Source organism: Felis catus, chromosome F1 (assembly GCF_018350175.1).
Source record: "Felis catus isolate Fca126 chromosome F1, F.catus_Fca126_mat1.0, whole genome shotgun sequence".
Taxonomy (NCBI): domain Eukaryota; kingdom Metazoa; phylum Chordata; class Mammalia; order Carnivora; family Felidae; genus Felis; species Felis catus.
In genome coordinates, this window is record NC_058384.1 from 52,221,113 (window position 1) to 52,509,470 (window position 288,358).

General features: G+C 35.2%; 2 long non-coding RNA genes and 1 pseudogene across 2 annotated transcripts; 1 reads left to right on the forward strand and 2 right to left on the reverse strand.

The window, feature by feature from the left end:
* Nucleotides 1-60,171: 60,171 nt before the first annotated feature.
* On the forward strand, nucleotides 60,172-183,908 carry LOC123382846. Its single transcript, XR_006591915.1, has 6 exons — nucleotides 60,172-60,284; nucleotides 114,490-114,532; nucleotides 123,523-123,603; nucleotides 160,982-161,042; nucleotides 181,841-181,969; nucleotides 183,597-183,908. It is a non-coding gene; the product is annotated as an uncharacterized LOC123382846 (long non-coding RNA).
* LOC109495463 lies at nucleotides 139,591-146,877 on the reverse strand. Its single transcript, XR_006591914.1, has 2 exons — nucleotides 146,608-146,877; nucleotides 139,591-140,397 (listed from the first exon to the last, which is right to left on the reverse strand). It is a non-coding gene; the product is annotated as an uncharacterized LOC109495463 (long non-coding RNA).
* Nucleotides 183,909-253,091: 69,183 nt separating the features above from the next.
* On the reverse strand, nucleotides 253,092-254,597 carry LOC101091248 (annotated as a pseudogene).
* Nucleotides 254,598-288,358: the final 33,761 nt, after the last annotated feature.

Consider the following 288,358-nt stretch of genomic DNA (forward strand, 5'->3'; position numbering starts at 1 on the left):
GATTTTCTTTTGTAGGAGAATAGAAGCCTCTCAATCTTCCTTCCTCCCCCCCCCCCCAGCTCCCCTGCTTCTTTACTTTTTTCTTTCCATAGAAGATAATATTTGTTAACTTTTTCTCAGGACTTTGTAAGTTGGAATCTTGAACTTATTACAAAATCAAGTATGACTTTCCATCTGAGGTAAAATTTGCCACTTGAACAAAACAGAAGCTATTATAAAAAGGTAGACTTTGTAAAAAACCCACTTGGGTTTTCTTCTTTGTTCTCCTCTAGTCAGAGTGTATAAAACACAGTGAAGAGTGCTTCTCTGCCACCACTTGTATCTTTCCCCACATCTGGCATCTACTTCTGATCTCTTAGAGTGTCACAGATAACATCTTAAAAATTTGTGAAGTATTTTGATTCCAACTCTCCATAAAGTATGCGCTCAGAAATATGTTATTCTTGAGTTTCTGGGATTTTTCCATTTAACTTTTCATTAAAATACTTTCAAAACATTTCAGTAAAACTCATTTTCATTTTAATACATAAAATCAAGTTTCCTTATGATTTTCCCATTATAAACATTTCTAGGGGCGCCTGGGTGGCGCAGGCGGTTAAGCGTCCGACTTCAGCCAGGTCATGATCTCGCGGTCCGGGAGTTTGAGCCCCGCATCAGGCTCTGGGCTGATGGCTCAGAGCCTGGAGCCTGTTTCTGTATCTGTGTCTCCCTCTCTCTCTGCCCCTCCCCCGTTCATGCTGTGTCTCTCTCTGTCCCAAAAATAAATAAATGTTGAAAAAAAATAAAAAAAAAACATTTCTAAATGTTATTACTGAAAGTCACAGAAACATAATTTTAAAAATAAAAAGCCATCCTTTGAAAAATTAAAATCAGTTTATCATCAAGTAAGAAAGGTAGTGATATAATTTGCCACACTATATTTAAAAAGGTGTGTGTCTTTTCTGGGTATATCATTTAGAGAAAACATGACCTTAGAAACATAGGCAAAATCCTTTGTAAAAACAATATTAATAAAAAATCATAATATAAAAGGTTGATATTACAAATAAACTGATAGTATAGCTTTTTTCTTCTATTATCCTCTATTTACAACTTTTTTCTGTCTCTTAGATGTAATGCTTTACCTTTGACTTAAATATCAGTGAAATAAGTGGAATGAATGTATTACAGAGAGGTACCTGAATATCAATAGGTCTGTTCAGAAAATTGAAGGTTAAATTGATTAGTAAAACATAGGTCCAGAGTTCATGTAATGATGTTACACATCAAATATAATTGCTCTATATTTAGTTACCAAAAATGTTTTCAGCTTGGACATAATGCTAATACCAAGTGAGTTTTATGGTAAGCTGGATCCAAGTCCCTCTCCTATTACCATACTAAGCCAGAGTAAAAAACTCTCTAAGAAGAATCAGAACAGAGGTATAGTACAATATAGTGTGCAAATAGATCCATTCCTAAAATAATACAGAAGTGGTTATTATATAATCACAGAGAGATGAGAAAAGTTGAAAATGGAAGGACAAGTGATCATTGAGTTTCCTAGTGCCCTCCCTATATATTACGTCGAGACTCTGGATTGGGTGCTAGATAATATACGTATAGGAAGGCAGCATGGGAAAGATATGAGAATTTTTCAGAACTGGAGATCCAATGGGGTCTCTTATTCCTCTTTACCAAAAAACCAAACCAAAACCCCCAAAAAACACAAAAAACAAAAGAACAAGTCCATTAGAGAATCTCTCATCAAGACAGAGAAGAGTGACTACAGTAAATTATAAATTATAAATTACAGTAAATTGTTGATTGGGCAACATTGTGACCTGGGACAGAAATTCCCTTATTCCTAATCCAGTGGCCGTTGTGGGTCATGTAAGAGATACAGAAATTTTCGCCAGTCCCTTAGGGACAGACATAAATCAGCTTAAAAGTAAGAGTTGGTGTGCCTTCCAGAGATGTGATTGAACCTTATGGCAGATGCAGCAAGGTGGACATCCCCAAGGCACTTACAGCTGATTTTCTGTGGGTGAGAATCTCAGTACAATTTCAGGAGGGGCCCTGGTCAGCAGAGGAAGACTGTTGAACTTCCCTGGCAGCAACAGATGAGCATTGCGTCTTCAGAGAGAACAGTCTGTGGACTACTTGGTAGAGGAAGCAGCAGAAGAAGGGCCTGCCATTAAAGAAGAGGCAGCAAGAAGTCAGCAGGAGCCAGCAAAGGTTGTGCCAAAAAGCTAAGCACCTGAGGACGAAGGAGAGTGTGTTGAGAGAAAAAAAAAAATCCTGAAGGACAGAGTAGTTACAAAACCAAGAGAAACAAAAGTGAGACAAAATTTACAGAGAGAGAGAGAGAGAGAGAGAGAGAGATGGTTTCAACAGAAAGAACAGAATTACCTTGATGGAACATATTTAAGTGCCTCTCCAACCTCCAACCCCCTCAGTGAGAATGGGGCTCCAGAGGCAGATACAATCAGTTCTGGAAAGCAAAGGAAGTAGCATTTTGGGCACATCTGAGTTGCAATGCATAGACTTGGACAAACCCTTGCATGTAGCAAGGTCTCTTTGTAAAAACTGAAGTCAATTGAAAAATAAATTCTGACATCATTTTATCTTTTGCAAGACTAACAGCAGTACTCCTACTTATTTAGTTCAAGGATAGTTCAGTATTTTATTTAAAATACGTTTCTTCCATCTTTGCTCATGAGCTGCATTCTGTGTCAACAGCTATCATTTAAGTTTTTGGCAGCGGGGCTCTTACTGCAAATTGACCTTCAATGAGTCATATTACCTCATCCCATTAGATTATAAGGCTGTGAACAAGGGATGCTACTTTTTCGGGTGAACATATTTGATCCAAAAGTATCATGCACCTGTCTCCATGATAAGATAGATCAGTGGAGGGGTGCCTGAGTGGCTCAATCAGGTAAATGCCCAACCCTCGGTTTTCGCTTAGGTCATGATCTCACAGTATGTGAGATCCAGCCCCAAGACGGGTTCTGTGCTGACAACGTGGAAACTGCTTGGGATTCTGTCTCTCCTTGTCTCTTCCCCTTCCCCTGCTTGTGCACTCATGCTCTTTTTCTCTCTCAAAATAAATAAATAAACTTAAAAAAAAAGCCCTGGAATTTCCAATAAAATTAGTCTTCATACTCTTTAGTTGAATCACCCTATTTTTTTCTGGTAGGCGCTAGCCTACTTAATTTGTGCTCTACATTAAATTCGATATTTATGATAATCTGAAGTTATTAAGGTTGTGATATTTCTGAATTTTAATTTACCATGTTTTCCCTTGCCTGGATTTTACAGAAAATGTTGCATTTTTTTCTCTAAATTTGCCAGAGTTAAAAGAAATATCAAAAACAGAAGAGGAAAATTTTCTAAAATGTGCTCAAATAGCACTATAAAATAACTATCCTTTTTTTTTCAATATTTGACTCATCTACTGGACATAAAAAATAGAGTTCACAGTCTTCAACTAGCCTTAAGTAAGATCCTAGAGCCTTAATTCTACTACTTGCATGGTATTAAGAAAACTTGTGAAATGTATGGATTACATTTATTTATAGTCTCTTATCTAAATAAATATTATAATTTGTAAGGCAAATGAAATAGATAAATTTGATCTATCTCAGCAAATTAACAGATTAGTTAAAATATTCTATAATCATTACTCTAAACTTGCCTGTTGCGTTAATTGCAATACCTTAAAACATTCCGATTGAATGATGTACTGCTTGTAGATGTAGAAGACATACCAAAGAAGAGATCCCACTATCTTGAGTAAGGACTGCTCTTTGAATGTAGATGAATGATAATGGAGGAATAATTACATGATCTCACAGAATCATTAATCAAATTTGAAAGCAAGTTCACCCTCAACAATGCTCTGTAAACACTCTGAAAATGAAGTTTTCAAATTAATTCTGTCAATGTTGGCTGGCATGCCCTAACATAATTACTTCAAATTATCATGTTTGTGTGTACATGTGTCTCCTGGTAAACTTCTCTGGGGAAATTGCCTTTTGGAACCTTAGTCCCCCTTATAGCTGACATACTATATAAGGAACTTTTCTTCTCCCAGCCACTATACTATGCATGTATATATTACATGTATGTATACATTATGTATTAATGGCTTATTTTTGCATGGACAACTAGCCTCTTTAAATGTCTACAACATCCAGGGGTGCCTGGGTGGCTCAATCAGTTAAGCATCCGACTTCGGCTCAAGTCATGATCTCACAGTTCGTGAGTTTGAGCCCCGCGTTGGGCTCTGTGCTGACAGCTCAGAGCCTGGAGCCTGCTTCGGATTCTGTCTCCCTCTCTCTCTGCCCCTCCCATGCTCATGCTCTGTCTCTCTCTGTCTCAAAAATAAAAACATTAAAAAAATTAAAAAAAATTTAAATGTCTACAACATCCAGTTCATTTAATAGAAAAAGTTCTCCTTAGTGGCTCTTCCTTGGGGGCAGCCATTCCTTGCCATTCCTGTGGTCTTTTCTACTCTGTCTACATAAGGTAGACCCAGATTTTGAAGAACACACAGGCTGCAAATAGCTCCATCTCCCTTGCTGTATTGCCAACACCGTGAACCATATTCTGACTGAGGTGGTAAAAACTGGAAACTTTTTCCCCTCCTCGACCATATTTTCTCTGCCACCTTCCCATGCCCCTCCTTTAGAGCTATTATTGGCAGGAATAGCATTCCCTGTAAATTGGGTTCTCTGTGAAAAGCACATTCATTTTGAAAAAATAAAATAAAAATGTGTTTCAGGTCCATCTTACTAATTAGAAAATTAGAGTAGGAAATTCGACATAGACTAAGAAAATGTGCATGGATACCTGTGTACATGTGCATGTACAATATGCACGTTTTAGAGGACTAGGAAGTCAGAGATACCTGTGCACAAAGACAAAATTTCAATTGTTTGCTAATTATGGAAAAGTAGAAAATTAATTATCTATTAAAGAGCTGTTCAGTGTCAACATTTTGGGTAGTTGTATTAAATATATAATAAGAATAGTAATAATTAATGTTTATTTAGCATTTACTACATGCAAGTCACTGTACTAAGTGTATTAGGTTGAACATCTCATTTTACCTCAAAATAAAATTCATACTGGGGCACCTGGGTGGCTCATTCGGTTAAGCACCTGACTTCAGCTCAGGTCATGATCCCGTGGTTCATGGGTTCAAGCCCCATGTTGAGCTTTGTGCTGACAGCTCAGAGCCTAGAGCCTGCTTCGGATTCTATGTGTCCCTTTCTCTCTCTGCCCCTCCCCTGCTTGTGCTCTCTGTCTCTCAAAAATAAATAAATAAACATAAAAAATAAATAAAATTCATACTTAAGAAGAAAAAAATGAGCAACTTTTAGTAACTTGAAAACTCAATCTTTGTACAAGTTAGATCGAATTCTGATCTACTGAACACACAAAAGTAAATCAGTGACCACAGAATATTTTAGACTTTTCAGCAAGTGCCACTGGATATTATCTTAGACATGCAGTTCAATAACATATTTCAAGTCAACCAATATTCTTGACAGTTATCCTTCATGAAGTCTGTGACTATACCAACAAGATTTGCAAAAGCAGAGAGCATAGAAAATTGAAAAAAGAGATTCATTTTTATGGTTCTGACATATTACAAAACCTTGACCAGAAGGTCTCAAGAAAGTAATGGAGGATTTGCAATTTTAGAGTTTATTATCCAATTGAGAATCCTGTAGAGTATTTGATTAAGGAGAGAAGGCTGCATCTGAAAGGCAGAAAGCCCAGTGAAACAGGCAATAGGCTTCCAGTGTTGCCATATGCATTGTAAACAATACTCTTTTATAGATTCTTCTAGGACTTGCAGGATTAAGGATATAGTTTTCAAAATAACTACCATCTCTCCACGATATTTAACAACTATTTCAATCATTTCAATCTAAATTTCTAAAACTTAACTAACCTCTCATGGGATATTTTAAAATATATGTTTGGCATGAAAATATTTCAAAGTGATTTTTTAGTACCCACAGAGATTAGTCCATCAAAACTAAAATATCCTCTCTGTTAGCTACCAACTCCAAAAATAGAAAATTTGGCTTTTTCAATATAAATTTGATATGTGAAAATTATCAGAACATAATTATTAAATGGATTAAAAGGAAAAATTTGGAAAGAGGGATGTTTCAAAAAAGCTTGTTACATTTTTTTTTAAAGAGCAGGCATAGACATGCCCTCTTACATAAACATTAGTAGTAAAAACTCCGAACGTCCATATAATGAAAGAACAGCGTTCTTTTTTTTTTGCTTTTTAAAATATTTCTCTACTAAATACATCCCTCAAATCCAAGCAATACTATTTTAAGTTTGATGATTTTCTTAGAGAAAGTGTACAAACATGGAAACTTTAGTGCAATTCTCTTTCTAAAGGAGAATTACAATCTTTACCCATTATCTTTAAATACTAAAATGCAATTGGTTCAGCATGCCAAACAAGGCAGGCCAGCATGGTGGTAGTTCCTCACCCCATGCAAAGCAGTGTGATCACCTACTAACTTTCTAATCAGTTTACATTTTACATAAATCAATTATCTTCAGTTAAACATTCTAGGTTCTATTGTGAGCTCTCCACGTGCTGGAGCTTTTACTCATGTTATCTTGGAAGATCATCTTATTGAAACACTTAATTCAATTGACATTGCTGACATTAACTTCAAATATAAGCAGCTTTCGCAGACTAAAAAGAAAATCTTAGCCACTGTGTATGGTTTTGTGAGTACAGATAATTGTGTCATTGTCCATGGATAAAAAACTTGGGGAAGCATATGCTCATATACAGCCCTAACAAGATGAACATTTTTATAGTAACAATTTAATATATTTTAATCATCTATATTCAGTACTTCTAAAACTACATTTTAGAGAACAATATAATCTTGGCTCAATTCTTTTAAGTGGCAATACTTTCCTTTAGGCATTTTTATATTCATTTATTTTCTCATACTTTTTCATACTTTCTGGAAAGTTTAATTTCGAGGAATGAAGAAAAGTAAAGATATCATTAAAATGTTCATTGAATAGGGGTGCCTGGGTGACTAGTCGGTTAAGCATCTGACTTCAGCTCAGGTCATGATCTCACACTCTGTGAGTTCGAGCCCCGTGTCGGGCTCTGTGCTGACAGCTCAGAGCCTGGAGCCTACTTCTGATTCTGTGTCTCATTCTCTGTCTCTACCCCTCCTCCGCTCATGCTCTGTCTCTCTCTCTGTCAAAAATAAATAAACATTTAAAAAAAATTTTTAAATGTTCATTGAACAAATGTTTCTAAGCCTTTTCTTGAAATAATTAATGGTCACTTGAACTACAGTACAGTAGGGAGACCACATCTGAACAATTAGTATAATAGGGAGCAATTGAAATATGCATATAAAAACATATTGCATAAATGCAAATATATTTCCTCACTTTGTCAGCTGAGAAAGTCTAGAAGCAATGATACCCCAGTAACAGTGAGTACACTTAGTGCTCAGTTCTTGGATTATTACACATTCTCCATCAAAAAGAATCTGGGCTCCTCAGAGAAATGGCTGATTCAGGACCCAGGGAAATGTACAAAACGAGTCTGAAGCAACTCCCAGGCAGTGCCAGAAAGCAAGGAGGTTTTTAAAAATAAGCAAACCAAAATTTCAGATACAGGAGACACCTATAAGCTTGCAATGTCCAAAACTGGAAAAAGTTGAGCAATAAACTAAATTAAGGATTATTGGGTTATAACCCAAAGTATAAAATAAGTATCTGTGAATCCATACTGATACAAGCAAATAACTGAGTAAATAAATAAGTGACAAATCTGCCATGCAGAAAATTTTCAAATAATATATATACACACTCCCCACTTCTTAACTGTGGTTGTGTATAGTGACTTCCTTTCAAAGAGTACGGTATGAAAAGGGGAAAGGAAAGGTGACTTTATAGTGGAGAAACCTGACATTTCTACCTGAGTCAGGGGATCAATATCAACAGTGATAAGTTGTATGGATAATATGTACCCTTGATATAATGTAATGAGAACGGCACGTTACCTCTATGTTTTTCTTTCTCAAAACTCATAATCACAGTCTGATCCTCAGAAAAAACATCACACAAATTTTCCTTGAGGAATAGTCTAAGGTACACCTGACAACTACTCCTAAAACATTTTGCAGGTGTCCAAAATAAGAAAATACTGATAAACTGTTGCAGGCAAGAGAAGCCCAAGGAAACAGTCAACAAAATGTAATGTGGCATCGTGGATGGGAACAGATGAAAAACATTAGGTAAAATTAAGAAAACATGAATGAAGTACGGGCTTTAGTTAATAAAAATATATTAATATTGATTCATTAATTATAGTAAAGTTACCATCCTTTTTAAAATGTTTATTTATTTATTTTGAGAGAGAGATTTAGAGAGTGGGTAGGGGAGTGGCGCAGAGAGAGAGAGAGAGAGAGAGAGAGAGAGAGAATCCCAAGCAGGCACACGGATGTCAGCAAGGAGCCTTAGGCAGGGCTTGAACTCACCAACCATGAGATCATGAGCTGAAACCATCAAGACTTGAGCTGAAACCAGGAGTCAGACAGCTAACTGACTGAGTCACTCAGGTGCCCTAAGTTACCATCCTAATATAAGATGTTAATAGCAGAAACTGGATGTGTGGAAATACTAGAACTCTTTATATGATCCCTGTAATTTTTCGGTAAATCAAAATTATATTAAAGTAAAAAACTGTATTTTAAAAAGATGATATGGGGGGCGCCTGGGTGGCTCAGTCGGTTGGGCAGCCGACTTTGGCTCAAGTCATGATCTCACGGTCCGTGAGTTCGAGCCCCGCGTCAGGCTCTGTGCTGACAGCTCGGAGCCTGGAGCCTGTTTCAGATTCTGTGTCTCCCTCTCTCTGACCCTCCCCCGTTCATGCTCTGTCTCTCTCTGTCTCAAAAATAAATAAACATTAAAAAAATTTTAAAAAAATAAAATAAAAAAAATAAAAAGATGACATGGTACATATCTTTTGTAAACAATAAGCAGTTTAGGTGAAGCGAAATGCAGCTCTGCTCTTTTTCATAAAGGCATTTTTAAGTATTGATCCAACCAGGGTCCTGGCTTAAGTAAGGATCCTCCTCTGTAGATTCTTCTCTTAACCGTTCAGCCGGGTTTGTATTTTCTTTCTGTTACTTCCACAATTCTTTGCATATACTTCTACTAGAAAACATATAACCTGACTAATGATATGCATTTACCTTTATCTCCCTCTGTGGATTTTACCACTTTAGGGAGTCAGTGAAATTGATTCATCTTTACACCTGCAAGCTTTAGCACATTGCCTAACATACAAGAGAACAGAAACATTTGTTCAATGCCTGCATACATATGTAAATAAATGAATGAATATGTAAATGATGCCCTAAATCCAAATATGCTCATTGAAATCAAAGAATTGTTATCATTCACCAATATGAAATAAATTGCTACAGTGACTATTCATGTCTTCTGCTCATATCTTCACTGGATTATTTGTTTTTCGGATGTTGAGTTGGTAAGTTCTTTATAGATTTTGGATACTAACCCTTTATCCGATATGTTATTTGCAAATATCCTTTCCCCTTCCATATGTAAGGATGAATCATGGGAATCTACTCCCAAAACCAAGAGTACACTGTATACACTGTATGTTAGCTAACTTGACAATAAATTATATTTAGATAAACAAACAAACAAATAAATAAATAGCTACAGTGAGGAAGAACACAGGGCTTCAAACTACTAGTAATTTTTGGCAAGTATGACTGCGACCTTAATTTATGAGCATTTTTATTGTCTATGGTCAAACATAATGCAAATCTTAGTTGCTATACGTAATTACAAAACTACTGAGAGTGGGGTGCCTGGGTGGCGCAGTCGGTTAAGCGTCTGACTTCAGCCAGGTCAGGATCTCGCAGTCCGTGAGTTCGAGCCCCGCGTCAGGCTCTGGGCTGATGGCTCGGAGCCTGGAGCCTGTTTCTGATTCTGTGTCTCCCTCTCTCTCTGCCCCTCCCCCGTTCATGCTCTGTCTCTCTCTGTCCCAAAAATAAATAAACGTTGAAAACAAACAAACAAACAAAAAACTACTGAGAGTGACATTGATGTATGTAAGATAGTTTGTTTTGGCAGAATGTCCTTTTATAATTTGGCCATGATTGCATTTTTAGCTTCATCTGCAATAATTCCAATAAACCCTTTCTTCCAGATATATAAAGCTGCTTTTTCCTTAAAACTGCATTCTATTTCATAGAATACACAGACACTTTCCCTCTGCCGGGAATGCTCCTACCATCTTCCCAGTTTGGAAATTTCCTATTCACATTTCAAAATTAACCTTGAGTTGGTGAATGTGAAAAGCACCACACGAGCTCTGACAAAAACATGTAGTAATCAGACATTTATGAATTTATTTCTAAGTGCAATTATGAAGGTCTAGCTGTATCTTTTATGAGTCCAAAATTTCTAAGAGGAAAGCGTTCAGAAAAGCCCTAAGTTCTCTAATAAAATATATTGGAAAATAATCATTATGACTAAAAAATCTTTGGAAACAAATTGCAAATTTTTCTTTTCTGTTTGAAAAAAATGTTTTATCTGTATTTGGGGGACTATCAGCAATATGGTGAGCATAAATAAAAATTTATACTTTTTAACTCTCTTATATTGGTATAAGAAAAGTTCTTATGGAAAATGAAATTTCCAAATGTTCAAGATTTCAGTTTTTTTTTTTTTTTTAAATGCAGTCAGTTTGCACATTTTTTTCTTTGTGGAGGCCAAGTTTAAATTGCACTTGACTCTGATCTGGTCCATGTAGCAAAATTGTATTTCTTCTGATCAAAATCCACACTATTTTCTCAAGTCTAAACTTGTATTGAAATGGAACTTTTTTACTTTAACTTAATCTGAACTTTAACATTTCCAAGCCTCAGTTTTCCAAAAGACCAACCTTGAAGAGGAAAATTGAAGTTTAGAGAATGAGGAATCTAAGATAAAATTAAAATCTCATAGTGGATTTATTCCTTATAAAAAGTTTTATATCTGATAGTATTTGACATGCTCTTTTTTGGGAAAATAGTTGTCATTCATTTATTCTGAATCACCTATGATAGAAATGCTAAAACTGGCCTTAATATTAACTATACCAGTAAAAACCCAGAAAAATACACTCTGTCTCATGCTAAATAGAATACCATAAAGCCAAAACCATATTTTAAAGCTCCTCAGACAGCTTATAAATGGTAAAGATAATAAAGAGTTTCAAAATATTACTTATAACTAACAAAAACTAACATAAACATGAATGTATTATGTCAATATATACCTTTATAGCACTTATTGTGCATTTAATTAGGTGCTAATCCTCAATTTCTTAGGAGAGATTGTCAGTTCTTCCGAGTGGGAATCATACCTTATTCATCCATGTATATTCAGCAGCTAAATACTAATAACAACAATACCAATAACAATAATAATAATTGAAGTTAGTTTTTTTAAGCTTACTGAACAGGCACTGTGTTCAGTCTACATTTCCATCATCCAATTTAATTCTTAAAGAGAACCCTATCAAGTAATTATATTAAATTCTCATTTACAGAGACATACCTGTGGATTTTTTTTAGGTTTATTTTTTGAGGGGGGGAAGGGCAGAGAGAGAGAGCAAGACACAGAACCCAAAGCAGACTCCAGGCTCTGAGCTCTCAGCACAGAGCCTGATAGGGGGCTCAAAATTAACAGACTTTGAGATCATGATTTGAGCTGAAGTGGGATGCTTAACCGACTGAGCCACTAGGTGCCCCAATGCCTGTGGTTTTAGATTAAGCAGTTTGCCTACATCACACGACTAGAAAATGGAGGACCTCCTTTAAACCCAGAACCTTTACTGTAAAGCCTAAATTCTTAATTTTTATAGTATAACACAGTTTATTCATTCATTCAACTATAGATGGAAAATTTCCTATGTGTCAGGCACTATGAGGCCCAGAGATATCTCAATGAACAGGACAAAATCCTTATAGTCAGGCTCTTCATCACAGGAACTAGGAGGGAAGAAGACAATAAATGAGTATATTAAGAAATATACGGGATGATATCAGAATAGCATGAACACATCATAACAATAGCTTTGAAAATAGGGATGACATTATTCCCTAAAATGTAGACTAATATAGCATTTAAACATAGCATTTAAGAAAATGAAAACTTGTAACAGATTGAAACATTTTAAGAAATTGATCCAAACTTTATGATATAGCTACAAAAAAAGGTACCAGGAAAGTTTTAGGGTGATGCAGAGTTTTAAAAACTTTTAAATGTTTTTTTTTTTCAACGTTTATTTCTTTTGGGGGGGGGGGCAGAGAGAGACAGAGTATGAACGGGGGAGGAGCAGAGAGAGAGGGAGACACAGAATCGGAAACAGGCTCCAGGCTCTGAACCATCAGCCCAGAGCCTGACGCGGGGCTCGAACTCACGGACCGCGAGATCGTGACCTGGCTGAAGTCGGACGCTTAACCGACTGCGCCACCCAGGCACCCCAAGACTTTTAAATGTTTAAAGTGATGTACAGTTTTGCTGTCTTTAAAGGAACTATTATTCTCTGTATTATCGAAAACAAATAGTTTCCGAGATCAGAAAAGGCATGAAACCTCCTCGAGGACCTACTAACTAAAACTACTAACTAAAACACCCGTTGGAAAACCCAAGAAAAAGTTGAGAAATCAAAATTATAAATCAATTTCAGTGCTGAAACAGATGCAATGATTCTAAAGAAAATACTATTAATTGGAGCCAGGAACACATACACACACACACACACACACACACACACACACACACTCACTCACTCACCCACAGATGTATGTATATCTTTCCTGAACAATATAAAAGTATGTATCTGGGGAACACATTATGGCTAAATATTGAAAAGCTTTTATTTTATATCATATTAACAAATTAAAAGAGAAAATTAATATTACTTCATTAACAACAGAAAACTATTAAAATTTAACAGAATAATTCATATTTATGTATGTCCAAGTTATATTTTAAATATTAGCAAGATTTGTATAACCTCCGAAAAATAAATCTTTAATTCTTTAAAGGGAGACAAAAATCCCTTTTAGAAAAGCAGGAGAAAATGAAATTTTCTATATGCTGATAAAAATATTAAAATATACAGAAAACATTATACTTCATTGTGAAACTGTAGAATTATTCTATTTAAAGTAAAGAAAATGAAAAATTCACCATTTTACTAATAAGCTGAGCAAGCAAATTAGGATGTAAGAGGAAAAATAGAGGTACAAAGATTAGAAATAGGAAGAAATAGTTCTGTTTAAATTTTAGAGGACATAAATGTCTACGTAGAAAATAAAAGAGAACCTACAAACTAACAGATTTAGAGAAAAAGTAAAAAGAATTACTGAGTTCAAACATCAATATATAGAAATTAAAAGTATTTCCATCTACCACAAAAAAAGTTTAAAACGCAATTTTATGTACACCATTCATGTGTCTCTCCTTACCCCTGCAGTGTATGCTGAACAAAGTGTCTTCCTTCCAAAGAGTACATTATGAAAGGGTAAAAAAAAGAAATAAAACAAAACAAAACAAAAAAAACTTTACGGTGAAGAACATGCCAAACACTATCTCAAGCCAAGTGATCGAGATTAACGTCAATAATGACAGTCATATTGATAGTAGGTACCCTTGATAGGATGTGACGAAAATGTTACTATATCTCAGTGATCTTCTTCCCCCAAACCATATCTCTAGTTTAGTCATTAGAAAAACATTAAACAAATTTCAGTTGAAAGATATTCTAAAAATACCTGACTATATTCCTGAAAACATTTAAGATGACCAAAAGCAAGGGAAGTCTGAGAAACTAACCAGAGATAGCTAAGGAGTTATTAGGACTAAATACAATATGATATCCCAGATATGATTCTATAATAGAAAACTTACATCAGGGAAAACTAATGAAATCCAAATAATGTATCGGATTTAGTTAATATATTAAATAGTGATTCATCAAACATTTGTTCATTAATTGTGACAAATGTACCATAATAATGTAAGATATTAACTGGGTTTGGGGTATATGAGAACTTTATTACCTTGTCCACTCTTCTGTACATCTACAATTATTATAAAATAAAAAGTTTATTTTAATGTCATTTATAATACTATAAGAAGATACACTTCACCAAGGAGCAAAGCTAAAATATATGTGTTGGTATTTTATTAAGACTACAGAAGAAAAGGAAGGAATAAGAACTTAGAAGTATATGCATGTGAAGACTAAATATTGTAAAAATAGATATTTCTTAAATTAATTTGAACTAGATCAAAATTACAGTTGCATTTTTCTTAAAAATACTGATAGAATTTATTCTAAAATTCATATGGAAAAATAAAAACTAAGAATTGAGGTTGACCAAGCAAACAGAAAAAATTGCTTCCAATATACCTCCAGCTATGTGGGTTCTTGATATACGTCAGAAGTGGCAATTTGGAGCAGGGAAGAAATATTGGTTATTCACTATATTGTCTAAGATAATTGCCCAACTACACAGGTGGGAGTAGTGATAAAAAAATTATACCTCACACCAAACTGAAAATAAATCCCAGGCAAATTAAAGAAGTGAAAATGTGGATATCAAATTGTAAAATAATTTAAAAGAAAATAAGAGAATTGTTTCAATCATATCAGATAATTGCCAACACAAGAAATGAGAAAAAAAAATCACCTGTAGGTGAAAGGAAACATTGCAATAAAAACGAAAACAATCCACTCAGCTAGAATTTCCAAGCCACAGTCTCACACTGAGTTAGAAAAGAGAAATATAGCAATCTTTCACAGAAATGCTTTCATAGAGTGATGTTTTCAAGTTTTGGCTTGACTTTAAGAATATTGAATTTTCTTACACTTTATGCCAGTTGTTAAATATCATTCAGGTTTCAAACCCGCTTTTCTATATTACTGGCTTTGTGATAAGGAGATTGTGTCTCTGCAAGCCACATTTTTCTTTTGCCAACTGACTCCTCTTAGTTCTAACAACAGAGGGTCCTGGGAGCCTGGCAGCTGGAAAAGGAAGAAAGAACACATAGCTGTCCTTGTTGCTTCTTTTTCCTATGTCCTTCTTCCTGTTCTTGTCAGCATCCCTTTTGGAGCATTTTTGTTGTTGTTATTGTTAATTTTTTTTGGTGGGGGGGTAGGTTTCTTCCCCACTCTTGCAGGAGGAGTTTATTCCAATTTTCAGTTAGCCAACAATTGCTGAACCAGCTTCAGGAGTGTGCTCAGAGATGACAGCACCAGCCCCTGGAGGCTGTGTGAGACCTCAATCCAAACTCCCAGGGGCCCCTCTCCCAACCTGTAAACATCAGTAATTCTAGCACTTCCTTGTGGTAGCTGCTTCCTGTTGTTTCTACACGGTGGTCTTTCTGTGTTGCATTTGTGCCTTTTTAATTATTCTATATCTGGTAACTGACTCTTTACAATGAATTAAGTCAGTTAAAATAACGGGTTGTTTTTTCTTTCTATCCCTTTAACTGTTCAAAGAGAGTAGTTTTAAAGTTTGGTTTAGTTTTAAGAATATTTTTCTTGCACTAATAATTTTTTCTGGTATCTATTCCTAGAAAATTAAAATTACATAGGATACCTGGTTGTATTTTTACCTTCAACCTAAAAATGATTCAAATACGTGGTGGACTTTTAGTATTGAATAAACAAACACCTATTAATTCTAGAGCATACTACCAGCCAGCTAAACTGTTGCCACTTAAAGTTTTTGTCAAGAAGGAAGGTTTTGGGTCCAGAAACAGCCAGAGGAACAAATTCAATTTTCAAATTCAATTTTGGTGCCAATATGATTTACCAATATCTTGATTATCAGAAAGAAGTTTGACCAATTATTTAATAAATACTTGAATCCATACAATATACTACCAATATACTATCCTATACTTTTAAATTGCACATTATTTATTTAGGACCTTTGCAACATGGATTTTTTTTTCATGGTTTGTGAGCAGATATGGTATTTTTAATTGTATACTTAAAACAGTTTAAAGACCGCTTGTGAGATTATCATATTGACTTCTTGATTTTCCTGCATGGATTGTGTTAATTAAATGTTAGTCTTTCAAGCATATGTTATAATTTAGTGCAGTAGCATATAAAATTTTATGTAGGATTCAGTGTTCAGAGTATTCTCCTAGGATCCACTGTACCACAGATTTTAAACTAATAATGCTGAAAAGGATGTTTACCTTCAAGATCCCAGTGGCACTTTAAAAGATCAATCAACTTGGCACTTCTGAAAATTTAAATTAAATTGATGATGTCTCATTACACTCTCTTTGATGATTATGATTGCATAGAAGGAGAATATAAATCTTGAGGATACTAGCTCTGAAAGACTAATAGAAAACATGATAGATGCTGAATGTAGACATTGTGACTTTTGTTTGTCTCTGATAGCATAATTAATCTCTTTAATTTTCTCTTCATTGGTATCTAAAGTACACCTTGTGAACTAGAAAAATATTCAAAATAAGATTGAAATAAATGCAGCTGAATTTTAAATATCAAAATTGTATATTCACTTATAATACAAATTTACTATTCAAATAATAATTTTCAGGATAATTCCAAAATTATTTAACTTTTAGATAATAAACTATGTTCATATGTATCCATATTATCTACATATTGACATAAAAATGATCCTTCTAAAACAGTATTTTTAAAAAACAAAACCAAAACAAATATTACAGTTTAAACACTATTTTATAAGATATCACTTAATGGTAAATTTTATATACAGTTTGAAGGAGCAAAAAATATGCATCTTAATTGACACAAAAGGACATTTTCTTTTTAAATTTTTTCTTTTAAGTTTATTTATTTTGAGAGAGAGAGCACACAAACTGGATAGGGGTAGAGAGAGGGAGAGAGAGAATCCCAAGCAGGCTCTGCACTGTCAGTGCAGAGTCTGATGTAACGCTTAAACTCACGAACCGTGAGATCATGACCTGAGCCAAAACCCAAAGAGTCAGACACTTAACACTGAGCCAAGCACCCCAAAAGGACATTTTCTAAAAATCAATTTTCATTATTGATTTTTCAATCACAGTAAATTCAGGTTAAAATATATTCTGTACCTAAGATACATATTTTCAAATTCCATTCTGTATCTTAATCAATGTGAGACTATGGCCTGCATGCCAAATTAAGCCCACCAGGTGTTTCTGTAAATAGCTTCACTGGAACCTAGCCACGCCTATTCCTCTAGATGGTTGTACTGAGAACTTACATACTGCAGAACTGACTAACTGTGACAAAATCTGTATGGTCCACAAAGCCTAATATATTTCCTTTATGGCCTTTATTGAAAATGTTGCCAACCCTTGACCTTGAAGATGAATTCCGATGAGATTCATAGGTGAGATTTCCAACAAATTTTGCTGGTTGTGCTCTCTCCAACAAGGTCTGGATCTAACCTCTGTGGGAAAGAGCTTTCTCCTAGTGAGCTCTAGCTCAGCCTCTAGGGGTGATAACTGCTCTCTATATCTTTGATTCTTGCATTCTCCAGAATTCTCTGTATTTCTTACTAGCCAATCCCTCATTACTCTAATTCCTTGTAATAATCATTCCTTACATTAAAATTTTCCTGTTCAAATTATTCTATGGTGTCTGTTTCCTCACTGGGTCCTGATTAACACATAATGAGTACCATTTTTCCTCCTTTTATTTTGAATCTATATGCTTCATTTATTTAAAGTGAGTTTTCCACAGACAACATATAGTATGTTCATTCATTATTTCTTTTTTTAATGCAATCTAACTATCTGTGTATTTTACACGAGGTGTTTGACCATTTATTTTTAGTGTAATGTATTAATATGGTTGATTCAATTCTATCATCTTTCTTTTTGTTGTCTCTTTTCTCTATGTGTTTGTTGCTTATTTTCTTCTTTTTATACCTTCTTTTATATTAGTTGGAGATTTTTATTTCTTTTGCCTTGTTAATGTGTAATGATGACCAATTTATACATTTTGTCCAGTTTTCTAGTTGTTTATGACATGAAGAGAAGTCTGGTCCCTATTACTACATCATTGCTAGAAATCCAAGTCCAAAAAGGGTGTTTCTTTTAAATTATATATATATATATGTATATATATATGTATATATATATATATGTATATATATATATATACATATATATATATATACATATATATATATATATATATACATATATATATACTTCTGGATTTGTATGTATATCTGTGTGTGTATATATATATATATATATATATACACATCTGGATTTGTGTAAAATTACTTAGGTTTCATATAAAAGAGTAAATGTTTACAAGACTAGAAATCCAAGTCCAAAAAGGGTGTTTCTTTTAAATTATATGTATATATATATATATATATATATATATATATATATATATATATATACATACTTCTGGATTTGTATGTATATTTGTGTGTGTGTGTGTATATATATATATATATATATATACACACTATATATATATATACACACTATATATATATATATATATATGTACATCTGGATTTGTATAAAATTACTTAGGTTTCATATAAAAGAGTAAATGTTTACAAGACTAGAAATCCAAGTCCAAAAAGGGTGTTTCTTTTAAATTTTTTTTTTCAACATTTATTTATTTTTGGGACAGAGAGAGACAGAGCATGAACGGGGAAGGGGCAGAGAGAGAGAGGGAGACACAGAATCGGAAACAGGCTCCAGGCTCTGAGCCATCAGCCCAGAGCCTGATGCGGGGCTCGAACTCACAGACCGCGAGATCGTGACCTGGCTGAAGTCGGACGCTTAACCGACTGCGCCACCCAGGCTCCCCAGGGTGTTTCTTTTAAATTATATATATATATATATGTATATATATATATATACATATATATATATATATACACATACATACATACTTCTGGATTTGTATGTATATTTGTGTGTGTGTGTATATATATATATATATACACACACTATATATATATATATACACACTATATATATATATATATATATATGTACATCTGGATTTGTATAAAATTACTTAGGTTTCGTATAAAAGAGTAAATGTTTACAAGACTAGAAATCCAAGTCCAAAAAGGGTGTTTCTTTTAAATTATATGTATATATATATATATATATATATATATATATATATACATACTTCTGGATTTGTACGTATATTTGTGTGTGTGTATATATATATACACACTATATATATATATATATATACACACTATATATATATATATACACACTATATATATATATATATATATATATATATATATATGTACATCTGGATTTGTATAAAATTACTTAGGTTTCATATAAAAGAGTAAATGTTTACAATATGAAATAATGATAAATGAGTAAATAAATGCCAAAATTTGGGGGGGGAATCTGTTTGAAATATCTCTGTTTCCTGGTATAGTAAGTGATCTTCCACTGAAACCTGAATGTTTTGAATATTGTGGTATGAGACTCAGGATCAGGTTTGAATCTCATGATTCAGCAGGCCTCCTTTTCCATTACTTGTGTGGCTGAAGGTGGATGCCATTTGGTTACTACCAGATGAGCATGGACGTAGACTCCCATGTGGTCTCTAGAGACACTGCTGGAGCCAGAGGTGGGGAGATGCATCACTTCTTCCTGCCTGGAGGTGCTGACTCTCTGGGCTCCATCCTCGTGAGCTTCAGCTCAGCCCCTACAGTTGGTAGCTGGTGGTAGCTGCCACTGTCCCTTCTCTGGCACCACCCTGGCAGGAGTGCTGAGGCGCTTCACCAGATTGGCAACAGTGGATGTCTAGACTCTCCACTCAGCTTTTGCTGGCAGGGTTGAGAGAAGGTCACAGGCTTTGTTTCTTTGTGTGTCTGTTTTGTGTATATTTGTTTGGAGTAGTGTGGTTATTGTCTAAAAGTGTTCTATTTTGCTGGGTTCTTTCTTTCCTGGATTTTTGGCCAGAGAGATCAGGTTTTTGTGGGTATTTTGTTTCGTTTTGTTTTGACTGCACCTGCTAGCATTTCTGGGTGTCCAATTTCTCCAAACTTAGTCTGGTTATATGAGGGGAAAAGAAAACCTAAGGAACTCAACACTGTCTCAGTCTTCAGGTGTTGAGGTCCCATGCTGCTGTGCCTTCTTCTCTCCATCTCTCACAGACCTTTTGTATTTGTTTGATGTATGATGTCTATAGGGTTTAGTTGTAATTAGCTAGAGGAATAGGGAAACATCTCTAGAAATTGGAATCACACTGTTTTGAAAGAAATGCAGCCATTCTTTTCTCTTTAAGTTTGTAAGGATGAATGAGGAAAAAAAAATTACCAGGAAAACTAAGGACTCTACTGTACAGTTTTTGTTTGTTCTTCTGCCTGCAGAGAATCTGTGATCTAATTATCCTTGGAATGACACAGGAGTTTGTTCCAGAAGTTCATCACTGCTGTGATACGTGACGACTCACTGGTCTCTCCAGCATGGCGCTTTTCATATTCCGCCACTAGAACAAGGGGAGAAATGAACAGGTCGCATCCAGGCCAGGGGCAATCTAAGCAAAATCAGAGACTTGGCAATTGTGTTTTTGTTTTTACTCTGTGCCAACTTTGGCCATTTGCTCTTATCTTTTGTTCTTGTAGGTTTGTCTTCAGTAGATATTCTAAAGTCTTCTGCATCCCCTGCTTCCTGTGTGCCCTTATTACAGATGGTAGCCTGGCGGCGATGTGTGAAAATCCTTCCATGTCTATCTTTCTTCTGCTCAATTAAATGTACTTAACCTGTTTCTCTCTCAAGGGGCTCTTTATGACAGCTAATTATCTAATTCAAACTGATAAGACACCGGGTTGTTAAACCTCCCAAGTCATATACTTTGATTTAACAAAGATTTTTCTGAAGGTCACGTCATAACTCAAAGGAGTTTCTGAAATGGGAATGTTAGGCCCAGCACAGGGCCCATGGGGATGCTGGGTTATTGAAGAGATTGATTTTGTGCTTAAAGAGTGCAGTATCTCATAACTTACAACTCATATGTGGTGCTTTGGTCCTGATGGAAGAATGCTTGTCTACTGTCACATACCAGGTAACCAGCATGCTTCTGGGGGAAATCAGCACCCATGCCCCATCTATGTGTGTTGGAAATGCTTTGAGAGCAGGGCATCACTGACCAATAGAAATTTAGCCCCTGTATGTACTGTACCTTCTCCCCTTAGCTAGTTTGAACTGCCACTGAAGCTTATTTTAGTTTTCATAAGAATTCCTAAAATTTTGGTAGGGCAAAAGAGAAGATACACTTTGTTTTTGTTTTCCTTTTGTTATTAAAATCGGGACTAGGATCCACTCCCTTGGAGTTGTTTTTGCTGGAAGGGACCATAAAGTCAGAATCCTAGTAAAAACAATAACAAACAGATTATTTTCGTGGAGGAGAGACTTGAGATATTAAATGAATTAGCCAATTCATGTTTCTCTTTACCCTCACTTGCTCCCTCAGTTAATGACTTTTCCTCTCTCTTTTACATCTCTTCTTTCTTCCTTTTTTTCCTGCCTCTTTTTTCTCATATGCCTTTGTTATTCTCTCTCTGTCTTCCCCTCCTTCTCACTTCCACAAATGCTTTCTCTAAAAGAAGACAATCTTGGCCATTGATCATTCTCCTTTTAGTCTTATATTTACTATTTCTAATTTTATAAGAGAATAGTGAGTCATAAGCCATAGGTTTCAGGTAATTCATGATATAGCATTGGCATTCTTGCTCTGAATACTGCCCCATCCTTCACAGGACCAAGGGTTTAGGTCCTACAAATGTCACTTACAGAATATCACCAAATAGAATAATTCTCAACTCTTGCACTTAGACCGTAATCTTAGCCTAAGTTCCTTTTCATCCGAAAGATTTATTTTGCAGTGGTATATCTATTGAAGCAGACATGTATGTTAATCTATTTCCAATGAGAAAGCATAGATCACCAAAAGGCTCACAAATACATTTTAACAGATTTTTCTAAAAGAAATCACTAGAGCACATGTTTGAGAACTGAGAAATACTTTTCTCTTTTGTAATTAAGCAAATAGCTCATTATTGTTAAAGGAAGACTAAATTCATCTGAACTTGATCATTCTTATGCTATTTGACACTTTTATTGCTCCCCTTCTATGTCTAAGTCACCACGTTAGAAAAAGTACATAGGCTTTAATCCAAACAACAAACCTACTGAGGTAGATTTTAGAAACTCATTTTAAGTACTGAGGAAACTGAAGTTTACAGGAGTTAAGGTACTTTGCCTAACTTACAGCTGTACATGGCAAAGCTAAAATGCAAATAAAATTCTGTCTGGCTTGCTCCATACCTTGGATGGTTTCTCCAACTATGAAACACAGTCAAGTGTAAATTGTGGCAACACTTCAGGGGTGAACGAAAAATCTTGTGTTAAGTTTGTCATCACAAAGTGAACTTGGTGGCTAGAACTGCCTCTATGTGCCTAGCAGCATAAGAATCAGCCATTCAGAATGGCGGGTCTACATATGTCTTGTGAATAATGAAGATAGAGATCTTGCTTTCTTTGCCCTCTTCCTTAAACTGGTCTAAAGGAAAGAAGAAACAAGGTTACTCACTTCGGATAATGTGACTACATGATCACCTCTGCTGAAAGTTTTAGCAAGGCAGCAGATCAAACATAAGTTCAGAAATCAGATTTGAAGATTAACTATGGATTTCATTTTCTGTCTTCTCCCAAGATAATAAAAAGCTGACTATATCTGTATCAAATTTATCACCTTTCTTAACTAATTTATTTAGTTATTAGGATTTCTATAATGCTTCTACATATGTTGGAATATTTTAGAATGTGACATCTTGAAATGTGGGAAATGTATTTGTTTAAATAGTTCCCTGTAAAATGTATTTACAGGATCATGCATAAGGTGAGCAAAAGAATTGAATGTTTATCATTAAATATGATATCATTACATTAAAAAAAGTACCTTAAGAGATTTACTAGTATATTAAATTTAACTTTACTTTTGTTTCCTTTTTTTTCCTATTTCTAATTTTATATTTTGGAACCGGCTACAGAATTCAATTTTATTACTGACAGATTGTGTAGATGTGTATTTCTTAAGAAAAATAATTTATAAGTACATGTTCATCACATGTATCATCTATGTGATAAGTCCAATATTATAACTTCAGATGATTTCTAGCACAAAGTATTTGATACATAGACCATAAACTGAAAGACCTTTAAATAATCACAAGTGAGAAAGACTGATTAAATTAAGAAATTGGTGCTGTGGTTTTGATTAATTATTTACATAATATTCATTTTCAAGAGAACAACACCCAAGCTTTCTTATTTTCACAGTCGTTTGCTCACATAAACACACATTAGAACAAAATATTAGTATTCAGTTTATAGATCAAATTAGATTCTAAACATATTGCTGCCCTTGAATCCTGTCTATAAAAAAATATACAGCTACTGTGGCCCTTCTTTTTAAGAGCACTGTGTGTCCATGGGAAGATCATTTAAACTCTCTGAACTTCTGCTGCTTCTTCTTTAAAAATATTATAAATAAAAATTCCTTGAAGAACTATATATAACACTATGCAGGTGGGGTTATTACAGTAAATATTCAAACTGCATTGTTAGTTGTTTTACAATTTCTTGATGGCCACTGGAATATAATCCCAAGTAATTGATTGTATTTTTTGTTTCAAGTATTTACTTAAATTATAATTAATTAACATATAGTGTAATATTAGTTTCAGGAGTAGAATTTAGTGATTCATCACTTATATAACACCCAGCGCTCATCACAAGTGCCCTCCTTAATATGCATCACCGATTTAGCCCATCATCCTGCCTACCTCCCCTCCAGCATCCCTAAGTTTGTTCTCTATAGTTGAGTTTGTTTTAAGATTTGCCTCTCTGTCTCTCTCTTTTTTTCTTACCCTATGTTCATCTGTTTTGTTTCTTAAATTCTACATATGTGTCAGTCTTTCTTTGACTTATTTTGCTTAGCATAATACACTCTATCTCTATCCATGTCATTGCAAATGGCAAGATTTCCTATATTGTTTATGCCTGAATAATAGCCCACCACTTCTTTATCCATTTGTCAGTTGATGGACATTTAGGCTCTTTCCATAATTTGGCTAATGTTAATTATGCTGCTATAAACATTGGGGTGTATGAGTCCTTTCAAATCAATGTTTTTGTATCCTTTAGGTAAATACCTAGTAGTGTAATTTTTGAGTCATAAGGTACTTCTATTTTAACATTTTGAGGAACCTCCATACTGTTTTCCAGAGTGGCTGCACCTGTTTGTATTCCCACCAATAGTGTAAGAGGGTTTCCCTTTCTCCATATCCAATATCTGTTGTTTCCTGTGTTAATTTTAGCCATTCTGACATGTGTGAGGTGATATCTCATTATAGTTTTGATTTATATTTTCTTGATGATGAGTGATGTTGAGCATCTTTTCATGTGTGGGTTAGTCATCTATATATCTTCTTTGGCAAAATGTCTATTCATATCTTCTGTCCATATTTTAACTGCATTATTACTTTTTTGGATGTTGAGTTTGATAAATTCTTTATAGATTTTGGATACTAACCCTTTATCAGATATGTTATTTGCCAATATCTTCTCCCATTCTGAAGGTTGCCTTTTAGTTTTGTTGGTTGTTTCCTTCTCTGTGCAGATTTTTATCTTGATGAAGTCCCAATAGTTCATTTTTGCTTTTGTTTCCCTTGACTCTGGAAACATGTCCAGTAAGAAGCTGCTATGGTGAAGGTCAGAGAGGTTCCTGCCTGTGTTCTCCACAGGATTTTGATGGTTTCCTGTCTCACATTTAGGTCTTTCATCCAGTTTAATTTGTTTTTGTGTATGGTGTAAGAAAGTGGTCCAGTTTTATTCTTCTGCATGTTGCTGTCCAGTTTTTCCAACACCATTTGTTGAAGGGACTTTTTTCCATTGGATATTCTTTCCTGCTTTGTCGAATATTAGTTGACCATATAGTTATGGTCCATGTCTGGGTTTTCTATTCTGTTTCATTGATCTATAGCTCTGTTCTTATGCTAGTACCATACTGTCTTCATCACTACAGCTTTGTAATATACCTTGAAGTGTGGGATTGTTGATGCCTCTGGATTTGCTTTTCTTCTTCAAGATTGCTTTGGCTATTCAGGGTTTTTGTGGTTCCATACAATTTTAGGATTGTTTGTTCTAGGTCTGCAAAAAATGCTGGTGGTATTTCTATTGGGATTGCATTAAATGTATAGATTGTCCTTGGTAGTATAGACATTTAAACAATATTTTTTCTTCCAATCCATGAGCATGGAATTTTTTTTTCCATTTCTTTGCATCATCTCCAATTGTATTTTTCTCACTCTTCAACCATTGAAATACACATATTTTCATGTGTATTTCTGTAACACAGTAAAACATAATGCTGCCATTGTTTAATGTGATGATAAGTCAGTGTAGAATATACCTTTCTATTCATACAATTCATAATTATAGCAACCAGCATTTATAATAAAAGATAACAAGAATGATCCTGGGAGAGGAGCAGTTATCAATGTGGGTAAAGTGGATATAGTTGTAGATATGTTCTCTTTATGAACAAAACCAAAAAGGTTACTTCTCTTCTAAATTGTATATGAAGATAGGGGCACCTGCGTGGCTCAGTAGGTTGAGCGTCTGACTTCAGCTCAGGTCATGATCTTGTAGTTGATGAGTTTGAGTCCTCTGTTGGGCTGTGTGCGGACAGCTCGGAGCCTGGAGCCTGTTTCAGATTTTGTGTCTCCCTGTCTCTCTGCCCCTCCCTTGCTCATGCTCTCTCTCTCTCTCAAAAATAAACATTAAAATTAAAAAAAAATGTATATGAAGATAATGTATATTTCCATTGATAGATATAAAGATATTAAATAAGCACATAATTTACATTATTTGTGTTAGTATTCTATTTCTATTATACCTAATTCAGGCAAGTAACAAAGGTTTATCTCTGGGAAAATAAACTATCAAAGATATCCACTATAACATACTAATTTTACTGATTTTATTTTACAGAAGTACAGATAGCCTCTGTCATAGCTTATTTTAAAACATCAATAGTTATTATATACAAATATGTTTTCCTTTGATGATTATGCATATATATTTTATGATATACTTCTAATATGCTTTGGGAGAATTGTTCTCTCTCCCTTGTGTTTTCATTAACATATTATAATGTTTAGCAGAGGAATGTAATTGTTTGTGTATATATCCTTCGCTTTAAACTGACTGGATTCTTTGAGAGCAGGAAATGTGATTTCTTTCTTTCCTTTTTTTTTTAATCACTAGAAGCTATACCATCTCTTAGGTATATAGATACTTAAAAATGTTTGTATGCTGTGAAATTAGACAAAAGTAGCAAGCAGAATCGTTATGCAATTAAACATATTTGGCATTAAAAATTGATAATCTCCAATAAGAAAAAAACAAAATACTGATAAATAAAAAGAACCAAAGTTACAGCAATTTAGAATTATTTTTTAGAGCCACACAGTCATATATCTTTTGTCCCCTAAATATTACTAATTCACAAGACAATATAATAAATCATGTTAGGTTTTGATGACTCAGCAAAATGAAAAGGCTGAAATCATTTCACAAATTTACTTTATAGAGACATTGAAATATACACTACAACAAAAAATCCTTTAAAATGTTATTAAAGTACATGTTCATTATTTAAGTACTAAAAAATAAACTTTTATTTTCTTCCTTCTACTATTTTCTAGAGTTATTTTTATCAATATTATTTATTTTCAAAGTTTATTCATATTTTATCATTTATTTTTAGTGTGTAGTTTGGGAGCTTACAAAGTAAGGACTCAGTTACCTAGTGAAACTACTTATATAAGTGCTCAACAAAGGTAAAGGTGTGTAGGATGTGTGTGTGCTCACATGTATGAATACATTCAACGATCTTTTCTGAATATATAGACAAAGAAGCAATAATCATTAGTCAATGCTTATAAATTGAAAGAAAACTGAACTAGGTTTCATATATTAGCCATCTTTTGAAAAAATGGTTTATGGGTGAGAAACTAAAATACAAAAATGCAGGCTCTAAAATACTTCACCAGACATACAGACATTTAGGAAGCTACTTTATTCCTAACTGATATAGTTAATAAATGATTTCCATTCTTATTCAGCCAGCTTTTCATTAGTATGAAAATGTGAACACTTTGAAGCTTGATTAGTGGGCTTAAAGAAAATAAAGTTACCTTTTTAATCTCAGAGTTAACTGTGAGACAGAATGAATGTTCTAATTACCTGAGGGGTTGGAATTATTCATGCATGACAAAGATTTAATTGATCCAGATGCATCCTGTAAGTAGAAGACAAAACCAGCTCTGAGGGAGTCTTTCCGCTGAAGAGCCAATGGAATTCTATGTTTGTAGTAAGGAAAATAAAGAACTTTGCTTTTCTTGTAATGTCCTCATTTGCTCAGGAAAGCTTAATAAATTATATCTGTCTCAAGGGTTGATTCTGCAGCCTCAATTTATTGGGATGAGCCCAGATATTATGTTTCCACATATTTGGAAATACCCTGTTGGAGTTTGCAAACTTTTCCTGTAAAAGGTAGGTGAACAAATAATTTTGGCTCTGGACCACATAGTCTCTGCTGCAATTACTCGACTTTGCTGTTGTATAGATAGCAATCATAGATAATACGTAAAGGGATGGGTTATCTGTGTTACAATAAAACTTTATCTACAGGGATGCCTGGGTGGCTCAGTTGGTTAAGTGACTGACATCTGCTTAGGTCATGATCTCATGGTTCGTGAGTTCAAGCCCCACATAGGGCTAGGCACTATGTGCCAAGCCTGCTTGGGATTCGCTTTCCCCCTCTCTTTCTGCCTCTCTCTCTCTCTCTCTCTCTCTCTCTCTCTCTCTCTCTCAAAATAAATAAATAAACTTAAAACAACAACAACAACAACTTTATTTACAGAACAAGAAACCTGCATGCAGGCCATTAGTGACAACCTCCTGGATTAAAGCATGCCTCTGTTAACATAACTAGAAAGTCTAAGGTTTTGAAATAATTTTTCTTCTACTCATTGACCTCATCCTTTTTAACATTGAAGATATGAACTTTTAAGGAAATTTTATTCATAGAATTTCCGTATATTCAACATTGAATATTTGAATGAATTCTCACTTGGCTTTTCATAATAGGGAGTATTAGTTTTAAAAAGAGTAGATATTTTGGTAAGATTGTTCTGTAATCCACATAATTTCTGAGTAAACCAGACTTTTCTGAATGCACTGCATATTTCTAAGCAATAATTTAGAAGATTTAAGCATGCTCAGTCAGTCATTCTTGAACAAATAATGGATACCATAAAGAATGCATGTGACTTCCAAAAATGCTAGATCCCATTAAGATATTGGATAAAGGTGGCTTATTTTAGCTTATTGAGAGACTACATATACTGAAGGACAGTGGCCAGGCCATATAGGATAATAGATCTCTGACCCACAATCTCTACAGCAAACCACTCTGGGAACCCAGACCACAGCTTCTGCAGCATATGGCATGGAACAATTAGAACTGGTCAATGATGACCAGCTTCCCTATTTTTTACCCTTCGTTCCAACATAGAATTAACCAGAAAAAGCTAAATATGCTCTACAAGTCATATAAGATGCTCCACTTCTAAGTTTTATTTTTAATGTTTATTTAGTTTTGAGAGAAAGAGAGATAGACAGAGAATGAGTGGGGGAGGGTCAGAGAGAGGGAGACACAGAATCCAAAGCAGAATCCAAGCTGTCAGCATACAGCCTGATGTGGGGCTCAAACCCAGGAACTATGAGATCATGAGCTGAGCCGAAGTCAGAAGTTTAACCCACTGAGCCACCTCGGCGCCCCTAAGATGCTCCACTTCTAAGTAGCCTGCCCCTGGCTTCCCCATGCCCATGGCCTCCTATTAGAACATACCTGAAGCATTCCTTTCCCTGCCTACTCCCCGCCCCCACCATACAGCTTTCCTACTCCACCGCCTTTGAGTTTTTTGACTCCCATGCTATAGAAAACTCTGGATAAATAGCTTCTGGTTGGTCTTATTTGGTGAGTTTTTGTGCATTTCCACTATAATCTTCACAAAGGGACATAGACCTCAAAGTTGGACAGCCTACATTTTTTTAATATTTATTTATTTATTTATTTTTGAGAGAGAGAGAAAGAGAGAGAGAGAGAGAGTGCACACGCTGGGGAGGAGCAAAGAGAGGGGGAGAGACAGAATCCCAAGCAGGCTCCATGCTGTCAGCACAGAGCCCAAAACGGGGCTCCATCTCATGAATGCTGAGATTATGACCTGAACTGGAATCAAGAGTTTGACGCTTAGTTAACCACCCAGGCACACCACATGGCTTGCTTTTAAGTAGAAGTTCTCGGGGCGCCTGGGTGGCGCAGTCGGTTAAGCGTCTGACTTCAGCCAGGTCATGATCTCGCGGTCCGTGAGTTCGAGCCCCGCGTCAGGCTCTGGGCTGATGGCTCAGAACCTGGAGCCTGTTTCCGATTCTGTGTCTCCCTCTCTCTCTGCCCCTCCCCCATTCATGCTATGTCTCTCTCTGTCCCAAAAAATAAATAAACGTTGAAAAAAAAAAAAAAAAGAAGTTCTCCCACTCATAACTTGGTAATATTGAGCACTGTTAAAAACTCATGTATGTACTACAAATCCTTCATTTGAAAATGTAATTGAAGTCAGAGAAAACACAATAATACTGTTAACACACAGGAATAAAGTGACAAGTAACAAATGGGATGTACTGTTTGAGAGCTGTGGGGTCCGATGGACTATTACAAGCTTGATGTAGAAGATTGTGTCTCTTGTCATCATCTCGGCTGGCTCAAGTTATTTTTTCTATTCCTAAAATCCTTCCCCAACTTTTCTCCAATCTCTGACCGGACCTCACAATATATACGCTTCTTGTTTACTCCCCATCCTGGCCTCACAATGTCATTCTCTGAAGAACTTTGGAAAAAATACCAATGCCTAAACTAAGCTCTAAAACCATTGATTTAGATGCTGAGGATTGGACTCAATATAAATCTGTATTTTTTAAAATACTTTTCTTGAAGAGTAATATACATACAGAGAGGTTCATATATAATCAATATCTTAAAATCTCCCCATTTGGTCATACCATGATATAGTCAGAGTTGAGAACCCCAGGAAAAACAAAAGTAAATGTTTACAGCTATGTTCCCAAGAACATACCACCATTAGTTCACATAGATAATCCACTTATAAATTTGTATTCCTTTGTAATATTTTATTTTGATTTATCTTTGAGTGTTTTGATTGTATGTTGATCAGGGAGGATACTCTTTCACATTTTAGTCAATACCAATGTTTCAATTTTTTACAGTGCTTATATGAAGCAGTTACCCTGTCAACATTTTTTTTTATTCCCCCAAATATAACTTCTGCATACCTCACTATGCCTATTAGAACATGTGCCAGGAAATCATTTCAATGAACTACCAAAGTATGCTGTGCTTATAAAAGTGTACTAGTCAGAGCAGTTTGTATCACAATCATGGGAGGATGAGGGAGCTATTGTTAAAATTGCCTAATTTGGGATTTTCTCCAACCATAACTGAATTAGCATCTATGAATGTAGAGCTTTGGAATTTGCTTTTTTAAGAACTCCGGATGATTGTGATGAATAATAAAGTTTGATAACCCCCTAATTCACTTTAAATCAGTTTAGTACTTACTAAATTTCTAACATTTTAAAAATAATGTGAAGGGTAAGAAAATAAATGGAAGTATAATCTAATAGCACAGTAATTTTATAGATATTTTAATAGATTTTGATTTCTTTCTTGGCTTCATAATACCCTCCCACCTTTTAAACAGAAGTATTTTATCTACAAAAGTTAATTATAGTATATTTTATCAACCTCATTACTTAGTTCTAGGCTATCAACCTCTAGAACTTCAAAAAATAGAGTTGATGGGCCATCTATATCAAAAACATTTGCACATCTCTTAAAGACACCTTTCCTAGTTAAGAAGGAATATCATTTCTAAAATAATGGGTACATATCAAAGAAGTAGTAAATATCAGGCACTTTCAGCATTTTTAATGTATTATTTATTTGCAAGATTACTCTAAATAATATTATTTCCATTGTCCTGATTAAGAAGCTGGGTGTTAAAGAGGTAAAAAAAATTGGTCACTGTTTCCCAAAGGGGTAATAACCAAGGTGACATAAAAGTCAATATACAATAATTGTCTATATACTTGCCAAAATCCTACTGTTCAAACTGAAAGTTGGTAACTCAGCCTACACTTTTTTGAAAATGGATATCATAAAGATATTAGAAATTATCTTTCTCACTTCAGTTCTTAATTCCAAAAAAGTATATAGACAACATTTTTGAAAATCACTTTGAAACTTCAAACTGATATCATGTGACTTCCCATTTCAATATGAGGTGTATTTCTATTAATATATTCATCTTTCTACAAAATTACAATACAGGTAATAGAACACTTTATATATCCCAAAATGGCTGAGATATGTAGGAGAAGTTGCTTTTTTAATTTTCTTAGAGTAAAGGAATAATATTTTAAAATAAAAATATAGAGAGATATTCATCTTTCTGTATATAATGAGTATTGAATAACTTCAGAAATTTAAGGAATTATTTCGTGAGAAAAAACTACACTAAGGGTTAAAAATTCACTGAACATTTTTATCAGAAAGGAAAAAATTTGAGTTTATGTAGTTACTGATTACATTTTTTATCATGAGTAGTAATTTACTATATCTTTAGTGAGTAACAGAGGAATTGGGAATATTAGTGGTAACAGTAGATACAAATTTTATATATCATTCTGTGTCTATAATAGAAGGATGAAATAATAATACAATGATTTTAATTTTGTCTTAGAATCTGCCCTTTAATTAAATGATGCAATAGATTTACCTACTTCTTTATGTGAAAAGCCATAATGTCCATGTAATTAAACCCATGAAAGATTTTTTTTGAAAAATAACAAAATCTATCTATCTTTAGCAAAAATAAAACTAGAAATCAAGGGGCTATTAAAAAGGATTTTTTTCTATGAAAAGATCACAGCATTTTGTGAATAATGTTTAAGATTTATAATGTCCAACATTCTGGGTGACTATTATGCAAATATTTGTGCACTTAATAAAAATCATAGAATTTTAGTACTGGAGGAGACAAATTATTTAGTCTGACTCCATTTTGTCAGTAATTAAGCTGAAAACCTGAGAAATGAGTGGTTTGACAAAGGTCAGAAATGCAGTTATCAGGAGACGTTAGATTGAAAACCATGATTTGTATCTTTTTTTCTATAATCTCTTGTTCCTGAAATAGATCAAATAATGGGTGTAGAAGATACAATAGATGAAGTTTGATTATCAAGGGGAAATGAAAACTAACCCTTATTTAGGACTGTCCATAAGTCAAACATAACACAGAGCCCTTCAATATGGACTATCTTATTTAATCTTCCAAACAGCCCATTAGGTAGGCATTATTACTACCACTTTACAGTCAATAAAACTGACACATAGAAAGATTATTTAATTTTTCCTAAGGCCCATGGCTAATAAGCACCAGACACAAAAGTGGAAGCCAGGCAGTTGGGACAGAGAGCAGATACCCTTAGACTCCATCCAAACTGTCATCCATTATTAACCTTTACTTGGTCCACTTGGCATTTCAGCAAATGTTATTGCCCTCCTTTTAAAACATACAGTCCAGTGCCCAGTTCTATCAAATGTGCCAAACTGCTAAGACTACTTATATATAAGTACAGGTATATAGTAAACACAGAGTAAAATTCTCTATTCTTTTCCACTTTCACAAACTTCCAGGTTATCAAACACCTATGGGCCAAAATTGACTAGGGAAGTGGTATCTGTTGTATTAATCTCCATACTGAAAGAGTAAGATTGACTTAGCCTTTCTGCCATACAATGACTGGACATGCATGAAAGTATTATTTATTTCTCCATTTTAGAAGTTCTCCTTCAGGATAAAGCTAAAGCCTAATTAGTTAGAGAGACTAGCAATAGCAACAACAACCAAAAAGTCCTTGCATTCCATTCTGTGAAAAAACATGAGATTATCAAATGATCAATCTGTTTTAAATCCATAATTAAGCCCATATCTCAAATAATAGTGTGTAGAAAAAGAACCAAAGATGTGGTTACTCATATTCTCAAAATTAGTGATTTTTCTATTTTTGGTTCCAAGAAAATATGCTGGTTTTTGTTTGTTTGTTTGTTTGTTTTGTTTTTCCCCAAAGAATGAAAAGAAAGCTATGGAGTTAGCTCCTACACATTTTTACATTGGGGCCAGAAAGCATATGCTCAAATCCCAAAAGCTACATGATCCTAAATGAGACACTCTATATCTTTGCCTCATTTCCTCATGTGAAAGCAGGAATAAAAATGGTAGCTATTTCAAAAAGTTGTTCTTGAAATTAGTTGACCTTATAAATGCACTTTATAGCTGCAGTGTGTGCTACTTAAGTATAACTTCTTTCTTTTATGTTTGCAGGACTTTGGGTAAAAATTACTATTTTAAGTATGTATTAATAACCCCAATTCCATGATTTCAAAGCTTGTTTCCAATGTCATAAAGAACCTTGACAATATAGCTTACCTTTTAGAAACATGCCAGTTATTTCTGCAAAAGAGCAGACCTGTTGTTGACAGCCTTTGTACGGTCTTCAGGCTAATGTTTAGTGACTAAAAAGGGCTTTGTTTTATAATTGATGTGATAGCTTTGCCTTAGAAGTCAGAACCACCATTTTGGTAATAATATTGTATTTCTAGAATGAGTATTTGAACCACAACATTAATTTTTGGACCTTTTACACCATGTCAAGATGGCTGTAATGCTAATACCATTGAAAAACTGAAAATGTCAAGCAAACAAGAAATATGCACAATATTAGTAAGCAATTTTGACTTTAAAAATCTGAATTGGTTTGTTTTTTGGGTTTCACTTTAGCTTAAAAGACTGATTTCAACATTTCTGAGCATGTTTATAATAGAAGGGAGAGGGACTGACTAGGATTTATTTAACTTGGTCAAATGATGGCAAAAGTCCAATGTACTAGGATGACTCAGGGTCAGAGTTTGCACTGCTTGAATTGTTCTTTGGCTTCTTCCACGCACCCAGGGTCATGTACTATAAGCCTGGAGAGCAAAGAAGTGAACACTTTAAGAAATTGTCTTACTAAAAGATCTGGGAATGTAAGAACATGAGACTGCAGGCTTTGTGCCTTGACCATTAAAAGGTAGGATTATGGGAGAGAAAGATAATTTTCGTCATTCAGCTGAGGGGACTGTGAATCACTCAAGGGCTATTAGAAACTCAGAGAGAAGCACCCAAAGCAGAACAAAGGGAATACTTCTGGAGCAGGACATTGGTTTTGTTTGCCCTTAGGATGAAGAATAAAAAATGAGCTGACAGATAGATAGATAGATAGATAGATATAGATATATATTTAGCATTTATTTATTATTGAGAGACAGAGCATGAGCATGGGAGGGGCAGAGAGAAGAGGAGACACAGATTGAAGCAGGCTCCAGGCGCTGAGCTGTTAGCACAGAGCCTGACGCGGGGTTAGAATTCACAAACCGCAAGATCATGACGTGAGCCAAAGTGGGACACTTAACCGACTGAGCCTCCAGACTCCCCCCAAAATGAGCTGATGTTGAAACAGAAGCCCAGATAGCAGAGAAGGAGTGGTTCATGTGCATGCAAATGCTGCCAGAGAAAATAGAAGGCTATATATGAAAGCCAAGAGATTAAATTCTCGATCATCACATTTAATTTGTACTTTCTCAATCAGATGAATAATATTAAAACGAGCTTGCTGAGAGTGGGTGTGATATAATGGTTAAGAACCCATGCAGGGATCAAACCAATGGGTTCAAAGCCTGACCTGGTCATTATAAATTCGTATAATGATAATATTGACCTCAAATGATTCGGGGAGGATTCAATTAGTTAATTTTTATGTGCCACTGGAGTTTTCAAATATCACTGGGACTCAAAATGTGACACCCCATCTGAAAACTAATCTGTCAATTTCTCCTAATGATAAATATCCATCTATTATATGAATCTTCTAGGTATTTACTCAAGAAAATTAAAACATATGTGTACAGGAAATAAAAACATCTTATTTCACTTTCCACAATGTTATGCTGTGTTAGCATAATAAATATTGAGAAACTACTGGGTTCTTAGAAGTCTCTAGACAGAGCTGGCATTTAATCCTCTCAAAAAAAAAAAAAAAAAAAACCCTGTAAATTAAACACTATTATTTCCATTGAAGAAAGAGAAAATTCCAAATCGAAGAAGCCCAGTACCTTACTAAGCGATAGGGTAGGTGCTGGAGACAATATTAACAGCAATGACAACCAAACTAATAGCTGAATGAACCCTACAATCCACCTTTCCCTTGTTATATCATATTCTTTTGCTAGTTTATGCCGTTTTTATTAAATCAAAAGCCATATTTCATTAAAACTTCTAAACCATATTTCCTTAAATATTCCCACTTATTGTGATGTAGCAGTGGGGAGAGGGAACAAATTTTAGTTAATTCAGTTTTAAAACTTCTGATATCAAGGGGCACCTGGGCAGCTTTGTCAGTTAAGTGTCCAACTCTTGACATCTGCTCAGGTCATGATCTTATGGTTCATGAGATTGAGCGTTGAGTTGGGCTCTCTCCCTCTCTCTCTGTCTCTCCCCTGCTCTCTCTCTGTCTCTCTCTCTGTGTCTGTCAAAATAAATAAACATTTTAAAAAAATCTGACATCACATTATTGAAATTATTGTTCATTGTTATAGACTGAATGTTTGCTCCCCTTGCCCCGCATTCATATGCTGAAGCCATAACCCCCCAAATGATAGGATTTAGAGATGGGACCTTTCGTAAGTAAATAGGTTTATATGGGGTTATGAAGGGGCATCCCTCATGATAGGATTAGTGTCCTTAAAAGAAAAGGAAAAGAGAGAGAAACATCTCTCTCCATGTGTGCTCAAATAAGGGATCATGTGAGTACACAGCTAGATAGCAGCCTCTTGCAAGCCAAGGAGAGGACACTCATCTGACACCTTGATGTTGGCTTGTCAGCCTCCAGAACTGTGAGAAATAAAGGTCTGTTTTTTAAGCCACCCAGTCTCTGGTATTTTGCTATTGTGGCTAAGACATTAACTTAATACAGTTTCTAGGTTGAATTGCTCTATTTGCTATTGTTGTTTTTGTTTTGGCAAATATTAACTCTTTTGCCTGCTTTTCATATGGAGAGAAGGTACAGTGAAAGATGTACAATATAACCCCATACAAGCCAGAGGTGGCCAGGTTCATAGGCCAGGAATGAGATAAAATTAGTGACCAAGAACTAATTTTATCTCATTCCTGGCCTATGAACCTGGCCACCTCTGGCTTGTATGGGGTTATATTGTAGAACCCACAGCCTCAGACTTGCTATAGGTATCCAAGTACTAGTGCTTGACCCAATGGTCTAACGGTGCTCCTTGTACTTCTGTGCCTCTCACCACATGCCAGGAATTGTCTTGATTTCCTTTGTTTGCATGCAGGGCATGAGGATCCAGGAAACAGATACAGACATGTCTATTTGGCTATAGTGACTGTCTGTACACCATTATCCCACCATTTATAAGAAATGTCAACATCAAGGTCTCTGCCTAAAAGATATACTTGGGCTCCACCTTATCCATGTAGACTATTATGTGCCTTTCCCTTACTGCATGGCTCTAAGGGTCAGCGATACTTTATTCCCCTTCTCTCTCTCTCTCCATCTTCCTCTGTTACTCTTGATACACCAAAAAATCCCTCAGTCTGAAAAGAGCAGACTTTTATTTACTTGCCGAATGCAATAATATTTTAAATAAACATTAAAGGAAGTCAATCTATACTTTTTTCTGAATGGTTTCTATTTTAAGACTATTGCTGCAAAATTATATTTCTTACTCTCGGAATCTAAATTTTAATTTACAGTTTGTATTTGCATTCTTTCTAGATCAATTGTAAAATCCTTGCCCTTATCTCCAGCATAGGGAAATGGAAACCACGGGTTAACTAATGAGAGTGACTTAGTGAAGGCAAGAAACAAATAAAACCACATGAATGTTTCATAAAAATGCAATGCCAATTACATCAGAAGGAATTTCCTTCTAAATGCTCTAAGTACTGTGTGTTCTGTACCTTAGTGACTATATTATTCCTCTTCCCAGAAATGCTACAGCATCCTGTGGTTTTTAACTTATATAACTGATACATATTTCTGAATATTGAGTATAATCACGTGTCTTATGTGAAACTGTCTTCAATACTTTTAGATCTGAATGATCTCGTTCTTATTCAGTAAGTAACTAGCAAACACGCCTATGTGGAGCATACAGTTCTGGTCCTTAAGGAATGTGGAGACAAACTTGTACAAACGTTGTATATAAAGGGTCAGATAGTAAACATTTTATGAGTTGTAAGCCACATTTGAGATTCTGTCACATTTCTCGTCCTCCTACTCCTTTTCTTCTTTCACCCTTTACAACCTTTTAAAAAGATTAAAATAAAATAATATGAAAAAAAAAGCCATTCTTAGCTCACAGGCTTTGCTGTAATTTGCCCAATGTGCTAGTTTGCTAATTCCTGTCCTAGACCAAGATTTTTGAAAAGAAGGACAATATTGAAACAAGTTTGTATGCTCATAATTTATTAAAGTGATAGGAATTAATGTGTCAGGCAAGTGACAAAAGGCTGGGGGACAAAGTCCTGATAAGGTGAGTTGTGAGAGACTTTCCTTATCCTCATATTGATCCTCAGTTGTCCCCTGCTGCTACAGTCTTTCTTTGTACAAATAATTTGGGACTTTATATTATTTCTACAGCTTTGTGTTAGCCTCTCATTTGAAAGGGAAATTTTTCCTCAATGAGATTAAAATCTCTCTTCTTCTTTTGGAGACATTTTATTTGGAAATCACTAAAAAATTGCAGAAAAGTTATGAGAATAGAAACAGGAGAAAAAAATGATTATGCTTTATACTAATTTACCTAGAGTGAACATTTAACTTCTTGGCTTTATCAGTGATTTCCTTACTTATAATTTTTTTTTCTGAAGCATTTGAAAGTGAGTGGCATACATCCTCAGACCTTATCCTTTAATATCTCAATGTGTGTATTTCCTAAGAATAAGGATATTCTCTTATTTTACCATAATACAGCTACCAAGTTTGGCAATTTATTAAAGAAATACTTTTGTCTAATCTACCACCCTAATTGCAATTTTGTCAATCAACCCACAATTGTCTTTTATAAAACGTTTCTTTTCCCACTTTTTTCTGCCAGTACAAGATTCAGAAAAGGATTGGGTATTGTATTCAGTCCTCACATCTCCTTTAATCTGGATGAGCAAAAACTTTATCTTACCACTCATGTAATCACTGATAAATGATACACCTATACATGGTTGGTTGATGCATTTATAATTCAAGAAACAGTTTTCCTCAGTTGCCACTAAGGTTGTCAGTCCTTACAAGGAACAAAGGTTGAAGGTCCCACTGGAGCAAGGTCCTCACTTTACCAGGTGACTAGCAGAGGCTTCCCACACCTGGCCTCAGGTGGTTGGTTCCTTGTTTTGGAGCTCATTGCATCTACTCTCCCTCATCAGCACAACAATGACAACAATGATGTGCCTGTCACAGAGGTTGAGATCAAGATTCTCTTTAAAGTAGCCAGTATAAATGTTGAGCCTTTCTGGCCAGGCTGGTGTGCAAAGGCCCTGCCCAAAGTCAACACTGGGAACCTCATCTGCAGCCAGGGCGGCACAGTGGAAGGTCCTGCCCCCTTCACCTCTGTGGCCCCAGCTATGGAGAAGAAAGGGCAGGCAAACACAAGAATCTGAGGTGTCCAATGGTAACATGGGCTTTGGTCTTTTTGACTAAACCTCTTGTAACACTTTCAGTAAAAAGCTGAACTCTTAAAAAAGGAAAAAAAAAGAAGAAGAAAGAGAAAGACAAGAGAAGAAATGAAAAGACAAGACACAGGATAATAGACTAACCCAAGTCCTATTTATCTAGACATTTCAGTGGCATCTAACCACCCTCAGCAGTGATTCTGAATCTTTTATCCAGCTTTCCAACCTTCCATTATATATTCTCATTATTTATAGAGATTTCTCTGGGTGTGAATTCTAGCTCTACTTCTTGTTCACTGCATGTACAAAAACTCTTTCTCCTTCTTCTCCTTTTTCCTTTTCTTCTGCTTCCAATTTGATTGTCAGTTTTTTGTTTTTACTTTCATTTGGAATATATAGAGATAGATATAGACAGAGACATAGAGAGATATAGACCTTTTTTTTATATGATTTACTTCTGTTATCTAAGAAATTATGAGTGATAATCAGGGCTCAATGTGTTATACCAACTGAGCTATGAATGTTTTCCATTTGTCTTTTGTATGATGCAATTTACCTTCTAGAGTCAATCATAACGATGAATAACCAAAAGGTTTTCAGGGGCTTCTGAGTGGCTCAGTCAGTTAAGCATTGGACTTCAGCTCAGTTCATGATCTCATGGCTTGTGACTTTGGCCCCATGTCAGGCTTTGTGCTGATAGCTCAGAGCCTGGAGCCTGCTTCAGATTCTGTGTCTCCCTCCCTCTCTCTCTGGCCCTCCCCCACTAGTGCACGCGCTCTTGCTCTCTCAAATATAATTAAACATTAAAAAAAATAAAATAAATAAAATAAAAATAAATAAATAAAATAAAAGTTTTTCAAACATATTAGTATGAATACTTTTCATAAGCAGAATATTTTGTCAAGTGGGTTGAGAGGGTAATGGTCACAATGAATTTTGCTCAGATGTTCTCTGATAAACCTGAGAATGTCGTGACAGGAGGTCCGACTTATGAAGCCAGTTCTCAGTGTTCAAATATATGCAGCAAGTTGGTTGTTCTGTTGAAGACAAGGAGTTCACATGTTCAGAACAAGTGTTTAATTGTGAGGCAAGAATAATTTAGTGGTGCCTGAATATAGAACTTAATACCCTCACACCAATTTGCATTGAGATATTGGCAAAATTATTGCATTATGAGAAAGTCTATGAGTTATAAAATAATGTTTTTGAAGAAATATATTGGTTAATTAATAAATGAAAGTCACCCCAATATTTACACAGATAAATTATAGACACTACCACACATGAAATTACAAAAAGTTATTTCGTCAATGCAACTTTCAACCTACCAAGATACATAATTCAGAAAAACTCATAAATATATTAATAATTTTAACAGAACAATAAAACTTCTATATAAAATATCTGTATTGTTAAAATCTTAAAGTGTCATTATAAATTAAAAGGTAAATGCATGCAAATCCAACTGGACACTTCTTTTTTTTTCTTTTCTAGGAGACATTGCTTACCTATGGTGTAAAAGAGAAGGGAACACTCTACATTTTACCCTTCACTTGTTACTAGAAATACAAAGAGCAAAACTTCTTTGCTTAAAACAAGCAAAGTGTATAAACTAATTTACTGCACTGATGCTTCTAATTGATGTTTTCTATTCATTTAGTATCTTCTGTAAGTAAAATACATCTGTAATTTTCTCAAGGACATTTATAACTCATAGCAATGAAAAATCATATTTATCTCAACAAAAGCAAAGATTGTGATTTGTGCAGTCCAATGACTTCTATGCTGTGAATGCAAGGTTTGTAAAACACTATCTCTGAAGTTTTAGTAGTAATTGTAAAAATTATTTGTAAAAAAATTAGCATATGTTTAAAAAAATCTTGATATTATGGACAAAAATCTAGTGATCTATAGCTCAGACTAGCTTTCTTTTTTTTATGAGAAATACGCTTAATTTATATTTAAAACCCTACTATAAGTTTTGTTTATATATCATCTCACTAAAACTTAAACCTTCTGACCTGTTGAAAATTGTAAAAATTGAGAAAAGAGACATTAATGAGAGTTGGGTTTGGAAGTAAAGAATAATTTCTAAATATATTGTTTTCTTATTTTTAAATGTAAGTATTACTTTCCTATATTTTAAAAATAAGTATTATTTATCTTTCTAATTCATCCACTAAAATGCACTGCCCAATGCATTCATCATATATAATTGTCCATAATCAGTACCTGCTGTGGGGAGTAGCATTATCTCTGCAATATTTGAATGGGAGTAAGGTGACAGAGTGACCATCTCTCAGCTCAGTATTGATTGTATATTTATTATTTATATCATGAATGAATTGCAATTCTACCTGGCAATATTTCTATTATAATCATTCTGTGTACCAGAAATACAATATTTTGCTTCTGAAAAAATCAGTTTCTCTTTGAATTCTGTGTGCTGTGATAGTCTTTTAACTAATCCAAGTTAAGCCACAAAAGCACACTTGTTTCGATTTTTTATTTTTAATTATTTGTTGTTTTGTTTATATTTTGTTTCCCCGAACATTGAATTCTTACCTAGATCAAGTGAGGAATTATAAAGACATGAGAACATGTTCCTTGCCTTCCAAATCTAACCCTTAGGGGTGCAAATTGTACCCTGGGCTCTACATCATGAAACGTCAGAAATGACTTTCCCCTTAGGATATGACTTCTTTGAAAAACTGAGTCCTCACCAATGCTAGTCTTAGTGTATAAACCCTGTAAGATAACAAGCCAGTCTATCTAATAGTATGTAATTATCAACAAATGATTAAAGTTTATTATTCTAGATCAATACCATGTTGGTGTTGTTATTCAGAGAAATATGAAAAGATTTTCTTGCCAAAGCATCCTAGAAATCTAAAAAAGTTGAACTCATAAAAATAGAGAGTACATTGGTGGTTTCCAGGGCCTATGGGGTGAGCAAATGGGGAGATGTTGGTCACAGGGACAAATTTTTTATTATAAGATGAATAAGTTCTGAGGATATGAAGTACAGCATGGTGACTATAGTTAACAATACTGTATTGTACACTTAAAATTTGCTAAGAGTGTAGATTTTGTTCTTCCCACACTGATATGTCCCGATTCGAGAGACCCCCCAAAAACAAACCACCAGAGTCCAGAGCCAAAGCCAAGCGGCAAGGGTCGTTTATTGCAGGTTCGAACCTGGTCCTCCGCGCACTCGTTGCCGGTGACGCAAGAGGCCCAGAGCAAGGATCTTACAGCTTCTTTTATAGACAGGCACAAACAAGTTAGGGATTTTTTTGAGGTTACAGAGTTGTTATAGGCTGACATTTAAATTTGAACGCTCAGCAGAACTTGATTGGTTCCCGCCTTTATTTCAAACCATTCAGCAGAACTTGATTGGTTCCCGCCTTTATGTCAGACTACCACCGGGCGCGCCCTGGCTGGTTTCGGGAATGGCGGGGGAAGGGAAAGATCTTTTCTTTGCAGTTGTGAGTACACCTGGTAATTTTTCTCTTAGCCTCTCAACACATAACTCCCACATCCCCCCATGTACGTAGTAACCATCGAGGTGATTGATGTGTGAACTTACTCAATGGGGAAACAATTCCAAAAATTTTCCTTTCAAGCCATGATGCAATAGTGAGGGAAAGAAAACTCTTGGTAACCTTATTTTCTTTATTTTGTTTTGGGGCCCTGTGGATATGATTATATAATAATATAAAAGATTTGTGATTAAAATACAATAATCAATTACTGTGAAATAGATCCTTTGCAGTCCTATTCCAGATGAATCAGATGAAACGACAGTACCAATAACTTATTAGCAAGGAACATGTTTAGTTCAAAGAATCGGTAATACACATAAATAATAATCAAAAGAATTCTGATACCTCACGCTAAATGCAACAAGTACTCATCCATTTGTTCATTTAATAAACATGAATTACATTAATCTTAGAATAAATCAAGTTCAAGCTAAGGACATGGATACACAACTTTCTTTGAACTTTGTGTAATGATGCTAAAAAAACAAAGCAATCAGCAGCTATTATATGAGATTTTATTAGGAATGTGGGATGTAAAGTTTGTTACAAGCACAATTTGAGGAACAATAGTGAAATTTAAGAAATCTTAATTATGTGATTGCAGAAATTCTGTTAATAGATTTGCAGATGTTTTATAAAGTAATAAACCTTACTACTTTCTAAAACTAATTTAAATATAACATACTTAGGGTGATATGTAAAATTTTAAAAGTAGGATTTTTAATGGATATCCAAGGCAAATTAATTTAAATTACTAGCAACTTCTGCTTTCTCATTTTAAAAAACCTTGATTCAAATGCATTATTTAGACCTAATTTCTGGAACTGTTTCAGAGGCTTTTTGTCATGCCTTTCTATAAATAATGAATTATTTGAAAATTTTGAAAAGCTCAGAGAGAAAATATTAAATTGCTAATAATACCACCTCTCAAAGATCAATTTTAATTTCTCAGTACTACCTTTTATAATAAAAAATAAATTGAATGCTATGTTGGATGATTAATAAATATGTTCCTCTGAAATATCTTTGTAAATCAGTTAATATAATTAATTGCACTTTAAAGGTCCAAATTCCTTGTTCTTATATGTCTATACTAAATTTAAATGTTATATAATCTGATATACATTTATAAAAGACTGTTGTGTATCAGGAAAAAAAATTCTCAAAGAATTCAGCAATAGCAGAAAGATTTTAGTGGCTATGAAGAAATAATTGAGTGCTTGACATCTAACTTTTTAGGTCAAAACCTGAAAAGGCAATATCTGAAAATAAACTGATATAAAATTGTAGAATTTTAGTTGGGTGTTAGCTTGGTGGTTTCATAAAACAAATTGAGTACGTGACCTGGATTTCAGAAGGTGCACAGAACAAAAGAAGAGTTAGTTAAGAGCTAGAAGCCAGTTTAGTCCATGGAATCTTGAAACAGTGGATGGATACAATCAAAGTCACCTATGGCCACAATCCAAATGGTCAGGGAGGAGGTGAAAACAGGAAGCAAATTAAATTCTAGTTTTCCAGTTATGAGGAATGGATATTGGGGTTATTCAGGTCTTTTACAGCTAAAGCCAAATAACAAGGTTAATGCCATGAACTGACTGATTATAACATGATATATAAAATGTATTGCCTTACAGTAATAAGTAATCGATAGTCTTATTTTTATTTTTCCCCATTTAAAAAATTTATTAAATGATAAGAATGCATATAGGAAGACAAAATTCGTAAGATTTTTGCCATCTCAAATGGATTAATTGTCATAAATTGCTTCTGAAAAATTAACTTCTTTAATTTGCATTTATAGATTGTATACAAAGAAAAATTTACAAAAAATAAAAAAAATTGTATTTATAAAACTAAATGTAGTGTAAGAGAAAGAAAGTTCTATATATTGGTTGTAATTAGCAGTGATCTTTTCCATCTGTATTTCTTGGCTCATGGCCCTCTACCTCCCTCCACTCCCATTCCATTGTCACATCACCTTTTCTCCCTCTGCTTCCAACATTTTATCACCCTCTCTGACTCTGACCCTCCTGTATCCCTCTTACATGGATTTTTTAAATTATATTGGGCTTGATGATAATCTCCCTAACTCAAGATCCTTAACTAAATTGCATTTGCAAATCCCCTTTGTCATGCGAAGTAATATATTCACAGGGTTCTTGGAATAAGGACACCAAGCCAGGGATATCATTCCCCCACCACAGACAAGCTAAGCTGATATATGCTTTCCTTCATTGCTGTGTTCTTGGTGCTGAGCACTGCACTTTGAACAAACTATATATTTATATTTATTTCTATTTCTAATTTCTATTTCCATTTATTTCTATTTCTATATTTCTATTTCTCTCTATATATTTGATAGAATTGTTAATTTTTTTTAACATTTATTCATTTTTGAGAGACAGAGACAGAGCACGAGCAGGGGAGGGGCAGAAAGAGAGGGTGACACAGAATCTGAAGCAGACTCCAGGCTCTGAGCTGTTAGCACAGAGCTTGACATGAGGCTCGAACCCAGGAAACATGAGGTCATGACCTGAACTGCAGTCAGATGCTTAACAGAATGAGCCACCCAGGTGCCCCTTGACAGATATTTTTAAATGAGTGAGTTAATCAGTCTTCAAAATTATATATAGCTTATCAAGCTTTACGTAGTCCATTGTCCATTTTTATATGTTGATTACCAAAAAGTTTTCAGATTTTTATCAAAATATCTTTATCGTTAAAACCAAAAATTTTAGAGTCTGAGTAAAGATTTGATGTTGGAAGAAAAAGTAACTGGAAACCCCTTTCTACAATCTTGCATCTATGTGTATCTTTCTGGAAAGATAATCCACTGCAGTAGGGGAAAGTTTGACTTTTTGTTACAAAGCTAATTTTGAGATTATTTTTATGCTGAAGTGACAGGGATCTTCATGTTTTAGCCTTCTTTTAACCTTATGGAGAAACATAAAACAAGACACATCCTTTCTTTCACCTAATATGCCTTCAAACATTTTGGGTCACTTCATTAAATTAATTTCTATGACAATATCTTCTTACATTTAGATTGATTTTTGTATTTCTCTTGTTTCTAAAGAACTACTTTACTGTCATAACTAATATAAACATAACGTTTTGGGTTTTATGTGATCAATACATTGTACAAAGATAGACTTATTACCTTTATTAGAGAAAAACTGTAAGTATATTCAGTAATATTCTATAAAAATACATTTTATCTCATATGACCCCCTAGTGAAGGACAACAGCCTGCTACTTTGATACAAAATAGTTTCAAGTAATTTTTAAATCTTAATTCAGATCTTTACATTTAACCATGTGAATGTTATCATGTTGTTTTTGGCTCATTATTATAGCCTGCCAAAATCAATTTGAATCCAGGTTTGCTAGGAATAAATTACCTAGAACCTACTGCTCTCCTTCTTCATATTTAGTAAGAATTAATCATTAATCAAAGAAATTACTTTTGTCATCTTTAAACATTAAAACATGGTATTACTACAATAAAAGAAACACCAACATTACCAGATGCATTTCTGTGATTATGGGATCAAGTCAAAATAAAACTGTCACATACCTTGGTTGATTTGGATGGGTACAATTGACATTAAATTTAGAGAGATGTAAACAAAAGACAAGACCCCTTCATCAAAATGCAAAAAAAAAAAATGTATATTTAAAATGTATGTGTAGATGCGGCATCTGGGTGGCTCACTTGGTTCAGCGTCTGACTTTGGTTCAGGTCATGATCTCATGGTTTGTGGCTCCAAGCCCCACATTGGGCTCTGTGCTGACAGCTCGGAGCCTGGAGCCTGCTTCAGATTCTATGTCTCCCTCTCTCTCTGCCCCTCCCCTGCTAGTGCTCTTTCTCTCTTTCAAAAGTAAATAAATAAATAATTTTTTAAAAAAAGTATCTGTATAAACCAAGAGCTTAAAGATGTATTGGAGCTTTTAAAATATCATTTATGTATTATATATTATGGACATCTCAAGATCATTATGTGATCATTAAGAATATACAACCAAAAATTCACATTACAGTATAGAATAAATACTACAAACAATATAAAATCATTTTTGAAAAATAAACTAAGATGGTTTCCAAAATGATTCAAAGGAAAGAAATTAAATAAATTTAAATAATGTGAAAAATAAAAGTTATGATAATAAATAAAAAGGAACTGTTATGCCAATTATGTAGGTTTAAAATAAGACACAGGGATAAGTTAATAAAAACCATGCCCCAAAACATAATTGAAGTGAAAAGTTTCCTCACATGATAAATTTCTACAGATTAGAAAATTAACAATTTGGAATTTGGAAATAAAAATGATACAGATATTTAGAGAAGAAAAAAACAACAGCTAAATAAAAGGAGTGTACGTTAAAAATAAAGAAAGACTTTTTTTAAGCTATCCTCAGGTATGTTTACTGTGTTAAAAATGAAACGAAACAAAAATTTACTGTTTTGTTGAAATAGTAAAAAAAACACAAGCCATCAACTGTTGCCAGGTGTCACTTTATGTTTAAGACATAAAAAACTCTCTGAGGTATGTAAGTTCTTAGAAGGTAGAGCTTTTTGAAAAGTTACCAGAATTTGCTTGTGCTGCAGCCAGACAAAGACAAATCAAAGCACATTGCAAGACTGGGGAAAAGCACAAATAGATTTACAGCAGGTAAATTATTTTTATAAGTGCCGTGTATAGATCTCAAAACAAACTTTAAGGTTAAAAGTGCCGTGATAATAAAACACACATAAAAACACATAGCAATTTAATCATTTAAAAATAACCATGATAATGGAAGAGTAATGTGTAGAAATAAAATGTTAATTTTCTTATGTTTTATGGGGATAAAATATGCTTCAATCTTGATTTGATAATTAGAAACAACATTTTTCTTAAATATAACAACTATCAAAATATAGAAAACTAAGTGCATTGCTGAAAATTACTGAAGAAAAAACTAATAGAAATATGGTTTATGGAGTTAAAGAGAAAGACAGAAGAGAGCTTGATACCATGAGCATTAAGTTTGAGTTATCGCCAAATCTCCTATGTTCCATTAAGAGCAAACCTTTAAAGTTGGTACAAAGACTAAAATATAATTGTATGAGAATAAAAAATGAAAAGAAAAGTAAAAACATAAGAGGATGGGAGGTGAGAATGTGGCAGAGGAAGAAAAAGCTAAAATTTTTGTCCTCATTATTTGTTGGGCCTTTTTAAAACTCCTTATATGCTACAATTCTCAGAGGTAATGACTAGTGTCAGCATCATAATTATCTTCAGATTATAAAATGTAGACTGAAACTTGGAGAGCTAGAATAATAGTAACAAATGGCATCTATTAAGTGGCTAAGTCATTACATTCTAAGTCAAGAAACATTAAATAGGGCAACATATACAATTTACATTTTTGTAATAATAATACATGATTACATACCTTTCTTCACGAGCAACAAGTTACAACTGGAAAAAATTCTAAAATAAAAATATATGAATAGAACGGTAGGAAAAAATGACAAAAATGACAGACTTTGACAAATCAAATTGGGAAAAATGAATGAGTATATAATGGCTCTAAATAATATGGTTAATGTGTTTAGGTTAAGAAGTAATAACTATGAGGGGTACAAAAATTAATCTAAATTAGCTTTTACTTGTTTAGACATACAACTGTTAAAAGTTAAATTATAGGTGAAATTAAAGAATTACAAATGAAATATCCAAAACAAGCCAGACAATAATAATCACACAGGCCTGTCACAAAGAAAAGAAAAGAAAAAAAAAAGACCTCCAATATGACATTTTTAAAAGAAAAGAAAATTGTTCTCATTAGTCTCTTGTACACTCAGGATTAACTTATAAGGTTATTTAAGTTTTATCGCCTATAGACTAAGTATTATAAATATACATTGTGCTAAGAAAGAATGAATTGAAACAGATAGACCTTCTCTAATCAAATAAAAATATCAAAAGAAAAATAAATTTATGAATAAAAAGGGGAAATGAACACAGATACAGAAGAAACTAAAATTCAGTGCCAAATTATGTTCCATTCTGTGGCAGTGCATATTAAAGGGGTGATAAAATTGAAAATAATTGAGGAAAATATAAATGATCAAATGTGGCTTTATAAAAATGAGAAATCACCAAATTTTGCCAAGCAATTCAGTCAATAAAATGACAGATGAAACAACTGTTTAAATCCACAAAACAAGAAAAGAATATAAGACTAGATAATAGGACATGAATTATGTCAACATTTTGAGAACGAGTAAACAGATGAAGAAAAGGTAACTGACCACCCAACAAAAGAGGTTCCAGCCTAATCCCTACAGAGAAAAATAACGAAGTGTCAGCAATTCACTGCTACAAAATCCTAGAAAGACAAAAGTGGCAGATACCATGTAGATATCACTAACCATGTGGTCAAAAGTGGGAAGACTGGTTGAAAGTGTGTTTAACAGTACTGGATGCAGGCAGCGAGGCCCAGGTCTCTCCTTCCCACATATCACCCAACAAACACCTCAGCCAATATGTTAGAGAATTTTGCCTTGAGAAATTGGACTCTTTGAGAAGTTACAGTTCATGATATTTGGATTTCCTAACTAAAAAGATATTATAGGGGCGCATGGGTGGCTCAGTCTGTTAGGCGTCTGACTTCGGCTCTCATCATGATCTCAAGGTTCATGAGTTCGAGCCCTGCATAGGGCTCTGTGCTGACAGCTCAGAGCCTGGAGCCTGCTTTGGATTCTGTATGTCATTCTCTCTGCTCTCCCCCAACTCGTACTCTGTCTCTCTCTCTCTCTCTCAAAAGTAAATAAATTTTAAAAAATTTTTTAAAAGACATATAACCAGTCATTCTCTACAAATGTATATCAATCCATTCTCTACAAATGTCATAATTTTATATTTGCTTACCCTGTATATAAGAGACCTGTTGAACTTAGTTGTAAATTAGCTTTTAGAGGCTCAATTTTAATGGGGAATGGAGAATCAATAAATACGGGACCTAGAAAAGCCTCAAAAATGAAAGAGACAGATAAAAATGTACAAAAATATTCCCCAGACTTTAGTCCTTAGATGATTCAATGGGCCCAGCACATGTACTGCATGATGAATCACACGAGCATATATAAACACATATCAAATTTCTGTGAAATTCCAACACAACTCGGTTCAGGGGATAAATCTTAAAAGCATTTTGGAACTGAAGGATGGCATCCATCTTTTCAGCAATAAGCCTGAATATTAGAAAATTAAGGTGTAATATTGTATTTCAAAGAAAACTGCTTGTTAGCCTAAGAATTCCATGACTAATCAAACTATAAGTCAATGATGAGGGTAAATAAAGGCATTTTCAGAAGTAAATCATAAAAATGTCTTTTTAAAAATCTGCCCTTCTTACTGTTCTTTATAAAATCATGAAGGGTGGGCACCACTAAAATCAAGCAGTAAAGCAAAAATAAGATTATGGGATCCAGGACACAAAAGAAGGGGACTCCTGGCTGGCATTATACATTATATGTAAGTGCATTATATATAGCACTTAAAGTGGATCAGTCTATACTACAGTAGAAAGAGAGGGCTGTGGAAACTGCAGCTTAGAGAAGAAAAGGGAGGAGGGAGTGAAGATGGATAAGAAATAAAAGGACAAAGAGAGAGAAAATTTGAAAAAAGAAATTATAGGGATGCCTGGGTGGCTCAGTCAGTTAAGCATCTGACTTCCGCTCATGATCTCACCATCTGTGAGTTCAAGCCCCGCATTGGGCTCTGTGCTGAGAGCCTGCTTCAGATCCTGTGTCTCCCTTTCTTTCTCTCTGCCTCTTCCTCGCTCATGCTCTGTCTCTTTGTCTCCAAAACAAGTAAATAAATTAATTAAAAAATTTTAAAAGGAAATTATAAACATTTGAGTGTTCATATGTTGTTTGAGCATTTTGAAAAATTAGTGAGCAGCATGTCACCCAACTGCAAGAACACTTAAAATAATCAGAAAACTAAGCAAATCAAAACTGAGACGATTATGAAATCCGAGGAAAACAAATGTCCTGAAAAAGAGTTGTAATCAATGTCTTACTTGACTTGGCATGATGTTTACATGGTTGTAGTAGTGTTCCAAAGTGGGATCTTGTGCTTTAGTGATATGAGGGCTGGAAGGCAGACTAGTGCAGAAGGGCTAGTGCCTCAGTGGAAAAAAGCAGAGCCAATAGACAATGTCAATGTATTTCAAAGCCATTCATAAATCTGAGATTATTTTCCAAGGAACTTAATGACTGGGAAATTCACTTTTGAGGGTCTACCGAATTTGTCAAAATATTCATATTGTCTGTTGAATTAAAATAAAATCGTATGGTAGATAGTAAATTAAAAAGTAACTGGAGCCTGACAGAGTAGCCCCAGCTCCTCACAGACATTTGTTCTCATGTGTCATTGTGTAGGTAGTTAGGTTTCTATTTTCTATGTTTGGAAGCTTCTAGGTCTACTGTAAATACTTAGAATTTCAAAAACTTTGTGTATGATCCTGTCTTGGGTGCCCACACGATAAATATGTGATTACGCTTTCATCTCTATCATTATCATCACCGTCTGCATCAATATCCCCACCAGCCTGTCTTAATCCTCTGCCAGAAGGTATTGCATGAGAACTGTGACATCAGTTAATTGCTGGCCTCTCTTCTTGCTGCTGCATGAAGGAATATTTGGGTGGGTGAAGCTCAGTCAGAGAAACATGGTATTTTTTAAAAAATTACTTAATGTTTATTTATTTTTGAGAGAGAGACAGAGGCAGACAGAGACAGAGCAGAGCATAAGTGGGGACAGTTCATAGAGAGAGAAGAAGACACAGAATCTGAAGCAGGCTCCAGGCTCTGTGCTGTCAGCACAGAGTCCAACATGGGGCTGGAACCCATGAACCGGGAGATCATGACATGAGCCACCCAGACGCCCTATGGTATTTGCATTTAAGATTGAATTTGCCCATTCTTGTGGGTTGTCAAATCAATATTCTTATCATTTAACAATCGTGACCTTTAGTAAAGTCCCCTTAGTATTGCCTGTGTCAGTAGGCAGTAATAATTGAAATTTAATCACATATTTAAAGAAATATGCAATAGAATTCTTTTTTTGAAATAAACTACCTTACTTAGATAGCTACTGGGAGAACATATGTACTTAGTAACTCTGAAGAGAAGATTCGTTAGTTTAACCAATAACTGGCTAGATCTAGAAAATGTCGCAGTCTAATCTAAAATCCCCATCGTTTGTTGTTTGTTTGCTTAATGAATAAGTATCATAATGACTGTCCAAGTTAAGTTCCGTGTTGAAAGGGCTTTTCCCCAACGGGTTTTCTTTTTCTGCCATCTATGTCAGCCTTTGCAAAATATTGAGATGATTTGTCAGAAGTGGATATGCTTAGTAGTGCAGGCAGTGGAAGGGGCTTTACCAACATTTTTCATCAGACTAAGTGAACATCAGTGTTCAGAAGAATGAAATTGATTAGAAGATGAATGTAACTGCAAAAAGAGCAGACTGTTTTAGATAACTACTAAAAGGAGTTTAAAAGTGTCAAATAATTTGAAGTTTTCAGTGTGCAATTCACCAAATTAATAATGGTAATATATGCCTTATGTAATTTAGTCATGTGTCAGTTTAAACATACAGAGAGGGGCGCCTGGGTGGCGCAGTCGGTTAAGCGTCCGACTTCAGCCAAGTCACGATCTCGCCGTCCGTGAGTTCGAGCCCCGCGTCAGGCTCTGGGCTGATGGCTCAGAGCCTGGAGCCTGTTTCTGATTCTGTGTCTCCCTCTCTCTCTGCACCTCCCCCGTTCATGCTCTGTCTCTCTCTGTCCCAAAAATAAATAAACGTTGAAAAAAAATATTTAAAAAAAAATAAAAAATAAACATACAGAGAAAAACATGTATCTTAGAAGTAGAGCAATAAAATGTCTGTTTAAAACAGTATATTTTCAAAATTTTATTAAGATTTCAAAATCACAATAGTTCATTAAACTTTGAATAATAATCTCTTTGTTAATAGTAACATATTTCCTATTTTAAGGTATTCTAATAAACATATGAACATATATATACTAGCCATATTTGACCTAACTTGTTTGTTAATTAATTTTCATCCATAGTTACCTTTTTAATATTATATGACAAAAATTTTTAGGTGGAAATTTTTATACTTGAGAGAGTGTTCTAAGGCTTTTGATATCATATACAGTTTCTGCTCCAAAAATTGTTGGCGCCTTTTTAACATTATCAGGAGAGAATTCATTAACATATGTAACCAAATCTACATCTTTTATTGAAATACCATATAACCTGCATTCTTTGACAGATTAAAGAAAGCTGTATCATAAATTTTGCAAATTGAGCCTCTGTTACATAGCTTACCCAAATCATAGTGCTGCCATTTGCCTCTATGACAGGATAAAAATAAGAGTCTCATAAAAACAAAATAAAGAAGACAGTCTGTCATTCTTTTCTAAGAAAACATTTGTCAGAAACCTTTCAAAAATAATTGGGAAGAAAATGTGTTAGGTTCTACAACCCAGTGAGTCATTTTAAGGTGCATCTGAGCATGTTAAAGAATGGTATCTCTTATGATTAACCTAGTTGCGGAATGATATAGTCCCAAAGATTTTTCAAGCTTGCTTTAAAAAATAACTTTGCCTGATTTTAAGCTAAAACATTTATTCCACTTAAAAAAACAAAAACAAAAAATTTCCGTATGCTGATGCTCAATGTTTTAGACTATACATATTTTATTGCTAGATTCATTGTGCTGTGTGTGGTTTACTCTGATAAATATTGTTTGGAGCCCTATTCTGTTTTAGAAAAATGTAGTCTAGATTTTAGCTTTTAATTTATCAGCTGAGTAAATTCATATTTTCCTTTGAGAATGTGATGCTAACATGGATACTTTGTCAGTCAAAGGAATGCTCATATTTCAATTAAACAAAAGCACTTGTCAGTTTATATTGTGTATATACTTGTTAATTTCCTCTAGTCATTTATGATCCATAGCAGAGCAGAGGCATGCCTTTTCATCTTCCTATCTCCTAGAATGCCCTGTATATAGCTCAATATAAGTATAATAAATTTAAATGTATATATAAAATTGTTTTCATAAAGCTATTGCTCAAAGACTGGCAACAGCATTATTAGCCATTCATGTTCTATCACGATTGTAGTAACTTGTTAAATTCAAGCTACCTTCTGTATTAAAGCATTATATTAAAACATTTTAATGTGAAATTTTATTAAAAAGAAGCCTAATTTTGTTAAATGTAAAGTGCTTCCAAGATTAGAAAATTTTTATTTCATGCCATCTCATTTTACAATAGCCTACCTTAAGCCACTTTTGATAACTTTAAGTAAGAGTACATCTAGAAATGATAATATAGCTGCTTTTGCATGACTCATACTCCTAACTCCCCCAACTCATTTATTCTGTCCTACTTGCTATGAATCCTATTTTATCAATAACATGTATAAACTGCTTTATATATAGGTATAAAATATTCTACTACTTAGGAGAAGCAACGGGATATGATATAAAAGAATGAATGAGACAGGTTCTTCTCAGACATTTTCACATCATTCTGCCTCTCAAATGCTGGGTCCAAAAGATACTAGGTAGTAATCATTAAGCAAAAAGCAATTTTCCTCCCAAATCAACTTTTACAATGTGATTTTAGGCTAACCTAATTTGTCAAAATAGAAGTATATTCCCTGTGGTTACTTGAATGGCTCAGTAAATAGTACACACTAGTTATTTAGTGAATATTCATTGAATGGACACATTTTTTAAACCATAACCCCACTATAAACATACTGAGTTATTAGTAGTCTAAGCACTAGACTGATAGCTAAAATTTCTGATTATGTGACTCTACTCTCTGTGTTGCATTTTTAGAGACTGTTTCTTTACAACAATTTCCTCTGTTTTGTTGGTATTGATTTACAAGAAACTTTTGCAACATTGAGATCCACAAATGTAGTAGTTTGAACAAGATAGATTCATATTTCTCCCTCATGTAGCAATCAAGGGCTAAACGCTACAGAACTGGTAAAATGACACCATCATCTTCTGTATGTGGATTTCATCTCTGCATCCAAAGTGGTTGATTCATCTCTCACTTTCCCAGTAGGCAGGAAAAAGAAACACAGAGGACACTCAAAATGCATATATTTGAAATGCATAGATGGAAATGCAGAATTCACATTGCACTGGCCAGAATTTCATTACTTAACCATACCTACCGCAAAGTAGGTTGGGAGAAAGAGCCCAGTTAGGGGCAGGGAAGGGGCATTTGTGTTCAGCTAAAAACCAGGAGTTCTAGGGTAAAAAAGGAAGAGCAAGAAGAGACATGAAGGTAGACAAGTAAAAGTCTTTAGTCCATTGTGTGGCTTTGGGTAAAGCATATCATAATAATACTTTGTATTGAGCTTCATTAAAGTAGGTTAAATGATACAAAGTATCATTAAAATGCTTTTTTCTCCCCTAGCTTGGATACTACTGGTTACTTTAAGTACCATTTTAGCTAAGACAGTGTTTCTATACATGTCTTAAATGCTTTCTTGGGACCTATGTCTTATCAAATGATGATGGTCCTTGAGATTTTCTTCTCTTTATACAACAGAAATACAAATCCTCTTTATTTTTTAATTTTTTGGTAAATTATCAGGAATAGATCAGACAGGCTGAAATACAATGATAAAATTAGGCATAAACAAGTTTCCTTATCAACCCATGCGTGCAATCATATGTAATTAATACATTTTTGGAAATCTGATTATTCAATTCTTAAGAAACACTTAATGGTTACCTATTCAATTTCACATATAATGTCAGAGGAATGTATCACCATATGACAAGGAAGAAATCAGGGATTAATTACATTGGGTAGCATAGCAGATGTCCTATCAGAGGCAAGTTTTAAAGACCCCAAAATAAGACTGAAGGGTGAATATATGTTTGACAAACAGATGAAAGTATAGCCTAAAAGCACGTGGTAGGTAGAAGGTACTCTTATCAGAAGGAGCCACATTAGAGGTGGTATTCTGGGTTGATATTCCATTGTTTGTCTATGAAGTTACAGGCGTAATGTACATTTTATGTACAGAAGATATAGTAATCTGAGGGTGCTAAAGAAGGAAAACCTATTCTATACCTACAGTCACAGGACCTTACATAACACAGGTCCTTACTCTGTATCCATGGACAGACCACCATGTAGGACAGACCTTTGTGCAAGACAAAAAGGTGGGGTGGAGGCAGGTGAATGATTTTTCATATTTGTTCCCCCTTTCAGCTCCTTTATGTGTCAAACTTTTGTTGCTTTTCACAGGAAGGACTTGTTCCTTGTTTCCTTTGAACCCTTTCCAGAGTTGGAAAGTTTATGAGCATGATCTAACTAAAATAAAGATTTCTAAATTTGATTTTTTTCTTGTATTTTGTGTTTCATACAGGATAAAGTCCAAGTTACTTTTAAGGCATAAAAATCCTGCTATGCTCTCACAGTTGCTTATCTCCACAATCTTATTTCTAATGTTTCCCTAACTCCTATGTTACGATCTCATATTTAACTCCTAAGATAAACTATTTAATACATTCAACATGTTGCTTCCTTGAATTTTTCCCTCATTGGCTAAATGCTATTCATTATTTACAGATCCCCCTTTGTATTCCATGTCATTTAACCATGCTTTATTCACCTTTTATCCTCAGTAGTAAACTTGGAGTCAGTAAAGTGTTTGTCACAAAATAAATAGTTGTGAAATGTTGAATTAATGCTTGGGATGATGGAGCATTTTTAATCCCTGGCGTTTAACATTGGTTTGTAGGACTATTTCAAAAGGATGAGAAAAAGGACAGTTCAACTGTCAAAAGAAGAGCTAAAGTAAACTAAATGGCTTCCATGGTCTCTTTTGAATATAAGATTATACTTAATATGTAACAAATATTCATTCAAATCGTTTCTTCGAGTGTTACAGATGGTTATCCTCCTTTATCCTTCCTTTTCCTGGAGTTAGTTGTCCCTAACAAATAATGAAAAGTTAAAGTGTGTGTTTATACAAACATATGCATGCATATACACACACACAATGGTCCAGCTCACCGTGAATGAGGGTTTTTATTCAAACTACATAAACATACTATATTTTCTTATTCTTTTTTTTTTAATGTTTATTTATTTTTGAGACAGAGAGAGACACAGCATGAGCAGGGAAGGGGCAGACAGAGAGGGAGATAGAGAATGTGAAGCAGGCTCCAGGCTCTGAGCTGTCAGCACAGAGCCCGACATGGGGCTCGAACTCACAAACTGTGAGATCATGACCTGAACCGAAGTCAGAGGCTTAACCGACTGAGCCACCCAGGCACCCCTTCTTTCTTTCTTTTTTTTTTAATGTTTATTTTCTTATTCTTTTTATTAGGGTTTGATGTTGTCCTTATATTGAGCATATTTTTTTGTGTGTAACTCAGAAGGTAAAGAAAGATATAAATTAGGAGTTGAACAAAGGCCACTTTCTGAAACTTACAAATGACCAATACTACACAGTAGGAAGAATATTTGCTAGAAGGTTTACAATTTTGAACAGAAAAAAATAGTTCTAATCATGGAATTATTAACTGTGAAACTTCTGACAATAATTAAACAAATAAATAAAAAAGCAATGCTCTGTCTCCAGTGAAAAAAATGAGCTTACAAATTTTATGGGAGGTGATATTAAAAAAAAAAGATGATAACATGTTAGACTATGATTAACAAATAAACCTGGCAAACTATAGGTTTTAGTTTAAATGATATTTTCTTAATAGACCTCTCCTCTCCTGAGTCTTCTTGTTCTAAATTACTTTCTATTGGTATTCCTTTTTAGAAGCTAATTGTGTATCTATGAATGTTATTATTTTCTCATCACGTGTCTCTTTAAGTTATGAACTTTAAGGAAGAACCATATCTTTTTGATCATCAATAAATGAATGGAATATTTGTTATCAGAATATGTTATAAATATTTAATTAAATGCATGGCTAATGTAAAGGAGAGCTAGAATTTGTAAGATATATTTATTGGTTTTTATATTTCTGGGAAGAAAGTTACTTTAGTAACTACTTTAGTAGTGCAAGATATAAGATTAAGTGCCACTTTTGAGTGCCCTCTTTCCCCAAGTGTAATTAAAATTATAGAGAAGTTCATCAAAAGAGGGGGAAAACCCACCTCATAATAGCAAGGATATAAGCAATATTCCTAATACAGCTTGAGACAACCTCTACTCAGTATCAACAGGGGCAAAGAATGGAAGGGAGAGAGAATAGAAAAACAGAAGGGGGTAAAAATTATGTAATCATTCAGTGAAATATTTTTGTTAGAATTGTTGCATATGACAATTTTTTTTTTTTGTAAAACCGGAGGGGAGAGAGAGAATGTTTCAAGAATGAGAAAAACATAAAGAGATGACAGAAAGAGAGAGAGAGAGAGAGAGAGAGAGAGAGAGAGAGAGAGAAGGAGAGAAAAACTATAAATTTGGTCTTGACTTTAGAAACCTTCTTCATATAGAGGCAAATGATTGGTGATTAATCTACTACTTGGTTATGCAATGAATTATCCATCATTATCCATATAATATACATACTACTTATTTCTTTTTTCACGTGATATAAACCCATAGGCCCAGGAAAAATAATATCAGCCAGGATTCAGTATAGAGAAAACAATCTACTGTAATCATTTTTTTTCCAGAAAGAACTTAATACATGATACTTAATAAAATATAGTGATAACTGGAGAAGTTATCTAGCCTTCACATACGTGAATTACTTCCAGAACGTGATCAAATTGACTCAAGTCAGTTAGCGAGCTATATTTTTTTATTATAATATTACTGAGTACATTCCCTATGCTATACTTTCATCTATGTGACTTACTTATTTTATAACTGCAGCTACTTCTTTTTTTAAATTTTTAAAAATGTTTTTATTAAAATTTTTTTTAACGTTTATTTATTTTTGAGACAGAGAGAGACAGAGCATGAACGGGGGAGGGGCAGAGAGAGAGGGAGACACAGAATCGGAAGCAGGTTCCAGGCTCCGAGCCATCAGCCCAGAGCCTGTCACGGGGCGGAACTCAGGGACCGCGAGATCGTGACCTGAGCCGAAGTCGGATGCTCAACCGACTGAGCCACCCAGGCGCCCCCTGCAGCTCCTTCTTAATCCCCTTTATGTGTTTCACTCATTCCCCCACCTGCCCTCTCGCAACCACCAGTTTGTTCTCTGTATTTAACAGTGTGTTTGTTTTTGTTTGTTTGTTTTGTGTTTTAGATTCCACATATAAGTGAAATTGTATGATATTTGTCTATATCTGTCTGATTTATCTCACTTAGCATAATACCCTCTGGGTCCATCCATGTTTTCATAAATGCCAAGATTTTATTCTTTTATATGGCTGAATAATATACCATTATGTGTGTGTGTGTGTGTATGTGTGTGTGTGTATGTATACACATGTCTTTTTTAACATTCCTCTATAGATAGACATTTGAGTTGCTTCCATATCTGGGCTATTGTAAATAATGCTACAATAAACATAGGGATGCATGTATCTTTTCAAACCAGTGTTTTCCATCTGGCTACTTCTTTATTGGACGACATAATTTAAGCCAATAGCAGAGATGAATGGTAGGGCTGGGAGATTAATGTTCTAATTTTGTGAGTTCAAAAATATTATTCCAACTTGATAGAACAAGAAATAAGTATTTGTGTGTTTTCTTTAAATATATAAAGGTAATCAAGATAAGAACCAAAATCTTAATAAAACTCTTAATAATGAGATAAAAGAGGAAGGCAGAAAAAGTAGAGTTTGGAATAAATAAGCCATTTTTCATATTTTATGGTTGGGAAACAAATTTCAGAAGTTTAGTCATCAAACTAAAAGGCAATATAGTTTATTATTAGAGGTATAATATTTTGAGCTTGGAGAAAACCACTAAAGACAAAATTGAAGCTATGAGTCTGTGCTTCTTGAAGGTATGATTGCAAGTGCTGGGAAGTAGGGCCTGTGGTTTTTGCTTTTACGGTTGCCCAACTAAGATGGTTGATTTTTAATTTGCATTATGTTCACACTTAAATTTGATAATTTTCAGTACATACGCTGAAGTGTTAACAAAAAACTTAAGAGTTAGACATCTGTGTCAGTGAAAAGTATTTAGTGGAAGCCCAGATCCTGACCTGCTACTCTGTAGGCATGCTGACAAGGCTGACTCCTTCTTTGGCCCTCCACCATGTCCAAATCTGTGCAATAACCTCCCATGGGGCTATATGTTCCAGGCTCATTGGAGGTTAAAGTATGACTGGAGTGGAATGCAGGAAGGTTTGTTCTGATCTTCCCTAAAGCATACAGAAGGTGCCACTTTAGCTAATTAGTAGAGCTGGCCAGCACACAGGTGGCACCACTTTAGATAACTAGTAGAGCTCCTCTGGCACACAGATGGAGCCTGTTGAGGTAACTACCCTCAGGCCTCACCACAACCCTTGCACCAACCTTCAGTCTATAGGAGCTGTAGATTAAGGTCTGCGCAGTGGGGAAGTTGGTGTTGCAGCACTCCTGTTGTCTGTCGACCTGACTCCTATTGTTGGTAAGTTACCCTCAATAAAACTGTAAATGTTATGGGGCGGCTTATATTATTTTTCAGTCTCAAAATGCCTTCTCTATCTAGAGAGAGCATTACTGACCCTACTCCATTTTCTAAAGGTGTCCCATTAGTTCTTCGACTTAGTCTTTTCAACTTTGACTCCTCTTTAATTACAGAAGACTTCTGCTGTAGACTCATGTGTTCACCTTATAAGAGTATTACATGTCAACAGTACAGTTACAACCTTTATATAAAATTAAAATATTTGGCCAATTTATGATGTCTTAATCTTTTTACACCTTCCCCTTTTAAGTGCCTCAATGAATGCTTAACTGTATACATATATATATATATATACATATGTATACATATGTATACATATACATATATATGTATATATGTGTATATATATATACATATATATATATATATGTATATATATATGGCACCATGTAAGAGGAAGATGACCTAAGACTCAACAAATGTAGGTTCGACATTCATATTCTTTCCAAGTCCCACCAATGGTCTTTATCACACCAAAATGTTGCTTGCTTTGTTAATTTCTGTTTGTTGCATCCTGGAGAAGAGGTCTTCCTCCATAGCCATCTTCCTTTTGTTGTTGTTTTTAAGATTTTTATTGTTTTTGTTTTTTGGATTTGTTTGTTCATTTGTTTTCGTAGAGGAGTGTTTTATTTCCAGGAAACAGTGTGCAAATATTAAGTAAATGATGGCATGTTAGGTGAAAATGAACTGTAAAGCTTCACTACTAGAAAATGAGTCAGAGTAAAACTTTATTTTCACCTTTGTTCTTAGACTAACATGAACTATTTTTAAAAATTTTTAAGTTTTATTTATTTATTTTGAGAGAGCGAGAGAGCATGAGCAGGGGAGAGGTAGAGAGAGGGGAGAGACAGAATCCCAGGTAGGCTCCATACCTTCAGCAGAGATCTCAACGTGGAGCCCAAACTCACAAAACTGCATATCTCCTGACGTGAGAGTTCTCATAGCTTTGAAATATTTATGCAGATTTTTGTAGACACAGTCACAATACTCTATGGTCTATAAAACTATGTAAGTGCTAGGTACGTTAACAAAAAAAATAAAGAAAAATTCAGGAGAAGAGGTTTTTCTACTTCCAGGTTAGAATATAGAGACCAGAAACTGTGAATATGTTTTTCTTTAGAATGTCATGGTAACAGGGCAACCATGTGATAATAAAAAAGGGAGAAGAAAATAAAGTGTTTTTAATAGGAAAAAGAAAATGGAAAAAAACTTAAGGAAAATCAAATACAACACTTTTAACATGTAATGTTATCTTATGTATAATTAAGTAGAGAATAGTAATCTTGGAAAACCTTGGGAAAAGTAATTTCAAACATTATATTGTATAGCGTAGGTCTGATAAATTTTAAAATACATCTACACATGTTACAGACAAATATTTTATTTCAGTGAGGTATATAAATACATAAATATATTCTCCTCACTGGGCCAAAAACTGTGATTGCTAAAATGTAAATTATAATTTTAGTTTTTACTCATGAAAAATTGTACTCTTCAGAGACACTGTACATATTGCATAAAATAATTTGGTAGCCACAGATCTTCAGTATTCATTTTTGTTACGTGATTATATATATTTTTTCTGTTGAATCCATGCAGTCTGTGTATTGCTGATGCTACAGACATCTTTTAATGTAAAACTTAAAAGCTCTGCATATGAAGATATTACGAGTCTATGGAGAAACATATAAATAATGGATTTTGCTGCCTCATCTCGTTGAAAACAATTATTACAAAGCAAGTTCAAATACAGTTAAATCTCCTTAGTTGCAAAGAATGAGCATGGTAATTGCAGGCAAAGGCGATAAAGGCAGTTTTCACAATGTCGCTTCACTGTGATATTTTGTATCTGATAGAATGTATATCTGAGTTGATAGCTACAGGCGAGTCAGGCAATTTAAAATGTATATCAATTGTGAGATAAGGCCCCATGCTTGACAGGCTTTAACAAGGAGGAAATGCTGCACACTACAGAGTATGCTTGAAAGAAAATGATGTAAGTCGTATGCATGATTAAGAAATCAAAAAGATTTTTTTTTGTCTATGTACTGAGTCTTAGGAGCAGATAAGAACAAGCTCTTGAGATATTAAAACCGATTTAATCTCCTTGTTTGTCTATGGGGAGATATGTTTTGATCCCTACCCCACCCTCAGGGTGGAAGGTCTCTGGATACCCTGTGAAGTCAGATACTTGGCAGAAAGTTCCAGATAAGAGCTACAGAATGTACAAATGCACTTATTTAAAACAATATATGCATTATATAAGTATGCAGGAATTGTTTTGATATAGAAACATGCTAAACCTCAATTAAGTTTTATAATAAGTATGTAAAAGATTGTTCTTCTCAAGTAATACTCATAAATAAATTATAATAAAGCCTAGTATAGCAATTGTAGCAGCCCTAATAGCATTATTAACATATTTTCCATTTAGTTATTATGTGGCATATTAATACGTGATGTAGTATTCATTAGTTTTGTTCAAAATAGAAAAATTTCCAATTGTATTGACTATTTTTATTGTTTTAATTTTAATTCCAGTACAGTTAACATACAGTGTTATATGAGTTATATGAGTTTCAGGTGTATAATATAGTGATTCAACAATTCCATACATTACTCAGTGCTCATCATGGTAAATGTACTCTTAATTCCCATCACCTATTTCATCCACCCACCCTCTCGCCCCACTCAGGTAACCATTAGTTTGTTCTCTATAGTTAAGAGTCTGCTTTTGGCTTTCTCCTTTTTATTTATTTTTTTTGTCTTTGTTTCTTAAATTCCACATATGAGTGAAATCATATGGTATTTGTGTTTCACTGACTTTTTTGCTTAACCTTACACTCTCTTGTTCCATCTGTGTTGGTGAAAATGACAAGATTTCATTCTTTTTTTATGGTTGAATTCCATCGTTTAGGTATACCCCATCTTCTTTATCCATTCATATTGATGGACGCTTGGGTTGCTTCCATAATTTGGCTATTGTAAATAATGCTACAATAAAGATAGCAGTGCATATATCCTTTTGAATTAGTGTTATTGTATCTTTTGGATAAATATGTACTAGTATGGATACTGAATTAATAGGGTAGCTCTATTTTTAACTTTTGGAGGAACCTCCCTACTGTTTTCCACAGTGGCTGCACCAGTCTGCATTCCCACCAACAGTGCGCAAGGGTTCCTATTTCTCCACATCTTTGCCAACACTTGTTGTTTCTTGTTTTTGTTTTTGTTTTTGTTTTTTTTAGCCATTCTGACAGGTATGAGGTGATATCTCATTGTAGTCTTGATTTGCATTTCCCTGATGATGAGTGATGTTGAGCATCTTTTCACATGTCTATTAGCCATCTGTATGTTGTGGAAGGCACTTACTGGGATGAGCACTGGGTATTATATGTAAGTGAATCACTAACTTCTATTCCTGAAATCATTATTATACTGTATGTCAACTAACTTGGATTTAAATAAAAAAAAAATAAAATAAATAAATGTGTCTGTTTATGTCTTCTGCCTATTTTTATTGGATTATTTATTTTGAGAGTACTGTTGTATAACTTCTTTATTTGACACAAATACTAACTCTTTATCAGGTCATTTGCAAAGATCTTCTCCCATTCCATAGGTTGCCTTTTAGTTTTGTTGATTGTTTCCTTCACTGTGCAGAAGCTTTTCATTTTGATGTAGCCCCAATAGTGTATTTTTGCTTTTATCTCTCTTGCCTCAGGAGACCTCGCTGGAAAAATGTTGCTATGACTGATGTCAAAAAAATTATTGTGTGTGCTTTCTTCTAGGATTTTTATGGTTGTGTGTCTCACATTTAGGTCTTTACTCCATTTTGAGTTTATTTTTTGTATGGTATAAGAAAGTGACCTAGTTTCATTCTTTTGCATTTAGCTGACTAGTTTTTCCAACACCACTTGTTGAAGAGATTGTCTTTTTCCCATTGCATATTCTTGCTTTTTTGGTTAAAGACTTATAGACCTTTTAATTGCGGGTTTGTTTCTGGGCTTTCTTACCTGGTCCAATGATCTATGTGTCTATTTCTGTGTCAGTATCATACTGTTTGGGTTATTACGGTTTTGTAGCACTTGAAATCTGGAATTGTGATACCTCTAGCTTTGTTTTCCTTTTTCAAGATTGTTCTTGACAATTTGGACTCTTTTGTGGTTCCAAACAAATTTTAAGGTTGTTTGTTCTAATCCTTTGAAAAATGCTATTGGCATTTTGATAGGGATTGCATTAAATCTGTAGATTGGTTTGGGTAGTGTATGCACATTTTAACAATATTTGTTCTTCCAATTCATGAGCACGGAATGTCTTTACATTTGTGTCATCTTCAGTTTCTTTCATTAATGTTTATAGTTTTCAAAGTGCATGTCTTTCACCTCCTTGGTTAAGTTTATTTCTTGGTATTTTATTATTTTGGGGACCACTATTTGTTTTTAATATTTTTTCTTTCTAACGTTTATTTATTTTTGAGAGAAAGAGAGAAAGGGAGAGAGAGAGTGAGTGCGCGAGAGCAGGCAGGGAGGGGAGGGGCAGAGAGAGAGGAACACACAGAATCTGAGGCAGGCTCCAGGCTCTGAGCTGTCAGCACAGAGCCCATCACAGTGCTCAAACTGATGAATTGCAAAATCATGACCTGAGCTGAAATTGGACACTTAACCGACTGAGCCACCCAGGTACCCCTGTTTCTAATATTCTATAGAATTGTGAGAGAATGGTCAATGATTACCAAATAAAAAAGCAAAAATAATCAGGATATGTACATAAAACTATATGTTATTTCAGAGTATAATTGATATTAAAATGAATATACAACTCAATATTTACCAATAGGACAAAACACTTATGTGCAATTTTCCCCACAACAGTATTCAGAAGAATAACAAACAATAATGATAACACACTATAGTCTTCCAATAATGTATCTAAAATGTAACTATGTATGTATTCCTGCCATAACATTGTATGTTTGGTCAAAACTTGAATTCTGTACTGCTGTTCATCATTTTAAGAAAAAGAAACAATTGTGAAGGCATAATATGTGACAAGCAGTATTCCAATCTGGGGGAATAAAGTAGTGATAAAGACTCTTAAAGTTAATTTCTTCATGAAGAAGACAAGCATGCAACATGAGGGAGAGATCAATGCTATTGAAAAATAAGGCAGTGTAAGAGAACAGACAATGGAAATAGAATCATAGGAGATTCAGGAAAGGCATATCCAAGGTTACATTTGACCAATGACTATCTATTAGTACTATGAAGATGAGGGAGGTGACAAATCCATTGGAAAGGTCCACAGCTGATGAGGGTTTTCAAGCAGGTACACCTAGCATAGAAGTCCAGGTAAGGGCATTAGAAGAAGTAAGAACTTGAAATGCAGACATTACAGCATAGAAATTATGTATTAAATTATATATTTATCAAACAAAAGTTTACCCTTTGGTCTTCCTAAGAATTTTGAGAAATAAAGTTAGAAAGGAAGCTTGTGAGGGGGAGGTGTTAAGGTGGAGGGCATTTTATGCTATTCTAATGGGTTGTTGTTGTTGTTGTTGTTGCTGTTTTTGTTTAGCAGTGTAATCAATGTTAGGACCACTATTTTAACAGCTGAATTCTGGGGAAAAAACATCTCTGGTTGGGGGAAAATGCAGAAAGATTATTTGTGAGGTTATTTTAGGGTCCTGAAAAATTGATTAGTATTTGATATTGGTTAATGACAATGGGGATAAAGAAGAGAAACAGATTTAAGAGAGATTTCATAAATAAGTCATGCATGACTCTATAATTGACCGGATAAGGAAAGTAATAATCGGTAAAATACAAAGATAACTGAGGACTTATGATAAGACTGATTAGGCAGATAATGTAATCATGTGCCATGACTATATGCTTTGTGCTTTCTTAACTATCTCTAGACATACATTTATTCCCAGAATAAATATATTTTATTTATGACTTCGTGTTTAGTGTGATGCTAATATAAATTATATGAATGGCCCATTAGAATCTTTCAAGCAAAAATTAGATATTCACCAATTACTTTAAGTAACCATAAAGTGCGAAAGATGATTTAAAGGAAGAACATTGTGAAATACAAGTTCAGAGGGGGAGGAAAAATACCTGAATCAAAGGTCATAGGGAAGGTTTCTTGGTATAAAGGGGGAATGTGGACACTTCTTAACTGCTAATCTCTTTATACTTAATACTCATTGAAACTTCAACACAAACCCTATGATACAATGTCATGAGAGACACCTAGACAATTCTGTGTAATATACAGTGGCCATCATCAACTTCTAGGTTGTCACCCTTACTTCACTCAGAAAGTTGAGGTTTTTTTTTTTAAGTTTGTTTGTTTAGTTGGAGAGAGAGAGAGAGAAAGAGAGAGAGAGAAAGAGAGAGAGAGAATCTCAAGCAGACTCCACACTGTCAGTGCAGAGCCCGATGCAGGGTTCAAACTCACAATAACCTGAGCTGAAATAAAGAGTCAGATGCTTAACCAACTGAACCACCCAGGTGCCCCCAGAAAATTGAGTTTAAAAGCTTGGCACTAGCTGAGCATGATACATCAAGGCTTCCATCATCTAATTCAAAGAGGTGATTTCTGTACATTTACTAATTTTCATGACAAGGAACAGTAGCAAAGCATGGAATCTTCTAGTTATTTTCTATATCAAGATGACTTTTACATCCATGATATAATGTTTTTTAGCATAGAGAAAGAACACAACTCTTAATGCCCCAAAAGACAAAAGGAAAATTATCCAGTGTCATTTTCAGTCGTCTCAGGTGTAAAAGAGGCTAGGATAATGTTGATGGTAGGAAGAAATAGTTAACAAATATGTAAGTCCGAGCCTATTGATAATATATAATGAAGACAATCATGAGTGAATCTGTAAGAATGCTCTTTTCCATTTTAACTTACACTAATTGAATATAGTGAATTATATCATGCCCCTACAAGAGAATTTGAAGTTTAAACATAAGAGCAAAATGGAAGGAGAACACACGTTATAAAACCAGACATTAATGTCTAAAGAAGAAGAGTTAAATAAATAAAATGATTTTAATCACAACTTCAAAATCAGTTATACATGTTTGAAAAATCAATTGTAAATTAGAATTTCAGATAATTAGAATCTAAGCTTTTTAGAAAAAAATGCAATTAAAATTGATAATAATTTGATGTAAGCAATATTTTAAAGTTGTGAATTGTTGATTTCATTTCAATTACATTGGAAGAAATCCGGCTCTTTTTCTTAATTGCAATTTTTTCATCAGCCTACATCATTGATCTTTGAAATGAACCAAGCACATTTTATTAAGGTGATTGTTTTGTGTCATATTATAACCATTAAAACAACAACAACAACAACAATGTGGACAAGTATAGGGGCTTTTTGCCATTAGAGTCTGACAACACATGAACAAAGTGATGATATTCAACTCCCTTCTCCATGATCCTCAGTGTCTGAAAAGGAATTCTTCTGGGAGAATGTTCAAATGGGTTTTTACCTAAGCCAAAGTCAGAAAGGGAGAAAAAACTATACATTTGTGTGTTTAATAATCATAGCCTAGAGATTAAAAATAAATAATTCTATGTGATCATCTATTCCCTTATTCTTAAATTATGTAATGTGATTGAAGTGAATAAAGATTTTCTTAAACTAGGGTGTAGTAATAAGCAAATCAACTACAATATGACATTCACTTGAAGGGACATCAATCAAAGTCTTCTTACCACACCCTTGGAAACCATCTCATAACAAGTTATAACAGAGCCATTTTTTGGTGGCTTCTGATGACCCTTGCCTCCATTTCAAGATCTGTCTGAAAATTCTGCCATATAACGTGGGCACCTGCAAAGATCATCCTGACTCTCTAGCCTTGTAAGCTAAGGAGAGAAGATGCCTTACTTTATCAAGTTAATACCAAGGATATAGCTTTAGCTAATTTCCCTGCTTCCTTTGAAAGATTTTGTAAACCCACCATGTCTCACATCCCCTGAGTATCTCCACTTCTTCCAAAAGTCAAGTCTATCAGGTTTGCCTTCTTCACTTGAATTTCCACCTGAATCCTGTTCTGTATGTTCTATTAAGACCACATATCCCCTATCTCTAACCTCCTAGAGTCTTCCTTTAAAACTTAAAAAAATTTTGTTAACTTTTATTTATTATTGAGAGACACAGAGAGACAGAGCATGGGCATGGGAGGGGCAGAGAGAGGGGGAGACATAGAATCTGAACCAGGCTCCAGGCTCTGAGCTGTCGGCACAGAGCCCGATGCAGAGCTGGAACTCACAAACTGAGAAATCATGACCTAAGCTGGAGTCAGGCACTTAACTGACTGAGCCACCCAGGTGCCCCTCTTTACAACTCTTTAAATCCTGAATTTATCATGCCCAAATCCTCAGCCTCTTTTCTGTATGTTCTTTAACTACTTTTTCTTAACTGATTTCTGGCAGTTCTCTGATGACCTTTTCCTTTAGCATTCTTCTTTTATTTTATTTATTATTTTTTAGAGATGAGGTATTTTTATTAAAAGCCTTTTTTTAAGTTTATTTATTTTTGAGAGAGAAAGAGACAGAGTACAAGTGGGACATGTGGGGCAGACAGAGTGGGAGACACACAATCCGAAGCAGGCTCCAGACTCTTGAACTGTCAGCACAGAGCCGGATGCGGGGCTCTAACTCACCAACCGTGAGATCATGAACTTAGCCCAAGTCGAAAGCTTAACTGACTGAGCCACCCAGGCACCTCAGCACCCTTCTTTTAAAAAGTCTGTTTTTTCCCCTCTTGTCTCATTTACATTTCAACATGAGAATTTGAGTCTTTATTCAGTTCTATAGACTTCTCAGTCACATTGACTAGTGCCACTTTCTCCTATTTCATTCTTGAATTCCCATAATGTATATAACATGTATAATGATATAGGAATATTATGCCATTATAATATATTATAGGAATATAATGTTATATGTATATAAAGATCATTTCTCTATACAGCTCACATTTTATTTTATAACTTTAATTTCTCTCTTCTCTACAGTACATTGTGGTTTGTTTCCTTAGATTTCTCTTCAAATTCACTAACTTTATCTTCAACTGTATCTAGACTGTAAAAACCTTTCTTTTTTTTGTTTGTAAAACCTTTTATTTTTACATTTTTAAAATCATTTATTTATTTATTTATTTATTTATTTATTTATTTATTTAGAGAGCAAGCACACAAGCAGAGGGAGGAGCAGAGAGAGAGGGAGAGAGTGTCCCAAGCAAGCTCCATGATGTCAGCACAGAATCCAATGGGAGGCTCAGTCTCATGAACCATGAGATCACGAGCTGAGCCAAAATCAAGAGTTGGATGCTCAACAAACTGAGCCATAAAACCTTTTAAATGATCTTTCTGATTTTATTTTTCCACCATTAACCATTCTCTACCTACCAACTAGAATGATCTAAAAGAGAATGATTGAAAAACATAAATCAGATCATCTCATTTTCTTATAAAAATTCAAATTTTATATCATAGCCAACCAGAAGTAAACTATAATTCTATTACATAATTTTTTACACTCTTTCTCTTTCTGAATCACCCCACCATACTGAATGCTTATCTTATCTGTGCACATGCCAATTTCATTCGTCCTTAGGCAGCCCCAGTCCTCTTTTGGGGTAGACTGCTCTTCTACAAGTTCTTTACCTAGCCACCTCTTTCTCATTATCCAAGCCTTAGGTGTACAAATCTGACAAATCTATCTGAAATAGTTACCAGGCTTCCGTGCTACACATCCTCTGATACCTCATCTGATTCTTTCCTTCATTAAATATTTTATAATATGTAATTATTTTATTAATTTGCTTAAATTTTAAATCATCTTTCTCCTACCAATTATAATGTGTACCCTATGAGCATTCCTAATTATTTCACCTCTGGTTGTATTTCCAAGGCTTCCTTGCCTGTTTTTCAATTGCTGCTCAATAACTGTTGAATTAATAAATGTATATGAAGATAAAAGACAAGGATATGTCTTTGTTTTCAAGTCTGAGTGGAGAAATGAAGACAATGTTACCAGATAAAATACTTAGATGCAATAAGTAAGTGTGTCCATATTTTCCAATGGTGGTCAAAAGAGATCCAAAGTCCTTTACAAATCATGCTGTTTGTCTCAGCTAGAGAAGAAAAAAGTCAGGGACTCTGTTCACCAATACTTTAAATTTAGCATATAACTAAGAGGATGCATATTACTAAGTCTATATTGATTCATGTCGTAAAATTGAATGATGCTTGGGAATTCACTATCAATAGAAATAAGAAAGCATTTACAATTTTTAAAAATAAAGAGCTAAAGTATTTATAAAGTAATTATACAGCAAGAACAGAAAAATATAAACTACCTAAATTAATTAGCTATCTTTAAAAGTTTTAGATACTTGATAATTAATTGGAATAAGTGTTTCTAATCTCTTTCATATTGTTCAGTCCAGCTACAGGGATAGTGTTTAGTCTTAGATGCAGATTGGGAAACAATTCAAAAATGCTAAGATGTCATATAATTTGGCTTTTATGTGTATATTGTGTGTGTGTTTCCATAAGAGTTAAATTGAGCAATTAATGAGATTACACTGGGGACAGACATTAACTTTTCAAATAAGACCCAAATGCTTTACAAATATAGAAAATAAGCAAGCTGTAATTCCACAGACCAATTAAGTTTACTCTAAGTGGGTTAGCGGTGTTACATTGGCGTTATGTTCTAAACGCCAGTCATAGAAAAGTAATTGGAAGTGATTACATTTTAAAAGTTACATTATTAAGGGTTCTTATCCTATCTGCTCTAGCATTTTCCAGCTGCTCTTTTCTGCAGGCTATGTAACTCTGTTCAAGCTAACCTGATTGTGCTATAGCTAGATATGGAAGTAATGGGTTCGTTGCACCATAATTTAATAGCAAAATGGGTCAGTATCTTACGTTTTTGATCAATTGAACACTATTTTTCCTAAGGAAAAAAATTGTTTGACTAAGATTTAGTCACAGTTTGCAGGGGAACTGAACTTTAAGAAATCACTTTAAAGTAGTGACTTACTGGGGAGCAAATGAAGGTTTTGTTTCATATACCAAAGCCTTATTACAGCTTGATTTTATTACATGTAAAAAAGGGGGGCAATCTCTATCAAAATATAAGGACCTAATTAAAATGTTTATATAGTACGCTTCTTTCTGCAATAGTGTATTAATTTTCTATGGCTGATGTAAAAAGTCACAACAAACTTAGTGGCTTAAAACTGTACAAATTTGTTGTTATAGCTTTGGACAGGATCTAATTTGCCTAAAATAAAGCTTTCAGTATGGTCTGTTCCTTCTGGAGGCTCTCTGGGACCATGTATTTCCCATTGTCTTTTGCAGCTGCCTTTTGTAGCTTCTAGAGGTCAAGCTCATTCCTTGGCCTGCAGCCCCATTTACGTATTTTCAAAGCCAGCAATACCTAGTAGAGTCTTTCACACACTGTGCTCTCTAAATTCTCTACTTTCATGATCACATCCTCTTCTCTGATTCTTAAGGACCTTGTGATTACATTCAGTCTACCTGGATAATTCAGGATAATCTTTCTATTTGAAGGTCTGCAAATCCCTTTTGCCATGTTAAGGTAACATATTCACAGGTTCCAAAGATGAGGACATGAACATCTTGGTCAGTATTATTACCCCAAGTAGTGCTCAAGCATGTTAGTTTCTCATATGTTATTGGAATCAATAGGAAGTCCATCAAGGGTTTTAGGCAGAGATTAAATATAACTAATCATATATATTTTTAAGGATCCTGTTGGTTGCAGTGTTGAAGAACAAATAAAGAATTCACAGCAGTTAGGAAACATTGCAGTCATCCAGATAAGAAATTAGTGTAGTTTAGACTAGAGTGATGTTTTTAAAAATGGATTGCAGGAAAGCAATGAAAGATTCTAGGGGGTGTTTGGAGTTCAAAGTGTGAGACTTTGTTACAGGACTGGATGAGGCACAAGAATAAGGTGGAGATATCTAGTACAACTATGAGATTTCTGGTTTTAGCAAGTAAATGGGTGGTGATAAAATTCAGTAAGAGAGAAAAAAACTGAAGAAGGACTCAGAGAGACCTTGAATTCTATTTAAAAATTAGTTTTCTTCCAGATATCCAAGTAGAGATGTTGACAGCATTGGAGTTCTCAAGAGAGATCAGGAATAAAGGTGTAAAATTGGTGTCATCAAAAATACCCCCAAGAATGAAAATGGCTTTTAAAGGAAAGAAGACATGCACTAAAAAGATATGAAGGCCTAGGACAAAATCTTTAGGGACTGAGCTTTACAAAGTTGGGTTATTTTCAGGTCTTCTGCCCATTTCTTAACTGGGTTATTTGGGTTTTTGGGTGTTGAGTTTGACAAGATCTTTATAGATTTTGGATACTAACCCTTTATCTGATATGTCATTTGCAAATATCTTCTCCCATTCTGGAGACTGCCTTTTAGTTTTGTTGATTGTTTCCTTTGCCGTGCAAAAGCTTTTTATCCTGATGAAGTTCCGATAGTTCATTTTTGCTTTTGTTGACCTTGCCTCTGGAGACGTGTCCATTGTTACAGCCAAGAAGTTGTTACAGCCAAGATCGAAGAAGTTGCTGCTGTGGATTTAAGAAACAAAGCAGATGAACATATGAGAGGGGAAAAATGAGGAGAGAGGGAAACAAACCACAAAAGACTCTTAAATACAGCGAACAAACTGAGGCTTGATAGGTGGGAGATGGGCAAGATAGGTGATGGGCAGTAAGGGCACTGTGATGAACACTGAGTGTTGTATGTAAGTGATGAATCACTGAATTCTACTTGTGAAACCAACATTGTACTATATGTTAACTAAAATTTAAATTAAAAAATAAATTAAAAAGTTGGGTAACAGAGATGTGGGCAGCAAGAGAATATGAGTAAGAGAGCTCAGATTGGGAGGAAGAGAGCTAGATACATGTTGCTATGGAAACAAGAACAGAGGCTACTTAAGAAGCAGCCAACAATCTTGAAAGTTGCTGTAAGTACTATAACATGATTGAAAAATTCTCACTGGATTTTGGGGTTTAGTTTATTATTAGTCTAAAGAGAGCCTTTTTTGTGGATTTGAAACCACGCTGGATTGGCATAAAAATGGTTTAGTCTGAGGAAATGAAAAAGGTGTCAGCAAATTTCTGACATTAGGGTTTGGGGAAGTGATAAAATGGTTGTGAATGTGGGAGTGGGGTAGCGATATTGAAGATCTTTTTTTTTTAATGCACCAGAGATGTGAGTACAGTTCAATACCAAGAGGACCTGTGTCATGGGCATGGGAACTGTGTAGTTACAGGAGGCCCTACACTCAGAACTACTTCACACTGGTTAAATGTTCTGCTATTGCTGTCTTGAAATTATTAAAAATTTTATCATCAAATTTGTGAGTTGCGGGTGAAATTTGATAGAGAAAAGAGCATTGGTGATGGGTTTGGAGACGGGTTTGGCCTCCTGCTGGCACCTCACTTCTTAGAAATAGTTTGACTACCCACTCTCTCACCTTCTGGCATTCTTCTTGGCCCTCCATTGGGGCAAGTAACCAGGTGGAATTTGAAAGGCAAGGAGGCCATCATTCTGCTGCCAGCTTTCTCCTGCATGAATATTGGGGTAGGGTGTGCACTGTGGAGCATCTCTGGTGTCAGGAACAGGGTCACCAGGTGCCCTCCTGGTCTTGGTGGAGGTGATTCTCTTGCTCACCCTCAACTGCAGTATGTAGCGCCTCTAGGCATGAAGGTTTAAACGCAGACCCATCATAGATTATGTTGGCAGGGTCATGGGAAGGGACAATGGCTGGCTCTGAAGCAAGTGGGTCCTGAGGCTGGAGAGAGGGGGATCCTGGCAGATAACTGAATTGTGCAAAGAGGAGGCCTGAAGATGGGACATCTACATAACTATGAAGGTCTGCACTCATCTGTTCATTGAGAATGCTCATACCTACAGAGTATCTCTGTGCCAGGAGGACCCTTCCTGGACAAGCTCTGTGCCTAAGGGATTTTCTCTTCCTCCTCTCAACCTTCCCGAGTCTGGCTATATTTGTCAGCTCTGATCTGCTGGAGCAAAAACAACTTGTTTGAAAACAAGCTACGAAATACAAGTTGTATAATCTGCATAGGTATATATGTAATTTATATATAAACTCTTTATATAATGTAAATATTCTATAGGCATTCAAACCTAGCATTGCATGGAAAAATTCATACCTTAATTTTTTAACTTTTCCTACTTAAACCAACATTAAGTAGCAAATATCATAAGAGGTTGAGAGAAAGTCTGTAAGGAGGAGGAAAGCTTTATATCTTAGAACTTTAAATATATCTGCTCCCACTCCCATTTTTAACAAGGAACTCCCATTTTCACATTGTACTGAACCCTGAAAATTATGTCGCTGGAAGAATCACTAGTGAGCAAGAGGTTGAAGAGACAGTAGAGGGGAGTATTTACTCATTGTGTAAGTTTCCTACAATAGTTAGGGGATTCGACCTCACACAGCAGAGATAGCTTTACATATGACCTATCAGGGAAGAGCTGCACCAGGATTCAGAGGCTTTCCATGGAAGTCATTCAGAAAATAAAATTCTAAGACCTAAAAGAAATGGCAAATGATTAAAAAAAACCTAGAATTATGACTTTTTGTTAGAAAACTGAAGAAGGAAATATTATCTTCTGAAGAGTTAACAGGTTGTTCTTCCACTGACAAGAGGCATCATAATATTTAGTGAAGTATTTACTCATATTTATCTCTCTTTAATAAGAAAATGCACCACAAAATTAAAAATAGCTTAAAATAAAACAATTAGTGATGCAAACAGAACAAAGAGAATCTATAAAGAATTTAGGGATTATACCTTACAAGGCATTCAGATAGACTAATTACTCATTAGCTTACTCTATTTAAGTTAGATAGAAGGAAACATTCCCAGGAGTCAGATTCATTAATTATTAAATTAGACATTATCAAATGAAGTAAAATTTGGTTTAATCCATATAGTCTCAAAGGGAATAGATATATTTTCATCTCACTGGGATGATTTCTTTTTATACAATTCCATCTAATTGAATCTTTAGGCCATTGTTAATTATGTTTATTAATTGTGCTTATTTATTAACTGATTGCTTTTAAGGCCATGATGATGTTAGGGGGGCTTTTTATTCATTGTTGAGCCATTATGCCACCGACCTTTTATGAAGGCCCTTTTAATAGGTTCTTTGAAGTCTCCCTAATAAAATATAACAAAATTGTATCTCTTTATTCTACAGCAACATATCTTCATTTTGCAGCTTATTAAAATCAGAGATTTTCTAACTTCTTTTTTTTAATATTTATTTTTGAGAGAGAGAGACCGAGCATGAACATGGGAGGGGCAGAGAGAGAGGAGGACACAGAACACAAAGCAGGATCCAGGCTCTGAGCCATTGGCACAGAGCCCAACATGGGGCTTGAACCCATGAACTGTGAGATCATGACCTGAATCAAAGTCAGATACTTAACTGAGTAAGCCTCCCAGGCACCCCTAGAGATTCTCTAACTTCTGAGCTTCACATGACTATGTATGGATAAAGAGCCAGAAACAAATATTTTATACCACATGCTAGATATATGCAGGCAACATGAAAAACATTCTTTAAGATCTATTGAGGCAACTCTTCCCTATTTGGTGTTTATAATCTCTGCATAAAAACATAGATTTTTCTAATGTAGATTTCTTCTGAGCTAATATTTTCCTGTTTTGAGTTAGTAGACTTTGGGCAAAGATAAATGACTTATAAAAGTTCCCTGTTTTTACTGTTATTATAGAAAACCTATCCAGACACATGCACCTAGCACAAATATAATAAAAATTATGATAATTTTGATAAATTTTATAAACATGCATTTGTAAAGTATATATGTATAAAAGTATAAATGTATATGTGATAGAGTTCATAGTAAAAATGTGATCACCTTTACAGAAACAACTTAAAGACAGAAAAGAAATTAAAATAAAGGTAAACTGTATAGAATGATGGGGGTGTAGGGAGCTCTAGTAGACTAGGTGGATTTATCTTGCTGATAAAACGATTTGAGGGAAGACTTGCATTAAATGAGGGAAAAAGACAGAAGGTCGTATAAGTGGAATCCTACTCATGTAGCATTTTGGCTTATGTTGTTGGCATTATGCATTTCAAATTCATTCATATCAAGTGTATCAGTAGTTAATTATCTATGATTGCTGGGTTGTTTTCCATTGAGCAGAGATTTTGCACTTATTTTCATTCCATAATCATGGACACGGGTTATTTGTTCTTTGGGTAATTATGAATAAAGCTGCCATAAATGATCATACAGGTTTTTGGGTGAACACAAGTTTTCATTTTATTTGGGCAATCTCCTATGAGTGGAATTGCTGGGAAATATACTAAGTGTAGGTTTAACTTTATAAGAAACTGCCATACTGATGCGGTTTTGGAGTGGTGGGGGTCTGGAGCTGACAGCCAAGAAAGAATTCTTGAGATGTCTTTGGTGCAAAAGGGAGATTTTTTTTTAATATATGAAATTTATTGTCAAATTGGTTTCCATACAACACCCACTGCTCATCCCAAAAGATGCCCTCTTCAATACCCATCACCCACCTTCCACTCCCTCCCACCCCCCCATCAGCCCTCAGTTTGTTCTCATTTTTTAAGAGAAAAGGGAGATTTTTATTAAGCCTGGTGATAGGATCTGTGGGCAGAAAGAGCTGCACTGGAGTTGTGAGGAGTGACTGATTACACGGTATGGAGTTGGGGGAGGTAAGGCAAAAGGGAGGTTTCCAGAAGGACTCTCATATGCCAAAGAGGACTCATAAGATACTGGAAGCCTAGCTATTTTTCAAGCTAATATTGGTTTTTCTCTAGCAAAACATTAAAATTAAGACAGTAAGGAGTTCCTAGAGGAATGGTTTACTCTGCCTACTTCAAGTATTTGTCAATGGGCTACAGTTATAAGGAAATTTAATATTATTTACCATTTCCTTCTTACCACTGTTCCCCACATCACCATGGAGGGGAAAGGGATGTTAAGGCTCCAGGAAACTGAGTCTATGGGTTTCTGGAGGTTAGGCTACTGATAAGATTGCCTTTTTCTTGTAATTTACTAAGACATTTGTAAACTGATAGAGACTCATGTCCTACATGATTGTGATCTCTATCAGTTAGCCATTGGTTTTTCCCTTTCCTTTGTTCTTGGGCAGCCAGGAGTGTCTGAGGAATATCACACATATCCCTCTGGGAGGAGATGGTAGGGGGTTGTGGGTGTTAGTTTGTCTTATGCTCCCTCATCAGTACTATTCAATGTGACTGTACCCTTTTGCATAGTCGCCAGCCGTATATGAGAATTCTAGTTCCTCTTTGTATTTTTCAGCTCTTATAGTTTCAATTTTTATTTTAGCCATCCTAATAATTATATAGTAGTATCTCATTGGATTTTCAGTTGTATTTCCAGAATGACTAATGACATTAAGCATACTTTCATGTCCTATCTTTGACCTTGTTGGGTGAAGGATATCTTTAAGTCCTTACCTATTTTTATTTAAGTTCTTTCTTATTAGTGACATTTGAGAGCTAGTTATATTCTGACATTTTTTACCCAATAGGTTAATTGTAAGTATTTTCTCTCAGTCTTTAATTTTTCCTTTACTTCTTTTAACAGTGTCTCTCATGAAGTCCTGTTCGTTTTTTTTTTTTTTTCTCTTTTTTTTAATGGTCAATCCTTTTGTTGTTCTAAGTCCGTTGATGAATTATTTATTTATTTCTATTAATTATTTGTTTCTATTATTTCTGTTAGTTTCTTATAATTTCTGTATCTTTCTACTGAAATTTCCAATGCATGTTGCCCACTTTTTACACTAAAGTATCAAACAAATTAACCATAGCTATTTTATATTCCTTACTGATAATTACAACTTCTGGCTGGTATCTGAGACTGATGCCATCACTTGATTTGTTTCTTGAGAATGTGCTGCTTTGGCTTGCTTATTTCAGTACCTCAATTTCTTTGTTGAAAGCTGATGTCTTGCATAGAGCAGTGGAGAATGGTGGTAAATTGTAATTATTTCTGTGGACATCCCTCATTTATGGTAGTTATTTAGTGTGGGTTGTTCATTCATCCAGGAATCAGGAGTTGAGTTGACTTTAGGATTTGTTGTTTCTATGGTCCTTATCAGTTCCTCCACAGATTTGTATTCCTCTAAAGTCACCTTGTGCTTAGAATGGGGTCTGGTTTGCCAGAGAGCTTCTCACAATGTCTACCCCACCCTCAGCGTAAGGTCTTCCCTTTTGTCCCGGATCCTTAGAAAGCTGCTTTCTCCATGCTTCTGGCCCATCCCAGTAGAAAACTGCCATTTCCTGTTACTGGACACTAGCTGGACTGATAATGGTGGTGGTACACAGGAGTGGGACAGTCATTGTCTATTATTCTGGTTTATCACCCATTTTAGGTGTGCTGTGTTCAAGTATCCAAGGTGTCTGGCTTCTTATTCACCCTGTCCCTTTCCCAGAAGTAGGAGTCCTATATTGATCTGGGTCCAGGATATTTTCTTCCCTCTCCCTTTATCTGAAATGCAGTTTTTTTTCTTGGCCTTTGTCCCAATGTTGACTGAATTTGCTATTTTCCCATCAATTGAAGACTTTGAGTAGAGATAACAGAGGAGGATCTGGGCCAGGAGCTTCTGTCTCCCACTGCGTCTGTGGCTCATTTCTCCCCACAAATGAACAACATGAGGAAGACTTTTCTGGTCCCCTGCTATGCCCCGGATCATTCTCATAACCACTCAATTAGTTCACTGGGTAAGAATCTGAAAGTCACTGTGAATTCCCACTGTGAGTACAGTTCCCGTGGGTTCTATTTCCTCACAGTAGCCACTGTCAGGCTTTGGAAATTCTTTAACTAGACTAGCAGAATCGCCATCTGTTTATTGTCTGCCCCAAGTAATTAAGTATTTGCTTCTTGTCCCTTTTTGGTGTCTTTGCTTTGATTTTGAGTTAGGTGGATGCCTTACAACTTCAGTGGTTTGTTGGATTTAATAAAAGTTATAATTTTATAGATTATCAGATTTTGTTGTTACTGTAAAGATGAGAATAATGTACTTCCCGCCTTTCTAAATCTGTACTAATTTAACAAATTAACCACAAACATGGGGTCTTAAAAAAAAAAAAAGCCAGCATTTTTTTTTCTCTCCTAGTGCTAGAGAGAAGAAATCCAAAATCAAAGTGTCAGCTTGGTCATACTCTCTCTGCAGTTTCTAGGGGAAAACCCTTTCTTGTCTTTTCCAGCTTTCTGTAGTCCTGGTGTTCCTTGGTTTATTTCTTCCCCCATCTCCACATGGCTTTCACTTTGTGTCTCTCTGTGTCCGGTCTTCTTTTTTTTTTTAAAGATATCAGTCATTGGATTTAGGGTCCAACCTAAATCCAGGATGATATCTCAAGATTTATAATTACATTTGCAAAGATACCCGATTTTTAAAAAAGGTCATATTGTGAGGTCAAGGGGGCATGAATTTAGGGAAGACACTAGCCAACTCACTACATCATTATAAGCACAAGCTTGAACTAGGTACTGAATATCAGTAAGTGATTATAACTTCTTCATAACATAAGAATTTATATGTTTAAGACTAATTAATTACACAATTAAGTTCTTTATGCTAGAAATATCTGATGCTACCATATTTTTTAAATTTATTCAAACAATATGTATTAAGGAAGTATGACATAGGAGACCCAATAGTAATAAAAAACAGACACAACAATATATATACTGCTCATTTTGCTAGCGGTAAACAAAACAGAAAAAATCTCTGCTCTCATACAACTTGGTTTGTCTCCAAAAAAAATATCTGTTTCTCTTATCAAATTACATTTATTTTCTGGAGCTTTGTTTAAAATGTAATATGATTCAGTGATCTTTCTTTTCCAAGGAAGCTCTATCTTTTCACAATCAGCATATAAAAACATTAGTCTTTCTCAATTTTTTTTGTTCTGATTTTAGAAGTGGGTTATACTGACTTCAATTACTTAACAGAGTGATGTAATGAAACTTTGTTTTCATCTTTATACAAACTACTACAACAAGATATATTATGCTGAAACCTCTAAAGAGAAAGGCATACCTTAATCTGCAATGGTATATATATACACAAATAAAGACAAAATTAGTTGGTTGACATGTGGAATATTAATGAAATATTGCTCTTGGCATTTTGACTATGAATAAATTTCATCAAAACCACAATGCTTTAAGTAAGCCTAGTGTGCAATACCTAAAGCAAGTATTATATATAAAAACATTCAATTCATTTAAAACATGGTAATCTTTATACAAAACAGACCTGTTAAAGTATAATTATTTCCTCACCCATAACTCATATTTATTACAGTAGTGAAAATTCAGAGGAAGAATTAATATATTAAATTTATGAATAAAATAAAACCATGTGTCAATGTGAGGTATGAATCACATGACTGACTTCTAAAAGAACTTTAATTTCCAGATTCATGATTTTTAGGTTTTAAAATACCTTATTCCATGTGATGGCTAATATATGCCTTTGTCTCTACTTTTTTCTAATTAAGATCAGCATTTTATTTCTTTTTTAAATTTTTTCTTTTAATTTTAATTCCAGTATACCTAACACACAATGTTCTATTAGTTCCAAGTGTACAACGTAGTGATTCAACAATTCTATACATCACTCAGTGCTCATCACAAGTGTACTCCTTAATCCCTATAATCTATTTCACCCATTCCTCTATTACCACCCCACAACAGAATCAGCCTTTGAAAGCAGAAAATAACTGGCTGTACTATTTAAGGGACTACTTTCTTCTCCATTGGTATGGAGAAGGAATCCCATAAATAGTCACCATCATATGGAACTGGATTTTCCTCCTGTATCCCTAGAGATGGTTAACTAAGCCCTCTTAATGCTATCAGTGCTGCTTTTGTAACAGCTGTGGTAAATAATTCAAACTCCAAAGGACAAAAGTGTATCTCTTCTTTAAACTATAAAGATACTGTCAATTATATTTCATAATGTTTAAATTATCTGCACAGACTGTAATGGCATGAAGAATTGCAGATATATTATCTTCGAATCTTTTCATTTGCTCTCACATTATCTACCACACAGCTACTAAGGTTTTGTCAGAACTGGCTATTAGAGAGTAACTTGGTCACCAGCAGGGTATTTAGACCCCCTTTTCATATCCTTGGCAAAATAATTTTGTCATACAAAATACTTGAGGGTGTTTTAGGTCTTAAATAGTAGCCTTGAAGATATGTTTTTATATCAAAATTCTGATCTAAATTCTTGATCCAAAATCCAATTAAACCAACTGCTTTTGACTCTAGGTTTAAAAATGTACACTTGTACACTGTCATATTTTAGGACAGTAAGTTACACTGTACTTCAGTGTATTCCTGAAGACGGATAAAAAAGCTTTGAACTTTGTACTCTCCATGTAGCCTTTGGCCAGCATATTAACATTAAAAATTCCATCAGAGATGGCACAAAAATTTGTTCTTGAGAAGGCTGAGAAGGATAAGTCCAACCACACGAATAATTTCTGTGGAGATTTGTAGTAACTTTTTTGAACAAATCAAAGGAAATGCCTGGTCACAATCACCTATTACCAGGAAACTAAAATATTAATTATTGTATGTTCAAAAGTTAGGAGATCATTCAATAATAAATCTCTCAATGAGAGAACAGCCTTAGCCAATGTTGATCATCAATCATATGTTGCTCTCTTCCCTTAGATACAGAAGGTCCAGAGTGAGGTGATCATTCGTCTTACACGTTATCACACAAACAGTCATAATACTGCACTTAACATGATAATGAAAATGAAAAATCAGTAATTAATTTCCTGGTCAATTCTACAGGCCCAGTGATTAGATTGTATCCAGCTCACTTCTGGGGCTAGGTTATCCTAGTTTAATTGAATAAATTTGAATAGGAAACTAGTTAGCAAATATGGAGAGTAGTATGTGAAGATAAAGAACTCAGTAAAAAGTAAGATGACGTTTCATCCCCTTTACCTTTCTTGTCCTTAAGGCAACCACTGTTGTAGTTACACACTTACAAGCACACACACTCACATAGTAAGACACCATTTTTTTAAGTTTATTCATGTTGAGAGAGACAGACAGACAGACAGACAGACAATCCCAAGCAGGCTCTGCACAGCAAGACACCATTTCAAGCACAAACTGTGGCACATTCAGTACACTTTCTGAAATTATCTCTTTTCTTAATATAATGTAAAGATTGTAATATATTTTGAGGATTGTTCTTTTTATTAGAATATTGCCTAAGTATGTCTAGCTCACATTTTTAATAACTACATAGTATTCTCTTGCCTGAATTCACAAAACTTGATTAAATCAATTCACGAGTAATGCATATCCAGGTAGTTTGTAGAAATGTGCTACTATAAACAGTGCTGAAATTAATCTCCAGGTTTATAAATAGAATACTTTTGTGAGTATGAAACTAAAATACATTTTTGGAAGAGAAAATAGACCAAAACATGTGAACATTTAAAAGTTTGATAGATATTACTAATTTTCTTATAAAGATAATGTGTAATTTACAGTCTGAAATATGGCCATGAATGTGATATTTTATCCGACATAGGATATTGTCAACATTTTTTATCTTTGCCAATGTTAAATTATTACGGTATTGTTTTCTATTTATTTTATTTACAAGTGATAGGGACATATTTTACATATTTAAAAGCCATTTGAAGAACTTTAATTTCTGACTGTAGACTAATTTATATTAGACAGACTCTTAAAAAAGATAGCAAAAATATTTAAAGTGCTATGTGTGGATGCATGAGATCTACCAAAACAATGAGGACTTGAGGAATGAAGAGACATGAGCCAAACATTTTTCTACATGAGGCATGTGTCAAAGTGGCACAGAGTCTAAACAGCTAAGCAGACCTTTCATTAGTCTCCAAGGTCAGGAAGAAAGAAATCAATTTCAGATTCTGCAGTGGTGGAAGGGACATGGCAAATGCCCCAGACTTTTGGATGTGACCAGTTATACACCAGGAGTGATGATGCATCAGAACCTTCACAGATGAAGCAGAGTTCCAAGGAGGCTCCATTCCTGATTGGAATAAGCTACAGTTGCCTCTGGAGAAAGTTATTATTCAGAGCCACAAATTATTTCCACTTATATTTCATACAAAATTTGGCATTTAGTAAAAAGTTTATAGTCCTACTATAAATCAAGTTCAAATTACTAGCAAAAAAAAAAAAAAAATTAGAGATGGTGGAACTGACCCTCTACCGGAGGGTCTTATGTTACATGTATTAATTGGACCAAGAATTAATTAGACAAAGAACAGTGTATAATGTGTTCAAAACAATGGGTGACAAGATGGAGACTTTCATTAGTGGAATTGGAATCTAGAAAAAACACAAATTCAGAAATTCTTGTATTATAGTTAAAATGAATGTGATGAATCCAAATATACTGATTTGGAAAGATCTCACACACGCTGCTCAAAAAAAAAAAAAAAAAGAAATAAAACTTATTTACAGTAAAAACCTAGACAACATTATTATATGTCTTGGGCCAGTATATGCATTATAAAAGTATATGTGTAGAAATAGGTCTGTAAGAACATACACACTATAAGCCATTAATGATAGCAAGTACAGGGAGGGGCCTTCAGCTGATAATCGTCCCCTTATCTATATTACTGATTTGCTTACAAAGTGAATGCATTTGCTTATCAAAATATGATTAAAGAGTAATTGCTATACTAGAGAAACCCTTGAATACAGGCTCCTTGTACCTTTATCCGGTGGGTGCTTTTCCTTCATCAATAACAAGAAAATTAACTATAAATGAGGTCAGGTGTTGGTCATTTTCTCAATTCTCATATATCCATAAAGAAAGATCCATGAGGTGAGAAAGGCTTGTTAAGTTTTATACCTATGGTTCTAGGAGAAGTCCTTTTTCCAAAAACGACTTGCTGATTTAAATAGAATTAATGAGACTATAAATTTTCCAGAAAATGGCGGCTGTAGAAGACACAGAAAAGGAGCAGTTACTTTCAAATACTTTAGTAGCATGCCTGTGATAGAGATCTTTGGTATTTAAAAACTGGGTTTCCATATAATCAGATGGGAGTCAAATTCGAACAAAGAAAGAAATGCATGGCAGCAAGGTGCCCTGAAGAGTAGAGCAGCCTAGGAAAACAAAATGTTTACATTCTGGGCATTTATCTGCTTTTGACTCTATTTCCAGACTTTGGGCAAGAAAAGTAACCATTCTGGCATTTGTTCACTCATTTATGAAAAGAAAGCTGACTTGTGCTAATTGAGAAAAAGTGGAATTTGGAACTGAGAGGGAGAAACTTGGTAAAATAATAGCAGGGCTATAATCTGCTTTGTTACTTTGTTATACGTAACAAAACAGATATAAGAGCTTGGCCTGTATCTCTTCTGACAATGAGATTTTGATATGGAGTTTGTGGACCCAGCTTTTTACTTTTCCTGCTATGTTCTAATGTCAAGATATCTTGTGTAGATATCTAATATCTAATGTCTTGTGTAGAACTAATGTGATAAACCTGTGTGTTGAGGAAACTTGTCTCAAGAAATATTCTAGGCCCACATTTTCCAAAGGATGTATTGTCAGATACCTGTACCTGAAAGTGTAATTAAAAGACAAAGTAGGAAGGAATCTCTTTTAAAATGAATTTAGAAGGATGCCTGGATAGCTCAGTCAGTTAAGTGTCTGATTTAGGCTCAGGTCATGAACTCTGAGTTTGAGCCCCATGTTGGGCTCTGTGCTGATGGCTCAGATCCTGGAGCCTGCTTGGGATTCTGTGTCTCCCTCTCTCTCTGCTCCTCCCTGCTCTCTCTCTCTCTCTCTCTCTCTCTCTCTCTCTCTCTGAAAAATAAGTAAACAATAAAAAATTGTTTTAATGGCCCTTCATAAACATTTCCCTTTTCAGGAGCCCTAATACATGAACATAGACAAGTCCCTAGAAGTACTTATACATAGAACATCCACTCATTTGTGTGTGGTCATTTTCTAAACATTTTAACAACTGGCATTTTCTAATTAACTTCTGTTGATATGTAATCTGCAAACCTAGTACTTCACAAAAAGTACTTTGTGAAATATTTTCCTAGCATGAGGCATGAGAATGCTGTAAATTGAGCTGCACATGGTCGAATAGGCTATTCCAAGTCATCCTGAGACCCCCAAGTTACCCTGAATTCTGAAACTGTGTGCATACAGAAGACAGGACCTAAGAATCTATTTATTAATTCAATCTGTAAACATAAATTGAAGGAAAAAATTAAAAATAATAATTCCTCTCTTGCAGAAACTCACACTTTCCTGTAGGAAAATATATATATATATATATATATATATATATATATATATATATATATATAAGCAAACAACTGAAAACATGAAAATGGTTAAAGTGTGAAAACTCATAATTTCTCCTGAAGCATTTGAACAATCCTTGTTCCCAGAAGTTGTTCTTCCCCACCTCACTCTTGTATTTGACATTGACCTCTAACTGTTCTTCTTCACCCCTCTAGATAAATCCAGACTGCCCGAATATTGCCCACTAATTCTCAAGAACAATTCCTCTATTCTCAATTAAGCCCAGACTCCAAACAGTGGTTTCACCAGAACCATCTATTTTATCCCATTTCCAGAATGCTTTACTTCAGCTGACAGCTCTCTGGTTAAACTTTAGATAGCTTTCTGCTGCTAACCACTGCCCCCTCCGCCCCCACCACCAAAACAAAAACAAAGACGATTGCACGCTCTTTTCTCAAGTTAGATGTTCCTCTGGAACTTTTCATGTTCAGCATCGAGAATAAAAGCTTATGCTAAGGGTGCTCTGGTTGATTTTCTTCCATTAATGCTAGCAACATACTGGGTTATCAGGATACAATGAAAAGACAGACATCTAATCCTATCTTGGGGAATTGAAGGTCTTGCCAGAAAGATTTTTGAGCATAACATTGAAAAAGAGCTAGAACTTTGACAGTTAGAACTGTTCTCAGTGCTGGTTTTTGGAAGGAGGATATATTCTAATTATTAAAATATTTTATTTGAGAGAGAGAGAGTGCAAGAGGGAGAGAGAGCTGGGGGGTGGGGTGGGAGGGGTAGAGAATCCCAAGTGGGCTCCAGGCTCAGTGCAGAGCCTGATGTGGGACTTGATCCCATGACCCTGGGCTCATGATCTGAGCTGAAATCAAGAGTCAGATACTCAACCAACTGAGCCACCCAGTCATCTCGTAACTATTTTAGATGCTTTAATTAATTTTTACAACATCTCTCTGAGGTAGATTTCTTAGAAAAAGAAATGTAGGCATTCTAAGTTCAAGTAACTTGTCTGAAGTCACACAAGAAGTAAAAAGTCACAGGAATAGTAAACAGCAGAACTTATCTCGGGTTTCTTGTGATGATTAAACAAGATAGTGCAATACATATAAAAACTTATCAATAAAATATATTTATCATTATAAGTTATAAGAATCCAATGGGATATATTACTATCAATAAATTGATTCAAACACAAGATATAGATAATAAAGATAAAATAATTTTTGTTTCCTATATCTTTGAAGTGGTCTATTTCTATAAGATGGTGAATTTAGCCAAATCTAGTATTCCAAGTAATATTTTAAAATAATAGGTGATAACAGTACAATCTAATATCAAAATCATATTCTCTGTGTCAGTACTAGCCCTAGAAAATATTTTGAACTGTATGAGACTCAAGCTTTTTTTTTTCTTTGCAATCTGGTGATAACAATTACACCAATTGCGTTGGATCATCAGGAAGAAACACCTGAATATATAGTTCTGAATATATATTCAGAAACACCTGAATATATAGTTGTATTATGTAAGTACTAGTTATGATGATAATTGTTTTCAGTAAAATACTAATTGTAGATAGTCTACTCATCTCTGTATCATATGTTCCAAATGCTCTTTTCCATTTCAAGAAATCATTTTCACAAAGCAAGTGTCTCCTTTAATATGTTCAGTAAAAGAAACATTTGATTGGGCGCTCTAGGGGCAATCCGAAATGCCTGTAAGTAGTTCTATAAAGTTAACATTCATCCTGTGTCTCTTGTGCATCAAATCCTGAGATCTTGATGAAAGCATTTACAAATGCATATATAATGAAGGAAATTCAACACTATTAGTTTCAAAACTAATCAAAACATTTAGCATCATCATTATTTTCATATATCAAAGACCAATTTTATTTCTGTGACATATGGCTTCTAAAAGGTTTATAACCATCAATAATGAAGTGTTGAAGATTTTATAATTGATTTATATATTATTCAATACGTTATATATGTATTATGTATAAAAATATTCAATTCCATCTAAAATGTGGTGATGTTTATACCAAGAAAATCTATTAAAGTATATTACATATAATGAAAAATGAGAAACAACTTAAATACCCCAAAGATGGTTAAATAAATTTTGGATCAAAGATCAAATTCTATATAATCCTGAAATTAATTTTTCAGATGATTATTTAATGCCGTGTAGAAGAAATCAATGATGAACTTCATGCGGATGTTGAGGAACAGAGAGTTAACATAAGTAATTCCTAACTTATGGATTCACAAATGAAATGGATTTGGGGTTGGAGGTCAAGAGTTCTATTCTAGACATGTAAGCGTAGCTAAATGCATTACTCAGGATCTAAAGAAAAGATCTACCCTGGGGAGAAAATTCATGTCATACAGATAATAACTACAACTATAGGCATGGATGAGAAAATATAGGAAAGCAGGCTTTCAGGCACCATGAGAAGAAGTCCAAGAAATCTTAAAGAACCTTAATTTATGGATAAGTTGAAGAGTGAAGAATGTTTATTTTTATTAACTTGGTATGTTATTATTCACAAAATAAAATGTAAATAGTCTACTGAATATTTATCTACAAGTACTATGGAGTCTTCCCCTTGCCCCTGCCTGGCATGAGTTTAATAGTTTGCCTTAAATGGGATTGGGAACTTGTTGATATATACTGACATATATTTCATATAGGCTTTTAACACCTTCTTCTCCAAGCATGGCAGTGTTCTAGGTGACATGGAAAGACATAAGGAAGTCCATGCTACATTCCAGAGGTCTCTAATTCTCTATACATCTTGGATTGTTTGAAACTTCTTGCCCAGGACTGGTTGCTCATGTTCCACATCTATTTTATACACAGACTCTTCATCTGTGCTGAACCCATGGATTGAAGCTCCACTTGAATTGTCTACCTGACTTTTGTTGTTTTTGTTTCCTCTAGACACTCATTTTCCAGAACAAATGATCTCCTCTTTCTAAAGGGAGCTTCTGTTATCAAAAATTCATTTTTTAAAAAATATCGATCTTTCTAAAAATTAAAAACTGAAGACAAAGCATTGGGACTTTTCAAAAAACTATTAAAGGCAGGGAGGAGAAAGGAGGAGAAAGATCCCTTGTTGATGCAGACTGCCCTCAAATCACTCTGTATTCATTCTTCTCAATTCAGATATAGTCTTGGTTTCTCCTGAGACTTAATTAAGCTATGAGCTCCCTCTGGCTGCCACCTCCCGTATTTTCACCACGCTTTATTGCTCTAAGAAGCACAGAGGAGTTTTCTGGCTGTCCCTCCTTACTTTTTTTTCATTCCACTCTCCAAGAAATCTTAAACATTCATGGTTATTTCTAAGGATCTTTTTTTAAAACCACTAATTTCAGGATAAAAGGCAGTAAAAAAGTAAAGGCACATTGGGGAGATGTTACAAAAATATAAAATAATAACATCATTTTTTGTGTGTCCTTTTTCTCCCTTAGTAATGAACCTCTTGCTTTTATTTTGTAAAGAGGATGTACCCATTCACTGCATTCCATTTACTCTTTGGGCTGGTGACATTTATTTGTTTTTTCACTCTGCTATATCTCCTTATCTTCTGTAGCATTAGACCATTTAAAGTGGAAAACAGATATCACCAGCTATGTTTAATTGAGTGCTTACTATGTGCTATACACATAAGAACTTTATGTGTGTCAACTAATTTCATTTTCATAAGAAACAAATCATGAAAAAAGTAAATTTAGGCCCAGATTAAATTGCTCCCATTCATACAATTGCAGTGATAATATCAGAATTCACCTCCTAGCCTCTGACACCAGTGACCAGAGGTGAACAACTATCTGCTGTTGCAAAAGCAATGACAGGCAGTAAAATTTGGTGATCAGCTTGCATGGTGGGCTCATGTGAGGCTAAATGTCATTTCAGAGTAAATTATAGCCAACATTTCCAGTATATTTCTCAGAATGCTTTCCCATGGGCTATAATAGGTATTACAAGGGGAAAAGAATTGCCTTGTCAAATAAGTTTGAAAAACATGGGATTAATAAATACTAAGCAGTATGTTTTCAGGGTTTTTTTTTTACACGTTTAATATGATAAAGTGCACTGTGACTCTAGCCATGGGATACTTTATATGTTGTTTTCTAAATGTATTTGACAATGGAACACATTTTTGGAAGAACATATATTTAGTAAGAGTTCAGGCAGAAACACATTTTTGGAAGAACATATATTTAGTAAGACTTCAGACAGCTATTTTCAAATTGTTTCCTTTCTTTTTATCTCAAGAGACTACTGCTTCATCCTGGAATAAATACTTTTTAAAATAATTTCTTGGGGCACCTGGGTGGCTCAGTTGGTTAGGCGTCCAATTCTTGATTTTGGCTCAGGTCATGATCTCATGGCTCGTGAGATTGAGCCTTGCATCAGGCTCTGCACTGACAGTGAGGAGCCTGCTTGGGATTCTCTCTGTCCCTCTCTCTGCCCCTCCCCCTCCCACTGTGTGCTCGCTCTCTCTCTCTCTAACTAAACATATAAACATTTTTTAAAAAGTTTAAAATCATTTCTTCACATCAAGAAATTTGATCCAAGATTTGAGAATTGAGTTAACTGAATAAGAAACAAACAGACAAAACATTGCTGTTAATGCTTCTTAACTTATCTTCACATTATATATGGCAGGAGTGTCTTAGGGTAATTTTAGCTGCTATAACATGTAGGCTCTAATACATCAGATAAAAGTATTCCTTGCTATGTCAGAGGTCAAAGCATTGCCCCACATGGGCAGATAGCTCCTTCCATTTGGTGATTCAGATGCCAGGTTTCTTCTATGTAGGGTCACATCTAATTTAAATATAGCTTACAAAAAGAAAACTGTGAGGAATAAACACTAGTTTCTTTTTTATTTTTATTTATGTATTTATTTTTTAATATGAAATTTATTGCCAAATTGGTTTCCATGCAACACCCAGTGCTCATCCTAACAGGTGCCCTCCTCAATACCCATCACTCACCCACCTCTCCCTCCCACCCCCCATCAACCCTCAGTTTGCTCTCAGTTTTTAAGAGTCTCTTAAGTTTTGGCTCCCTCCCTCTCTAACTTTTTGTTTTGTTTTTCCTTCCCCTCCCCCTTGGTCTTCTGTTAAGTTTCTCAGGATCCTCATAAGAGTGAAAACATATGGTATCTGTCTTTCTCTGTATGACTTGTTTCACTTAGTATAACACTCTCCAGTTCCATCCATGTTGCTACAAAAGGCCATATTTCATTCTTTCTCATTGCCACATAGTATTCCATTTTGTATATAAGCCACAATTTCTTTATCCATTCACCAGTTGATGGACATTTAGGCTCTTTCCATAATTTGGCTATTGTTGAGAGTGCTGCTATAAACATTGGGGTATAAATGCCCCAATGCATCAGCACTCCTTTATCCCTTGGGTAAATTCCTAGCAGTGCTATTCTTGGGTCATAGAGTAGACCTAGTTTTAATTTTTTGAGGAACCTCCACACTGTTTTCCAGAGTGGCTGCACCAGTTTGCATTCCCACCAGCAGTGCAAGAGGGTTCCCCTTTCTTTGCATCCTTGCCAATATCTGTTGTTTCCAGAGTTGTTAATTTTAGCCACACTGACCAGCATGGGGTGGTATCTCATTGTGGTTTTGATTTGTATTTCCCTGATGAGGAGTGACGTTGAGCATCTTTTCATGTGCCTGTTGGCCATCTGGATGTCTTCTTTAGAGAAGTGTCTATTCATGTTTTCTGCCCATTTCTTCACTGAATTATTTGTTTTTCAGGTGTGGAGTTTGGTGAGCTCTTTACAGATTTTGGATACTAGCCCTTTGTCTGATATGTCGTTTGTAAATATCTTTTCCCATTCCATTGGTTGCCTTTTAGTTTTGTTGATTGTTTCCTTTGCAGTGCAGAAGATTTTTATCTTCATGAGGTCTCAACAGTTCATTTTTGCTTTTAATTCCCTTGCCTCTGGGGATAACACTAGTTTTTTAAAACCTGGGGCTGGAAATAACACCTATCAGTTCTGTTTATATTTTAAGGGCAAAGAAAAATCAGTCGTGTGCCCACTCCTAGATGCACAAAGACTGGGAAATGTACTGTCTAGGAAGCTACTTTTCTGGGATATTTCTCTAATACATAAGTGGATATGTAGAACTGGGGTTATTGTTAGTCATCTCTAATGCAAGGATTGCAACAATTGACTAATATTGCTTCAATTTCTGTACTCTTGTTGAGCATAAATGGTTCCTACAGTGGTGCAGCAATTCATAAGATTGATTTAATAAAATTTTCAAATTCTTGCCACATATAAAATGATCCATAATTATCACTACTACAATATTTTTGTTAATAATGGATTGCTGAAAGGTCATTTCCACTGTATAGGATTTTCTGTATGTATATATGTGTGATATATATTCCACCCATTATCTTTGACTATGTTTCTCAAAAATTTCTTCACTCTTTCAAACTTATTTTACACTTTTTAGATACTGGTGATACTCTATTTCTAGAGGTTACTGGTGACATCAAATTAGTACATGACATGATAACATTCAGTAGAACATACATAACTGATCACCAATTGGGGTAGAGTGGAAATTAGAATGAATAGGTAAGAACTTTGAACCAGTCCCATAAAGTCAGAGGTAAGGAAGCAGACTAAGGAATATCTAGGGCTGGACCAGCCATAGGTTTCCCTCAAAATATCTATCCAAAGAGTAAGATTCAACTTCTGGATAAATAGTTGAAATAAGAGTTCAACATAACCAAAATAATTTCCTCATCAACCTTTCACATACCAACCTGTCCTTTCTTTTCATGTAAGTTAGGACACGTTGTGGGTTAGCCAAGTTCAGGGTCCTATTTAGCTTGTCATCATTATACCTAGCACCTGGCATAGAGTGGCTCACATAAAATAGAAGCTTAATAAATATTCATTGAAATATGTGAATTATGAATAAATGAATGAGTGGATATGTTAACTTTGCAATGTAGTTGGCAAACAGAGCACACAACCAAAAATCTGAAGAAAGCTGCATTCATTATCCCAAGGAGAAGGATGGTCAGAGTAACTGACTTCATCTCACATTGTCTTTAACTTAAATAACAGTGGATTGGGGTGCTTGGGTGGCTCAGTTGGTTAAGCATCTGACTTTTGAATTTTTTTTTCAACGTTTATTTATTTTTGCGACAGAGAGAGACAGAGCATGAACAGGGGAGGGGCAGAGAGAGAGGGAGACACAGAATCGGAAACAGGCTCCAGGCTCTGAGCCATCAGCCCAGAGCCTGACGCGGGGCTTGAACTCATGGACCGCGAGATCGTGACCTGGCTGAAGTCGGACGCTTAACCGACTGCGCCACCCAGGCGCCCCAGCATCTGACTTTTGATTTCGGCTTAGGTCATGATCTCACAGTTTGTGAGTTCTAGCCCCACATCAAACTCCATACTGACAGCATGGAGCCGGCTTGAGATTCTCTCTCTACCTCTCTCTCTGCCCCTCCCCTGCCCATGTTATCTTTCTCTTAAGATAAATAAGTAAAACTATTAAAAGAACTTAAATAAAAGTGAAGTTATATTTGTCTTATTTAAAGTTATATTTACAGAATCTAATAGTTTGAAGTACATAAAACCTATTCCTTAAATAAATTCTGCATTGAAGTGAAAGCTTCCTACCCAGTCCTGAGACCATGGGTTAGTTTCTGTTCTCTGAGACAGTGTTTGAAGGAGTCTACTCCTGGCTTCTAATCTGGAGACAGAAGTCTAACACTAAAATGGCAAAGAGAAAAAGAAGAAGGATTAAGGATGAGACTCTAAAATACTGTTGTGCATCAGAAAGAGAAGAACTAAGACCCAAGACTTTGAAGCAATGATCAGAACCTGGGACTCAGTTCTAGAGTCACACTGGTCTCAGATTTGGCTTGATGCTCAGGCCCAAAGTGTAGAATTGAGACTGTTGAAGTTCTTACTAGTACAGGTCAAAATTGACCATAGGATCTGAGAGTGAAACTGAGCCTGAATATAAGTATCAAATAGTCTTTGGTTATTGGCCTTTAATCTTAAATGTCATAAACAGTTATAGACAGTGCCAAAAAAGTATTAGTCATTTAAATTACTTTATTGAGATGTAGGCCCAACTATTTAATACATTTTATTTTGGGAGTAGTATTTTGGTTCAGAACATATTGTCTCCTCAGATGCTAGTGCTGATGGATGTGTGTGAACATGGGTGCTAAAAATGCTTCCATGGGGCTTCTTTAAGCAAACGATAAATTGGGATGCAAGTCTAGAAATGCAAAGGAATAAAAATATGAAATTAAAAATTATTACATGGAAGGTAGAAAAGAAGATGGATGTAATGCAAAGATTTTTTGCACAAAATTATTGATTACGACTAGTCTAGAGAAGACGGTTAGTACTGCCATCTCCATGGGGTGGAGGCAAGAACTACATCAACAGTCCAGGTTAGAGTACACAGTTTAGAAATGATGTGCCTGCACTTTTGTTCTCAGGCTAAATTAACCCCTTAAAATTCACTCTCCAAAGACTGTTCTATTACATAGGGAGGGAAAGACAGGAAGGGAGGACACATCAAGGCCAAAATGTCACTGTGATGTTGGACAAGTTATTTAACTTCTCGGAGCTTCAAAATTCACATTAAATAAGGATTATTGGGATTTTGAGGGTGACTGATGAATATTTCCTCCCCTTAGCTCTGAACACATTAGTATATATAAAAGGAAAAAAAACTGCCTTCTTACCACGATAGACCTATTTAGACACTACAGGGCTTTTTGCCAAGTAAATTTAGTAAAGACTCTGATGTCCTGGATTAGGCAGAGTGAAGCTAGCAATAGAAAATGCAGGACCAAGGGACAATAACTTGATTCCCGTAGACATGTGGCTGCTCTTAACCTTTGGCTGACGTTATAGAAATTCACATTAAAGTGAAGTCTTCAAATCTCCCAGTTTTGTATTCATAGTTTACATTCTTATTTTGTCACATACAACTGTTTTGGGTAAAGATTTTTAAAGAACAGGTACCACATATCCATTATATCTTTTGATAGTGGCAGAAGTGATTGCACCCAGGATGCAAATCCATAAATGTTATCACATATAAAACTTTAATAATTTCATCTAAGTTTATTTTGTACTTGTACATGTGTTAATGAGGTATTTAACATCTTTTTTTTTTGTCCTTGGTTAATGGAATTTAAAAGTCATTGATGCATCATAGTATCATTAGCCTCTAGGTGCTTGCTAGATCATTGCCCTATTGATGAAATCACCCTAGGACAAGGTCTCTGTAACTATACCTCATTGGACACCTACAGGAGAAGTCTGTCTTTTTCCAAATTCCAATACATAGCAGATTGTTTTATAACGTGTCTCCTGCCTGTATCTCATTAAGGTTAAGTATTCTTTTATAACAAGCCAATTTTATAACATATTTTGGCTTATGTTGTAGCATGTGAATAACTTTGCTGTTTGGCAATGAGTGTTTTCCATTCATGCAGTACATTTTGTCTTTTCTTAAAAATCCCTTATTTTGAAAAGTGAAATGCTACAAATTTGTCATTGCCTCGGCAATCACGTATTGATCTATTTGTTCTCTCTCTGTTCATTTTCTGTGAGTCCAAATTGCTTAAGTACTGAAAGCTCTCAAGGTAGTGACCCGAAATATTAACAGGTTACATTAGCTCATTAAGCAATAGAAACTGCTCTTATTCAAAGTCCATAGATGCTGACATTGCATTTATCTAAAAAATTATTAATGTTTTCATGGAAGTGTATAGTAGGAAAGACATTCTATACTTCCAGACTGAGAATTCTCTGGCTTATAACAATTTCACCCATTAGTTATTGCCTTTTCCTTGAAAAGTAAAGATTAATGATGCTAAAATGATACACTATAATACAATCAAGTTATACTTCTTTCTGACTCTACCTCAGATGTTGATGATCTGGCACTTTTTTTTTTTTTTTAGAAATAGCACAAGTTCATTTGAAGGAGAAAGACAACCCTTAAATAATAAGGCAATTATTATTTTAATCAATAGCAGTATTATATTTTAAATTAATCTTCAAAAGTCCCTGAAGCTAAAATTTCAAAAGTCATTAATCAATTAAGCAAAATAATACAGTCTTTCAAAGCAATCTATCTCCTGAAGGTTGCTCAAATTGTTTTCTGAGAATGAAATAAAAACTTAGCACATTTTCTTGGCTTCATTTAAGTAATTTTATTTTTCTAATAAATGTGACTTCTCAATATGTAAAAATAATATTATGGTTTAAATATGAGCATTCTAGTATATTTAAATAGTTCTACTTCAATCACAATAAAATTTTAAATCTGTAAAAACTGCTTTTGTTTATCAACATGAAGGACAAAGTGCTTAAAAACACTTGCTTTCTAAAACTTTTCTAGCAGAAACTTTGCTATGAAATCAGAGTAGAAAGAATGGAACATATCTTTGAAGTATCTGGGCCAAGTGGGTCACTTTGACACAGAGAAGCATTTTTGGTTACCAACCTACATGCAAAGCTTCAGGTAGGGCTTTTTCAGACACATATGTTTAATTTCCAAGACTCTAACATATTAAGTCTGTTTCTCAGCTATGCTAGTAATCAGACTATGATATTCCTGTTAAAAACTAAAATATTGATAATGGGGCACAATCAAGGTCATACACCCTTTATCTTTTTGCTATTTCCTTAATAATAATCTCCTTAATAATAATTTCCTTATATCTGCTGCTCAATCCAGGGTTAGTCCCTGCTTTCCTGGAATCCTACTTTTAGAGTTACTCATTGAAGCTCAAATCCTATGAAACATCTCACCCCTTCCTACTAAGATGTACAATCCATAGTTTCTCATGGTGTTTTCTCTAGCTATAAATCTAATAAATGTTGTTTTACTATAGTTATAGTCCTAGTAGTCTTTACCTGATGGAATCCGTCAAAATTCTTAAGACCCCTTCAGCTTGGAAAACACTAATAAAACCGTAAATGCCAAATATTTAGAAATAAAAGGGTAGTTTAACTTTTTGAAATGAAGTGAAGGAATGCGTATACGTGATAAACATCAAATTCATTCACTTGTCTTTTGAAACTAATCTAGGGTCATTAGATGCTACATAGTAAGTTGCTAAGTACTCAGTTTTTTGCCTCCCCCAATTTAATTATTTAATATTGATAATAGAATATTTATATTATATGAGTTATATATAAATAGTAAGTATTTATAATATAATAATTATTTAGGACATGTTTCTCCATGTTGTTGCTTTTTTGCTCTGGCTAAGGCTCCTGCGATGCCTTTGAATTCTTTTTCATAGCACACCACGTGAACTTACTCCCCTCAAAGAGCATATTTTTACTCCAAACCTTTTCCAACTATTTCCATATTCAAATATGTTTACATTACCTTATTCTTCCAGAATATTCTTCACACAAATTGATTGAGTTGCTGTTTCCATTTGGAACATTTTAACTGTCTACAGAATGGAAAACCTGGATAATTTATTATAAATAGGATTTACCAGGGCACAAATGATGTCATTTTAGAACTACTTGATGAATATCATGAAGTAGTTTTTCCAGGCATATTTGATATAATATCAGTTTTAAACACTTTCCAATATTCCTTGGGAAGGACGCGTGTAGGCCAACACATAGCTTGTCACTTGCTGTTGCTGAAATGTGGCATGCAGGGAAGAAGTAGCTGACAAGTAAATTAGAAAAACATATAGAACATGCCAAAGAATTTGAACTTGACTAACAGGCACAGAAAAATTCTCTTCATAATGTAATGTGGAGAAAGATATAAATCTGTTTTATGCTGCTGCAATGAAGAGAAGTATGGCTAATGGATAGCCTTTATAGTTGAATTTATGCTCAATATAAGAAATATTTTTCTAACAACTAGAACTGTCCAGAAAAAAGCATGGGCAAATTAGGCTGAGTGCCTCTTACTTCCTAGAAGTTACTAAGTACATACTAAATGCCCATGCCTCAGAAATGTCTAAAAAATAATTTCTGTTTTCAACAGAAGATTAAACTTTTGATTCTATGATATTCTCTCTTGGGATTCTAACAAACTAATCAGTGTGAGCATTAAGATGGACACAATTGTGCTACTTCACTAAACAATGAATTGGTACATAAAATAAGCATTTTAGAGTCACCAAAACAGTGATGGTGAGAACATCTGCTGCCATGTCATAGTGGCAAGACAACAGGAAAAGGATTTAACATCAGAGATATGTTTGAGATTTTATATTGCATCGTGTAGAAGATTTCTTATTTTGCACAGTCATAGGACAAAGTATAAACTATGTTAATCATAATAATATATCATATAAGTCGTTCTATTGTAATCCAAACACTGACTAATCTATCATATAATATAACCCATAGCAAACATTTTCAACATCTACTAGAAAGTAGGCACTCCAAGATATTTTGCACATATTAGCTCTAACCCACCAACTAACCTGAAAGACAAATATTATGCTCATTTTATAGATCATAAAACCAAAAGAGATTAGGATCATCACAGACTTAATAAATGGCAGATTGAGAGCTCTGTCTCTCAGTCCTATGGCTTACTTATAAAGTAGACAAACCACTTAATTGCTTTAAAAGTGTTATTTACTTTTTCAAGACTTTAATATATTTACCAAGTAAAATGTTAAGATTAGCCTCTTAACTATCATCAAAGAAGAGTATTTTTTTGTTTAACAGTCTTGTCAAGTTACAAAATGGGAACATCCTAAACTCTAAGCTCAGTCAATCAAATGTAAATTGACTAATACCTATGTTTGGAATAAATATTAATAAGAACACTGGAAAAAGAAGTATAAGTGAATAAAACTTGAAATAAAATTTTAAAATAATTTTGTTCAATATATTGAAGTAACTTTGAAATCTGGCAAAAGTTAAGATGTTAAAAATCTTTGATGGTTATTCTTTAAGACTCCTTAGAATGGCAACTACTGTCACTTCCAATGTTCTAGGCAGTAAATCTCCCATTTTTCCTTAGTAGTCACAACTTATGCGATCAGCCTACCCTAAATTCTTCAACTAGCATCTGCTTTTGCTACTCCTCTGAAAATTTTGGATTTCTTATAATCCTGCTTTTCAGATATTAAAAGAACATATCCTGGCTTCCATTGTAATTTAGCTACGTATACCATTTTTCAGTGTGACTAAGAAATTAACAAATTTTATGAGAAATAATAAACAGTAAAATGTAAATGAAGAAACAGAGTTGATTTCACCGTGTGTTATATAGTATTGTACCTGCAGGAAAAACATTATAATAGGGGAACCTGTGTGGCTCAGTTGGTTAAGCATTCGACTTTGTCCCAGGTATCTTGAAGTTCAGGAGTTTGAGCCCCAGCAAAGGGCTCTGTGCTGACAGCTCAGAGCCTGGAGCCTTCTTCAGATCCTTTGTCTCCCTTTCTCTCTTCCCTTCTCCTGCTTGTGCACTGTCTTTCTCTCTCAAAAATAAATAAAAAAAATTAATAAAAATAAAAAAAACCCAAGTATTATTTTAAATAATAATGGTGAAAGGATGAAAGCTTTTCCTCTAAGACCAGGAGCAAGAAAAGGATTCCCACTCTCTCTTTCCACACCTGTTCATCATAGTATTGAAAATCCTAGCACAAGAAATTAGGCAAGAAAAAAAAGTATCAGATTTGGAAAGGAAAAAGTAAAATTGTCTCCATTTGCAGATGCTATGATTTTATATATAAAAATTCTTAATGATTCAACCAAAGAACCATTAGATTTAATCAATGAATTAAGTTAAATTGCAGTATACAAAATTAACATTCAAAAATCAGTAGTGTTTGTATATACTAATAATGAAGTTTCTGGAAAAGAAATAAAGAAATCAATCCAATTTACAATAGCATCAAAAACAATAAAATACTTAAGAATGAGTTAACTAAAGAAGTGAAGATCTCTGCTGAAAACTACAACAAATTGATGAAAGAAGTTGAAGAAATAAATAAATGGAAAAGTAGATCATGCTCATGGATTTGAATAATTAAATTTGTGAAAATGTCAATACTACCATGCCATCTACAAATCTAATGCAGTCCCTATCAGGAGTCCAATGGCATTTAATACAGTAGTAAAACAAACAAACAAACAAACAAATAAAAAAATCCTAAAATTTATATAGAACAATACACAAAAAAGCTCTAAATAGCCAGAGAAATTTGAGAAAGAAACACAAAGCAGGAGGTATCACACTTCCTGATTTCAAGCTATACCATAAAGCTATAGTCACCAAAACAGTATGGTACTGGAATTAAAAAAAATAGACCCATGGAAAAAAATAGAGAGCCCCAAAATATACCCAAGAATATATGACCAACTACTATTTGACAAGGGAGCCAAGAATACTCAGTAAACAAACAAACAAACAAACAAACACCAGTCTCTTCAATAAATGATGTTGGGATAATTTGATATTCACATGTAAAAGAATGAACCAGACTCAAATATTACACCACTCACAAAAATTAACTCAAAATGTAATAAACACTTGAAACCTTAAAACTCCTAAAAGAAAAGATGGGAACAAAGATCCTTGGCATGTATCCTGGTAATGACTTTTTGTATAAGACACATAAAGCATAAGTAACAAAAAACAACAAACAACAACAAAAAAAAAACAAGTAGACCAAGCTACACCAAACTAAAAAGCTTTTGTAGAGCATAAGAAACTATCAACAAAGTAAAAAGACAGCCTATGAAATGGGAAAAATATTTGCAAACCACATATAGATGAGGGATTGCTATCCAAAATCTACAAAGAGTTCATATATTTCAGTAGAAAAAAAATCATAAAACATAATGCAATTTAAAAATAAGCAAAGGCCCTAAACCTAATTTCTCCAAAGATATACAAAAAGCTGACAAGTACATAAAAAGATGCTCAACATCAGTAGTCATTAGGAAAATGCAAATTGAAACCACAATGAGATATCATTTTATGCCTATTAGAATGGCCATCTTCAAAAAGACCAGAGATAACATGCTGGCAAAGATGTGGAGAAAAGGGAACTCTTGTACATTGTTGGGAAGGTAAATTGATGCAGCCATTATGGAAAAAAATATGGAAGTTCCTCAAAAAATTAAAAAATAGCACTCCCATATGATATAACAACACCACTTCTGGAAATGTATCTAAAGGAAATGAAAACACTAACTCAAAAAGATATTGGCACCTGCATTGTACACAGCAGCCTTATTTACAATCACTAAAACATGTAAATAAGCTAAGTGCTCACTGATGGGGAAATGGATAAAGAAGCTGTGATGTATACATTTAACAGAATATTATGCAGCCATAAAAAGGGAACTCCTACCATTAGTGACAACTCAGTTGTACCTTGAAGGTATTATGCTAAGTGAAATAAGTCAGACAAAGAAAGGCAAATGCTATATGATCTCACTTATATGTGAAATCTTTAACAAACTAATAGAAAAAGAGATCAAACTTATGCTTATTCAAGGTGGAGGATGAAGGGAAGGAGACTTGGGGAAGGTGGTCAAAGGTAAAAACTCCCATTTATAAGATAAATAAGTACGAGGATGTTCAACATGACCACTACAGCTAACACAGCTGCATCTCATACAGGAAAGTTGTTAAGAGAGTAAATCCTAAGAGTTCTCATTACACAGAAAATTGTGGTTTTTTTCCCCTTTATTCCTTTGTTCTTCCTTTTCCCTTTATCGTATTTATATGAGAAGATGGATGTTAGCTGAACCTTTTGTGGTAATAATTTCACAATATACATGGATCAAACCATCATGCTGTATGCCTTAAACTTATACAGTGATGTATGTCAATTACTTCTCAAGAAAACTGGAAGGAAATAATAAAATAAAACAGAAATTTTATGAAAGTTAATGCTGAAAATGAAATTAGGAAACACTCAAGGAAATTAAGTAATTGTAGCAGATTTTTCATCACCTGAATTTTTAACATAAGCGATAGGCTACTGGATAGGCAAAGTAATTAATGTAATGAAGTGGGAAGTGCTTCCTGCAGAGCAGTCTATTATGTATTTATAAAAGATCAATCACTGTGTAATCTAGGTGCTAGCCAAAGAGATGGATAGCACTGTTTGTGAAAATAAAAAGTAGCTACAGGGGTGCCTGGGTGGCTCAGTCTATTAAGCATCTGACTCTTGATTTCTGCTCAGGTCATGATCTCACAGTTCATGAGTTTGAGCCCCGCATCGGGCTCTGTGCTGACTGTTCAGAGCCTGCCAGGGATTCTCTCTCTCTACCTCTCTCTGTTAGTCCCTGACTTGTGCTCGTGCTCTCTCTCTCTCCCTCTCAAAATGAAACAAAAATAAACTTAATTTTCAAAAGCAACTACTGATTATCAACTAAGATAACTAAAATAATACATTGCCAACCCAAAACAGTGTTTTCTAAAATTAATAAAACTGATTATTGATATCTTTTACCTAGAAAAAAAGAGAAAGTAAGGTCTTGGGTAGGGCTAAATATGACCTTGTAATTGGTGGCTACATATAAGAGGAGGGATAGAAGGAAAGAAAGAAAAGAAAATACAGTGAAACAGGAATATTTTCAACTCCTTCAGTCAATTCCAAATAACATTGGGGAAAGAGGGCTATTTACAAGAGGGAAATATAGAAAGAGGCAAATACATGAGAGAACCTGCTGGAATCCCCAGGAGACAGAGAGTAAAATATTTGCCTTATTTCCCTATTGTAGCTTCCACAGAACAAGTTTATTCAGTTATGTATATGCAATTATTTATAAAGTAATAGTATAATATGACCTTATGATACTCTTCACAATTAAATACCATTTTTTCAAGCTAACTTTATTTTTTTTAATGTTTGTTGATTTTTGAGAGAGAGACACACACACAGAGTGCGAGTGGAGGAGGGACAGAGAGAAACGCAGACACAGAATCTGAAACAGGCTCCAGGCTCTGAGCTGTCAGCACAGAACCAGACATGGGGCTCAAACCCATGAACTGTGAGATCATGACCTGAGCTGAAGCCGGACACCCAATTGACTGAGCCACCCAGGTACCCCTCAAGCTAACTTTAGTGGCCTATGACCATATAACCCAAAGAGCACTACCTAAGAGCAGAAACTTGTTTACTATCTTCATAATAATGTTTCTGTACTTTCCAATTTAACTCTAATATACAAATTGTGAATATAAAGACCAATTTTGCTATTTCAGGTAATGAGGAGGTCTCTTTCTCACTTCTATGAATTTTAATTTCGATAGCATTGGAGGATATCTCTAAACAGAAAAACAAAATAATGTTGTGTATTCTGTGCTTTCCCTCAAGGCAAATGTGTAGTGCCATTAGGAAACATTAGGAAAAATATCTTACAAATTTCGAATGTCTCTGCTTGTTAAAAGAAAAAGTAGAAGCAGAAATGGAGCTAGAACAAGGCATCAAGATAGAATGATTAAGTAAATTGTGATATATATTCATGATAAAATATTGTATACAGCCATGAAAATGAATAAATTACCACTATATGCAGTGGCATGGATGAATGTTAATAGCATAATGTTGACATTATGAATGCATAGAATATGACCTATTTGCATAATGTTCAACAATAGACAAAATTAAAGCATGTTGTTTGGAGGGAGCATAGATGAGTGGCACAACTAGGGAAAAGAAAGGGAGTCGTTCTCGTAAATATTAGCGTGTTGTACTTCAGACAAGGACGAAGGATAAATGATCAAAATGAAGAGCCCAAGCTTCTGGCTGCTGACAATTTTGCATTTCTAACCTGGTTCACTGGATACTCACATGGATGTTTGCTTTGGAAGCATTTGTCAGTCTGTAAGTGTAGGTTTCCTGCTATTTCCTGTATGTGTTTTAAATGTTAATTAAAACGAAAAGAAAAAGAACCCCAAAGGAATTGGAGTTTCCTGATTCCAAACACATCTCGGGTTAAATGCTGTAGTGAAGTTTGTGAAAGTGAATTATTTCAGCCAAAAATTCAACTGCAGTGTCTTTTTTAATTTTTCTTTTTTTAAAGAATGTTTTAAATTTATTTATTTTGAGAGAGTAAGTACGAGTGGGATGGGGTGGCGAGAGAGGGACAGAGAGAATCAGAAGTAGGCTCCGTGCACTGTCCCCAGGGAGGGCTCTGTAGGGATTGATCTCATGAACCATGAGATCATGACCTGAGCTGAAATCACGACTCTGCAGCTCAACGACTGAGCCACTCAGGAGCCCCTAATTTTCATTTTTTTTGGACTCTGGATACCCTTCCATCCCATCTGACCTGCCTCGCTGCCCTCCGTCCTGCCACACAGATCTGTTTTCACCATTCCGTTTCACCATTCACCAGTCCCTTTGGATACATGCTTTCCACAACACCTGTTACAAATCTGTCTCCCACAGCCTCTTTCCTACCTCACCCTGCCTTAGGTCAAGGCCAATTCCTCAGCTGAGAGGCTATGTTACAGACAATAAAGAAAGAGGTTCTGTGACATTTCTCCTTTAGATCCACACATCCCCTACCCAACCCTCTCTAGGAATTGAGCTGTGTCTCTACTATGATATTACCTTCTTATTCTATAGTTAGGACAATCACATATGAGTTTAAGGACTGAAGATCTCACTCAGTATTAGAGACATAAGGCATAGAACCCTTCAAAAATTCAGAAGAAGCATGTGTCAATCTTTAACACCATTGTCATTTAGTACAAAAACCACCGTGTTTAGCAGGTGCTTTTTTCAAAATATGTGATTAGGCATTGAGGTAGTTTCTTTGTTTTACTGGAAGTTGTCATTCTCTCTCTCTCTCTCTCTCTCTCTCTCTCTCTCTCTCTCTGTCTCTCATTCTCTCTTAATCTCTTACTCATTCTATTTATTTTTGTTGTATTTCAAGGGGCAGAAGGAATGAAATACTTTTATGGCAATAAATCTAGTGGCAAATCTAAAACCCTGAGATAGAATTATCACTTGCCTTTTATTCATGATGTAACAGATGCTTAAAGTTTGAGTAACTTAGTTAACATCACAATCAATAAGTTGTTGAATTAGAGTTCAAGACCAGACTGTCTTCGTAGCCCATGCTTTCTGCATACAGTGCTACCACACAGCCACCAGAAATTCAATTAGTATATTAGAATCAAGGATCTGCCTTCATCTTCTTCCACATACTGGAACATAAAAAGCTTTTTTGGTCATTCACTGCTACATCCCTAGTGCACTTAATGATAAGGGTTCGGAGTTATTTGTAGAATAAGGAAGGGATATAGCACCTCTATCTATGTGAATAACACAGTGTGTATAATACCCAGTAAACAAAAGAAGAGATTATGCACACACCATTTTTACTGCATAAGTAAATATTTTGGTTAATTAGAAATCTGGGTGTAATCTGGTCTCTTTCCTTCCTTTCCCCTCCACAGCCAATCTACTAAGTTGTTCTAATACCTCCCCTGTCCCCTTTACATCTCTAAGTCCCCATCTCCATCTCTCTAGTGCAGTTCATATCCATTTCCAGCCTGGATTTCTGCAACTGTCTATAGGATTTCCTTTTGTTTCTCTTCCCTGGTCCCGACCAATCTGCTCTCCACATTGTAGCCAGAGGGAACCTTCCTAAAACGCAGAAATCATATGACCCTCCCCCACATAACATCTGCAAATAGAGGCCATTTGCCCAAGTAGGACAGTTCAAGTATACCTTTGGCTTGTAAGACTCTTCATCACCTGGCCATGATTTCACCCTCCTGGTTCCTCCTCCCATTTCTGCCCCACTACTTACACCCTCTCACATCCCCAGAGGGGTTGCACTTCATTTCATTTTCTGGAATCAGCCATGCACAGTCTAAGCTTGACACATGCTGTTTCCCTGACAGGAACAGTTCATGTCCTCTCTCAGCGGCCTAATGCTCTGTAATACAATGGCTTGTTTAATTACGCCTCTGCCAGGGGCCCCGTCTGTTTTATTACCCATCTCCTCTCCATTGCTACCAACAGGACTGGAACAAGGTAGGGCCTCAGTGATTGTCTGAATTAAAACAGAAAACATGTTGTATACATTCAAAAAATAGGATTTTAATCTATCCCTCAAATCCATAAAGGGATAGTGTTTCCATAATACAGGCAAATAACTCAATTTAAAACGCTATTGTACATTTTCATTTTCATAAATAAAAATAACAAAAATTGTTATTAATATGAGCTCTGAATGTTTCTGTGTTTAAAGAAGCTCCAGGATTCTTATTTAAACATCCCAAGTGCCAATCATTTGAAAAGCGTGACCTGAAAAAGAAAAAAAAAATGTATATAAATCAAAATCAAAATGGCAACTCTGTTTACAAACAGGACTATAGATCTAAACCATTCTAAACCCCTTACTCAGTGAGGGGGAAAAAGTTAGTAGAAGGAAGGTTTTATGAATTCATTTTTATGAAACTACAAGAAGCATAAACATATAGAGGTATGTTGCATTTTCAAACAAAAATATTTGAAATAGTAGCAATAAAGGGGATAACTAGGAAGCTTCTTTACCCTACTGTAGTTATAGCAAATGAATGAGTTTCCTTTGTTAGTGAACCTGAATGCACTTAACCTAGTGGTCTTCCCCCTGTGCTACAGTCCAAATCGGAGAGTCCCTGTGATATTTGTAATCAGAACTACATTGCCAGTCTTTCTGTTAACGAAATCCGCATATGAGTGGCCGTTGAGATCTTCATAGTGCCCAGGAGAGCTCACTGCTCATACTCAGCCGTCATCAACACTAAAGGGCTAGTTCCTTACCCTGGAATTGAGGAGGCAAATGGTAGGACCATCTGCACCTCTTCGCCTTGATGTCTTCTAAGTCACTGAGTTATGTTGATTCTACCTTTAATGCTCCTTGATTCTTGACACCTCTCTTCACCCTCAGTGCTGCAACCATCTCCAGGCTGGGTGTCCACAGTGGCTTCTTAAGTGGTTGTTTTCATCAACTTTTGACACCATTTCATCTATAATCTTCAGAGAAAGGATAGCATTATTTTAGAAATACAAATATTATCTACTTGGATATTTTTCTTCAGTCTTATGTATTTATTTTATTTTCTCTGATGCTGCATGAAGTATACCATAATTTTTAGTTTTGACTGACATAAGCTGAATGTTCAGTTATCTCAAGATTGACGTTTACTATTAATTATGACATAGAGTTTATGCTTTCCAGAATTTTATGAAATTAATTTTTGGTAATAGTCATATTTGACTTAGCCACAACATTAGACTGTAGATGATTTATCACCCACAGATAATTTATATAGCATGTATAATGTGACTTAGGTTAATCAGTGGTTAAAAGGTATTAGTATTTAATGTTTGAGCAACATATCAAGTGCTTATAAGATAGTTGTTATTACATATCCTGGCATTTAATTTTTAGCCTAATTGCATATCTTCTTTAATCAATATGACTTGTTAAAGTTGCTTATACCTTAATAACTTAATTAAATAGATATGATATGCCTGCAACTGCTTGATCTATCTTCTTCATGTGGTCATTGCTCCACTGATTTGAAAGTCTGTTTCCTTTAACAGATTCCTATTATTTCCTCCTGGTTCATAGCATTGTTCTTACTCCTGCTAGTATCAATCATGTTTCGGTACTCTTGCAAAGACCTTCTTCTCATCAGGACCACCACACATTTATTAGGCTCCTTTGTGTGGCCTTGCCTATAAAGCACCTAAGGTCTTTTACCTCAATATCCTTTACTATTTGTACTGGCAGAGTAACTTAGTAACACTGTTTTGCCTCCAAAACTATATTTTATGGATAGTCATCCAGTTTCCCATAAGACTTGGAATCTCTTCTATCTCCAAGTGAGTTACCTGGCCACAAGCACTTGCTCAAGAGATTTGAAAGTTATTCTTTGTAAATATTAATTCTGATGTCCCTTTACTATTTATATTAGGACATTAACATTTTAAGAGGCAGGATGCTCTTTTATTAAGAATGTGCATTTTGGGGGCACCTGAGTGGCTCAGTTAAGCATCTGACTCGATTGCAGCTCAGGTCAGGATCTCACAGTTAGTGAGTTTGAGCCCTGTATGTGTCTCCATGCTGACAGTGTGGAGCCTGCTTGAGATTCTTTCCCTCACTTATCTCTCTGCCCCTCCCCTGCTCATGCTCTCTCTCTCTCTCTCTCTCTCTCTCAAAATAAATAAATAAACTTAAAAAAAAAAGAATGTACATTTTGGAGCTAGGATGCTTACATTCAAATCTTCACTCTGCCATTTTTACTTGTTGTGGGATGTGAATAAGCCATTCAACCTTTCTGTGATTCTTTTTTCTCATCTATGAAAAAGGTAGATGATAAGTAGTCACAGATTTATTGTGATTATTAAATGTTTTAATATAGCAATGTGTTTGCAAGAGTGCTTGGTATATACAAAACACTCAGTATGTAGTAACTATTGTTATTATTGGCATTTTTATTCTTACAGTTCCTCCACAGTGATTATAAATACAAGTAGACAGTCAGACTTATAAGACACAAATTGTTTGTTTGTTTGTTTGTTTTGAAGAGAGAGAGAGAGAGAGAGAGAGAGAGAGAGAGAGAGAGAGGGAGAGAGAAGGGGAGGGGCAGAAAGAGAGAGGGACAGAGAGAGTCCCGGCAGGCTCCATGCTCAACCCAGAGCTCAATGTGGAGCTCACTCCCATGACCGTGGTATCACGAGCCAAGCTGAAATCAAGAGTCTGATGCTCAATCAACTGAGCCACCCATGCACCCAAGCCATAAATAGTTTTTAATCTAATATTATTCACTTTGCTTAACTGATGTTATAGAAGAATACAAGGCAGGAGATATAGCAAGTGCGTCATCATTTCATCAAGATCCCAGCAACTATCCAGGTACACAGTTTCTTTTGCCTTCAAACCAAATGAGGCATGTACAACTGTCACAGACAAGAGAGATATGATAGAAGCTGTGTCCTCTATTTCCTACCAATTCTTAATACCGACCTAGTCATGCAAGCCTGAGGCCTGGATATCAACTCATATGTTTCCTAATGTAGGTGTAGTTTTGCTTGATGAATTCGGCTGACACAACATTCTCATTTATTTGAGCTCTGTTGTTTCCAAGGAAACAGTGCTATGGGAGTCTAAGATCATTCTAGAAATGCCTTTATCAGCCCATACATTGATCATTTACTCAAATTTCTTATTTTATTTTGGAAAGAAATTCTAGTTGATATAGAAAATATGTTCTTGCGGGAAGTAGAATAAATGTTCGTTGAATTTAGTTAAAAATTTAATCATAGATATACACAAGTTTAGACAAATTCATTTATTAGCCTTTTCAAGGATTCACTAAAGTGTTTTGCCTCAAATCTTTCTCTGTATCTCCAGTTCTGATGGCTATAATGTGTTCATTAGAAGTACATAACTAGGCTACAGGTATTTGCCCATATTAATATATGGATGAACTTGAATGATAAAAATGTTAAAATTGGATCATCAATTATTAATATCTCATTACATGTTTTATGACATGGGTATACAAATAACATTCTTCCAACTAAAGAGCTGAGAGCTAACTAAATGGGTCATAAGTCAAGGAAAGCTTGATGGGAAAGATTTCAGTTATTGAGTTCTGCATAACAAACTATTCCAAACTTAGTGGTCTAAAACAACAATTACCTTATTATACCACATCTTTTTGTACATCAGGAATTCAGAGAAAGCTAGAATGGATAGTTCATGTAATCTGTGTGGAATTGATGGAGACCAGTGGTGTTCAATTGGCAGAATGTCTGAAGCCAATTCACTAACAAGCCTGGTATCTTGGTAAGGATGGTTGGAAGTCTATTTTTATTAGGATAACATTAGAATCTTATGAAATGACAAAATAAATTATATCTGTATTAGTGTTTAGATTCTCACATGAAAGCTCAGAGCTCCAACAGCAAGTGCTTTATGCAAACAATATTGGAAAGAACTTGGGTTTTATAACCCAACCTCAGAAGACACATAGAATCTCTTCTGCCACACTTACTGGTTGAAATAGTCACAAGCCCACTCCTATTTAAGAGAGGAGTATTGAAGCACTCTCTCAATGAGAAAAATATCAACTAATTTTTGGCTTTATTTAAAAATAGTAATATAATTGTAAAGAAATGTCTAGTATATGTAGGGCAATTTGGAGCAATATACTTGAGGGTTAGGGGTGTCCTTTGCTAAGAAAGAGGAAACACAGGGCACACTTTGGTAAGTAGACCTGCACTCAGGGAGGTAGAAATGTATGAATGACAAATGGCCCATTCATACTGCAGCTAGATGTAAAATTTCTACCCAACAGAAATATCTATGAATATTAACAAAACCAAAGCCAAATTCCAGAATTGGAAAAATTGATACAGAATCTTAAAAACGTGGTAAAGAAATGGGGACAGCTGGGTGGCTCAGTTGGTTGGGCATCCAACTCTTAATTTTGGCTCAGGTCATAATCTTGCAGTTTGTGGCATTAAGCCCTGCATCAGGCTCCATGCTGACAGCGCTGATCCTGCTTGGGATTCTCTCTCTCTCGCTCTCTCTTTGCCCCTCCCCTGCTCTCTCAAAATAAATAAATAAATAAACATTTTTTTAAAAGTGGTAAAAATGATTCAAATAATTGAACATTTTACTAACTCATCCATCTAAAAGATTAAGTGTTAGGCTGCTGGTTTTGAGGTTTCATAGTTACCTCTTGTCAAATTTATGGGCTTTATTAAACATAACAAACTCCAGCACCCAAAGTCCAAAATGAATCTAAATGTTTGTGGATTAATGAAACGACTTTTTACAATCATTTGCTATTTTTCTACAACAAATATTTTTGTTTATGATAATGAAAAATCTTCAGTAAGCAATACTATGAAGTATGGTTTTATAAAAAGACAATGACTATTTTCAATAGTAAGTTTCAAGAACAATGAAGGACAAAGACAGATCCCAAAATAGTTGGGGGGGGGGATAATACTCTGTGGACCTATCAATTTATTCACAAGTTAATTAAATAGTTTCCTTTCAGTGATACCCACAGCTAATAATATCCACAGCAGTAATATAATTTGCAAACTCTCAACATTTTTAAGTCCTTAAAGTGAAGTACTAATACCAGTACAAAGTAATTAGAAAAAAAAATCACAATGGAAGTTTGAATATCCAGGTAATCCAAGTTAATATATATTATGGACTTTAATAGATGTGTATATAAATATGCATCCGTATATGTATATTATGGAATGTTTATAATGGAATTTATCTTTTATAAATCTATAACTATATATTTGTATAATTATATGTTTAATCACACTAAAATATAAAGTTCATAAAAGCTGGGATTTCTTCTGTCTTGTTCTCTACTGTATCCTAGTGATTAAAAGGATATCTAGCACATGCTAGGGCTCAATATGCATTTATTGAATTAAATCTAATATCCCTACTGTGTCAGCCTCACATCATGAATCCCATCTGGTTTCTTTGCCCTGTAGGAATCTCATCATTTTAACCAGTGTGTAGATGTGTGTGTGTAGGGGTGTGTGTGTGTGTGTGTGTGTGTGTGTGCGTGCGCGTGTGCACGCCCATCCACAAAAATAGAGCTTTTCTTTTTTTCTAGCTAGCTACTTCCATTCCATGTACTTTCCTTTCTTCTTTTGTTAATGTCCAATAAAACTAAATGAAGATTAATTATTCTTCTGCTATTTTTGTTATAGCTGTACTAGAAGCTACACAGTTCATCTAGGTTTTCAAATGTTTTAGAAAATTGACAAAACCATTTAAACTACTAGTTTATTTTACTGTGTAAATATGGAATATATGCAATTTTTGCATCAGCACAGAAGAATCAACTGACTTTGCAAAACATTTTTGGGATAAGGATAGATATTCTCAGAAGAAGAAACAGGTTATAATGTTCCTACATAACCTACAACCCCTCAGTCATTAGCTTGTTATTCATCCATTTAAACATTGGATGAGGCAAGTCTTTACTGAACAGCTGTTATGTATTCAACACTGCTTTAATCATGGCAAACAAAAACATATTATACAGCTCTGAAGATGCCATCTCCAAGCACACTCACACTTCATAGAGAATGGTGTAAAAATGCATGTAAATCAGACTGCAGGAATTCTGATAATGGGATGTTGATGCAGGCTAGGAAAATTGGGACAGTTTTCAAAGAGAAAAATATAGTACCTCACTTGGGTAGAAAAGAGGCAGAGGATAATAATTTGATGCATTTTTTAAAAATCTTATCACAACTACCATTCTCTTTTGGTGCTCAGGATCTTATAGCTTCTGTAAACATGAACTAACTTTATTTTTAAAAGTTTATTTTAAAACATAGAAGTCAAGGAAATATAGTTATGACCTCGTAGTCACCCTCTGTCAACAGGAAAATTGTAAGCCTCTTTGGTTGCTTACCTTCCATCATGTTCTAAATGTCCTTCAGAGCCCCATTATGCTTCACTCTACTGATAATGATTTCTCCTGAGCCAATCCATTGGGCCAACTGTTGCCCATATTCCTTGCTAAGAGACCTCATGGGTCCCTTTCCAGAATCTTCATTTACAATCCTCACATGGAGGATTTTTAAAAATACCAGGAGGTGAGAGAAGATAGATCAGAATTACCCTCACTTCTACCGCTACTTATAAACCATAGAAATTTTGAAAACAATAAATGTTACTTTTGCTGATGTCATCTGGCTATTCCCCATGTTGCCTCACAATGTCATATATCCCATGAGAACCTTGACCCTGACTTGGCAGTCTTTTCTTCCATTTGAATTCCTAACAGCATTCCACCATTTATGCTGCTTAGAGAAAAGAGAAGCACACCAACTTCCCAGTTGCTTACCCTCCTTCTTCGTTGACTATTGTTTACAAAATCACTCAGCCACCCGCTACTGTTTTAAACAAATTCTGTATTCGATTTTCTCACCACAATTGCATTTCCTTCCCACTTCTTTACTCCTCATACCTAAACTTAATGTACACATCCTACCACAAATGCTTAAAATGATTTCCCTCCTACCTAACTGCAAATCAAACTCCTATTCGAACATTGAGATAGTACAGGTGTCCACTTCTCTGTAAATTCTTTGATATTCTTGGGGCATCTGGGTGGCTCAGTTGGTTGAGCTTTGGACTCTTAATCTCAGCTCAGGTCATGATCTTAGGGCCATGAGTTCAGACCCCGCAGAGGACTTCATGCTGGGTGTGAAGCCTACTTAAAAAAGAAAAGTTTAAATTTTTGACACTCTTGACTTCTCAAGAATTAATGACTTCTTTCTTTGTAATCATATAGAATTTGATTACAATGTATAATAATGTATTTGCTTGTACCACCCTTTTGTTGGCAGGTGAACTTGGGCCTTATATATCTTTCAATGTCCCTAACAAATAGTAGTAACTCAAAATGTTTATAAAAGTTTGATTATGGATTCAATGGGCTGATTTTTTTTTGTTTCTGTGTATGATTTTGACATTGTCAGTGAAAAATAATAATTACATCAGTTGACATTATTTTCTAGTTATTAAGCTGAGATGACCTAATGATAACTTAATATGTATTGTAATATTTGTATTCCTGCTAGCTATGGATGTAGGTTTCCTTCAAAGGTAAACAATTCACGGGAATAAAATTCTATGTCCCCTTGTTTGTTAATATCCTAGTTAGGGAATATTAAAATCATCTCTTTTACTTATAACCCCCCTCCCCAGCTGTCAGAGGAATAGAGAACAAAAATTCCATCAAATTTATAATTAAAGTGTTTGGTCTTTCTTTACTTTTCCCTTTCCATGGAGAGGAATGAGCCCCTATATCCCAAACAGATGTTTTACACAGGCTTGTGAGACCACATTCCTGAAACTCTCCTCCTGGGTCCTGTTCCCAAATGTTTGAGACAAAATAGTTTCCCAGATTGCTAAGCAAGAGTATTAAAAACATTGAAGATTAATAATTTTCATAATTTTGTCTACATTTCCTCCTCCCATCACCTTCCTTTATTCTCTATTTCTGGAGTTTCAAATTTCCCATGGATGGTTGTGCATGTGTGTGAATGAGTGTGTGTGTGTTTGTATTATACACACACACATATATATACCACAAATTAAAAAAATTTTCAGAGTTCTTAGTACCAGCATTTAATACTGTACAGAAATGGATATACTAATGAGCTAATGAATATTACTGCATTTTCTACCTAAGAAAATATGTAAACATTGCCTAACAATGGAATTTCAAGGTAGAGTCAATTGTGCCACATTAACGCTGTGACTATATATAAACACCACATTTTATCCTTCTTACTTCTAGTTTCTTTAATACAAAATAACACTCTGAGATGTGGGTGGGACATGTCATCTTTTTTTTAACGAAACATGAATATTTTATATTTTTTAAATTTGTGTGATAAGAAGGAACTATTTCCCTGCCTACGTACTAAAATCTTATTGATTCAGATCTTTCTTACATATTGGCAAGTCAAGGATATTAAATTGCCAAATTTTGTTTTTGTTTCTGTTCAGTGACATTTAAACTTTCTCCAGCGATACACTGAACAGGTTTTCTGCTCAGGTAGGAGTCAAGGCCTCTATAATCAGTATTCTATTTTATTTTTGCAGAGATCATCTTCTTATGGAGACTAATTAAAGCATGATGAGTCAGGTATGTTCTGGGGTATATTTTAAGTTAATTATGTGCTGAACTCTTACCTTTGCTGCTTTGGGCATAAATTAAAAGAGTCTAAAGTCTGTTCTTTTTTATTTTTCCAAAAAGTGTTTTTTAAACCCATTTAAAAAGATATTTCCAGAGAAAATGCATCTGATTTGAGATCTGAACATAAAAGAGAAATAATACATCTTGCAAACTCTCTACCATAGAAAAGGTAACCATGATTTTATCATGGCCAAGGGTACATTTCAAGGTCGCTGCCTTGCTTTGCCTCTGAAGTTTGTTTAACAGCTAAGAAAATACACAAAGATTCAAATCCTGGCTTCTTTTAAGTGACATTCGGTATAAAAGTATTTGATCAGAGAGAGAAGTACGAACTCTATAAGGAAGCTATGCAATCTGAATTTGTAATGCTTGACAACAAAACATTTTACTGTAGTGTAAATAATATTATGTGTGCAGGCTTTTCATTTTAATGTTAGAGACCATATTTCTATTTAAGAGAGAATAACCAGATAAATACCGAGTGTACATTGAAATTCAAACTCCTTTTTTATTTAGGAAGCTCAAAGATTTGTTTTCCTGTTATTCTATTGAGTTCCTAACCCTAGAGAGTGAGGTTCAAGAAATCCAATGGTTTAATCTCTAGCCAGGTGTTTGGGGAGTCTTCTATTGAAACACTACCTTAATTGCATTTAGATATCATATCAAATTAAATAAATTCATTAACACTGAGATACAGCATTTGGGCAATTCACTAACCCAAATGAGGACAGTGTTCTAAGCGCTTGGTAAAGTCTCTCAGAAGAGGGGAAACTAATTAAATTAACATCACACCCTTTTCCCAAAATTCGGTGCCAGGGGGACAGAAAGAGTTTTCTTTGTGGTGTGATTTTAAAGACTGTTTTAGCTAAAAATATCTTCCTTTTCTCCAACACCTCCTCCAAATCATTATGATATCCACAATCTCCATAAAAATTTTTGGTTTTTTGAGTTTAAAGACCACCTATGAGCTGTAAATGGAATTGAATTCAATGGCCAAGAATTGGTAATTAAGAAAAAGATTTTTTTCCTGTCACCAAATAATCTTAGGAAAGACACTCAGAACCTCATTATCTCTGTGTGTAGTATGTAGTTATTCCAGATGATATCTAAGAAAGTGGTTAGCTGTTTAGGTTTAAATTCTGCAAGTCAAGGGGCACCTGGGTGGCTTAGTCGGTTGAGCATCTGACTTCGGCCCAGATCATTATCTTATGGTTTACAAGTTTGAGCTCCACATCAGGCTCTGTGCTGACAGGTCAGAGCCTGGAGCCTGCTTCTGTGTCTCCCTCTCTCTCTGCCCCTCCCCAGCTCATGTTCTGTTTCTATCTCTCTCAAAAATAAATAAAAATATTTAAAAAAATTTAAAAACAAATTCTGCAAGTCAATGACGAACTTAACCGTATCTAGACTGTCAGTTAATACATCAGGATTGTTTCAGTCATTTGCATCATGGATTAAATTATATGATCAGATTAGCTGAAGTTAGTTGCCTAATGATGTAGTAGGTAAAAGCATCAGTGACAGATGATATTACAAGAAGCAATTAGCATCACAAAGAAACATATGCCTTTCAGTCTGGCTCACAAAATAGTTTAGAAAACATAGAACTTTATTATTTTATTGAGTTCTATACCTTTAAAATCTCTCTCTCTGTCTCTAAATATATTTTGATGTGATGATGAGGACAATATTTACTCATTTTTCCCCTAAGAATAGACTGGATCAAAGTAAGTGTCCTTTAAATGAATGTATAATGGGATCAATCAGTCAATTAATGTGAAAACTTGGATGCACAGACAGGCCTGAAAGATGAACCTAACAGACAAAATTCCTGGCCATTCAACTGCTCAGTCCTTGAAATAAGAACAACATTTTCAAGCAAACAGCTTGTAGGAATATAGGGTAACTTCAGAAGGGAAATGATTTAGAAAAACATCTGATATGGATTGTGAGTTATAGAGCAAGTGAATTATATAATTCTCTAAAAGGGAATGATATTATCCTTTGATAAGAGGCATCAAAGATGAGATAATACTGGTAACTAAACCAGTACTAATTGAAAGTATGATAAACTGGGACTCCCCCCCCCCCAATGCCATCCTTCCTGTGTTGTGCTTCTTCCCCAATTTTCCTGGAGTCATCTGTAATCTACCAGATGTCTATCTTGGGTTGTATACACTAAAATCTTAGTTGTCTATGAAAAAAATTAACATGTGTTTTTAATCCATGTAGGGGCATGGGAACCTCTCAAAGACGAAAAATTTTCAACCCTGAAAATGATAACTTTCTAATTTCAGGTCTATTGATGGAGCTATTTGGTACAGGGACTCCTTCAATGACCCTGAAGACCACTATTTACCATACTGTGCACTCACTTGGGCTGTACTCTATTTGAGAAGTATATGTGGATATTGGTGGTTCCTAATCACATGGCAGGCAATATCACATATTTCTTTGTTAACAACAACAGTACACAGCACATGGTTGCAACTAGATTTCCCATTGATCCCTTTCAGCTTACCTCTTGTGCCCATGGAGCAGTGTGTCAGAGAGATCAGAGGCGGAGGGACTGTTAAGAGGCTACGTTCTTCTTCATGTGTAGTTACTAACTACTTTTGAGGCTCTGGGCCACTACTTAACCTATAAGTTTCTTCATTGAAAGTATTTATCAGAGTATTATAAGGAATGAGTAAGAAAATGCATGTCAAAATTCTTTCACAAATATATAAAGATATATAAAGATATTGGCTTTACAGCTAGCTTAGGTAAAAAATCCCTGCATGATAATTTTATTTTAGAACAAAATTAAAAATTTGAATGCTTTGTCATGCTTCTGCCTGTAGTTTGAACTGAGACAGAAACTCCTTATCTACCATAGGAACAAAGAGATATGGTAGTAGAATTCTATCCAGTGGAAAGGAAAAAAAAAAAGACAAAGTAGGAGAAAACATTGAATATGATAACAGGGAGGGAAAGGACAGAGAAGCAGAAAAAAGAGGGTATCTATATAAAAGAGTGGAAGAATATCTATCTATTAGACTTAATCTTTTAGGAATTTTTAAACTTCTCTTGCATAGCAGAGGCCTGGACCATAGAAGATTCATAACACTCTGCAGGTATCTCTGCCTAAATATACTGCTTAAACAATGATTATTTCTTTTTTTTTCTCAAAAAGGATACCAAAATGTAGAAATACACTTATCTGAGTCCACACCAACATATGGGAAAATGACTTAACAATATACAGAAACAATTTAGTCAGTAAGTGTTTGCATATATCTGTTTCTACTGGAAAATAAAGGACAAATTTGAAGAGTTTTGGCAGTTTGCCTTGTGGTACTATGAAGTGTAATGTTTGGTTAAAATGAAAATGGGATATCCATGTCAAAGGTATTTTATCAATATTTGTATGTAAAGAAACTGTTGTAATATATTGAGAAGTAATATTGTACAGTGGTTATAACAAAATAGCATAGTAGTTGGAATGCAATTATTGGAGTAGATTCTATAGGTTTTTGACAGAGTCATTTGCTCACTGTGTAATCTTGGGCAAAATAAATACTCAACCTCTTTTTTCTTTAGGTTCCTCATTTTTACATGAAAGTTATAAGAGTGATATGAAATTTATCATACAAGTCAATTTGTATAAATTATTTAGAACATATAAGTGCTTAGTGTTAGTTATTGTTTTATGTTTATTTTTAAGTGAGAATATATGAGTAAGTTAGTGTTGATTTTTATTTATTTTGATACTTCAGTGTGTATGTTCGTGTGTGTTTTTCGTACCCCCTTCTAAATAAAATGTAAAAGTCTAGTATATAAGAAACAGCTTAGGGTGGAAGACACTCATGGGGAAAAAAGGGAGAGAAACTACTTTTCAGGTATATCACGGTTTCAGTAAAGAATTATATATAAATGGGGTGCCTGGGTAACTGAGTTAGTTATGCATCCAACTCTTGATTTCGACTCATATCTCACAGTTTGTGAGTTCGAGCCCTGCGTCGGGCTCTGTGCTGACAGTGCAGAGCCTTCTTGAGATTCTCTCTCTCCCTCTCTCCCTGCCCCTCCCCTGCTTGTTATCTCTTTTTCTAAAAAATAAATAAGCTTAAAAAAGAATTATATCAAAGTAAATGATGACATTCTTAGTTTTTTGTTTATTAATATTTTTATTCATGTACACTTAACAATTAGACATAATTTTTAAGCTGATAGTCATTACCAGCTGTGTATTTGAAGCTTCTTCTTCATCTAGCAACTTGAATTAGTGCACAGAACTATCAAAATCCTTGACTCCTTTCACTTCAATTCATTTCTTGTTTTGTGTTGAACTGTAATTACCCAGAGTTCTTTTAAAAATTTCAAATCTAATTAGTGTTGCACCCAAATCTTTGTCAACTAAAGAGTATCTTCCAATAGTGATTCGATGAATACTAATGGCTACATTTATGAGAAAATACAGCATAAGTGCCTGAGGATAGATCCTTTTGTAGACCTTATAAAAATAATCAACAGTACCAAATTCAAAATAGCTGGAAAAATAAATTTAAAACAAATGCAAAATGCAAAACTTTCTCTTAATAGGTTATCAAACACACAAGCAAGCAAAGGAAGCTTGTTTATCATGTGCATCTTTGCACCAATTAAACATGAGATAGCAATATTCTTACAGGTTCATTAAGAATTTCAGGTTAAAGAAATGCTGATTACAGATATATACGCAAAGCATAATTGATTTCTGAAATCAGACCTCTTTACCTATGAAACAAAAGCTGCTGATTTCCTTCTCTTTTAACTATTCTTTGGATCTTGTGCTGTGTAAAGGAGGAAAAATAATTTTACCTCCACCCTTCTAGGTTCTTGGCTGAAACACCCTCTCATGATGGAAAACAGATTAACAGGAGAAAAACAGAAGTTCAGTAACATGTATACTTCCTATATACATGGGAGATAGCCAGGAAAACTGAGTAACTCCCCAAAATGGCCCAAGCCATCATCTTAAACACCATTTCTTCTAAAAACAAAATGTGTTGAGTAGAGGCTGTTGGAGCCAGGTATGGGAGGTGATCAGGCAAAGCACAGTAAACAAGGGTAAGGTTGTTTTGCAGATTGAAGTCATTGCCTTCTCCATTAATAGTATCTAGAGATTTAGTGTCATGCTTTTTTGATATAGAGGGGAGATGACCTTACAAATAAAGATTTTTCTTATAAATAGAAATGTCATTTTCATAGCTTTTCCTGCATCTGCTGCTGCTTTTAAAAAATATTTGGCTCAAACAAATTATTCAGCTTAAAATAATCCTTATGCCAAAGAGGCATATTTTGGGGTGACATATTCTGGTCCCCTTTATCTGTTATTGAATTTTCAATTATTCTATGTACTACTACATTTAATAAAAATACAGCAAAATAAAAGTACTTTTTAATAAAACCTTTGGAAAACATATCTGAAGAAAACAGAGAAACCAGAAAAACTAAACATTAAAGAAGGTGATGGCTTTTTCACCCCTTCTGCCTCCCCTAATACCCAACTAAATTTGTTCAAATATCAAATTCAAATACCATGGAATACAGCAGCAAAAGAGAAAGAAATAGGGCCTAGAGTCAGTTTTGCCAAAATATGCTTCCCAAGCAACTGTTTTTAAAAGCTTCAAAAGAACACTGAAAATGATCTTATCTGAATAAAAAAAAAATCTCTTATCTGGTTCTGGCTATTATTACAATGATCTCAAAGCCATTATGAATCAGGCAGCATCACATCTAGTAAGTAGAGATATGCTTTATGGAGTTGTACAAGACAACTTCCTTTTTATAGAAAGAAACAGGGCAAGGAATTATTTAAAAAGAGAAGAAAGGATTGTTTCAGGCCAGGACATCTGAGCGGAAAGGGAATGGCAAGGCTTTTATGGTACAGATGACTTCACTATTGGTGATCACTTAATTTCAGATTGACAAAACATCACATTTCTGGGATAGATCAGTAATTAAATCTTGGTTTTCTGTTAGGGGCAAGGACTCCATTTTGGACTTCTTTTTTAGCAGAATTCATGTTGTACTGCCCTCTTCCTGGTCTTGAACTCTAAATGGACTGCCCATGGTATACTTTACTCTGCTATGGTCACAATCTAGAGCAAAGGAATTTCTTACACGTTGTTAAATGTTAGAAAGTTATGTGCTTGAACCCACTCACAAATAAAAGTGAAAAGATTTTAAGATTAAATTATCCAGAAGACTTTGTAATGAGTTCCTAATTGCTATACCAATGAATTTGTCCATTTAAATATCTATAAATAAGTTACAGGGGAAATAGAAAAGCAGACTGATTCAATCAAATGTATGTATTTTCAGCAATATATTTTTCAAGTTCTAACATGTCTGAGCAAGGGTATACTTCACATAATGGTGCCTGGCCAACGCAAATATGATATGATAAATTAGAGTGGACTACAACCCTTTTTGTCCTTAAGGGAAAAACAGAATAAAGTCAGAATAGAATAGAAAGGCCTATTTATATATTTTAAAATAGATTCCTTTAGATTTATGCACTTTTAGACAAAACTAGATGAAAGACAGAAAAAACTTATTTCAACATTTGACACAAACATTTTTGATGCCCCATTTTCATGTGGCAATATTAAAAAAAACAGAAAAATCACCACTTACATAATTTTTTATATATTTTTTCCTATTCTGTAGTAATTTATTTATGTTCTTGAAATGAATACATTTTTGTTACATGCATTGCAGGTATCTATTCCCAATCTGTGGTTTGTCTTTTAACTTTGTATATAGGCGCTTTCAAAATTAGAGTTTCAAGCTTTTCTGTGCAACCCAGAGAGAGGTCTATACAGTGTTTTAATGGGTTCACCTTGTAACTTAAAGGGAAATTTTCACAATGTCTGAAGCCCTTGATATCCTGCAAATGAAGGAAGAGGATGTCCTCAAATTCCTTGTAGTAGAAACCCACTTAGGTGACACTAACCTTGACCTCCAAATGGAACAGTGCATCTAACAGAAGGAACATGTTGGCATCCACATCATAAATCTGAAGAATACCTTGAAGCTTCTGCTGGCCACTCATGCTATCTTCACCATCGGACTCCTGGCTGGTATCAGGGTCATATTATCACCAGCTAGAACCCAAGACCTGATCTTTACTGCCCACATGCTTGTACTCATCGACCTTTGTCCCACATTTTTCCTTAAGCTCTTCTTTCCAGTTTCTCTCTTAACTCAGGCAAATGGAAAGTGAGACCACCCCTCAAGTGACAGTGACTTGCCCTGACAAGAGCTCCAGCCGGCCCAGACCACCCAGATCAGCTTCAGTGTAACCCCCCCCCCCCCAACTCATGTGTAGATGGGAGTGACCTCTGGAATGACCATCAGCTACCTTTACTTCATTATGATGCTAAAATCTCTGCCCAAGGAGGAGCAAGAGCCTCATTTACATAACACACAATGTATATATAGATATGTTTCCTTAAGGCACATGCACACACAGCCTTATGCCTGCCTCTACAAGGATCCCCTTTTTTATTCTGACCCTAAATAAAAGGAACCTATCCACACTTGCTCAAGGAATCACAGCTTTGGAAGTTATTGTCTGTAATATTATTTGCTGCAGTTTCCTTTGTGTGACACGTGGCCTGGTGTAGCTTCTCTCTGTGACTCACCCAGGAGCATATCCTCCAGAAACACTGGCCCGTGAGCTGTGCTGAAGATTCCTGCTCTCACTGGAGCCACTCCTACTCCTGGCTGCTTACTTCTGGAAATTTCACTAACCAGATTAAGTCAGTCTCTGGGAGCCATAACGTCTGGTGGTAACTGAATCCAGGGCTGACCACCAGCCCCCACAGAGGTATCTTTTATTAACCTGCGTATCGTTGCTTTGTGTGACACAGACTTGCCTCTACTCTGTGTGAACTTAGTCACCCTATGCAACAAGCAGGTTTACTCAGTGGGTCTGATTTGGTGGGTGCTGGCCCAGGAAGTTCTGCGCATACATAGCACCATCTTCCAAAAACACACATGGTAGGTCATGCCTGATCTGCACTTCTCCAGAGATCGTGAAAAGATTGAAAAGGAAGACGAGGCCACTGCGGAAAAGGCTGTGTGACCAAGGAAGAATGGTGGAGAGGCAGGCTAGTCTGAAGGCTAGCAGGTGCCTCCCTGGCGGTTCCCCTCTGAAGACTGGAGTGCTGGGCTTGCAGCTAAACACAACTCTGCAGGTCCCATTGCTCAGGCCACTGAATGGGTAGGAACAAGGATGCAGTGGATGGAAGCTGTTTTTCCACAGACTCTTACACAGAAAATGAAAATAAGGGTGGTGAAAAAGAAACAGTTTTCAAAACTTGTGTCAAAAAAAGCCCCACCCCAGTAATTTCTCATTATGAGTGCAATGAATTCAATTACAATAGAAATCAGTTTTGGTCACCAGCTGCCAGTTGGCATTCACTTTCCATTTGCCTTGATTGGTGATATATTTTGTTGGCTAATGAATAAAGTCACTAATGATAAAAAATATTCAACATTTATATAATTTGTTCATTCTCATCTTGGCTACTTTTTATTTTGTTTTCTTCACATTTAAAGAAAGAGATATATCTTACTAATATTTTACATGTGCTATCTCATTGTTCTGTATAAAAACAAACCTCTTTACAAATATAAAGACCTAATATATATACATATATATATATATATATATATATATATATATATATATACAATATATATACATATATGGTATGTATACTAGCCTTCAGAGTATATATGTATAATAGATCTTCTTAATATATAAATTGTAAAAAACTTCTTATTCCCTAGGTTCTTTCTACAGTATTCCATAGGGAAATAGTAGCAAAAGAAGTTCTTTTTCTTGTGACTTTGTTTCATCTGTTCAAAGGAAATACTCTGAATTATTTGCTTTTCTTCCCTATTCACAGATTGATGTGCTACCTTTTAAAGCATGTAGTCAGAGCCATATTTTTCCTTGAATTTTACATACTGAGCATATATATCTTCTGGTAAGTTGCACCTTTTGTTCTTTTTTTTATGGCTTTTATGCATTGTTATTCCATTAGTACAAGGCTAGCTATTTCTACAAATGTCCCACAGAGAGAATATTTCAGTGACTTCCTTGACAATGCTGAAAGTCTTTGTTGAGCATTCTTCTGCCTTCTAATTCTGTGCTCTAATGTCACTCCCTGTGTTCCGGTTTAATTCAGGTTCACTTAATCTGATTCTGTCCGTCTCTAATCACTGGCTCTTCTGTTTTTCAGTTACACAGATCTGAGCCCAGCTTTGGCCTGCACTCACACAACTTTGGTCCGTCACTTAGGCACAGGTCCAAATAGGTTTTGATGTTTGCTACAACCAGTACTTCATGGGCAGCCTGGGGGGAAAGTTGTCAGAAATTTACCACATAATTTTGTAGAATTTTACTTAGAATAAAATGAATTTTGTTTGGAATAGGCCTATAAGAAAACGTGCCTTTAAAAAAGTTAATTTGACGGGAAATAGCATATTAAAATAAGTCTACGTTAATAAAATTATTTAAGTGTGATTAGTATTTATTAGTATACTAATTTGAAAGTTGTGAAAATATGTACTTCGAGGCTTCTGTAACTTCCTAGGGTAAGCAATAATATAAGATTTTTTAACGAAAACATTCTAGGGGCGTCTGGGTGTGTCAGTTGGTTAAGCCTCTGACTTTGGCCCAGGTAGGTCATGCTCTCACTCTTCTTTCTGGGTTTGACTCCTGAGTTATGTTCTGTTCTGACAGTTCATACCCTGAGCCTGCTTTAGATTTGGGGTCTCCCTCTCTCTCTACCCCTCCCCCCCTCACACTCTGAGTCCCTGTCTCAAAAAGTAAATAAATGTTAGAAAATCTTAAAAAAAGAAAACATTCTAAAACTAAGCAGTACAAATAAGGATGATTTATACATATAACTTTTCTAATTATTACTATTAGTCTTTGATTTATACTATCATATTTATTTGAAATTAACAAGTGTGTGTTTCTTTTAAAAATATGTATTTTGTAAACCCTAGAGCAATGAAAAGAAAAAGCTAAGAGATAATTACTAAAACAATAATAGCAATAAAATAGAATATTAAAAAGCATTAAATTAAACCAAATAAAGGCTAAAAATGCAAAAAACTAGAGCAAAAAACAAAAGCAAAAGTATAAAAGAAAGAGTGGTTTAAAAACAACCATGGTGATACGCGTATTACATATAAACTGTTTAAACTCAGGGTCGAAGGCAGAAATTGTCATGAGTTATAAAAAGACTAACCTGTGTTTTCCATAAGAAAACCACTTTTAAAATTAGATAGTTGTTTAAATCTAAAAGGATCAAGAAAATATATTATACAAACACTGTGCAAAAGATACCTAAAGAAATAACATTAATATTACATGGTAATTTATAGATATGCTAGTATTTAGAAGAGGAGAAATTATCGTAGATAAAGAAGAAATGTTATAATGACAGAGGGCACAAATTATAAAGAGAAATAACAGGGTCGCCTGGGTGGCTCAGTTGGTTGAGTGTCCGACTTCAGCCTAGGTCATGATCTCATGGTTCCTAAGCTCAGAGCCTGGAGCCTGCTTCAGATTCTGTGTCTCCCCCTCTCTCTGCCCTTCCCCTGCTCATTCTCTCTCTCTCTCTCTCTCTCTCTCTCTCTCTCTCTCTCTCTCTCTGCCTCTGTCTCTCTCTCTCTCTCAAAAATAAATAAGCATTAAAATTTTTTTTAAAAAGAGGATAAAGAATTAGAATTTTTATGAACCTAATATATATATTTTACATAAAGCATAATTGATAGTACTGATAAGATGAATAGATAAAAGTACAATATAGGTGAAGTTTTTTAATACTTTTCTCACAGTCCAGCCTCAATAAATATGATGCCACGGCATTTAAATTCTAGAATCTTACAAAAATATATTTTAATTTTATCTTTCTTGTCTTTGAATAATATTCTTTATATATTTTATGTCTACTTATGTTATAAACCACACAATTCAATTTAAAATATGATTTTTTCAATTTAAAGTATGATTTATTTGGAAGAGCTACATAACTCTGTGGACTGATATTTTCTTAAATGACCAATGGAGAATGTTAAAAAACCATTCATCTGGAAAAGATCCATTCAAAGCATAAAAGAGACTAATGAATTTGAAAGTAACAAATTACAAAAAGTGCACTAATATGGTTTTCTGATTCCTTATTGAAATTAACCTTTAAGAAGCTACCACTTGTCAAGTTTTGACATTATATTAAAGAAAAATATCTACAATTATCTGAAAAGGCTTTTAGAATACTTTTAACTTTTCAAATTACTTGTCTGTATTAAGAACAGATTTTCTTCATATACTTGAACTATAGAAAACATAATAATGAACTAAATGCAGAAATAATTGTGAGAATCCATCTATCTTTATTTATTACACAGAGATTTTCAAAATCTAAAGCATTGCCACTTTCTTTCTCACTATTTTGTATATACTTTTTTGAGGCATAAATGATATATAGCATTATATTAGTTTCAATTGTATGACATAATGATTTGATATTTGTATATATTGTGAAATGATCACCACAATAAATCTAATTAATGTAGGCCATCATAGGTGTCACAATTTTTTTGTGTGTGATTAAAACTTTTAAATCTAGTTTCTTAGCAACTTTCAAATGTATGATATACTATTATTAACTATAATTACCATGCTGTACCATGAATGTTTATTTTGTAACTGGAAGTTTGTGCCCTTTGATCCTTTTCACCCATGTTGCTCACTCCTCACCCAGCTCCTCTGGCAACCATCAATCAATTCTTTGTATCTGTGTCTTTTTTTTTTTTTAATTCCATATACAAGTGAGATCATACAGTATTTGCCTTTCCCTGTCTGACTTATTTCACTTAGCATAATGCCCTCAAGGTCCATTCATGTTGTCACAAATGGTAAGATTTTTTTCTTTGGTAGGGATGAATAATACTCATATATATATCAATTTTGTTTCATTCATCTATTGATAGACATTTAGGTTGCTTCCAAATTTTTAGCTATTTTAAATAATATGGCAATGAACATGGATCACAGGTGTGCAGATGTCTTTTACAGTTAGTGTTTTCATTTTTTTGGATAAATACCAAAAGTGCAATTGTTGCATCATATGATATTTTCTTTCTTTCTTTTTTTTAATGTTTATTTTATTCTTGAGAGAGAGAGAAAGAGAGTTTGAGCACAGTAGGGGCAGGAAGAGAGGGAGACACAGAAACTGAGGCAGGCTCCAGGCTCTGAGCTGTCAGCACAGAGCCCAATGGGGGGCTCGAACTCACAAACCGTGAGATCATGACCTGAGCCAAAGTTGTACACTTAACTGACTGAACCACCCAGGTGCCCCTGATATTTTCATTTTTAATTTTTTGAAGAACCTCTACTGTTTTCCATAGTGGCTGCACCAATTTACATTCCCATCAACATGCACAGTGGTTCTATTTTCTCCATATTTTTGCTAACATTTGTTATTTTGTATCATTTTGATAATTGCTGTTCTAACAGGTATGAAGGTGATATCCTCTTATGATTTTGATATGCATATACTTATTTTTTGTATATAGGTATTTAAAATTTTTTTTAATGTTTATTTATCTTTGAGGGAGAGAGAGGAACATGAGTGGGGGAGGGGCAGAGAGGGGGGGAGACACAGAATCCAAAGCAGGCACCAGGCTCTGAACTGTCAGCACAGAGCCAGATGTGGGGCCCAAGCCCACGAACTGTGAGATCATGACCTGAGCTGAAGCTGGATGTCTAACTGACTGAGCCATCCCGTTAGTTGCCCTTTTGTATACAGCTAATTTTTTAATTTAAATATTTGTTTACATTAAAATATAGCAATATAGTGGATTTGATTTTTACTTTATCAATAAAGAAGTATTAAAATTTTCAGTTTTTATTTTTTTTTGTTGTGATAAGAACACTGACTCATTACTTTCTTGATGAACTTTTAAGTGCACAATACAGCGTCATCAAGTATAGACACAATGCTGCACAGCAGATCTCTAGAACTAATTTTATCTTGCTTCACAGCATCTTTATATTCATTGACCAGCTTCTCATTTCCCCATTGCCTGGCAATCACCATTCTACTCTCTGTTTCTATGAGTCTGAGTATTTTAAATACTTCTTTTAAGTGGAATCAGGCCAGGGGCACCTGGGTGGTGCAGTCTGTTACATGTCTGACTCTTGATCTCAGTTCAGGTCATGATCTCAGAAGCCCCACATGGAACTCTGCACTGATTTTGCAGACCCTGCTTGGGATTCTGTCTCTTCTCTCTACCCTCCCCTGTTTGTGTTCTCTCTGTCTCTCTTTCTCAAAATAAATACACTTAAAATATTTTAAAAAGTAAAGGGAATCAGGCCAGGGTCCTCCATGTTGTCATATAAGGCAGGATTTCCTTCTTTTTAAGGAGTAAATAATGTTCCATTGTATGCATATGCCAATTTTTCTTTATCCATTCAACCATCAATGAACATTTAGATGGTTTCTGTACCTGTTATTGAGGGTAGTGCTGCCATGAACATGGGGATGCAGATATTTCTTTGAGATCCTGATTTCAGTTCTTTTGGATATATACCCAGAAGTGAGATTGCTGAATCCCTGTATTTGTTCTATTTTTAGTTTTTGAGAAATCTTCATGATGTTTTCCCTAGTAGCAGCACCAATTCCCAACAAGAGCGCACACGGGTTTCCAAACAAAAGCTCTATCTCACAATAGATTGATATTCCTGAGGCTAAGCAAAGAATGCGTGACAATGGAAAAAAATAACAGTGGTTGGCATACTGTTTGCTGGCACTTTAAATGTTCCTTTTTGTTTTCTGACTCTATAATTTCTGACAGTATGTCTGTGGATTCTTATCATTATGCTCTGTATATAAGAAGTCTCTAGTTTTTAAAATATTCTTTCTGGGATTTGAGGGTGGCTTAGTTGGTTAAGTGCCCAACTCTTGGTTTTGGCTCAGGTCCTGATTTCATGGTTTGCAAGTTTGAGCCCATGTCGGGCTCCTTGCTCAGAGTGCAGAACTTGCTTGGGACTCTTTCTCTCTCTCTCTCTGCCCCTCCTCCAATCGTGCTGCTCTCTCCCTCTCCCTCAAAATAAATAAATAAAGCTTAAAATAAATAAATAAAATATTTCTTTTATACTAGTGTTTTTTTTTCAATTTAATTATGGTGTTCTTAGTTGCTTATACTCCTTACAGTTCATTGACCTTTTTGTATTAATAGGTTTATAATTTTCTTTAAAATTAGAAGATTTTCTGCCATTTTCTCTTCAGTTTGTGATGTTTTTCTCCGTTTCTTCATGTTTGTTTTTTACTTCCCTTTCCTTCCCGTCCATGTTGTACTAACTCCATGTATGATAAACAGCTTGTTATTGCCCTAAGTTACACTGAGCTCTTCATTATTTTTAGTCTATATTCTCTCTGTGTTTTGCTTTGGATGGTTTCTATTGCTCTGTCTTCCAGTTCAATGATCTTTTCTTCTCCGTTTTTTAATCTATGGTTAATTGCATCCAGTATATTTTTATTTCAGACCTTGTAGTTTTCATTTCCATAAAGCCAATTTAGTTCTTTTATTTTTTTTCCTTTTCTCTCCTCATTATATTTAAAATTTCCTTTAAATCATTGAGCATATTTGTGATAACTATTTTAAGGTCTCTGTCTATAAATCACATCATTTTTCTCAATTTCAGGACTATTTCTGTTGAGCTGTTGAGTCACTTCTGTTGCTTTTTTAAATTTTTGGTCTTAATATATTGCTTCTTCTCATGACTAAGTCTAATCTTCCAAGTTCTTAAATTAACACATACTATAAACATGTTTATTGACTGGATTTTTTTATTAGCTACTGATTACATATTGCTTTATATTTTGTATACTTGGGCACATACATATGTCTGTACACATATATGTATATATGTGTACACATATATTGCATACAACATAAGTTTTATATGTAATATATATGGTATTTACACATTTATTCCATATATATGCAGGCTACAGTGTGTATATATAACAGGCTTATTCTGTGTACATGTATGCATTCAACACTTATATAATTACTATATTAATAAATTACAACATCCAAATGACAAAAATACAATGTTTCAAATTCATTGAATTTTACAGATGAAAGGCCTTGCCCAGTCTCACTAGATTACAGACAAACTACAATCACAAAAGCTGCAATTTTTGTTTAAAGTTAATAATCAGGAAGCCTAAATCATAAGTCCTGATTCCAGTTTGATGTGCTTGCCACTTTATCATCCTAATCTGAGAGATTTCAATAAGTCATTCCTGGAAATTCCAAATCCCAGTAGCTTTTAGAGAAAACAATTTATCTATTGCCTATGTTTTAAAAGCCATCACTTTTGCCTGAGGTATCACCTAACACAAATTATTTCATATTGTAATAACATAAACAATGATGCATACTATAAAAACTTATTTATAGTTTGCTATATCACACTAAGTAAAAGTGTGTGAGAATATTAAAGTGTTTAGTTACTTTTATGTTTTTAATTATTCTGGCTTTTTAAAGGTAAATTCATCATTTCTCTACCAGTACATTTCCTTGCCAGGCTAGAAATATACACAGTCTAGTGGATATGCTAATGATGAAACGGACTTTAGAATTATTTCATTTAGTACATAATTATTGAGTGACTGCTCCTTGCCAGGAACTTAAGGCACAATATGACAAAATTAATATTTCCAGTATTCCTCTAAAATTATCACTACTATAATATTCAAGTGCATTCTATTAACTAGTTTGTAGAAAGTAACACTCTATATAGCCTGCTGTTTTCCTTCCAGTAACTAGGGAGAATTATATTTATTAACAAATTAAATTAATCCTTTTTAAATGCATGAAATTGTTGAGGATTTAAATCAGATTCTCTAAAATATGACTTTTAGAGGCGAATTCCGATATATACATATATGCCAGTATAATATAAAAACCTTCAGACATATAATAATACCATTGTAAAATAGAAAACTTTTAGCAAAACACATGCAAAACTCTTTTTTCAGTCTTGTTTTTGTTTAACATGGGAATATTTTTTTATATTCATTTTACATAAAAGTAAATATCAAAATAGAAGGAATTATGTAGACAAAAATGATATGTTTTTTGGCTCCTTTGGAAGCTAGGAGAAAAAAAAAGCCCTTTGAAAATTTCAACAAGTTTTACAGTATTGTTTATTATGATGTCTAATGTCTTAATTCCTTTTTCTATAAACCTGACATCTTTTTAAAGAAGTATTTTTCTTTAAAACCAAATAACATATTTTAAAATCTCGTTCGGCAATCTTTACCCTTTACTAACAGAACGTGATCAGCATTCTTAACATTGATGATATTACTTAAGATCTCTGTAAATTAAACACTTATTCATGGGACTCTGAATATTTCTTCATGATCTCCGGCTTGATTATTTTAACTGAGTTTTAATCTAAGTCTCCTAAATTGTCATAAAAATTAGGCTGATTCGCTGTCCCTCTGAGACTGTGGTATAAAAGCCCATCCATCACGGTGTATCTAATTAAGAAACTAAGTTAAGAGGTGTTTGAACAAGATATTTGAAAATCTCAGGGGACCAGACAATTGAATTGGTATTTCAGACATATCAAATTAGTTAATGATTTGGGAATCTTTATTCTGCAAGAGTATGTAAATTAAAAAAGAATAATGAAATTCATTAAAGCTCGGTATCAGGGAGGAAGGAGGGCCTGTGCACCACAGCATGTAATTGTAAGAACCTGCTCCATTCAGATAGAAGGACAGGAAGCTAGGGGAACAAAAAAAGCAATTTGAACAGATTAATTTCATATTGGACATAGATAATTACAATTATTTTTCTTTATATTTTTAGGGTATCTTTCTCATAATTGACAAACCCATATTTGGTAACGAGGCTTGTTTTCCATTTTCACTTCGCCATATGAACTTGTAAGATAAATGTCTTGCCATTCAAAATGACAATAGATGTTGAATTTTTTTCTTGAAACTTAACAAAGTATTTTATTTATTCTATCAGCCTATTTTGATACTGAAAAAAGCAGAATAAAAGCATACTGCTTTATACAAAAGCATGGAGTGAAAGGAATATTAAATCTGACCCAACAAATAACTGGACTGGAATATGTATTCAGAATGTAAACAAAACCTTTTTGCCTGTTCCAAAGCAGTATACTCATGGTTCTTTTAAAGCATATAAGATAAGAATGCAACCAATGATAATATTTGGCTCAGTAAAATAAAAATAATTTCTTCCATTTGGTATCATTTTATTTGCCCATCAAAAATATTCATTTTTAACGTATCATTTAAAAGACTTAGACTCAGATAAAATATATAAAGGGTTGGGATGCTTGGGTGGCTCCATTGGTTAAGCATTTGACTCTTGATTTTGGCTCAGGTCAGGATCTCGCCTTTTGTGAGTTTGAACCTGGCACAGAGCCTGCTTGGGATTCTCTGCTTCTCCCAGCTCGCTCTCTCTCTCTCTCTCTCTCTCTCTCTCTCTCTCTCTCCTCTCTCTGTCAAAATAAATAAATACACTTTAAAATATATAAAGGGTTTTAGAACATGCTAGAGGTATAAAAATAATATACTTTTCCTAAATAAGAAAACTGTAGAAATATAAAAGCCAAATATTGGTTTGAATTATGATACCCAATTCAAAATTTTTTTCTAACGTCTATTTATTTTTGAGACAGAGAGAGAGAGAGAGGGAGAGAGAGAGAGAATGAGCAGGGGAGGGGCAGAGAGAGGAAGACACAGAATCTGAAGCAGGCTCCAGGCTCTGAGCTGTCAGCACAGAGCCCGATGCAGAGTTCAAACCCACAAACCTCAAAATCATGACCTGAGCTGAAGTCCGATGCTTAACTGACTGAGCCACCCAGGCACCCCTATGTTACTCCATTTAAAACTACATTATCCCAGGGACTCTAGGATATTAGCATGTTCCCTCCCAATGCCTTCCCCTCCTTTCTCCTCCTTGGCTAATCCCTCCAACCCTAGAGGCTGCATATTTGACTTTTATAAGAATTCTGCCTTTTGTTAACCTCAGAAACAAAGAAAATTGTAAACATTTGCAAAATACTATTTATTGTGTCCACAAGGTGAATGCTGAAATCATTAAATTGTTATATATTAAAATTAACAGAGGTAAAAATACAGTAGATAACGTATTCATTCTCAAGGGGATTCTCATTGAGATGGAATGCATTCAGGGTAACACATTAACAGTAAAACTGGAAGCAAATATTCTTGAAATAGAAACGGTATTTATAAAGAAAACAATCCTAAAATAGAAATAAAGGATGTGAGCAAAAGTTTATGAGTAAGGATATCCACTGCAATAGTATTCCCAATAGTGAGAATGATGGCAAAACAATAGGGGAAAGGGTTAAATATACAATGGTAAATCTCTCAACTGCACGGTTTAAGCAGAAGGAATATTTATTGACAATAAAAAATGGTCATGATTTAATGTTATGAGTGAAGAAAGCATAATTTGAGAAACAAGGTATATTGCACAATATGATTCCAAAATATTTCTTTTAATTTTATAATTATATTTATATAGAAAAAAAAGACTGAAACACAATGCACTATTATATTGTTAAATTGAACACTAAGAGTCTGAATTAACTGGGATATTAATTTTTTATTCTTTACTGATTCCCATATTTCCTTCTTGTTTTAAATGAAATTATACGGTAGTAGATCCCCTTATTCAGTTTCACTTGTACAGTTTTGTTTACCTGCTGTTGACTGTGGTCCTGATGCAGATGACTGATCCCTTTTTTGATGTATCATCAGAAGGTCAGTAGTGCCTAAGCCTAGCTCACAATTCCTATGTCATTCACTTACTTCATCTCATCACAGAGGCATGGTATCATCTCAGATCATCACGAGAAGAAAGGCAAGTCCAGTACAAGATATTTTGAGAGAGAGAAAGGCTGCATTCATATAACTTTTTTTAAATATGAAATTTATTGTCAAATTGGTTTCCATACAACACCCAGTGCTCATCCCAACAGGTGCCCTCCTCAATACCCATCACCCACCCTCGCCTTCCTCCCACCCCCCATCAACCCTCAGTTCCTTCTCAGTTTTTAAGCGTCTCTTGTGTTTTGACTCCCTCCCTCTCTAACCTTTTTTTTTTTTCCTTCCCCTCTCCCTTGGTCTTCTGTTAAGTTTCTCAGGATCCACATAAGAGTGAAAACATACGGTATCTGTCTTTCTCTGTATGACTTACTTCACTTAGCATAACAGTCTCCAGTTCCATCCACATTGCTACAAAAGGCCATATTTCATTCTTTCTCATTGCCACATAGTATTCCATTGTGTATATGAACCACAATTTCTTTATCCATTCATCAGTTGATGGACATTTAGGCTCTTTCCATAATTTGGCATATAACTTTTATTACGTTATATTATTATAATTATTCTAGTTCACTGTTAGTTATTGTTAATTTCTTACTGTGCCTAATTTATAAATTAAACTTTATCATAATATAAATAATATAGGAAAAATAGTAGAAAAAACATATATAGTGTTTTGTGCTATCTATGGTTTTAGGCATTGATTGGAGGTCTTGAAACACATCCCCTGTGGATAAAGGGGAACTACTCTATTACTTTATCAGAAAAATATCAATGATAAAAATGTAATTCCTGTAAGATTTATTTTCCATTTAAAAATATATTTTTCAGGGGCGCTGGGTAGCTCAGTCGGTTAAGTGTCTGACTTTGGCTCAGGTCATGATCTCCTGGCTTGTGAGTTAAAGCCCTGCATCGGGCTCTAGGCTGACAGTTCAGAGCCCGGAGCCTGTTTTGGATTCTGTGTCTCCCTCTCTCACTGCCCCACCCCCCGCTTGAACTCTGTGTCTCAAAAATAAATAAATGTTAAAAAAAGTTTTAATATATTTTCAAAACAACAATAAAAAGCATCATGTTATAACAAATTTATTTTCCCCAATGGGGGAGAAAGATAACTTTTATTAAGTTTATGAAGCAAATGCACAAATAATTATAGTTATAAACATATATAAATGTAATTTTCTGGTTATTAATATTTGGTAAAAAATTGTAATTAATATTATTTACATTTCCTGAAGAACTCCTGTAATAATACTTATGAAGTTTCTTCATTGTTATCTTGTTTTTTAAATTTTCTTATTTTGAGACACAGAGAGAGAGAGAGAGAGAGAGCACAAGTAGGGGTGGGGCAGAGGGAGAAGGAGGAGAGAATCCCAAGCTGGCTCCGTGCTGTCAACGTAGAGCCCAACATGGGGCTAGCTGTCACAAACCGTGAGATCATGACCTGAGCTGAAATCAAGAGTCAGACACTTAATTGACTGAGCCACCCAGGCACCCTGTTTCTTCTTCATTATTGTAGACATTGTGGTTATTGTCAAGTCTCATTTTATCTAATCTCACTTTGACACTAGCCCAGGGTTTTTGGTGGTCTGAAACAGTCAAGGTAATACAATTCCACTGGTCAAATGAGTATGTCAAAAAAGACTCTCAATTTAAATAAATGAGTACTTGGAATGCTGCCCAGCATGGTGGCTTCAGCAGTATTCATTTAGACTAAATTGGCTCAATAAGGGCAAAGCTTAGGACAAAATTCCTGTGGCTCAGAAAGTCCTCCCTTCTAGAAGCAAGTAAGGAATCTAGTCACCATGGCTTCTGTTCCCAAGAGCAAGCCAAAGAAATAAGTTGGTCCAGAGAGGTCAGCAGATCTGAAGATATCCCACCGCTTAACTGACCGTGCCTGAAACTCGCCTTACTTTAGGATATTTCAACTACATGAGTCAATAATAAATATTCATTGTTTAAGGAAATTTAACTTTTATTTTCTGTTACATAAAATTATCAGCATAACAACTGAAATAATGTCACAAATTTAATTTTATAGTAAATTTCTTAAACCTTGCATCCAGTTATATTGAACTATGATTCAAACAGATCACATGCTCTGTCTTTGAAGTTACATAGGATTTTTTCTTTACTGTAACACAGGAACTACTGATAGAAGTACGATCATATCCTGCCACACGGGCATTGTAGTATGAATTCTGCTTCATTTGAAGTACATTAATGTCAGTATGGTTTTCAACATGGGCATGTTTACTTTTTACAAGCAGAATTCTATACTTAAAAAATAACATGATTCATTTGGAAGGCCACTCAGAAATGGACAAGTTGTTAATAATAAGGACAATGTTTCATTTGGGAGAATTTATTTACATATTTATCTCCATATATTTTAATACTCAAACACTTATAAACTTCTGATCTATTTTTATTTCCTTTAAAAGTAAAATTTCCAGGGGCGCCTGGGTGGCACAGTCGGTTAAGCGTCCGACTTCAGCCAGGTCACGATCTCGCGGTCCGTGAGTTCGAGCCCCGCGTCGGGCTCTGGGCTGATGGCTCAGAGCCTGGAGCCTGTTTCCGATTCTGTGTCTCCCTCTCTCTCTGCCCCTCCCCCGTTCATGCTCTGTCTCTCTCTGTCCCCAAAATAAATAAATGTTGAGAAAAAAAATTAAAAAAAATAAATAAAAGTAAAATTTCCTTGCAATGATATGTTCCTGATATGATTCAATGATGTGTATATTTCAGCTTATTGAGTTAAAATTCCCTTCATGCAAGAAGCATAGTGAAGGTGTATTTTTTTAATGAAATTCCATGAACAACCGCCCATGTCTTAAGTTGTTTCTGAAGTAGAGCATGCAAAAAATTGTAGTGGAACAATCACAGTGATGTTGAATGTTCAATGTTCACACTAAACATGTTTGCATTTTTAATGACTTTAGAAAAGTCACTCTAAAGTCTAGATCAAAATTTCCTAAAGTAATGTATGATTTTCAAAGAAGTGTACTATTTTGAATCTGATTATCTTACAGAAAACTCATACTCATTAAACTAGCAAACAGAACGTCGTGATTTTGAAAAGCAGGATTAAATATCCATAATATATCAGTAATGGTAAGCTTTGTGAGATTAGATAGGATGGGAAAAAGGTGTAGCCATTACACAATTCTACCTAAGGCCAACTTCTTAGTGGAGCAGTGTTAGGTGTAAGCCCCTGTGCCTTTAAAACCCAAACTTGTGATTTCTCTTTACTTTACCTGTTTAATGATGGATTCATAGATCTGCTGTATGTATACAGTAAAATATGTCTTTAATGTTAGTATCAACATTTTTTACAGCGGGAATTTCACATAAGTATCAAGTGAAACTTGATACTTTAATTCAGAAATAAATATTTCCATGGAAATATTTATGGAAATATTTCCATAAATAAACCAGGCACAGATTTTAAAAACTAAAACATCTTCATGGGTTACTTATATTCCAGGTAGTATTCACCGGGGATATGACTATCAAAATGAGAATAGAATAACACAGAATATTATATAATCATTTTAAATATATTCAAAGATGTGGTATAGGGCCTGAAATTGAGATTCAGTGTTAAGTGCCACTTGGACATCTGGGAAAATTGAGAGGACTTCACATGGCCAAACTACCAGTGCTCCTCTCCACTCTGCTTCCTTGGATAAGATTCTTCAGCCAAATACTTCTCCTTATCATGGAAACCAGGCATAGATTCTGCTTATCCCTGAGTGGCAGACATAAGTTCCCTGCCAGCCTGCAGAATTATTCTAAGAAGGCTGTGGCAACCGACGGTCACTCATCCTCTTGTTACTACAAAGCCTGCCTCCCACAGCCTCTGTTTCTTACTCTGTTCTCCTGAGTTCAAACCCTGCATTTGAGCCTCTTCTCCCAGGCTGTGGATCTATGTGACAAGTAAATGGCTGTTTTTGTGATCTGTCTGCTGTTAGGTATTGTGCATTCACCTACCTTGATCTATTAGGGTGGAAGAGAGGATCCCCTCCTATCACCCTTGAGGTGAATAGCAGGCTTTCAGAAAAAAAAAAGATTCTGGATCTTAAAATATTAGCTATCATTCAGACTCTGAGGCAGCTTCCAAATAATTAAAAAAGCACCACCACAACATGACTAATGTTTCTTAGATTGGATTTTATTTTATTGTCTGTACAAATCACAACTTAGAATTTTCTAGTTTTCATGGTCTTTATGTCTTCACACTGAGCGCATACTCCATGGCATTGCTAATGTAGAGTGCCTGATGCTCCGATTATAAAGTTGGATGGAAATATATGCCATTCAATCTTAATGACAAGTAAATATTCTTGTTCTGATTGGGCTGATTATTTTGCACTTTACATTCAGGGCAATGTATGTGCTTGTGAATTGTGTGTGATGGTAGACTGATGGTGTGCCAGCATCAGATGCCTGTGGCATTGCTCATGTTACCCTGAAAATACTAAAATATGTGTTTATCCTTCAAAGGTAATATTTTCTTTGCATTTCTTTGAACAGGTGATTTTTTTTTCCAAATAGGGCAATACCACCATGAGATGAGGTAATATGATAAACTTTTGTAAGAAGAATCTCTTTATTGGATAAGGTTAGCAAACTAATGCTGTCAGAGATTGTATTACACTATCCCTTGTGTATGCTTGTAGTGCGATTTTCAGAAAAGATCATTTCAGAGAAGTGAAGAATAAATCGCTGTATTCTCTCTCCAAAATCCTTTTCAAAATAGATTTGACAGTTGAGTGATTACATCTCTAATGGAGACTGTGATAGAATATGTGAGATTAAAAACTCTGCAGCCTTATCCATGAGGCACTGAACAAAAGGGGTCAACAGAAACACAGAGTCCCCCATATCAAACCCAGATAACTAATCAACTTAACTCTGCCCTCAATACATAGAGGTTAAGATCTGTGCCTGCCACAGTCTTTGTCGTTCAGGTTTCAAAACCCTATAGTTTTTCTTCCTATAAAGATCTTATCAATTTGATCAGGAACTTTGAGGCTAAAATTAATATCTGGATGTACGGTGGTATACTTGGGAAAATAAAACTTTCTGATTCTCTTTAAATTTCCAAAAAGGCTGTTACAAGGAAATGTGTGAGGAGTAGTATCTGTCTAGTTCTCATTTAATCTAGACTTTAAGATTTACAACCTAAGAGAAGATAACTAAATGGAGAAATGATCAAATACCAAATACTAATCTATGTTCTATTAGAATTTGCACATCCATGGACCTATTCCTACATTTTATCTTGTAGAATTGTTTGTGTTCAAAATAATGGGAAGCAAATATCTCGTATGGGTAAATAAAACATACCATCAACTATCTTCTGAAAAGATAGCCAAAAGATTCTATTTCCTACTTGAAGATTAACCATTCAACTAAATGGCTACCTTACAAAGAAATATTATTAGAAAATAGAATCGAGCTGAAGAAACGTGAATATACAGCAAAACTCTAAACTTAAAATATTTAAAAATGTTACTATCTGTTTGCTGTAGTGAGAGTTCGGATACTTTTATGATCATTTAAGTATTTTGGTGGCCAGAATACTGAAGTAGAGCTGTAATTATTTTCTTTAAAATGTTTATTTATTTTAGAGAGGGGGGAGGGAGAGAGAGAGATAGAGAGAACAAGTGGGGGACAGGCATAGAGAGAGGGAGACAGAGGATCTGAAGTGGCCTCCTCACTGACAGCAGAGAGTACAATGCAGGGCTTGAACCCACCAACTGTGAGATCATGACCTGAGCCAAAGTCAGATGCTTAACTGCCTGAGCCACCCAGGTGCTCCTAGAGCTTTAATTCTTTCTGACCATTTATGCCCCACTCATCCTCCCATTCTGCATAAGGTTTCTTCTCAGATTACAACGGAAGGCATGCACACTAATTACTCCCAATTTTGTCTTTCACTGTAGATATTAACCAAATATAGAATATCAGCCCTCTCAGGCTTCTTTCCACAAAAAAGGTATCTTTTCTCCCATAACAGCAGTATTTTCAAACAAAGATCATATCTCAGATTCATGTGAAACATTTATTTGTTTGTATGGTTATAAATTATAGGTGCCTAAACACTAGCTCAGACCTACCAAATCAGTACCTTGGACAGAGTGGGACTCAGCGTGTGTATTTTTCAACAATCCTTGGTTAAGAAATTGTGCTCTAGAGGGCAGAGATAATTATATGCTCTTCCTGGCAGTTGGGGTTTTCCTGCTGATGTTGTCTCTGTTGCTGCTTGCTCTGCTGCCTTAGCACTTCTTTTAATAACAGGTGTGGTAGGCCCACTGCTGGCAAAAGTAGAGACCAACACCAGCATTGTGGAGCTGGGCTCTTTCTTAATGCTGTGCTCTCTTCACACCATTAATTCTGGCCTGAGGCCAAAGAAGGAATCCTTTCTAAAGGTGGGATAATTTTCAAAACCAAAGAGCATCAATGCTCAGTCTTATGACTGAGTCTAAATTAGAGTCTAAATTCAGAGAATAAAACTCTATTTCACACTTATTAATAGCTGTTTGCTGGTATTCCCTATATTCCTTGCTTATACTAATATCATGCATTAGATTTACTCAAGAGAACAGGAAAGGAGACAAACTTCCAGCTGTGAGAGGCTGCCCTGGAAATGAAGCAAAAGCAAAGGTGGCTTAAAAAAGTCATAATGGGTAAGCACAACAGGAAGAGTGAGTCTAACAGTAGTAGCTGGTTACTGTAACTGGCATTTGTCATATTAATGATCACCTCTTGAACAGCATTTCCATAATTGGGGAAATTTCCATTGGTCCTGTCTCTCAGACGTAGAAACCAGAATTTGAGTTCTCAGGTTCCCTAGCAAATAAAAGGTGGATATGTGACTTAATACTTTTCCAATCATTCATACAATTTCATTCATAGTAACTGACTGGTGGCAAGGACTTTGTGCTGCAACTCCAGTGTTGCCACTATAGATGGTAATAAAGAATGAGAAGAACGTCAGGAGTTGTGTGATTGATTCACCTGCTGAGGCAGAAGTAGAAGTGGCTGAGAAGTGGCTTTGTAAAGATGAACACCTTTCATTTTCCGCTTGATGATGGAAAGCACAGCACCAGCAGTTTCCTCAAAAGGCTAGTTCTATGGTGGGATTTGACAACGGTTTCCAGAGGAAGAGAATCAGGATTATCCCGGTGAATTTTTTATCTATCAAGCTTTTCCTATTTTTTTAAACAAATCCTATTTTTTTGCATGAATTAGGCAAAGTGAATTTTCTTGTTGCAGCTAAGTTCCCAGAGCATACATAAGTAAGACTATACATGGTTGCAGGCAACATACCTTCCATTCATGGGAAGATTGCACTTTGTTTTCTGCTCGGGTCAATCCTGAAGACAGTAAGAATTTAGCTAGCGTGAGACTTTATCACATGGCATGCAGGGACAAAATAAATAAATTCCGTGTAACTGCTCTGAATAAAATACTTGTTGAAAGCAAAGCTGTAGGGGAACCAAGAGGCTATTCAGATAAATTGTATAAGAGTGAGAGATTGATTTCATGCTTTTAATTACGCAGGAGGGCTTGCAGAAAAGGAATGGTATATGCAAAATCCAAAATTTTCAGATCAAGCCATAGTCTGAGAACCATGAAATTTGTATAAGCATTATAAAGAATCTTAATATTTGCTGCCAAAGCATTAACGTAGCCAAAAAAGTAAATTCAACATTTGCTTTTGTGAATTTTTGGAATTCAATATTTTTTTATTTAAACCTTAACCAGATTTCTTAATGGAAAGCTAGGTTGTTGCTAAGAAAGAATATAACTCTATGGATTCTAATGGAATGGAATAAAGACATATGGGAAGATTCAGATGATTCAAATGACTCGCATTCTCCTGGATCCACAACTTCACTGACTCTCCATTGCTAACCTCCTCCTCTGCACAATGAAGATATTTCTGCCTTGTTTTAAGACCCTTTAAAACAAAACAAAAACCTACCTGAGACTGTTACCTGGCAAGAGGAATCCAATCCTGATGTCCACCCTCAAAATGTCATCTTGCTAGACTTACAAATAGAGTCAAATCCCAGTATGAGCTTCGTGTGAGGGAGGGAGCACTTTATAAAGCAAATTAAGAAAAGGTTTTCACAGCAATATACATAATTGCAAGATTTTTCAAATTGGTTAGCTGCAGATTTGTGGAATACACGTGGTTCTGGGAACATAAAGGGGAGAGGTGCAGTTTCAGATATGATCAATTTGCTGATATAGATGCAGCTATCAGACATTCTAAATTCAAAGTGTTAACACAAAGGTCTGAAAGTAATTGATTGTTAACAATTTCTTGACTGAAAAGTGGACCAGTGTGTGACTTTGCTAAATAAAACTAAAATGCCAGATTCCTTCATGTTATGTGGAGAGGTAGAAATGTTAGAATGGATGTATTACGTGTGACTTTCTCTGCCAGCACTCAACTATTGCCTGCAGGAAGCCACAGAAAATATTTTCATTAAAAAGACGTTGAGAAATACCACAAAGAATGAAACACCAGTATCTTAAAAGTACTGTGGTGTTTGTTCTCTTTAAGCAAGATAGATGGATAATGACATTCCCACTGAAAAGGATTCTTAAGAACAATTAGAAGAGTTTAACTTAGGAGATAAAGTGTGGTGAGTCAGAGTAATAACTAGCAGGAACATTTGGACATGTGTAGTTGATCAAGGAGTCTCTAGGATAAAGATAGACAGTCAGACATTGAACTGTTAATCTTTACCTCTTCCCCAAATAAACATAAATACATAAACAAAAAGCTTTCTCTAGTAAATGGAAACCCTATTCAAGCCATCAAGATAGTCATAATTTTTAATTTAATTTTCTGATGTAAGTCAATCACAGAATAAAAATGCAAAAAAAGAATTTTGATTTCAATTCTGATGTGGACTGAACAAACTCCTAAATAATACATGGGCCAAAGAAGAAATCTCAAAAGAAGTTAAAAATACTTGAGGCAAATTTAAGTGAATTACAAGCTGTCAAAATTTGTGGGATGCAGCAAAAGTAGTGTTTACAGGGAAATGTATAGCATTGAATGCATATATTAGAAAAGAAGAAGGTTCTCAAATCAATAACCTAACTGTGCACTTCAAGAAGCTATAAAACAAAATAACAATGTAAGCCTAAAGCAAGCAGAAGAAGAGAAATAGTAATTAGACCAGAAATAAATTAAATTGAAAACCAGGGAATCAATAGAAAAAAAATCAATGAAATCAAAGTAGTTTCTTTGAAAAGATAAGTGAGATTTGAAATAATCTAGCCAGGCTAACAAAGAATAATAATAATTTTAAAAAAAGAAGACAAAAGTTACTAAAATCATAAATGAAAAAGGATTATCACCATGTATCCTTTTGATATTAAAAGTATAATAAGGGTAAGTTATGAAATCTTTATGGCCATAAATTTGATAACTTAGTGGAAAGGGACCAATTCCCTGATAAACACACACACAAAAGCCAGAAACTCCCAAAACTCACCTAAGGAGAAATGCATAATTTGAAAAGGCCTATATCTATTAAAAAACTGAGTCAATAATTAATAACTTCCAAAAGAGAAAACATCAGGTACAGATAGTTTTCCTGATGAGTTTTATCAAACATATAAAGAAGAAGTTATACCAATTCTCTATAATTTTACCCAGAAAATGGAAGCAGAGAACCACTGTCCAACTTGTTCAATTAGGTCAGCATAAACCTAATACCAAGTGAGATAAAGACATTATAAGAAAGGAAAACTGCAAAACAAAATTTCTCAAAAAACATCGAGGCAAAAATCCTCAAAAAAATATTAACAAATCAAGTCCAATAATGTGTGAAGATTATACTCTACCCCTAGTGGGATTTATTTAAGGCATATAAGACTGGTTTCAACATTCGAAAATCAATTAATGTGATCCACAATGGCTTAAAAATCATCTTAATTGATGCCAAAAAATTATTCTACAAAACCCAACACCCACAGTAATAAAAACACTCCGCAAAGTACACATGGAAAGGAAGTTCCTTAATTTTGGATTTGACAATGAGTTTGTAGATACAACACCAAAAGAATATTCCATTTGAAAAAATTGATATTTTGAATGTACTAAAATTGAAAACCACTTTTTGAAATACACAAAGAGCCTCTCTAGAAGACAGCACAGACATTTTTGTATAAAAACAAACAAACAAACAAACAACAAACAAAACCCAAACCATATTCTCAGTTTGTGCTCCTTGATATTTACCCAAATGAGTTGAAAATTTATGTCACCACAAAACGCTACACATCAGTATCTTTAGAAACTTTATTCATGACTGAAAAAATCAGAAGATTTCCTTCAATAGATGAATAATTAAACAAATTATATGTCCACATAATACAATATTATTATAAAATACAATGAAATGAACTTTCCAGCCATGAAACACGTGGAAGAACCGTAAATGCATATTGCTAAGTGAAAGAAGAGAGTCTAAACAGTCTACATGCTATATCATTCCAATTATATAAAAAATACAAAGTAAACCTAAAAAGACAGTGAGATCAATGACTACCAAGGGTTTAGCATAGTGGGAGAAAGGAAGACTAGGGGGAACTGAAAGGATTTTTAAACCGGTGAAACTATTTTGTACAATAGTGTAATGGTGGATACATGACACGAATCATTTGTTAAAACTCATATTACATTACAACACAAAGAGTAAGCCCCAATGTAAACTAGAGCCTTTGGTTAATAATAATGTGTCAATGTTGATTCATCAATTGTATAGATGTACTACACTAATGTGTTCAAAGGAAGTATATGGGAACTCTGCATTCCATTCAATTTTTCTTTTAGGTTTCTAAAACTGCTCTAAAAAATAAAGCTTATTAATTTAAAAAAGCATCAAGCACAAAAAGACAGGAGATAGATTTAGTTTAAATTGCTATATAAGAAGCCCCACTCATGTGTGGAATTTGAGAAACAAAACAAATGAATAAAGGGGGAAAAAGGGAGACAAACCAAAAAATAGACTCTTAACTATAGAAAACAGATGGTTAGCAGAGGGGAGGTAGGTGGGGGGTTGGATGAAATAGATGAAGGGGATTAAAAGTACACTTATCTTGGGGCATCGGGATGGCTCAGTGGGTTAAGCTTCTGACTTTGGCTCAGGTCATGATCTTGTGGTTCCTGATTTCTAGTCCCGCCTCTGGCTCTGTGCTGACAGCTCCCAGCCTGGGGTCTACTTTGGATTCTGTGTCTCTCTTTTTCCCAGTCCCTTCCCCACTCCTACTCTATTTCTCAAAAATAAATAAAAATTAAAAAAAAAGATTACACTGATCTTGATGAGTACTGAGTATTGTATAGAATTGTCAAATCATATATAGAATTGTCAAATCACTATATTGTACACCTGAAACTACCATAATACTAAAAATTAACTATATTGGAGTTAAAATAAAATAAAAATTATAATTAAAAACTAAAATAGTCATTACATTCATGAAATAAATTTGACTTAGTTATGTAAAAAAACAAAAACAAAAGAAGCCGGTCTAAAAAGTCTACATAGTATATGACTGTATTCATAGGACTTTCTGGAAGTTAAGACTTATAGAGATAGCAAAGAATGCCAGGGCTTTGGGTGATTGTGGGAAAGATGAGTAGGTGAAGCACAAGAGATTTTTTAGGCTGGTGAAACTGTTCTCCATGATATTGTAACCGTGAAATATGACATTATACATTTGTTAGACTCATGGAAATTTATAGCACAAAGAGTGAAACTTAACGTATGCAAATTTAAAAGAATCATTTAGGAGTTCAGGGAATCCCAGTAAAGAATATAGACTTTGACAAGAGAATTTAACTGTATTACAAATGTATGAAACACCTCACTGAAGTAGGTGGAAGAAAGGTGCTGACCTCAGTAATCTTAGAAATGAATTGAGTCTGTAAGTTAAAAGCAAAGGGAACTGAACATACGCACTTTGCTCTAGCTGATAAAGTATCCCAAGGGCATATGGGTTAATGATTTTGATACCACTATGTAAGTAGACTGGAACTGAAAACTTAAGCAATGTGAGCCAGCATTCTTAACTTTCCCAGTGAGAGTTTACAGATAAGCAAGAGAATAGAATGATCCATGATTTTGGGTTAAAGTTGAAGACATGAGTGTGAACTCATGTTATTTTAATACAGATACAGATGGGAAATTTAGATGTTTATAGATATGTGTATATATATATATAAGTTCATATACACATACGAGAGGGTCTGAATGAAACAATATCTGTGTAGCATTGAGCATACCTATCACAAAAGTTGGGTAAACAAATAAGACCCTCACAAGATACTCCCCAGTGTTTATCTTTAGTTTATATCAAGGTTTCAATATTTATTCAAGTAAAGGCTAGGAAATGCCCCTTATGCAGGTATTCCATACACATTTATTTCAAAGAATAAGTTTTGAATCATGGTACTGAAATTAGACCACACATCAATAAATAATAATAATAATAATAATAATAATAATAATAGAATTTCTAGAGGTAATAAGGCTCAATAATTTTATGTGCCAAGCACTGTGTTACTCGCAACAAGAATTAGGGTGAAAAGCAAAAAAAAAATCTTACCCTTATCTAGTTTAAAATAACTTGTCTCTAGAGGAGATAAGAATACACACATATAAAAAAATACAGTAAAGTGGTAAGTTAATAGTCTTAAGGAAATACAGTAAAAACACTATGGAAGAACAAAATAGATATAAATTATCTTCAGAAAAAGGAATCAAAGCAGTCTTCATTAACAGTATTACTTTATCTGGAATTTGATGGAGCAGTTAAGAATGAGTAATATCAAGCTTGAAAATTTATTTTCCATCTTGAACGTGCTTACATCATCATTTTTATTGTGTTACATATTACATTAAAAGCCTTCTTTGTCAGAACAAAATTAATGTATCAAGGTGTTTTGTTTTTGATTTATGACACGATTCATTGTGTAACATTTAAAATTTGCAAACCAAGCTACCCCAAACTTAGTGGCCAAAAAAATACCTTTCATTTACTTCAGTATTCTGTTGATTGGTTCTGTGCTTCTGACCTGACCCATCCTGGGTGCTGGGCTGTGCTGTCTCACGTATTCATGGTCAGCTGGTAAATGGCTGGTGTTTGAATGATATAGGGTGACCTCACTGTGTCCAGCGACTGGCAAGACTATGAGTCAAGGCATCTTAATTCTCTTCCATCTGGTCTCTTATCCACACCTGTAGGCTAGTTTGACATTATTCACATGATAGTTTTAAGAGCGTGGGCAATGAAAGAGGGTGGTGCCATTGCACAAGTATTTTGTATGCCACTGCTTACATCACAATTGCTAATATCTCATTGACCAAAGCAAGTCACATGGACAGGTCAGAATTTAAGGGGTGGAGAAATAGACCTCACCTCTAGATAGGAAAAACTGTCACACTGCAAAGGACATGAACATAGGGATAGGAAGATTTTGTGCCATTTTTGCAATGTCATCACACATGATTTCTTAGAAAATAATTACTGAATAGAATATTGCAAAGTTGGACCTGTATGTGGTTTATATGCTAACATTTACTCTTGAAAATATAACAAAAGGACACTGAGACTTTTAGAGATATCATGAAAAATAAATATGGCAAATCTCTATAATAAATGGGATAACATGCTGTTTGTGAAAAAATTACTTGATCATGATTAAATTCACCTTATATATATCACCTTATATCTTATATGTATAAAATATGTATAAAGTATAAAAACACCAAAGTTAAAGGCAAACAAGATAATTAATACATTAATAATACATTCATTCACTTAAATCTTGTTGACCCTTCTCTATGTGTCTATGTTCATGTATTGTCAAAGTGCTTAGTTAAGTTTGACTCGTGGTATGGAAATTCTAGAAAGCCTTCTGCTCACTGTATTGTGTTGTAATTTGAGATCTAGAATCTTTTTTTAGTTTTTATTTAAATTCCAGTTAGCATACAGTGTAATATATTAGTTTCAGGTGTACAATATAGAGTGATTCAACACTTCCATGCAAACCCAGTGCTAATCACAGGAAGTGGCCTCCTTAATCCCCATCACGGATTTAACCCATCCCACCACCCACCTCCCCTCTGGTAACCCTCAGTTTGTTCTCTATAATTAAGAGTGTGTTTCTTGGTTTGCCTCTCTCTCATATATGTATGTATATGTATGTATATATGAGAGAGACACACATATACATTTCATATATATCATATATATCTTATATGTTTATAGCAGCATTATCTACAATAGCCAAATTATGGAAACAGCCCAACTGTCCATCAACTGATGAATGGATAAAGAAGATGTAATTGGATTGTTTCCATAATTTGGCTATTGTAGTTATAATGCTGCTATAAAAATTGGGGTGCATGTATTCCTTTGAATTTGTGTTTTTGTATTCCTTGGGCAAATACTTAGTGGGGCAATTGCTGGATCATAGGGTAGTTCTATTTTTAACTTTTTGTGGAAGCCCGATGTGGTTTTTCACAGTGGCATTCCCACCAACAGTGCACAAGGATTCCTTTGTCTCCGCATTGTCACCAATACCTGCTGTTTCTTGTGTTGTTGATTTTAGCCATTCTGTAGGTATAAGGTGGTTTTGAATTTTATTTCCCTGACAATAAGTGATGGTAAGCATCTTTTTATATGTCTGTTAGCCATCTGTATGTCTTTGGGAAAATGTATGTTCATGCCTTTTGCCTATTTTAATTGGATTATTCATTTTTGGGGTGTTGAATAAGTTCTTTATATATTTTGGATACTATTTATCAGATACGTCATTTGCAAATATCTTCTCCCATATCTGTACATTGTCTTTTACTTTTGTTGGTTGTTTCCTTGATTGTGCAGAAATTTTTTATCCCAATGAAGTCCCAATAGTTTACATTTGCTTTTGTTTCCCATGCCTCAAGAGAGATATCTAGAAGGAGGTTGCTATAGCTGATGTCAAAGAGTTTACTATCTGTGTTCTCCTCTATGATTTGTATGACTCAGGTCTCACATTTAGGTCTTTAATACATTTATAATTTATTTTTGTGTATGGTGTAAGAAAGTGGTCCAGTTTCATTGTTTGGCATGTTTCATGTCCCAACATGATTTGTTGAAGAGACTGTCTTTTTCCCATTGGATATTCTTTTCTCTTTGTCAAAGATTAATTGACACCTATAGTTGTGGGTCATTTCTAGGTTTTTTATTCTGTTCCATTGATCTATGTGTCTATTTATGTACCACTACCTACTATTTTGATAACTACAGCTTTGTAATATAACTTGAAGTCTGGAATTGTGATGCCTCCAGCTTTGCTTTTCTTTTTTAAGAGTGCTTCAACTATTTGAGGTCTTCTGTAGTTCCATATGAATTTTAGGATTGTTTATTCTAGCTCTGTGAAAAATTTATGTTGGTATTTTGATAGGATTGCATTAAATGTTTAGATTGATTTGGGTAGTAAGGACATTTTAACAATATCTGTTATTCCAATCTGTGTGGGCTCCAGAATCTTGACTCTTAGCATCAGGTCTAATGTCAGCATTTCATAGTCCATCTAGAGGATTTTTTAAATTCATACTAGATGAAAGTACACAGGATTGGTTGGAGGTGATAGAACCTAATCTATTACAACTTTTAGTTCATAATATAGCTATATATGACAAAACCCAGGTATGTAATATGTTCTAGTAAGCATCTCTAATTCTTCCTGCTGAAGTTTGGCTGTGGGGATAGTGTCTCCTGTTCAGTCTGAATTCACTTACTGGTGTTCTGTATTGCTCTCAACCCAATCAGTTGCTCTTGAATGTATTTATCTGAAAGATCATTCTTACTTGGTGTTTTTCGTTCTTTCTTTCTTTCTTTCTTTCTTTCTTTCTTTCTTGTCTTTGCACTCAAAGTATGTTCTTCCTTTCTTTCTCTCATGTCTTTGCACTCATTCAAAGTATGTTCTATAAAAATTGGGTATTGATCATTTGCAGGCTATGAAAGGGTCTATTTCCTTCCAATGTGTTATGTAAAATGTTGCTGGTGGCCATATATCTCAGTGTTCTACAAACTTTTGAACACACTCCTTTTTAGCAAAAAAGTTTCTAAGACATGTGTATTTCTTCATTTTTAAATTGTATATGTATATTCTACTGTTATTAGCTAATATCCCTAGGAACACTATAAACTTGGAGTGTAGTTCAATAATTATGATTTTAGATATAATTCCTTTTCCCCATAATCTTCTTGATTATTTTGTATGTTTTGGCTTATTTCTTGGCATCATTATTGTTGCCACCGTGCAAAAAGAGGGTTGGATTAGGTACAGGAAAGTGAATATGTTGCCATTTTTTCATTTTTATTTTATTTTATTTTATTTTATTTTACTTTATTTTTTAACATTTTTAAAATTTTACTTTTTTTTTTAATTTTTTTTCAACGTTTATTTATTTTTGGGACAGAGAGAAACAGAGCATGAACGGGGGAGGGGCAGAGAGAGAGGGAGACACAGAATCGGAAACAGGCTCCAGGCTCTGAGCCATCAGCCCAGAGCCCGACGCGGGGCTCGAACTCACCGACCGCAAGACCGTGACCTGGCTGAAGTCGGACGCTTAACCGACTGCGCCACCCAGGCGCCCCAAATTTTACTTTTTGAGAGACAGCGAAAGACAGAGCACGAGCAGGGGACAGTCAGAGAGAGAGGGAGACACAGAATCTGAAGTAGGTTCCAGGCTCTAGGCTGTCAGCACAGAGCCCAATGCAGGGCTCAGACTCACAAGCTGTGAGATCATGACCTGATCCGAAGTTGGACACTCAACCAATTGAGCCACCCAGGTGCCCCCATTTTTTCATTTTTAATACTTGGAACAATCGTTTCTTCCCATAAATTTTTCAAGCCACATGTTTATTTTTTAGGATCACTTCAATTAGAATCATTCTGATAAGTTTGGAAAATTTATGACATTTAAAAAAATCTTTGTAGAAATAGTAACTCCTACTCAACACTTGAGTTGAATTTATAAATGCAAGCAATTATTATCAACACTAATTTTTGAACACCTACCATACGTCTAACATATTTTATCTTGTTCTTGTCTAAGCTCAATCCTATGTAGCAAGAATTAGTCATACTTTTGCAAACAAAGAAATAGAACTTGAGAAGAGATGATACACTTAACAAAGCATGCAAGCTAGTAAAGTCATACTGTAGCAGAGCTGGAATTTGGATCTGGACCTCTCTGAATAAGGAAATCACTGTTTTTTACATTATACTGACAATGATTTGTGTAAAGTCTTTTAACAATATTACTGTAGACAGCTTCATTCCCAGATATAGTTAGAAACATGTGAGACATTAGGGGCTACAGGAAAAAAAAAATAACAACAGCCTGAAGAAGCACTATCTAAGGAGGAGTTGGACAAATAAATATGTACAATAAATGTAATATAGTAAACAATTATAAAGAGATAAGTCCTAAATAAAATGAAGCCACTCAAGATTGGTGTTTAATCCAATAAAGAATTAAAAAATAGTGCAGTGAATATGGGCAACAAAGCATTCCAAGAAGATGGAAAGACACATGAATTACAATTAGGGCTGTGAGTGTACTATGTAGAATTTATCTACTTCAAGTATTTCAGTAGGACTCTAACGGGGGTTTCAAGGTGAAAACAAGCAACAGATAAGGTTGGAAAGAATAGAGGCCAGTTCATAAAGAACCTTCTATGGGATACTAAGATTATGTGATCTTATCTTAAATTGTCCTGAAAGCCATTGAAGGATTTTAAGTAAGAAGTTACTTCATCAGATTATTTCTTTTAGAAGGATCACTGTGTACAGTAATGTGAAGATTGTATCAGAGCAGAAAAACAAGTTAGGAGATATTTTAGAAACCCCAGCTAGATGTCTTCTATGGCAGGGGAATGATTTCTGAAGAATGAATAAAATGGAATAAATCAAGGAGATAGAATATTTTTTAAAAATGAACCCTATATAAATATTTTTAAAAACAAGGATATAGATAGAACCAGAGAATATAGGGAAAGAGTAATGTTTGATTAAATTTTATGATGGGAAATATTACACTTGAAGTGTCTAAAAGATATTTAAATGTAGAACAATATTTAAAGGAATGAATGAATAAATGAATGAATGAATGAATGAATGAACAAGATGCCTAATAAACAGTCAGACGTATATGCCAGGATTCTATAGAATGTTCTAAGCTTCAAAAAGTTTTGGTGTTATTAACTTATTGGTGGCATTTCAGTTAATTAGAGTAGGAGAAATTATCAAGGGAAATTTTGAGTACTTACTATGTGTCAGGTACTATTTTAACCACTATATATATATGTATGTATATATACATACATACATATATACATACATATATATATGTATATATATCTAGCTTTCCCTCTTCCTCTCCTCTCTCTCTCTCTCAATATATATATTGAAATATATATATGTATATAAATATATATATTTCCTCATTTAATTCTATGACAAACCCTATAATTTCATAGATGGAAAAACAGAAAAATGAAGCTGATACTTATATAGACAAAAGCCACTGAAATAGTTCTTTGTCTCTTTTCATAACTGAGTAAATTTAAATTCTGGATATAATGAACATACTATCATGGATAATTTGACCTGGGCTTAGCTTCTTGGAGGACTTACAATCTTCCGATGAAATAATCAATTTATAGGAGTTGTGACACTGGAAAAATATTTTAACCTGGAAGTTACTGTTAATGGTCAGTATGCTGATTTTTATTTGTTTTACTGTATTTTATTATTGATAATAAGATTTTGTTCACAAATTCTATAAATATATTCTGCCTATTGAGATATAGAAATGCGTAGATAGTTGAATAAATTTCAACATGATATACAGAGAGTTGTTTTTACTACCATTGTTATAACCTCTAAGGATCTATGGGGATAATTTCTGTCATTTGATATTTGGTTCACTGAACATATATAATTACAAAATTAATGGGTAAGAGGAAGAGAAAGCAAGGGGCAAAGATTGCCACTAGAAGCCAACTCAAGAGCAGTAGATGTCACAACTGATGGGTATAAAGTTAGAAAATAAAAACAACAGAAGAGCAGACTCTAGCCCCACAAATGAGTCTTCTCTCAAAGTAGAATTACCCCATGATAATGGAAAAGAAAATGCTGTAGTCCCATGGTTCTCATCTAGGGGGACATTGCCCCATAGGGGACAGATGTCAATGTGTGGAGACATTTCTGATGGTCATGAACAAGGCAATGGGGTACAACTAATATTTACTGAGTAGAGTCCAGAGATGAGGGCAAACATCCTACGGTACACAGGACAGCTCCCACAACAAATAATTTTTCCATCCCAACTGTCAAGAGCTCTGCTATTGAGAAACCCTTTATAGTCCAAAGATACAATTCAAAAATAATTTGAGTAACTGTTCTGTCAAAATAAATGATGTCATCAAGATTTTTTAGGCAAAAAATATAGTTGCTTTTGAAATTTTATCTTAATCCCTTGTGAGTTATATACACCGCCCCCCACATATAGATCATTAGAAATTAATAGAAATGAAACCATCAGATGATACACTAATGGTGAAGATAGTTTCTGCCTGCAACAAAAATGATTTTATTATTTTGTTAAATCAGAATTTTTAAGTGAGTTTAGAAAATAACTTTGAAGACGATGATGTCAGGAACTATTTATATCTTCTTTTATTAAGAACTAAAATGACTACAAAGGACTGCAATTCAATAAGTACAGTGGTATGTGTATGAGAAATAATTACAGTACAACTTACTTGTTTAAGTCAGTAAAGTAATTATATTCTGAAAGTTTCTTTGTTGTTTTTCTTCCAAGTCCAGCTATTTATTTCCACTCAGAAAGAAACTTCTCTCTGTTCCCCCGTGCCGTATCTCAAAAAACAAAAACATTGCAGGACACCAGCCCCAAATGATGGTTTCCTTTTTAAACTTTTTAAAAATGCTTTTTGAAAATAGTGTGTTTCTTTTACTTGTTTAATCGGCGTGTTTCTTTGCAGTCTGCAAATAATGGGGAAATGAGCAGAAGGATAATTGTTTTTTGCGCGTGGTTATTGAATTATTGTAATTATTAATTACAAATAAAATCACACTATTAATTATTGAAGCATCTGTTCCTGGGTTGGCAGTTTTAGGCTGAGGGAACTATTGCTGCCAGGAGGAGGTCCATGGTGAAGTATAAGTGCACGTGCTTCTTCAGGCAGGACCATTGTGGTATAATAATGAAATAGTCCAGGTGCCAAGATGGGGAGGGGCAGCCTGGGAACAATATTCAGACAACAAAACTGTATTGTTTCTAATATTTAAGCTCCTTTAAAAAAAGTAAAACTACAGAGATTAGACTGCTTTAAATATATTCTTTTTTAAAGGTTTATTTATTTATTTTGAGAGAAAGAGAGCATGTGAGTTGGGGGGGGAGCGGGGGCAGAGAGAGAGAATGAGAATCCAAAGGAGGCTCTGCACTGTCAGTGCTCCAATGTGGAGCTAAAACTCACCAACTGTGAGATCATGACCTGAGCTGAAATCCAGAGCCTGACACTTAATTTACTGAGCCACCCAGGTGCCCCTAAATATAGTCTTAACTTTAAAAAGAGACTGAGCTATGATCATATTAAAACACTGAGTACTCTTGTTATGTATGGATGTTCTACATATGTAAATATGTATGTATGTATCTATCTATCATCATCATCTATTGTATATCTATCTGTCCGTCCATCCATCCATCCATCCATCCATCCCTCCATCTATATATTTTTGCTTTTAAGCACACAAATGAGAAACTGCAATTACTTCCATTTTTTTTTTCTTAAACTCTGGAAACTACAGAACTTTTTTTTTAATCGCTCTGCTTTTTACTTGGTTTACATGCCGTTGGAGTTATAAGGGATGAAGGGAGGTTTATGTGACTAGAGAAACAAAGAATCACCTGTTTTGTTTGTGCTAGTAAGAAAAAATATCTGAAATGACTTACATAGAAAAAATAAACAAAATTACTGTCTTTTCAAGTAATATATTTCTTTTAAATAAAACTTACCTCTATTTTCTAAAGTAGTGATAATGAAGAATCTCTTCCTTAGTGATTAAAATATACAGAAATTTTACATAATCTATACCAAAAATTTTTGTTGCTTTTTGGATCCGTTGAAGTCAAATCACCTACTAATGAAATTGTTGTAGATGCTCCAAATACTTGAGTTTAAATCTATCTATTCACTGTTTTACAAAATGAAAAACAGAATGGGAAGCCAGAGGAACAAATTTTATTTGTTCAGAATGTATGTTTAATTTCATATTTATGTTCATAAGAAGGGATGTTTGCAAAGAGGAACCATAGAACTTCAAAATTTGAAGGAACAAGCATTTAGGGAATAGATTGCCTTTTGTGGCTAAACTTTGGGGAGAGTTGGATATTCACTTCAGTTATCCTTCTGGTCTCTTCCAAGACCAAGGCTATGTTCTAGAGCTTTGAGGAACATGACAGTAACCTTTGACAAAATACATATTAACTGTAACATCCCTGTGGCAACTGTAATCATATTTCTCTTTCCAAGATAACTAAAATCCTAAGATACATATTAAAACTCAAAGCTAAAATAAATTCTTATAATAAAAGTTTATGCTTTCTGAGTATTATATGTAAGTGATGAATCACTAAATTCTACTCTTAGAACTAGTATTACACTATATGTTAACTAACGAGAATTTTAAATAAAAACTTGAAACAAACAAAAAAGTATGTACTCTGTTCAATTTGTTATTAATTAGGATGAATTTTGATTAAAAAATGAGTAGCTTGTTTAGGTCAGTGAGAAGATGATTTTTCTGCCAAGAAGCCAGTAGTGTTCTACTTTTCTAGAGCTTTTCTACATCATTCCTCCCATTATTTCTTTTTCTTTTCATTGTTTTTAACACGTATTCATTTTTATGAGAAAAAGAGAGAGAGAGGGCATGAGCCATGAGCAGAGAGGAGGCAGAGAGAGAAGGAGACACAGATTCTGAAACAGGCTCCAGGCTCTGAGCTGTCAGTACAGAGCCCAATGCAGGGCTTGAACCCATGAAGAAGCCCTTGAACCCAGGGCTTGAACCCATGAGATTGTGACCTGAGCCGAAGTTGGTTGCTTAACTGATTGAGCCACCCAGACGTCCTCCCATTATTTCCTTTATAAATTTATGTATGTATGTATGTATGTATGTATGTATGTATGTATGTATTTTTATTTTAGAAAGAGAGAGAGCACAAGTGGGTGAGAGGGGCAGAGAGAGAGAGAGAGAGAGAAAGAGAGAGAGAGAGAGAGAGAGAGAATCTTAAGCAGGCTCCACACTCAGCATGTAGCCTGATGCAGGGCTTGATAGTTTAACCCTGGGATCATGACCTGAGCCAAAATCAAGATTCAGATGCTTAATCGACAGAGCCACCCAGGTACCACTGTAGAAAGCCTTTATGTGAGTTTTATTCGTATCATTAAAGCAGAGTCCCCCATATAACTTTGGCCTAAGTTGTCTTCAATGTAATTGCATTACCATTTATGTAGAAATGGTAGATGGAGTCACACATCATTTATGACTCTATTTATAGAGTTAAAAAGGCACTTGTAAATACAAAACCTTAACTTCATGATCTGCATGAAGTTATCTGATAAACATATATTGTTGTATTTGAACCATCCAGTTTCGTTTGTTGTTTATGAATAAAATGGTGACAAAATAGATTTCACCAAGGACAGATATTGCCTCAAGAAGAATTTAGCTATCATGAGTCAGAAGACTTACTTTATGAACTATCTGTAGAATTTCCATTTCCAAAGGTACATTACACAAATCTCCAAGGTTACATGCACTCCAAGGCACATTAGTAAATATCTGCAAGGTTTCCATTTTCCTGACAGAAACAATTACAAATGTCATGCAAGAATAATTTCACACAGAGAGTTGAGGCAGCTATCAGAATTCTCTTAGGTAACAGTTGCAAATGTTTATGCTAATATTGTTTAGCTTTTTCACTTTTAACTTAAAAAAATCAGGTTCTGAATTCAATGCATTTCTTTTGTTGTCAGCGTAGTTCTAAAAAAGAGAACGAACATTTAAAAAAAAAAGGTTGGAAGCAAGCTTATGTTCAATTCAAAACTATATGTTTTAAAACAAAATACTGCAGTATGTTTTCACTAGGGAACTCTTGTATTCCCTGTTTCATTTCAGTAATGAAGAGAACTGCCATCTGGCCATTTCAAATGTATGGCGTTTGTGCTTCTATATATAAATGACAGCATATGGAAAGGGAGGCTTGCAATTGAGTGCATATTCCTAGAAATACTTAGGGATTTATTCCTCTCAGAATGTGTACTATCTGCCTCATCTAACACATTACTTCTAACTTCTAAAAAAAATAAGGAAAATACGAAGTCCTTTCTGTCTATCAAAAACATCTCAATATTTAAGAGTATACTTTAAAAATTTTAGCTTACTTGATTTTTTTTAAATAACTACATTTGTGTGTATTTTTCAGCCTCTCCTGCCCAAGTCCCGCTGACACTAAACTTAAAGCTTTAAAGGTATTAAGAGAGAAGCATAAAGAGAATAGCAGATGGAAGTTTTCAACAGAGTCATGAAAGGCAGAGACACAGGAGCAGAAAGGAATTTAGCAGGGTAAAGGGAGCTACAATTAAAACATAGGCAGAAAGGAGAGGAGAGGAGTGACCATTTACCTTGCCGAAACCTAAAAACCCAAACCAAACAACAACAAAAAACCTGACCTTCGAACTGATAGGCAACATAAAGTAAAAACTAGGAGAATACACTGAAGTATTGGAGCAGTGAGATCCCCTTCCAACTCCACATACACGTGCTGTATGTATACAGGTCCAACAGCAGAAGCTTATTCTTCAGAGAAACCGAATGGGAACGAGAGACTCGGAAAGCCTAAATGACCAGATCTTGCCTCTCTGCCCAGATGTACAACACGTATCCTTCCTACTCTGCCAAACTCCTTGGCTCAATAAGCACGTTTTTTTTGAAAAGCACTGTGAAAACAGATATAATGTAAGAAACAGAAGAAAAACATGGAAACTTTCAGTGTAATATGAAGAGACATTACATTCATTAAAAAAGCAATGTTGGGGCACCTGGGTGCTCAGTCAGTTAAGCATTCCAAATTGGATCAGGTCATAATCTCATGATTTGTGAGATCAAATCCTGCGTTGGTTTCTATGCTGACAGCGTGAAGCTTGCTTGGGATTCTCTTTGTCTCTTTCTGCCCCTTCCTCATGTTCTCTGTCTCTCAAAATAAATAAATAAACTTAAATAAACAAACAATGTCAAAAGATGTACAAAAGGGCCTGTAATAGTAATAGAAACAAACTCTTTGAAATTAAAAACATGATAGCTATTGGGGAACCTGGGTGGCTCCATCAGTTGAGCACCTGACTTCAGCCCAGGTAATGATCTCACGGTTTGTGAGTTCCAGCCCCACATCAGGCTCGTTCCTGGTAGCATAGAGCCCGCTTCAGATCTTCTGTCCCCCTCTCTCTCTGCCCCTGCCCTGCTTGCGCTCTCTGCCTCTCAAAAATAAATAAATCTTCAAAAATATATATTAAAAATATATGATAGCTATTTTTAAAATGTGTATTAAAAACTTAGAAAATACAGTAAAAACACAGAAAGAGAAACAAAAAGTAAAGGAAAATTATCAGAAAAAAATTATTCAGAACATCAATCTGGAGGATCCAACATTTCTCTTCAAGCAGTTTAAGACAGAGAAAGCCAAGGAAATATTAGGGAAACATTTTTTAAACAAAATAATATAATATTTTAGATTATTTCTGAACAAAGAGATTTCTAGTATTTATCAGATGCCCAGGAGAGTGAATAGAGATGTACAAGTTCAAAGCATTCTGTAATTAAGAAAATAATAGTTAACAATCAAGAGAAAGAAAATCAAAATCAAAATTTACAAATATATAGTAATGAAAATCAGAATAGTATTAACCTTTTTTCTGACAACACTGAAAGCCAGAAGCTATTAGAATAATATCTTCAAGGAAATGACTTTCAGCCTAGAATTTCATTTCTTTTTTTTTAATGTTTATTTATTTTTGAGAGAAACAGAGACAGAATGCAAGTGGGTTAGGGGCAGAGAGAGAGGGAGACACAGAATCCGAAGCAGGCTCGACAGCTCAGAGTCCGATGCGGGGCTCGAACTCACAAGCTGTGAGATCATGACCTGAGCCAAAGTTGGATGCTTAACCCTCTGAGCCACTCAGGAGCCCCTAGAATTTCATTTCTATCCAGACTAGCAATCTGGTGTGAGGACAGTGTGACAGAAAAAAAACTAGAAAAACAATCATTTCCTTATACTTCATCCTGAGGGAAACTGCTGAAGATTGTCAGGCCAACACTGAGAGTTAGGGCTTTATTCTGGCTCTCACCATTGCTACTGTGCAAAGCTTTGACGTGATGATTTCCCCTTCTCAATCCAGCTACTTAATTTCTCATTCTGCACTGATATCTATTGTAAAATGCCTTGACTTCATAGGCAAATTGGATTTAGAGAGGCTGTGTCCCCAGGATTGTTTAGGAAAGTGCCTGATTAACAATCTGGGGAAATCCTTCCCCTTTAGCAGGTGTCATGTAGAGTCATACGTATTCACAGTGGATATACATCAAACTTTTAATGAAGTGTATTCCAGTAGCCACTAACATAATCAAAGTACCCTTACCCTGATTCCATGATCACCAGAAAGATTTCAGATAAAAATGTATCTTTGTCCGTGACCTTGCAAAAGCACTGATAGTGCGGTCTGATTATAATACTATATTTTTGATAAGTTAATACGGTGGAATACTTGTTTACAAACATATACATGAATAAAAAGAAACTCTCATGAGCCACAGATAATTTTTCCAACTATTATTTTATTTTCTCGACTTTTATTTTTCAGTTCTTCAAATGAATAATTTAAACTCACTGGAGCTACATTTTTTTTAATCATCCACTCTTCATTAACTCCACAGAACATATTAAGGCACAATATATTAATCTGAGCAGGATTCTTTTAAAGATCTAAGTGAGCTTGTTGAGCTTGTAACTTGTAGATCCACTGTATATAAATCATTAAAAATAATTTATATCCAGTCAATCCTTATTGTATCAGCACAATAGGCCCAACACTATTCAGTTTTATTTTTACAGTGTAGGTTAGATCCTATCAAAAGCAACCTTTACTATGAATCTGACTTTCTGAGATTTACTTGAATAGGTTTTTGTCCAAAGCTTGAGGAGAGGCCCAGACACTATATGTGTTATGTAGTCAAAATTTGGGGAAATTTTGCAAAAGTAAAATATTTTAACAGCTATCTGATGAGAGACTTTTTTTTTCTTTCCAACAAAAGGTGTCTCTGTCAAAGTAGCCTGGATGTCTGGTGGTGATACAGAGGCCTGAGCATTCTTGTCTAGTGATCTAGACGAGAAGTTGAGCTGAATATCCATCTGGTTTGCAGTGCCTTCTTTGTATAGATAAATTATTGGTAACTGGCTATTCTGAAGTAGAAATGGCTTCCAGAAATACTCTTACTTCCCAACTCATGCAGCAACATGACAGGAAGACCGTGGAGCAGACACTAGGCTATGGAGATAGTGAGGAAGGAACAAAGTTGGAAATGTACAAATCCACACGATGATCTGTAGAAAGTTCTTCCAAAGGTCATAGACCATATAAAAATTTGATAGCGGTTATCCTATATTTGACAAAACCAGTCATGTTTACCCCGTGAAAATGATGAATTTGAAAAAAGAAAAAACCCTAAATCATTGATAATACAAAAAGTGATAAACTGTGTCAGAATAAAAACTAAATTGTTTTTCCATCTTCTCTCTGTATAACATTACAAAATAATGGTTACCTTAAGAAATAATAAAAATATATGGACCCAAACACTGAAGGAAAAATACTATAGAAGTAAGTAAGGCAGTTAATTAAAAAAAATTCTATTATTTTTCTGAAATGTTGATAAAATACCAGATTTTAAAATGTATACTCACATATGATTTTTTTTCTCATTAGATACATATTTATTTTTTGGGGCACCTGGGTGGCTCAGTCAGTTAGGTGTCTGACTTCGGCTCAGGTCATGATCTCATGGCTCGTGAGTTCAAGCCCTGCATCGGACTCTGTGCTGACAGCTCAGAGCCTGGAGCCTGCTTAGGATTCTGTGTCTCCCTCTCTCTCAGCCTCTCCCTCACTCTCACTCTTTCTCTCTCAAAAATAAACATTAAAAAGAAAGAAATACACTTATTTTTGTATTTAATTCTTTATTTATACTTTTGTATTCCTTTTCTTAAAGGAAGACTCCCAAATGCTTAAACTTCAGGCCCAAAAGATCTGGACCCACCTCTGCTTATAAGGTAAGTGTTACTATTATTATTATTATTATTATTATTATTATTATTATTATCATTATGTAATAATGATATATTAACACACCAAAAGATCTGGACCCATCTCTGCTTATAAGGTAAGTGTTACTACTATTATTATTATTATTATTATTATTATTATCGTTATGTCTAGTTTAAGAATGAGAAAACTAAAGTCTTGAACTATGATGTGCTTTCCCTCCATTTACAGAGCAAGTGAACTAGGACTCCATCCCAAGTCAGTCTAAATATATAGTCCATTCTTAACTATCACACACTAACACCTCTCAGGTTATTTGTGAGCCAATCACAATAGGTCACACCCAGGAGTGTTCTCTTGACCTCCTTGGTTTCTCCAATATTCTGTGGTACAATTCAGTCCAATTAAAAAGTTGTGGAGTATCTACCATATACCACATAGTATATTAAGTATATAAAACTACTAAATAAGGTGTACAAAAATAAACAAAATTCCATTTATCCATGTTTTCTTGGAGTGGGCATTCTTATTAGGCAAAGATGAATATAAGGAGATAATATCTGTATAATATAATGAGTATCTGACAGAAATATTCACATAAAAAATGTGTTTGGAATACATTGGAGGTTCATTTGACTCCGTCGAAGTGAAGGGTTATGGTGGGGTGGAGCTGGATTTAATAAAAAAATGCATATAATATATGAGACATGAACTGAATATTATTATTTTTAAGCAGTTTTTAAAGATTTATTTATTTATTTTGAGAGAGACAGAGATAGCACAAGTGGGGGAGGGGCAGAGAAATTGAGGGAGAGAGAATCCCAAGCAGGCTCCACACTGCCAGCGCAGAGCCTGATGTGGAGTTCGATCCCACAAACAGTGAGATCATGACCAGAAATGAAACAAAAAGTCAGATGCTTAACTGAATGAGCCACCCAGGTGCGCCACCTGAACTGAATTTTAAAAGGCAAATAGGAGGTGATAGGTGAAGAATAAAGGAGATGATATTACAGGCAGATGAAATATCATATTTAAGGGCACAGAGGTATGATACAGCACCTTGTACCTGAACAGATATATGTAGTTTCACATTGCTGGAGCATAACATTTAGAGAAAATCATAGCAGAGAAGTGCCAGCTTTTTCAGTTGTATATACTTTGTTAAGAAACTCAAATTCCATCTCATACTTAAAATAAATCTGGAGTTTTAAAAAATGTTTAAAGCAGAAAGATGACTTAGTTTGAATTGTGACTAGCCCTAGTATGATGGCACAGGTGTTCACGGTGAGTTTGAGATGGACAGAAGGCCCAGTCCAGTGAGGAGGCTGTGGCAACATTGCAGGTAAGAAGGAGAAGGTGAGAACTAAGACAAGGCCATGAGGATTGATCAAAGAGAGGGGATTGACATTAACTAAAATTGTCGGTCAGTTGAGAAGTATTTAAGATACCACGACAACTCCCGTGGTGTGATGAGTGATTGGGTGGTTGATGCCAACATCTAAGGCAGAAAAATGGGAGGAAATTCAAAAATGAAAAAGAAAATATAAATTTTGTTTTAGATTTGTTAAGTGTGAATAGATTTTAAGGTAATCTATTATAAGTGCTAAGTAGACAATTAAAGATGACATTGGATATAGTTATAGGTTTAAGATTTTGTTATTTGGTAGCAGCTCAAAACATAATTGTAGATGCATCACCAAAGCAGCACATAGAGCAAGAGAAGGCAATTTCTGAAAATACAGACCAATCATATAATAAAATATAAGGGAAACAAAAAGGGCAAACATTTAGTAAAATCATGGAAAGACTAATTCAAAAGCTGGGAATAGTCAATGTCTAGTACAAAAGAGAAGTAAAGAAGTATCAGGAGGAAAATGCATCCACTGAATCTGTATTTAGGCCATTGGTGACCACAGCTAGACTGTGTTGATGCAGTATAGTGATGGGGCCAGATTCTCAAACTGATGAATGAATGAATTAAAAGTTAAACTCTGATATGATTTCTTTCTCATTAGAAATACTTTCTCATTAGAATGAATGAATTAAAAGTATAAACTCTTAGTCTAAGAAGTTTTTTGAAAAGAGAAGAGGAACATGTTGGGTAGTAAACATGTATGTAGAGCTCAAATATTATGCACCAAGAACACAATATGTACTTGCCATGTTCCATTCTCGCCCCATCTGGTATGTAATCACATATGCTTTGTATTAACTAGTTCACAAAGAAACACATAGTCAGAAAAGTTTTTTATTTTTTTCTTTAATATATTAGTTAATTTAGGCGCCATCCAGAAAAACCTAACATTTTTATATCAATTTATTTCCTGCATATATATGAGCATTTTTTTCATTTTCACTGATTTAACAAATATGTCTTATATGCTTATTATATAGCAGGCGATAGACAATATACCAGGCAAACAATTATTTGAGCAATTATTCTTTGTTACCTGCTGTACACAAAAAAGAGTGCTAAACTCAATCCAAAAAATGTGAAGCCTTTGATGTGAAAAGACAAAGCCTGAGATAATAAATCCATGGTGGGTTTTTAAACATCAATTTTAAAAAGATATTTTTATCTTTGTATGTGTGTTTTTTCTACTGGAAAAGTTTTTTCCCCCCAAACTATAGATACTAGATACATCCACTCAAGTTATGTTTTTTTTTCCCCCTCTGATTTTGTCTGAGAACTTTCTGAAGTAGAACTTTTTTTTTTTCCATTTCAGTTTTGGTCTTGTTCCCAGATGATAACTTCTAAAAGTTAAACAAATCAATACAAGGCTTTACTTGAATAGTCTAACCTGAAGTCATCAGTGGGGAAATAACTAAGATATGAGCTATCTCCTTGCCCCATGAAGAATAAATACTTTTCCACTTAGACCTGTGCTGTGTCAGTGTTCCATACATTTTATATAGAATCTGCTTAAAAATTCTTTCAGAGTGAAGCTACTGATTTCTTTATTTACAGTATAACTGAGTTTGTCCCATTAGATGTTGAAATTGACCACTCCTTTTTCTCCTCACCCTCCTCGTTTTATTTCCTCACCCCAAGAGTTTTGACCTTGAGTTCAATTTTCAAGACACTCTTGCTAGAGATTCATAGTATATCAAAAAAGAAAATGGGTTAAAAATTTTAATAGCTATCTCTGTCACAATTGAATTTCATACTATTCTATCAAGAGTTAAATGAAAAAATAAAATTTTGATGTTCATCATAGGAAGGATAATAGTTTTACCTTCTAGTAGTCTCCTGCAGAATGTGCTTAAATGAATGCATTTGTAATATGGGGTGAAACTCCATCTGTGTTCTGCATAACTGCACTTTGGCTTTAGATGATTGCTCTGTGGATGTGAGAAGGAATTTTGAAATGGGTAGCCTGTTTCCTGCAGATAAGTTTATGTGTCCTCCTTATCATCATGAAAAGAACTTAAAATAATAGCTACCCTATAAACAAAATGCAAAATTTTAAATCCACTCTTGATTCTAATGGCTTTCAGTCCTGGTTCAGGAGTATAACACTGCACTGTATAAATGTGTGCTGTATTAAGCTCAGGCAAATTTTGCAAAATGTTTTAAGGGCAATTTATAACTTACAGTATGTTTCCAAATATTTCCATGACTCCGACATATGCATATTAATGTTTGAATAGTTGGTGTCGACATAGATATAGCTCTTTAGAGCTGCAAAAATAATCGAGGTCAAAATATCAAATTTAAGAAGGTACATGATGTATTTTCTTGTCCAAGAGCTTTCCTGACTAAAATAGTTATGTAGTTTTATTTAAAAGCAATGTGGGGTGTGTGTGGTGGGGGGGAAGAAGTAAGGGATAATAATAGATGAAGAGCCCAGAACTGATAGTCAGATCTGCCCTTAGTGTCACCACCTCTATGCCCTAACCAGTCCTGTTCAGGGATTCACCTTTATCTATTCTTACTTGCACGCTCTCAGACAGTCATACCCTGAGAAAACTTCCTTTCCTGAAAGAGTTATTGGGGCAGAATATCTGGATATGGCAGTCCCCTTGACCCCTGGTGACATGATTTTCCCTTTAGATTCCTTTCTGCCTGTTACTATTGCTGAACACTTGCTTAAAAGTCTGACTTTGAGGTCCTGACTTCCTGACTGAGATCTGTCCCCACTACAATCATGTTCTGCCCTTGGTTTCCAGGTGGGAAAATGATAAGTTAGAACTGCTTCTTTCTCGCTCCCTTAATGTTTGTTCTGCCATTGGCCTTCAGTACCTTGACCTCAAAAATTTAGAACTCCTGGGTCCCAAGAACTACAGGCCTTTTAAACAATTATTTTCTTGAATGTAAAGCCTAGTGGAGACTTTTGTTTGGTAGTAGCCATTCCAAACAAATTCAGAGACTTCCTCCATAGAATTGCTAGCAAGCAATGGGCACATTCTATCTATTTCAGCACATCAAGTGATTAAGAGTTAATTATATTTTAAGGCAACTCCTTCCTATTTTTAATAGTACCTCCTTAACACAGCGAGCATAATGGCCAGGCTATCTAGATGTACCAGTTGTTTTGTTAAATGGTCACGTTCTATGTATATTCATCTATCATCAATTTTTACATGCATCCTAACATACACATTGTTGCACAATGTGCATTATCCATCTATACTTGGGCTTCTTATATGCTTATGTTCTCGGAAACTTTGTGGATGCAGCTTTTAGGGGAAGAAAAAGAGTACTCTAAGAGAAAAAGATGAGTAGAATTTGGAAAGGAGGCGAGAGAGCTAATCATAGCTGCAGGACCCAAAAGTCAGAGTGTATCATGCTGGTACAGCATGGGACTATGATTGAACTGCCCAGACATAGCTCTATGGCACTGTCCATTCACCCCATAAAAGAGATAGCTGTATGATAAAACTAAAACCTCTGTGTCACCGGAGATCCACACAGCATTAATGAGGACTCATCTCCCAAAGAACAAGTTTGAAAAAGTGATATTATGTCATGACCTGGCCAAAGAGATTATATATTTTGAAGTCAAGGATAATTCAAAAACCATTACATGGGCAGCTCAAGTTTGATATATGCCACACAACTTACTTTTTTTAAAGATGGCAGGTCCGTACCAGTAGATGTTTCAGTAATGCCAGCCATCAGGGTGCTTCCTTCTGATGGGGAACTAAGAAGAGTAGAACAGCCCAGTTCCCTGATACAGATAGCATTGATGCAGAGTTGTGAGCAGAAGAAATCAACCAGACAATGAAGGGTAGGCAGGACAGGCAGTAGAGCAAAAGGCAGGTGTGAATTCTTGTCCACCATACCTTCAACAACTTTTGGAATCCAAGTGAAATGGTTGAAAGAAGGGCTGAAGTACTAGCTTAGGGAGATGCGAGTTACTTATCCAGCAGACTTATATACCAATTGTACTTATGCATATATGTACACACACACACACACACACACACACACACACACACACACACAATTTGCGTCGTACCGCTTTGCTCAAAATCTTGCAACAACTCCAGTTTCACTTAGAGTAAAGCCAACGTTCTTGTGAAATCCTACATAAGTCTATTCCAATTACTTCTTTGCCTTCTTCCAGATGTTCTTCCCTCACTGATTCTGCTCCACGCCTCCTCCAAGTCTTTTCTCAAATGCTCCCTCCTCATTGAAGCCTATCTTGACTCCCTTCTTTAAAACTGCAGATGTTCTACCTGTAGCTGTCCCAGTCCTCATTATCCTATACTTTTTTGTTGTTGTTGTTGTTTTACTGTGGTAGTTACCACCTTCTAAGATATTTTATTGTTGGTTCTCTGCCTCCTCCTGGATTGTTCATTCCATGAACACACAGATCTTGGTTCACTGACATATCCAAGGAACTGGAACAGTGTTTGGCCAGACTTATGTGTTCCGAAAAGCATTTGTGGTATATGTGAATGAACTAGAGCTAATATTGAATGATTTTCCCTTTTTGGTGGCCATCTGCAATGTCATAAGTTTTCTTAAAATCCTGAAGTGATAAGAGGAGCTGGAAACACTTGGCAAGCAGCTTCAGCCATGGTAGTGGCAGCCCTTAAAAGTAAGAGTCCGGAAACTCCATACTGAGAGGTTGACTCCAGACAGTAGCAGATCTGGGAAGCAAAAGTTCTTCAGGAAGAGAAAAGGCAGTCAAAGGAACTTGAGGGGGTGAAATGGAGTTTGTTCAATTCTCATGCAATAAAATTTACTTGCTTATTGTGTTTACTGTTTGTCTCACCCCATTAGAATACAAGCTCCATAAAGACCAGGATTTTTTTCCTATTATTTTCACTAATACAGGTCAATACAAGAACTTTGTATTTCCAAATTGGGCCTTACTACATGTTTATTAAGTTAAAAAAATACTGTTTCACCAATAGAAATTATATTCCTAAATACTCTTGTGCTCCCATTTGTGATATTATAACCAAAAGAGATGATCTCATCAAGTTACAGTCATGTGCTAAAAAGAGGGAAAGTTTATCTCTCATTTTAGTATTGGTGGCTTTGTTAGAAGAGAAAAATGAGCAAAATTAGAAAATGTTTCTCTACTGGATCTACCCAAGGTGGAATCATTTAGCAAAAATGTTGAGAACAAGAACAAAGACCTTCATCTTATTTTTTTCTAATTACTTACACTGTTACATATGAAGAAAGAGAAAAAAAAGAAAGGAAATCTGTCCAAGGTCATTAGAAGGGACATAATAAGTAACTAATGGGGCCAAAAAGACCCCAGTAATCCCCACATGCTACAGCCCACAACAATTCACCACAGCACATGAAGGTCCTGTTTGTCCATCTCAAAAAACTCAGAAAAAAAAAAAAGAACTTTTGGACTTAAAATGTTAAGCTGTTAAAAAAAAGACTGAGTATAGGCCAGGTAGATAATCTCTTAATTTATTATTATTTTAGGGAAAGTGAACACATGCATAAAGGGGAAGCCTGACCAAGATTAAGTGCCATCTGAGGAGGACTGGGGGCAATGCTGTGTGAAAAGACTACACTAGGGGCGCCTGGGTGGCTCAGTGGATTAAGCATCCGACTTTGGCTCAGGTCATGGTCTCACAGTTTGTGAGTTCAAGCCCCATATGGGGCTCTGTGCTGACACCTCTGAGCCTGGAACCTGCTTGGGATTCTGTGTTTCCCTCTATCTCTCTGTCCCTCCCCCGCTTGTGCTCTCTGTCTCTCTCTCTCAAGAATAAATAAGACACTAAAAAAAAAAAAAGAAAGAAAGAAATTAAAAACAAAATAGAAAAGACGACACTGATGCCAGTTCTTACAGTTATAGGGTCACATCAGCATAAGACTGAAATTCTCACCCTCTGTGGATTGGTGAAGTGTAAGATGAAATGAAAGAATAAGGTGTGGGGCACCTCGGTGGCTCAATCGGTTAAGCGCCCAACTCTTGATCAGATCACGACCTTACAGTGCATGAATTTGAGCCCCACGACAGGCTCTGCGCTGACAGTGTGGAGCATGCTTGAGATTCTCTCTCTCCCTCTTTCTCTCTGCCCCTCCCCTGCTTGTACACACTCTCTCTCTTCAAATAAATAAACATTTTTTTAAAATGGTGCAGGCTTGGTGTGAAGTAGTGGTATATAGAAAGAAAATAAATAATTACAAACAGTCATAATTTTTACATCTTTCATGTATTTAACTCTATATCGGCTCTATGACTGAGAGGCTGGAGTCCTCTAAAGAAATTGTCACTGTTAAGTATGCATATGAGACTGTAGACACATTAAGGCCGGAATAAAAGGATACACAAGAGTCAATGGATTGATAGTGATTGACTGGAATGCCTTTAGTTTACATAGTAGAGTAAGCACTATGCTGAAGAAGATATTTATGCTTATATTTTGCAAAAAAAAAAAAAAAGTAAAGTCTCACTTTCTATTCACCCAAGCATACCACACCACACACACACACACACACACACACACACACACACACACACACACTCATTCCACTTCTAAACTTAATATTATCCCAACAGACTTCTCCAAATTAAATCACAACATATTTAATTGGGGTACCCCCTTAGTACAGAGAAGTCGAAGAGGCTGGGGAATTTGCATGTCTCATCCCTGGTTGTAATGTAGGAGGTGAATATTGGGAAGCACACAGAATAGCCTCCCAGGTAATTCTGAGAACAGTCCTGGAGGACATAGTGTCTAAAGAAATAATTTAAGTGATTGTTATTAAAGAATTACTGATTAACACAAATACCTCTGTGCCCTTTAAGCCAACTACTTTCTCTGTTGTGGTAGAGTGGAATAAATCAGACCCTGTTTAGATATAGGTGAAGTATCACATTTTGGGAAAATGTGTTAAAACAGTGCTCTGTTCATGTTGCCCTAAATTGCTGTCAGGAGAGCCAGGACTTTCAAAGCTGGATTTGAGGATTTGGTATTACAAGACCCCAATGGCTGAAGGGTCAAAGAGAAGACAGTATATATTTATCATGAGGCACTTTATCTGCTTGAAAATAGGAGCCCTAGATAATTCACAACAGTGTTTAAAAGGATACTTTCAGAAATTAATTATCTAGAGGTGCTTGTTGTTGAGATACCATAATAGGTTTTGATTAAACTTTCAAAAAGCATTAATAGGAAGGTTCCAAAGCACTGGTCTGTCTAGACAACTGTTGCAGAGATTGGCTAGTTATTTATCAATCTCTCTTTCTCTTTCTTCCTGGAAAGGTTGTGACACAACTAGACTACATTCCCCTAGCTCCCTTGCAGTGGAGTATAGCTAAGTGCAGGAGTTGTAGTTAACAGAATGGGGATGGACACAGTATTTGCCACTTCCGACTTTGGTTGGAGGAAACCCCCCACGTGATCCTCTGCACCCAGTCTCGTCCCCCATCAGATGCTGAAGATGCAACAGAGAACACTGGTATTGATGGCCTGGCAGACCCTCAGCTGGAAGGAGCTAGGATACTGAAATCATTGCTTGTAAGATCACCCACCACAACTAACTGTTATGTGAGCTCAAAACTAAGCATCTGATATGTTAGGTCTCTGAAATTTGGGGATTGTTTTTGTAGGTATTAGTCTAATACAGGAAATTAGTTTTTCTTGACCTATGCCATATCTGCTAAACCTGGTACTCCATATAATATATAGTAAAACAACACGTGCACACACCCACGGAAAAGTCTTTCTTTATGCCAACTGGTCAAATCTTCAAAACATAAATTATATAAAATTAACTAATTTATTAGAGGCAGACATATACTATAATAGATTTCTGAAGAACTAGTCCATGGGAACTAAAAAGCAAAGCTAAAATATAAAAGTAATACAAACTTTCAAATACCCTGGAAATAAGAGTTAAGTGGTATCTGAGTGGTGATTCAAGGGCTCGGAAACCTGAGTTGTACCAGAGCTTGGACTAATGTTTATCCTTCATTCCCCACATCTATATCAGTAGTTCCAACTTAGGAATTATGTGTTTAATTTTTTTTTATTAAATGTTTTTATTTATTTTTGAAGGAGAGAGAGAGAGACAGAGCATGAACGGGGGAGGAGCAGAGAGAGAGGGAGACACAGAATCCAAAGCGGGCTCCAGGCTCTGGGTTATTAGCACAGAGCCCAACACGCGACTCGAGCTCACGAACTGTGAGATCATGACCTGAGCTGAAGTCAGACGCTTAACTGACTGAGCCACCCAGGTGCCCCAGGAATTACGTGTTTTAAAGGGCAAAGGAAACTCGAAGGATGTTTGTAAAAATTCTGATGGACTTGGGGAAAGCATATGGGGTGCTATTCAAAGAATACAAAGACCTTCTCCATCATATGATTATTTGGTAACAAGTCGGACAAGGTGAGGAGTGTTGGTCCAATTGTAACTCTGGATAAATTTCCAATACCTCAGGTTAGAATGCTCAAGTTTTCCAAGTAGAGAAGATGATTATTGTCTCCAGAGAAATAACATATAACAACTTTGTTCCCAAGTTTAACATAAACTATACGGATAGAGTAAATATTTGACTTGTTTTTACTATTCAGCATTTAAGTACCTTTTTATTATTATCATAATATCTCTCTTTGAGGGAATTCTTACATCGTTATTAAAGGGAAAAATAAGTGGACCAAATTCTTCCTCTGTGTTTCCTGTAGAGGATGCCTGACTCCAGCTAATGTTTCACTATTGAAACAGTGACACAAAGACAGTGGTGATGACAAGATTTCAATCATCTAGCCACAAATATGACTCTTCTATTCTGGGCTCTAAAGTCCTCAGGACAGTGTTGATGTCATTTGTTTATCTCTTAGCCCAGCCGTCCATTCCATAAACCTCCCGTATCTTTGTAATTATTCTGTTATTAATAACTTTGTTTTTGTTTAAGATAGGCAGTTTGTGTTGTTTATCCTAAGACATTTACTAGCACAATTAAAAAAATACCATATCTGGGGCGCCTGGGTGGCGCAGTCGGTTAAGCATCCGACTTCAACCAGGTCACGATCTCGCGGTCCGTGAGTTCGAGCCCCGCGTCGGGCTCTGGGCTGATGGCTCAGAGCCTGGAGCCTGTTTCCGATTCTGTGTCTCCCTCTCTCTCTTCCCCCTCCCCCGTTCATGCTCTGTCTCTCTCTGTCCCAAAAATAAATAAACGTTGAAAAAAAATAAAAAAAAAATACCATATCAGATTGTGTGCCGCCCACACAGTGAGAACAATGGCAACCCTTCGAATCTTCCCTGTTTCAAAAAACACTAATTGGATATTACATTTGGCATTTTGAGAAGGGAATGAGCCCCAAACCTGGTGTGGGCACATTTTTATTTGTTTTGTTTTGTTTATTTTGGCCCAAGAAAACCAATGCTATCACATCCAAATGTGAAATATTTGCCCACTGTCTTCAGGGAAGAATTATGCCAAATCTGAAAGTGCACCTGGAAATTCCCATAGAAGTCCATCCTGGTGCAGAGGTGAATATTTTTCCTGTTCTAAGAACCATGAAGTAGAAACATTGGGAGCAAAATTTTGGTGGCAAAATGCTGTATCAGTTAAACTTAAGATTTACCCACTATAGAGAAAACGGTGTTGACTTGCACACATGACAGGGATCTTTAACTCTTTATATTGGTTTTTTCCTTCTTCACACAATAGAGTTTGCCTACACAAATGGCCACCCTTGTAAAGATTGCATTTTCCATCTTCCCTTTTAGCATGATGGCATTCTCTTAGAATGAAAGTAGAAACAATGCATGACCCAACAGTCATGCCCTTAAAGGAATTGCAAGTGTATTTCTTATTCTTTCTTCATTTCAGTTGTATGGGATGCAGATATGATGGGAGAAGCCAAAGCAACCACCATAAGCTCAGAGTTGTTGAAAAGAAGTAATGAGAGAGGAGATATCCTTGCCTTGTTCCTAATATTAGGGGACAAGTATCTAGTTTCTCAGTATTATGTGTGATGTTAGTCATGATTTTATTTTAGTTCTTTATAATGAAAACGTTCCAAAGAACGTGTCCAGGAGTTGGCCATTTTCTTACTTGTGTTTAGTACATTTAGAAGGCATTTTCATTATGAAAGGTTGTATCTTTTTCAACTTCAGAGTTCTTTTCTTCTTTGACTTCATTTCCTCAATGTTTCTCTGCACACTCTACAAGTAGTATGGCTTTTAGTATCTTTAATTTTAAACTTCATTGTTTTTTTAACTATTCTTTCTAACTCTTTCATTGTAACTTGTTAAGTGTTAATCATGATTTTTAATTTTATTGGATTTAAAAATTTTTTTTGAATTATCTATACATCCACTCTGGCTATTTTTCTATTTTTCTATCTAGTGATTTGTGATTATATTTCACATATCTGATTTAAGGACTCTGTTAATCACCCCGAGTCATTATTGGCTTCTCACCTGGATGAGGGACTCTTGCTTCTGGTTTGTGGGGCTGGCTTCTTGCATGGACATTCTCAAAGAGAATGGGCAGTTTGCTGGGACTGTCTCAAATGCGAAACACAAAGACTCCTACACTTGATTACTGTTTCCTTCTCTCCCCCCTTGGGAGGCAATCTGGAATTTTATTTCTCTTGCTTTTCTAGGGAGTCAAATATACTAATCTTAATAGGGATGAATTGATGAATTTACTAATTTATAAAGTTAGTAATTTATAAATTATTAATTTTTATTTATAAAATTACTAATTTAACAATTTACACATTTATAATTTGTAAACATACTAGGATACAGATGGCCCTTTGCAATTTAAAATTTAAATTTAAAAATGTACAAGGGTGCCTGGGTGGCTCAGTTGGTTGAGTGTCCATCTTTAGCTCAGGTCATGATCTTGCTGTTCATGGGTTCAAGCTCCGCTTTGGGCTCAGTGCTGACAGCTCAGAGCCTGGAGCCTGTTTGGATTCTGTGTCTCCCTCTCTCCCTGCTCTTCCCCCACTGGTGCTCTGTGTGTGTGTGTGTCTCTCTCAAAAATAAATAAACATTAAAAAATGTTTAAATGTACAGGATTACACATTTAGTAATTTGCTAAAACACCAAGTTAAAATTTTAGCAATTTACTACTCTTCAAACATAAGAAAGGAAGTAAATGAATAAAGGTGTTAACCCTTATAGCCAATACACACATTTTTCCCCCCCACTTACCTTCACTTTGGCCTTTTTTCTCGCCCATTCTCTGTGTAGCTGCCCCTTGCAAAAGGCCACTGCATCCTTCTTCATACTAACTCTGAACTGACCTATGTCAGTATCAGTGAAATACCTTCTAACTTACATCTTTCAGCAATTTATGAAAATCTATGTGCCACTTTGGCTATTTGACATTTTGTTTTTGAAATATTTTTTGTGGAAAGTAGAAATACAAATATATGTACTAAATGAATCATTATTTATCAGAAGCCAGAAATGGAAAATTTAGAATAAGTGACATTCAAATATTTTACTCTCTTATAAGCTTTTTTTCATAATGTAAAATGGATGAACTATCTCTGAACTCTGAATGAGTTAGCAAGAAGTCACAAGACGTTTTTCCTCCATGTCCTAAGACATGAGAAATCATATATATTGACATTCAAAGCAGAGAAAAAAGTTTTATTTCTATTTGCCCCATTAACATGATTTATTTCTTTACTGTGGAATTCTTTACAGGGATATATTTACTAATTTTTTAACCAGAAAAAAAAAAGCAAGTCAAGATTATTTTCTCTAGAATCACAGGCATCTAGTGTTATATATTCTAAGTTAGAATTAAATGGTGACAATTTAAGGGCCCAAGTTTGAACTCTGAATCAAAATCTGAATGCAGGTCAGCTTAAAACCCATGCCACTCTATAATTGTACCAGAATCTGCAAAATGATTTAGAAATTTTATCCTACTGGCTAAAGACATTGCATTGGAAAATCTCCAGATAAACCTGTAATTGGTGTTCCTGGAAATACAGAAACTTTAATAAGTGTAGTCTAAAACAAACAAACAAAACCACCCTTTATTATCAATCCAAAAAAGTGTAATATATTCTTGAAACGTGTATTTTTTGAGACTAGTCAACGTGAAAGAAGAATGTGCGAGGCCGTGTGCAAAGGTACATGCTGTGACTGTAATACTTTAGAAATTTTAAAGCATATATCGTCACTTAAGGGTAACTACTCATTGCAGTAATGTTTTGGTGGTATAGTGATGTTAAAGACTCACTCACTGATGTCCATTCAATTAGTGCTTACTGCAGTTTGACTTTGGAGGGATAGTTAATAAGAAGTCTAGACATCAAAGCACAGATAGCAGTGAGGAAGGCCCAACCGTTAGATCCCCCTCCTATCTTCTCCTCTTCAAATTAATTCCCTGAATGGCCTCTTTTCAGGCTCTCATTTGTTTCTATTTTTTTCACTTGGGATTAGAAGAATCTTTACCACAATGGCCTTCAATAATTGAAACGCTTATCTTTCTAAAGCATGTGAAGGCGCCTCTTCCCTTGCTTAAATATGAATCTCATGATTAAACCTGTAAACAGTCTGAGCTAAAGTTCATATATTAACATGCCTTTATTTTTTGTGCCTTAGTGGTTAAATTCCAGGAGTAGAGTTGAGAACCTATACAAATGAAAAGAATTTCTGAATTTAAGATGATTAACCACTCTGGAGAAAAGGCTATCATCTAAAATAATATGGCATGATAATTTAAATTCAGACAGTACATTGGAGATATTTTTCATTTGCTCAGCATACTCTGAGCTTGTACGCCCAAATGCTGTACCTAGTTCATGCCAACAGTCTGCTGTGAAGGAATTAAAGGAATCAAAATATGTTAGGTTTCATCAAGGAAAACTATGTGTTGTTTAGAGTATGTCTTTCAATATTATCTGACTCTGCTTTTGTGTTTGTTTTTGGTTTTCATTATCTTTGAGCTATTTTACATCTGTGTCAGTTATAAACAAAAGAAAACAAAACAAAATCTCATAGTATAACAGATAATTATTGCCCGTAGAAATTCACATTTTGTCTAGTGAAATGCAAATGATTATTGCTCTGTGGGCATGAATCATTTTTGCTAGTTCTTTTATTTGTAAACTCACTTCAGCATACCCTCGCTGAGTATAGAAGTGTGGTACTTTGAATTCTCTTTTGTAGTTATCTTACTGGATCTTCCCTGAACTGAGTTAAGTGAAATCTTTGACACACGGGTTATTTTTTGATATTTGTGTGTCACAGAATCTTTTTGAATATCTCTCTCCACTTTATGAATCTGAATTGCAGGTTGCAATGATATACCATACAATGTGTTCTCTAGACTATACCCCAGTATCTGGCTATCATTGAAGAGTAATGCGTGTCTTGTATATTTACTAGGTCCAACATTTCTGTGGAGCAAATATTCTGTAAGGGAAAGAATTATCTTGAAAAAGTTTAATTTTAACTCAATAGCAGACTATCAAAAAATCGCCATCACAGTCTTCACAGCATTTAATGAGAACTGTGTGTTCTTTTCTACTGCTATGTATTAGAGTATCATCTCCTTTTAGTACAGTGTGATCTCTGAAAACACTTAATTCTTGAGGCAGAAATCCTAAACAGAGTTGTTGAACCTGCACAGAGCATTGTACCACTTTATACTTCTGGGTAGAGATGCATTTTTTTTCAGAATTGTATTGGGTTAACACTAAGTTGTATGGTTTTTTTTTTTGGAAAAAAATTAATAGCTTAACATTCTTATAGAAGCTATTAAGTGTATGTTGAAAGTGCCTACAAGTATGCCTTAGAAATAGAGATCTCTATATCATTACTTGTTGGAGATTTTAATAAATTGCTGAAATTGTGGTGCTATTAATTACTAAATAAGAGTAACAAATGTAGGGACACTTGGATGGTTCAGTCAGTTGAGTGACTTTGGCTCAGGTCATGATCTCACAGTTGGTGGGTTCGAGCCCCATGTTGGGCTCTGTGCTGATAGCTTGGAGCCTGGAGCCTGCTTCAAGTTCTTTGTCTCCCTCTCTCTGCCCTTCCCCTGTTCACACTCTGTCTCTGTCTCTCTCTCTCTCAAAAATAAATAAACATTAAATTTTTTTAATAAAAAAGAGTAGCAAATGTAGAAGGCTTTGTGTTTTGTTGTTCAGTGAATCTCATTTGTACTTCTCAAAGATTCTTTCAACAAAATAAATGCACAATCTTTATATTTGTTGACAGAATTTTTTTTTCTTTTAGCACAGAGAGTGCCTTCCTATAGCTTTTGTATTCTAAGTACACCTGCACTCCATAGGGTGCAAAAATTATCCTTTTTTCAGACAGTTCTCAAAAAGTTTTTTCTCTCTAAGTAACTAGACATTAATAAAGTTATCACATGTACCCACCAAGTACCCAATGCTTCATAAAGAGTTATGTAATTTTAATTAATATATGCTATACACTATTTGGCATCATAAAATATCTTTTTATCAAACCAATATAAGATTAAGGAAAAAGTTCTGATATACTAGTTTGTGGAGAACCTAAAGTGTGTCTAGACCTGAATTAGAAGTTAATGACACAAAATAGAATAATCATATCTTTCACCTAGAAGAGTCTGAAGTCTATACATTCTCACAGGAGGAAAAAAGTGGATAAACAACGGAATACAAGACATAGTTTTGTATAAGCATGAGTATATTGGGAGCATATGTGTGTGCACACATGTACATCAGAGACAGAGACAGAGAGAGACAAAAAGAGAGAGTTTAAAAAGTTGATATAGCCCAGGAAGGTGTCTTTAGGTTGACCTACAAGGTTGGGGAAAGTTTCCCAAAAGAGTAAGTGGGGAGTGGGGGTGGAAATCACACAGACACACACAGACACAGACACAGACACACACACACACACACACACACACACACACACACATATGGGAATATAATGGCAAACAAGGTAACTGGACCTGGAGACAGAGGACAGATCATGAAAGATCATAAAGGCATAAGGATTTTATCTTACAGTTAATGGGTTAGCATAGGCTGTTTCCTTTTCCAAACACTGCACATTGGGGAAATCTCTTCAAAATATATCCCATATCCTGGGATCTAACAAGTTCCCACCAATGGAATCCTTCTCAACCTCCTCTCTCTCACCTGAATGACCACAGTAGCACATTCAGTAGTCTTCCTGCCTCTGTTTTTGGGCTCTTAGAAGTCAGTTCTCTGTGCACGGCCAGTGATATCCTTGGAACGCTGGTTTCAGATTCGGTCATTTTTCTTCTCAAAAGCCTCCAAATGGCGCTCTCCTCTTGACACACAAGCAGCTAGAATTTCACAAAAGCACTTGCCGTCCTTCCTAAGTCATCAGGCCCCCAGTTGCCTCTTCAAATTTATTTATTCCTGCTCTTCCCTCCGATCCACCTGCAGTGACCATACTGCTTTCCCTGGACATCTAAAAGCAGCTTCTACCCAAAACATTTTTCATACTGTCTGTCCCTCCTGCCTGGAATGTTCTTTTGCCAGGTGTCTTCCCAGTTCCTGTGCTTCATTCAAAGTCTTTATTTTTGTTTTTGTTTATTTGTTTGTGTGTTTTAAATCAGTATTTATTTGAGGCTTTTGATAGCAGCTCTGTGTGGTGATTTCAAAGAACAAATCAAATATATCATTCAGCAGTCATTGGTTTTTTTAAACATAGACACAAGGAAATAGAAACCACTTTTAGGAAATGGAAAACCAAGGTGCAGGATATCCAGCACATGTGTATGCCATCTTCAAATTTAAAATCAGATTTCCAGTTGTCCAAAGTGGCTCAAATTTAAAGTTTGTGCTATGCGATTGTGCAAGTGTATTCTCTGTAATACAGCAAGTGTATTACATGCTGTAATAGCTTCCTAACCTACCTCTACCCACAGATAGGCAGTGAATTTGAGAAACTAGGTGAGCGTAAATTAGATCTTAAGAAAAGCTCTTAATTTTTAAGTTTTACACTTTGATTTAAAAAACAAAACACAGGAGACACCTGGTGGCTTTCTCTGCCCCTCTCCTGCTCACACTCTCTCTTTCTCTCTCAAAATAAATAAGCATTAACATTTTTTTAAAAAACAAAACACAAATAAATCGGACTCTCCTCAGAGTCCTTCTCTGACTACCTTTTTTGGGACAATAGTCACTTGGTTTTTGTTTTCTTTATTCTTAATTTTTTGTTTTCTTTATTCTACTTTTCATCACCTAAAATATTTAGCATATATAGTATATCTATAATATCTACAATTTAACAATATTTTTTGTTTTCTTTATTCTACTTTTCATCACCTAAAATATTGAGCATATATAGTATATCTATAATATCTACAATTTAACAATATATTACATATCTTCCCCTGTAGAAAGTGGCATGATGTCTGATATGTTAAATTTAATTGCTCAAATCCAAGCATGTAGAAAAATGACTGATGAACAGTAGCTGAATAAATATTTTCCTGAATTAATAAAATAATGTATTTGATCCATGATCCTATTATGTAAATGTTCGCTTATTTGAATACTATATATATATATGTGTATATATATATGTATATACATATACATATATCACCAAGAATATCACCAAGAAATTAAATAACCACAATTCAAATATCATTTCCTTCTATTAAACCATATCTCAGTTCATATTATGTTGCTTATTTCTAATAACACAAGGGGATTTTGCTAGTTATAAGCAATATTCATAAGGAAAGCAATCAGCATTTTCCTGGTTGATATGCTTTTACTGACCTGTTCCAGGGATGGGCATTCACATTTTGAATATTAACACTGAGTAATAGGCTAACAGCAGTGTATCAGAAATGGGATAAAATTTCTTTGTAAATTATTAGATATGGATGAAATTTCCTTTGTAAACTGATTCATCAAAATTTTTGCTTTTAGAAGAATTAGGGTACTATATTAACATATAACATTTTGTTAAAACGTGGTTAGTAGTTTTGTTTTCTCCATTATAATAATAATTAATAATAATGGGATCAGTCTTTGAAGTAGTTCGCTGAGTGATATTTACTCAGAGCTCACTTCAATGATACTAAGTGATCTAGTTGGAACACTTGCATGCCTAAACTTCAAAAGTAATTATGTAATTTTACTTTATTCTTTCTGGTGTTGTGGTTGTTTTATATCATTGCTATTTCCCCTCATGATTGTGCACTGTAAAAGGTTTTGTTTATGTTAAGTATAATGTGCAGTTTTTCTATAGATACCTGCTTGTTACAGTTTTTTAAATTATCTATTAATAATTTATTATAATAAACTACAACTTTCAAATATCAGTACTTTTTTCATCCTTTTCCTCCTTGAATACATCAAGGCCTAACCTGAACTGGATTTAGATGAAATTAAATGAGATATATCAAGTTCGTTAATATGTAATTAATGTTTGCAACAAATATTTCCCAAAATGGAAATCATCACCTGTATTTGTAATCAGAATATTTCCAGTGACGTTTTAAAATTACAAAGTATCAAATGCTATGAAAGTGTTTCTATTTTGGTTTTATATATGAAAAATTTAATGATAATATTTAAGGCTTCTGGCAGGTTTTCTGTGTTACTCAGTACTTCACTTAATTCCCAATTGCAGGTGATAAAATCAAGATGGGAGTTAAGTAGTCAGACTAACACCAAATAGCTTGTTAGTAGGAAAGTCTTGATATGAGCCCTCTTGTGAACTTTGGCAGTATGATTTCAAACCCTGAGGTCTTAACCACAGACTCACCCATCCATGGCCTACTGATGGAGTCATGAACTGACCAAGAGCTGACATCTTACGGATACTTAAGGAAGAGAAACAAGAAAAATCACAGTGGCTTCTGAAAATATGTACTTTTCACTGATGATCACCAGTGTAATTTAAAGATGTCCAAATAGCTATTGTAAATAGTACTATATCGAATAGCAGGCATAGGGTACTGAAGATAGATTAATTTCAGACTTAAGCAAGCAAGACCAAAACTGATATAATGACTTATACTACCATTGTCTGTTAAATGGAAAATTCCAAAAGATTTTTAAGTGGTCTCTCCATTCCACTGTTAGTTGCTTCCATCTATTTTAAATAGAGCAGTAAAAGTGATCTTTAAGCATATAATATCTTTAACAATAATAATTGTTATAATTATAACAATAGAACTCACCATACTATATGTATCAACAGGTACAAATACTTAGTAGGTGTTCAATAATATATATTAAGTATTTAAATGGATGCAAGTTTAACCTTTTAGGTACTCCAAATCTTTAGTTTCATATTTTGTTTATATTAATTGTCTTTCCAACCTTGGTCTGCATGCACTGGTACATAGAATAATTGAGCATACCATAACTTTTCTCTTACAATTCACAATCTATGCTGCAATATGGCACTAAAACTAGTTTTTAAGCAATTAATGAAGGGAATATTTTAACCATTCTGCTGTTAAAAATACTGTCACAGCATCATCAGTATCATCTGGGATTTTTTAGAGAAACGACTACTGGGTATCCACACAAGACCTGTTGAACCAGTCCTTAGGAGTGGGGACTAGATATCTACATTTTAACTAAGCTCTTTGGATGAATCTTATGAACACTAACGTTTGAGAAGCACTGCTCTAAATAAATTTATGTTTTTTATGAGCCTACTTATTCATGTGCACTTATTAATTAAGCCATGCCTATAATGTCAAGTCATGGCCCATAAGCTTCAGAATGTGCTATAGAAGATAACTTTTCAATAAATTACAGTACAGGAGCATCTTATTATCTGGCCTCTATCTATACCAAAATGAATGAAGGAACCAGTAAAATGTAGGAGAAACATAATTATTTTGCCTAATTTCCTCATGTTGCCAGTTGATAGAACTTTTATCATTTCTACATGAGCTCCATCATGTGGCTGAGCTTTGATTTCTTTTTCTTCTAGTAGTTATATAGATGATTAAATCATGAATAGAAAAATTAATGCTTTTACAGAGCTATGCTGCTGAGACCTATTCATAATCATGCTTCCTTTGTTGTTTTTAGTTGTTTCTGTTATGTTTTTAGCATCATGATTTTTGAAATTAGAAAACAATATGGACAATTGATGCTAGAAATATACCACTCATGGTTCTTCAGTGTCATAACACTATGTTCCCAATCGGGTTCTAGAAAAATCAGATTACAATTCTTGTAATCACTGTGTTTTGAAATTGAAGGGTTCCCAAATCAATGTGTGTGTGTTTTTAATGAGATAAATGACTTCTTTCTGCCTGTCCACTTAACTTACATCAGAAAAAAAAAAAGGGTGTAAGAGTTTTCTATTCTTCTAAGAAACAGTCAGTTAGGTGTAACCATAAGAGGGGACAAAAGAGAGCTCAAAAAAACCCACATCAGTTTATTATACTCATAGATTCTAGAAACCAGAGGCATGGCACATCACGCAGGGCCACAAAGGAAGCCACCAGAGGGGTCACGAAGCAGAAGACAGGAGCCAGAGGAGAGTGCGGGCAATTGTGTTTATTGAGTACCCACAGAAAAGGTAAGGCAGAGGAGGGTTAGAACAGTTTAGGACTGACTAGTTCAAATAACTTTGGAAGGCTTTAGGTTATGAGGGGGGTCCTTAGTTGTCTGGAAACTGATCCTGGGATAATTAAGGCAGAGAAATATTGCTCTTGGGGTGAAATTACTTCATATATCAAAGGCATGCTCTTGGCTGGACACTTTGCAATCTCTAAGAATTGGCTAGTTTAGAGACAGGTAGTCTTTCTTCAGGTAAGAAAAGATTTTTCAAATGTCAAAACATCCTAACATATAGCAAATTTATAATACATTGCATATATATGTGTATCCCAACACCTATGTTTTTGTGTGACACTCAACTACAGAAATAATCTAAAAGGACTCCATCATATGCCCAAAAAGAAATGACCACAATCAAGCATCCGATTAACTTTTGATATTGCAATTTTGTGGAAGCGTATATAATGGGATTTATTCAAAAATACTTTTTAAAGGAAGAGGGATGAATCTAAACACATTAAGCACCAGTTATATAAGCATAAAACATACACAAATTCTGTCATCAATTTGTTCTAAATTCATTAGAAAAGTTCAAAGTTTTACTATAAATCATAATACAAAAGTGTGTTAGAGTGAGGATTTTGAACTTCTCCAATCCACAGAAATTTTAATAGGTTTACAGACCTCATTAATCACTTAACCAAAACATTCACACTTAAATTGTTTCTTATCATCTATATCTCATTCCTATTCCATGTTCCAAGCCCCCATGCATGCAAAAATATCACCATAATTAGAGAAATAGTGTTCATTGATGATACATCAGAGAAGTAAATTTGTCAGTAAACATCCAAGATGGAGCTTTAGTTAATGAAAGAAATAAAAGCCATAAATTTGAAAAGACCAAAGAATCACTCTTCATTGGCAAAATATTCTCTGGATCTATTGAAATATCATTTTATTATCTATTGAAAAAATAAATTACAAAACAAGTTAAATTCTATAATTCTATCTTAAACATCTATATTTCTATTTTGTTACAAAATGAAAGCTTTTGTGGTGTTTGTTCTTCAGATTTCCATAGCATCTTTAACATAATATAGCTTACCATTGTACTTAAAAAAGACTTTAAAATCAGAGAAGTAGACTTTATTTCTGTTGCCTTTGAAGGGGCATTTGACTCACATACAGCTGATGGCTATATGATGGCTATGTGGATAACTAACAGTTCATAAATGAAGTGAAAAAAATAACTAAAATATTCTAAAAGAAAATCATGTATGAAAAAAAATCCTAAAATTATATATGTATTGTTAACCTGAAAATAAAAGAGCCATGATGAGAGGAAAAGGAGCATGTATTTGGGATCAAAGATTGCAATTTGGGAGAGCAGATAGAAAAACAAATATTACCTCATTCGTAAGGTAAAAGCAAGGGGTTTTTATGAGGCAGAAAGGCAAATACGTGAGTTAAGAAGACCAAAAAAAAAAAAAAAAAAAAAAAAAGCTAAACTACTTCTGGCTATATATTGATAAACTGCTGATTATATTTTTGAAAAGTCCACAATGGTAGGTCCTGTGATTGGGATGTCTGTTCTCCAGCTGACTTCTCATGCAATTGCTTAAAACAGTTGCTGTTATGCTCAGTCCACAGGTCCTGGCCCAGTGCAAACAAAGATAGATGAGGTCGTTTCTCTGCAGTGGTCTCTCCAACTCCATTTTAAAATGGTTCCAATCTGGGGAACCTGAGTGTCTTCTTTGGTTATGCATGGGACTCTTGATTTCTGCTCAGGTCATGATGTCACGTTTCCTAAGATTGAGCCGTGACTGGGGCTCAGCGCTAGTAGGCTCTGTGCTGATAGCGCTGAGAACTCAGAGCCTACTTAGGATTCTCTCTCTCTCTTTCTCTGTGCCTCTCACCCCCACTCCTATGCATGCTCTCCCTCTCTCTTAAAATAAGGAAGCTTAAAAAATAAATAAATAAAATGGTCCAATCGTGTCAGTTTTTCACAGAATATATAAATAACCTGTATATATAAAACATAAATAATATACTCTTCTCTTAATACCATCTGCCAAGAAAAAAGAAGTAATCACAATATCTCCAGGAGATATTCTTTATATTTAAAGTAGAAACAAAGAAGGAGTAAATAGCTAAATGTCAATTCAGATTAATGGTAACCAGGCATCTTCAGTAATGTTAAATTCAGTGTATGTGGTGTCTATTTTCTGATAGTTTTTGTTTTTGAATCTTTAAATTTTGTGTTTTAATCTTTAAATTATGCCTCATTTCCAACATTTTAATGTTTGCTTTTCCATGTTAGGTAAGGAAGTGTGGGCTGAAAATATCAGAAGAAAGAATTCTTGACCGCCACATTTCTCCCTGCTAGTTACAACTCCTTAGGTCCCATTATCATCCAGTAACTATGAAACTCCTGTGAGAGATTCATATTCATTACCTTTCCTCTTCCTACAAACTCTTAAGTAAAATTAAGCAGTACTTATAAGGCTTAATGTACCAAAAATAAATAACATAGAAGAAGCAACTATTGGCACACTGGAAAAATTTCATATCTTTATATGAATCCATCTGTAAATTCTTTCAACTTCAACCATCATTAGAGAGCATTTAAAAATGTAAGCTATTAGATTGCTAGACTGGTCAATATACTTAACATCAGTGACTTAAATGCTCTCCAATAATATGTCCATAGAATTTTCAAAAAGACTACTTTATTATCCAGTACATTTATCAGATAAATACTATAAGAATAAATACTGTAAGAATAAATACTGTAAGAATTTCTCAGATACATTCTTTATAAAAGTAAAAATGTTCGCTCTTAAAGACTATTTCTTAGTAAAAGCTCTTCAAATGCAAGTTAATTTCTAAGTCACGTTGTACATATACAACATATAACAGTTAAACTTTTCTATACTACATCTGCCTACCTTTTAGAAGTGGGCTGTAAAAAAAAGGAAAAAAAGGAAAAAAAAACAACTAAAAGTCAATTAGCAGTCTCAACAAAAGCAGAAAGAGAATTAAATACATACTGTAATTATAGTATAAGAACACATTACAGGTTTCAATTTGATTGTGAACTTATAGTTTATTTCATTTGATAGATAAGAAACTTCCTTACATATTTGAGCACAGTTTGGAAAAAGAAAAACATGTAAAATAACACAAAAAAATCAACAAAATTTACCTAAAAAATTTAATATGCCCAGAACTAAATGGGACTTAAAGAATGATAAATAACAAATAATTACATATTTATTGCAGCATTATAGAGCATATATTCACTATTTTCTCTTTTGCAAGGATATTCATCATTCAACTTATATATAACTTAATTATATTATTATTGCACTCAGAATAGTTTTAAACTATTGAAATCTAAATACTAATATAATTTAACATGCAGTATAGAACAATTGGTATCAAATTAATTATCATGGAGTAATACACAAAAGCCTTACTACAGATGTACTATTCCCATTTGTATTGGAAGATAAATTATGGATTGGTTTGCCATATTGCAGAAATCTGCACTATTATCTAAATTAAAAAATCAGAACAAGTAAATTGCTACATTAACCTTTTAGAATTACAATTTAATTATTCTCCACACACCAGTTCACATTTATGCAAGTTTTTCTTCTGAATTAATAAGTCGTTTCATTTAATTGCTCAAATGGTGTTCAAAGTTCTGATTTTTACAAGCACACTAACATAGTTTTATTTTGGGAAAATCGATATCTTTAAAATTTTTCTTTTTTTAAAAAAAGCTGCATCTCATTTGCCAAAAATCATTCACAAAGCTAAATATAAATGTGTTATGGTGTTTTACAATTTTTCCTGGCAATAAAACGTATAATACAGACATGAGTTATCTATGTATAAGAATTCTGCTCTCTAGTCTTAAATTTCATACTATTTTAATTAAATATTTAAGTAAAATTATGTGTTAAGTCATCCCTTGTAATATTATAGTCATATATCACATAGCAAAAACAGCCTCTATTTGGACTGTTTGGGTTTAATCACTTTTTTTCCACTTAAGTTTTATAGTAATTACTAAAAAAGGTATGGACATATCAGTCCTTTGCAACTTGACTCCATTGCCAATAAAGTTCGGCCCTCAAAAAGACTTATTGCTTGATTATTGGCTATGATTTATGTTTTCATTGTTCATGAATCTCGTGTGCGTGCGCACACCCCCACACCCGCACACAGATATGAGATCAAGAGACACAACCTTCCTCAAACTATTACAACTATTTCCGGGTCCTTCCATCTGTGGTGCCCATCCAAATTGTAGTGGAAGGTATGTTTGGGGTAGAGTTAGACTCTTTGAATCCAACTCTGGGAACTGTTTAACCCATGGATCTTAGGTAAAGCATTATCTTCTTTGAGATTCCATTTCTTCATTATAAAATACAGATTAGAATATTTCCAGTCATAGAATCATTATAAAGTTGAGCTTGATTCACTTGAGGGTTCTTTGTCCTTTGAGGTGTTTCCTATGCGATGCCCAAGGCTTTCTTGTGACTTCCAGAAATTTGGGAGAGCCTTTGCTTCTGCCCCTAGGAATCTCACTGCACACAAATTATTCTCTTTTCTTCTTGACAGATTTTAAAAACTAATCTCCATTATTTTTCATTTCCATATTATTTGCCAAATATTTTTAAGATTTAAGGATAAACTTAGTATGGTATTTTGTAATTTAATTTTGGGCACCCTATTAAATGTGTATAAGTGACTTCACAAAAAGATCGGATATTACAATCCTTGGTTTTAAAAATGTTTGAGCACTCAAATATTACACTAATTTACTCTATAAGCTTTGTGCTTTTCTTTGTTCCATTCATCAGCTTGTTTTTAGTCCTCTTTCTTCTGTCTTTCATCCTACCACACATTTTTATTTCCTAAGCAGGCAGGTATTTATTTTTTGTTTTTACCTATGCATGTATATATCTTTGTATGAATTTGATTCCTTCTAATCAATTACCTCAGTTACAGATCTCTACCAACAGGTACTTTCTGGACTAAACTAAGACAACTTGTTTACTAAAATAACCTTGGGTGCCAAATGTTAAAAATAAAATTTGCAATATTTGTACTATTGAATACATGAGACACAGTTAAGATCCTTATACCAATAAATGGCATATAGTCATTATTTAAAACAAGTTATCCCTTTTCTCCTTTATAAACCATAAAATATATATCAATAAACCAGAGAATAGATGGAATCTTGTATTTCCTATAGAGCAACCCACTCACAAGTCACTACCTTCTTTATTTACCAGTAAATACTCAAGGGCTACAAACCATTTGTACCCAGTGAGCTCAGACTGCACATAAACATAACTCTATGAAATTACTTCAAAAATGTACGGAGAAAAAAAAACAAACAAAAACTTATACAGTAAGTTTATTCTCTAAAACCAACCAATGAAAATGAAAACATTAGTTGACTTGAAAGACTGTAGGATGGCTTCCCATTCCTCCCATCTCCTAGTATTCATGCTTTCGTACAATCTTCTCCCCTTGATTATAAATGGGATACATGACTTGCTTCTAACTATAGCAGAGGTGATGAGATGCCATTCCTATGATTGCATTATTTGAGATTATACCTTCTCTTACTAATGTACTCTCACTCTTGCTGTCATTAATGAAATAAGCTGTGTGATGGAGAGTTCAAATGATAAACAATTTAATGTGGTTTGCAGCAACAGCAAGCAAGGGGCTGGGAATCTAAGAATGATAGCCTTTGAGGCATTGAATCTTGTCAATAGCCATATGAACTTGGAAATGGGTCTTTTCTCAGTCAAACCTCAGATGATACCATAGTTCTAGTCAACACCTTCTTGATAGCAACTGTGAGAATTTGGTGAAGAAATCCCGGTTAAGTCATGCCCAGATTCCTGACCTACTGAAACTGAGAAAATATAAACTTGTGCTGTTTTAAGCTACTAAGTTATTGGTAATATTGTTATGCAACAAAAATGAAATCCACAGTATTTTAGTAATATAAATAAAAATACTTTTCAAATATTTTATTGTGGAAAATTGCAAATATATATCAAAAGCCAAAACAATTGTACAGTGAATGCCCAAATAAATACCCCAGCAATGTTCTCATCAGCACTCATGACTATCTTATATTATGGAGAATAACATTATGAAAAACAAAACAAACAAAATAGACAGCAGAGCTCATTGAAAATAAACCTATAATTTTTAAAGAATGCAGTATTTTCTAACACATCTTAAAATACTCAATTTTATTGATTAATTTCCATGGATTTTTTTTCTCAAAATGATAGGGTATTATTAGTAAATTATTGAAAAAATTAACACAAAAACATTTCTAATATTTACAAATGCTTGGGTTTTTTTTAAGTTTATTCATTTATTTTGAGAGGGAGGGAGGGAGGGAGAGAGAGAGAGAGAAAGAGAGAGAGAGAGAGAGAGAGAGACAGCTGACAGCACAGAGCCTGATGTGGGGCTCAGTCTCATGAGCCATGAGATCATAACCTGAGCCAAAATCAAGAGTCAGATGCTTAACCAACTGAGCTACCTAGGTGCCCCTACAAATGCTGTTTGACACATACTTTAGGAGGAAGAAAATCAGAATCAATTCTTGTCTTTGCAAAAAACAATTTTGCAGCATTGATTTCATTTTGTATTTTAAAGACAGAAGCAAACTAGCGATGCATTGCAATTGTCAGTTGTTTATAAATAATTAACATTGAGAATGCTGAATGTATATCAGATATCTTATTGTCATAAATTATATAAGAATATAATGCTATCACAGTCCTCATGTCCTGATCTCTCTTCCCCTAAGTTTGATTCCTTTGGAAATCATATTTTTAAGGGAAGACAGTAGCATAGTAAATGGATGCATTGATTTTGCTTTTAATAATGTAAATTTTAAGTCTAATATATCATTTTGTAATTTTAATGAGATTTCTTACTTTTAGTGTACTTATGTATCACTTACCTTGATTTTCATAAAATCCATTTTCTAGTTACCTATGCTCTTGCATGGAAACATTAGATACTGGCTAGAAAATTTAACAAAACTGGGAAGTTTAAATATATGGTGATATGTATACTTTAATGATTAACAGATTCTGAAAATGTCTTTCCATATGGTTAAACATATAAGGAAGTTGTGGTGCACACGGGTGGCTCAGTCAGTTAACGTCCGACTTTTGGTTTTGGCTTAGGTCCTCATCTCATGGTACATGAGATAAAATCCCACGTCAGGCTCTGTGCCGACAGTGCCGAGCCTCCTTGGGATTCTCTTTCTCCCTCTCTCTCTACCCCTCCCCTGTCATGTGCACACTCTCTCTAAATAAATAAATTAGTTAAACTTAAAAAAATTCAAAAATATATAAGAAAGTTGTATGTATAATGGATTTAAGCAAGTAGAATTCAGATATAAGTAAAATTGCAAGCAAGAACTCTCAAAGGAAAATGGCACCTGGTATTTGTAAAACAAACTAAAGTAAGCATACTTACAAAGGCCTGAGTTAAATTCTGGAGAACTAAATTAAACTTTGCCCAAGCTGCACCCTCTATCAGAAGTTCTGAGATAAATATCCCACAGGGAACCAAAGGAAGGGCAGAGCTGAATTCAGATGTCAGTAATACAGCTGAGGACTGAGGGAGTCTATCATTAGGAGTGATTCTGGCCTCCCTAAGAGTTCATTTGCCTACAATATATCAGCTTTAGAGACTTAAGCAGAGGCATATGTAGTGAGGATTAAGATTGATGTTGAAAACTAAGGCATTGAACACAATTAAGTATGACTGTGGACCTTGGCCTCTATAGACTAAGTGCCCCTTCATTGATACCAGGACTATCCACATACCCTGACCACTTCATCTGACTCACCCCAGGCAGAGAAAAGGAGTAAGAAGAGAGAATAAATTATTCTTAAATTAGTTGGTTTGAATATTAAATTTGAAATAATTTTACCTAAAAATAATTAACCCAAAAGTGACAGATATTTAAAGAGTCATGCTTATCAGATGGAGTTTTGTGTTCTTGTTTTTGTTTTTGTTTTTTTATACATATGCTCATGAAATGGCAGTTCCAAACTAAGCTGAAATTTTATTAAAAACTTATTTAAAAATAAATTTTAATTCCACATTATGAATTTTTACTGTACATTTTGACTGTACATTAATAATTTGATGATTCAATATGTATATATGTGCATACATATGTGTATGTGGGAAATACATTTATTCAATAGTCTCAACTCTTTGAGGCATAAATATAAAACAGTTTTGTTTTTCTCCATCACTATCTTTCTTTTTTTCCTTTTTCTTTTCTTTTTATTTATTTTTTAGGTGTCTTAAGTTATCTTTATTTATTTATTTTTAGGTATAATTTATTTTCAAGTTAGCTAACATACAGTGTATACAGTGTGCTCTTGGCTTTGGGAGTAGATTCCTATGATTCATCACTTATATACAATACCCAGTCCTCAACCCAATGAATGCTCTCCTCGATGCCCATCACCCATTTTCCCCTCTCCCCCACCCCCGCATCAACCCTCCTACCTTCCTCTCCCGTACCATACTATCTATCATTTGTGGGGTCCCATTACCAAATCACTAGACAAGAATCTTTAAGGAATTTTTATCCATAATAGTCAAACATTGGAAATAAACAATGCACAATGACAAGTGACTGGCTAAGTCTTTTGTCTATTGATCCAATAATTGAACAGTCTCTCTCTTCCAGTGCACATGTAGAGACTTTGGAAGGCTTTTGGGGAGTTCTCCTCACCAGAGATTCCTGATGTGAGTAAGCTCTTCAGAAGAAACTGTACCCTCCCGACACTCGAGGAGTCACATTTCTGATTGTTCTCTTCTCCTACAGACTGGAATATGGGGAGAAGGATGTTTGGTAGAGTAGTGTTAGTTCCACCTCCAAGAAAGCTCTTGAGAAAAGTGTCTGGTTCCCACATTTGGCAGTTCCATGGCTCAGTGTCATTTAACATATCATTCTCAGTTTTGAACTTGGCATTTTGTAGTGACAGAAACATTCTACTGAAAATCCTCTCATACACATACCCACACATACAATAAAGAGAAAGTCATGCAGTAGTTTTCACCCTGGTGTGATTTTGCCCCCCACAGAACGTTTGCAATATCTGGAGATGTTTTGATTTTCACCACTGAAGTGGAGGGTGCTGCTGGCGTCTAGTAAATAGAGAAAAGAAATGTTGCTAAACATCCTACAACACACAGAACACCATCCCCCGCCCAAGCAAAGAATTATCTGGTCCAAAATGTCAAAAGTGTCAAGGTTGAGAATCTCTGAGTTACAGGAAATCTCTAACTTCAGACTTTCACAGAGAAACCATAAATTCTGGAGAGGTTTATAAAACCATATTCAGAAATATGGCACCTTGTAAGGGTGAGCGTATGTGAAATAAACATGCCATGCAATCAAGCTGCAGTTATTTACAGTGATTGTAGGCATTGTCTCCTCAACCTTCACACATCAAGTCATTTCAATAAGCCTGTACAGTTTTTGCGAGAAGTAATTACAACTAGAAATGATAGCAAAACCATATTCTCAAAGGACAGTGTTGTACGGTAACCTAATGATGCAGATAGAATATCATTTACTGCATTTTAAAAGAATTATGAAGAACACTTCCAATGACATTATGTTATGTCCTTTAACATATAACATAATATTTTAGATGTGAAAGAAATATAGTATCTTTAAATAACGCAATGATAAATCTATGTATTTTCCAAATTAATTTAAACCCAGGAAATGAGTGCACTTATTGGTGCAATAATTTACATACATTAATTTCAAAAAGATATCTTTAATTTTATATTTTGACCAACAATAAATAGGTTTTAGAAGATAATATATATCCCTAATACAGCAACTTCTGTCCACCCCCATGAACCAAATATTATTCAGTAAATTTTGCCTTATTGAAAAGAATATGCACAAAGGATTTTAATAATAACAAGTTTAGTAGATGTCACTTAAAATATACATCTATTCACTTATTTGACAAATATTTATTGAGATCACAAATAAACAAGCATTATACAAAGTGCTGAAGGCACAACAATGAACAGGGCAACAATGTCCTTACCCATATAGATATAACTTTCTCGTGTGTACATTAAATGGTTTATATGTAGTCTTAGCGAATGCTAAGCCAAAATGAGCTACCATTATTAATTCCATCCACAGCAAAATAAATTTATGTATATTGACTACTAATTTCAAAAGATCACTAAGAAAAGCAAAATATGTATAGGTTTTATATTCTAGAAATTATCATTTTATTTTTTAGTTTATCACCTAAGTTAAAAATATTTTCAGCAATTCATGTATTTACATATGTATTAATGTTGTATTATATATAAAATATGTAAATATAAACCCATGTATGTTTATATATGTATATGCATAAGTATGTATGTATATACATGTGTATGTGTACATATATACATATACATGTATATATGTATACATATATGTATGTACGTATATGTATGTGTGTGTGTGTGTGTAAAACAAAAGGGTGATATTTTAATAATAGAGTTTCATTAACAATCTTTCCTGCTTAAAAATATATACCTTGAAGGGCACCTGGGTAGCTCAGTCGGTTAAGCATCCGACTTCGGCTCAGGTCATGATCTCACAGTTCATGAGTTCAAGCCCCACATCAGGCTCTGGGCTGGCAGCTTGGAGACCGGAGCCTGCTTCAGATCCATTGTCCCCCTTTCTCTCTGCCCCTCCCTCTTCATTTTCTCTTTGTTTTTCAAAATAAATAAGTAAACTTAAAAAAAAAAAAAGGTCGTCCCCACTTCATCTCTTTGGGGTCAGCTGAAGTCTCTGTGAAGAATCATTACAGATGATTTCTCCCTTTGCCCCCTCACTCCTGTTTCCTTCCCTTCCCTTCCCACTCTTGGTATTGATCCCAGAAATGTTCCCTAATAAACTACCACCAGACAAATCTCCATCTCTGAGTCTTCTTCCTGTGGAAAATGCAACAGTTTTAGTGACCCATACATCCAATAATCTTCACTTCTTAGTGTTCTACTGTGATCTGCATTACATGAGTTCACCATGATTTGATGATGGCGTCTCTTAAGTCGTTCATTTACATATTTGTTAGAGAATTATCATTTAAAAAAATTTTAATGCCTATTTCTTTTTGAGAGAGAGAGAGAAGAGAGAGACAGAGAGAGAGACAGAGAAAGAGAGAGAGAGAGAGAGAGAGAGAGTGGAAGTGGGGGGAGGAGCAGAGAGAGAGGGAAACACAGAATCCAAAGCAGACTCCAGACTGTAAGCTCTCAGCACAGAACCTGACGCAAGGCTTGAACTCACGGACCTTTAGATCATGACCTGAGTCGAAGTCAGATGCTTAACCAACTGAGCCACCCAGGTGCCCCTTAGAGAATTATTTAGATCCATAACAGATGATAAAAGTTGCTCAACAGGTATCACAGACCTACAAGAAGATAAAAAAGTATCACAGTGGATGTGAAAATTAAGTTTTTAGGGTCTGGAATCCTTCAATAAAAGCATTAAATAAAGAGTAAAGAAAGGCAACAGGGATTTGTGGGAATACTTTGACATTATGAGGAACATTATGAACATCAAGGCAGCTTGAGAGGAGTAACCAAAACATACACAAAAACAAGCTGGATGAAACTCCAGTTGGAATGACATCAGGGCTTCAGGCATTTCATACAGAATAGGAGAGGGAGTTCAGTGTGCCATGCTGGGAGAAGATGGCAACGGGACTACGCTCTATTAACCTCAAATTGCACTGATTTGATTAGTGCTCCCATATTTCTAAAACAGGATGACCTATCTTAAAGAGCATTTGTCTTTGTCAAACAACCACTAAAAAAGAACTTTACAATTTGGGACACATTGATCAGTGTAACAAAGTGTTTGCCCTCACAAAACTCCATGATTTCGATCCCATTTCAAGACTAACAGTTAAGCATTAACTTCTCTTAGAATGTTATTTCATCTTAAATATACATGTCCTTTGTTTTGTATAGTTTCCATGTGGTAGAGTAAATCTATTAAAACCCTTGCAATAACACAATCCACTCAATATATGAAGCTCTCTTCACTAATGATGGAATTAAATGATGCCAAATTACTGAAAATGTGTTCTTCCAAAAGCACCATCTGGATTCTTGACAGAGTATTGGCAGCTGGAAACTTAGTTCTTAAATTTAACAGTACTCTTGGGCTTCTAATCTGGTTAGTCCATCAAAAGCTATGTTAACTAACGAAAAGATTCACTATGCTTTGGTTATGTAGCATTCTTTTTCCTTTAATTTTAGAAAACAATGTTAGCTGTTAAGTGCAATAATAAATGAAATTTTCGATCATTCACCATATTCTATTTAATACTGTTGGTCTCTAATATGTTGATGTAGAAATCCCAATATATATAATGCAACTAATTAATTCAACTTTATTCATTTATCAAAGTCCCTAAACCCATAGGATTTGAGGTCACTTCATTTTTAATCAGCATTATAAGACCAGAACCTAGGACAGTGCCTGGAGCATACTAAGAATTCTACAAATATTTTGAACATATGAACAAACTCACAATGAATGAATGAGTGAATAAATGAATGAATTCATCTTTGCATCTCCTATATCGGGCTCTGTTACTTATGCATCACATGCATTTTCTTTTCAACTAATTAATTTAAAAAGTGAACATGAGATAAAAAAAATTAATTATGGCAATGCAAAACTTGCCCACCAAGTATGAAGAAATGTCTTCAGGCAAGAGGGAAGTGTTGAGCTGAGAGAGTCTTATCTGATTATACCATACATGCACAAAAGTTTCTTCTCAAATTGCCTAGAAAGGTTCTAATTTCAATTTCAACATATTTAGAAAACCCCAATCATACATAATAGTGTCCTGGCAAATTCTATTTATATAACAAATGTTTTCTTCCACAGGAAAAAAGAAAAATAAAAAAATCACCTAAAACAAATATAGTTTGAGTTTTCTCTAAGAGAGGGGAATTTTATATTGAGCAAATCTTCTTACATAGAAATTTCCTAACTATATACCACAAGTTAACAAATCAAAGTCCAAAAAGTTATCTGGAAAAGGTAAGAGAAAAGAACTTCCAGATCTGACACATATTACGTCTCATGACTTTACAAGGTCAAGACAGAAATAGCATTAAAAAAAAAGAAAAAAGAAAGAAATAGCATTGAGAGGGACAATTCACCATTGGTATAGACCCTTGAAGAAGGAGTTTGAGAACCAGAGGTTAGAGGCTGCTCCTCAAGATTGAAGGTTCCAATACAATGATTCTAGAGCTTATCTATTCTCTAAGGAATCTATTTAAAATAATTATTTTCAAAAGATATATACATAAATCATAATGCTAACTGCCTATATTTCACTCATTGCCAATTATGTTCATTAAACTAAATATACATTTATGCTGTATAACTGTAAAAAGAAAGCCAAATTATTAATAAAAAGTTTAGACAGTATTGGCATAGTATTCCCATGACAGGTAAAAGAATAGTTAGTTCCCCTTGATTCTTAAAACTGTATCTCGCTAGTGGCCATTATCTTGGTCCCTTGCCTTTTGGCAAGGCAAGGCTAAAAATAGCTTTGAATTATAGCTCTTTGTTTATTTTAAAGATCTTGGCAGGTTATCTCACCACTCTTTTCTTAGATATGTTAAGACAATTAATTAGGATTAATGCCTTTCTAGGAACTATTCTTGTATTGTCTTAAATCTCCAGGGCTATAAAGAACTGAATTCTTCTTATACATCCTATTTTTATTGATTTAATTCTGGAGTGCTAAACTAAGTTTAAAATTCTGAGATATTTTATATGAAAATGTCTCAGGGTACTTTTAGTACAATCATGCCCCTGTAGGGGCTTCCATTTAAAACCATAAAGATACACCTACAGATACATACAGATACAGTCTACAGATACGTCTACAGATACATACAGATATATCTACAGATACATTATCCTCATCTGGCAAAAACAGTTTATGTTTTTGTTCCCTTGTTAATCCACAATAACTTATTTTTACCTGTCTTATAACACTTACATAAGACATGCAAAAACTTCTTCTAGCATGGCTGCTTGTTATTTTTAGACTAATTCCAATATTTCTGTTAGATTGCTAGTCTCTTAAAGACAGGGACATTGTTTCATTATGTTATTCACTGTAATACTAAACAGGATATCTTACTACCTAATAGTATCAGCAAAATGCAGAGTGGAATTAACTATTTCATCAAAATCATCTATTGCTTTGATGCATAGATTAAGATGATCTATGATCTTTTTAAATGGCAATTTTTCCAAATCCAAACAAAACAAAGTCATTTACCTATGTCTTAAGATTCTACCTGGACAATGCATGGTTTTGACAATTTAAATAGCTTTCACAAATTGTGTCAACCAATGTCTAGGAAAATAATGAACGCATGGCAATGCCCTATAGACTGCATTTGATGCTTTCACTGGGATGAAATGTTTTATAATATACGCATTTTTATCATTCAATAATCTGACTATTTATGTATTATGTAAATACATTTGATTCTTATATAAATAAACAAATAAATCCATGAGCATAGATCCTGAATGAAAGAGAAAGAGAAAATTAAAACATAACTTTGAAAGTGGGCTTTGTAAGTGTCAGGATTTCTTTTCTGATCTCAGGTACACAAGTGCAGAGAAACCAATTTTCTATTTTCTTGCAGAGGAGGAGTAAATTGAAATTTACCACTTGCTGAAAAGAACAAGCAGCAGGTCAATGAGACCTCTCTATAACAGGCAACCAAATAAAAGTCAGTGGGTGCAATTAAGAGCATTGAAATTTCAAGGGAACTGTGTGTATCTTTAAATAAACAAATCAATAAACCGTACTTATTTTGTGAGTTTGAATTGGTTCTAACGGAGCTACAGTGATCTAAGATACTGAATTGTTTATATGTTTTAAATCATTTTATCTTTCTAGTTCAAACTGAGCTACAGCTTATATAAAATCTTTGTAATATTTTTATAGCAGAAAGCTCAGTATATATATTTTAACTAGTGAACTTTCAAAATTATATAATTTCACATTTAGATTACAATTTGGCTGAGATTGAAGCCCCACAAACATATTATGAATATCATAAAAAAAGCCTCAGATAAATTTGCACTTTAAGGATTTTACTCTAAGAAAACAACCAAATCATTAACATTAATGCCATCTAGAGTTAGTTCATAAATCACTTACACTCTCAAAGTACAGGTATTGTGTAATCTCTTGGTATCTAGTTCAGTGATATCCTAGACTACCTTTGAAAACACAGCATAAATTAAGCTGATGGTGTTTTCTGGCCTGGGTTTTTGTTATAGAATTCTATTTGTATTTAATCATGTTTTGTTAGATATTCTGGTTAAACGAGATATTTTTCACTTCAAATCACACTTCAAACATGAAAAATAATTTATGTAATAAAATAAATTTTCAGATATAAAGCAGCCTTTTAAAAAACTTCCATTTTGAAATTAAAGGATAAGATGTCTACTTAGCACCATTATAAAGTAGATGTATCTATAAATGAGGAAGAGTTAACCTCTTGTAATTTTAGCTAACAGCCCCTTCTAAACTTCATATTGATTTTCTACAGGGTAAAAGAAAATGGAAGTTTGAAGGAAAAACCTATTAAATGGATTCCAGTAATACTGAAATTGAAACAAGTTCAATTCTATTAGTGTGAAATCCTCTGTAAGGAAATTTGGATTAAACTCTAGAAAGGTTTAGATTGTTAACAATATCAATAAAATAGACCCATAAATATAAATTCAGGTGAAGAAGAAAATATCTGTGTTTAAAACATGTAGAAAAGTTCAAATATATAATGTAGAAAAATCTGGAGTAAAAATTCTATGTAATATATAGTGCCTTTTATGTGTCCTTTTTTAAACTTTGTATTATAAAAAATTCCAATCACACAGGAAAGAATCATATAATAAACGGTCACATACTTATAATCTAATCTAGTTGGTCAATAATTATAGTTTGTCATACCGTTCATTTGTGTTTTTCAGAATATTTATAAACATATTCCAGATATAATAACATGTTACCCCTAAATATTTTAGTGGATAACTCCAAAAAAGATATTATCCAACATTGCCACAATGTAATTTTCACAACTAACAAAGTTAAAAATAATCCCTTAATATCACAAATAACCTATAGTCAAATTCCCCCAAGTGTTCTAAAATGTCTCTTACAGCTGGTTCATTTTAGTTGGGATCCCATCAAGACCATGAATTCAATTTACTGTAAGTTTTCTCCTGTCTTCTAAAATGTTGCTTCCTTCCTCCCTGCCTCGCTGCTCTCCCTGCAGCGATGAAACAAGTTGTCCTTCAGAATGCACCATTTTCTAGATGTGTTACATTGTTTTGTCATGTTGTCATTTAGCAATTTCTTCTGTTCTCTGTAGTTTTACATACAGAATTTAGACCTAGAAGATAAATCAGACTCAGATTAAACATTTAGAGAAACTTCCTGCGTAGGAGGTGATAGAAGCCAGAAGAGTGACAATTTATGGGAAGAGGGATTAGTGAGTTGGTGACTATCTGGAGAGATTTCTGGGATGCAGATAATCTAGTTTGTTATAGATGGAGGTTATACACGACTCTTCACATGTGAACATTAATTAAGCTATGAACTTTTAATTTGAAAATGTGTGGTTTACATTTTTTTTGAAAAAAAAGAATATCACACATTCTTCCATTCTTTAGGATCATATTCATGATGTACATAATGCTTAGTCATCCCAATACCATTGCTAAAATGATCACACTGAAATTGTGGAAGCCTTAACTTTTCTTTGTAAAATTATATATATAGATATATATATAGATATATATATATATGTTATATATATAGATATATATATGTTATATGTTATATATATGTATATATGTTATATATATATATCTATATATATATGTTATATATATATATCTTCTTTGTAAAATTATATATATATATATATATATATATATATGTTATATATATGTTATATTCCCTTCCCTCCCCTTAGGAACAGGTAGTAACTTGCAGAATGATGCTTTGGTTCCATAAAAATAGCCAGTTTACCATTAGCCTGCCATCTAACACTTTTAGTAACCACTGATGTTCCTTGCCTAAAACTATTAAATCAATGCCTTCATTAGGGTACCAAAATGGTGCCTTTCCTCCTATAGTTTTTCAAAGTTCATATATAAATACAAAAGCAACTATAAGCCACCACTTGTATGTATCAATCAGTATATAGAGAGATGTATCTTACATGTATTTACATGTACACATAAAAGAACATATGTTTTCATTTCCCCTCTTATACACATCCGTTATACTTTTGCATTTTGCATTTTGTATTCATAACGTCTTATGAAAACCCCTCCAAGTCTATCAGTATGCACAGCTCCGATCCGTCATTTTTTTTTCGTGATTCCACAGCAGTATGGGTATATGATCATTTATGCAACTGTTCTTCTTGAAATTTATATCCTTGTGCATATACGCTTAATCCTTGAAGCATACATATATTTTAAACATACTTTAGACATTTTCATCTTACTTTCAATAAAAAAGTCATATGGAACCATCCACATTTCCTCTATCAGTGTTTGAAAAAACATTTTTATCTCATCTCAACTATTACAAAGTAATATTATTACTTTTCCTGACCAATAGTTTCAGATTCTTTCCATTTATATGCAGAATATTTCAATGTATTTGTTTGTGATTAACCTAGACACATTATTTGCTTTTCTTTTCTTTGATTTACTTATACTTTTCTACTCATTTGATAAGGAATCTTTACAAAGCTCATTGCTTAACAGGGAGAAAAAGCATATCTGATTCCATATTGCTTCTATTTCCCTTGCTGCTGTGACCTGTAGGTTAGAAACTTCTGCTTAGCCTTGCATGTAGGCACGTTAATCATTGAAGTGATTTTGCATACAGCTAAGATTTGCAAAAACTGCTCTTTGCCTGAAATCTAGCTCACCCAAAGAGATACAGAGGTAGCCAGAGCAGTCATTATCCCAAATCCTTCAAGATTGAAGAATGATCATAACTCAAGAGGGATTGAAACTGTGCCCCACAGGGTTAATGAGGTTGAAACAAGCAGAAAATTTAATGCTTGTTTTTCAGAGAACTGTTTCCCCCTAATCAGCCATTGCATCTTTCCAGACCCCACTAACAAATTCATTAGCTGTCTCTGGGGAAGCGTGGACTCAAGGTCAACTGATACAGTTCCAGCCTATGAACAAGCAAGGTATTTCATTGCTTGCCTAAGATAATGAGCCCAAGACCCGTCCAGTTTATGCCAATCTTGGAGCTGGCCAATAGCCCCTTCTCTTGTCCTAAGATAACCAACCCCTGATGTCAGAGGCTGGTTTTTGCCTCATTCTGGTGTTAAGTCTCCACACCAAAGTGAACACAAGATGTATGTTGCACATATGTTTGATCAATGCACATGCTCCATCTTTCCTCATTGATAAACATGTTTCCCCAAACTTCATCAATGTTTATTTTACATCAGCCTTCATCTATCAATCTTATCTGGTTTTGTTTTGTTTTTTAATGATAAAATTCCTCAAAAGAGTTATCTGTGCTTGTCCTTCGCAGATTCTCCCCACCTATGCTCTCACCCGTAATTGTCCACTGAATGTATGTTTCAAGATCTCCAGGTACCTCTCTTTTGTTGAATCATGAGGAATGATTCTCAGTCCTCATTTGACTTGACTTACGGGCAGCATTTACCACAGTCGATCCCCTAAACTTCCTCGATCACTTATCTTCATGTGAGATAAACCTTTTTCTAGATTTACCTCTTGCTCACTCATTTTTTTCAAGGCTGTGTTGATGCCTCCCTCATCTGCCTGAGTATATTAGAGTATATTAGAGTGCCCAGGTACAGTTCCCAGACTCTTTCCTCCACCTTTATAGCTATACCTATTCTTTGGTGGACTCACAAGTTCATTGGCTATAAAACCATGTATAAATTTCATGGTCCCCCATATATTAATTTCCTCCCATAGTTTAAATACACCAGCCGGAGTGTTTATTTTAAATATAAGCCATATCATGATATCTTTTTCTCAAAGTTCTTAAGTGGACTCTCACAATCTAATCCAGAGTCAATAGTTTTAATGATACCCTATAATATCCTACCTATTTGGCCTCCCTCTTACCTCTCTGACGACATCAACTACTATGTGCCTCTTAACTCACTCTGTTGCACACCCATGGCCTTTGGCTAGTCATTTACCAAGGATGGTGTTTCCTCAGGATCATTGCTTGCTGTTCCCTTTGCCTGGAATGGTTTTCCTTCACATGCTTTGGCTTTCATTTCTCACCTACTCTAGGCCTCTACTAAAAAGTTACCTTCTCAGTGAAGCCTTTTCCAAATACTTTTTGCAAACAAAATGAAAAAAAAAAGCAAAAAAAAGCATGCCACACAATACCATAGCCATCCCTATTCATTACTACACAGCTCTGTTTTCTTCCATAACATCTTTCATCTTCTGTGTATGTGTGTGTGCGTATTTTGTGTGTGCACATTTCTGTATTACTCCCACTAGGTATGCATCCCATGAGAGTGAGGGCTTTGGGTATTTACAGCTGCATCCTTAGAGCCTAGATGAATGTCTGACACACAGTGGGTGCATGATAAACATTTATCAAATGAATACATGAATGGAAGGAAGATTGGATCAAACTGTACAAATTTTTGCTTTTAGGAGAAAGCAATTGGACTTTATTTAGTAACTGACTGGGAGTTCTCATAGATTTTTTAAACTATTGCCATATTATGCTTTAGGATATGCTTTAGGAAGATTAACCTGGAGTGCTCTCCACGATGACATGAGAGTCAGAGAGGCTAAAGAAATGGGAAGCAGAAGAAAATTTTGCCATAGTTTATTGACTAGGAAGAATTAGATAGGTGGGTTATTCAATTTTTAACATATACAGGCAGAAAAACACTTCAGATATGATTTAAAAATCATTACTGAGATTTTTGATAACTGTACCAATACATATGTTTCCATTCAAACATTTTTCGAAATTGTGTTTTACTTTTGAGATCAAGATTCAGAGCAAACTCTCCCTGAAATTTTTGTGTAGATTAACATCTCCCTGATGGTTCGGGAGTTTCAAAGCATTTGATAAAAGTATCTATGGATTAGTTTTCTTAACAGATCTGCCAATGTAGCACAAAACCTCTGATTTCTACCAGCCTATGCCCTGCTCAGACGAGCTCTTGCTGACCCTTTCTCTTCCTTTCACCTTCATGACCTCCATTTTAATTGGGTTTTCAGCCCTGACAACAGACATCTGGTTCTCAGCCTGCGCATTAATCTGAGGGCTGCACTCCTTAAACTGATAAAGTCTAAAGCTCATCAAAGGGCAACATTTAGATGAACCAACAAAAAAAGCTTTTATTAAATAAAAGCTAGAGGGGTCCTATTTAAAAAGATAATAGAGCTGTCAGTTTTCTTGATAATTAATGTACTTTCCCACAAAAAAACAAACCCAAGCTATATTTGTAAACCAAAACAATTTATATATGTATTTTGTATTATGTATACATGCATTATTTTGTACACATGTAATACATGTAATACATGTATACATGTATTATTTTGTATTATGTATACATGCATTATGTATATATGTATTTTGATTTTTCTTTTATTGATTTATCTTGAAAACGCAGACTATGTGCATGAATATTTAACTTCTATGGCATATAACCTGTGTTCTCAGTGGATGTCTACCAAATTTGAATAAAACTTAACTGAGGCAAAAAAATGGCTAGCGTATCCTATAATATTAGATGTAAGTAATATTTAAAAGCTCAGTCCCTCATTTTCATATACAGTAAAACCTTGGATTACGAGTAACTTGTACAGTGAGTGTTCTGCAAGATGAGCTAACATTTCTAATAAATTCTAACCTGATAAACAAGTATATCTTGCAATATAAGTAGTACATGACACCGAATGTCACATGATCACACATGAGCCAATGATTCTTGAAATTCACTTTGATATACGAATGCTTTGGATTATAAGCATATTTCTGAAACAAATTATGCTCATACATCAATGTTTTACTGTATAGTCAAATTATCCATAGGGTAGAATTTTTGAAAAAGGACAGTGGACACAAGAAACAAATGCCATTCAGTATTGATTTGCTATCATGACATGTGTCTTAAGAAAATATAAATAATTGCTGGTGAATTGTAATTTAACACAATAAGACTTCCATGTACCTTTCTTTGCTCATTTTGATCCCATGTTGTTTGGGTATCTATTCTACTAGAAAATTGCCATAATCCCATTGCCCCCTCCAGTTTAGCTGTCTGGTTCTTTGACAATAAAACTTTCAATGTAGGCCAAACTAATCTTTCCAAAATTTGATCATGTGATCATGTCATTCTGTAGCTTAAAAATCTCTCAGTGGCTCCCTTGTATAGACCTAAGAATTTGAAAACTCTTTTGATAAGTAGATGAGTCTCATTCCAATGAAACTTCCTTAAAGGTTCCTAAGTAGACAATACTGTTTCATACTAACACATATGCCATTCTCTTTCTGGAATGCCTGTTTTTTTCTGGTTTAATTCTTACCATTTTGGCAACAAAGTTCAATGACCCACCTCTTGAAGAAAAATTTCTCTGACTCTTAAATCTAATGTACATGTTCCTCTGCTGGAGGAATTGTCCAGTGTCCACTTTGACAGGGCCTGGTCAGATGTCCGTGAAATACCTTGCTTATCTTACCCTGTTAAAAATGTTTACTTTGTCTTTCTCCTAAGTGCAACCACTACTTTATTCCTAAATCCTCGCATAGTCACTGACATAGCAACCATTGAATGCATTTGTTGAACAAATTAAAGGTGGTATACTTGTTAATTAAAGGGAAAATGAAAATTATTGACAAAAAATTAAATGATAAAAAATTCAATTAATTTGATGACATTATGATATTTTTAGAATGGGCCTGGCAAATGGTAAGCTACCAATAATTATTAGTTCACTTATTTGTTTATTGATTCAATAAATATTGTTTGGGTATCTACTATGTGAGAAGCTCTGTAGTAAGTGCTAAGGACAGAGGAATAAATAACACAGCTGAAAATCTTTCATAGAACTGACATTTTAATAAGGGAAGACAGAATATAAGCAAACTAAGTAAAATAAGTAAATAAATAAGCAGTTTGCTCAATGGTGACAAATGCAAGGGAGCAAGATAAAGTAGGGGACAGGTTGGGGAGTTCCTCCCTGGTGAGGGGAATGACAATTTTAAAAAGTGAGGTAAGTGGAGAAGACATTTGAACAAAACTGAAGGAACTACGGAGGGGCCCTGTAGATACCTGGGGAGGAAGAATCAGCTAGAATTAATAGGGGGGTCAAAGCCCTGAATATGGGGCATGAGAATCAAGTACAAAAGCAGAACATCAGCCCTTGTGCAGTGGGGTGGGGGAGGGCCGTGTAGGGGATAAGTCAGTGGAAAAGGTGGTGGTGTGGAGGCCAGAATCCTGTAGAAACTTCTGGACCACTGTTAGAATGTTGGCTTTTATTTTATTTATTTATTTATTTATTTATTTATTTATTTATTTATTTTTTTATTTTTAGTTGATTTATTTATTTTGAGAAGGGGGCAGATGGGTGGAGAGGGAGGGAGAGAGAGATCCCAGGTAGGCTCCATGCTGTCAGCACAAAGCCCAACCCAGGGCTCAATCTCATAAACCATGAGATCATGACCAGAGTGAAAATCATGAGTCAGATGCTTAACTGACTGAGCCACCCAGGTGCCTTCTACTTGAAAAGACACAGGAAAAACATTGGAGGGAGGAATGGCATGACTTTGGTTTTAAAAGTACCCCTCTGCTTACTCAGAAACACTACTAGCTTTTGTGTCGATAGGAACTTATACTTTAGGAATGAAGCCATTATCTCATAATGGGTGAATTCAATGTTTCATCTTTTCTTTTTTTTTAATGTTTCTATTTATTTTTGAGGGAGAGATAGAGAAAGAAAGAGAACACATGAGTGAGGGGGAGTTGAGAGAGGACGAGAGAGAATCCCAAGAATCTGTCAGCACAGAGCCTGATACGGGGCTTGATCCCACAAACCATGTGATTACGACCTGAGCCGAAACCAAGAGTTGGATACTTAACTGACTGAGCCACCCAGTTGCCCAATTTTTATCTTTTCGCTTAATGGTCTCTTCACAATTTTCTACTACTTCATTCACTGTACCTTGTAAGTGTCCTTGCTGTTCATCTTTTTCTCAACCTCTACATACCGGGGTGGCCCAGGGCTGCTTCTGTATTCCTCAGCTTCTTTTCTTACTTCTATTTACACCAGTGGTTATAAACTAGGGGGTGACTTTACTTTCCAGTAGATATCTGGAAATGTCTAGAAACAATTTTGGTTGTTACAACTAGAGGGGAAGAGGTGCTACAAGCATTTTTAGGTAGAGGCCAGGGATACTGCTGAACATCCCACCACGCACAGGAGAACCCCCACAACAAAGATTTTATCTGGTTCAAAATGGCAAAAACACCAAAATTGAGAAACCATGGTTTATGTATATTCCAGTGGTGTTCATATCATGACCCCAAAACATAAATCCCATCAAAACCTTGATGATTTCCTCATTTCTATCTCCATCTTTAACTCTCACCTGTGCTCTAGATGCATGTAATTTATTGCCAAAAAAGCAAGTCTATAGACATCCCAAGTTTAACACATCTAAAATAGGACTTTAGATTTTCTCCCCAAACCTAATCTTTTCTCAGCTTCCTTATCTCAGGAAATGGCATCATCATCTGAAGAGTTTCCCAAACCTTAAATCTAGACATCATTCCTGATTTGTTATTTCCCCTACAACCCATATCTGAAACACTAAGTGCTATAGGTTCTGACTTTAAAATATGTTCTGAATCTGCTCAATTCTTACTACTGCCACCACTGCAAAACCAGCCTGAGCACCAAACTGCCCTGAGAATAACGTGATCACTTCCTATCATTTGCCTTCCATCTTGTTCCTTGATAGTCAAGGGGCCCCCCACACACACAGTGGCCAGGGAGATATTCTCAAAATATAAGTTGGAGGGTGCCTGGATGGCTCAGTCATCTGAACGTCCAACTTTGGCTCAGGTCATGATCTCGTGGTCCATGAGTTCAAGCCCTGTGTCAGGCTCTGTGCTGATGGCTCAGAGCCTGAAGCCTGCTTCAGGCTTCTCTCTCTCTCTCTCTCTCTCTCTCTCTCTCTCTCTCTCTCTCTCTCTCATAAATAAACATTTAAAAATTATTTAAAAAAATATATATAAGTTGGGTCATGTCCCTCACCTGCCCAAAGCCCTCCTGTGGCTTCCCATCTCTGTAAGTCCAAAACTTTACCACCACCTGCCTGCTCTGGCCCCTTCTCATAGAGCCTAATCTCCTGCCAGCCATGTCTAGCTCACTGCCACCTCACCACAGATTGTTTTATTGCTATTCCTTAAAATACTAAGGTCAGTGCTTCTTCATGGAATTTTCACTTGCTCTGAGGGAATTCTTTCTGCTCAGAATGCCAACACATGTTACTCTTTAACTCCATTCAAGTCTCTTCTCAGATATGAGGTTAGGTGCTTCCTGAGTCCTCTTTCTAGAAGAGCAGTTCCCAACCCCTACACTGCACCATTCTCTATTTTTTTTGTCCTCCTTAATTTCTCCTCTTAACACATTTTCTCAGGTCCTTATTAATATTTACTTTCTTGTTTACTCTCTTTAACTAGAATGTTAGCTTCAGGAGACCAGGGACCATCTCTATTTTCTTGAAAATACTTACAGAAACTAAAACAATAAGTATGGTACATCATGGAACTCAATGGAATTTCTTGAAGGAATAAATGAAAAAAAAATAAATCACCTTTAACTATTCTTGTTTATAAAAACAAGTATTCTACAGATGCCTTAAGATTCTTTCTTCTTCTTTTATTCTTCACCTTCTATAATTTGTATCTAGTTATTTCTCTGACTAAATATGATTAAAAGTAATTTTATTTTACTTTTTAGTCACTTGAAAAAGAGCAAACTGGAAATGGTACTTTATCTAAATCAAATTATCTTCCATCACTCTCCTATGAGATAGGTCAGTGGCAAGTTTCATAGAGAATATTGGATACTATTCCATGACCTTAAATCAAAAACTAATTTTTACTACTTTTTTGCTATCAAATTAAATAACATTAAATTAAAATATAATTATACATCAACATGAAAAATGTAAAAAAATATTTTCAATAAGTAAATTGAATTTTCTTATTAAGATAGAGTCTAACATTTTAATCATACATATCCCCCAAAGAAATTGTTCCTTTTGCATTCAGTACTTAGAATGCTGCATATAATAGTCACAGAACAGAAAATTAATTGCAGGAGAGATGAATGGAAGTAGTAGCATAGATAAAGAGTTATTAAGAAAATACCCTTTTACAATTTATTGAACATTACACATTATAAAAGAATTTTCCGACAGTGCCTCACAAACTTTTTGTTTTGTGACAACTATGTCATGAAGTAAATTTGTATGGAGAGAGCAGAAGGAGCAGTGAGCCAGGCAAGACCCCATGCATTCTCCAAAGTTGTAACCATTGATGAGGCAAATCAGAGAAGGATTTTCCTGCCATGCTCCAATTTCCAGGGCCTGGTACTTGCTGTATTCAGTGGTTTACCCAGGAGAGGGTCAACCTGAGAGAAAGTGGGACTGTGATGCTCAGTGAAGATTGGGAAGCTAAATTCAGGTGCACAATTGCTTCTGTAGATTTTATATCTTCCTGCAAGGGATGAACATAACTAAAACATTAATCCATCTGGGTTAGGGGATTCAAGTTTAACAAAGTATATATAGAAACTCTATAAATATAGGCATATGAGTTCTGTAAATATTTTAGATGTTAGCCCCTTATCAGATATATTATTTGCAAATAACTTCTTCCATTCAGTAGGCTGCCCTTTCATTTTGTTGATGGTTTTCTACACTGTGAAAAAGCTTTTTAGTTTGATGTAGCCCATTTAATTATTTTTGCTTTTGTTGTCCTTCCCTGAGGAGAAAGATCTCCCAAAATATTGCTAAGGGCAATGTTTGAGAGCTTACTCCTCTCATTACTTCTAGGAGTTTTATGGTTTCAGGTCTTACATTTAAGTCTTTAATACATTTTGAGTTTATTTTGTATCTTGTGCAAGAAAGTGGTCTAATTTCAGTCTTTTGCATATAGGTGTCTGGTTTCCCCAACATAATTTATTGGAGAGACTATCTTTTCTCTGTTGTATATTCTTACCTCCTCTGTCATAGATAAATTCACCATATACAATGAATTTATTTCCTGGTCATCTATTCTGTTCCGTTCATCTGTGCTCTGTTTGTATCCCAGTACTATACTGTTTTGATTACCATAGCTTGGTAGTATAGTTTAAAGTCTGAAAGTATGTTATGTCCAGATTTGTTCTTCTTTATCAAAATTGCTTAAGCTATTTGGGGTCTTGTTTGGTTCCATACAAATTTTAGGATTATTTTTTCTAATTCTGTGAAAGATGCCATTGGTATTTTGATAGGAATTGCGTTGAATCTGTGGATTGCTTTGGGTAGTATGGACATTTTAACAATATTAATTCTCCCGATCCATGATCACGTAATATCTGTCCATTTGTTTATATCATTTTTAATTTCTTTCATCAATATCTTATAGTTTTCATTGCATAGGTCTTTCACCTCCTTTGTTAAATTTATTTCTAGATATGTTATTCTCTTTGATGCAATTATAAGTGGGATTGTTTTCTTTTATAATTTATCTTTCTGATAGTTCATTACGAGTGTATAGACATGCAACAGATTCCTGTGTATTAATTTTATATCCTGCAACTTTACTGAATTCATTTATTAGTCCTAAGAGTTTTTTGGTAGAGACTTCAGGGTTTTCAATATGTAGTATCATGTCATTTGCAAATAGTGACAGTTTTACTTCTTCCTTTCCAATTTGAATGCATTTTCTTTATTTATCTATATTTTCTTGCATAACTGCTGTGGCTATGGCTCCCAATACTATGTTAAATAAAAGTGCTGGGGTGGGGGGGCACCTGTGTGGCTCAGTCAGTTGAGCATCTGACTTCAGGTCAGGTCATAATCTCTCAGCTTGTGGGTTCGAGCCCCATGTCAGGCTCTGTGCTGACAGCTCAGAGCCTATAGTCTCTTCTGATTTTTTCCTGTGGTATGGGTTATAACTTATCTTTTAGTACTTATTTTATTTAATTGAAACCTCTCTCTCTTTTTTTTTTGATAAATCTGGCTAAAGGTTTATCACCTTTGTTTATTTTTTCAAAGAACCATCTCTTAGTTTCATTGATTCCCTTTCTTTCTTTTGGTTTTTCTTTCTGTCTTTCTTTCATTTATTCCACTCTGATTTTTATTATTTCCTTCCTAATTCTAACTGTGGGCTTTTTTTTTCTTTTTTTAGTTCCTGTAGGTGTGATATTATATTGCTTATTTGAAATTTTCTTTTTTCTTGAGGTAGGTCTGTGTAACTATAAACTTCCCTTTTAGAACTACTTTTTCTGTGTCCCATAGATTTTGGAAACTTGTTTTTCCATTTTCATTTGTGTCAGCATATTTTTTTTTCCTTTTTGATTTCCTCATTGACCCATTAGTTTTTTGATAGCATATTGTTTTGTCTCCATGTATTTGTGTTTTTTCCAGTTTTCTTCTTGTAATTGATTTTTAATTTTAAACCATTGTGATCATAAAAGATGCTTGATATGATTTCAATCTTAAATTTATTGATACTTTTTTGTGGCCTAACGTGGTCTATCCTGGAGAATGTTCCATAAGCATTTGAAAAGAATGTGTATTCTGCTATTTTGGGGCACTTCGTGTATCTACTAAGTACATCTGGTCTAATGTGTTATTCAAGTCCATTTAAGGTCATTTGTTTCCTTGTTAGTTTTCTGTGTGGATGATTCATCCATAGATGTGTCCTTCTTTGCCTTTTGTTAAAGTCTTTAAGTCTATTTTATCTGATACAAATTATGCTATTCTCACTTTTCATTTCCATTTGCATGGATTATCTTTTTCCATCCCTACACTGTCAGCTTTGAAAACTGGTTAAACAGAGCCTCCATAACAAGGGACATAGGGACACCATCAAGAAGGGTAGGAGTGGCAAAAGCAAGGTATGAACAAAAAAAGAAACTCTCCACCCCAGTTGCAACAATCCACAACTGGAAGGGATCTCAGACACTTGGAATTTCTCCCTGAGGACCAAGGGGTTGGGTCTTCATATCAAGCACTCCAGTTCTTGAATCTTGCACAGGAGAGATGAGCCCCCCAAAATCTGGGTTTTATAAACTAATAGGGATTACATCCAGGAAAACCATAGACCTATACAGAATGGAGAGCCTGCTCTTAAAGGACTCATATGCAGTCTCACTTGTCCTGGGACCCAGTGATAAAACACTAATCAGAAAAGAGCCTAGAACATAGGTGAAGGAGACCCACTTACTAGTTCCAGGGCATCTGAGAGGCAGGAAACTTCTGAGACGCTCTCTGGGGATGGAGACACTGTTGGACCTCTTCTTATGACCACATTCTACCTTGCTTGTGCTGATGCTGATGGGTGCCATCTTAAAACTCTCACTTTAAACTCCTAGTAGTGGCAGATGCACCTGCTGAGAGCTTTACCTACTGACTCTCATGGCATATTGGATTTCATGCACCAGTAAAATCTACCAAATTATCTTCATCTTCTACATTATACCAAGAACCAAGAGACCACAACAATAGGGAGTGTAGATAATAGAAACCTCGGTGTGTTAAGTGACCTGTTTAAAGTCTCATTAACAGTGAGTACTAGTTCTGGAATTCAAATACTTTCCCCTCCCCTAACGTCTGATCTATAGCATACAGAGTTACTCACTCTGGCAGCCTCTCCAATCTTTCCTCTCTATAACTCTGTCAGCCACTCTGACCTTCTTGCTGTTCTTTTAGCACAATAGTTATTCCATTGCCTCTGGGCCTTTGCACCTGCTGGTTCCTCTTCTCAGAATGCCCTTTTATTGGATGTCCATAGGGTACACTCCTTAACCTTCTTTAAATTTTTGATCAAAGATCACCTTGTCTTAGAGACTCTCTTTGACTACTCTAAAATTGCAACTCTTCTTACTCTCATTAATTCTTTCTTTTACTTTTCTCACATTTGTCATCCTGTAAGAGATTATGCCATTTATTTAATTTCGTTATTGTTTATCATCTATACCTCACAACTACTAGAAGGAGATCAGATTTTTAGAATATTTTTCCCACTGTATCACTACGGTTTTGAACAATTCTGAGCACCGAATAAGTGTTCAATAAATACTTTTAAAATTAATGAATGAAAGAAAAACATCCCTAAAATACTCATAGCATTGCTTTGTATTAAGTTACTTTTAATGCTAATAATTTTGACTGGTGCTAGAAAAAATGAAAAGCAAGCAATGGAAATTCTATAGGGAGTTAAAACAACACAGCCCCAATATTCATCTTTATTATGGATTGGCTTGATTCAGTGAATAAATTTAGAACAGGGGTTCCTAAGTTAATTTATGTGGATCTTCATGGACCTCTGAGAATGGAATTCAGGGGTCAATACATTATGAATAAATGTGTAAATTAAACAGTATGCTTTTAGCATATTTAAGCAGTGGAGTCCATCAAAAAACTGGCCACAAGAATATTCTGAATACATTTTGTCATGCTAGATACCTTTCCCTCACCAAAAAAACACTGCTTCCACTGGCCTACCTTAAAAATTGGATATGCCTACTATACACACCTAGTCCCTCATAGTTTTAGACACACTGTGCATTTATGTATGAAATTAAATACTATGTCTATTCTGAGGGAAATGATGATATAGTTGATATTTATTAAAGAAAACCCACTGTGGATAATTTTTAACAGTGAGAAAAATAAATATGCAATATATTTAATAAACCAATAATTTATTGGCTTATTGAGTATCATTCTTAATGACATCCTTTAAATAATGGAATTCCAAAAGTAATTTAGTGTTTTGTGCCCGTATAAAATCTGAATTAGTCAATGTAACTATCTTGAAATTTGAGAGACATTTAGTAGACAATTACAAATAAAAATGTAGTATAGTTGTCTCTTTTTAAAATATGGTACAGGGGCGCCTGGGTGGCGCAGTCGGTTAAGCGTCCGACTTCAGCCTGGGTCACGATCTCGCAGTCCGTGAGTTCGAGCCCCGCGTCGGGCTCTGGGCTGATGGCTCAGAGCCTGGAGCCTGTTTCCGATTCTGTGTCTCCCTCTCTCTCTGCCCCTCCCCCGTTCATGCTCTGTCTCTCTCTGTCCCAAAAATAAATAAACGTTGGAAAAAAAATTAAAATATGGTACAGTACTAGGATAATTTAAATAGTGTTCATTTGGAGGATCATTCATTTCCCCTGGGTTTTTATGAATTCGCAGTTAATATTACCACCACAATGAAGATTAAGATATGGAGCTCTAGAGTCTTGGTCAAAGTGGAATGTTAAGTGAATGATTTTCATAGAATTAGGATTAATAACTCCATGGAGTTGGCTACTTTGAGCACTCTGGCCTGTCACTCTTCTTAAGTACACATGCTATAAGCCACACTGCCTCTCTTGAATAATGCTAATACTTATATATTGAACTGGGCTTAGGATTGTCAAATCTTAAAAAAAAAAAAATAGAAAAAAGTATTGTTTTCGGTATTTCATGATTGTATTTCCCCCAAACCCCATACTTGAACATTAACTCTTGTGGGTCTTAAAGGATGTGAATCAAATGTGGGATGTAATTAGGATTGCATCGTCTAATGAAGCACCATGGCAAGCAGAGGAAGGGGGCCGGCACATCCTGCTGATATTGGAGCATCCAAACCGCCCAAGGTTTCGGAAGACCAGGAAGAGCTGCATCCTTCACAGGAAGCATATGGAAAGCCTGTGGCTGAGGTCAGGAATCGTGTTGTGAGGCAGCATTTTCAGGACCATCTGTGTCCATATGTTTCGAGAATATGTCCTGGTGATAAAAGTTCTATAGAAATGTTTGGGAAATTAAACGGTATAGCTCAGGGACAGAAGAGGCTACAAGGTATGGATTATTTCTGAAACTTCATCTTGCACATAATGCTATGCATTTTGTTTTGTTTTATATTACTGGTACCACCTTCGTTCCTTTCTGGAGTAAGAGCAAATGTATGTAAATGAATAAAAATATTGTTTCAATTAAATCTTTAAGAATGCAAGAGACATTTGCCCATAGGAAAAAATGAAATGTTGTCTACTATTCAGTACTCTTAATGAGTTTATTTCATTTTTTTAGATTCAGTAAATTCCAATTTTAAAAAGTTTTGACATATTTAAAGTTAAGACAGATGGGGACAGTGTTCAGGAAGGTAATAACAACAACAACCAACAAATGAAGAAAGCTTTTCTGCCTTAAACCCAATTCCATGGGACCATAAATATGAATTGTGGTTCAGTGTTCATGATTGATTAAAAAAACAGACAAAAAGCTTTATTTATTCTAAAATTATAATTTTAGAAATAGCTCATTTATTAAGAGATCAGATTTTATGCCATTTTGGTCTTCATCATCAGCAGTGGGAAAAAAAATATCCAGCACATAATCACTTGCCACAGAGCCCCCCTTTATAACAGAATGGGGGATGTGGATTTCAATACACAACGTAATTTTCTCGAATGACATACTACAGAAACCATCACCCAGGATGAATGTTACAATCTTTTTTTGTTGTTTTGTGCATCAATCAAGAAGGACAAGAACACAAATACATTTTAGAAAGATGTCTAACAAAACAGTTAAGTATTAATAAATAACCAATACTTACATTTATTTACCTAATTTTTATCTACCTCATGTAGTCTTTTTTTGCAGTAGAGTTGTGGCATGATAGTTAATAGAAAGTGAGTAACTGACCAGTTACTACATGACCAGTCAGAAGTTTAATCCAAGCCTATATGAATTAACCAGGGAGCCCATCTTGAGTGAGTCAGTCTAATTTTTCTAAGGATCAATTCTGGCTTCTTCAAAATCAGTATATAAGTTGGGTTAGTTAATTTCTTTGTTTTGTTCTAGCCCAAACATTCTAAAATTGTGTAACTTTAAGGGAGCAAAGACAATGAAATTCAGTTGTTCAAGTAAGATGTAAAGGACTTTAAGCCTATACATATTGAAAATTGTCATCCCCAAAATTCAAAATATAAATAAACAGAAAAACAATCTGATTACTTGTTAAATAATCAACCTTAGCAAATTAATCAGTTTAACCTGCAATTACAAAATGGAGATTATTATGACTTTGGACTTAGGAAACCAAAAAAGTAAATGTGATTTTTGACACAATTAGAGAAAACTCTTACTCTGTACTTTTGAATTGTATGTCAATAACAGTAAGAATGGTAACCAGGCAAATAAAATTCTATTTTTTTTTTTTTTTTTTTAATTTTTTTTTTCAACGTTTATTTATTTTTGGGACAGAGAGAGACAGAGCATGAACGGGGGAGGGGCCGAGAGAGAGGGAGACACAGAATCGGAAACAGGCTCCAGGCCATCAGCCCAGAGCCCGACGCGGGGCTCGAACTCACGGACGCGAGATCGTGACCTGGCTGAAGTCGGTCGCTTAACCGACTGCGCCACCCAGGCGCCCCATAAAATTCTATTAAATGTCATGTTCTTGCCCAATTCCATTAGACCACCTGAGATATTTAAAATAAGCCTGAGGCAGAAAAGGAGCAAAATTAAGTCATTTATCTTTTGACTAATTTGTTCATGAAACAGACGGACTCATGCAGGGTTCTTTTCAGATAAAATATACCAAATGCTTTCCTGATGTCCAAAGTCATTTTAATCTGAATATTTCTAGTTCATAATTAACTGTCAAAATTATGATATTTTATTTAAAAGGACCCCTCTTGAGGAAGAATCTTATGTTAGAAATTTGTGCATTTTTGAAATTAATTTCTGCAATGTCCATGAGAGATCATAATAGAATACCTTTGAAATCAGACCTACCAGTTTGACTGTGTTTAATCCACACTAACAGTTTGTTTTGTCACCTACCAAGTGGAATCTTAACCCTGATTTATAATCATATAGATCTCTGGAATTCCAGCTATAGAAATATACATCTACAAACCTAAAAGTTAGGATGAGAAAGGATGAAGAAAATGTCATAACCTTGGTTTTAATCAATTCTTGTCAGTTAGCTACTATTGGGTGAAATTCCCATAAAAAGAACTGTAACCACAATAAGATACCACTTCACAAGCCCTAGAATGTTATTTAAACAAAACAAAATAAAACAAAACAAAACAAAACAAAACAACCAGTGTTGGTGAAGATGTGGAGAAATTGTAACCCTAGGACATTGCTAATGGGAATGTAAGATGGTGCAGCAACTATGGAAAATAGTATGATTGTTACTTGAAAAATTAAGCCTGGAATTACCATATGATTCAACTATTCCAGTTCCCGGACTCACATGGATATTTGTACACTGATTTCATAGCAACATTATTCATAATAGCCAAAACATGGAAGCAATCCAAGTCCCCATTGATACAGGAATGGATAAAGAAATTGAGATACACACACACACACACACACACACACACACACACACACACACTATGGACTATTATTCAGCCTTAAAAAGAAAAGATATTTGCATACATGCTATATCATGAATGAACCTTAAAAACATTATGCTAAATGAGAAACCAGTCACTAATGAGCTTCTTATGAGTTTCCTAAAGTAGTCCATGTCGCAGAGACAGAAAGTGTGATGGTAGAGTTTCCAGGGAGTGGGGTAGGGGGGATAGGAAGTTACTATTTGATAAGCACAGAGTTTCCGGTTAGGGAACATGAAAAATTTCTGTGGATAGATAGTGAAGGTACTTAATGCCACCAAATTGTACCCTTAAACGGGACTAAAATGATATATTTTGCTAAAATGACACATGCTATGTTATCTTTAAAAGGGAGAACTATGGCCAAGAAACTGTAAGATGCTTTATAAACAAAACAAAACACCCAAGCCCTACAACATATGCTGTTTCGAATACATACTTCATGTCACTATCCTAAAAACCTAAAATTGTTATAAATCTTTCAGATTTGTTTAAAAAATATTTTAGGTGCAAAAACTTTTGCAATAGATAGAGCTTATTTTGTTTTGTTCATTTTAGGTTACAGGTAGTGCTTCCGAGGTGATCTTTACATTTACTAATTTTTCTAAATTTTTCCCCTGCTTGTTTCAAGTCTGTGAACATGCCCTTTGCAGTGACAGTTCAAGTCACCAAACAAGGCACAAGTGAAACATCTTGCTCATTCAAGGAAACATGTGTGGATGGCCTTCTTTTTCAATGCCATCTGTCTGCTCCCACATTAGTCTCTGCATGTAGAGCTATTGCCCTCTTGCTGAAATTTATCTTCTGATTTGAAATGTAGATAATTTTACCTGGTTAACTTCAGACATATATTGGCTATCTTTTCAATTCATATTTTGAAGAACTGAAAAAATATATACTGCAAGGTAGTAGAAAATCCTTTCCCCATGTAGGTATATTTTATTGCCTGCAAGATGAAAAGGAACAACTATTTTTTTTTCTGCCAGCACAGCTGATTTTTCTACATATTATGAATAACTAAATCCAGATAAATAAGCATGTTACAGAATAATTGGCTTTATCCTTTGCCCACCAGATATAAACTATGCTTTTAATTTTCTCTATTCCTTATTCATTTTTTGATATAAATGTTCAATAGGGGCTTAAATCCTTTTCCCAAGCTTCTCCTTTATCATGTTTCTAATTACCTAGCCTAATTGCTCAGAACCTTTAAAAGCTTGTGAAGTTTTTAAATGGTTTTCTTTAATTATGATTCTTTAGTGAAGAAAATGCGGCTAAACAAAAGTTAAAGCTGAACACTGAATATCTGTGTTACAGAAGTAAAAAGAAGGACATGAAATGTTTGCTTTAAAAACATAGCCAAGGAAAAGTGATTTTTATAATGATATCTTATAGGCCACTTAGACAATATAAAAGACTCAAGATTCATGGTGACAAACTGATCTAATGAAAAGATTCATACATAATATAAATAGCACAGTATACGTACTAGAGCCTGTCCCTTTTTGTTTCTATAATTTACACATGCATCCAGTCAGAACAGTAAGAAAGGATTATTATATATTTCAGATAGACACTTTCTGCCCAGTATAGAAATTCAGAACCCTAATTCAGATCTCAAGACAAAGACAATTATCAGCAGCGGCAAAGGTATGGTTGACACCTTCCTAGTGGTTAAGTTTCTGTCTAACTGGGTTCTAAAACAAATGTGATTGAGACCTCTGTCAAAAAAATTTAAAAAAAGCTCTGTGCTGGGAAAATGTCATTTTATATGCTTGTGACTTTTAAAAATATTGTAGTGAATAAAGCTATATATTATAAAACTTTATTTGGCACATGGTACAAACAAAACTGTATAGATCCAAGCCAGGTATTGAACTCAGAATTTGGTTTGCTTTGGAGTGGCATAGACTGGAAGGGTCCAGTTACTTCTAGAGATTCTAATGATAGCTGGAGGGTCAGGAACAGAGGCAGGGATGCAGATAAGAAGCATGTGACAATGTTGCTTTAGGGATCAGCGTTTGGGAATGTGAGCCCAGAAGGCAGAGGGGAAGTAGAGTGTGAAGTTGGGCAGAAAAGTAGAATGAAAGAGGATTAGGATTTGAGAAAAGAATGTCAGGATGAGATTGTCTGAGGCAGTACACGTGGAAATTGAGGCCTCATATGAGCAGGTTTGATAAGGGAATAGAGAAGAGATGTGGACTGGATGGGGCCAGCAGTTAGTTAAGGTGTGGTGGGCAGATTCAGTTGTGATGGAGCCATGGGAAGGTACAGAAATAGAGTTAACTGGCAGAATTAATAGGCAGCCAAGGACTACATTAGTATTGACAAAGAGACAAATCAGAGTCACAAATGTCTACTGACAGATAATGGTTACCTACACGTGGAAATTGGAGGCCAGGTACGAGGCTAGCCATAGGAACCTGAGCCAACAGTGCCAGAAGCTGACCCGTAGGAAACTCTGATATCATCACTAGCGGGAACACTAGCAGGGGAGCTGGCTACCTGAAAGGCACCACCACGGGACTTAGCAAAACGAGCTCCCTCCAGCAGCAACAAACCACGGATGCACAGCCGGAGTGGTGCATTTATGCAAGAGAAAGCAAAAAACCCTTTCCTCGGGGTGCACTCATCTCCACAGCAGTTGGGCAAGGCTCACTGCAGAGCTCATGTGGGTCCTCGCCCAGGTGTCTTTCTGCGATGCCCACTGACTGCCCAGCCACGTGAAGCATTCCTGCCTTGGGCACAATCCCTACAATGTGGGCTACAAATGAGATCAACAGAAGGAAGGGCTTCATTTTTCTGTCACTTGTTTATCCAAGACATACTGAGCCTCTGACTTGGCATAGGTGTTGTGTGTGACTATCATCAAGATATGAATCAAAATCAAGCCCCACTTAAAGGACAAGGACATGACCCAGGCTGAAGCTGGTGATGACGGGCAGTCTGACATAACTAGCCCGTGGTAGAGTGAGGCTCCGTCTATCCAGCACTATCAAGATATCTACACGTATTTCTGCATGTAAGTGCACTACTCAAAAGAAAGAGAAAGCTTATTAAAGACAGAATGCTCTTCTATTGCAAAATTTAGGGTAGAAATTGTAAAACGCAGACTGCCGACATTCCCATATATAGACAAACTTGGTAACTAGGAGTACGTTTAGTCACATAAATTTCTATGGAATATATTGAGGTTCTGGGATCTGACATTATCAATATTTAGCCGTGTAAATATAAATACCATATGTAATGCTCTTAGAACTCAATGTACATTAAGTTCCTTTCCGGCTGTGTAGTTCTCTGTTTATAAACTACCAGTCTATTTGATGTCTAAATGAAAGATAATATTTATACAGCACTAATCATGCTGTCCTTAGTACTTTGGGTAGTGACATATTTAATCCACTCAAAAACACTGTGAAAGGACCACTTTTATTATCTGCAGTTTACAGTTGAGGAAATTAATGGAGAAAGGGGTTACTCACAGCTGCAAAGTGACAGAGATTTGAATGCAGGAAACCTGTCCCCAGAGTCACTGCCAGTATCTAAGATACCACCACACATCGTATTTCTTATGTAGCAAAACTTTTATCCGAACATCAATGCAACTGGAAACCTAGTATTTAAAATAAGCAAATACTGGGGCGCCTGGGTGGCTCAGTCAGTTAGGCGTCCGACTTCAGCTCAGGTCACGATCTCGCGGTCCGTGAGTTCGAGCCCCGTGTCAGGCTCTGGACTGATGGCTCAGAGCCTGGAGCCTGCTTCCGATTCTGTGTCTCCCTCTCTCTGACCCTCCCCTGTTCATGCTCTGTCTCTCCCTGTCTCAAAAATAAATAAACGTTAAAAAAAATTAAAAATAAAATAAAATAAAATAAAATAAAATAAGCAAATACTGAGATGCTTCAGTAGAAGAATGGAGGTTCAGGTGGATGGGTCAGAAGCCTAGATTTCTTGCCTCTTTTCTCCTCCTCCTCCTCCAAACCCTCCCATTCGACAGAGAAGAGAATAAAAATTGCCAGAATAGGGTTGTCTGAGTGGGTCAGTCAGTTAAGCATCCAACTTTGACTCTGGTCATAATCTCGCAGTCCGTGGGTTCAAGACCCAAAACAGGCTCTGTGCTGAGAGCTCAGAGCCTGGAGCCTGCTTCAAATTCTGTGTCTCCCTCTCTCTTTGCCCCTCCCCTGGTCATGCTCTGTTTCTGTCTCTCTCTCAAAAAGAAATAAACATTTAAAAAATTACTAAAATAGGTTCAAAACGAACGGTCTCTAATTCAAGTGCCAATATTTTGACCTTATAACTTTAGATAGCACATACATTCACCTTTGTTTAAAACATACTTACTGCTTTTTATATATCTATCTGGTAAGCAAAACATATTAATCCTATTTTATAGAAAAAAGATAGTTTTGCAGATTCTCCTTGTCAGCATGAAAGATGAATATTATTGTGTAGTTGTGCTCACTAGATTGCAATTACTTTCTCAGCAGTATATTAATTAGTCAACTGCAGTAGTCTAGAACTCTTTGATGCTAGGTAATGAGATTAATAATAGATTTCTATCAACCCTCCCAAAGCTACAACAGGCATCAAGTACTTCTAATCTGTATTGCCTGTATGTGACATGAAAAAGCTCTTCAGGTGTCCGCAGCTAAATGGGGATCATCATGTTCAACACAGCACATGTTCAGCACAGTATCTAGTGCTTCCAAGGGTAACATCTACGAGAACAGCATTCCAATATCCCATTGCAAACCTGGTGTACAATGGACTGGCTCGTTTCAGTTAGGTATATGAAGTTGCAAGTGCTTTCCTATAGGAGTAATTCGATGCTAGCTATAGCCTGATGGATCGTAGCTTCTAAGACACACAAGCCTGCAGGTTAGGCACTGGGCACACCACAGATAATGAGTGTTGAGAAATATTTATTGTAAAAAGAAACTATCAAGGATTTCTCTTCATGAGGCATTCATAATTTTCCAGAGAGAAAACTGTTTTGTGTGGAGTAAAAGTCATGAATCATAGAAATATTATCTAAAAATTAAAGCTGGACTATGTATTATAAGTCCTTACATGTACACATAGAAACACTAAAATCCATGCTCATTGTGTATATGGTTATTCTGCCTTGTACAGTTCAAGCATACTCATTTCTTTCTTTTAAGGTCTTAGCATACCTTCATTTGGCCAGTAGAAGTATGCTATGACTTCTTTGACATGCAGGACTTCCTAATCATGTCAGAACCCCAAAAGAGCTGCCTTCTCCTAGGGACCCTCTCTCGTGAAAGACCCACTATAAGAAATTGAACTCCTACATTCTAGATTATGTCCCCTGACTACTTGAAACATTGGCACCATGAACGTGAATTTTAAAGCTTTGCCCTTTTCATTTTCTTACAAAACATGTGGAGTGACATCTGCATAATGTTGGTGGTCCCATCACCAGTATCTAGAGGGTATCTCTGGGTAAGCATTTATTTGTTTAAGATTATGTTCACTGAACACTATTCATATATATATATATATATATATATATATATATATATATGTATGTGTGTGTGTACAAATATATATATATATACACACACACATACATATATATACATATACACATATACAAATATTCACTATATACAGATATATATATATATACATACATATGTACATATATACAGATATTCATTCCAGAAAATGTTTGGCCAAATTCTCATTTATAGACTTAATGCTCCCAAACATTCATAGTGTGTTAATATTTTTCTTTGTTATGAAAAGTATAAGAAAAAAACATTATATATAGAAATATCTATATTTATAAATATACAAAAATTGTGAATATTAATTATTGATCTCAAATACATTACAGCAACATTTCTAAGCAATTTTCTCAAAAGGATAAGTTTTGCTTTTGCACCAAAGAGAACATGTGATATTTGTAAAGCTCCCTGAGATAAATGTCTGCACGTATTGTTTGTTAACACGGATCCTATAGATTACCGGGATCTGTGCTCTGAGATGACCTCAAAGAAGCTGAAGGAGTAATGACTAGTCCTCTTTGCTGGCTGTTATTTCTGCCCAGAAGAGGGTATCCTAAGGCTCAGAATATCAAGAAAGTAAGTTCTCATGTAGTTGTGGGCAAAAGCATGGTGTCATAGTAGACTCTAACCAAAGACTAGAAACCATGAGATCCGCATGTGCATTGAAAGATTGTAGTATGGGAGGCTTAGTGTGTGTTTATGTGAATGTGTGAGAGTGTGTGTGTGTGTGTGTGTGTGTGTGTGTGTGTGTGTAGTAAAATTGGAATAATAAAAACCATAACAGAATGAGAGAGCCTACACTGCCTTCCCTTTCTTTGACATCCTCCCTTTGACACAGTGGCCCTATTATTGTCCTGTAAGATTCGATTGATACAGTTAGTTTAATGAGAAAACTGACACCACTATTTTTCAGGGCTGACTTAGTGTATTCTTCATTTATCATTATGCTTTGAATTAGATGCATTAAGTTGACAATGCTGAGTGCACTAGAGTGTCCTAAATGTCTGCTAGGTTGCCATGTGACAGAAAGGGACCAAAGAAAATTTCCAACCTGTGAGATTTAAAGTGCATTCCCAGAAAGAATGGGTTTTATTATCAAGTCACATTCCTCAATTAAACAAATATCCTCTTACATTACAATAAATATCCTCTAAGCCAGAAGTCAGTCTCTTGTAAAAGGTTTTTTTGTTGTTGAATTCCCTGTATGTAAGTGTTCCCGGATGTCAAGTACAACGTTTTACCTGCCCTCTTTAGGGTCACATGAAGGTTCTATTCATCTGACTCAGTGCACGTTTACCAACTTCAGGGCTTTGCCGTGTTACAAGGTTCTAGCCCAGTTTTGAAGCTGGGAATAGCCCCTGTTTCCTCTTCCCCTTGCATACTGATGGCTAATGTTCTTCAATTTTATTTGATTATTTGCTTTAAAGCAAGCTTAAGAAACTTTTTTTATCATTAGAACTTTAAATATTGAACACGCTTTGAGAAGCTCTAAAATAAATATATATTTTGTTCAGTTTTCCATAGCATATTATTTTAACCCTACTTTTCACACAGACATTCTTTTTAAAAAATGACAGATTAATATCTCTTAGAAGACTGGTATTCTGAAAAAGGTTTGGGAAGTTCTTGTTTAAAGCTTTGTCTCCTATTGAAATGCAAACGAAATTACACATTAAGCTGTACCATTTCACTAGGTATAAGTTCTATTTATCAAATCTTTTCCTAACAGGCTTCAAAGAAAGGGAGGAGGAGGGAATATGAGGACACTGATGTGGGCAGAACGTTAAACCTTGGCCCAGTGTATAATTTTGTTTCAGAATATTTTGGGGCACATGTGGTCAAAAGAATATATTTTAAATCAAGATCCAGAACATTCTGCTCCTACCTGGTGCTATGGGTATTTGGAAGCACATTTGAATGGATCATTGATTTATTGAAATCAAAGAATTCAGTGGTTTTCTGTGTGGGCTTATTAGTATTTGTGTTAGTCATTTTTCTGTGTATTAACATTTTAATATAATGTTTATGTAAGAGGAATAAATAAGTAAATTATAACATTGTAAAAGTAAACATCAAAGATTTTCAAAATTATGATGTTTAGTCATGATTTTACAATCTTGGTCTCTGAATTATTATTACTACTACCATTATTGTCTCTTCAGCACCACAATCACCCAAATTTTCCTTTGATTTCCTGTGATCATGTAGTTGGTGGTTGTTATGAGGTGAACTGTATCCTCTCCAAATTCCTATGTTGAAGTCCTGCCACCAGAGCCTCAGAATGTGAATGTATTTCGTTATAGGGTATTTAAAGAGTTCATTAAAGTCAAATGAGGTAATCAGAGTGGACCCGAATCCAATTTGACTGGTCTCCTTATAAGAAGAGGTGATTAGGACACAGACAGAAGGATGACCACATGAGGACAGACAGAAGACAGCTGTCTGCAAGCTGAGGGGACAGGTTTCGGTAGAAGTCAAATATATTGACACCTTGATCTTGGACTTCCAGCCTCTAGAATTAGGAGAAAATACCCTTTCTGTTGCTTACTTCATCCAGACTGTGGTATTGATTCTGTTATGTCAGACTCAGCCAACAAATGCAGTGATTATACAGGATATTTTCTTTTTACTCCATCCAAATGCAATCTCTGTGCTTCTCTTGCTCTGTCCAAGCTAATCTTTATGAAGCCTGATCAAGGCCTCTCTTTCCCAATGGCTTCAAGCTGGGTTCAGTGAAAAGGAAACATCAGCAGAGGATCTGTGACCAGAAGAGTAAGATACAGCCATTACTCTCCTGGCTTCTGGCTAGGTGTCTTCAGGTACCTGGCCCTCCTTAAAAACCATGACTCCTGTTCAGCTGCCCTTACAGCTTCTGCTTACCAGCTCAGGTTTCTGACTAACCTCCCTTCCTTTGCCCAAAGTCTAAGGCTGGTAGGACTCCTGTCTGTTGCCCCACACTTGGGTACTTCCCACATCTTTGTATATAACAACCTTATTGGCTTCCTCAGTAACTCCATTTCAACCTGTGTGCTGCTCCTGCCAGGGAGGGTACTGAGGCAGCAGTTTCGTGGATGTGAAAGGAACAGTCTACTCTTAGCAAGACCAAATAAAAAAGTCAGTGTAACCTGCTTGAATACATACTTTATGGTAATACATGGTCTCTTTTTTTCCTTATTCCTTTATATTAAATCTGATAGTGCCTTAAATAGATGGTACAATCAATGAGTAATTAGTGAGTAGCTATCTTACAATACCTTTTAAAGATGTTCATCTGCTAGAGTTGATGCTTTTAATCTTCTAAACATAATTGCAGGTTACTCTAAGGAATCAGAGAGGCAGAATTAATGTTAGCATTTCTTAATGCACATGGTCTCAAAACCTTTTTTCACTCAATCTCACCCTATTTATCTCCTTTTTTACTACAAAGGGTTTACTATAAAGGGTTTCTATATTCACAAATATAGAAATTGGGAAAAGTGAAAAATTTGGTTTAATAAATATAATGTATATTAAATACCATTAACTCTTATTTATATTGAGGAAGAGATCCTTGAAATTAAAACTATACTAAAATTATTTTACTATAAATGGTTTGAAATGATTACCAAACATACTCTAAGACACAAATCAGTTACCAATTCTAACCTTATGTAATTCCTTCATCAGATTTCAAGATTTTTAACATGTTATGTTTTTCATAAGCCATTTGTCAGTATATTGTGCTAAATATTTATAATAATTGTACCTCTGCTGCCATCTAGACTTTAAGGGAAAGCATTGCATCTAGATTTGGATGAGGTGATGCATAAAAAAGAAATGCTGATGCATAAGAGAATTATCTGCCAAAATTTGGTTACATTAATTTTAACAAACTGTTGAAAAAATCTTCATAAGAAACTTCCAAATAAATTTGTTTAATTATTACATAGTGTAATATACTCAAGCTTAGTTTATTAGTTAACCTTTAATGGACGAGGAAAGAAAAGGGAAATATATATATAAAATGATGAAACAAGTTTTCAGTAGAATGAGCAACACTGTAAATTAACATGATCAATTAAGGTTTATAGTGGATGTATTTACTGTTTTAACATTGATCTCTCAATTAAAATTAATCTACAACCATTAATTGCTCTTTTAGAATATGGCTGCCCCCACCATTACCTATTCATAAATTTCATTGGGCAGCCGAGGGAAGCTATAAATGTCAGGCTTTGGGGAGAATGAGCGTCAGGTTCAAATCCCAGTTCTGACACTTACAAGCCAGGTGAACTTCAGCAAGTTGTTCAACCTGTCAAAGTGTCATGTTCCCCATCAATAGCAAGGAGATAATAATACCTGCCAGGTAGGCTTGTTTTGAGGATTAAATCTGATGACATAATACCTGTGCTGGACACAGTGTTCAGGACATTTTACCTGGCAGAGTAGATGCCAGCTCTCTTAGCTCTCAAGCCAGGCATCTCACAGAATTTCTTAGAGATACTGTAGTCCTTCCCTACACAGCCAGAAAGTTGCCTTTAAAATTTAGCATGTATTATCTTTGCTGTTTTAATTTTCTGATTAGAAACTTCATCTACATTTAACTTAAAAATTCAGATGCTGCAGAAAAAAAGGTTGATAGATAAGACAGATGATAGACGATAAATAGATAGATAGATGATAAATAGATAGATAGATACAGTTCATCACAATTCCACCCTCTCATCATCCCCAAAAGAGATCTACTAGCAAGATACAATACATATTGCTCTCTTTATTTTTCTTTTTCTATACATCTGCTGGCATAGTTTGTATTATTTTTACACTAACGAGATTAGTGTGTGCATTCTATTGTAAGCGGAATCTTAACAGTAACTCTCTGATCTGAAGTTCATTCGGTTTGACACCTGTTTCGGCATGTTTTCACACCAGAGAATTAGATTTGATTTGAGAAACACTGAAAAAATAATGCAAAATATTGCTGGAGATTTCTTAGAGAAATGAAGGTATCCCCAAAGTACCACTTTTCCTTCAACTGCCACCTCTCTTCTCTTGCTTGCTCTCTCTCCTCCAGCCCCCGCATGCCCTGGGGCTTTAGCTAACCTACCCTTGCCTCCATTCACAAGTAACCACATTGCCTGCCATCTCTTTCCTTCCTTAGAGCAATTTAGCTCTCTCTTAGTGTATCTCATGAATAGAAGATTTCCTGTAGATTCTGCACAAAATGCCAAGGATGAAGGGGTCAAGGGTAGAGAATTGTAAGTAATTACTTTTTTGCTTTTATTACATTGATTTTCAACAAACTTTTTCACTTAAAAATTTTTTCCTGGGTAATGTAACAACCAAGGTCTCAGACAGAAAAAGATGTTGGACTCAAAGGATTTAACTGAGGAACTCTGTGTAATGAAAGGAACTTTTACAGATGTCTGGAGAGAATTTAGGGAACACACATGGATGGTTACTGCTCCCAGGGAATAGCAATACTGAGAATCCATTAGAAGCCGTAGGCCACTTGGCCACAGGAGGCAGTGGTGTTATAGATGCTGAGGCTGTTCTATCACAAGTTTTGACCTTAGACCTTGGCCACTGTCTAGGTTGGAATGCATTCCCTGGATTTTGGCTCATTCTACTTCTCTTAAATGGAACCTAAACAGACCATGAGCACAGAGCAGTACAGAGAAAGAGGCAAGTGGATGAGAGGAAGGAAAGGGAGGGAGGGGGAGGATGCTGGAAACAAATGGCACACAGAGACCTCCTTCAATACATGAAGGACATAGAGGATTTCTTCTCAGCAAGTAGTTCTCCTAGGGCCAGGAGGCAGAAAATATATGGTTTGCCTCCTGTTTATGTTCTTTTCTTAAATTTTCCTCTTTAGTGAGCTCCAGATTATTTAAAAGAAGTCTGTTTCTTATTAGCATGAAGTTATTTTATATCTACTAACATAGGCTTGGTATAACCTAAAAGTTTAATAAACAGAATTGAGTTGAAATCTATGCAAGATAGATTTATAAAGAATTCATGTATTCTTTTTTTTTAAAATTTTTAAACTTTTTTTAAATTTATTTTTGAGACAGAGACAGTGCATGAACGGGGCAGGGGCAGAGAGAGAGGGAGACACAGAATCGGAAGCAGTCTCCAGACTCCGAGCCATCAGCCCAGAGCCCGACGCGGGGCTCGAACTCACGGACCGCGAGATCGTGACCTGGCTGAAGTCGGACGGTTAACCGACTGAGCCACCCAGGCGCCCCAAGAATTCATGTATTCTTAATGGAAGCAATGAAGCACCATCCTATTTCAAAATTTTGAATATTTATGCATGCAGGTTACTGAATGTATATAGTGTGGCTGAATGTCACATGGGCTCTCTTTGTTGTTACTTAGATTATACAATATCAGTTTATTTAAAACTCCACTCTAAATGAATGATTTTTAAGAATGCATCAATGAGCTGTTATGCATTAAAGCCCATCCGAACTTAGTGGCTTAAAGAAAGCACAATTTGTTACTTCTCATAACTCCCTTGGGTTATCCATCTGGAAATGTCTTCATCTGGTCTTGTTTAGAATCACTCACATGACTGCGATCATCTGATGGCTAGACTGTGGTTGGAAGCATCACTTGCAAGTTGAGCAGTTGGTGCTGGCTGTCATTTTTTTCTCTTTATTTTCCTTCACAGGCCCTCTTATCCTGCAAAAGACTAGACTTCCACATAGAGACAGTTTTGAGCTCCTAGAGAGTGAAATATCTGGCCTTGGGAGTAACACATGGTCACTTCTTCCACATTCTATTGGTCAAAATAAGGCAAAACAGATTCCAGAGGACAGGAAACAAGATCCACCTTACTAAGTAGTTAAGCAGCAAAATCACATTGAAAACAGGCATGCTTGGTGGAGATGATTTTGCCATCTTTGCCAACAATCTACCACAAATCTCACTGGTCATTTAACAGTGTTATCCAAATTTACAAATTCGAGTCAATTCTTTTATACAGCTTATATTGCTCCCCACTCCTGTGAGATTATAATAGTTAACGTTTATAGGTCAGTATTGAACACCATACTCTTAACTCTTAGTAAAATTATGAAATATCTTATCCTTGTAATAAAAAGCCTGACTCCACTTTATGGTATTTGATTGTCAACAGCAGTTAAGCCTTCCCCTTCTTTTCCCCCCTCTGTTCCATATCTGGCCAAACTGATAAGAATGCCCAGGTGCTCTCTCTTTTGGTGCCAATAAGCGTTTCAACCCACATAAGAGTCTAATAGTGCAGGAGCCCTCAAACCTTGCCGCACACCCTAAGCATCATGAAAAAACCAAGACAGTCACATTTCTCTGTCTTCTGAAGTCATTTTGGATCAGTTTTGGAGGACTGCCTAGAAATCTTCCTTATATAAATAATGAAAACTTTGTGTGTGTGTGTGTGTGTGTGTGTGTGTGTGTGTGTGTGTGTGTGTATTTCCATACATTTTGACAGCTGAACTAAATTTTGAGTGGTGGTCCATCCTTTATCTTAAAAGTGGTCACAACAGTTGGCATCGTGAACAGGATTGTCTGGACAATAGCAATCACCACCAGCAGTATTTCTTTTCTTGCTTTGGCTTGCTAACTGACTCTGCTACCTGCTGACAAGCAAGCACTCTGAGCTGTGCTGCTTTGTGTTGTGTTTTCTGAATACTACCTAAGTTGGATACTTTGATAATTGACACTTAGGAACAGAAGTTTGAAATTGGATTCTTCTTATTGTGGCTCCAGATCATATATCTATTCCCAGACATATCTATGTGTCTTAGATTTATCCATGTGTCTTGATTTCAACACAAATTGTGACTAACACTGGACTCCAGGAAAGGACTCTTAGCTTATGACTGATTGGTTAGGACCAGGCATTTGTCCCTGTTCATAGAGTGCTCTGTCCAATAAAAAACAAACAAACAAACAAACAAACAAAAAAACCAAACCTGGACTGTCATTAATATGGAGGAAGAACAACACTATCTGAAGAGCAGTCATTATTTGAGGATTTGAATTCCTAAGGTCCACAGTTCTGAAGGCAGATGTCTCATTAGAACTCTACAAAATGTCTTTGCTGGTGCTGCTATCTATGCTCCTATCTTCAGAAAACACCTTTATCCTCAGGGTTATAGGGAAAACTTGTATAACAACCCTGTGGCACAACCAATGGGCTAAACATTTCCATGGGGGAAGCCCTTACCCCTGATGATACTGATTTGAGGCTTTCTGGGGGAAGGAATGTATAATTTATGAATGATGCAAATTAGAGGAATCCCCTCAAATTTCATCCAGTAACCACCAGAAAGACAAAGAAAGAGAAAGAGATGGAGAGAAAAAGAGGGAGAGAAAGAGAGAGAGAGAGAGAGAGAGAGAGAGAGAGAGTTGAGAGAGATGGGACAAAAGAAGAAAAACAAAAAAACACAGAAATTTGCATATAGGCAAAGGAGGACACTTAAAAAAATTACCTGAAACAGAAGTTCACAATTCGACAAAATTGAAATCCAAAATTTACTAAAAGAATGTATATGACAAAAAGAGTAATGATTGGCTTGTGTATGTCTACAAAATACATCATGAATTTACTTTAACATCTGATGAAATGCACCAATTGGAAAATCTTCATGGCCTTTATCATTAGTGGGGCAAAAATTACAGTTATACCTGGGATTCCACTAACTTTCAACAAGGTACTCCCTATAATCTTAGGGGAGTTACTCAATATGAAATAGAAGAACAAACCAATGTGCCTTACCTTAGCCATTGGAATTATTGCCTAAATTCCTATGATCATCACACCCATAGTCCAAAAACACTGGACAGTGAACATGGGCAATGTGATGCAATGAATAATAAATTAAAATTAAATTAAAATTTTCGCACTTACAAATTGACTTGACACAATCAGGCTTTCCAGACCCATCCCTTGCCTCCCATTAAAACAGTTAATAAACTCAATGTAATGTAAAATAAGACTTTCAAGGATTGAAACCCATTATACAAGACCTATTTAGAAAAGGATGGATTATCCTCACAGATTCTGCATTTAAGAGACCAATTTGACCTGTTCTTTAACTTCAAAATGATAGTGACTTTCTGTGGATAACTACAAACTTAATGCCATGTTCCCACCTGTTAAGGTTCCTATATGATGCCAGAGGAGTTCACCCATCTCTTTAACCCCTTGACTTCCTAGAAAGTCACTTGGGATATACTGAGTGAACAGAAATGGTAGTCCATACACTTTACTGATGGAATCACCGGTATGCTCACTAAAGAGTTGCTGCTTTTTATTTCTTAATTGGGATAATTCCAATAAAGAAGAAACAAAAAGGTCAATACAGTTGGCCATATTTCAAGTAATCATCTTAGCACTGATGCCCTGGCCAGCAATCAGCCTCATCTGCACATTTTTACTGAATTTTGGACCATTGCCAAAGATCTTGCTGTTTAGTCTGGCCAATGACAATAATAACAATTCTTTGCCCAAGGAATTTCCTCTAGGGTACACAATTCTGGGAATTTCTTGCCTTATAGATACTCAAAATCCAAATTAAGATTACATCATCTCTGTACCTTTTAAAGTCACAATACAAGTCCCCATCGAGACACTCTTTACTCTCTTTGGAGTTCCACATATCAGCAGTAGTGACTCATTTTACTTCCCAAAATACACAATACTGAGCTCTTGAATAAGGCATTCAACAGAACTTTCACTTGCCTTACTTGCTTCTGACTGCAGGCCTCCTGAGCCCAAAATAATGATTTTTGTCATCCCGCAAACATCTGAAGTGAAGAGGAATAAAAGGGGCTGATTCCGGTTTTTGATGTTTGAGTGCTGCCATATTTTAAGCTTCACCCTGTCCTCTTCTCCTTCTGCTGAATATTTTGGCAAGTTGATGAGAAACTTTAGGCGCTTTCTCCATTAGTGCCTGTGGCAGGTTAAAGTCACACAAGCCCATGACAGGGTGGGAACCCTCACTGCATCCTCTCTCGCTAAAGACCACAAAAACTCCAAGCCAGTCTCTTTCCCCTGTTCTCTCAAGCCATGCTCAGACTAGTTTTGGAAACCAGCCCTGCTCTTCCATGAATGCCTCATCACATGGGTAATAAAACTTTTTTCTTTTTTTTAAGATGTTGATCCCTAAGACTTCAGAGTTTTTATTTTTTATTTATTTGTTTTTAATGTTTGGTTATTTTTGAGAGAAAGTACAAGCACAAGCAGGCTAAGGGCAGAGAGAAAAGGAGACACACAATCTGAAGTGGGCTCCAAGCTCCTAGCTGTCAGCACAGAGCCTGATGCTGGGCTTGAACCCACGAACTGGGAGATCATGACCTGAGCTGAAGTCAGATGCTTAAGCAACTGAGCCATCCAGGTGCCCCAGTAATAAATCTTCCCATATATCCTTTTGTTGTGTGTGTGTGTGCATGTTTAGGCTTGACGTCAGATCAAATTTTGGGCAGGAACAGGGGCCATCCTGCTTCTTCAGAGAGACCACAACAGTCTTTTAATCTTGTTTTTAGGAAGACAGTGTGATTTAGTGAAGCAACATAGACTTTGAAGTTAGACAAACAAGGATTTTATTTCTGAATCTGCTACTTCTTAGCTAAGTAACCTTTGAGCAAGCTGCTTAATGTCTCAGACTCAGCTTACGAGACATGAATAAATATTTCCAAGATCAAAGAATGTAAAAGCTGATGTGAAAGGAGCACTCATGTAAATAAGGAAGGACTCAAACAAGAATTCCCCGTTTATATCTTTGTCACATTCATTTGATGTTTAAATCTTGAGTCTGCATGCAAAGGTGGCCAAATCCCCAATGCCATGTTAAGAAAGACATTCTGTAGAACAAACAATCTTATCTTCATACGGTCACCAACCCTGAAAAAGTTTGCCTCTTTCTGGCCTTCATAGTACCTGTCCCATTCTTTTTCCTTGTTGCCAAGTCTACTTAATCATTTCTATGTTTTCTTTTTAGTCCCCAAACCCAATAAATACCTTATAAAAATCTTTTTTTTAACATTGTTGTTATTAAAAAGTGCTCAACTCAGTTTACCTACGTGATTGGACCATGACAACTTATACAGACTACCTATGATTTATACAAGTTTGTCAAGAAGCCATTCTCTTATGGTGGTAGAAGAAAACTTCTCTACTGATGTAATACAGAGAAATATCAAGCCCCGGGCACATCCTTTTTGTAACATTCAAATAGAAAGAGCTTATTGGTTAAGAAATAAGACTGTATTTTAATCCCTGTACCTCTCCTTAGTAGCTAAGACTTAGGGCAATTTACTTAGCTCTTTTAAATCTAGGTTTCCTCATCTACAAAATAGGAGATATTATTGTGCCCACATAGGGGTGCTTAGAGAATTAAGTGAAATAAAGTATTTAAACTGTTTAGAACAATGACTAGCAGATAAGAAGAACATTTATATAAGTTGTCATAACTACACAGTGTAAAGCCGAAAACTCTCCCTGAAGAGGAATACCTATGATACTGTATTTGAATAATGTGTTGATTCTTCTATAGATACACATCTGCTTGCATCAGAAATACACGATTAAAGGTATTTTCCTTCTTTAGATTGCATGATGTATGACTTGTCGAAGCATACACTGGATACAGGCAGTATTTGTTACACTAGGAAAATAAGATGCCATGGAATGCTCAAAATAGTGGCATTTGAGAGTGACTACGATGACTATGAGACATAAAATGAGAGTGGTGGTTTTAAAAATGTGCATACAAACACCTTAACACACCTCCCTTCAAGACATGATTAATTTTCTTCTTCTTGAGTATGGGGGGAATTTGGTGACTCACTTTTAATGAATAGAATGCAACAGGCAGAAGGATGCTTTGTCACTTCTGAGATTAGCTTCTACAGAAAATGCAACTTCAATTCTGGGTTCACACACTTTTTATTGGATCAGTTACTCTGGGGAAGCCAGCTGCCATGTCATGGCAGTCAGGCTTGAGAGAGGCCCATGTGTGAGGAACTGAAATCTCTGTCAAACAGCAAGAAAAACACTGAGACCTGAAAAGTGCCATGTGGCTGAGGTTGGAAAGGGACCCGCCCCCCAGTTAAGCCTTCAGATGAGACAGTAGTCTTGGCTGACAGCTTGACCACAACCTCATGAGACACCGTATGCCAGAGGACCCAGCTCCATTAATCCCTGGTTCCTGACCTGTGAAACTGAAAAATGATAAGTCTGTGTTGTTTTAATTTGCTTAGACTTAGAGGTAATTTAATCCATAGCACTAGATAACTAATACAGATGGACTAGAGGTTGTTGGATTAATTTAAGTGTGAAAAACTAGAAATTAGACTAAATGGAGGCAGTGTGAAAAGATGGAAAATACCTTTTATGAAGATTAGACATAATCAGAACATATATACATACATAGTATAAATACATACACACATTATACATTGTAACAGAATATAATGTATATTATACTCATTATCAGAAAAAGTCATTAGTAAACAAATTAATTTTAGTGTCTGACTAGAGGAAGTAGAGGTATGGAGTTTTGAACCTAGAAGAAATCACAATTACACAAATCGCTGACCCAACTTGAATTTAAAGAATCACAGCAGTTCTCAATTTCACATTGTACTAAGTCAGCAGCTCCAATGACATAGGCAGCAACCTCAACAATTTGTACTAAAAAGAACATAATATATGGCAAATTACAACCATGAATTTTTGAACAAATATACCCCATACAATAATAATACTTTGCTACAGACTCATTTCACAAACTCACCAATATAACCTTTATTTGCTTATTTTTAAAGAAAAAGAATCCTAGATACTTGACAACAAGGTTTTTCCATGTGTGAAAGTTATTGAAAATTTGGAGTATGATGGCCATAGTGCAAAAATGTAAGTTCTATTAGAACGTGTATGGTAACTTGACATCATAAAACTATACAATGAACAATAAAACTTTAAAAGGAGTAACTTCTAATGAGGAATAGAATCATCAGTTCATAAATTTTATGGTTCTGCAATTAGGTTGTGGTTGGTAGAGCAGGCTAAAGTTTAAAACTAAGGGCTCATGACATCTGTAAACATGAGAAATTGCAACTACTGTCGATTGGAGAATCTCCCTTAACATACACACACATAAAATGCCCACATTCAAAAATGGGTTCACCATATTTTTGTTCACTGGACAGTCTGTAGCTTAGAAAACTTAATATTTGTTCCTGGACAGAGGTTACTGTAAAAGCTTTCTATGTCCCTGCAGTTTCATTTTTCTAAGTAGAGATTTTAAGAACCCACACTCCTAGGGACTACCAGCTTTTAGGGGCATAATCCTATGCATACAGTGTTGAAGATTTTGTCCAATGAACTCTACATTTCACAACAAAGAATAAATTAAATGCATTGAAGAAAATACCTCTTTATCGACACATAATTGCCCATAATATTTTAATTCACTTTATAAAGCTGTTTTTCCCACTGTACAAGTTTCCACGTGAATATTTTCTGTAATTTAACTTTTTCAATAATTCTACCAGTTAGTATGTAATAGATATAGTGATTTCTTTTTGGTAAAGTTGGAAATAAATGTTGCCATTTTTTTCAAGTGATGTGTGGAATCACTGAAATCACAAATAAAACTTGTTTATGAGACAAATATAGAGACCTCATATAATGTATAGGAAAGCCTCCTTAAGATTCCAGAAAATTTAAAATCACACCGTGTATGTTCTTTCTAACATTTTTAAATTTCTGTTTTCCGTGAAGAAATATAATAAAATCTATGCAATGAAAAATATTTTTTTACTTGTCTTCTCGGGCCTCAGGGTACATCATCGGCTTTGCTGAAAAATTTGAATCACATGTTACGGAAGAAAAATGCCATAATATATAAGGAATGGTGGAGCTACCAAACAGAATAAATCAGGTTGAGTCCTTGGAGTATGTAGCAACAAGATAAAGGATCTACGGAATGTTGAAGGATTTAGCATTCTTTTCTTCAGACCTGGGTTTGAATTCCACTTTCTCAGCTAAATACCCATAGAATCTTAAATGTGATCTTAAAATGTTCTGAACTATAATTTCTTCATTGGTAATGTGGGGATATCAAGAATACTAACTTCCAATAATTGTTCAGAATATTAAGGAAGATAATATATTTGAGGCATTTAGCATAGAATCTAGCATTCTGCCTACCACTGTCCATAACCCTTGAGTGTGTGTGTGTGCACGTGTGCGCGTGTGTGTTTATAATTTGCTGGCTATTTTATGGTTATCACCATTATTAGTGGCATAATTAATATTCTCACAATATTACAAATAGATTTGATTCTTTATTTTGAATTTATAAGGAAGCTGAAGTACTGAGAGTTTAGATAATTTGCTTGTATTTCCACAGCGAGTAATGGTAAAGCCATGATGTGATTTTAAGTTTTTCTGACACAAAACTCATGTTGTTTTAATGTACCATAACACTTCTCTCTCTCTCCTTTTAGAGGCAGAATAGAATCCATAATTCCTGAGTAGTATATAGCCTGACCTGGCTGATAGTGAGGTTGTCAGAATAGATATAAATTACGCAGATAGTTAATCTTTTAAGTAGATAGACTTTAAACTACCCTGAAGAGTGACCAGAAAATCAAGGTAGGATTATATATAAAATCTATATAGTTCTTTAAAATCTAGATGCATGACAAGTAAGATATGCCAATTGTTGCACTGACAAAATAGACAGTGTTATGGCAGCTTAAAAATATCCAGAATATACGTTTATAATAGTCTTTTTCACCATCTGTCTCACAAGTGTCAAACTTGGCTTACGTGTCTGACATGCACAGCTGGTGATAGGCTGCTGTGATCCATCTGCATACAGGCCTCATGCCAGTTGCTTGACTGGTACTAATTTGAGGAGCCTGTGCTCTAAAAATATTAATTTTGTGGGGCGCCAGGGTGGCTCAGTCTGTTAAGCTTTCGACTTCGGCTCAGGTCATGATCTCGCACACTGTGAGTTTGAGCCCCACATCGGGCTCTGTGCTGACAGCTCAGAGCCTGAAACCTGCTTCCAATTCTTTGTCTCCCTCACTCTCTGTCCCTCCCCCACTCATACTCTGTCTCTCCCTGTTCCTCAAAAATGAATAAATGTTAAAAAAATTTAAAATATTCATTTTGTGGCTAATAACTTTTCGTGTGTGTGTGTGTGTGTTTGTGTTTGTGTGTGTGTGTTCAAAATGTCTCAAATAAAATAATGCCACCAAGAGAATGAAAAGAACTAGAATTGGAGTCCTCCTTCTTACTTGCCTCTTGTAGGATATGGTTCTAAATATTTTAAGCACAATTTTCTCATTTTTAAAATAGTAATAGTCAACTTCCCATTGGACTGTTGGATAAATGAAATCACACAAGTAATCCACTAAGGACTATGTTTTCAACATAGTGAATACACATTAACTACCACTACTATTATCCCTCCTACTATTATTGTCATTACAACTGGTACATGATGCAAGGAAAATTATTTGTAATAGAACAATTAAATACAACAAAATCAATTAGAGGCAGTCTAAAAAGTTATCATAAATATCATGAAAGTAGAAGAAAAAAGGTGTGTTGTAATCAAAATTGTATAGCCTTTTAAGTATACAACATAGGAGAAATCACCAAAAAGAGTCAATAAAAACCAAGGAATAAAAGACAAAACTTCTGCACATCAAGAATTACAAAAAAACAAAATTAAAAAATAAATCCTAGCTTATAAAAACCATTTGAAACAATACAATAAATTCTTAATACCTTTACTATATAAAGATCTTTACAACTATGTGAGACACTGAAAACTCCATTTGGAAAACAGCAATACTACATGAACAGGCAATATTCAGGAATATTAAAAATCATTGTTAAACACATGAAAAATGTATATCCTCATTAACAAGGAAAGATAGCCAAATTAACCCAATGATGATTTAATTTCATTTTAGCAATTAGCTATTGTCAAATGATATTAATATTGTTCAGTATACACTAGATCGGTTTGTTAATATCTGCAGGATGTGAGTATAAATCCGGCAACATGTATCGAGAAATTTTAAAAAGTTATCCTGATAATTGAACTCCTATCATGTTTTAATGGCATTTCAGACAAATGTGTTTCCAAAATGTTGATCTCAGTATATTTTTACATCCAAAATTGGAACCAAGTCAAGTATCTGTGAATATGACATTTAATTAATAAATCATTTCATATAAATTTATATTGTTATATGTTTACATTACAAAATACAACTATTAAAAGTCATGAAAACTTGTAAGTAAAAAAGATCATTGCAATATGAAACCGCTGGAAAGAATCATAAGACTATAGGACCAACAATCTCCTCTTCGACTCGCACCCTGTGATTTGGTAGCTCTCTGCAGAACGGTCTGATGGTGGAAATGACAATGACAGAGGCTCCAGCCCTGGGGAGACACAAAGTTTCTCCTCCAGACATATGGAGGGCAGAGCTAGGGCCTGCCTGGGCCGATCACCGAAACCTCCCGCTCCAGTGCCTATCAGCCCAGCCTCCACAAACCGTTCGTGGCTCTCAGAAGCCTGGACTTTGTCAGCCTGAATGGCATTTCCCCACCTTCACCAGGACTCGATGCCAACAAGGCACTGGGCACAGGCATCACGTCACTCTTGCCCACCAGTTTTCCTTGACAGGGAACGTGGAATCACAGATGATTTTTATTTTTGCTTCATATTTTTTAAATTTTATTTTAGATTCCTTATAAGGATCACAAAACTGCTTTATAATTAGATTGTAATTCAGTGACATGATAGTTGGAAGTCCATAAAAGCTATGCAGTCAAAATTGGAGTGTCATAGGAATTCTGTACATTAGAGAGATATTTGAAAACTGATGTTGATGATTCTCACTGCCCAAGTTCTGATGTCTAAATGACAAAGACTCTCTGGCCCTAGAGGACTGAGTAGTCAAAAGGCGATAGAACAGGGACAGGTTTATGTGTCTTCATTTGTCTCCGGGGAGAGTCAGTTCATCTCCGCCTTGAACAAAGAGGGAACACTAATGGTCTTACAAAGGGGGGAATGAAAGGAAATCTCTGACTATTTGTTTTTCCTGAAAACCAACATAACGAATTGTGTGATTCTCCCATGCTGTCTAACAATTATACACAGTGACAAATTGTTTCCTGAGATTGGTTCCAGGTGCTGCACCTGATGCATAATAAAGGAACTCAGTGAAAAATGAACACTTTTCATTTTTCCTAAGGATAAAGGGAACCAAATGATTAGAACATCTTAAATCCACTGCACTATTTTCCTCTCCCTCTTTTTCTCTGTCTCTCTTTCTCTCTCCTCTCCTGTCCTCTCCAATCAAGTCATGACACGTTTTCCTTTTTCCGAAAAGAAATGTGTATTCAATAACAAAAGAAAACTATTTTAAAGATGTCGTTTTTTCAAAGGCAACAGTAAATGACACTTTTTCAGAAAGAAAATAATTGCTTTAGTTGGAGAAAAGTGGAGAATTCTAAAGGTTTATAGTAATTGGAAAAAAAAAAGAGCAAACTGTGATCTAAAAGAACTCCTATATCAGCAACGATCAAACACCTGCTGTGAAAAAAAAGGGTTACCTAGGTAATACACATGGGTATAGATTAGATGTAAACATACATACACACACTATATATACACACACAAATACGTTTCTGTGTGTATGTATACATATATTTCATTAATAGGTTTACATACATATGCATACATAAATTTATATATATTATATTATATTATATTATATTATATTATATTATATTATATCTTCCTTGACCAATGTTAATAAATAGTAACCAGATGGAGAACTATCTTCAATGCATCATTTTATAAACACTGGGGAGGACAACAATATGATATAAGAGATATCTCACTGTATGTACTTGGAGAATTAACAAAATGGCAATGATTTCTAATTTCATTGCAGCATTGACCCTTTACCAGGATGACAATAACAAATTATAACATGACTATTTGCAGCTGAGGCAAAAACTAATTTGGTAAGGTTTAAAGAATAAGACAACACTAAACTGTTACTTTTATGCTGGAATTCCTTATGTGAAACACATTGTTATTTATGCTGTGAAAGCCAAGGAAAAGAGGAGAGACAAAAAAAAAAAGAGAAAGGCAATTTTCTTGTGTTTCTATTACGCTTTATTCATTCATTTTATATTCTTCAACCATCCCTGGGTCTCCTTCTACACACAGTGTACCCTCCCAGGTACAGTGGTCCTTGAACATGAATAAAGCACTCAGAAGTAACCACAGCCCTCCACTCTGCTTGCTCTTTGCAGATGCACTCAGCTCGTACAAAATTAACTCAGATATAATGATATGGAATTTCACTGCTTTTGAAAATTCTATTTGTATTTAACTAATACAAATTCTATTTGTATTTATTTGTACTTAACTCAAAGAGGAAATGTATTTTTAAAATCTTTGTTCTACTTTATACCACTTAGCTGTTGAGTGTCAGGTTACTCTATTTGGGTTATATCTAGCACAACGAAAACTCTTCTGGGGAAAAGGAAGGATGAAGTTGTTTCAGCCTGAATAGATGCCCAAAGCACTTTTCCTGGATATAAAATACTCAGTAAGAAAACATTCAAGGAAGATTGGGTATTTTTCTCTTTATGTTGCTAAATTTTGTCTTTTCTTTTTCTTTTTAAATAAAAACCTTTGGCAGATAAAGGAGTACCTGCCAAGTGATTAAAGGTAAATGAATTAAAAAACTCAAGAATTCTGAAAGAAAAAACTATTCTGAAATATAAGTGCCCCAGACATTTATATCTAAAGTAGAAAGAACTTATCCACTAAAAAACATTGCCATTTGCCATTGAAAATTTTGTTGTTGTTTTATCAAAGGCTAATAATATTTGAATAAAATATTTGATCCAGGGCTCAAGATAACCAGGCCTCCTTTGTTCATTTTTATATTCACTTAAAAATATATATTTTTCAGGTTTTTTTTGTATCCTCATCAATCTTCTAGGCACTGGGAACAGAACAGTAAAAAAAAAAAATTAAAACTAAAAGTCCCTGCCTTCTCCTTGGGAAGAACAAACAATGAACAGTATAATAAATAGTATTTCCGTGGTAAGTGATAATGAAACACAGAATGCTGGGATTTTCTAAAGATACTCAGGAAAGATGGCCCTGCTAAAGGGATATTTGAGCTAAGAACTGAAGGAAGTGAGAGAATATGATGGAAAAAGCCATCATGGGTTGAGGAACAGCAATGGCAAAATCCTGGATGAAGAGAGTCTTCAGTGTGTTTCTGATACAGCAGGGACCAGGATGGCTGGAACAGAAAGAACAGGGTGAAACTATATAATGAGGTCAGACAGATAGGTATTGAGGGTGGAGTACAGATCATATACAGCATTTGATCATTGTAAAAACTTAGGCTTTTACAATGAGTGAAATGAGGAATTAACTAGACTGTTTTGGACAGAAGAGCCACATAAGCAGCCTGCTGTGTTAAAAAAATCACTTGGGCTGCTGGGTTGGAAATACACTGTCTATGGAAAGAAGATATTAGTTTGAGAGCCATTGGCTCATAGATGGCATTGAAAGCAATGAAGTAGATTTAATCCTAGTATTTCTAGTTATGATGCAGCAAGTCCCAAGTGAGTCTTGCTCTCAGGCTATCAACAAAAACATACTAGAGCTACATACTCTTTTTGTTTCCATTTATCAATTAAACAACTGAAGATGCACAGAAATCATAAAATTTTGTTCCAGCTAATCAATCAGAGAGTTGAAGATGCATCAAAATTGAACAAAACTAAATTTCAGTAATATAAGCAGTCTACAGAAAATAAACGTGCAGATTCAGAAAGCTCAGCTACCCCAAACAGGAAATGAGAAAGAAAGAAAAATAAAATATGCCGGGTGTTGTATGTAAGTGTTGAATCACTAAATTGTACACCTGAAACTAATATTACACTGTATATTAACTACTGAAATTTAAATGAAAACAAAAACAAAACAAAACAAAACAAAACAGGACATGCCTAGATACACCAGAATCAAACTGCTAAACGCCAAAGATAAAGATTCAAATTCTAAAGTAACAAGAAAAATGGCACGTTGCAGAAAGGAAACACCAATGCAAACAGGTGTGGAGTTTTTATCAGAACCATGGAAGCCAGATGTCAGAGAATGCAGAAAAAACATATGAACAACTTCACATTTATTCATGATTAAAATTCTAAGTAAACAAGGAATGGAAGGGAACTTCTATAAGCTGATAATGAGCATTTACAAAATATATAATGACGACTATTGAACACTCTCCTTTCTCTAAAATAAGGCAAGGGTATCTGAGGTCACCTGTGCTATTAAAATCATACTAGAGGTCCTCGTTACTGTAACAATGTGAGGCAAAGAAATAAAAGCCATAACAACTGGAAAATAGAATGTTAATCTTTATTTGCAGATGACATAATCACTTAGATAGAAAATCTTAAGGAATCCATATATTAAAAACAAACAAACAAACAAACAAACAAACAAACAAACAAACTTCCAGGGATGCCTGGGTGGCTCAGTTGGTTAAGCGTCCAACTTTGGCCTAAGCCATGGTCATGAGTCTCACTTTGGGCTAGGTCTCATGGTTCATGAGTTTGAGCCTTGCGTTGGCCCTTTGTGCTGACAGGTCAGAGCCTGGAGCCTGCTTCAGATTCTGGGTCTCCCTCTCTCTCTGCCTCTCCCCAACCCGTGCTCTGTCTCTCTCTCTCTCAAAAATAAATAAACATAAAAAAAAAAGCTTCCAGAACTAATATGTGATTGGCAAGGTCATAGGACACAACTATAATATATAAAATTGATTGCTTTTATATACAAGAATCCAACAATTATAAATTATAAGCCATTTAGTTCACATTGGCCTTAACATAAAATACTTAGGAATAAATTTAACAACGACTGAAAAATCTTTTCATTAAGCAGAACAGAACTCTGCTGAGAGAAATGAAAGAAGATCTAAATGAAAAGATATGCCATTTTTATCAGCTGCAAAACTCATTTATTAAGATACCAATTTTCTGCAAATTAATCTGTTGATAAAATTCAACACCAACACAATTTGAAAATTTTTTGTGACGTTAACAAAATTATTCTCAAATTTATGTAGAAATTCAATTTAGAATACCAAAACAATTATTTATTCACTCATTCATTCATTCATTCATTCATTCATTTTAGAGAGAACACAAGCATGAGCAGAGGAGAGGCAGAGAGAGAGAGACAGAGAGGAAGAGAGAGAGAATCCCAAGCAGGCTCCATGCTGTCAGCACAGAGCCCAACACGGGGCTTGATCTCATGACCATGAGATCATGACCTGAGCCTAAATCAAGAGTCGGATGCTTAACTAACTGAGCCACCCAGACACCCCAAGAATACCAAAATAATTTTAAAAGATAAAATGGAATTGAAGGAATTAAGCTACTTGATTTCAAGATTTACTTTAAAGCTGTAGTAATCAGTAGAGTATGGAATGAGTGAAATAATAAACATATAAGTTGTGGAATAGAAAAAATAATCAACACAGAAATCAATTCACATATATATTGCCAATGAAGGTACCAAGGCAATTCAGTGGGAAAATAAAAGACTTTAAGATTTGTGTATGTTTTACTTTATTCATATAGATGGTACTGAAACTCTGGATATGTGTATAGAGAGAAATGGACATCAACCTTCGCCTTGTGCTCTACATAAAATTAGCATAATTATTAACTTAAAACCAGCCTAATATTCACCTGACTTTAAAATAGGAAGATTATCCTGGGGGCTCCTGGGTGGTTCAGTCGGTTAAGCATCCGTCTTCGGCTCAGGTCATAATTTCACAGTCTGTGGATTCGAGCCCCACGTTGGGCTCTGTGTTGACAGCTCAGAGCCTGGAGCCTATTTCGGATTCTGTGTCTCCCTCTCTCTCTCTCTCTGCCCCTCCTCCACTCACGCTCTGTCTCCCTCTGTCTCAAAAATAAATAAGCATTAAAAAAATAAATAAATAAAATAGGAATATTATCCTGGATTATCTGGATTTGTCCAGTGTAATTTCAAGGGTCCTCAAATGTGAAAGACAGAAGCATAAGAATAACATCAGAGTGATGATGTTATGTAGCCATTCTTGGCTTTGAACATGGAAAGAGGTCATGAGCTAAGGAATGTGGGCAGCCTCCAGAAGCTGGGGAAGGTAAGAAAATGAATTCTTTCCTAAAGCCTTCACAAAGAAACAAAACCCTGATAGCACTTTGATTTTTAGCCCAGTGAGACCCATTTTGGAATTTGACCTTCAAAACTGTATGATAATAAATTTGTTGCTTAAAAAAATGGATCATAAGCTTAAATGCAAATGGTAATACCATCCAACTCTAGAAGAAAATGTAAAGGAACATCTTTTCAACCCCAGGGTAGGGTAGCATTTCTGTACAGGAATTTCTTCTCAGCAATCCTTACAAAGTATATATATTTTTTCCGAGTCCAGAAAGTATAGAAAAAAAGGATTAATTCAAAAAATGTAAAAAAAAAAAAAGTATTGTAATTCTAAAAGTATTAAAGGTTACCAGTCAACATAAAGACAAAACTTGAAGAAATCCACTAATATCAAAGTGAGGGGAAAAACAGAAAACACTAACATATGACCATAAAGTTCAAGGCCAATATCTGCATGAACTGAAGATCATGTAGGAGAGAAGCAGTCACGATGCTCACTGCAGTTGCCGTGTGTGTTTGTGTGTGTGTGTGTGTGTGTGTGTGTTTGGTCCTGTCTGTTGCTAACAGGGAAGCATTCTTACACATAAAATAACTTTTAATAAATTTAAGTGCATAATGTATCTTCTGAAAACCCTCAGTAGTGTTCCAAGAAGTAATGTATTTGGGAGAATGATGCCTTTAAATTGGCAGTTTCAGCAAATAATTTGAGGCTATTAAACTTGCAAGGAGATTCAAATGTTGAAGTATTCAAATGCTACAGTAGGAGTGCCTGGATGGCTCAGTTGGTTAAGCATCCAGCTCTTGGTTTAGGCTCAGGTTACTCTCTCATGGTTCGTGAGTTTGAGCCCCTGATCCAGCTCTGTGTTGACAGTGTAGAACCTGCTTGGGATTCTCTGTCTCCCTCTCTCTCTGCCGTCCCCCCAACTTGCACTGTCTCTGTCTCTCTCAAAATAAATAAATAAACTTAAATAAATGCTACACGGTAATATCCACAGGTGTTTTTCAGTGTTTGAATATTCATTATAGGCTTCACTTCTTTCTAACTACTTTAAATGAAAGTATTGCAGTGAAGAAGATATGGAATTATTGTGGAATACTCCAACATGAAATTAGAAACTGTTTTAAACTCTAAGTTATCTAAAGAAATAAGATACAAATGGAAAGGGAGGCAAACTTGAGAGACTCTTAAGTATAGAAAACAATGTGAGGGTTCCTGGAGGGGAGGTGGGTGGGGAGATGGCCTAAAATGGGTGATGGGTATTAAGGAGGGCACTTGCTGGGATGAGCACTGGGTGTTATATCTTAGTGGTAAGTCCCTGCATTTTACTCCTAAAACCAATACTATACTCTATGTTAACTAACTTGAATTTAAAGAAATAAATTACAACAACAACAAAAAGTAATACTAATTTTAATGGCAAAGCCAAATCAGGGCAAGCAAACCACAGTTTCCTTACTTAAAAAGAAAATAAGTTTGTGTTTTGGGAGACAATTTTCTGTTGGTCTCTCATGTGTAGGTATTAACAACAACTAATTTGCTCCAAATGGCATTTTCAAGAATTTTTGTATAAGCAAACTCTCGGGGAAGATAGAAATATCTTTCTCCCCAAAGATTTGCTCTGCTTAGTTTCCAAGATATTAAAGATAAGGATTTTCCCCCTCCTTGAATAAATTTCCTAACATTCCAGGATAATAAATAAAACTAGTTATCTCCTTCAAGATTTGGATATATACTTATATTATTGGGGTAATGAAAATAATGTCTCTCTCTGGAGGAGAGGATGGACAGATTTGCCTATAGCCTTCTATATAAGATCAGGCTCCCTAATATCAGTGTTCTCTCCAGTAATGTACTCTACTGTGTGCATACACAGTAGCTAGCTTTCATCACGTCACCCCACAGAAATGCGGACTAAGGTGACTGACACAGCAATGGTACTTTGGCTACTGCTATTGCTGTGAGCAATAAAATGGATTTGCATGCTTTCTGTCAACATATATTAAACTGTGGCAAGCTAACTGATTAGTTGTAGGCAATGAAACCCTCAGATACTTTGCATGTTGTCAAAACATAAAGCAACATGTATGCTAACACTCAGTTTGAAGATTCTATGTATTAATTTTTAATTTTAGAATAAAGAAGAGAATTTGAAAGGAGACCAAGAATGAAGAGTCAAGGCAGGAGGAGTTGTACCAAAAGAGAGTGGTACCCTAGAAAGTCAAGTTAAATGAGTACACTCTGTAAAATGTTGCTGACAATCACATAAAATATGGATGGAGATCTGATCATCAGATATAGTACTACAGAGGTCAAGAGTGACTTTGGCAAGACCTCTCAGTAGAGACATAGGAAGACTAACCAGTGTGGGCTCGAGAGGGAGGAGTGGAACATACATGCGATAGCAAGTAAGGATATTCTCGTTTTAGAGTTGAAGGAACTGAGGGTCAGGAAATTTGAAAGACTTTACACCCAAACACTTCTCCAGTAACTAATGATGTTGAGAGAATCTGGTTCTGTCAGATTCTCTTTCCATCATAACATGCAACCTACTATACAGAATGTTAGAGCTGTAGAGCTGTCAGGGTCTTAATTCTCTTGACAGATGAGAATTTAGAAGTCATTTGTGAATTAATGGCACTATTCTGAATTATGATTGAGATGGACTCTGCATTGGCTAGCTATACTTTTAGGTTAATGAAGATATATTAGATTTAAAATGATGGCTAGGTGATTTACATTTCAATTGACTCTGGGAATTTAGGGTTTATTGCCTGGGGAAAACCTTAATTCTCATATATTATGATTGACTACTCCATTGTTAAGGGGATATAATTTGATTTTACCTAGGTCTTACAATGCAATTTAGCTTTTTTCTCCTTAAGTGTCCTTCTTTTTATTTTATTATTATTATTTTTAATGTAGAGTAGTATCTATTTTGGTCCTTGCATAAATTATGTGCCAGAATGGCCATCTCAAACCACACAGCTGCTCTCCAATTCCGGAGAGTTTTGGTTAATGCAACATCTGCCTTGTCTGTCTTGTGCTTGCCCATGTATTAATACCCAGCTTTATGCAGCTCACAGAATCTCTCAAGCATATAATAAATAAGTTCCAATGAATTAGAACCTTCTGCTCCAGCTGATATTAGTTTTTGTTGTTGTTTTGTTTTTTCTGTTGGCTAGTTTAAAATTTCTCCTGTTCTCTCAGAACAGCTCAAATAGTCAGGGATTAAAACTATTTTTTAAAAGGTTAGTGTTTTTTTTTTTCTCCAGGAAAGTTCCGAATCCCCTTTCATGAAATAATAACTGGTTTAGAAACAATTTTAAAAGCCAAATATTAGAATATGAGGTTTTTGTCACCCCATTAAAAATGGTTTTCATTTCAGAGTGAGCTGGATACACTATGTTGAAGTTATTCTAAAAATAAGAATTACAATTTTTTAAATATATTGTATTTTGAGAAGTATATATTTTCTCACCACATACTATAAAATAATTCAAAACCAAAAATATATAAAATATTATTTTCCCTTAATGGAATTTCTAGCCGAAAAGGAACAAAGAAGGAAAAAGAGGAGGAGTACACTACTAACATTCATCTACAACAGATTCTATATGAGCCATTACATTTGTCTTAAATATCCAGGGAAAATAAATTAAATAATACTGTCAGGATAATTTGCAGATCCACTAATTTCTGTGTTGCTTTGGTTTTGGTTTTTAATCATATATACTGCTTTCTGTTCTCAGAGTTCAGGCAAGTACATGCAACTCCATGGCAGGCCTTCCAACCTGGCTTTTGCATTTCAATTTTCTCTGTATCTTTGTAGGAGTATGCTGGAATAGAGGGGTGAGAAGATAAAAGGCACTCAGGAAGAGAGGGAATCCACAACTTTTCTAGAGGTGAAGTCCTATAGATTCCTTGCCTTTCTAGTTCCCCAGTTTGGTGGCAGTTCTTGGTGAGGAGAAGCTTGTATGAAGCACACAGGTTGACTGAATCCTGGGTATAGGGGTCTCCAGACTTAGCCAAGATCATTAGATACTAGGTACTGATGAAGCTTCCAATCTCAACGGATTGGTCCTGACCAATAAGTATACCAACATAGAGATCTTCATATAACTTTGGAACTTAGAAGGGAATCCCAATAATAACAGATTGAATTTCACAAGCTAGGAAATATAATGGTTTGGAGTTTGATATAATCTGATTTAAGAAAGATAAATAATATGACATTTTCTACATAAAGTATATCTAACATGTCAAGTAAAACTTTGATGATTGCCATTAAATTGAAAATACTTAAAACTTTCATATAATAAATTTTATTTTATATTTCACTCACATTTCATATAACCTCCACAATCACATGAATATAGATAATACTATCCTCCATTTTAAAGATTGATAGATCTACATTCAAAACGTTAAGTGGCTTTATCTAAGAAGTGAAGAAGCGAAATTTAAATGCTACCCAATTCCAAAGTCTTCCCACGATATTTCAAAGAGATACTTTTATTTTAGGGAGTAACCACTGTAAGTCGTGGCCTCATGTGGGAATTCAATTGGAATAATAATGTTGGCTCTTCTTTGAAGATTTCACTCTATCTTCCCCCTAAGAGGAGATAAAGATTTCCCTGCAGGTATCCTTTTTGAGTCAGCCAGCCTATCTATAGAACACACACTTTTTTCTATTCCATGCCTTAAGTTAGAGAAACTGACTGTTCAGAGATCTTGTGGTTTCCCTGCTCTGACTGTGACCAATGGAAAACTTAATTCTGGGGTCCAGAACTAGAAGTCCACGCACTTTGAATCAACGTTGATTTTTTCAGTAATATTAATTATATTTTCATCTTTGTTTTCCATGTGTTCATCTCTCAATCTGTTCCAAACTCATGAAGGTAGAAGGAGTACTATTATTTTGTCCCCATCAAACTCTACCAACTGTGTTTGAATAGCAACTTTCAATTTCCTGTACTTAAATTTACTCAGTAGTTCTTCATGTGAACTCTTTTTGCTGCAAACGATAGAAATCTGGGTCAATCTAAATTTAGTCATATGAAAAAGGTTAATCAATCAAATTGCAAGAGAGTATGGAATGTAAGCAGGTATTGGGAACACTGAAATCATAGACTTGAACCTTCTGATCTCTTATATCAGCTTATTTTTATGTTGCCTTCACTGAAAACTCTCTCCATGTAGGGAGAAACACCACCATGATGCTTCTGATGCTTAAATCTGTAATCCTGTCTTATAGAAACCATAGCTGCAGACAGAGTAGCTAACAATAATAAAGTAACAATAACAACTAGTATTTTTATTTTAAATGTGCTGAGCACTTTAGGTACAGTAATTATTTTTATCCTCACAACAGGCTTACAGGATGTTCCCAACAGTATGTCATAGTGACACAGCCAGTATTGGGGAGCAGCTCTGAATGTGCTCAAAGTTGGCTTGCCAACCTATACTGCTTAGACTGCTCCTCCCAATTATATACTTCCTCTCTTATTCTGATTAAAAATGCAAAACTGCAAAACTGACAAAATTTGGGTATTTTTTTCCTAACAATATTGATCTCAAACATGGCCTTCACTGCATGAACAAGAAACTATAAAATTAAACGTCATCTCTAGTTACATGGGTAAGTTTGAATTTAAAACACAATATTTGGCAAAAATGTTTTTGATCATTTTTATTTTATGAAAAGTCCATGCTGGTTGAGTTTTTCATTTCTCAAAATTTACTTGTTACCATGTAGGCACAGTTGTTTACTGAATAATTCAGTAGCATAGGTTATGAAAGCTGGAATCCACATGAAGAAAAACATACAATTATGAAATATTTAATGGAGATGCCACAACGTATCACTTCTTTAATACTTGATATTTTACCATGAAATTTAGGTTGGCATTGCCTTAAAATTAGAACTTTGGCATTTCTGATTATAACAAATGTTAGCAATACTTCTTAATTCTTAGTGACAGGATGTAGTTGAAAGAAAAAGAGAAGAATTTTGTTTTGAATAAGAAGGATCCAAACAAGAACACGGTTGTAAAAATAAAGTCAATACTCTCATGCATATTGTTATCTTTGATAGAGTGAATGTGTTTTAATAATACAAATCAGAAAATATGAATTGATAGGTATAAATATTCTTACAGATGACAGAACATTTGAAATGGGGAGTGTCTCAAACCCTAGAATATTTGGTTACTATATATATGGTTATCTATCAAGATTAAATGAAAATATTACTTATGTTTTGGTATTTCCTCTGTATTGGAGGAAAGAGCATGGACATCTTACAAACTATTAAGAAGTAAAATGATTTTTTTAAAGTAGGGTTTTTGTCAGTCTTTGTAGTATCAGTTAAATGTGATCATGAAAAACATTAATCCTAAACACACCTTTTTGTTGGTTTCAACAACTTTCCAGCATGTGCCACTGCCTATTCAGATGAGAGTTTCTCTTGCTTCAATCTTTTTTCATTCTGTTATTCTGTGACTCCCACAGAGGCCCAATGTCATGGAATTATCTTTCTGTTACAAATAAAAATAAAACAAGCAAGAAAGATATATAGAAAGGCAATTCCCCTTATATAGCCTATTAAATTAAAATTGTCATGCCCAAGTGTGCGTTGAATATTTCCACAACAAAATCCTCCATGGTTGTCATTCCTGAACATCCACATAGAGACTTTGGTTCTTTCATGAAGGTGAAATGCAATATCAAGCCTCTTACATCTCATACTGTTCCCTGAAAAATGTCATAAGTCTGTAACTATTTTTCTCACTCTGACTCTATGTATTTTAGATATGTGCTGGAGATATATTAAATGTTTTGTGGTTTAATCCAGGACATATGATTATGAAATTGAGTTCAGGAAATATCAGTACTGAAAGTCCTGTAATTCCCTTTCTACCACTGAAAACTTTCTATGATGTTAGTATGTCAATTATCCTTTACAGAAGTTCCCCAATTCATTTCCACTAACGTTGTACTCACTAAAACGGATTTCAAAAGTAGTATTTTCATATACTTTAGAATGTACTAATTCTGTAAAAAAAACAAAACAAAAACAAAAAAACAAGCTTCTACTTTTTCAGTTATGTCAGGGCCACAGTTTGAGGGTTGAAATTCTTCAAGGAGCAATGAAAAGCCAATGTCTTTTTAATATATAACCTTACTATTTAAGGCAGTTTGTTTGGGTTTTCTATTCTTGCAGCCAAAACATGCTCTCTGATTTCCAAGTTTTATTGGCTAGCCTGGTGCTTAACTATAAATAGTAATAGGCACATTATTTATCTTCCCTTCCTGGATCTAAAATTCTGCTCCCCTACCAACATTGTTAGAGTCTCACTCTGTCTGGCCAGCTGGTTAGTTTCTGAGAATTTTCTCTTTAGACTTCGGAACAATTTTTTTTCTTCAGTTAAATAATCACAAGTGCAGATGTCTTTGAGGGCAGAGTAGGTAATGTAAAAGGTGTAATGCCAAGGGTAATGAAAGGTGTTTGCCAAGGGTAAGGGAGTAGAGCATGTTTTTCAGACTTTAGTTTGAACTCAGTGGGCCATAGTCAGTCCTTTTAAAGGCAAAGAATAAAAAAAAAGAATAGAATAGACTAGATCAGAACATAAATGTAGTAAGAGTAAGGACTCTTTTGTATTTGTGTGTGTGTGTGTGTGTGTGTGTGTGTGTGTGTGTGCGCCCGCGCGAGTGCATGTACGTGCGCATGTCTGTATGTGAGTGACAAGATTGGGGGAGCGGGGAGGGAGACAGTATAGGCTGGGGTAACATAAAATATGTCTCTCACTGTTAGTATTTTCAAATTTTGAAACATACTGAAGCAGATAATATCTGCTCCATTTAGAAACATTCAAATTTAAAACAAAATCAATAAAACCCTGCTCTAGCCAAAGAAAATACATATACAGGTGTAATTCAGTCTAGATGCAACAGATATGTGATTCCAAGTATGTACAACACTAATTTATTTTCTATTTAAAGATGATCAGGAATGGATATTTTAGAATTGAAATATGTACACTGAATTTACCAGTGCTTATTAAAGTTCCAGTACATCCTGAACGTACTGAAGTGATTATAGATATTACTAGGTCATCCTCATTTACTTTGCTCCATTTCTCACTTCTCCCTGAGTAGTTTATATGCATTTACATATAAAATTCAAAATCTTGTCACTAGGTAACAAATTGATAATGTCATATAAAAAATGCTATCTTGTGACATCAGAATTTTTTAAAACTACTTTAAAAGCAAGGTAACCATAAAACAATGTGTTAATATATGTTCAATGAAAGATTATTTACCAAAACTTTCTGATCTCCTGAATTCTGTCTTCTTGGTGAATACATTGTATTCTTGCTGCACAGGTAACCCAAAAAGTATATATCTTCTTTTTCATTTGATGAAAAAAGTATGCATTCAAAATATGTATCTTGGTGTACCTTGGTGGCTGAGTTGGTTAAGTGTCTGGCTCTTGATTTTGGCTAAGGTCATGACCTCATGGTTCGTGAGACTGTGTGCCACATTGGGCTCTGTGCTGACAGCATGGAACCTGTCCAGGATTCTCTCTCTCTCTCTCTCTCTCTCTCTCTCTCTCTCTCTCTCTCTCTCTCAAAAATAAATAAATAAACTTTAAAAAAGATAGTTTTAAAATATGTATCTGAAATAATTTTTTGAACATAAAAAACTCTAAATTCCCAAACTAAGCTTTCATAAGCATTATAATTGATGACTGTTACACGAGATAACATTCTAAATCAAATATTCAGAAAATCTGATAAAATAAAAATTAGTTCACACTACAAAACTCAAAAATGTAATCTGTGTATCTTCTCCCTTACAAAAGGAGAAGATACTTGTGACCTAGAAAGGAAATATACTATTTTAACTTTTGTTTTATTATAAAACTTAAAACGGTAGAAAAAAACCAATCAACTTAAAAAACCGGACTGCCTATCAAAGCATTTATTACTTTGTCATGATAATTAAAATGTTGCCTTCTTATTTGATAGAGTCAGCTCCCTCATTTTATAATTTGCAAACTATATTGCTCCATTGTTATATTTGTACACAAACACTTTTAAACATAAATACCAAATTCAGGAGAATAGGAATAAGATAGATTAATGTAGAAGCCAAGAACACGGAAGAAAAGACCAGTTATTTTTCAAGTGATCATCTGAACTCCTACTTTGGCCTTTCACTGTGTTATAGGAGCCCACATTTCACATGCCACTCGGTCTACAATGTGTTCCTGTGCAATTCTGAAACAATCAAAACATATTTGCATGAAATGCATCCTGCCACCATCACTTTGGGCTTCATTTGGAAACAATTTGGAAACAGCAGTCTGGATCATCTGGATATTTAGAGGAAAGTTTTGGTGGATGTTTGCTTGGACTGGTGGCTTTCTCTCTCTTTAACTGTTCTGTATTTTTTACATTCATTCTTTGGCGCTCGGGGTTCTTCGAACGATGATTTTGCTAAACTCTTGTTAACAATAATTCTGTTCCATCTGACTGAGGCATGTTTTCATAGGGTTTTATTTCTTTAGAACATATAAGAAGACTCTTTTCCAGTCCTGCTAATGGCTCTAACTTCTGCCATAGCCTGTTGCTTCCACTCCACATTTTTCCTTTCCATGCTCCTTCCTTCATGACCTTCTCTTCCTCCTTCACAGCCTCTTCTCCCTCCACATTAAGTTCATCTTTTAATCTCATTAGAGTCAGGGGGAGTTCTGGGTGTTTGGAGGGGTAATTTCTCTACCATTCCAGTTCTTAATTTGGATTTGTTTCCTTCTTTCATGGCACCAAAGACAACCAGTATAACTTTATGTATGTATGTATGTATGTATGTATGTATGTATGTATGTATTTTATTTTTAATTTTTTTCTATATCTCCAATGTGATTTCCAGTTTTTTTGTTTTGTTTTGGTTTGTTTTTTTGTTTTTTTGTTTTTTTTTTAGTTCTGGTATTTCTGTGGGCTTTACAGTTTTTATCAGCCCTTTATGTCTGTCCTTGTTTCCTCAGTCACAAGTCCTTGAGTAGTCTCTTCTGTGACACACCATCTAATGCACTTTTTGATTTTGTTTGTGACGTGAAAGCATCTAAAACATCTGGAGATGGTGACTCTGACAGAGCTTTCCTTGAGGCCTTTAGCTTCTCAGAGATTTTAGAGAATTGTTTTTCCCTATCATTTAACTTTGCAACAAATGGCTAAAAGGTCTCTGACTTCTTGTCAAATTTTCAGCCTTCTTCATTTGGTTCAGAGGCTTCTTCTCAACCAGGTCAGTCAGATCAAGGAAGCTGTCATCATCATTACCATAAGAATCTTTGTCTTCCCAGTTTTTGGTTTTCTTTTTCCAAATGATCTGCCTCCTGACTCAGCAGGAGTCTCAAAGTGCATAGGATCCAACAAGCTTCCAGTGAACACTATCATTACGTCTTTTTTCTATCCTGAGCCGATGGCTTCAGCCTTCGGTTGTTTTTTGGTTGAATATAATTTTACTCCAGAGAGAGAGAGAGAGAGAGAGAGAAAGAGAGAGGGAGAGAGAGAAGTGCTGTGTCCCTGTTCATCATCAGATTCATACTCTAATTTTTCTCCTTCTAAGTTAAAAAAAAGGAAAACTCTTTTAGATCCTTTATATAAAAGATGCCTCTTTCTTGTTGAAATTTGGAGGCAATGGGTTCTTTCTATTCAACTTTTAGCTTCTATAGCATCTGTTTTTATTTCCCAGGTTCCACCTATCTCATCTTTACCAGCATTTCTTTTCCTTCCAGTAAAATCCATTTCCTCTTCTTCATCTGGGTCTTCTAACATTTTCTCCAACATCCTTTGTAGCTGCTTGCCTAGTTTCTCCAATGGTCTTACTACTCACTTGACTCCTGTCTCTGTCTTCCTCTTGTCCCTGCAGAATAAACAGCTTGTGCTACTTCCAAAGCTCAGAACATGCTCCACATGGACCAGATAATGGATGTGCTGTGGCATTTAGATTTTTTTGAGAACAATGCCATCTCTGGGTGCATCCCAGAACAATAGAGAGAAGACAGGTCCCTGGTGATAGCGTTGCATCCGAGAGCTGGATGGCTTGTGTGCAACATGACAGTGTCTGAAGGTACTGGAAGGTGCTCTGGAAAATATGTTGCAACTAGGCAGTGGCCTTGGAAAGGCAGAAACTCAGCCCTTCAGCCTGCTTGTGCCATGGATGGTACTGCTCTTCAAAGTCCATAGGCTGCAGTGGCCGTGACCAGGCTTCCACGGGAAGAAGCTGTTGTGGGTAGGGGCACATGGCTCCTCCTCCTGTGGGGACCTAGGAATGGGGTCCAACTGTGCCATGGGTCTTTCCTTCTTTATTTCCCCAAGGTTTGAAGAATTGGCTGGCCTTTCCTCACGTCATGAGGGGCACTAGCAGGTCTGGCTTCTTGAAGTCACCATGGAGTGCTTTGACACTAGGGACTCTGACAGAGAAGAGGGATCACTACTGATCTTTGATTCGCTGGTTCTCTTAAAAACAGTGGAGACAATAACAATCTACATTAATGTTTTAAGGAAAGATTTGAATAAGGCATGTATTTGGGCCTTACTATGGAGCAAGGAGCTACGAGGCAGAAAAATGATTATATATTCCATATTAATATTTTTGTACAGGTGAGGTCAATTACATTTAATATGAAATGTGACCATAAAAAGTTTAAGTTTTAAACTTGATATGTGAAAGTTAGAAGTTCAACCTGTCCATTTACATTGTTGGTGGAAGGAGGTGAGTTCTGTCCCCGGCTCACATGTCAGAAACTAATAGGAGACCATTTCTTAAGTAAAAATGTTTTGAGTTTATGTGATTTATTATCTTATGAGTGGGGGAAATCTAACTATGGGGTTTTGGTAGCAGCATTAGGCTTCAACTCACTCTGATGGCTGTTCCAAAACTTAAACTCATTTTAAGTTGTCAGCCAGATATTTTACAATCCATGAGAATTCACAAGCAGAGATGCTAAGCAGATTTACCCTGGACCTGGTCAGGATCTGGCTCACACTTCCTCTTGCTCACTAACACTCTTTGATACCCACCCCCAAATGATGCAGACTTGTCACATTCAAAGGTCAGAGCCTGTGAGCCTCCAGGAACAGTGGGTGAGTGAAGAACAGTCCCTCATATGAGGTCCCTGGATGATTGACAGCAGGCTGCTCTGGGCTGCTATATGCCTGCAAGAGTGTGTCCATGGCTACGTGTGCTGGGGTGGCTTTAGGGAGCCCTGAAAGCCCCCACCCACTTCTGAGGTTGCAAGACTCAACCAGAAGGCCAGAAATCTCATCTCTGCTCAACAATGTGCTATTAGTTTCAGGTGTATACCATTGTAATTTGAGCTTTATGTATATTATGAAATGATTCCCTTTAGTTATCATCTATCACCGTACAAATTTATCACAATATTATTGACTGTACTTTCTATGCTGCACATTACATTTCCATGACTTCTTTATTTTGTAGCTAGGAGTTTGTATCTCTTATCCTCTTTACCTATGTTGTCTGCCCTCCATTCTCTTGCCGCTCTGGGAACCACCAGTTTGTCTGCTGTGTCAATGAATCTGTTTTGTTTTGTTTGTTTGTTTGTTTGTTTGTTTTTTTTTTTAGATTCCATATATGAGGGAAATCACACAGCATTTATTTCACTCAGCATAATGACTTCTAGGTCCATTGGAGTTGTTGCAAATGGCAAGATTTTATTCTTTTTTGTGGCTGGGTCCATTTTATATATATAACATCTTTTTTATCCTTAATCTGTCAATGGACATAGATTACTTCAGTATGTTGGCTACTGTAAGTAATACTACAATGAATATAAAGTTGTATATATATTTTCAAATTGGTGTTTTTATTTTCTTTGGGTAAATAATACCCAGAAGTGAATTTTCTTAATCTTAATGGCAGCTCTTTTTTAGGAACCTCCATTCTATTTCCATAGTGGCTGCACAAATTTACATTCCCACCAACAGTGTATGAGAGTTCCCTTTTCTCCACATCCCACCGATGCTTGTTATTTCTTGCCTTTTGGTAACAGCCAATCTGACAGCTTTGAGGTAATATCTCGTTACGGGTTTTGGTTTGCACTTCCCTGATGATTAGTGATGTTGAACTTTTTTTCATGTACCTGTTGGCCATCTTCACATCTCTTTAACTTCTTTGACCATTTCTTAATCAGCTCTTTTTTTTTTTTAATAGTAAGTCGGGGAGGCTCTTTGTGTATTTGGGATATCTACTCTATTGGATGTATGATTTGCAAATATTCACTCCCATTCTGTAAGTTGCCTTTACATTTTGTTGATGGTTTCCTTTACTGTGCAAAAACTTTTAGTTTGATATAATCCTATTTGTTTATTTTAGCTTTTGTTGTCATTGTCTGAGGAGACTGGTTCAAGAAACTATTGCTATGACCAATGTCAAAGAGCTTACTGCCTATGTTTTCTTCTAGTAGTTTTATGGTTTTAAGTCTTAGATTTAACTCTTTAAGACATTTTTAATCTTTCTTTCTTTCTTTCTTTCTTTCTTTCTTCTTTCTTTCTTTCTTCTTTCTTTCTTTTTTTTTCTTTCTCTCGAGAGTGAGCACAAAATGGGGAGAAGCAGAAAGAGAGGGAGAGAGAGAGAATCCCAAGCAGGCTCCTCACTGTCAGTGTGGAGCCTGATGCAGGGCTCGAACCCATGAACAGTGAGCTCATGACCTGAGCTAAAGCCAAGAGTCAGATGCTTAACTTACTGAGCCACCCAGGTGCCCCTTAATTTATTTTTGTATGTGGTGTAAGAGTTGGGTCCAGTTTCATTCCTTTGCATGTAGCTGTCCATTATTTTCAGCACCATTTTTTGAAGACCTAGTCTTTTTCCCTTTGTATATTCTTGCCACCTTTGTCATAGATCAATTGACATATATGTGTGAGTTTCTTTCTGGAATCTCTATTGTTTGTTTTCATGCCAGTACAGTACTATTTTGATTACATAGCTTTGTAGTATAGTTTGAATCAGGGAATGTATTACCTCCAGATTTGTTTTTCTTTCTCAAGATTGCTTGGCTACTTGGGGTTCCCATTAAAGTGCCAATGGTATTTTTTACAGAACTAGGACAAAGAATCCTAAACTTTGAATGGCACTAACAAAATAGTTCATTGTTAACACAGGAAAAGCTAAGAATAAAAAGTAGTTAACACAAGTTAACTCATTAAAATAGTTCTATAAACCAGGGCTTTTTGTTTTTTTTAGTGGAATAAAGCTGGAAATTTTCAATATTACTTAAACATCTGGGTTTTTTAATGCTTATTTTTGAGAGTGAGTGAGAGTGAGCAGGGGAGGGGAAGAGAGAGAGGGAGACAGAGCATCCCAAGCAGGACCCATGTTGTTCATGTTGTCAGCATAGAGCCTGATGCAGGGCTTGATCTCACAAACCATGAGATCATGACCTGAACTGAAATCAAGAGTCAGATGTCTAACCGACTCAGCCACCCAGGCACCCCAGTATTTGTTTTATTTTTAATATTTCTTTGGATCTTATTTGATTTCATTGACCCAAGATTGCCAATATAGTCAGCCTATAGAAGTAAATTATCCTGATCTTTTTTCTGTATGACACCAAATTATTTTGTCTAAATTCTTAACATGGCGACTAGTAATGTCAAATAATGGGTTATGTCAAATGAGGGGCAAGATTTCTTGCCCATTGTTTTGTAGGGCTGTGTGAGCCAGGTGGGCTTCTACAGGAATTGAGGAATATTCATGGTAGGGACACCAGCCACAGCTCTGCACCAAAGATTCACAAACATACACCATTCTTCCTGGGCATGTTCCATAGTGTTTCATCCAGTCCATCTGGAAGAGAATGGTGACAAACCAGGTTGTAAGCAAGCCTATTTTTATATTTGGTCTAATCTTTCTCATGCAAATTATATATGAGGAAGAAATATAGCATAAACTAAGTGATACATGCATACTAACGTGCTATCACTTCTTCATTTGTGTGTAAATATGTGGAGAGTGGTATAAAAGATAGAATGGGAGAAAAGAATAAACACCCTTTTATTTATGGAAAATAGTGGCTCTGCAAGTAAAAATAGTTCAATTCAATAAGTGATCTGAATCAACTTATTTTAATACCAAGTAAGTAGATGATAGAAGATAAAATAGTATTGGCTAATCACCAGCTTTAGTTTAATAATACATTCTTTTATTATTTTGATCAGATTGAAACTCACACCAGAAACAAATTATAATTGTTTTAAATTGAAAGTTCATTCTTGACTAGTAAAAATGAGTGTATTGTGCATTTAATGGATGATGTCATGCCTAAGAAGGAACTGCTAATTCTTTTGTTTGATATAACTTTTTTCTTAAGTAATTTTTCATAATTAGTACTAATTTATAGTAGCGAAATGCCTTACTTATGAAGAAAATACTAAATAATGTATTGACTAATAGCATATGTTGAATTATTTAGTGTAATTTGAGAGTAATAATTAAATTCATGTTTTTTGACTCTGACAGTGAAATACATCATCTACAAAAAATTTTGGAGTATCTGGTATTTTTTACAGAGAAATTATGCATTTATATTTCAAAAGCAGAAATAGAGGTAATTCCAAGTATATGATGGAAAAAGTCTGTATTTTTGCTAATTTAATGTTTTGGAGACATAAGACACTAACTAAACATTTCAACCATGTAATCTAGTTAGTATTATTAAGTATTATTCAACTTAAAAGTATATCCCATGTTGAGAAATTAATAAAAATAATATTAATATAATAAAATATTAATAATATTTAAAATAAGAACATTAATATTAATAATAAAATAATATTAATCATCCTAATTCAATCATTACAATGTCGTAAGTCAGAGTATACATATGGGGTTGCCCAGAAAATTCTACCCTAGATTTATTTTAGTTTTGGTAGACAGAAATAGGTTGCCTTTACCAGATCTTATTATTCCAGTCTATGGGTTTAAGGACTTTATATTATCATAGATATAGGACACATAAAAAACCTAGAAAGGGAACTAAAATATGACAATTTGAACTAGTTAGAGAACAAGAACTATCTGTATTATTGAGAATAAGATAGCACGTACATAAGCACAATCTAATCGTAGTCAGTAAACCAAAGGTATTTAGGTTAATGGAGGGCCACTGTGGATTGAGTCTGCTCACGTTGGCAGAAAGGACCACGGGCATTGAACTCGGCTCAGCGGTTATGTAAGATTCACAGAAAAAATGAGGCTGCTCTGGATGTTGTAAAAAGCACACACAAAGGGAAATCGGCAGAGCCTAGAGTGGCACTCAGAGAGATATGATGTCTGCCACAAATACAAACCACATAGGTAATTTTACATTTTCTAGTGGTCACACGAGAAAAATTAAAGCAGATAAATGAAAGTAAGCTTACAAATATATTTTACATAACCCTGTATATTCAAAATACTATGTTTCAGACTTGCAAATTATTGAGATGTCTTGTATTATTTATACTAAGTCTCCGAAATCCAGTATATATTTTACAAATATAGCACATCTCAATTTGGACTAACAAGATTTCAAGGGTTTAATATCCATAGGTGGCTGGCGGGTACAGAAAGTTCAGCCTCAGTGTTTTGAGTGAAGAATTCCTTACTAGTTTCATATATTGTATTCATGAGAAAATAAGAAAAGTAAAAAATACTCTGATAGTTTAGAACAATGTATAAATATTACAAAAGCCTAATCCAAAGGGTACTTTTTTGGTCCCATCTCATTAGACTTTTCTGCTGCATTTGCCACCATAGATTACTTTTTCCCTCCTAAACTACATACCAATGGTTCTCTCCTATTTCACTGACTAATGAACATTTGGCCTCTTAGTTAGACCCCTTTGCTCTTCAATGTTGCTGTTTTACAGGCTCTTTTTGGACCCCACTTTGTTCTCACCCTGCAACTTCTCCCAGGAGTATCTCAAGCTCTTATATATGCTGACATCACTCAAACCTTACCTCTGACTTTACATCTTCTGTTAATTTTTATTTCCAAATGCCTGTTGGTTGTGTCTAACTGATATTTTACAAGCACACAAACCCATCATCCTTCTTTCCATACCTACTCTTTTAGTCCATAGTTCATATTGTGTCATCAGTATCCATGGAATTAGAAACCCGACGGTAAGCTTTGACACTCCTCACTCCCTCACTAATCAGCAAATCCTGTTGATTTCACCAACCAAATATATCAATATGCCTCTCCCTCTAAAAACATGTGCAATTCACTTGCCTAGTACCTCTTTCTTGGAATGAGGCAAAATCGTCACCGATTCTCTGTTCTACTAATCAGGTGTCCTCAAACCCATCTTCTCAGCTTCTATCAACGTCAGGGAAAATGAAACATTGACTACCTTTATTTTTCTTTAAAACACTTCCATGGCTTTCATAGGTTAAAGAATAGGGTCCAGACTCTCTGATCCTTCATGTCCTTACTGTCTTGCTCTTTACCTTTATTCTTGTACCACTTTCTGAGTTGAACTTCACACTCTACCAATGCAAGACTCCATGTAACTCTCCACAAACATCAAGCTGTGTGGTTTGCTGCTATGAGTTGTGCTTACATGATTCCTTTTTTTTCTTCCCTTTCTTTGTCCCCAGACTCATCCATTAAGAGCCCACACATGCTAAAAACACACAATGAGGCAAACCATAGGAGACTCTTAAATACAGAGAACAAACTGAAGGTTGATGGGGGAGAAGGGGGTGGGTTAAATGGGTGATGGACATTAAGGAGGGCACTTTTCCGGATGAGCATGGGTGTCATACGTACGTAAGAAATGAATCACTAGGTTCTACTCTTGTCACCAAGACTAAACTTCATGGTCACTAAGGTGAGAATAAAAGCATTTCAAAAATGAAAAAAAAATACATTTATGCATTTATATTTCAAAAGCAGAAATAGAAATATTCCAAGTATATTATGGAAAAGGTCTATATTTCTGCTAATTTAATGTGTTTGGAACATAAACTAATTAATTAAACATTTCAACCATTTAATCTAGTTGATGTTATTAAGTATTATACAACTTAAAAGCATATCCTATGTTGAGAAGTTAATAAAAATAATATTAACTATGTAGTACATCATTTGTATAGGTATTACATAATTTCCTATAAAAGGTTGTAAATTGACCACCATCAAAGACTGCTTCAGACTGGGTTGGGTACTCTTGTTAGAGCCTAAACATCCCTCTATCACATTATTAAGCATATATATCATATTATCTTCTGAATGTCTCCACCACCAAGCTGTATTCATCTTTGTATCTTTGCTATCCAGCACAATGCTTCTTATAAGGATTTGATGAACTCACTGAAATCAGGTTAAAAATACAAGCATGTATATGTGCATATTTACACACACAACTATCTGCACACACGATGTACACTCAAGCAAAGTAAAGATTAGTTTAAATGCAGCAGTGTAAAGAAATGGAAACATTTAAGTAAACTCTAAGTTGAATATGTGTAAACAGTGAGTACAGCACCCTCAAAACATGAATTGTGTTCAGGTTGCTTTATTTGAAGAATATGTGACTGTTTCAACTCTAACCTTCCTTGTGCACACCTAAGGACTGGCTAGCTGTGGGTGAACAGAGGGAAAGAAGGTTAGAGAGATTACTATTAAAATTGCCACATACAATCCAGGTCACCAATTCCCTTCTCGAGCCCTCAATTCTTTCATCAGCAAAATGAGGAAATGAGGCCTCTAAGAGCCCTCCTGAATCTGAGACTCTATAATTCAGTACTGTGTCTGCATAAGGGATAGAGACAGGAGGAATACAGTGAGAGGAAATACAACATAACTTGCCTACATCCCAATGCATTCCACTTGAACCTATTAAAACATAGATATATATAATTTTATCAGAGGTGTTTTGTTATATTATTATTATTATTATTAAGTAGGTTTCATGCCCAAGGCAGAGCCCAATACAGTGCTTGAACTCACAATCCCGAGATCAAGACCTGAGCTGAGATCAAGAGTCAAACGCTTAACCAACTAAGCCACACAGGCACCCCTGTTTCATTCATTTAATTTTTTCAAAATACATGAGTATTTATGAAGATGATAGAAATAATTAATTATGAGGAAATGTGAACCTGTTTTATTCTTTTTAAGTCCAATAGGCATTACATGATAACAATGTCTGTAAATTTTGATGATCTTAGTTTCATTTTCCTTTTCCCAAGATAGGATATTTTCATTAAGACAATATTGAGTCTGGTAGGAATTTAATTCCTTATGCAGTTGTACTCAGGAAATCAATGGGATTAAGATTCACTTGGTCAGTCATGTCACACAAATGTGTTAAAATCTTTGTATTTTTCAATAAGAAGCGCTGAGTGTCATTAAGAGTATACAGACTCAATATGACCCTCACCTCAGTGGTACCTAGCACATTACTGTGTATACTGTTAGTGTTTAGTAGCTGAATCATCAGCATACTAGTAAAAATGTGCTCTGCAGAGCATAATAGTATAGTGTTAAGAGCATTATCAATGACCAAGAATAGACTGAAAAGCAAGGTTTCCATCCAACCTCCAAAATAACTTCCTGCTTGTAACCTCTGATAACAGCGTGGTTTATAATGGTCTGGATATTTTCTGTGCCATTGCAATGGGATTTCAAGTGGAAATTTTCCTGTTGTTCTGGAATTGATAGAGGGCAGAGCTGCATATAGCAATTAGAGCAGATGCCTTAACCTCTCTGATCTTCAGTTTCCTCATGTTGAGAATGGGAACAATAATCAATTTCCTTCCTAACTCAGAGTATTTTTCTTTCAATTGATGAAGCATAAACAAAACTAGTCTATAATTATTAATCACTGCACAAATAGGATGTTATTCTGATTGCTAAAGAATGAAAATAAATTTTGGATCCTATAATGCCGAAAAAGAAAGCAAGATGCCCTGAACCCTATGAAAACCTGTTAGTTGAAAACTGTTCCTGAAGTTAAATGTAAATTTTGTGATCAAATCAGTGCCTGCTCAATAAAATGCCTGCTCAGGGGCGCCTGGGTGGCTCAGTCGGTTAAGCGTCTGACTTCGGCTCAGGTCATGATCTCATGGTTTGTGAGTTTGAGTCCCATGTCAGGCTCTGTGCTCACAGCTCAGAGCCTGGAGCCTGCTTCAGATTCTGTGTCTCCTTCTCTCTCTGCCCCACCCCAACTTGTGCTCTGTCTCTCTATGTCTCTCAAAAAATAAATAAATGTAAAAAAAATTAAAAAAAAAAGAAGGGATCTTCTTAAAAAATAAAATAAAATAAAATAAAATAAAATGCCTGCTCAGCTGGAGTATTCCCTAAATTAAAATAAATTTTAACATTTCACAAACTGTTCATGAAATTGCCAAACAACTATTATACAAGCATTAAAACTAATTATAATGTTTTTCTCCTGTTTCAAAAAATATACATTGAGTAAACTTCAGAGTGAAATAGTATTCTGTACATTACCATTGCAACATAAAAGGCAGTACAAACACTGGAAACAATGTGCCCCAAATGCAAATTGTTGCAATCAGCTTATAGAACTGTAACTTTTCAAATCTTTACATGTTTTATGCCTTTTCATTTTGTTTTAATATAAGGGAATATCAGAGACAGAGAAAATCAGCAGTTGTCATTTACTACGGGATAAACTAGAAGATAAAATCCCTACATATACTAGTATAAGAAATTTATCTCAATGGTCTTTGTTATGGACTGAATGTTTGTCTTCCTTCCAGAAATTCCTCTGCTGAAACCCTACACCCTAAGGTGCTGGTAGTAGGAGGTGGGGACTTTGGGAGGTAAGGAGAATTAGATGTGATCAAAAGGGTGGAGGAGCCCTTAGAAGAATCAGGAGAGTTTACTTTCACTGCTCTGCTCTCTGCACCACCAGGATGCAAGAAGTCAGCAGTCTGCAACCTGGAAGAAGGCTCTTGCCAGAACCTGAGGGTTCTGGTACCCTGATTTCAGACTTTCAACTTCCAGAACTGTGAGGAATAAAATTCCCATTGTTTATAAGGTAGCCAGTGTGCGGTATTTTGTTACAACAACCTACGCTGACAAAGAGGTTCCTATAGTAACAAATAACATAATGGGAATGAATGGAGGAAAAAGATTTCTTTCCCTGGTGGCTTTGGACTTCACTAATAATGTTTGGTTATTTGTATTTTTCTTAACATTATTTCTTCAAGTCCAGAGTCTCATAGTGGCTTGAAGGATTCTGAACCCCTGCTCAGACCCTCCCTAATGTGGGAGCACTGGGCAAGAAACGGTCTCTCCAGATTTATAGGAATCATTGTCATTGGAGATAGTGTTCAGAGAACCTTGACCATGTTCACAGCAGTGAACTCCTTGCCCTGGGCCAGGGCACAGAGAGGAGATCCAGCCTTGCCCTCAGAAAGAGACCCATCTGTCAGAGAAGTCAGAAGACTTGGGCCCCAACCATCCCTATCTGAGGCAGATTTAGATGTAGGTGACTTACACAGGTGCCATGAAGACTTGGGAGAGGGGTGGGAGGCAGGGACAAATCTTTAGGGCTGGGGAAAGGGGCAATTTCCTGAGCAAAGAATATGGTCTTCAAGGCATGGGGCGTTTAACTAGAGACTTCATTTCTCATGTTTCTAAAACCGCACCAGCTGTAAGGGGCTGGGGGCGGGGGAAGGAGGGGCCCTAGCATGGTGAAAGTTGAGGCTGAAGAGATCAGAAAAGCCTGGAGCAGTGCATCTGGAAATTCCAGGGTTATGCTATGGGAAATAGGGAACCACAGGATGATTGGAACAGGATGACACCAGTAGCCAAAGAGAAGGGGCAGAGGAGAGTGTCATGGCAACAGGTGAAAGATGATAGGGACTGAAGAGCATTGGGTCCAGCCCGCTTCCTTTGCAATCTAGGGAAACTGAGGCCCAGAGAGGAGAACAGATTTGTCCATGGTGATCAGTTGACTTCTGATGTTGAAAATGGGGACGGAGGCAACCAACAGAGGGCCTGTCCTGCTTCTCCAAGGACAAACACGTGATCGTGTGGGTGCTGCTGGGTCTGGGGTCAGCTAAGGGTTGGCGTGGCTGGAAGAAGAGAGAAATGAGAGACAGCAGCAGTGTTTTTGTTGACCAGTCCCTGCCCCCACGTCCCTTGCTCCCACAGTCTCCCGCCTCCTACACCTCCCCACCCCAACTTCCTGCTACCTGGGGGAGACCCTGCACCTGCCCTGGCCTCACACAGGACAGATGGCAGAGATGACGAAGGCGGATATCTGTTCTCATGGTCCCTGTACTTGTGTTTCTGTCCGACCTGCGACTGTGCACAGTATTGCAGCAGTCTGGGGCCCACCTCCACGGATTTGTCCTCACAACTCCATCTGCTCCAGCTACGGGAAGGGTCAGCAGGTCCCAAAGGCAACAAAGCAGCAACATGCCCTCAGAGCTCAGGCGCAGGGGTCTGAGAGGTCAAGGCCCGCGCAGCAATCCCTGCTGGATGCAGTTGTCCCCACCGGGGGCTGTGTCCTCTCCGCAACATCCCCACCCCCACACTCCTCATTCCCACCCCCCTGTGGTAAGCACTGCCCACCGCCTATTTGTATTTTTTTAAATCGAACTGAACGTCGAAAATAACAAAACCATATTCCGAACGACATGATATTTTCAAAGGTTTCAGTTTTATAAATATGAATGCTTCAATGCTGCCATTTCAAGGGGGACCAAATATTCTCAAGATATGTAAGAAACTGAAATTTTAATTATTCACAAATAGCTAAAATTGACAGGATGGTGCAAAGAAAAAAGCCTCAAAATACTTTTAAAAGCATGTTTTGCTTTGTTTTTTTCCCAGATACTTTTACTTGGTGAAACTGACCTGGAACTCTGATCTCTATAATCTGTCTGGTTTTTAAAAAAAAACATTAATGTTTAGTCTTTGGACTTGAAAAAAAATCACTGTGAATGATAATTCCAAAATCAGCCCGTGACCCATTACATCTCAGTGGATTTGGGGGCCTGATCCTTCCTCATTCTGGTGTGACCCCAGCATCCTGTTTCATTTAATTCTTTAAACTTTAATTAAAAAACAGCAGGAAAAGCCAAGAAGATAAAGCAGATGAAAATCCCTTTATAGCCTGTAGTATGGTGAATAACAGTTTGAGAGAATGAGGAAAATTTTGTTCAAATATGAGTATGATCCATGCAAATTTATTTCTTGTGGGCTATCATTTTGCAGAGGAAAACCATATCAATCTATTGTCTTACTGCACCAGAAATATCAGACTCAAGCTATCTGAAAAGTCCACATCAGATACACAATGTTATTCTACCTGGCTCTTTTTTATCCTTCTACTGCATTATTTAAGCTTGTTGTTAAATTTACTCTATTGTGCTATCAGATTCATAATCTTGTAATGCATTCTGCACTGGATGATGTGGCCATTTCAATAATGAAGCAAATATGAGAACTTAGCTCTAGGTTTGTTGAAGGCCAAATTAACCTTACAGCAATATTCTGTGTTAGAAGTGATCTATTTGTAACGTAATTATAACCTGAATTGGGATCCAAGCTGGTGTTAATAAAAATGTGGCAAGTGCCTAGCCCAGTGCCCTGCATATCAGATGCATTCAATAAATGTTTTCTCCATAAATAGTTGGGGAAATAGATGAGGGAAGTATTTGGAGAGGTGGAAAAGAAAATAATGATTGTGTGTGTGTGTGTGTGTGTGTGTGTGTGTGTGTCGGAAATACCTCTGGAAAGTAATCTGAAGAAAAATTCTTTAATAATGTCCATCTTTTCCACTGGTACACTTAGTGTGTTTGAAACTCAATTTCTTTATTTGGGATAGAAGAATCCAATGTGGAGGTTTGTGCATTTGATTAGATCAACTGATTTTCCTGAGCTGAGTGCAATCATAGATGGTCATAAAGAGGTCATTTGCCAGGGTCTTGCATGGTGAATTTTAAGAAGAAGCAAGTGTTCCCTGAAAGTTTGCAAACTAGAGGCAGAAGCAATAGAAAGAATCAAATGATAAACACTCAGGAATAAATGCATTTTCCCAGGACATCCACTCTGCTTTTTCTATAGGGGAGGGAAACAGCTTCCTCCTATGTTTTCTGTTCCTCACGTTGGACTATAATGGTGCATTATCATTCTCCCATCAGCCCTGCACAGAACCTAGAGTCCATCTTACAGCTTGCATGAAATGCTTTCTGACTACTTCAGTTTGTCTTCTCCTCAAAAATTTTTGTCTGAAATTTTATTTTAAGCTTAAATATTTTGAGTGAGAGAGGGAGAGAGAAAGAGAGAGGTCAAGCAAGGGAGGAGCAGAATCAGAGGCAGAGCATCCCAAGCAGACTCCACACTGCCCATGCATCACCCAATGCAGGGCTCGATCTCATGAACATTGAGGTCATAACCTGAGCTGAAATCAAGAATCAGATGTTTGACTGCCTAAGCCACTCAGGAACTCCTTGGCTGAAATTTTTATACGCCCAAGCCCACAGGTCCTTTAAGGGAAACAGTGACCCTCTCTGGCTCATGTTTTACTTTCTCCCTCAAAGTCACACAAGTCCAGGACGTCGTGAGTCACTCGGAGTCCAAATACCTTCCAAGTATGGGTCCTCGATGGGTGATTCTCTGAGACCCGTCTGTCTGCACTCCACCTCACTCATATTGGTGCTAATAGTTCTTGTTTCTGACTTCGCCACAGATCGAGCTTCATCTCATTCAGACCAGATTTCCTCTATATTCTGCTTGTTTGTTCTGTGGAGGCAATTCTAACCCACTTCCCTTCTGTGTTCTTTGCCAGGCTCTGCCATCATAGGTCTCCTATCACTTGCCCATTGCTTTCATTCTGGGTGCGGACACATTCACTTAGGTTCTATCCAGACCACATATCTCTGCTGAGCTTATCTTGCTGTGGTTCAAGATCCTCCTCTCCATTATGATTTCTGCTGCAGTCTCTGAAACAAATCCATAGGGTTTAGTGACTCTCCTTCCGCTTCTCAGATGCTGGTTGAATATTGGTCTTCTGCAGTAAGTAATGTCAGTCTCGGGAATGTAAGACTCATGATGCAGTAATAACTAGCCCTGGTACTGTAATTGCCTGAAGACCAAGAAGATATTCATATGGTCTTCAAACCTACAATCACATGAGAATTATTTAAATACCACATAAACGTGACACTAATTTTGAATATACACATAACCTGATGATTAATAAAAGAAAATGCGTAAGTTATTAATTCAAATTAACTTGTGCCATTGTTTACTTCATCCGTCAGTGCACAGTAATAGCACAGCTCCACATGTGTTTCCCATGTTGACACAGGTCATTGAATATTCTCCAAGTGTGGCCACAGACTGTCCTACCACCCATCATTATCGGGTCAGTTATTGCTATGTCATGATGCTGTCCTGTAGCCAACATGGATACCAAGGGTGGCATTTCGCCCAGATTCCCACATTTGAAATCACTTCCGGGATTTCTCAAACTGGAGCCAATGAGGGCAAAGCCTTTCTTTCCTGGTGGTTTGACCTTCTAATACCACGAGACATAAAAGCTCTCTGTTCCTTCTCCTGGAACAGAAGATAATCTAGAGTAATCTCTAGAGTAAGAGAGAAGCAGGGATGAGAAGAAACATGAGTCCTGGAAATCTGTCTCTCCACAGATACCCAAGAATAACTGTGGATATTTATGATACTCAAGTTTTATCAAGTTTCCAGTATGCCTCAGTATTTAGACAGTGTGCTTGTCACCTGAACCGAAGAGACAGTCAATAAAATAATTCATTGCATTGGTGTACAACGTGCTGTGTGTGTGTTAGACTGATCTTCTCCGAGACTCAGAAGTGGCACAGATCAGATACAATGTGGAAGTATGTCTTCTGTCTGACCAGAGCATATAGAAATGACAATGAAAAATATTACGACTTAAAACAGGTCATCCTGACATAAATAAAGGATCGTCATGAGATCTCAGCTCCTAGGAGTTGCAGAATTTGTTGTGAATGGTCAGAAATCCTTCAGTGGAAAAACCATCTCACAATGTCTGGAGGAATCTCATCTATAAATTAGGCCCACTCTTGTCTCCTGCAGTTGGGGATAGAAAGCAGCCTAGTCTAATATGTGAGTAACACATACTCCACCAATCACATCTTTTTCATTCCAGACACCTTCCTTATCCCTTTAATATTTTTATCTAAGTCATAATTTGAGTTAATGTCCTTACATGGAAATTTCACTCTACACACTGGAGCTGAAAGGCCAACAGTCAATAATTTTGGAAGTGGTTAGAGAAGGAGCGAAGGGCTGCCATTTGAATTAGAAATGATAGAGCTACAGGGGTGTGCTGCTCTTCTAGACTCCAGTTTATATTAGCAGACACTTTTACCCAGGTAGCAAGATTTACTAACACAGAAGGGTGATGAGTGATAGGCAAGAATCAAGATTGGCTGCTCTGCAAGCCTGAACTGACAAGTGAAAGAGAAACACTGTTGCTGCCAAGGCAGTGAGTCTGGGGCTGGAGAAGAATTAGATAAGGAGCCCTCATGTTTGAGGGACCCAAGGAACATATGCTAGTTGTTATAACTAGTAGGCACCTAGGTAGATGCATGGTGTCTAAATATTCGCAAGTGATGAAACTGGGGGTAGGGAATCAATATTCAGCCACGTACAGGTGCTCATTGAAACAACAGAATTGAAGAGATTGCTCAGGACAGCACAATAAGTGGAAAGGTACAGGGCTAGAAGGTCAGTTCCTGGTAGCTCCTTACTTAAACAAAAATATAAACAAAACATTCTTTTGTAGGTCTGATAGAAGAACTGCCTGCTTAATTTTTAATAAGAATAAGTGCGTCCTTTATAAAGTTTGTGACTAAAAAACCATGACATTTAGCTATGCCATGACTTACATACCTCTTTCTTTTTTTGTCTGGAAGCCAGATGAACTCTACTCATCATAGATAAAATAATGAGTCAGGAAAAATTGCTTCACCTTCTTCATCAGTTACTTTCAGTGTTTACTTTCCATTCATTGATACCTTCATTTTACTTTCTTCCTGGCTCAAGTGACTTCAGTGAAAGATAACAAGCTTAGGAAGGAGTTGATACTTTTGGTCTGATAGACTTGTCAGTGCCCTTTAAAAGACACGCAAAGAAAAGCATAGAGTTCCCCGGGGAATAAAACCAGCTCCACCAGCCTTCTTTCTGCTTATTTTATTTAAAGACATTCTTGGGGCGCCTGGGTGGCGCAGTCGGTTAAGCGTCCGACTTCAGCCAGGTCACGATCTCGAGGTCTGTGAGTTCGAGCCCCGCGTTGGGCTCTGGGCTGATGGCTCAGAGCCTGGAGCCTGTTTCCGATTCTGTGTCTCCCTCTCTCTCTGCCCCTCCCCCGTGCATGCTCTGTCTGTCTCTGTCCCAAAAATAAATAAACGTTAAAGACATTCTTTGGATCTTTCTCCTTTGGACAGATTTCTTAGGTTTAGAGTATGAATCAAACAAAGGTTGCGCATGATGTAGTAGACTGAATAATGATTCCCAGAGCTACCAGGACCTAATACCTGAAATTTGTGAGTTTTACCTTGCTTGAAAAAAAAAAAAATGTTGTTACAAGTGTGATTAAATTACAGAACTTGAGATGGGGAAATTATATTTGATCATCTAAGTGGACTCTAAATGCAATACTGCAAGTGTCCTTATAAGAACAAGGCATAGGGAGATTTGACACATAGACAGACGAGAAGGAGCATACAGAGCTTTGAAGGTGCTGCACTTGAAGATTGGAGTGATGTGGCCGTAAGTCAACGAATGCAGGCAGCTACTAGAGAGTGGGACAGACAAGGCAGGACTCTCCCCTAGTGCCTCCAAAGGAAGCCCAGCCCTGCCCACACCTTGATTTTGACTCGGGGATACTGACTTTGGACCTCTGGTCTCAAGAACTTTTAGAGAATAAATTTGTTGTTTTAAGCCACCAGTACAATGGTGTTTTGTTATAGCAGCTGTAAGAAACTCCTACAAATTAGACAAAACCTGCCTTTCCTGCTTCTCTTGTCCCTTTGCCAATCATTTGTATTTAATTGGTTCCTCGTTCTGTACAAACGTCCACATATATTTATGTACATTTTATTTTATTTTCAAGCAGTCTCTATTTCAAACCCAGCTCTGTACCCTGTAAAATCCAAAATATCATCATGAAGTGCGGGGGGGGGGGGGGGGAGAAAGCACAAGGAACATATTTTTATTTTACCAAGCAGTTGCAAGCCACATTAGAAATGTAGACAACAAATTGGTATGTCATTTCTAGAACTATTTTTTTTCCATTTTTTAATTTTTTTTCAAATTATTTATGTGAAACAGAGTTAGGTCTTCTATAGGAGGAAAATTATTGGCTCCCAAGTTTTCAGTTATTATTTTATGATATATGACTTTCCCCAGGGGGACTTGGTTTTCGTTCATATATTGTGATAGTCAGGGTGTCAGTGATGGCAGATGTCCATGTGTCAGGGTCAGTGGAATATTTGCCAAATATTTTATTCTCTACCCTTCCCCACCACACACACTTTCTGACCCCCTTTTAGTTAAGCAGGCAATGTCATTACTTCTGGCCAATGAAATATGGGCAGAAGTGACACATGCCAATTCTTGTTCAAGGCAGTAAAATTTCCAAGGGCTAATCTTCAGGGGTTCTCCTTTTCTGTACCAGTGACAAAGGGACCTTGTGTAGCACTTAGCATAGTTGCAACATGGAGACTTGATCAGTCCAAGTTTAGGTCCTGCTGACCCACAGAGGACCTGTACTGTCAGAGAGAATACATTTTTGTTGTGTTAAACTACTGAGATTTTGCGGTGCTTGTTGAACCGTTTCCTAACCTATTATGATAAAGTCAGGGTTTCTTTCTTGCTTCCAGTTTTCTGACAATAATATAGATTTTCCTCAACTTACAACGGGGTTACATCCCAAAAAATCCATAGTAAGTTGAAAATACTGTAAGTCGAAACTGCACTTCACACCTAACTTAGCCTACAGTGGGTAAAATCATCTAACACAAAACCTATTGTATAATAAAGTGTTGAATATCTCATGTAATTTCTTGACTCCTGTACTGGAAGTGAAAACCATAATGCTTGTATGGTTACAGAATCTTCGTAAGTAGACTGGTTGTTTACCCTCACGGTCACGTTGTTGATTGGGACTGTCCAGCATCACAAGAGAACATTTTACCACATATCACTAGCCTGGGAAAAGATCAAAATTTAAAATTCAAAGCACAGTTTCTATGGAATACACATCAATTTCACATCATCCTAAAGTTGAAAAATTGTAAGTTGAGCCATCATAAATCCGAGACCCTCTCTAGTTTCAAATAAAGAACTGGTAAAGAATTTAAACTTAATTGTAATATCTTAGTAACTTCCTACAGAAAGAAATTCAGATTTTGGAAGAAAACACTCCATTAGCTTAGTTTAAAATCTGAAATGAGAGAGGCGCCTGGGTGGCGCAGTCGGTTAAGCGTCCGACTTCAGCCAGGTCACGAGCTCGCGGTCCGTGAGTTCGAGCCCCGCGTCGGGCTCTGGGCTGATGGCTCAGAGCCTGGAGCCTGTTTCCGATTCTATGTCTCCCTCTCTCTCTGCCCCTCCCCCGTTCATGCTCTGTCTCTCTCTGTCCCAAAAATAAATAAACGTTGAAAAAAAAAATAAAAAAAAAGTGTTTAAAAAAAATAAAATCTGAAATGAGAAATAATCAATTTTAAGAATGGAAGTACATAATTTACATGCAATAGTATATATAATTCCTTTATAAATATGTTTTAATTGTAACTGAAAAACATATACTTTTATCATCTCCCCCCCCAAAAAAATTTAGACTGTTAATCCCTTGCCAAGAACAATAGCTAGAAATACTGCTTTTATGGAATTATAATACAAAAAAGTTTTTTTCCCTTTAACAAACTACTTTGATAAGATTTCATGAATTGTAAGAATTTTATTCCCTTCAAACGGAGAAATCCTTAGAAGTTTGATAAGAGTTTTAGTGTAAAATATTTTAATGATGGTATTATAAAATAATTAGCATGCTTTAAATAAAAGTATACATGATCATGGCCAGTAACATGTATATTGTGAAATATTTGTTATGTCAAGATATTTTAGAGACAAAAATAGCTAATATAACTAAAACATTTGATCAATTAACTTAGATTAAACAATGAATTGGTTAGAAAATCTTCACTTACTACATAGAGAAGTTGACTTTTTTATGTAAACAAAGGCATTCACTAGCTTGTCATGTTTTCAGAAAAACAGATAATCTGTAATTTCTTGTTCCAGGAATTCCTCATTAGAGGTGTTCTCATTGGAGTTTTCCACCAGATGTGAAAGCTCACAGAATTCTCCAGAGAGGTTTATCATAATCAAAAACACAGCCTCTTGGCAAATATGTCATTATTCAAATCTTTAATAGTAAATATAAAATGCACACAATTGAAACAGAAAATAACAAGCAGAGGTCCCTCAGGGATGCGGGGAATCTCTGCTGGAATAGAAAAACTTAATGATCCATGGAAATAGAACAATAATCAAATTTGTAGACATAGGAAGACATTAATATAATGATAGCAGAGGTACTTAGAAGAGCGTGGAACGTGGTTCTGTGGAGAATGATCAACTCGGTAGATAAGCAAGTAAAATCATTATTTTGGAACTGATAAAAACTCTTACCTTGTCTTATCTGAAAACCATATTTATCTAAAGTTTATTTCTATTAAAATTGGACTGGAAGCCTGATCTGGGAGTTCTTTTGTGACTGATTTGCACCAATTCCCCATCAAGTGTATTATAATGAATATATTTCACAGTATTTCAAAGTTGACATTTATTTATTTCAAATAATCCCTAGTTTATTCAAGGGCCAAAATGAAAAATGGAAAGGGGTGTCAAAAGATAAAATAGCTTAGGCGAATGAAACAAATTGAGGTGAAAACAAGGTATCCCCTTGGTACCCTTCATCTTGTACTTAAAATTAACAAATCTAAAGTCATTTAGTGAAACATAGTTCCAGCCCAACAAAATTCATACATAATTTTCACTTCCATATGAAGCGTCTTATATTCAGTCCATTTAATTATCTACAGCCCTTGAATGGCATTTTTTAATCCTTTGTGGTTCACTGAAAAACTTTGTAAAGTATAACTAAGTAGTGTGTTCATTAAAATGTCAGAAATATTTCGAGTCCAAATAGCACAGCTTATTTTTCCTAAGTGTAGTAATAACACAATAACTGTGCCAGGAGGGTGTAATTAACAACCATTTAAAAGAACAATTGTCTCCAATTATTCAGGATCTTCATGCATAGCATCTTAATTAAGAACCAAAATTATTTTTAAGTTCATCCATAGGAAAAAAATACACAAGGAATAATGAAAATAAACTTCATGAAAAATACAAATTTGCAGAACAGAACTTATTTAATATGTTTTACACATAACATAGCTGCAACTGTTTTGTCAAGGCACTCAAATATCATTAACGTTGATGGAATATTCGAGTTGACACAGAATTTAGAAAAGCACGGCGGTGATTGTATTCTATTTGGATCTTCCCACTAGCTGTTGTGACTATAGAAATTGAGAGGCCATTTATGGTGCCATATTCTGTTTAATCTGTATTAACTTGTAATAGAGGTGTGACCAAGTCCTTGAGTGACAACGTGTACCTCTCTATTACCAGGCCTTCCTGAAGTTTTGTGAAGGAGCTGTAAGAATCAGTCTAAACACTTTCCTGTGAGTCATTTCAGTGGCCAGCATTCCTCATCTGTGGGCTTATACAAGGGAAGATATTAACACGTGGACATCTTGAGCTAGGGTTGTTCCTCCTGCCTCTACCTGCAAAAGGAAAACCAGGCTGGTTGCCTCTCTGTTTACCCTGCCATAGCTCCAGGCCGCCTTTAGGAGACCTTAATTTCCCCTAAGTGAAATACATGTTTTTCAGTCTACGTTGGATAGTTGGATTTTGAAATGATTACATTTTGAAACGATAAATTTAAGGACCTCAAAGTGTTTCATAAATGGACTAAACACTAAATGAAAAGGAAGATATTGTCAGAGTAAAAATACTTCAGGGGCACCTAGGTGGCTCAGTCGGTTAAGCATCTGACTTCGGCTCAGGTCATGATCTCGCAGTTTGTGAGTTCAAGCCCCACGTCGGGCTCTGTGCTGACAGCTCAGAGCCTGGAGCCTGCTTCAGATTCTGTGTGTCCCTCTCTCTCTGCCCCTCACCTGCTCACACACACACATTCTCTCCCCAAAAATGAGCATCAAAAAATGTAAAAATACTTCAGAAGAAAGATGCAACTATATACTGTTCATAAGAAACATTAAAAACACTACCAAGTTGAAAATAAAAAGATATCAAAAGATAAAGAATGCAAACACCAAGAACAAGAAAATCGATATGGCTATATTAATGTAGACTCAAAGTAAAAAATTTAAGAAGGACATTTTATAATGACAAAAGCATTAATCTATCAAGATACACTTCTAAATGCTCATCTATACTCCCCAAAGATTTAAATGCATTAAGCCAGATTTGGCAGAATTATAGAGAGAAGTAGACAAGTCAATAACCAAAGTTAAAGATTGTAATACCTCTTTCAGTGACTGACGGGCCTAGTATGCATGTGGTGATCTTTAGGGTAAATTAATATACAACAGTGCATATAGTAATTGTAGATAGAGAGAGAGAATTAATAAAGAGAAAAATGGAATGCTAAATTTGTGGAAGATTCCAAAAAAAGAGAGACAAGTTCTTAAAACTTGAGGATCACATAAAAAGCAAATAGTATGATGGCTATTATCAATCCAATCGGTAATCACATTAGATACACTTAGACTAATTTCTAAATTTCAAATATAAAATGGTAACAATAGATTTTTTTAAACCTCACCATGTCTTTATAAGACTTCCCTAAAACATTAGGAAATAGGTTGGAAATAAAAGGGTGAAGTTATATCATGTAAACCCCAACCAAAAAAAGCTTCTATAGTTATATGAATGTCAAACAAAACCAATTTTACATGAAGAATTGTTGCTAGAGGGGCACCTGGGTGGCTCAGTTGGTTAAGCCTCTGACTCTGGATTTCTGCTCAGGTCATGATCTTATGGTTCGTGAGTTCAAGCCCCGTGTCAGGCTCTGCACTGACAGCGTGAAGCCTGCTTGGGATTTTCTCTCTTTCTCTCTTTTTCTCTCTCAATAAATAAATAAACATTAAAAAAATAAAAAGAATTGTTGATGGAGATTAATGTGGACATTTCATAGTGAAAAATTATCAAGAAAGACATAACAGTATTAAATCTGAAAGCATCACATAACCTCAAAAATATAAAACGGTAGAGATGGGTACTTGGGTGGCCAGTCATTTGGGCGTCCAACTTCAGTGCAGGTCATGATCTCATGGTTTGTGGGTCCAAGTCCCACATCAGGCTCTGCAATGTCAGATTGGGATTCTCTCTCTCTCTCTGCCCCTCCCCCACTCATACACACTCTCTCTCTGTCCCTCAAAATAAATAAACTTAAAATAATAAAATAAAATAAAATGTTATAGAGATATTCATTTCAAGATGATGTATTAAAGCATCTAATAGTGCATAAGACAATGGTACTTAGTAAATGTCATTTGCTCATTCACTTAAAATCAGAAAATAGAATTTAGGGGGCACCTAGGTAGCTCGGTTGGTTAAGCATCCAACTCTTGGTTTCATCTCAATTCATGATCTCATAGCTCATGAGTTCAAGCCCTGTGTGGGGCTTTGCACTGTCAGTGCAGAGCCTGCTTGGGATTCTCTCTCTCCCTCTCTCTCTGCTCCTTCATTGCTCCACATGCACCCCCCCAAAATAATAAATAAACTTAAATATATATATATATATATATATATATATTAAAAAAAAGAAAATTCAGAAGAAAACAAGGTTGTACCTCCTATTCTGCAACTAGCTACCTGTTAATTCTGTCTCTCAATTTCCTCAGCCAAAAATTAAGTGATGATACCTTGTATAGCCCTAACATTTGGTGATTGCAAAGAAGGAAAAGCAATGGCAATGCTACAATGTAGTTTGTCAAAAGAAACTTTTGATTTCTGAAAAGCTACTGCCCCAGCCACTCAGCCTCACCAATTCTCGAGTCACGTGGGGTCATATGAAGAAACTTGGTGTTAACCTCTCTGTGTACCCACCAGCTTCCGAGTGTGGGAATGGCGAGCAGCTGGTGAGCAGCCGGAACTTGTTTTGCGTATCACGGACCTGCAAGGTGTTCTCACTCCTCAGAGGAAAACACTTAAGTTTGGAGAAATTAACTTGTTTCCCCAAGCCCTGGTAGATACCGGGACTTCTGAAATCTCAATTGCTTAAGTATATTGTCTCAAAGTTTAATTCACATTTCAGAAAAATCTAATGAATCTGTTAAGTGGTTAGAATGATTCTTAATTTTGTTTCACAGAGAAAGAGGATTTTAGAGTTCAAAAGTTCATTATGTAATGTGTCTATCCAGTCTCATTTTATAGATGTTGACATTGATTGACTGGCTTAGAGTGGTTGCTAATAAATATTTGTTGACTGCATTAATGCAGTCATATTGAATAACACGGCACAGGGAGTTCAAATTTTGCCACTAATTATATATGTGATTTCTGATTTCAATTTCTCTAGTTATAATTAGTTCAGATTTACTGGCTTCAAATACTCTTCTCAAATGTCTATGATTTTCTGAATCTAAGTGATTGCCTGAGGTCCTGGACCCAACAGTAGATAGAGCCGGTACTGGAATCTGCTGTTGAAATGAGTTTTCTTTTAAAACAGTTATCGTTTATACCAGCTCCATTTTTAAATTACAGAATATATGCTTAAGATATATGTTTTATTGTATTGGCTACTATTGATTTATCAAATCAATTTCAATAGCAGGAGTCTGCAATGTCATCTTTAAATACCGCATATAGTACTCCTACTGACACATAATACCTAATAAAAGCCTGCATTGACCTACTCTTACTATGAGCCAGGCAATACTCTAAGAACTGCACATGAACTCACTGAATCCACGTGGTAACCCTGCGAGATATGTTCTATTAGTGTCTCCATTATACAGCAAGAGACCTTAGGTATGTGCCCACATGCATGTATTAACACATACACACACACACACACACACACACACACACACACACTTAACCTGCCCTAAGTTATCTAAGTTATAGGACTAGTAAGTGGCAAACTGAGAATTTCTGTCATCATTGTACATTTAGTTGTTTGTGTTAGAATCAGGGTAAAGATAATATCTGCTCTCCTTAGCAAGAAAGAAAATACAGCTCATATTAGAAGAGTTTTTGAAATACAGGATTTGACATACATGAAACAGCTAAAAAACCAACAACTTACATATGTCAGACTGAAGCAGCAAAGTCTCTGAATGCAGGTTTTCCATCAGTAATAGCAACTGAGGATTTCCAGTATTTCTACTGCACTTGTAATTGCAAATAGACGTGGGGAGGTAACAAGTCTAGATTAACACAAAACTCTATTTTTTTCTCCTTCCCATCCCCAAAATAGAGAAAACATCTTTCAAGAATGAGAAGAAATGAAGCTGCTAGGCGTAATGAAATCAAATGCATTCAGAAATCAACTGTAATGCATTGTTTTAACCATCCACGAAACTAGTGATTCTTTCCTCAATCGCACCTGACATTCTTTTCAAAATATCACCAAATGCTGACATGCCATCATTTGACAGAGATTGCTTGTCAAAACCGAAATATATTCTTAGAGTGCCTTTCACTAATAACAGTCCTCACAGCTGTGAGAACAAGGAAAAATCTCCCACCCCCACTTTCTCCTTTATTATCCGTCCTTTTGGGAAATGTCAACTTGCAGAAATCTTTAATATGTAGAGGATGACTCTATCAAAGCATCAACACCCCTGAATTCATAAAATGACTCTGCCCACTGAAATATCAGTAAGTTAAGGATAAGGTGTGGAGTTCACGGTACTAGTACAAGTCTGTTTATCTTTTCAAAAGACCACTAGCTAGCCTCTCTTCAATTTGTAATATTTTTGTTCACAGAGGACTTCACAAACTCCACTTTGAAACAAGCCATTAAATCATATGGGGATTATTGCATAAATAATGAATGAACAGAGAAAAATGGGGTCATTTAATTTTCTTTTAAAAGCAATGGACTCTGGATTAATCTTAGCAAGTTCTTTGGGGAGTAAAATTCATTACTTTGTCATATAATGTTCAGAGACTTTCTATTTATGATTTTGTAAATTTTATAACCTATAGTGCAGTTTTATAACCTGTATCTATGTAAGTGTGCATTCATACTTTAGGTGTAATTAAATAATTTAACATAATCAACAACACATATTTTAAGAACATGGACTTTTAAAGACAAAATTTTACCAAATAAATGTATTATAAGACAATCACCTTATGTTACATTTGACTATAAGAGGCTTTACGTATCTCTGAAAAATACTTTATCTTTTAAGAGTTTTGTAATGTGATGTCAGTGCAATTAGCTGGAAACTTATGTCTAAATGTGACAAACACAAATATCCATACACACAAGAGTTCAAATCAACACTATTTATTATATTGAACTAGGAAATAAGCCAAGTCAATTAAATAACAATGGTTTCCATACAACAAAAGGAAACATAGCCACTAAAATGATGCTATAGATCTATATTTATTGAATAATCAATTTTATGACATATTACAGAATATTTAGATCAAATTTATGCATTTATTTGTTATGTGGATATATAGATTTCCAGTTACAGACTTATATTCATGATCTTACCACTTTTTACTTCCTGTATTAGAGTTCAACCAGAGAAGCAGAACTCCTAGAAGGTATACATGTATATATACCCATACACACACACATACATATACACATATATACATATATAGACACACATGTTGTGCGTGTCTGTATGTGTACACATGTGCATGTGGAATGAAAGAGAGATGCCAAGGAAGTCAGGAAGTAGCTTCCATGATTGTGCGGACTGGACAAACAGGTCCAAAATCTGTAGTGCAGGCTGTCTGGAAAGGAAGATGATAAGCAAGCCGGAATGCATGTGCATAACCAAAGCTTCTGCCCACAAGAGAATTTTTTCTCCATCTACAAGGAAAATTCAGCCCTACTTTTAATACTTTCCAACTGATTATGTCAAGCCTATCCAGATTATCCAGGATAACCTCCTGACTTAGAGTCAACTGATAGGAACTTTAATTATATCTACAAAATCCCTTCACAGTAGCACCTAGACTACTGATCAATTGAATAATTGAGGACCATAAATAACCAAATTGACATCTTAAAATAGCCATCACACCTTTCGAACAACTATTATCTCTTGCTTGGATCACTATAATAACCTCTTCTTTGGGCGACTTGTTTCTGCTGTTGCCCTCGTTGACTCTGATCTTGACAGAGTAGCCATAGTAATCATGTAATAAAGGGCAGATTATTACATTGCCCTGCACAAACTCTCCAATACCTTTCCGTTTTGCTTAGAGTGAAACTGAAGCTCTTCACTATGACATACAATTGTTGTGACCTCCTATTCCTTCTCTGACCGTGTTCCTTAGGTCTAACTACCCCATGCCTACCCATGCCCGTTCACTCTGTCACAGTCACACTGGCTCCACGCTATTTTGTGGAAACAGCACAATGCCTACAATGCTCTTTCCCCATGTGAACAGGAATTGGATGATTTCTTAATAGGCTCATCAGTAGACCTGGTATAGCAGAGGAAATAATTGGTCAAAATAGGGCAATATAAATTACTCAAATTTAAGTACACAAAGAAAGAAAAGTGTGGGGGAAAAACAGAATGGAGCTTCAAGAATGTGGAAAATAAATTATCTAGCCAAGGGATAAGAGAAAACAAAGTAGAAGAAACATCCAACAAGAAAATGCCAAATAATTTCCCAAATACATCACATTGCCAAAAAAAAAAATTTCCAAGGAAAAAAAAAAAGAAGATAAACAGGAAAAACTTGGAAGTCAGCAAGATAATAAAGACACATTACATGGGAAGAAACAAAGGTGAAAATTAGAGTAAATTCCTTATCTGAAAATACACAACTCTGATGATAATTGAGAAATCTTTAAAGTATTGAAAAAAACTCAATTCATATTCCTATGTCCTATAAAAATGTCTTTCCAAAAACTCATGTCTAAATGAGAAAGTCTACATGCAAACAAAACTAAAATAATTCAAGAAAATATTTTTTTGTTAGTATTGGCAGGGAAGCATTTGTTAAATTGCACTACTCAAAAAATGCCTAATAAACATTGCTCAATCTCTCTTATTTCCTCCTTATGTCAGGTGGAAGAAATTGGAGAGGAAATATTTAGGAGCTCGACTTAGCCAAGAATCTAGGTCACTTCATATTGTTGTAAAGCAAGGAAATAGGTCACCACATGCTTCACTAAGCATGCAGTATATGTAAATCTGTCTTTCATTAGCCACTGTGATGGAGGAAACAGAGTGTTTTGGTAGCTTTTTCTTTGAAGACAATCCAGAAAATAATTGTCGTTTCAAAAAATTACATAATAGTGGGTGAAATATTTTAACTAGGTCCTTCTTTAGTAATTTATACAATTGTGAATAGAATTCTTATTTCAAGCTTATATTATAATAACGAATATTGCCATGCCATTTTAAAATAAATCTAAAGAAAAATTATCCACACCTAATTCTTTTTCATATAATTCTTTTTTTAATTCTCATTGTTTTTATCTGTCTAAAAACAATAAATGTCTTCAATTCATGGGAGTATTGCAGAAGCGCTCTCTGTTTCTCAGTGGAGAGCAGAGATTCACAACAGAATGTGGTAATTCTTTCATTAAAGTATAAGCTATGCCTCTTCTTTTTCCATTAAAAGATGCCTTTGGCATGAAATGGAACAGGATTTGGCTGTATCGAAGTAAGGGAAAAGAAGCAACAGGTAAAAAAAATATACCAGGATTGATCATCGTATGTATATACATAAGGAAATGACAAAACTCTGGAATAGGTAAAAAGAAAGGCAAATATAAAAAGCCATTTTTTCTTATTGTAGTTGTTTTAAAAGATAACTGACTGAATAAAGCAAATATAGTAGCAATGTTTTCCAGGTTTATAGCATAAGAAAAAGAAAATTTATGGGGCTCAGTCAGTTAAACGCCCGACTTCGGCTCAGGTCATGATCTCAGGGCTGGTGAGTTCAAGTCCCGCGTCAGGCTTTGTGCTGACAGCTCAGACCCTGGAGCCTGCTTCAGATTCTGTGTCTCCCTCTCTCTTCACCCTTCCCCTGCTTGCACTCTGTCTCTCTCTTTGTGTCACTCAAAAATAAATAAACATTAATTTTTTAAAGAAAATTTATGAAAGTGATAGCAAAAAAAAAGATTACAAGAAAGATTTGGAAATGTATTGTAAGAATACTACCCTGTACAAAAGTTACGTATTATTATTTGAAGACTGTGATTAAGTAAAAATGTATATTTTAAGCCCTAAAGCAACCATAAAACTAGCACTAAAATAAATTAAAAATAATACTAAATATGAATAAATACTAAAAATAATACTAAAATGAATAATACTAAAGTAAGATGCCAATAGTTGACATAAAATAGAACTAAAGTACTGAACTAATAGAAATCATATAACAAGAAAGGAACAAAGAATAAATGAAATGGAGTAAAGAAGTAGAAAGATTGTAAATTTTGATCTAAACATATCAATAATTGTAATAAATGTAAATGGTCTAAACACACAAGTTGAAAACTGTCAGATGTTCGGGTGGATTCAAAATCAGGACATGATTATATACTGTCTATAGATATTCTAACTATAAAGACACAGATAGGTTGAAATAAAAATAATAGAAAAAGATATGTGATATAATCACTATACAAAAGAATGCTGGAGTAATTATATAAATATTATACCAATCACACTGCACATGAAATATTATCAGAGCTAAAAGAGTCATTTTTATACAATGATAAAAAAGACTATCATAATTTTATTCTCTTATGTTAATACGTACTGTTAGCATTAATAGCCAAAGTTGGAAACTTAGTAATAAGCAAAAGAAAACAATATCCTTGTATCCAATTTTTAAAAGAAAAATGTAAATAGATATGGCATTTCATGTAATATAAATAATTTTAAGGTAGACTTCAATTTTTCTTTTTCACAAAAAGAACTGTCACCTTGTGAGAAGAAAAAGAAGTTGGCAATTATCTGACAAGTAAAAATAAGATTCTAGATTTTAATTTTCAAATTTATGTATAGTTTTGTTGTTGTTGAGTTTCTTAAATCTATCTACGGTGTTTGATTTTATGTGTCAACTTGAGGGGTCCATTGGGTGCCCAGTTATTTGGTCATACATTATTCTGGATGTTTCCATGAGAGTGTTTTTAGATATATAAACTGAGTAAAGCAGACTGCTCTGCATAATGTGACTGGGCCTCATCCAATCTGTTGAGGCCTAAAGAGAACAAAATGTTGACACTCTCCTAGGAGAAAATTCTCCCACCTGATGACCTTTGAATTGAGACATTGCCTCTCCCTGGTTCTCCAGCAGCTTTCAGCCTTTGGACTCAAACTGGGACATTGGTTCTGCAGATTTGGGATCTGCCAGCCTCTATAATTTTGTGAGTTAATTCCTTAGAATGAATTAATGAATGAACGAATCAATCAATCAATCCTACTGGTTCTGTTTCTTTGGAGAAACGAATACACCATCCCACACACCCTCTTTTTTTATCTTACGGAGTACAGTTCCTATATTTTCATGTAATGCATATTAGAGTACCACTAGGGTTTCCAATTCTCAGGTTGAAAATTTATTAGACGAGAGAAATTTAAAATTGATTAGGGACTTATTAAAATACTAGCATGAAAATGATGATTACATAGCCTGCTGTAGAAGTCAGGGCTTAGGCAGTGAAATGAATAATTTAGGTAAAAATTCATGTCACACTCAGTAATATAGGAGTCAATCAACTTTTGTTCTTGCAGTCTCTATTTCTATTTTTATCCCTGTAATCTTGCAAGTTGTTTCTTTTCTTCTGCTATTTTAATGAATGCTGGCATAAAGATTCCATTTTAATACAAGTTTAATAAGGAATCTACTTTATTTAATGGCCAGTAAGATAGCATCATCCCGTAGCTACAAAGTATACTTCCAAACTGTGATGGTTCTAAGTTATGTAAATTTGTTAATGAAATATTAACATGAAACTGCTGCTAACTTGTGTCACTTGGACTTTACATGGTCTCTTAACTTGTCTCAGCATATTCTGCTCCAACTGACCTTTCACAATATGAGCAAAGTGCACTTTTCCAAAGGCTAGTGTAGTCCTGTCACCCCTCTGACAAAGGCATCTTCCTGTTTTCAGTATCCTCCCGCAGTTCCTCACACAAGCTTCCAAATCGCCTTGTTCAAATTGCCTTGTTTCCTCAGCTTCCTTTTCCTGCTCTCACTCTAGCTGCAGTTCTTTGTTTTTTCTCGTGAGAATGTTCAACTTCTCAAGCTCCTCAGTTTTCTACCTTCTATCCCTCCCACTTCCTTTCCCCAGATGAATCAACCTGCAGACCTTTCCTCAATTTCCCTTTCCCAGCTGTCAGCTTTCTCACCACCCTGAGTCACACCCCCAGAGCGTGACATACCTCATCGAGCACGGTTTTAACTTATTTGGTTCCTCCCTCTCCCTCCTTCTGTCTCTCTCTGTCTCTGTCTCTGTCTCTGTCTCTCTCACTGAATTGTAAACTCTTTGAAGACATCAACATGCTCTGTTGTTATATTTTATCTTATTTTGTTTTTGACTTCCCAGCACCCACACAATATTTGGCCTATACCAAAGGCTCAATAAACATGGGTTGAGGTAGTAAATAAATAGACCACATGGTGTACAATCTATTCAAATAATTGGCTTAGTTTGCCTTAGCAGTATCGACAATTCTAGAGAGAAGAAGCATATATAGTAAAGGTCTGATGAGGGATAAAGCAAAAACAAAAACAAAAACATCAACTCTCTTTTTAAGTACTCAACTGAAATCTTTGTTTTAACTTCTATTTGAAAAGATGCAGCATTTACATTTTAAACAGATTCTTCTCGTTACTGTGTAATTTGAGTAATTTTTATGTTAAGTAAACTTTTTTCTTATCAGACTTAGTCTCATAATTTTCCCTTGCCCCGTCCTTTTTTTTTCTCATTTTACTTACTTACAAATATAATCAAAGAAATCTCAAGAAAAGTGATGAGTACAAGGAAAAATGTGCACTTAATAGGCAGTGAGGAAGAGGCTAATATTGAAAAGAATCATAGATATTGGCAGGATGTAAAAATTAAAGTTTTTCACTAGAAAAACTTTTTCCATAACCCATTGATAGTTATACCACAGGCGTGAAAAAGATAGCTCTGGGAACAATATTTTTCGAAGTCAAGTTTGGGGTGGCTTTCTGATTGTGGCTGAGTGTGTCAAATGAGAAGGTTTTTATTTTGCAGTATGGTCAAAAGAACTTACTTGAATATAAGTTATAAGTTACATGAACATGCTTCAAATGGATAAATAGGGTAATTTTACAGATCTATTTCCTTACTCTCTTCCATTTGCTGTCAATTAAAATTAAATTGGTTAATAACTCATGGATATTCACTAGCTATTTCATGTAAAACAGGTGATTTTAAAGATCAACGAGAAAAGTAAAGACATAAATATATTGTAGCAGTCAGAATGTGGGGAAACCAAATTGGAGTTTTCTAATGGAGAATTCTCATAGATACGCCTTATCTACCTGTTGCTGAAATACATCTGTATCTTTGTGCAGATGAAACTGCTTCATTGATTGACTCCCATTCATTTGCAATTTGGTCTGTCTCACGCGCAAATTCACGATCGCTTTCCTTAGGTTCAAAGTGGTATAGGCCTCTTCTGTATCACAGAAGCTTCCTCCTTCTCCACCTTCACATTAATATTGTACAGCTTTGTCTTAATTTTGTCTTTTTGTTTTGTTTTGTTTTGGTTCAGCCATGGTAAGTGGTGGAAGCTTCTCAGCTGCACAACAGTGGTGACCACTGGGAAGAGGTAGGCTTGGAAGTTCAGGTAAATTGCTATTTGTAGGACCTGCTCACTTAGATGGACCTTACTGGTTCTCAGAATTGGCTGTGCATTTTAACTTCACAAGGACTTTAAAAAATCCAAATATCAGGGTTCTATCACTATAGACTCCTATTTATTTTGCTTACAGTGTGATCTTGAGACCAGGACCTAAAACTATCCCCATTTACTGCATATTAATACCACTCCCTAGAATCTCTTTCTCTCCCAATTCCCTCAACAAAAGGTGCCCTTAATTTGGATGTTTTTGAGCCAGAAATAAAGAAGGATATGCTATTTAGTTATTGAAGCTAATATCACATTATTAATGTGGTTCTAAACAGGTATAACTTTTGATAATGGAATATTGGAATTTGTGACATGAATCATCTTTAATTAGGAAATATTATCAGTAATGGGAAATGTTTCTGACGCTATTATAAAAATGTAGGACTGAGAATTCACTGCATGGGGAACCAGCAATAAGACAATGTCTTGATTAATAAATGGCAAACCATCTAAAGGATTCATTCAGTAAGTACTGGGCCTAACATATAAACAACGGTAAATATTTTATGGGGAAATGTGCAGATTATTTTACCCAGCAATAGCTACCCTTCATGTTAATTATTTATGAGGGTTGTTTTACCTACCTTTATTTGTCTGGTTTATGCCTGTGCATTTTTGTAAATTTCTTTTACACAGGAGAAGACAAAGGCATTAGAATTTCATAGTTCATTCCAAAAGGAAATGCTAAATTTGCACTTATATAGGACCAAAGGGTTTAATCGGTTAAAGAATGAATGTTGTAAAATATGCTGAAAAATTAATATAATTGAAAAATGGAAGTATTTCTTATAAATAGAATGCCCTTGACTATGAATGCCTGCACATAAGATTAGGAAGATTGGCCTGGATAGATCTGTCAGTTTACAGAAATAGATACGATGTAAAAAAAATAAATAAATAAAGTTTTAATCCATATAGGGAAAACTTATGGATTTTTCCAATTATAAAGGTAAAAGTAACCTGAGAATAAAACTTAATACCTGATTACTATATTCTCTATTGAGTGAAAAGGTAGCCATTCATAATTTTCAGTACAATCTTACATTTTGACAAAACTGAGAGAAGATATGTAAGCAATGTTGCTTTATATTTTAGTAGATTTAGACATGCTGTAAATATTCTTGTTGCTTCTGTCTCCTCATGGCAAGTTCATTTGTCTTTACACATTATCTACCCCCAGATCTTTCACAGACCTTCTAAACAGATTCTTTCCTCCATCTATTTGGTTCCTTGTTAACTAAATTGAAAATAATTGTAGAAATTGAATATGTCCTAAAACAACAGTCCTTCACCAATTTATCAGAAGCTCCATTGAGTGCGCTCTTTAATTTTTTAATTAAAATATATTAACTTTTAATGGAAAGAAGTTTTGAGAGGTAGCCAGAAGTGAACTGAAGCTTGGAAACAAAATTTCATAGCTGGCTCAGGCAAATCCCTAAGGGTTCCCGATTTTCATTTTCTCATCTGTGAACAAAGGATAAGTCTACCTATATTGCAGGGT